Source organism: Zalophus californianus, chromosome 1, assembly GCF_009762305.2.
Source record: "Zalophus californianus isolate mZalCal1 chromosome 1, mZalCal1.pri.v2, whole genome shotgun sequence".
Classification (NCBI taxonomy): Eukaryota; Metazoa; Chordata; class Mammalia; order Carnivora; family Otariidae; genus Zalophus; species Zalophus californianus.
The window spans coordinates 86197975-86425408 of NC_045595.1; the positions used below are offsets into that span (position 1 = coordinate 86197975).

A 227434-nucleotide genomic window follows, 5' to 3' on the forward strand; every position below is an offset into this window, starting at 1 on the left:
AACACCAGGACCTCTCATAAAACTCTCCTGGCCAAAAAGTATTTAATGATTGAGTGGCTGAAGGATACATGTTTGGAAAACAACAGGGGAACTAGTCACATGTTAGTTAAAACTTTCCAAAGTATCAGAGATAACAATGACACAAGGAATTGTTAAAAACCCAAACCAAAACAACAAACACGTGGACCTCCTGAGAATTCATTATGACTTTAGTATCACTTACATGGTGTCAATCACACACCATTCTAAATACCTACCATGGGAGTGCCTGGGTGGCTGAGTCATTGGGCGTCTGCCTTCGGCTCAGGTCATGATCCCAGCGCCCTGGGATCGAGCCCCACATTGGGCTCCCTGCTTGGCGGGAAGCCTGCTTCTCCCTCTCCCACTCCCCCTGCTTGTGTTCCCTCTCTCGCTGTGTCTCTCTCTGTCAAATGGATGGATAAAAGCTTTAAAAAATAAAAATAAAAAAAATAAATACCTACCATGGTTTTAAAGACGCAACTTCCATTTGATACAGATGCTGTTACTTGGAGTGATGGACCTAAGGTGCATTATTTTGAAGAAAATGGATTCAGTGCCCTTAAACACTGGGTCTCAGAGGCCTTTTTTTTTTAACTTTTTATTTTGGAAAATTTCAAATATTTATAAAGGTAAAGAGGACAATACGATGAAACTTCGTGAACCAATCATCTAGATTCAATAACGTCAACTCTTGGCCAATCTTGTTTAATCTGTAATTTCACCCACTTCAACAATACATGTAGTTCTTTTGAAGCGACTGCCAGTGTCATATCAGTTCATACATGAGAAGTTTCGGTGTGTGTCTCTAATATACGAAGATTATTTGGAGAACATAACAACACTATCATTATCACATTTAAATAATAAATCCTTAACATCAAATATTTAACCAGTGTTTAAATTTTCCCATTGTCTCATAAACTTTTTCAGTTTGTTTACTCAAACAACTTGTAGTCAAGTTGTATTGTACTCAGAATACAAATAGATTCATAAATTGTCATTGGTTGATATGTACTTAAGTCCCTCTTTTTAATTGCTAGGTTCTCATTCTTTCGCTTTAGGGTTTTTAAAAAAATTTTTTGGTTGAAGGAACTGGATTGGTTGCTCTATAAGGTTTCCCACAGTCTGGAGGTTGCATATTATATTCTTGTTGTACCATTTACCTTATTCCTTCTCTCCCTCTGTAGGTAATAATTTCTTTTGAAAATTTTATGTTATCCTTTCATCAAAAAAATAGTTTAAAAATAGCCTACCTTACACACTTTTTCTCTGCCTTGCTTTTTTTCACTCAACGTTATCTGCTGGTGATCACTCCACCATAGTTTGCAGAGGAATCCCTCATTCCTTTTTTTATAGCTGCATATTACTCCACCATGTGGATGTTACAAAGCTTATTCAACCAGGCCCCTACTGCTAGACAATTGATCTGTTTGAAGTTTGTTGCTACTACAAATAGTGCTGCAATAAATAGCTAATACCTCTCTTTGTATTTTTGCCAGGGTATCTTTGGAATAGATACCCAGAAGGGAAACTGCTGAGACAAAGGATAAATGTGTATGTAAATTTCTAGAAATTGCAGAAGCTCTGCTTTTAAATGCAATGTGTTTCTGGGGCGCCTGGGTGGCTCAGTCATTAAGCGTCTGGCTTCAGCTCAGGTCATGATCCCGGGGTCCTGGGATTGAGCCCCGCATCCGGCTCTCTGCTCGGTGGGAAGCCTGCTTCTCCCTCTCTCACTCCCCCTCTCGCTGTCTCTCTGTCAAATAAATAAATAAAATCTTTAAAAAAAAAAAATAAATAAATGCAATGTGTTTCTAGAAGTTGTTATCAAATGGATCCTGAAATAGATTCTGTTTTAGTTACCTATTTCTACATAACAAATAACCCCCACAGGTAGTGGCTTAAAACAACAGCTTTCATTATTTCTCATGATTGTGCAGTTTGGATGGGTCTCCTCAGGGATGGTTTATCTCTGCTCCATTTGGTTGACTGGGACAGCTTGGCTGGCGCTGGAGAATCCATGTGATTTCATTCACGTTTCGTGCCTCAGCCATAGTGAGTGGGACGGTTGGACACTGGCTGGGCTTCTCTCTCTCTCCATGTCTCACATTATCCAGAATCCCAGAATTCCAAGCTTCTTAAGCATGGTGTCTAAATCCCAAGATGGTAAAACTGGAAATTGCAAGGTCTCTTGAGGTGTTGGCCCAGACTCATATGACATTACTTCTGCAATCTCCAGGCCAAAACAAGTCTCATGGCCAACCAGATTCAAAGGGAAGGGAGATAAACCCCATATCCTGTTGGAGGAACAATATGCATATATAGAGATGAAAGCCATCGTTAATGGCCATCTTTCAGGCAATCTACCCCAGATCCCAACTGCATATGTGCATTACATAAACCAAAAACGCATGCCCTATTCTTACCTACTTCAGCATCAGCAGAATCTGTGGAAAGAGTCCATTAAAGGTGGTGAGAAGTGAAACACCTCTTTATGCTGCAGTGTTAAGTGTGGGTGATGGTAAAGCTCAAGGGGACCCAAAGGCGAGATAACATCTATCAAAGAAAAGGGAGGAGGTCTTGCCTTGAGGTGCCTGATCACCTGTCTAGAACATAAATCTGTCAATAGCAATTGTATTCATTCATTCTGTTTGTGTTTATTCAAGAACATCGTTCCAGGTTCAAAGAATACAATGATGAACATCACAAACAAGGTCCTAGTTCTTGGAGTACTTAACTTTCTAGGTGGGGAAATGCAGAACAGGGTAAGGGATAGAAAGATAGATATATAAGAGAATATCCTGCCCTTGAAGGAGTTACAGTGTACAGTAGTTGAAAGTGGGGATGATATGCAATCGTGACCTGGCTAGAACCAAACAGAGATAATGGAAAGACAAATACAACTTAGTGTAAGTGGAGGGAAACAAACACAGAGTATCTGCTCTGCATAAATAGCTACATTACTAGCAGGAATGACTGCAGAGGTACAGACAATTCTGAGGAAAGGAGGGGTTCGGAGGAAACTGGAGGAAAGGAGGTATCACTGTGGCGTGGGGAGGTCAGGGAACACTGCATAATGGGAGGGAGGCATGGTGGGGAACAGAGCCCTCTTCTTTGTATCTGATGACACACTGGCAAGTCCCAGGGGTTGCTGTGTGATTAAAGGTTCTCACCAAGATGGCTTCCCTCCAAGACTGCCTCCTACTACTTGCTAAGAGAAAGGCAAAATGGGGTTTTAAAACTGATTGATCTGGTAGGTAATGCAGTTCTATATAAAATATCATATTTGTTCAAAGGCCAAAACTGGAGCCTGTGACAGATGTTCAAGGCGTAGTCCTCGGCTGTCAGATCTGCATGTTCTCCCTTGGTGATCTCACTCAGCTACGTGGCTTTACATAGTATCTAAATGCCAATGACTCACAAAAGGATATCTTCAGCTCTGACATCTTGCCATACTCACATATCAACCCTTTAATCTACATACTCATTTGGAAGTCTGATAAGCTTCACATGGCCAAAATGGAATGCTTGATTTTTCCCTGGAAAAACTCTGCTCCTCCCCCAGTTTCCTATCAGTTAGTGGCACCACCAGGACCAAGTTACTTAAGCCAAAACACCGGAGTCTGTTTTGACTTCTCTCTTTCTAACACTCCACATCCAACCCATCCCCCTGTCCTGCGGTTCTATCTTCAGAATGTATCTCAAAGTCAGCTATCCTAAGCCTCTTCTCTGACACCAAGCCACCATCACATCTCATGTCCTAACCCATCTCTTGCCTACTCTCATGCTCCCCTCAGTCTATTACCCACACAGATGCCAGAGCAAACTTTTAAAAGTAAAAGTAAGGTCATATAATATCTCTGATTAAAACCCTCCAATGGCTTACCACAGCAAGTAAATTAAAATTCAAACTCCTAGCCTTGGCTTACAAGGCCCTATTTATTCTAGCCCTGACTCTTGCTTCAGCCTCACCTTCTGTTACACTGTCCCACCCTTATAGCTCTCCAGCCACAATGGCCTTCTTTATATTTCTTAAACATGCTGAACTTGTGGCTTTCTTGGGAACTTTACATTGCTCTTTCCCTGCCCTCTTCTCTGCATGGCTGAAAACGCTTCATTTTTTAGGTCTCAGTTCAGATGGTGCCTCCTTAGAGATACCTCTCCCATTTAAAGGAACCCACAGTTAAAATTCACTAATCAAGGCACAGAGGGCACAGTGATGAATAATAAACAAAATACTAGCTCTTGTGAAACTTACGTTCTAAATGGAGAGAATGCAAAACATGGTAAGGGATATATTGTTACCCTGTTTTATATTCTCCGTAGCATTGATCATACTCTGAAAAATATCTTATTCATCTTCCTGTTTATGTCCATCCCTACTGTCCATTCAGTATACATTAGCAAAGGGAGATAGGACAGGGCACTTAACTGTCTTGGCTCTCCACAGTATTTCCAGCTCTTATGAAGGTGCTTACCATATAGTGGATCTCAACAAATATTTGTTAACTGTATGACTGAATGTATTTGCATATATTAAAAATTATAGAAGTAACATTATAAAGGATGAATTTGTTATAGAGGAAAAACTGTTTATATCCCCTTTATTCCAATTATATCCTTCTAAATCTTGACTTCCAATCCCATCCCAACATTATGCTGATGTCAAGGGTTATTGGACCCATTCATTACATTTGCCACCAGGGAAATGCATGTCAGCCTAATTACTCCAGAGTGACATACATTTCCTAGAGGGCAACATACCTCTTTGCTTCCTGTAAAAATGTGTTCTTTCAGGGCTGTGTTAAATACTGGTGCTCCAGTTATGGTTTCTGATAGTCCTTTCTTTGTTCTTTAACATACACAATCATGACCTAGCCAGAACCAAATAGAGATAATGAAAAGACAAACACAACTTTGTGTAAGTGAAGGGAAACAAACACAGATTAGGGCATCTACTCTGTACCCTGTAAGATCTAACACAAACAACAATGAACCTGACTTAATAGTCTGATGCTGAACAAATTATATAGTCATTCATGGTTCAATTTCCTCTTTCTGTAACATCTGGATAATAGTGCTTATTCTTCCTAACTTCCTTGTGAAATGTACATTGTTTTATATCATAGAATTATGGAATATTAGGCCCTCAGGTATCTTGAGAATCATCTAATCAATAACCAAATGTGGAAACTGAAGCCTGGTGAGAGTAAGTGATTTACCTAAGCTCACAGCTAACTATTGGCATGGCTGGAACTAGAACTCAGATCTTCTGACTCTTAGACCAGTGTGTTTTTGGCCTTACCATACTGCAATGTCTGCTGTTTAACTTTTCATGGGTGTCTATATTATCTTCAAGTTAGCTTATACAATTCTTTAGGATCATGATAACTTGTTTCTCTCACAGTGCTTACTTGGTCATATGTATAAATATCTATTTAAAAAAGGAATAGTCTGTCCATAGTACCTGCCACCCCTCCCTGTCATAATCATCTGTAATTTTCTAGTTGCTTCCCCTCATTCATTGAAAATTTTAGCACCTGGCTCGCTGTCATTCTTTCCATGTGACTCCAGTTATTCTTGGTGATTTCACAAGCTCATAAATGAACTATATGACACTCTGACCACTTAGTTTACTGAACTCCTCACCTCTAATGAGACTTTTCTCTACCCCACCTCAGCTATCCATTCTCATGCTCAGATATTGTAACTCTAAATCTTGATTTTTTAAGCATTCCATTGTTTGACTACCGCCTCTCGTCTTCTAGTTCACTTATTATAATACCCTGACTCCAACCATTCTTCAACCCCATCGGGAACTCTGATCCTTTAGCTCTATCCATGTTTCACAGTTCTTCGTCTCCTCATTCTCTTTCTTCTTCATCCTAGAATCCTGGGTCCATCACTGTAATCAGTCCTTTGTGTACATCCACAACTCCATTGCCACTTTCTTTCTCCATCACTTGCCTGGAAAAACTCCAATCCTGCTTCAAGTCAACTCTCTACCCATCTTGTCCCTACACCCAAGCAGTGGAACAAACCTGGTTAAAACAGTCATAACTTGTGCTATATAAACTTAGAATTATAAATTAGAGGAGGGCCCTCAGCAGTGCCCAGTAATTCCTCATTTCCTTAGTTAATCCTCTCTCATTCTTCTAGACTTTATGTTTATTTAAATCCTGCACTTTCAATGTCCAGTCCTCACTCTTACCTGATACTCTCACCCACTGATACACTGGGGAAAAAAAATAAAATTAAGCAAAAGAGAGAGACTGGCTCTTTTCCTTTTTCTTTTTTATCTTCCCTACTTCCCCAACATCCACGCCCTAAAACAAAGTGTCCATGCTATTAAGGCTAAACTCTCTGTTGAGAGATAGTTCTCCATGTATCTCTCCCATTTGTTTTGATTCAGACCTTCTTATCAAGGATATTTGTAGAGTGAATTGCCTTGGAAGATAGAGATAGTGTCTTCCTTTGGAGCAAACAATAGGGATGCTTACTGTCCACTATAATAAAAATAATTTCTTTCTCTGGAGCAAAGGACAAGCATGTTTACTGCCCAGTGTAAAAGATAAGTGTTCACTAAACTCAGATTTCCTTACTTGTAATGCAACACTCCATGTCCAGGCATTACCTGGCCCTCTTCCTACATTGCTTTGTGGGAATTGAGGTTCAGGAAATTGATGCAACAAAACTCTGATCTCTGGCTACTGTGAGAAATGAAATCCTTTGTCTCTGACCCAGGAGTCTCATGTTTTCTGCCTGCATTCATAAAATTATGACAGGCTAACTTGTTAGCATGCAAGTTGGATAAAATCTCAGACATTTCAGTTCTTGAAACTTTCTACTTCTGAATTGCTTCTCATTTCCTCTTGCCTTTTTAAGGACTTTGCTCCTACAGGTATCTGCTCTCTCTTTTGCATTGTCAATTTTTCCCTTTCGACTGTATCACTCCCCAGCCTGTACACGTGATGTAATATCTACCACCTTAAAAGACAAAAACAGCTCCCCTTAGGCTTCTCATTTCTCTTCATCTCCTGCTCCATTTCTCTGCTGCCTTTTAAAATAAGACTCCTTGAGAAAGTTGTCTTTATTCCTTTTCTCCACCTCTTCACTTTTCATTCCCTTCTAACTCATTCCAATATTATATCATTTTTCTGAAACCCTTCCGAAAGTTGTCAGCAACCTCCATGTGGTTTAATCCAATGGTCCTAAAAAATCCAATTTCTCTTTTTATTGGACTTAGCAGCAAACAACCAGTTGACCACTCTCTCTTTCTTGAAATACATTCTCGGTTTCTGGTTTTTCTTATTCCACTCACTATATCCTTTGCTGGCTCTTCCTACTCTACAGAAAAGATTATGTGGGTTTGTCCTTTATTCCATTAATATAATACATTAATTGATTTTCAGATGTTAAACTAACTTTGCATTCCTGGAATAAATCCAACTTGGGAATGATATATTATTCTTTTTTTTTTTAAGTTGCTTAATTCAATTTGGTATTATTTTGTTAAGGATTTTTGCATCTTTGTTCACAAGGGATACTGTTCTGCAGTCTTGTGATGTCTTTGTCTGGCTTTGGTATCAGGGTAGTACTGGCCTCATAAAATAAGCTGGGAAGTGTTCTTTTTCTCAAAGAATTTTTTAAGGATTGGTCTTATTTCTTCTTTAAACATTTGCTAGAATTCACCAGGGACACCATCTGGGCCTGGCTTTTGTTAGTGAGATTTTATTATTTTATTTTACTTTTTTTAAGATTTTATTTATTTGTCAGAGAGACAGAGAGAGAGAGCATGCAAGCACAAGTAGGGGGAGTGGCAGAGGGAGAAGCAGGCTCCCCACTGAGCAGGGAGACCGATGTGGGACTCGATCCCAGGACCCTGGATCATGACCCAAGGCGAAGGCAGATACTCAACTGACTGAGCCACCCAGGTGTCCCTGTTAGTGAGATTTTAAATTGCTCTCTCTCTCTCTGTGTGTGTCAAATAAATAAAAATCTTTAAGAAAAAAATAAATTACTAATTCAATATCTTTACCTGTCAAAGGTTTATGCAGATATTTTGTTTCTTCTTGAGTCAGTTTTGATTATTTGTGTTCTTCTAGAAATTATTCCATTTTATCTAAGTTGTTTAATTTATTGGCATTCAGCTGTTGATAATATTCCCTTATAATCCTTTTAATTCCTGTAGAGTTGGTAGTGATATCCTTTTTTTCATGATTTTAGTAATTAGTGTCTTTTCTCTTATTTTCTTGGTCAGTCTAGGTAAATGCTTATCAATTTTATTGATCCTTTCAAAGAATCAACTTTTAAAAAAGTTTTCTCTATTGTTTTTCTGCTATAATATCTATTAATTCATTCCTTCTGCTTGCTTTGTGTTTAGCTTGCTTTTTGATTTCTAGTTTCTTATTGTGGAATCTTAGGTTTTTGATTTTTCAAAATCTTCTTATGTAGGCATCTAAAGTTATACATTTCTAAGCACTGCTTTTTTATTTATTTTTTTTAAGAGAGAGAGAGCACATGTACATGTGTGCAAGTGGGGGGAGGGGCAGAGGGAGAGAATCTTCATGAAGACTCCCCACAGAGTGTGGAGCCCCACTTGGGCTTGATCCCACAGTCCATGATATAAGGACTCCAGTGGAAACCAGGAGTCAGTTGCGCAACTGACTGAGCCACCCAGCCACCTGTAAGCACTGCTTTAGATGCATGCCATGAATTTTGATTAATTTCCCTTGTGATTTCTTCTTTGACTCATCGGTTATTCAGAAATATGTTGCTTGATTTCCAACTATTTGGTGTTTTCTCAGGTATCTTTCTGTTACAGATCTCTAATTCCATTGTGGTCACAGGACATATTTGTGTAATTTTAATATTCAATCTTCTGTATTTTATTGGGACTTGTTTTGGGCTATATTATATGGTTTATCCTGGAGAATGTTCCATATGCACTTGAAAAGAAATGTGTATTCTACAGTTTTTGGGTGGAGTGTTTTATAAATATTAGTTAAGACAAGTTGGTTGATGTTCTTAAAGTCTTCTATAGCTGTTCTATCAACTATTGAAAGTGGGATATTGACATTCTATTATATCGTCTGGTTCTCCTTTCATTTTTGCCAGTTTTTTGTGTCATACGTTTTTGGGAGTTGGTTCTTTGATGTATACATAACTATTATATCTTCTAGATGTGTTGACCACTTATCAAAAATGTTTCCAGTAATATGTCTTAAAGTTTGTCTGATATTAACATAGCCACTCTAGGCCTCTTATTATTACTGTTAACATGCTGTACCTTTTCCATTCTTTGCTTTCCATCTACTCATATCTTTGAACTCAGGTATGTCTTTTGTAGGCCAGTGACACAGAGTTGGGTCTTGCTGTTTTATTCTGTCTGATAGTATCTGCCTTTTGAGTAGCATGTTTTGTCCAATCATACTTAATGAACTTATTGATATACTCAGAATTTCTTTTTGCTAGTTTGCTAGTTCTTTTCTATATGTCTCATATCTTTTTTTTTTTTTTAGAGAGAGAGAGAGAGAGACCGCGAGCATGCACGAGTGGGGGAAGGAGGGGCAGAGGGAGTGGGGGGAGGGGAGAATCTTAAGCAGGCTCCACACCCAGTGCAGAGCCCAACTTGGGGTTCCATCTCATGACCTGAGCTCAACCAACTGAGCCACCCAGATGCCCTGATGTGTTTCATATCTTTTTTAATCCAGTGAAGTAATGGAATTATGAAGCACTGATATATTTGGAAACAACTTAAACAATTTCTCACTAAACAAAATATGCAGAGTATAGAAAAATAGAAGAAACGACTCATACTTCTGTCATTCAACCACAACTTTACTTAATATTGTAGTATTTTTTTTCCAGTCTTTTAAACTTTTTTTCTATTCAGATTTTTGCTTTTTTGTTCACATAGTTTATATCACATTATGCATACAATTGTATATCTTTAGCTCATGCAGTCTATTATATGCATTTCCTATGTAGTTCAGCCACAGAGCAGCCATCACCAACAGAGAGATATTTGAAGCAGTTAAGCAGAGATCCCTTTGGAAGAGCTTTTGACCAAATGAAATGGTTCTGAATGGCCTTACTGAAATAACCACACTTGTCAAAAACTGGATATGTCAGAGGGTTGGTTTGGAAGACAAGGTATCTGAGAAGCACCAAGCACCTGGTGCATCAGGAGTCTTGGTTATACACTTGGTTTTTAGCTTCCTACTTTGTGACACAAAACAAAGACATTTTCTCCTGTACACTTGGTAAAATTCACCTGTAAAATGGCTGGACTAAGTTTCTTGGAGGAATGGTATCTATTTTTTACTATTGATTATGGATTGTTATGTGTGTGTACATATAATCTCACATGATATTAAGCTTATTGATTCTTTGGTATTCTAACCTTTTATCTACTTGTCTATTAGTTTTTGATGATGCATTTGTCAATTTCTCTATGTGGTTCCATCAAACTTTGCTCTATTTCGTTAAGTGCACATAGGTTCATGATTGTATCACAACTGTAGGTCATCCTGGTGGATAGTTCCTTTTATAATTACTGCATGTCACCTCTTTATCTCTAACACTCCTTCTTTTTTTTTTTTTAAAGATTTCATTTACTTATTTGAGAAAGAGAGAATGAGAGACAGAGAGCACGAGAGGGAAGAGGGTCAGAGGGAGAAGCAGACTACCCGCTGAGCAGGGTGCCCGACGTGGGACTCGATCCTGGGACTCCAGGATCATGACCCGAGCCGAGGGCAGTCGCTTAACCGACTGAGCCACCCAGGCGCCCTCTATCACTCCTTCTTGTTTAAAATTGTTATGTTGGATATTAATGTTATTAGATGAACCATTTTTTGGTTAGTATTTTCTTGGTAGTTTTTTTTTTTTAAATTGTCTTTCTCCAAATGTTTTGATGATATATTCTAACTGTATAGTTGCAAATAGCACATGGTTTGGTTTCTTTAAAAACCCAACCTAATTGTGTTTTTTGTGTCATTTTTTAATGATATAAACCATTTATATTTATTGTGATTAATAACACTTGGACTTCTCTCTAGAATCTTGTTTCCTATTTATACTTTTAATTTGCTTTTCTTTTTCTTCTTTTTGCCTGCTAATACAGTAACTAAGTTTTCTTTAGGTCATTTTTTCCCTCTATCAATTTGGAAGTTAGGCATTCTATTTCTCTAATTTTGATGAGTACCCTTCAATGTTTAATATGTATATCAGTAACAAACTGTCATTTTCAAGGCTGCCATAATCTTTTAAATAGCCCTTCTATATTTAGGATAATTCCCTGGTTATAAATCTCACTTTCCCAGTATAAAATTCAGAACTCAGATTTCCTGCCTCCATTGCAACCAGGATGCAGGCCTATGACATAGACTCTGCTAACCAGAAGCACCTGTGGAAATGTGAAGACTATGAGAATACAAGCTCTGCACACACCTTCCATTTTCCTGGTGCAGGTAAAGATAGAGGCATCCAGTCTGTAAAGGTGGCAGTGGTTGCAAGATCAAAGTTCTGACACAGAATTGGCTGATAGCTGGAACAGATGAAGAAAAGCTGAGCTCATGGCATCTGGGGCTTGATGGGAATAGCAGCAGTTTCTTTATCATGTCAGTTCTGTTGCATGGTTTAGGGCAATTTTTCTGGCACCTGAACTCAAGCTTGCTTGTTTGTTCATTTATTTAGCATACCCAATGGCCCTGGAGCTGCTGAATGTCAATTTAAGAAATTCTTGCTTGGAGTCTGTTATTTGCAAGAAGGAATTTTAACCAATATAATAACTTGGAAAGTCTAAACTTAGGTATATTTCACTCCTTCTGAGTAAAAGAAATCAAGTCTTTAATTCAGAACTCCCTTCTATCATTTACCATATTTTTAAGGGTTAATATTTTATTTTATGTTTAAGAGAGGGAGGGAGAGAGAGAGAGAGAGAGAGAGGAGGGGCAGAGGGAGAGAATCTTAAGCAGGCTTCATGCCCAATGTGGAGCCTGATGCAGAGCTCAGTCTCACCACCCTGAGATTGTGACCTGAACCAAAATCAAGAGTTGGATGCTCAACTGACTGAGTCACCCAGGTGCCCCATTAGGGGCTAATATTTTAATTTCACCTGGTTTTAAACTCCCAAAATATAGTATGTAAAAAATATACTGATTTAGATTAGCTGAGATATTTGCTAATTTATTTGTTTATTCTTCCTTCTCCCATCTCACTTATTCCTTTTGGGTTCAGCTTTTTTCTTATTGGAGCAAATTCTTTAGTATGTCTTTCAATGAACACCTGTGAGTATTAAATTTAAAAATGTTGTTTATTTTGTTCTTCCTCCTGAAAGATAGTTCAGCTAGGTATAGAATTCTAGTTTTTCTGTTATGAACTCTCAATACTTTGAAGATATTTTCCATTGTCTTCTGTCACCTATTGTTGCTTATAAATCTGCTGACAGGTCATTCCTGTCAAAAAGACTGTCATTCCTTTTAGGATACTTTGATTTTTCTCAGTGGTAACTTTTAACATTTTCCTATTGCATTTGGTACTCTGTAATTTCACTACTATGTACAGGTGTCAGTTTTAAAAATTTATTCTGCTTGAGCCTCAGCGTTTTCCTTTGATTTGATAACTCATGTTTTTCTTCAGGTCTGAAAAATTCTCACATATTATTTCTTTGGATATTGCCTCTCTTTCATACTCTATTTTCTCTTCTCTAGAAACTCTTTAAGATGTACAATGGGTCTTCTGTTTCTATCCTCCAGGTTTTTGAACTTATATTTGCTGCTTTAGCAGTTTATTATATGCATTTTCCATGTATCTCAGTCTCTTCTTAAAAATCGTTTTTATAATATAAAGATTATCTGGCTCAAAAGTGATCAATGGTGTATTTCCTACCACATTAGTTACTCTCCTGGCTTTCAAGGCTCTCATGCATCCAGGCCCTGACATTAGTTAGTTAGGTAACTATGGGCACACTTCTCTGGGTCCCAGTTTCCCAACACAAAGAGATTACTGAGATTATTAAAAAACTTAAATGAGGTGAAGCATTTAAGGTGCCAAGTGCCCAACACATAGCAGCATACTAAATAAAATTTAGTGTGGTTGCCTAGCTCATAGCAATTTCCCCAGTGATCACATCTGTATGACATCTTTCCTCCTACCATTTTAGACATGAATTCTGAATGGAAGCTGGATTGGGTATGCTAAATGGAAGTTCTAAGACCTTGCTTCTTTGGTTGTAATGACTGGCCAAGGCATGGTCAGATGAGTCTAACCCAACTGATTAGTCATTCCCTGAGACTTAAAATTTGGTTTCCTTTATGACAGCAGAGTACTTAAAATATAAGTAGAGCTGCTGGCTGTAGTAAGAGAGAATGAAAATGACATTTAGAAAAGGTGGGAGGGGGAGGTGGAGGGGGATGGGTGGGAGAGAGATTACAGACACCATTCAAGTTCCTGGTCTCATTAGCTCTGATGATATGGGACTCTTCAACACTATAGATTCCTTTAATATTTGAATATTTTATAATAGGGAGGAATAACCTTATAAGAAAAATTCTGAGAGATTTTATCAGAATTTGAATATGAATCTTATTTCATTTTACTGCTCAATTATATAGGTTTTTTATTCCAGAATGATTGTTATCCCCTCTCCAGCTATGGAAATGTAGCTGTAATAACATTACATTTGAATGGTCCTTCAGAGTTCCCACAGCCTTTCATGTCATTATCTTATTTGATTGTGTGAAATGAGTGGGCCAGGTAATGTTGAGCTTAGTTTTTACAAATCATGAAATTAAGACCCAAGTTACATGTTGTTCAGGATGGAGAAGGGTGAGAACTGAGCTAGGTATTAAGCATTCCCTACCAGGAGAGCTCAGAGCTTAATATTTGCAAGGTTGTCAGAGACGGTGCATTATAAAATATTTTCATTAATTATTGTTAATTAGGATTTTCAGAAGAGCCCTGAAAAGTTTCATTAGCTCAATCATAAAACCTATTAAAATGCACTCAAGTCCACAATTTAAATTCATTCTCTCAAATACACTTGTGTTTTCTCCAAAAGTTAATCTTTGCCATGTTCTGAATCAAGTTCCTGTTGTGACTTTAACCTTGAGAAGATATTATTGGGGGTGGAGTGGGGGAGAAGGGGGTATATTAATTCCTAGCTAGACATCCAGTGCTTAACAGGGTCATGTACAAATGAGGGTAAATTCCTGCACCCCTTGACTAAGATAGAACTCTATGTTGGATATAGCACATGGCTAATTATTTACAAAGGTGAGTGGTAATCACAAAGTACTCAAGCAATATTATCACAACACCTTTGTTTTGGAGAACTCAAATGCTTTCACAACTGAACTCATTCAACCTCACTGAATCGACAAGGAGAGGCTAGATGACAAATATCTGCTGAAGCTGAAGTAAAGTGGAGTGAGGTACTGAAGATAACGCAAAGCAAGAATAGTTTAGCTTCCTTTTTAGCCTCAGCATGATTGTACCTGTTATGAGAATCTTTCCATTTCAAGTAGAAACATAATTTATGATGAGGACTGTTAATTTTAGATAAGAAATTGTTTCTATGGAATCAAGGCATTGATATGTCAAAGAATATTGGAAGGATACTATTAATCAGCAGTGTTTTTCATTTTGCACTGATATTTTCATTTTTTTATGGGGCTAAAAGATAAGCTTTTTGTTTTAAGCACAGCATTGTAATAAACTGACAGTCCTGGCATAGATCCCCTTTTCTCCTGACTATTAGACTCAAATCGATCCTCTAAATAAAGTCTGTCCCAAGAGATACAATTGATGTAGGGAAAAGGGGACTTTTTTAAACCGAGCCTGACGTCACACATTTGTGCTCTAACCATCTGTACCTTTTATTAACCAGGGGCTGGAGCCGCCCAGGCGGACAGACACGGGCGCACAACAGCCTTCTCCCACACAAGCCTGGAATGGTAACAGTGTGTGGCTGCCTTAGAAAGAAAAGCCGTTTCAGAACTGTGGGGTGGCATGGGGGTGTGTGTGGCAGGGTGAGGGAATCATTTTTCTTCTTCTCCATCCAAGGATGCTATTTATTGGAAATCCAGCACATCTTTTATTTTTTAAATTGATTTCTCTAGAGTGGGAGGCAAAACCCTTCAGATGCGAAAGAAGAAAGGGGAAAAAAATGCAAGTCGGGCAGGAGGATTTTGGAGAATCGCAGCCTTGCTTCGGATTGGGACTACAGGCAGAGAAAGACTCCGGCGTCCACAACCTGTTTGGCTGCAAAGATGCCGCCGTTCCGCCCCGAGTGCAGCTTCGCGCCTCTCCCCTCCCCCGCCCCCCGGTCCCCCGGCCTGGTTGCTGCCCCCGGGACGGCAGCAAGCCCCCACGCGTCACCTCTCACACCCCGCGGTGACTAGTCCAACCAAGTCCCGAGGGGCGTGTGCTGGGGAGGAGCGCTCATTCTCCCTTGACGCGCGAGACCCGGCCAGTTCACGCTCCCCCATGGCCCCCTCCTTCTAGCCTTGCCCACAGTCCCCGGGAGGGCAGCAGCCTCCCGGTGACCGCCTCTTCCCCCTACTCCCTCGGCTCCTTCATCCTTCCCAAGCCCAGGGGCGCATTCTCACTCTCCCTCCACGTGCGCGTCGGGTTCGCCCCTCTCCCCTCACCGCTGCCAGGAAAGCAGCAGCCCCCAGGTGCCCACCTCTCACGCCCCTTCCGGCCCCTCACCCAGTTGCTTCATCTTCCTCTAGCTTTGGGGAGAGTCCCCACTCCACCTCCACGTGCGAACCCAGGGCCGTTACCCCGCTTCCAGATGCCCCCCACCTCCAGCCCGGGCTCCGCCCACCGCGCCCCGGGCGCGCGCCCAGGACTACCTGGCCACCCCTCCCCCTGCTCGGCTCCGCTGCCCTCCCGCCTCCCCCGCCCCCCACGCAGTAGCTCGCAGCCCACCCCTCGCAGCTTCCTTCTCCCCGCCCCCTCCCTCTCCAGGAGGTGGGGGGGGGCACGAACGAGCGCGGTGGCGTGGCCAATGGGCGCTCGGCTTACTCTGGCCTCTCCCCCGCGCGGCCGCCAATCGCGGCGGGCGGTGGTGGTAATATTGTGGAGTGGAGTTTGGATGCCGCCGCTGCCGCGGGCTGGAACGGCGCGGCCGCGGGGGCTGCCAGGGTATTTCGGGAAGGGGGCGTGAGGAGGCGGCGGCTGCGGCGGCGACGGCGGTGGCTGTGGCAGCGGCAGCGTGTGGAGGCAGCTGAGAGAAAGAGAAAGAAAGGAAAGAAGAGGGCGGGGGACTACTCAGAGGAGGAGGCGGGACCGACCAGGCTCCTCACCTCTCGGTAGCGGCGGCGGGCGGCCCGGGAGGCGGCACCGCCCCCTGCCCGCGGACTCCTCAGCGCAGCCGGCCGCCGACCTGCCGGCCCCTGGCAGCGGCCGAAGCTACGGGGGCGGAAGAGGTGGGCCGGGGCGGCGGTGGAGGCGACCGCCATGGCGTTCCTCAAACTCCGTGACCAGGTAAGTGAGGAGCAGCGGGGCGGGATCGCGCCGACCGGGGAAGAAGGAAGGGAGGGCGGCGGGCAAACGGTGTGGGCCGCTTGGGCGCCCACTCGGCTGGGTGGGTGCGAGGGAGGCGGGGTGCCGCCCCGGGGACTGGCGCGCGGAGGCCCGGCCGGGGATCGCGGGCTACCCGCCTGTCAGCGAAGCACCGGCCGGGTGAAGCCCACGTGCAGCTGGGGGGCTAGCCGCCGTCTCCGGTCGCCGCCGCGTGAGGGGCGGGTCCCACGCTGGTCGCCTAGGCGTCCGCGCCCGGCTCACTGCCGGGTATGCGCCTCCTCTCTCCTGCCAGGTGAGGCTTGGCCTAACAGGTGGCTTCCCGCTGCCGAGCGGGAGCGGTTCTGGCGGCCGTGACCTTAGGTCACGACCTTGCTCGCCTGTTTGCTTCGTCGAATAGTTCGAGGCACATTCTCTCGGGGTTAAAGGCGGTTGATTCTGCTTCGAGGGTATTCAACCTGCAAGTTCCCAGACTTGTTTTCTTTTGACATCTTGTGCACCATCTTGGTTACTTTTCTTGACTTAGGAAGAACTGGTCAAAAAATACCTGAAGTGCCGAAGAGAGTAGTGACTCTTTTGGACTGAAAGTAATTGTGTTTAGGGACGAAATCGCAACTATGTCAGAATGATTTGTACGTCTGAATACGTGGAAAGATGGATAACAAGGCTTTCAGGCGATGCAGACTTCCAAACATTTTATCTCTTCTTTAAGGAAAGGGAAATCAACGAGTGAAATTTACCGAGTGGCAGTAGACGTAATAGTGCTGAGAATTTATTTTTGTCATTTGTTCTTTTTGAACAGAAGATATTGGGCAGATTTGAAGGGGAAGTAACTTGCATATATTGGGAAACTATTCTTAAAGTGAGTACCCCTTTTGTAGAAACAATGGGGAAAAACTTGAGTTTTTAATATCGTCTCCTAGTGAATATTGTGCCTTAAATTCTGAATCTTGGTATCATCAATTCTCATAAGCGAATTTTATTTTGTTTATTTGATGTTTAAGCCGTTGGCTTAACTTGCGTATCATTAGTTATCAAGAAGGTTTTAGCTGGTGTTAACATCCTCAGGAGTGATACTTTTGAAAAACTACTGTTCAGTGAAGTTTATACATTTTATTTCAAATGATAGAACTGCATTGTTCAATATGATAGCCACTAGCCTGCATGTGGCAATTTAAATTTTAATAATTAAAATTAAATAAAAAGTTCACTTAGACTTGCTAGCAACAATTCAAGTGCTTGGTAACCACATGTGGTTATTGACTATGGTATTGGACAGCACAAATACAGAACATTTTTATCAGAAAGTTCTGTGGGACATGACTGTTAAACAACAGGTAAAATGTAACTAATTCCTGCTAATTCCTGTATAGTCAACTCACGTTATACTCTTAAAGGTGTAAAACTCAAGATGTAGATTCTCTAATCTTTATCAATCTAATGGCACCTCATGCTTCCATAAGTCATAGTTGAGGTACTGATTGATTTTTGTTTTGTTTGTAGTCCTACACTTTTGAAAAAGTTATTTTTGCAATTTGGATCATAGTGTGCATTAGGAATTCTGTGAACTTTTTGGAGACCATCCCATTTTATTCACCATAAAGTTTAAGCAGAAACAAGATTATTGTTTCAGTTGGACATAAAATCCAATTGCACCTTTCTTTGCATTTGTGTATTTAGGAATTGCAGTTATAAAGCAATTGTGATGCTACTCCAATTTTATATAGTATCTTTTAATAGTCAGTGGTTGTGATGATATGTAAAATGTCACCTGTAAACTTAAGGATACTTGGGGCAAGTTAAGTGGCGTGGCTCAGAGGGGGAAGAATGTTGAAGTTTACATCTAAACTACTAAGCAATTGACTCATCTGGTCTCTCTTTTGGAAGACTTTGAGAAATGAGTTTGCTTTGCCTATTTCAAAGGGAATAGCTGCTTTTATTTTATTTTATTTTTTTAAAGATTATTTATTTATGTATTTATTTGAAAGGGAGAGCACAGGAGAGGGAGAGGGAGAAGCAGAAGCAGACTCCCCCCCCAAGCAGGGAGCCTGATGTGGGGCTCCATCCCAGGACCCTGGGATCCTGACCTGAGCCGAAGGCAGACGCTTAATGACTGCACCACCCAGGCACCCCAGGAGTAGCTGCTTTTAGAAGTCATCTTGTGTGTTGCTATTTTATTGGCTATTAGAAATGATGATAAAAATGAAATGGAATACAGGTACTATCTTAACCTTTTCTATCTACTGGAAAAGCAGTTCAGCTAGATGAATTATTTTATCTGGAGAAAAGGAAGAGAAAATGTGGATAAATACACAGTTTTAAAGTTGGAAGGTTCTTGATGTAGCATTTAACTCAGTCCTTATTTACACTTGGAATCGGAAATAGTTCAGGCTACTTTTTTCTGTTACTGCCATATTCACCTTGTGTTTTGTTTTCTTTTAGTTCTGTAAATACAGCTAGAACCTATTAATGGGTAGGAATTGTTCTTTGTGCACTTAAGCATTAGGTGGGTTCTAGATGGTTTAAACATAAAATCAGTGAATAAATAAAGCAATTTGTTTTCATATCCAGTAAATAATCTGGATAAAACAGCTTTCCCCCTTTCTGTGGCAACACCTGATATGAGTTTTCATATTGAGTTTTCAGTTGGACATAAAATCTAATTACACCTTTGCATTCATGAATTGCAATTATGAAGTAATTGTCGTGCTTCTCTGGTTTTATATAGTATCTGTTAATACTCAATGTAGTGATAATATGTGAAATGTCACCTGTAAACTTGAGGATACATGGACAAGAACTCGGACTAGTGCACTGCTTTTTGTTAATAGATGAAAATAATTTTTAATTGTAAATGAGGTGAAAATAATTTGCTTTCTATTTGTAGGACAAGAAACATGAACTTTTCCCTCGATTTCCCCCCCCACATTAAAGTGTTTATACAGCATGAATCTCTGACAGTTGCAGGCTTTTATTTAAGAGGTATTTTGTGCAGATTTTTATCTTTGCATTTAATAAAAATGTAATTGTATATGATTACATTTAAATTTTAAAATTATATTTCTAGTTTTATTGAGATATTATTGACACATAACATGTAAGTATAAGGTATACAGTGTGATGATTTGATACATGCATATAAAGCAAAATGATTACCACAATAAGATTAGTTGACACTACCAGGGGTTCCTGGGTTGCTTAGTTGGTTAAGTGTCCGACTCTTGATTTTCGTCAGGTCCTGATGTGGGGCTCAATTTATTGAGCCCCACATCAGGCTCTGTGCTCAGCGCAGGGTCTTCTTGTCCCTCTCCCTCAGCTTCTGCCCCAGCTCACCTGCACGCAGGCTCCCTCTCTCTTTCTCTGTCTCTAAAATAAATAAATAAATAAAATCTTAAAAACGGTTAGTTGACACTACCATCCCCTCACGCAATTACTTTGTGTGTGTATAGATAACATTTAATATTTACTTTCTTAACAACTTGGAAGTGTATATATGTATAATACAGTATTGTTAATTATAGTTTGCCAGGCTGTACATTAGATCCCTGGAACTTATAGCTGGAAATTTGTACCTTTTGGCCAATTGCATAATTACATTTTAATTTATCAGCAGTGATTCATAGTGTACCCTGGTAAGAAGGAGAAGACTATTTGTTTAGGATGTGTAAGGTAACAGACTCACAACTGGGAAGCTAAATGGCAACTGGTACTTGGCTTTAGTATCTAGAAGACAGTAGGGAGTGATGGAGATCATGGCAGATAGGAGCAGGTACGTTAGTTGCTGCTTAGCTCCAGGACATTGTTGCTGTGCAGGTGTGCCTACTATTTTTAGAACTCCAGTTTTCTTTAGGAAGTTAGAGATCCAGATACTTATGAGAAATCTCTCTGTAAATACTGGCAAGTTAGTAGTTACCATTGATAAAAATTTAAAGCTGTAGTTTTACATAGGGGTTGGCAGGGGACCAGTTTGTAATCACAAGTTTAGCTCAGCTTCAGAAAACAAACTACAAAATAAGATTTCTATTTTATTTATTTTTTTAAGAGATTTATTTATTTGAGAGAGAGAGAGAGAGAGATCACACTTGAGTGGGAGGAGGCGCAGAGGGAAAGAATCTCAAGCAGACTCCCTGCTGAGCTCGACACAGGGCTCGATCTCACAATCCTGAGCCGAAATCAAGAGTCAGATGCCTAACCGATGGAGCCACCCAGATGCCCCAAGATTCCTTATCTTAAAAGAACAGTTTTCTTTCAGATAAAATAGTCAAAATGGTCATAAACTTAAAAAAAATTGAGATATAATTTGTATACCATAAAAGTCATCTTTTAAAGTGTACAATTCAAGCCAAAGCAAACTTGAGAAAGAAGAACAAAGCTAGAGGTATCACAATCCCAGATTTCAAGATATACTGCAAAGTTGTAATAATCAAAACAGTGTGGTACTGGCACAAAAGTAGATGTATAGATTAATGGAATAGAATAGAGAGCCCAGAAATAAACACATGCTTATTTGGTCAATTAATGTATGATGAAGGAGGCAAGAATATATAATGGGGAAAAGACAATCTCTTCAATAAATGGTGGTGGAAAAACTAGATAACTACATGTAAAAGAAACTGGACCACTCTAACACAATACACAAAATAAACTCGATAAAGACCTAAATGTGAGACCTGAAACCATAAACTAGAAGAAAACAGGCTGTAGTATCTTTAACATTGACCTTGGCAGCATTTTTCTTAAATGTGTCTCTGCGAGCAAGGGAAACAAAAGCAAGAGTAAACAATTGGGATTACACCAAAACAGAAAGCTTTTGCACAATGAAGGAAACCATCAACGAAACAAAAAGGCAGCCTACTGAGTGGGAGAAGATATTTTCAAGTGATATATCTGGTAAGGAGTTAATATCTAAAATATATGAAGAACTTACACAACTCAGCACTGGTGGGGGTGATAATAATCTGATTAAAAAATGGACAGAGGACATTTTTCCAAATGCTCAACAACACTTATCGTCAGGGAAATACAAATCAAAAACAGGTGAGATATCAGCTAACACCTGTCAGAATGGCTAGACTCAAAAGGAAAAGAAATAACAGGTATTGGTGAGGATGTGGAGAAAAAGGAACCCTGGTGCACTCTTGGTGGGAATGCAAATTGGTGCAGCAACTGTGGGAAACAGTATAGAGGTTCCCCAAAAAATTAAAAATAGAAAAACCATAGCATCCAGTAATTCTACTGGATGTTTACGCAAAGAAAATGAAAACGCTAATTCAAAAGGATATATGCACCCCTGTATTAATTGCAGCATTTACAATAGCCAAGATTTAGAAGCAACCTAAGTGTCTATCAGTAGATGGATAAAGATGTCACACACACACACAGACACACAGACACACACACACACACACACACACACACAGACACACACACACACACACACACACACACACACACACACACGGGAATATTAGCCATGAAAAAGAAGATCTTGCCATTTACTACAACATGGATATACCTTAGAGGGCATTATGCTAAGTAAAATAAGTCAGTAAAAGACAAATACCATATGTTTACATTTACATGTGAAATCTAAAAAAAACAAAAAATGCTGAGACAGTCCCATAAATAACTAGTGGTTGCCTGAGGGGAGAGGAGTGGGGCATGGGCAAACAGGGATGAAGGAAGGGGAATACAGGCTTCCAGTTATGGAATGAATAAATTACAGGGATTTTGTTTTGACATAAGGAATATAGTCAGTGGTATTGTCATAGCAGTGTATGGTGACAGATGGTAGCTACACTTGTGATAATAGCATAATGAGTAGAGTTGTTGAATTGCTATGTTGTATACCTGAAACCCGTGTAACATTGTGTGTCAACTACACTTCAATTAAAAAAAAAATTATTCAGTAAAACCTCCAGAAAAGTGTGCAATTCAGTGGTTTTTGATATATTCACAAAGTTGTGCAACCATCACCACTATGTAATTCCAAAAATTTCTATCCCTTCAAAAAGCAATTAGCGGTCACTCCCCATTTCCCTCCCCCCCCCCCCCCCCCCCCGCCCTAGTCCCTGGTGAGCACTAATCTACTCTCTGTCTCTATGAATTTGCCTATTCTGGATATTCATATAAATGGAATTCTACAGTATGTGACTTTTTATGTTTGACTTCTTTCACTTAGTGTAATCTTGTTAAGGTTTATCCATTCATGTAGCATGAATCAGTTAATCAGTTGGTCATAAACCTTATATCGTGTTTGAGTTTCTTCTAAAGAAAGTTCCTACACTTTTATGCTGTTTTATTGCTTCTTGTAGTGTGCAGATATATAATCTGGGATGTTTGTTCCTGTTTTCTGAGTTGGTTTTAAAACTGGAGTTAGACTGTTGGCAGTAGTACTAGAGGATAGTAGATTTTACATTTGGATTACTATTTTTGTGTAGAAGCTGTCTTTGTGTTCTCTCCTGGGTTAATGGTCATTAGGTAAGGATTCTTGATATGTTGGGAGTTTTTTTTTTTTTTTGGAACAGGGTTGGGCATATATCAATAAGTAGATAACGGATGAGAATAATTTGACTGCTATTTTGGGTAGTTAGTAAACTCTCACTTGATCAAGTATCCATTAAGGGTAGAGCATTATTTGACTTTCAGTAGAAAAACAACAGATGATCCTTGAAAAATCTTATAATTAGGAATACAGAATATACAAAATGCCTGAAAAACATTTATGCTCAGATATTCAAGTATTCTGTATTGAGTGTTCCCTTGCTTTGTGTTGGAGACTGGGCCACACAAGGGTACAGTAGTCACTACCTCTGTCCTTAAAAATTTTACTGGCTAGGAAAAGACAAAAGATAATAAATGCACAGTGTCTGATACACTTCATCTGAAAAGGTTTATAGAGGTTGAAGGAAAACGTATGGAGCATATTATTTGGAAATATACCTAACATAGTTAAAAAATAAGTGTGTCTTGTGTTTACTGATTTTTTTTTGATGCTTTGTATATACAGTGCAGAACATGGAAAAATGTAGAACAAAAGATGTGTATAACATGCTTCAGAATTCAGAAAGGAATAGATGATCTGATTGTAGGCAGAGGGAAACTTTTGTGGCACGGGAATTATTTGAGGTTCACAGGAAGGATTTGTTGAAAGCAAACAGTTGTGCAGGAAAGCAACAAGAGAGGAATAGAAGGCGAGCCAAAAAAGGAGAATGATGTATCTATGCTGTAGTGAGGAGATAGACCTCATTGGTGTGTGTAGTTTCAAAGGATAGGAGATAGATTAGCTAATTAACAGTGACTACATTTTGAATTACTTTGAATATAAGGCTAGGAAGTTTGGACTTGATTAGAAGTGTGGGGAAGTTGTCATAGGTGGGTTTCTTAATCTAGGGTCTGTGAAGGGTTTTTTGGAGGAATGTGCATACATATACTTAAGAGGCTTCATAACTTCATTTAGATCCTCTGAGTCCATGACACCCAAAAGTTAAATAACCACTACATTGTAAGTTTTAGAAGAGTGAATTACAGAAGACAAACAGGAACACCCGAGACCAGTTAGGGGGCTACTGCTATAATTCAGAACATATGTAAAACATTTTAGTGCAAGTCAGGTACTTTAAGTACGAAGCAGAAGTTTGAATGGAAATGAGTACATCTTTAAAGGATCCTCATAGCTATATTAATGGCTCATTTAAGTGTACCACTAAGTGTCTTACATTTATATGACAGTTGACAGTTTTTTTGCTGGATAGTCCCACTAGGGTAAATTAAATATGAAAATACAATTAAACATTGATAATTCAAGTAGTTAGATTTGGGTTATATTAGGTTTTCTAGCATTTTATCTTATTTCCTCTTTATTTTCCAGTCTAATGTAAAATTTATATTTGGTGAATGCACTCTACCTGGGTTGAAGTGAGATGCTCCTGGAGAAAGTTTTGTTCCTGGAGAGAATAGTTTGGGGTTTAGTCTTTTTGTTCTGGACATTGTATTCTGTGGACAATTCACATTAAACACACACAGTGATACTGAATCACAGAGTTATACAGTACTTCTCATTCAAAGCAAAAATTAGTGAAATCTTCAGTTTCTTAAACCAGTAATGTTTTAAAGTATAACAGTACATTGTACATAATGATTAAAGTTCTCAAGTACTTCAAGTTTAATTTCTGCTCCTACTCTCCAGTCCCAGTTCTTAGTTAAGTGATTTATCCACCTTCCTTATGTGATACTGATTTTTTTGAAAAAGGATTCTTCTGTGTGTATACTGATTGGCATGCAAAACTAAATCTGAATAGAATTACGACTCCCACAACTTTAGTGGAAAGTTCACTTTCGCCTCATAAATTTAAATTCAAATTCTTAATTAGTGATGATTTACTTATTTATTTATTATAAACTTAAAGGTATATCTTTTCTACTCTTAAGGATTTGAGGCCACAGATAATGTTAAAACATACAGCATAGGACAGTTAAAATATTTAAAAAGGAAAATCAGGAAGCAGTTGCTTATGAAACATATACTTGTTCCAGAGCCTAGAGAGTTATTATGGTTCAGTACTACATTTAACTTTATTTTTGTTATCTAAGGTACCAACCGCCCCCCCCCCCCCCCCCGCCCCGAAACTTTGTATCTTACAATAGGAAGTATAAATTAGTCTGGAGAGGCAGCCTTTTCTCTTGTATCCGTTTCTGGATTTAAAAATTTGATAGCTTTTTCTTTTTTAAAAGGCTTTGCTGTGACATAATTCACACACCAATTTAAGTTATACAGTCCAATGATTTTTAGTATTTCACAGAGCTGTGTAAGTATCACCTCAGTCAATTTTAGATCATTTTATAATGCTGAAAAGAAACCTCTTTACCCCTAAACTATCATTCCCCCACCCCATCACTCCTAGCCCTAAACAAGTGCTAATTTACTTTTTGTTTCTATATATTTGCCTATTTTATGTAGCATGTTTGCAAGGCTCATCTGTACTGTAGCATGTATCAATATTTTTATTGCTGAGTAATATTACATTGAATCATACCACATTTTATCTAGGCATTCAACAGTTGATAGGCATTTGGATTATTTTCACTTTTTGGCTAGTACAAATAATGCTGCTACGAACAGTTGTGTACAAGTTTTTGTGTAGACATAAGTTTTCATTTCTCTTGGGTACTTAGGAGTGGACTAGTTGGGTCATATGGAAACTCTGTATTTAGCCTTAATTTTAAGGAACTGCCAATCCGTTTTCCAGAGTGGCTGTACCATTTTACATCCCCACTAGCAGTACACAAAAGTTCCGGTTTCTCCACATCTTCAATAACACTGACTATCTTTTATTCATTATTGTCATCCTGGTTGGTGTAAAGCGGTATGCCCTTGTGGTTTTGATTTGCATTTCCCGATGGCTAATGTTGAGCATCTTTTCATCAGATCTTTTGCACATTTTTAAAAATTGGGCTAGTTATCTTTTTATTATTGAGTTTTAGTGCTTTATATATTTTAGATACCAGTCCCTTATCAGATATGTGATTTGCAAAAAATATCCCCAATTTCTCCCATTTCTACTTTGTTACTATTCTTTGAAGGGCAAAACTTTTAATTATGGAGTACAATTTGTCAGTGATTTATAGAATTTTGACTAGGGTGCCTAGGTGGATAGGGCATGCAAGCAGAGGAGTTGACTTGAGGGTGAGATGAATTCAGTTTTGGATATATTGAGGTCCTAAGGGGACATTTGATTGGAAAAGGTGTTATAGGAGGCAGTTAAATGAGAGGCTGGGTTCAGAGAAAAGTGTTTTCGATGGTAATTGAGGTGAATGAGGTCTTTTAGTGAGAAAAGTTCATGGCCAAGGAGAATATAATGGGGAATATGGAATGGGTGGAGGAAAGGAAGCCTGTGAAGCTAACCAGAGTTAGGAAGAGAGCCAGGATAGACTACTATCACAGGCCAGAGGAGGGAAGAATTTCCCAAGTTCTACCTATATTGTGTTCTCCTAGGCACAAAGGCTCAATTTTTTCATCACCTTTTATTTAGCTTTCTTTTTATCTAGCACATTGTTACAAACTTTCCATGGAAATGTTTTTCATATTTTCCCCAATTTCTTTACTTCCTAAGCCAGTAATTCCTAAGTTGGGCATACATCAAAATCAGTTGGCCAGCTTTAATACAGGATTTTGGGGTCCTATTAGACATGCTGAATGAGGATAACCTTGGGTAGTGTCCCAGAATATCTGTATTTTAAAACCTCTTGAGGTGAAGAGTGGTTTGCTCTTCACCAAGCTTGTTTACTTTTTTCTTGGATCCCAACTAACTTATATTTTCCAGCCCCTCTTGCATTTGGGGATGGCCATATGATTGAGATCTGGCCATAGGAAATTAAGCAGAAGTGTTGAGTGTTTCTTCAGCCCTGGAAAATACAAACTTTCCTTGAACAATCCTCTCTTCTCTCTTCTCCTCTCTCCTGCTGGCTGGGTGTTGTCTGCCAAAAGCAACTTTGGAAATGATGGGTCCAAGAGAGCTGAACTTCTGTCAGCCTGGGTCATCTCCAGCCTCTTCATGCCCACAGCTGATCATTAACATGGATTTTTGGACTTCATGTAAGCATGAAATAAAAATAAACTATTATGTCACACTTTGGGATTTATCTATTATAATATCCATTGTTACTTTAATCAGTATAACTCCTTAGCTTATTATCCAAAATCTGTTTTGGGATCCATTGCCCTTGGTTTGTACTATTTTATATTTTAAAACTCATTTATATGGTAAGTTAGTCTTCAGCTGTTAACTTCCAGGCCTTACACATAAATACTGTGTTTTCTTTGTAAAAATTTTCATGGAAATTATTATAATTAACATCCTGATTATTATATAACAAACATTTGTATGCCTGCTACCTGCTGGTCCTCCATACTAGGGATATACATGTGTCTAAATCATGGTCTCTGTCTTCTAGTATGGGATAAGATGGAATTAGATAAGGGCCATTATCTTATGTGTGCTTTGAGAGCATCAGGGGAGAAATGGCTGATTGAACCCAGTGGTGGAGTTGGGGGTCCTTGAAGTTTATTTTAATGGGATTTTATTTACCCATGTTCATTTGTAATCTTGTTCTCTCTCCTCCTCGGTGGATGAGAGCCATATATAGCCTATATAAAATATTCTTTTAGAGGAGCAAAAAGTACAAGTGCATTTTGGTAGGTTTGTGTTACATGTGGGTATTTTGTTTGAGTGTATATTTTTTGTTAATTTCTACCACCAAGAAAGAAGAGAATGCTTTATTTAGGAGAACTGCAGATCTTAGTCCTGTTGCAGATTATCTTGTTAAACTTCTCCTTTTGTTAACTAAGGCGTTTTTTTGTTGTTTCTTGTTTTGTTTTTAAATAAATACATGTTTTCCTTTTTAGGGGACTTTCTGATCAGAAATGGTGAAAATCAGAAAGAACGTACCTGCTGTTAGTATTGTTTTCTTATTAGTGTAAATTAGGAAGAAGATAACTCAAACAGGACTTTGAAAGACTGTGTATGTGTGTGTTTGTAAATAGGTAAACAAGAGCCTTCTATTTTGACTAGTTCTCTGAATGGTGAGAGGCTTCCTCCACTTTTTGAAAGCTTATGCTAGTCAGTGTGTGTAGTTCCAGAGTGTCACACTGGGTCATGCCAAGAGTGAGGAGAGTGTCCCTGGGAGAACTAAAAAGAGCTAGGCAAGTGACAATCACATCCTGAAGAACAGGAGTTGAACTTGAGGGTTAAAAACAGCTGGCTTTTAAGGGATGTAAAAGCAAACTGTAGCACCAGGAGTGAGTAGTGGAGTTGAAACCAGGTGAATAGATTAGAATAGCAAGTGTAGTGTTTGTCAGGTAGATCCAATAAGTAGCCTAATCCAGGGAATAGGCAGGTAGTTAGAAACTAGCATGTCTGTGAGAGCTTGAATGATTCATATACTGAAGATATCTGGAATTAAGAGACTTCAGTAGATGAGGCCAAGGGACTATAACCTTTCAGACCTTTTCATTTGATACTGTAGCAGGGACAGTGAGAAGGAACCTGATTGGAATATTTCCCAATTTAGAAACAAGAGGTGTAAATGAAATACAGTATAGGTGTACTATAGAAATGTTCTGGAAGATTGTGTATATGTTAAATAATGGCTAATCCACTCATTTAACAATGAGAAACTTCTCTGCTTTAATGACACTTGTGGTAAATTGTTTTAAATACAGAATTTATTAGTAAAACAAGTTGTCCTTCAGCTTATCTTTTACCATAAAGCTGAACTTCTATATATCACCTTCACTTAAGCTTAGATATACTGACTGCTTAACTATTATAGATGGTTGGTAACACATGGATTATTTTGGATGTCTTGGTGCATTACTGATTTTAGAAGCTTTTATGTTTTGGCTATGGAATTACTGCTTTTTTCAAATGTCACTAATCACCCTGTTTGTATTTTCTTTTCTACTAGCAATTTCTACTTTCTAAGACTTCTGTTGGACTGTAAGATTCTATTATGAAGTCACATGAACTTTATACCTGCTCACCTTGTAGTTTCTTCAGCATCTTGGAGCTACAGTTTTGAACATGGAATTTCTTTCCTCTGACCACAGCTTCTTTCATTACTGGTTCTCCCACTTCCTCACCCACAGTGAACCTGAGCTTTGCTGTGTTGGAAACTACTTTACCTAGTTTGCTAGGTACAGTTTAGCCACAAACTGGCCTCTTAAGAAGCCTTGATCTCCTGATTAGAGCAGTACTGGTTAGGGTAGTGTTTTCTGAAACATGGGACAATTTTTACTACTGGTGTTTTTCTTGAGACTTTTTGTGGGTGACCTGTCTACTTTGATTACCAGATGTTGACTGATACTTCCTGGCTTCCTGTCCAGACTCCTGAGTATAGCCCTGTATCCTGCTTCATTCTCACTTTCCTCAGGCCTATTCAGGAGTCTCCCAGCTCACTCTGTTGCAGCCTTTCCTGCTAACCATTCTGTAGGTTTCATGTTGTCCTCTTCAACACCCTACGTCTTCCCCTCAGCTGTCACCCATCTCTACCATCTTTCAGCTTTCATGTCTTTTCCACCTCCACCTGCTTTTTTTTAGTCCTTTTGACCCAACATCTTGAGCCTCAACTCCTATCTTACAGTCTCTTCCCGTTCATCTTAGTCTTCTGGCCTCTTGCAACTTGTCCATTTTCCTACTCCCACATCCTTCTCAGGCTGGACCCTTTCCTCAGCAAGCCTTGTTTCTCAGTGGGAACTTTCCCTGCAGTCCTTCCCTTAGTGCTGTTATGTCTCTGTGTTTTCTACTCCTGTCTTTACCCCCAACACTACCCTTTCAGCTTATAGCTCTGTTCTTTCCTTCAGCTTTGTCAGGCAAGAGAAGCAAATGACTTAAAGAAAAATGTTAAGTAAATAGTAGTGAATGTCACCATATATGCATATGGCAAACAATTATAATGAATTGAATGTCTGAATGGTAGAGTATGTACTTTTAATTCTGGCTCATTAATTTATCACCCCTGTGATTTTGGGCCAGTTACTTCACTTAAGTTTGAGTTTTCTCACTTAAAAAGGGAGATAATAGCATCTATCTCACAGATTTGCTGAATTAAATGAGATACATAGTTAGCACTTGCAAAATGGTAGCAATTATTGTACTGAAAACGACTTTGGCTTGAGAGATCTGGGCAGCTCTACCACTGTCTTACTGTGTGACCTTGGGCAAAGAAACTAAATCTGAGCCTGAGTTTGTTTGGTTGGTTGTTTTAACATCTTTTTTGAGATATAACTGACATACCACAAAATATACCCATTTAAAATATACAAAGCAGTATTGTTATTGTTGTTGTTTAAGTAAATTTACAGGATTGTGCAGCTATCACTACAGTCTAATATTTTTTTACATTTTTGTCACCTCAGAAAGAAGCCCCTGTACCCAGCAGCCACCCCATTCCTCTTAAGTCCCCCTCCCCTGGTCCACCTTTCCCTCAGCCTTAGGCAGCCACTAATCTCCTTTCTGTTTCTATGCATTTGCTTATTCTGGACATTTCATATAAATGAAGTCATAAAATATGTAATCTCTTATGACTGGCTTCTTTCCTTACAAGGTTTTAGAGTTTCATTCATACTGTAGTATGTATCAGAACTTCATTTCTTTTTATTGCTATAGTGGGTTGTTTCTACTTTCTGAATAAAATAAAATGGGCATGGGGATATCTTCATTGAATTTTGAGAATTGTGAGAATGTTGATAAAGTGTCTAGTACGTAGTAGTTGCTCAATAAATGATCACTTACCCAAACAATTTAAACTCCTGTATTCCCTTGACTTTCTCAGTCAACCTATGGATTACTTCTACAATATTTATTCTCTTGTTTCAGCTCTGGGACCACTGAAAAATTGGTGAAGGAAGTAATGAAACCAAGTTGAATATACTCCAGTTTTCTGATGTCTAACTTCAGTTGCACCTTCAAGGCTATTTAATCCTTACCATTCCTTTTCTGTATCCATTAATATTTAATTTCTGCCTTCTCCATTTTAACATGTAGTTGTGTCTCCTAATTTACTATCTACCCATGTAAGCTTTCTTATTGATCTCCTTTCTTATGCAAATCATTTATTTCTACACTTTGCTTTTTTTCCCTCTTTTTCTTATTTTGACTGAGAGAAATGAATATATTTTTTTCCTTCTCAGAGCGTTTTTCTGCTGTAATCCTAATCATACCTTCATCTGAGATTTAGATATATTATTTCTTATTTTTATTTTTTCATATTTTTGCACTTCTCTCACTGCTCTCACACATTGTTAAATATATTGGTGTCTGGATGGACACTACCTATTAATCAAGATTCTAATACTCAGAGTGGGCAAGACAAGGTAAGCAACACCCACTGTAGGATTCACCCTTAACAAGGCTTATTTCTATTTGGGTATGCCATATATTGTTTTACAATATAACTTTTAAAATATTGCTTACTTGAGTGTAAAGTAGTAAATCAAGGTCATTTGAGTTGAATTTTTTTTATTACAATAGTGAAAACATTTTCCTTTTCATTGTCCTGTGTTAAGTCTGAGTATATGTAATATTTTTTTAAAAAAGAATTTATTTATTTGACAGAGAGAACACATGCAGGGGGAGCAGCAGGCAGAGGGAGAGGGAGAAGCAGGCTCTCTACTGAGCAGGGAGCCTGATGTGGGGCTTGATCCCAGGACCCCAGAATCATGACCTGAGCCTAAGGCAGCCACTCAACCGACTGAGCCACCCATGCACCCCTATATGTAATATTTTTTAAAAAATGTATCCTTTTATTATTATCCCGGGAGACAGAAATCTGACCCACCCTTTAGGTAGCCTTCTCTCTGAACCACATTGATTCTAAAATGTGCTGAGTTTGTATAGTTCTCATTGGTTCCACATTCCTATGTCCACCGTGTCAGAAAATCTTCCTTTTTACCCAATTCAGTTCTCTCCAGCTATAATTCAGTCATTCTGTGTTGTATTGTCTACAATAAGGATCCTGTATAGGTGATCAACCTTTCAAGCTGGATTCAGGGAGCTGGCAATTGGTTAGACCAGTGGCTCCTTTTTCCTCTTTAACAGTTTATTAAGGTATAATTTACATACTATAAAATTCATCTGTTTTAAGAGCACAATTCAGTCATTTTAATAAATTTAAGGAGTTTTGCACTCAGCGCCACATTCCAGTTTTAGAACATTTCCATCACCCAAAAAGGTACCTATTTTGGAAAAACTTCAGTTCTCCTCCTGTGTGTTGCTCCCTTATTGTCACACTAACTACCATGCTCATCACACTTCTACACCTGACGGGTGTCCTACAGTTCAACTCAGTTTTGACACCGTTGACCTGGCAGTAGCATCAGATCCCATAGCTTAAGGGCTTAGTCCTACAAGACTGTCCCCCCTCCTTTCCCTACAGATTCCAGTCGCAGATCCAGGTGCTTCTGACTGACTGGCTGTAAATCAGAAGTTCCCAAATAATTTGCTGGAGTGGCTCACAGAACTCGAAGAAACATTTTATAAACTGGATTACTGGTTTAGTCCAAAAGAATATAACTAAGTAATAGCCAAATGGAAGAGATGCATAGGGCAAGGTATGTAAGATGGGACATGGAGCCTCCATGCTCTTTGGGTTTGCCACTTTCCCCAAATCTTCATGTGTTCACCAACCTAGAAGCTCTTTGAACCCCATCCTTTTGGGTTTTTTGTGGAGGCTTCATTACATAGGCACAATTGATTAAATCATTGATCATTGGTGATTAAACTGAATTTCCAGCCCCTCTCCCCTCCCCAGAAGTCAGGGGTAATGGTGGGGATGAGGGTGGGACTGAAAGTTTCAACCCTCTGATCACCTTGGTTGGTTATCTTTAGGCAGTTTCCAAAAGTTACCTCATTGACATAACAAAAGACACTTATGGCTCACATCATAGGAAATTCCAAAAATTTTAGGAGCTCTGTGCCAGAAAAGGGGGATGAACACCAAATATATATTTCTTATTAAAAATCACAGTATCTCAATACTTCATACCCATTTTGCAGTCACTCCTCATTCCACCTTCAGCCCCAGGCAATAACTGACTAGTAGTCTGTCTCCATGATGTAGCTTTTTTAAACATTTTATATAAATGAATCATATGTTCAGTTTTGTCTGGCATCTTTCATTTTAGGTTCATCCATATTGTAGCATGTATATTAATTCTTCATTGCTGACTAGTAATCCATTGTATGGCTATACCACAATATTTTGTTTATCCATTCACCAGTTAGAAATTTGAATTCTGATTTCTGGCTATTACGAATAAAGTTGTGATGACTATTCATATTTTAAATCTTTGTATAAACATGTTTTAATTTCTTTGGGGAAGATTCATAGAAGTGGAATTGCTGGTCATGTTGTAAGCTTATGTTTAATGTTTTAAGAACAGTCAAACTAATCCCTATTGCGTATTGCTGGATTTGGCTTGCTAATATTTTGTTGAGAGTTTTTATATCTTTATTGTTTGGTATGATGGTAATGTTGACCTCATAAAATGAATTAAGAAGTGTTCTCTTTTTTTTTAGAAGAGTTTGTGAGGTATTAGTATTATTTCTTCTTTAAATATTTGATAGAATTTAGCTGTGAAGCTATGTAGGCAAGGACTTTTCTTTGTGGTAAGCTTTTAAATTACTAATTCAGTTTCTTCACTTGTTACAGGTCTATCCAGATTTTTTATTTTCTTTTGAGTTTTGTTAATTTGTGTCTTTTAGGGAATTTGTTCATTTTATCTAACTTGTTGGCATAAAGATGTTCATAGTATTCCTTTATAAAACTTTTAATTTCTCTGAGGCTGATAATGATGTATCTCTTTTCATTCCTGATTTTGGTAATTTGTCTTCATTCTTTTTTTCCTGGTGAATCTTTTCAAAAAACCAATTTTTGGTTTTGATTTTTCTCTATTTTTCTTTTTTCTATGGTATTGATTCCCCTCTAATATTAATAATTTATTTCCTTCTGCTTACTTTGGGTTTAGTTTGCCTTTTTTTTTTTTTACTTAAGATGGAAGCTTACTCAAGGTCTAGGATATTATGTGCAGCTATAAATTTCCCTTTAAGCACTGTGTTAGCTGTCCTATAAGTTTTGATGTGTTTTGTTTTCATTCAGCTTGGAATATTCTAAGTTCTCTTGAGATTTTGTTTTTGACCCATAGGTCATTTAGAAGTGTCTTTGGTATCTAGACGTTTGTAGATTTCCCAATTTCTTGTTTTTTTCTAATTTAATTTCATTGTGATTGAGGAACATTTTTTATATTCTTTGTATCATTTCATTTCTTCCCCCCCAACATTTTTTTAAACTTTTTTTTGTTTTGATTTGTTTTTTTAATTCATTTGAGAGGGGGAGAGAGAGAGAGCGCCAATGAGGGCAGAGCGGGGCGGGGGGGGGGGGAGAGTCAGAGGGAGAGGGAGAAGCGGACTCCCCATTGAGCAGGGAGCCCAGTGCAGGGCTCCATCTCAGGACCCTGGGATCATGACCTGAGCTGAAGGCGGACGCTTAACCAACTGCGCCACCCAGGCATCCCTCCCGCATTTTTAAAAAAGATTTTATTTATATGAGAGAGAGCAAGAGAGAGAAAGAGCAAGCACATGAGCAGGGGGGAGGGGCAGAGGAAGAAGCAGCAGCAGACTCCTCACTAAGCATAGAGTCTGACATGGGGTCCCAGGTCCCTGAGATCATGACCTGAGCCAGTCAGATGCTTAACCTACTGAGCTACCCAGGCACTCCTTCCCCAAATTTTTATTACAATTTAACTCAAGAAATTCAACATTGTAATTTTAATTATAATCCACACCAGAATAATGAGTAAGATATGTATTATACTTTAAAAAAAAAGTTCTATTTTTCAAGTATAGGTGACCTATAGTGTTTTATTAATTTCAGGTATACAGCATGGTGATTTAACAGTACCGTACATAACTCAGTGCTCACCATGTTAAGTGTGGTCACCATCTGTTACCATACAACATTATTACAGTGTTACTGACTATATTCCCTATATGTATTTTTCATCTCCGTGACTTCTTTTATGACTGGAAGTTTGTACTTCTTAATCCTTTTCACCGATTTTGCCCATCCCCCCATTCCCTTTGCCTTTGGCATTCACCAGTTCTCTGTGTTCATGAAATCTATTTCTGTTTTTTGTTTGACATTCCACATATAATGAAATTATAGTATTTGTCTTTCTCTGTTTTATTTCATTTAGCATAACACACTCTAGGTCCAATCCGTGTTGTTGCAAATGACAAGATATTCTTTTTTATGGCTAATATTCCAGTTTGTGTATATACCACATCTTCTTTATCCTTTCTTCTGTCAGTGGACACTTAGGTTATTTCCATATGTTGGCTATTATAAAGCAGCAATAGACACAGGGGTGCATATTTCTTTTCAGATTAGTGTTTTAATTTTGGGGGGGTAAATAACCAGTAATGGAATCCTATGGTATTTCTGTTTTAATTCTTTCAGGAACCTCCATCCTCTTTTCCACGTGGCTGCATCAATTTGCATTTCTACCAGTAATGCATGAGGGTTCCCTTTTTTCCACATCCTTGCCAACACTTGCTATTTCTTGTCTTTTTGATACTAGCCATTCTGACTGGTATGAGATGATATCTCAGTGTGGTTTTAATTTTCATTTCAGTTCTTTTAATTTGAGATTTGTTTTATGGCCTAGCATATGGTGTATCGTAGAGAATATTCTGTGCATGCTTGAAAGGAATGTGAATTCTGTTGCTGTGTAGAATAACAACTGAAATTCTAAAACAAACAAACAAACAACTGTTGCTGGGTTGAGTCTTATGGAAGCCTTAGGTGTCAGTGGAGGTCAGGTTGGTTAGTAGTGTTGTTTAAATTCAGTGTTGTTGATGATTTCCTGTTTACTTTGTTCTATCCATTATTGAGGGGGGTATTGAAGTCTCTTATTAATGTTTAATTGTCTTTTTCCCCCCTTCATTTCTTTCATTTATTGCTTCCCTTATTTTGGGTTGTTTTGTTAGGTATGTTTATATTCGTTATATCTTCCTGTTGAATTGATGCTTTTAATACCCCTCTTTGTTTTAAGTAATTTTTTTTCTTACTTAAAGTCCATTTTGTCAGATATTTATGGAGCTACTTCAGTTCTCTGATGTTATTGTTTACATGTTATATCTTTTTCCATCCTTTCAACCTGTTTGTGCCTTTGAATTTAAAGTGTCTCTTGCAGATAGCATATGGTTGGGTATTGCCTTTTTATCCAGTCCAACAAATATGTCTCATTAATCGACTCTTTAATCCTCTCCTGTTTGATACTATTTTTGAAACAGTTGGGTTTACATCTCCCATTTGCTTTTTGGTTTTTGTATATCTCATGTCTTTTTTGTTCCTCTGTTCCTCTTTTATTACCTTGTGTATTTTCTTTTTACCATTTACATTTTTTGACTTTTTGAGATTATACATTTCTTTTTTATTTTTTTTAAAGATTTTATTTATTTGACACAGAGAGAGCAACAGCGAGAGAGGGAACACAAGCAGGAGGAGTGGAAGAGGGAGAAACAGGCTTCCTGCGTAACAGGGAGCCGGATGCGGGGCTCGATCCCAGGACCCTGGGATCATGACCTGAGCTGAAGGCAGACGTTTAATGACTGAGCCACCCAGGTGCCCCAAGATTATACATTTCTTAGTGTTTGTTCTAGGGACTACAGTATCCATCAGACTTTATCACGGTCTACTTCAGATTGATACTAATAATACTCCAGTAGAGCTCCATTTCCTTCACTGTCCTTTGTGCTATTATTTTTACATATATTTTGTTCATTTATATAAAAAACCCAACAGTACAGCGTTTTAATTATTGCTTTAAACAGTGTATGTCTTTTATTTTTTTATTTTTATTTTTTGACAATGTATGTCTTTCTGTTTTTTTGAGAGAGAGTATGTGCACGTGTGAGGAGGGGGGTTGGGGAGGGAGGGGCAGTGGGAGAGGGAGAGAGAGAATCTTAAGCAGGCTCCATGCCCAGCACAGAGCCGACTTGGGGCTCAGTCTCACAACCCTGATATCATGACCTGAGCCAAAATTAAGAGTCAATGCTTAATTGACTGAACCATCCAGGTGCCCCAACAATGTATGTCTTTTAAAGAAGAGAAGGAAGGAGAAGGATATTCAGTCGTTTGTATTAACCAACGTGTTTACCATTTCCAGTCCCTGTTTCTTCTTGTGGATTTGAGTTACCTTCTGGTGTCATCATTTCCTTCCTCCAGTGTAGCTTCATTCCCTCTTTCCTTTATGTGCTCTTATTGTATATATTACATCTTTCTATGTTATAAGTTTAACAGTACAATTTTATAATTGTTTTATGCAATTACCTTTTCAAATCAAGGGAAGAGGAAAAAATTTATTTCTCTCTCTCTCTTTTTTTAGAGGTTTTATTTATTTGACAGAATACAAGCAGGGGAGTGGCAGGCAGAGGGAGAGGGAGAAGCAGGCTCGCTGCAGAACAGGGGAAGCCCGATTTGGGACTCAATCCCAGGACCCCGGCATCATGACCTGAGCCGAAGACAGTTGCTTAACCAGCTGAGCCACCCAGGCGCCCTATTTATCTCTTTATTGTCATTTTTCCATTATCTTTAATTATCTTTGTCAGTGTTATTTTTTCATATGGATTCCAGTCACTTCTTTTCATCCTGAATAACTTCCTTTAGTATTTGGCTTACATCTATATCTTTCAAAGAATACATGTTAGGATTAGTGGGCCCCCTCCCATCTTTTCATTTGGGAATTCATATGCCTTATGATCTTACACACTGGTATTAGTTGATTGAGGGTTGAGAAGGGTTGGCAGGAGATTGGGCTGGGGGAAAGTGTGGAGGGGCCAATTCCTAGAGTATCAAGTGTTCTAAGCTATGGGATTTAAACCTTAGAACTGTGGGGAGCAACCGTTGGAAGATTTTTATGTAGTGTTCTTTCATCAGATTTGAGCCTTGGGGAAAGGACTTTGCAAAGACTGAGTTCTAAATGCTTTTTTAGAGATGGCAGTGACAAACCGCAGGCTCTGAAAGGAAGGTAAATCTGCTTTTTTCTCTGGAATTCCTTCTTCATTCTTTTGAGCAGTTAAAAGCTGTTTATATCCAAGTAACTACTTCCTTGCAGGCATAAAATATTTATGGATTTGTGACAGAGTGATACATAGTTTATAGAGTGGAAACCATGCCAGTGCCCTGTGAAGTTTGTGAAACAACAGTTTGAAAACCACTGTTACAGGATGAACAGATTGCTTACTGTTTGTGTATATGGAATGGAGTGTATATTGAAATATATAAACATCTTGGGGCATCTGACCTTTTTTTTCTCTTTTTATTCTTAAAGGCTGGGTGTACATAAGCCATACCTTTTACCTTTTACTCATTTTGATATGTCAGAGAAGTGTTTGATCTTTTTCTTATTGGGTACTCAAAAGCTTTTTTTTTTTTTAACCGTAGAAAGAATATCACCCCCCCACACACATACTCTCTCACACAAGCTATATTTTATGGTTTTCTTTTATACTTGTTAGGGAAAATTAAAGAGCAGAAAACTTATTAATTCTAGTTCATGCTACCAGTTCTTTACAGAAGTATAAAATGAAAAGAAAAATATGTCCCCATCTCCAGTCTTGTCAAATTCTATTGGAAACTGTCCATGTGATTGTCAACCTGTCAATGTTTTCACCTTTGAGTAATTTCTGTGGGAGATGACCTTGTTCCTGGACTACTCTCACTAAATTCCTGCAGTTGGTTTTATGAATGCAGGAGGTTTTTTTCCCTCATTAAATCATTAAATGATTTTCCTCATAAAATCATTCAAGTCTACAATTTTTTTTAAAGATTATTTATTTATTTGACAGAGAGAAACACAGCTAGAGAGGGAACACAAGCAGGGGGAGTGGGAGAGGGGGAGGGAGAAGCAGGCTCCTGGCGAGCAGGGAGCCCGATGCGGGACTCGATCCCAGGACCCCGGGATCATGACCTGAGCTGAAGGGAGACGCTTAACGACTGAGCCACCCAGGTGCCCCTCAAGTTTACGATTTTCAAGAGTTTAACATAGTGTTTTCACTAAACTAATGGAAGTTAGAATTGAAACTATGTGGAAACCTATTTAGTCTTGAGCTTAAAATTTCCCAAAGATTAAGGGCCACAGTTTTGCCCAGGACCATCACATAACAAGGAGTTTAGGCATATAATTATGTCACAAGCTTTCTAAATACTAGCATGCAAAAATAACATTTTTACCTAGCACATTCAAATTTTGATAATATCTCTACTAATATTGTTGAGAATGCAGGAGATTGGTCCCATTATACTGTTTGATTTCCCCATGGCACTTTCTGAAGTAATTCTATTTATTTGTTTACATTTCATGGTCTTTCTCTCTCTACTGGAATGTAAACTCAAAGAGGGTAAGAATCATATCTTATTTAATATGGTATCCCCATCACCTGTAATAATGCTTTGCATCTGATGGGCATTCAGATAATTGCTAGATAATAAATTCTGACTAGGTGTATCTGAAATGGGATGCTGGTATTATATTTTTAAAGAGAAGCATCTCCAGTTATTTTGAAGTATACTCCCAAAGTTGAGAAACAGTAGCCTGTCTTCCTTCCCTGATGTTCAGTAATGTGCATAAGGTACAGAAAATATGTATGTATCTTTACTGAAATATCATTGCTAGAGGTTTCCTTCACTCTTGAAATTGGAAACCTGTGACTGAGTCCCCTAGAAGGAAGAATTTAGTTCAGTACTATTTTCCAAATATTATTTACAGGTAAGACTCAGAATGGACAGTTGCTTTCCATCATCAAATAGTTAAGTTTAGGAAGGTGAAAAGATAGAGCTAAAATGGAATTTATTCCTTTTTTTTTTAAATGGGGAAAAAGAAGGCAAGGACAGGTTTCCTAGATGATTTTTCTCTAAAATAGTTATTCTCAGTGACATGGTGGGGGTATTTTACAATGACTGGAGACATTTTTGATTGTTAAAACTGGGGAGAGGGAAAGGATACTATTGGCATCTGTTGGATAGAGGCCAAGGTACAGCTAAATGTCCTACAATGAACAGGACATCCACCCCCAACAAAGAATCATCTGAAATGTCAGTATTGCAGAGGTTGAGAAGCTGTTCTCTTAACAGGCTGCTTGGAGAAAGCATTGATAGTTAACTTGGAGTTGGCGTACACCTACACATACACACCAGGTTTTGGCCCTGGGCAAAACTGAATGTCTTGTGTAGAGAAAACTTTAGGTGTGGAATTGGCTTTTATATATGTAGGAGTTTGCTTGTAACTAACCTTGTTTGGGAGGTCCCTGAGACCACTCTCAGGTTCAGTAATTTGCTACTCAGAACTCAGCAACGATTTTATATTCATGGCAATGATTTATTACAGTGAAAGGGTATAGATTAAAACCGGGAATGGGAAAAGGCCCATAGAGCAGAGTCCAGGAGAGTTCAGATAAAAACTTGCAGTTGTTCTCTCTCAGTGGAGTTACGTAGACAGTGCTTATTTCTCCTAGCAACAACCTACGTGGAGTATTGCCAGCTAGGAGTATTGCCACTCCATCTGAGCCTTGTGGTCCAGGGATTTTATTGAGGGTCAGTCACATAGTCTCCAAACCCTTAAGAGGTCAAGCTGATACTGCATGGCCAAAAGCCTTTACCATAAATCACATTATTAGACTATTTGTTGTGGCTCTAGGTTCCCAGGTAAACAGACACTTTTGCCAAACAGGACATTTCAAGAGCTTAGAGGTTACCTTCTAGAAGCTGGGGAAAAGCCAAACCTTTCTTTGCAAGGTTAAGCCTTTACTGTACGCATTGGGCCTGCTGGTTTTTTCTTTCTTTAGAAACTGCCATCTGAGTGATTCTTAGAGGCTAGTTTAGGATGTTCTGTTATTGATAGCTTGTACCCAAATCTTGTATCTTAGAGACCTGTTGGTACAAATAAATCAGTGGTTCTCAAATGTGCTTTATAAACCTCTGGGAATCTGTGAGATCAAAACTGTTCTCATAATAACAGTAAAATATTCTATGCCCCTTTACTTTGTTAACATTTGCACTAATGGTACAAAAGTGATGCTAAGTAAAACTGCTGATACCTTTTTAGGAATCTCAGCAGTGGCACTAGACTAGTAGTTTGTATCCTTTACTGCCATGCACTCGCATTTAAAAAAAAAAAGTGCCCATTTCCCTTAATGTTTTTAAGTATAAATTTTATTATGCTGACTCTTGCATTCATATGATAAAATGGGTATGTACTGCACAGGAAAAGCACTTTTGGGATGGAGTTGCCATCTGAATTAGGCAATTTTTTTCATGAAAAACTTTTTACTTGAAAAAGCAACTGACAAACTATGGTTTTTCAGACTTGGGTATTTGGCAAATATTTTCTTGAAAAGGAACAAAGCCAACTTGTCATTTCAAGGAAAGCAGCTGTCAGTATTTGTTACCTTTGATAAAATTTAAGCTTTCCAGAAAGAAATCAGATTTTGAGAAAATCTGTGTCATTTACCTTGAGCTTAGCAGCATCACAATACTTAAAAGACTTCTTATCCTATTGGTAATGACTTTTTTGATATTGTATATAATGAAATGTGTGATGGTTTGGAAGACCTGAATAACTCCATGAACCAGTATTTTCTTAAGAACTGATTCATGATCTTATAAAAACATTCTTGGGTAAAAGATACATTCAAAGTGCATGGATTTCAATGTCAAAAAGTATGAAGAGTTTATTGATACAGTTTTATATTTCACATTTTAACTAGCCTTTGAGAGATACCATTTGACAGGTTTTGATGTAGTATCAAAGGAAGATATCCACAATTATCTGAAAAGGCTTTTAAAATATGCTATTTTCTGTCTAGTTATGAGTACAGATTTTTTTCATATACTTGAATCAGGATAATTTATCATAGCAGATTGAGTGCAGAAGCAGCTATGAGACTCCAGCTATTTTCTATTAAGTTAGTCCTTAAAGTGATTTGTAAAAATGTAAAACAGTGCCAGTCCTCCCACTAATTTTTAAAACTTGTTTTCATAAAATTATTTATATTGATAGGTACTATATTAAGTGAATTAAAATAAATATTTTAACAACTTCTCAGTTTTAATTTTGAGTATAATAGACATCAACATAAATAACCATCACAAACAAAACTCTATGGGGCCCTCAACAATTTAAAAGTGTGAAGGGGTCCTGAGGCCAAAATTTTTTTGAACACATGGCTTCCTGACATTCATCCCACAGATATTGTCGAACCTAAGTTTGTGTCTCTTATAGGATCATGCTACCACAGGCTGGAAGATTTAAATTCCTTGGGCTTCAATGGAAAATTCTGGTTTTTTATTTCGATCTGAGTATATTTTTAATATATAAAATACTTAGAATTTATGGTGGTTAAGTTTTGACTGTGTATGGCTAAAATACTATTTCTAGATCAGATGAGTGGAGAATTATATCTGGAAGAATGACAAAAAGAATTGCAGGAAATGGTAAATTATTTTCTAAAAGTTTCTTAGGCAAATGATTGTAGAAAGAGCATTACCACATGAGAGTCTTAGAGAAACAATATAAGGGTTAGCAGACAATTTACATACCCATAAAAGGGGTTATGATAGGATCATTTTAATTATTGACACGCACTATAGCTTTATCTAACCCTAGAGAAATAATAGGTTTTCTGTTTTTTTAACTTTTTTTTTTTTTTTTTTAGATTTTATTTATCTGTGAGAAGAGGGCACAAGCGGCAGGCAGAGGGAGAAGCAGGCTCCCCACTGATCAAGGAGCCTGATGCGGGACTTGATCCCAGGACCCTGGGATCATGACCTGAGCCAGAGGCAGACACTTAACTGACTGAGCCACCCAGGCATCCCTGTTAAGCTGATTTTGTATATACAGTTTTTTTTTATATGTAGCTCTAGTCCATAGTGGGTTTATGACCCCTAGTCACTTCATAGCAGGGGTTAAGAACTAGAATATTAGGAAAAAACCATAATCTGTTTTTTTCTCAAGTCCTAGTACAAATAATTCTTAGCATTGATATTTGTATACTTGGAGGTTTTTCACTAGTTGAATGTGAGGAAGTTCTATCTTTAAAAAATCTTGCCTTTCTAATCACCAGTGTACTTTTTGGGAAACATTTAATTAGATACAGTTATCTTTTTAAATTCCATGTTAACTCTTTCTTTTATACTCTCCACTGTTCTCATTTTAGATCAAATGATTTAAACTTACATTTCCTATTCTATCTAAACAGAGACATGAGATATTTAGGGTCACAGGTCTTCATAAATCTTGTGTGTGTGTGATAGAATCCATCAGAATACTGTTTTACCTCAGATGTTAAAAAAAACTATTCTAAAATTAAAAATACATATTATCCTGGTATGCCTGGGTGGCTCAGTCAGTTGGGCATCCAACTCTTAGATTTCAGCTCAGGTCATGGTCTCAAGGTCATGGGATTAAGCCCCACTTCAGGCTCTGCACTGGGGGGTGGAGCCTGCTTGGGTTTCTCTCTCTTCCTCTGCCCCTCCCTTATGCACATGCGCTCCCCCTCTCTCTCTCTCTCTCCTAAAAATGTGTGTGTGTGTGTGTGTGTGTGCGCGCATGTGTATAGCAAATAATGTGGTCTAAATTATTCATTTACATAAAAACAAATTATTTCTATTAGTTTTTTATTATGGTAAAATGTACATACATAAAATTTATCATTTTAATCATTTTAAGGTGTACAGTCCATTGACATTAAATACATTCACATTGTTGTACAACCATCATCACCATCTAGCTCCACAACCTTTTTTAATCTTCACAAAATGAAACTCCATACACATTGAATGTCAACTTTTCATTCCCTTCATCCCCTAATCCTTGGCAAATAGGAGTTTGTCAAAAAATTCCACATTCTTTTGTGATTGACTTAATTAGTATAATGTCTTCAAGGCCTATCCATGTAGAATGTGTCAAAATAGCTTTACTTTTTAAGGCTGAACAATATTTCAGTGTATGTATGTGCCACATTTTGTTTATCAGTTAATCCATCTGTGGACACTTGGGTTGCTTCCCAAGTGTCCTTTTGGCTCTTGTGAATAATGCTGGTTGAAACTTGTGCATATGAGGATGTTTCAGTTCCTGCTTTCATATATATCCACAGGACTGTAATCGCTGGATCATATGGAAATTCTGTTTAATATTTCAGGAAACACCATACTGTAATCTATGCATTAATTGCTGTATCATTTAACATTTTTTTTTTTTTTTCATTTGAGAGAGAGTACAAGCAGGGCGAAGAGCAGAGAGAGGAGCAGGCTCTTGCCTGAGCAGGGAGCCTGATGCAGGGCTCAGTCCCGGGACTATGGGATCGTGATCTGAGCCAAAGGCAGATGCTTAACTGACTGAGCCACCCAGGCGCCCGTATCATTTAACATTCTCACCAGCAGTGCACAAGAATTTCAGTTTCTCTGCATCCTTTCCAATATTTATTTTTTTTTAATAATTGCAATTCTAATGTGTATGAAGTGGTATTTTGTGGTTTTGATTTGCATTTCCCTAATTATTAGTGATACTGAGGGTCTTTTCATGTGCTTATTGCCATTTGTGTGCCTTAGGGGAAATGTTTGTTCAAGTCCTTTGCCCATTTTTTAATTGGGTTGTTTTGTTACTGTTTTTGAGTTGTAGGATTTCTTTATATATTCTGGATATTAACTCCTTATTAGATACATGATTTGCAAATATGTTCTCCCATTCAGTAGGTTGCTTTTTCACTCCAGTGGTAGTGTCTTTTCATGCACAAAAGTTTTAACTTCTAATTAAGTTGAGTTTATCTGTTTTTTTCTTTTGTTGCCTGTAGTTTTCTCATTGCAGAATCCAGTGTCAAGGTTTTCCCTTGTTTTCTTCTAAGTTTTTTTATAATTTTAGCTCTTGTGGTTAGGTCTTTGATCCATTTTGAATTAATTTTTGCATATGGTGTGAGGTAAGGGTCCAACTTCATTCTTTTGCTTGTAGTTGCGCAGTTTTCCCAACACCATTTGTTGAAAAGACCCCATTGAATGGTCTTGGCACCCTTGTTAAGATCATTTGATCACATAGGTATGGAAAGGTTTATTTCTGGGCTCTGTCCTAGTCTGTTGGTCTGTATGGCCATCTTTATGGCTAGTTCCACACTGTTTTGATTACTGTGGCTTTGTAGTAAGTTTTGAAATCAGGAAATGTGAAACCTCCAAATTTGTTCTTTTTTTTTCAAGATTATTTTGGCTATTTGGAGTCCCTTGAGATTCCATGTGGATTTTAGGATGGATTTTTTTTTTTATTTATAAAAAACAATGTTGCGAATTTGATAGGCATTATATTGAATCTGTAGATTGCTCTATTCAGGTAAGGACATTTTAACAATATTAAGTCAATCTGACACTTGATTATCTCCAGGAATAAAATTGTTTCAGGTCTTGTGGAGTTAGGGAGAGAAGTGCATAAAGACTAGAGACAAAGGTTACTCCATTTTTCACTAAGGGGAAGAAGGAAAATAATAGAGCTTGATGTGACTTTCAAGTGAGATTCTTGAATAAATTATTTAAAGAGTTACTTGTTTTCAAGAGAGGTGAAGCACTAATCATTAAAAAAAAATTAGCCTCAATGTAGCCTAACTCTTTTTGTGTACGAAGCCTGCTATCTTAAATGGATTACAAGAGATTTAAGGCATACTCATCAAATTTGCTGATAGCACAGTTATGGAAGGGATAGTGCATTTGCAGGGATGGGCTAGATTTTGCTGTAGTAATAATGTGCCATTTTCATATGGTGTTTTCAGGGTCCTAGGGTCTTGCTGCAGTGCTTTGTGACTGGAATTGGAGTGGTGACCTGGTGGACCTCTGGGCTATATTCTCTTTCTTAATCAGAGTTGGGTCTGTTGGGGTTGTCTTCTGTTTATACATTGTCATGAATGTGTGTGAAAGCATAGGCATACACACGTATATTAGATGAAATCATCTGAAGTCTTAGCTTTGATGAAAGGATACTCTCAGATTCAAATTATATGTATCAGGACATTGCTGTTCAGTGATGTTAACTCATAATTTTAAGTGTTCTTACGTGTCTTTTTGGAATTTGCAATGTTTTTGCCTACAATTCTGTTTGGATCCAATGTTAATGACTGTTGAAGCCTGGGTCTGGAATTATTTTCGGGTGATGATAAGAGATGATGAACTTTATTTTTTTTAATTTTTTAAAAAAGATTTGAGAGAGTGAGCAAGTGAGTGAGAGAGCACGAGTGGGAGGGAGGAACAGAGGGAGAGGGAGAAGCAGACTCCCTGCCAAGCAGGGACCCCAATGTGGGGCTTGATCCTGGGACTCCAGGACCATGACCTGAGCCACACAGGCTCAGATCACTGAGATGATGAATTTTTATTTATAAGCTGTCAGCTTTTGTGTGATACACAAATAGTGAAAGTGACAAGTTTGGTGTAGGTTGACAAGGATGTGTCTTTGGTACATTGTGTTAGTAATACAGACATGATAATGTGAATCCGATATAATAATAGAATTGTAGAGCTTCTGGATGGAGGCTCCTTAGGCTTTGATACTTACGAAATAATTTTATAGAAAGGCATCCTAAGTTCCTTGTAGGTTCCTAACCTGGAAGGTGGTATAATTGAACTTAAATTTATGAGACAGTCTAAAAATCAAGCTCACGTCAAGGGACTTTTTTTTTTTTTAACTTTGGTTTAGTGTATATGCACAAACAGTGCAACAATATAGGAGATCCAAGAAAATGACTCATAGGCATATACCAGTGTTTCATAACTTTGTGAAGAACTCTCTGGTCCTAATTCATATGTTTATGTAATACAGATTTTTCTCCTTCCATGTTCTGGTCTTAGTTCATGCTGCTGTCATATCTTATTTGGACTGATGTGGTAGTTCTCTGACCAGTATACCCTTTTCCAGTCTTGCCCCCATTTCAGTTCAGTTTTTTCTTTGTTCGTTTGTTTTGTTTCTTAAATTCCACATGAGTGAAATCATACAGTATTTGTCTTTCACTTAGCATTATACTGTCTCATCCATCCATGTTGTTGCAAATGGCAACATTTCATTCTTTTTTATGGCTGAATATTATTCCATTATGTATATGTACCACATCTTCTTTGTTCATTCATCTATTAGTGGATACTTAGGCTGCTTCCATAGTTTGGTTATTGTAAATAATACTGCAGTAAACATAGGGGTGCATGTGTATCCCTTTGAATTAGTGTTTTTATATATTTGGGTTAAATACCCAGTAGTTCAATCTCTAGATCATAGGGCAGTTCTATTTTTAATTTTTTGAGGAACCACCATACTGTTTTCCACAGTGGCTGCACCAGTTTGCATTCCCATCAACAGTGCATGAGGGTTCCTTTTTCTCTATATCCTCACCAACACTTGTTGTTTCTTGTGTTTTTGATATTAGCCTTCTGAGAGGTGTGAGGTGATAGCTCATTGTGGTTTGGGTTTCCATTTCCCTGATGATGAGTGTCTTGAGCATCTTTTCATGTGTCTGTTGGCCATCTGTATGTTTTCTTTCATGTCTTCTGCTCATGTTTTAATTGGATTATTGGGGGTTTTCTGGCGTAGGGTTACATAAGGTCTTTATATATTTTGGATACGAATCCTTTATTGGATATGTCATTTGCAAATATCTTCTCCCATTCAGTAGGTTACTTTTTAGTTTTGATTGTTTCCTTTGCTGTGCAGAAGCCTTTTATTTTAATGTAGCCCCAGTATATTTTTGCTTTTGTTTCCCTTGCCTCAGCAGACATACCTAAAAAAATGTTTCTGTGGCCAGTGTCAGAGAGATTACTGCTTGTGCTCTCTTCTGGGATTTTTATGGTTTCAGGTCTCACATTTAGGTCCTTAATCCATTTTGAGTTTATTTTTATGTATAGGGTAAGAAAGTGATCCAATTTCATTCTTTTACATGTAGCTGTCCAGTTTTCTCAACACCGTTTGTTGAAGAGACTTCTTCCCATTGCATATTCTTGTCTCCTTTGTTGAAGATGAATTGACCATTATAATCATGGGTTTATTTTTGGGCTTTCTGTTTTTATTCCATTGGATAAAATAAATAAAAAAATAAAAAATAAAATAAATAAAATAAAAAATAGACACATAAAAATATGTCTTATTTTTGTGCCAGTACTATATGTACTGTTTTTTTTTTTTTTTTTAAGATTTATTTATTTATTTGAGAGAGCAAGAATGAGAGAGAGAGAGTACATGAGAGGGGGAGGGTTAGAGGGAGAAGCAGGCTCCTCGCTGAGCAGGGAGCCCAATGCGGGACTCGATCCCAGGACTCCAGGATCATGACCTGAGCCGAAGGCAGTCACTTAACCAACTGAGCTACCCAGGCGCCCCCCCATACGTACTGTTTTGATTACTACAGGTTTGTAGTATGTCTTGAGGTCTGGGATTGTGACACCTCTAGCTTTGTTCTTTTTCCAGATTTCTTTGGCTATTTGGGGTCTTTTGTGGTTCCATACAAATTTTGGGATTATTTGTTCTAGTTCTGTGAAAAATGCTGTTGGTATTTTTACCAACATTGCATTAAATCTGTAGATTGCTTTGGGTCATACGGACATTTTAGCAGTATTTGTTCTTCCTATCCATGAGTATGAAATATCTTTCCATTTGTTTGTGTTTCCTTAATTTTCTTTCATCATTGTTTTATAGTTTTCAAAGTATAGGTCTTTCACCTCCCTGGATAAGTATATTCCTAGGTATTTTATTATTTTTGGTGCAAATGTAAATGGGTTTATTTTCTTAATTTCTCTTTCTGCTACTTCATTGTTAGTGCATAGAATGCAACAGATTTCTGTATATTGATTTTGTATCCTGCAACTTTATTGAATTCATGATCAGTTATAGTAGTTTTTTTGGTGGAATTTAGGGTTTTCTACATATAGTATCCTGTCATCTGCAAATAGTGAAAGTTTTGCTTCTTCCTTACCAATTTGGATGCCTTTTATTTCTTTCTGTTGTCTGATTGCTCTGATTAGAACTTCCAGTACTATGTTGAATAAAAGTGGTGAGAGTGGCCATCCTTGTCTTATTCCTGATCTTAGGGGAAAAACTCTTCAGTTTTTCACCATTGAGGATGATGTTAGCTGTGGGGTTTTCGATATATGACCTTTATTATGTTGAGGTATGTTTCCTCTAAACCTACTTTGTTGAGAGTTTCTGTCATGAATGGTTGTTGTACTTTGTCAAATGCTTTCTCTGCATCTGTTGAAAGGATCATATGGTTTTTATCCTTTCTCTTGTTGATGTGTTGTATCACATTGATTTGCAAATATTGAGCTACCCTTGCATTCCAGGTATAAATCCTACTTAATCATGGTGAATGATTTTTTTAATGTATTGTGGGGTTCAGTTTGCTAATATTTTATTCAGGATTTTTGCATCTGTGTTCATCAGAGATAAAGGCCTGCAGTTCTCTTTTTTTTGTAGTGTCTATCTGGTTTTGGTATCAGAGTAATGCTGCCCTCACAGAATGAGTTTGGAAGCTTTTCTTCCTCTTCTATTTTTGGAAAAGTTTGAGAAGAGTAAGTATTGAGTCTTCTTTAAATGTTTGGTAGAATTCATCTGTGAAGCCATCTGGTCCTAGACTTTTGTTTGTTGCAAGTTTTTTGATTAGTGATTCAATTTCATTGCTGATGATTTTCAAATTGTCTATTTCTGATTCAGTTTTGGGAAGTTATATGTTTCTAGGAATTTATCCATTTCTTATAGATTGTCCAGTTTGTTGGCATAAAATTTTTCATAATATTCTCTTATAATCCTTTATGTTTCTGTGATGTCAATTGTTTCATTTCTGGTTTTGTTTGAGTCCCTACCCCCCTGCCTTCTTTTTGATGTGTCTGGCTAATGGTTTATCCATTTTGTTAGTCTTTTCAACAAACCATCTCCTGGTTTCATTGATCTGTAAGAATGATCATTCTTGATAGTTTTTTTTAATTAATTTTTTTATTAACATATACTGTATTGTTTGTTTCAGAGGTGCAGGTCTGTGATTCATCAGTCCTACACAATACACAGCACTCACTACCACACATACCTTCCCCAATTCCATCACCCAGCCACCCCATCCCTCCCACCCCCCTCCCTTCCAGCAACCCTCAGTTTGTTTCCCAGAATCAAGAGTCTCCCATGGTTTGTCTCCCCTCTGGCCTCGTCCCGTCCCATCCTTTCCCCTCTTCCCGTCCCATCCTTTCCCTTCTTCCCCCATGATCCTCCACCCTGCCTCTCAAATACCACACATTAGTGAGATCACATGACAATTGTCTTTCTCTCGTTGACTTATTTCGCTTAGCATAATACCCTCTAGTCCCATCCATGTTGCTGCAAATGGCAAGACCTCATTCTCCTTGATGGGTGCACAATATTCCATTGCATATATATACCACATCTTCTTTATCCATTCATCTGTTGATGGACATCTGGGCTCCCCCCACAGCTTGACCATTGTGGACATTGCTGCCACAAACATGGGGTGCAGGTGCCCCCTCGGACCATCACATCTTGATAGGTTTTTTTTAAGATTTTTTATTTATTTGTCAGAGAGAGAGAGAGAGAGAGCGCGCCCAAGCTCCGGGAGTGGCAGGCAGAGGGAGAAGCAGGCTCCCTGCTGAACAAGGAGCCCGATGCAGTACTCAGTCCCAGGACCCTGGGATCATGACCTGAGCCGAAGGCAGACAGTTAACCAACTGAGCCACCCAGGCATCCCATATCTTGATAGTTTTTAAATTAGATTTTAAAATTAGACAATATTTTAAAATTTGAATGTAATTTTCAGACACAGGATAAAATAAAATTCAATAGGAATATAAATACCTACCACCAAGAATAAACAGATGTTAATACTTTCCCATATTTCCTTTGTGTCTCTTTAAAAACAGTTTTATCTATATATATAGTTATATATACAGCTGGAGCCCCATTCCCATTTTTCCCTAGGTAATTGCCTTGAAAGTTTTTTTTAGCATTTATACTGTGTTTACATATCCATAAACAATATATGCTATCATTCTTATGTTTTCTAAACTTTTAAATAGTATATGTCTTTTGCAACAGTTTTAAAAATTTATCTGTGTTGCATCACTATATTCCTCATACAAATAAACAGTTCATTTTCTTAATACTGCAGATGGGTAGTTTCCAGTTTTGAGCTGTTACAAATAGTGCTGCAGTAGATGTTCTGGTATGTCTCCTTGTGCATATATCAAAGTTTCTCTGAGGTTGATGTGGGGAAGTAGACTTACATATAGCATATATACATGTTTACCTTTACTGTGTGATTTATATTTTTTCCCAAGTGGTTATACCAATTACATTGTGTCTTTACTCTCAAACTTTTTTTTTTAAAGATTTTATTTATTTATTTGAGAGAGAGAATGAGCATGAGTGGGGTGAGGGGGGTTGGGGGGCTAGAGAGAGAAGCAAACTCTGGGATCATGACCTGAGCCGAAGGCAGACACTTAATCGACTGAGCCTCCTAAGTGCCCCTCAAACTTGTTAAGAGTTGTTTCAATTTTACTTTGGTTTTTACAGCTTGATATGTGTCAAGTAATATCTTGTTTTTACTTGTATTTCCCAGGTTCCTAGTGAGATTGAATACATTTTCACATGTTTTGACCAATTGGATTTTTTTGTATGAATTGCCCATTTCGTTTTTTTCTTATAATACAGTTATGTATGTGTGTGTGTTCACTATGAATTTTACTGGTTTTGCTATATAAAACATCTGGATATATAGCTAGTCTTTTCACTTCGCTTACAGGATCTTGTTCAGGACTTTTAAATTGCGGCATAATCCGACTTAACAGTGTTTTATGTTCTTTTCTTTCTTGTGTAAGAAACCCGTCAAGGTTCTAAAAGTATTCAGTTTCTTCTTAAAATTTGCAGTTTCTTTGCCCACTTATTTTCTGACCCACTGGAATTTTATTTTTGTACATAGTGTGAGAATAAGTTTTTTTTTCAAAATTGATTTTTCTTTACCCTTTGATTTTCTGTATACATTTTTAAAAATTTCACATCCCCATGAAAATTATTGAGCTTAACCAGTATTCCACTGAAATTATGGATTTAATTTGGAAAATTGACATTGTACAATACTGAGTCTGGAAAAAGTAGATGATTCTCATGCAGCAGCTACTCACACCTGTCCCTGTTGTCTGCCCATGCATCTTCCCACAGTTGCCATCAAACAATCATAGCTCTTCCTTCTCTTCCTTAAATCTTGCATGAGTGTTCCTCATTGGCAGATGCTATCCTTGAATCATTTGGGGGAAAGGGATTCTGGGAAATGTAGTTCCAGACTTCTGCCCTGTGATGCAGAATAGACTACAGAAGAGTGTATTGATGATGCAGATGTTACAATACACAAGCCAAGCAAACATAAACAAATATGTTCTTATTTCCCTCCCTCTTTTACATACAAGGGGGCTTAGTTGTTGTGTACTTTACCCCCCAACTGATTTGTTTTGGAGATCTTTTTCAGTGGGATGTGCATTTATAGTTTTGCTAGCTATTGTCAGCCTGCCCTTCACTGAGGTTATATCAATTTATATTTCTACCCATAGTGTGTCACTTTCTGTTGTTTTGCATCCTGGCTAACTGCATCCTGCTCTCCTATTAAAAATATTGTTTTACCTTCATTTGGTAAACTCCTTTTTGTTTAAAAACTGTGAAGTCTTCCTGGCAGAAGTGATAATCTGACAGTATACATACACATGCACCTACTCAGTTCATCTTACTCTACTATATTAGAATAGTTGTGCTTTCTCTGTGGTAATATGACATTTCATAAATTATTTATAAACATTTTCTCTGTGCCCCTTTGTAGGTGTGGGCTTTTTTTTACTTGTGATTGTATATCCCTCTATCATAAACACATTGGGTATGTGTTTGTCTCCTTTACTAAACTATAATCCTTTAGAACAATGCAATGCTATTTTTTTGTGGGCAGCACCTAGCACATAGTAACAACTCAGTAACTGTTGGAATGAATAATACACAATTCTAAATAGAGGGTATATGCAGCTTTATGACCTTTTTTAATTTAGCAGTGTATTATGCTAGATGCTTCACATATATGAACATAATTCATTAAAACCATTGAGTCTTTTTGGTATTGAGTTGTATGAATACTTTATATATTCTGGATACTAGACTCTTATCAGATACATAATTTGCAAATAGTTTTTCATTCTTTGGGGGCATTTTCCTACTTTTTAAGATAGTGTCCTTTGATGCACAAAAATTTTAATTTAATTTGGTAAAGTCCAATTTGTCAAATTTTGGGTGTTGCCTATGCTTTTGGTGTCAGATCTAAGAATCCTTGCCAAATCCAGTATGATGAAATTTACTCTAAAATTTTGTTTAAGTGCACATGGAACATTCTCCAGCATAGATCACATACCGGGTCACAGATCAGCCCTCAGCAAGTACAAAAAGATTGAAATTATACCATGCATATTTTCAGACCACAATGCTATGAAACATGAAGTCAACCACAAGAAAAATTTTGGAAAGACTACAAATACATGGAGGTTACAGAACATTCTAGAAAAGAATGAATGGGTTAACCAGGAAATTAAAGAAGAAATTTAAAAAGTACATGGAAGCAATGAAAATGAAAACACTACAGTCCAAAACCTTTGGGATGCAGCAAAGGCAGTCCTAGGAAGGAAGTATATTGCAATACAGGCCTACCTCAAGAAGCAAGAAAAGTCTCAAATACACAACCTAGCCTTACACCTAAAGGAACTAGAAAAGGAACAGCAAATAAAACCTAAAGCCAGCAGAAGGGAGATAATAAAGATTAAAGCAGAAATAAATGATACAGAAACAAAACAGTAGAACAGATCAATGAAGCTAGGAGCTGGTTCTTCGAAATAATACAATTGATAAACCCCTAGCCAGACTTATCAAAAAGAAAAAAAGAAAGGACCCAAATAGATAAAATCACGAATGAAAGAGGAGCGATCACAACCAACATCACAGAAATACAAACAACTGTAAGAGAATATTATAAAAAATTATATGCTAACAACTGGGCAATCTGTAGGAAATGGACAAATTCCTAGAAACATACAAACTACCAAAACTGAAACAGAGGAAGAAATAGAAAATTTGAACAGATCCATAACCAGCAGGAAATTGAATAAAAAATCGCCCAACAAACCAAAGTCCAGGGCCATATGGCTTTACAGGGGAATTTTACCAAACATTTAAAGAAGAATTAATCCCTATTCTTCTCAAACTGTTGATTCCAAAACCAGACAAACCAGAAACAGTCATTTCTATACACCAGACCCCACTAAAAATGAACATGGATGTAAAAAATTCTCCACAAGATAGTAGCAAATCGAATCCAACAGTATATTAAAAGAACTAATTACCACGGTCAAATGGGATTTATTTCTGGGCTGCAGGGCTGGTTCAACATTCGCAAATCAATCAGCATGATAGAGCACGTTAACAAAAGAAAGGCTAAGAAGCATATGATCCTCTCAATAGATGCAAAAAAGCATTTGACAAAATACAGCATCCATTCTTGATAAAATCCCTCAACAAAGTAGAGATAGATGGAACATACCTCAACCTCACAAAGGCTATATATGAAAGACCCCACAGCTAATATCCTCAATGGAGAAAAGCTTGAGAGCCTTTCCCCTATGGTCAGGAACGAGACTCTGATGTCCACTTGCACCATTACTATTTAATATAGTATTGGAAGTCTTAGCCTCCACAATCAGACTACAAAAAGAAATAAATAGCATCCAAATCAGCAAGGAAGAAGTAAAACTTTCACTATTTGCAGATGACATGATACTCTGTAGAAAACCTGAAAGACTTCACCAAAAAATTGCTAGAACTAATTACATGAATCCAGCAAAGTCGCAGGATATAAAATCAATGTACAGAAATCTGTTGCATTTCTATACACCAATAACAAAGCAGCAGAAAAAGAAATCAAGGGATCAGTCCCATTTGCAGTTGCACCAAAAACCATAAGATACCTAGGAATAAGCCTAACCAAAGAGGTAAAAGATCTGTACCCTGAAAACTATAGAACACTTAGGAAAGAAGTTGAAGAGGACCCAAAGAAATGGAAAAACATTCCATACTCATGAATTGGAAGAACAAACATGGTTAAAATGTATCTACTGCTCAAAGCAGTCTACACAGTTCAATCGAATCACTGTCCAAATACCACCAGCATTTGTCACAGAGCTAGAACAAACAATCCTAAAATTTGTATAGAATCACAAAAGATCCCAAATAGCCAGAGTCGTCCTGAAAAAGAAGAGCAAAACTGGAGGCATCACAATTCCGGATTTCAAGCTATATTACAAAGCTATAGTCATCAAGACAATATGGTGCTGGCACAAAAATAGACACATCAATGAAACCAGAATGGAAAACCCAGAAATCGACCCACAGCTCTATGGTCAACTAATCTTTGATGCAGCAGAAAGGAATATCCAGTGGAAAAAAAGCAGTTTCCTTAACAAATGGTGTTGGGAAAACTGGACAGCAACGTGCAGAAGAATGAAACTGGACCGCTTTCTTATACCATACACAAAAATTAAATTCAAAATGGATGAAAGACCTATATGTGAAGTAGGAAACCATCAAAATCCTAGAGGAGAACAAAGGCAGCAACATCTTTGACCTGAGCTGTAGCAGCCTCTTACTAGACATGTCACCAGAGGCAAGGGAAACAAAAGCAAAAATGAACTGTTGGGACTTCATCAAGATAAAAAGCTTCTGCACAGCGAAGGAAACAGTCACCGAAACTAAAAGGCAGCCTACGGAATGGGAGAAGATATTTGCAAATGGCATATCTGATAAAGGGTTAGTATCCAAAATCTATAAAGAACTTATCAAACTCAATACCCAAAAAAACAAATAAACCAGTTAATAAATGGGCGGAAGACATGAAAAGACACTTTTCCAAAGAAGACATCCAGATGGCTAACAGACACATGAAAAGATGCTCAGCATCACTCATCATCAGGGAAATGCAAATCAAAATCACAGTGAGATACCAGCTCACATATGTCAGAATGGCTACAGTTAACATAAGAAACAACAGGTGTTCGTGAGGATGCAGAGAAAGGGGAAATCTCTTGCACTGTTGATGGGAATGTAAACTGGTGCAGCCACTCTGGAGAACAGTATGGAGGTTCCTTAAAAATTAAAAATAGAACTACCCTACGATCCAGCAATTGTACTACTAGGTATTTACCCAAAGGATAAAAAATGTACAGATTTGAATGGGTACGTGCACCCTGATGTTTATAGCAGCATTATCAACAATAGCCAAACTATGAAGAGAGCCCAAATGTCCATTGACTGAGGAATGGATAAAGAATTGTTTGCATGCGTGCACGCGCGCACGCACACACACATACACACACGAATATTACTCACCATCAAAAAGAAATCTTGCCATTTGCAATGATGTGGATGGAGCTAGAGTGTATTATGCTAAGCGAAATAAGTCAGAGAAAGACAAATACTGTATGATCTCATATGTGAAATTTAAGAAACAAAACAGATGAACACATGGAAAAGGGGGAAAAGATAAAATGAGAGAGAGAAAAACAAACCACAAGAGACTCTTTTAATGATAGAGAACAAACTGAAGGTTGATGGAGGGATGTGGGGTGGGGGGTGGGGTAGATGGGTGATGAGTATTCAGGAGAGCACTTGTGATGATCACTGAGTGTTGTATATAAGCGATGAATCACTGAATTCTGTTCCTAAAACCAGTACTGCATTGTATGTTAACTAGAATTTAAGTAAAAATTTAAAAAAAAATAAAATTTTTTAGGAGTTTTACAGTGTTAGCTCTTAGATTTAGGTCTTTGATCTTTTTTGAATGTCATGAGGTGAGATTCTAAGTTCATTCTTTTGCATGTGGATATCCAGTTGTCCTAGCACTGAGTTTTGAAGAAACTATTCTTTCCCATTGAGTAGTCTTAGCACCCTTACCCGAACTAGTTGACCACACATATATGGGTTTATTTTCAGACTCTCAATTATATTCTATTGACCTGTGTATCTGTCTGTCCTTATTTTAGTACCACATTGTTTTGATTACTGTCACTTTGTAATAAGATTTGAAACCATGAAGTGTGAATTTTCTGTGTTCTTGTTTTCCAGAATGTTTGGACTATTCTGAGTCCCTTGTATTTCCATATGAATTTTAAGATCAACTTTTTCCATTTCTGGGGGGCGGGGGGGATGGGAAGGCTATTGTATTAAGTCATCCAATCCATGAACACAGGAAGTATTCCCCTTTATTTAAGATTTCTTTATTCTTTCAACACTGTTTTATAGTTTTCTGTGTATAAGTCTTACATGCACCTCCTTGGTTAAATTTATTCCAAATTCTTGTTCTTTTTGATGCTATTGTAAATGGAATTATGTTTTTTTATTTTGGATTGTTCATTGCTAATGTATGGAAAGAACTGATTAACTTTGCTGAATTTGTTCATCAGTTTTGACAGTCCTTTTTTTTTTTGGAGATTCTTTAGGATTTTCTATATATAAGATCATATCAAATAAGAGATAGTTTTACTTCTTCCTTTTCAATTTGGATGCCTTTTATTACTTTTTCTTGCCAAGTTAATCTGGCTAGAACTTCCAGTAGTGTTAAATGTAAGTGGCAAAAATGGGTGTCCTTGTCTTGTTCTTGATCTTAGGAGGAAAGCATTGAGTCTTTCAACATTATGATATTAGCTGTGGGGTTTTCATAAGCATTCTTGATTATGTCAGGGAGGCTACCTTCTAGTTTGTTGAGTAATTTTATCATGAAAGCATGTTGGGAGAGTCCAAGATGGTGGAGAGGTAGGAGACCTTAGTTTCATCAGGTCCCAGGAATTCAGCTAGATAGCTATCAGATCATTCTGTGAACTCAACCGGATATCTAAGAAAAAATAGCTGCAACTCTACAAATAGAAAGGCAACCACTTTCTGCAAGAATGACAAGATGGAAAAACTCACCTCAAAAAAGAGAACAAGAGGCAGTACTGACTGCCAGGGACCTAATTAGTATGGAAATAAGTTAGATGTCTGAACTAGAGTTCAAAATAACAATTATGAAGCTACTAGCTGGGCTTGAAAAAAGCATAGAAGACAATAGAGAATCCCTTTCTGGAGAAATAAAAGAACTAAAATCTAACCAAGTCAAAAAATTAATGAGATACAATCAAAACTGGAGGCTCTAACTGCTAGGATAATGAGGCAGAAGAGAGAATTAGTGATATAGAACACCAAATGGTGGAGAATAAAGAAGCTGAGAAAAAGAGAAATGACAACTACTGGATCACCAGGGGAGAATTCGAGAGATAAGCGTTACCATAAGACAAAACAGTATTAGAATAATTGGGATCCCAGAAGAGGAAAGAGAGAGAGGGGCAGAAGGTATGTTGGAACAAATTATAGTGGAGAACTTTTACTAATCTGGGGAAAGAAACAGGCATCAAAATCCAGGAGGCACAGAGAACCCCCCCAAAATAAAAAATAAAATAGGTCAACACCCCAACATATAATAGTGAAACTGCAGGTCTCAGAGACAAAGAGAATCCTGAAAGCAGCTCAGGACAAGAGGTCTGTAACCTACAAGCATAGAAACATTAGATTGGCAGGAGACCTATCCACAAAGACCTGGCAGGCCGGAAGGGACTGGCATGATAAATTCAGGGTGCTAAATGAGAAAAATACTCAGTCAAGAATACTTTATCCAGCTAGGATATCATTCAAAATAGAAGGAGTGATAAAAGCTTCTAGGACAAACAAGAACTAAAAGAATTTGTGATCACCAAACCAGCACTACAAGAAATACTGAAAGCAGTCCTCTAAGCAAAGAGAGAGCCCAAAAGTAACATGGACCAGAAAGGAACAGAGACAATATACAGTAAAAGTCACTTTACAGGCAATACAATGGCACTAAATTCATATCTTTCACTAGTTACCCTGAATGTAAATGGACTAAATGCCCCAATCAAAAGACACAGGCTATCAGATTGGATTAAAAAAACAAGACCCGGGGCGCCTGGGTGGCTCAGTTGGTTAAGCGACTGCCTTCGGCTCAGGTCAAGGTCCTGGAGTCCCGGGATCAAGTCCCACATCGGGCTCCCTGCTCAGCGGGGAGTCTGCTTCTCCCTCTAATCCTCCTCCCTCTCGTGCTCTCTATCTCTCATTCTCTCTCTCTCAAATAAATAAATAAAATCTTTAAAAAAAAAAAAGACCCATTGATATGCTGTCTGCAAGAGACTCATTTTAGACCCAAAGACACCTTAGACTTAAAGTGAGGAGGTGGAAAACCATTTATCATGCTAATGGACATCAAAAGAAAGCTGGAGTGGCAATCCGTATATCAGACAAATTAGATTTTAAACCAAAGACTGTAATAAGAGGTGAGGAAGGACACTATATCATACTTAAAGGGTCTGTCCAACAAGAATATCTAACAGTTGTAAATATTAATGCCCCTAACATGGGAGCAGCCAATTATATAAGCCAATTAATAACAAAATTAAACACATCAATAATAATACAATAATAGGGGCTTTAACACCCCCCTCACTGCAATGGATAGATCATCTAAGCAGAAGATCAACAGGAAACAAGGGCTTTGAATGACACACTGGACCAGCTGGACTTCACAGATATATTCAGAACATTCCATCCCAAAGCAACAGAATACACATTCTTCTCCAGTGCACATGGAACATTCTCCAGAATAGATCACATCCTGGGTCACAAATCAGGTGTCAAATGGTACCAAAAGATTGGGATCATTCCCTTCATATTTTCAGACCACAGTGCTTTGAAACTGGAACCCAGTCACAAGAGGAAAGTTGGAAAGAACTCAAATACATAGAGGCCAAGGAGCATCCTACTAATGAATGAATGGGCCAACCAGGAAATTAAAGAAGAATTTTTTAAAAATTTATGGAAACAAATGAAAAAGAAAACACAGCTCTTCAAAGGCTTGGGGAAGCAGCAAAGGCAGTCCTAAGAGGGAAGTATATAGCATCAAGCCTTTCTCAAGAAACAAGAAAGGTCTCAAATACAGACTAACCCTACACCTAAAGGACTTGGAGAAAGAACAGCAGATAAAGCCTAAACCCAGCAGGAGAAGAGAACTAATAAAGATTAGAGCAGAAATCAGTGAAGTAGAAACCAAAAGAACAGTGGAACAGATCAACGAAACTAGGAGGCTGGTTCTTTGAAAGAATTAATAAGATCGATAAACCCCTGGCCAAACTTACCAAAAAGAAAAGAGAATGGACCCAAACATAAAATCATGAATGAAAGAGGGGAGGTCACTACAAAGAATTATAAGAACATATTATGAGCAACTATATGCCAGCAAATTAGGCAATCTGGAAGAAATGGATGCATTCCTAGAGACATATAAACTACCAAAACTGAACCAGGAAGAAATAGAAAACCTGAACAGACCCCATAACCAGCAAGGAAATTGAAGCAGTAATCAAAAATCTCCCAACAAACAAGAGCCCAGGGCCGGATCGCTTCCCTGGGGAATTCTACCAAACATTTAAAGAAGAAATAATACCTATTCTTCTGAAGCTGTTTCAAAAAATAGAAATGGAAGGAAAAGTTCCAGACTCTTGGCATGACACCAGCATTACCTTGATCCCAAAACCAAAGACCCCATCAAAAAGGAGAATTACAGACCAATATCCCTGATGAACATGGATGTAAAAATTCTCACCAAAATACTAGCCAGATGGATCCAACAATGCATTAAAAGGATTATTCACCATGACCAAGTGGGATTTATTCCTGGGCTGCAAGGTTGGTTCAACATCCGCAAATCAGCCAGTGTGATACACTACATAAATAAAAGACAAGACAAGAACCATATGATCTAGAACTCAGGAAAGTGCTGTACTTATTTTACAGTTTTCTTCTAGATATCTGAACCTGTAAAAGGGAGAGACCCATAAGATGAGGTCTGAGAGGGTCCCATACCGTTTCTATGTCCTCAGGACATGTCACCCTCTTAGGATGTTGATGCTCAACCGAGCTTCAGTGTCAAGACTTTTTATCAAGGATTCAATTTATAGGTATGTAGGTTGAATCGTTGGTAACATAATTAAATTCAATCTTTAGCCCTGTTCCTCTCCTTAGAGGTCAGGTGGTCAGGTTAATAGGACATGGCTCACAGCCTCAACTCTCTTATCACATGTTTGTTCTTTCCGGCATGGCCAGCCTCAGTCTGGAACAATCTAGGGGCCTACCATGAGTTACCTCATTAGCATTAACTCATATATGGTCCTAGGGGCTCACCGTGAATAACAAAGACACTTATATCACTCAGGAAATTGGTAGGTTTTAGAAGCTCTCAGGTATCCAGGACAAAGATAAGACAAATTTTTTTATTATTTAACACTTTACATATATTGCTTTGTTCATGTGCAAATATATCAACTAAAAGGTAAATTTCTCTTCCTCCTCCCCCTTTCTTTTCCCATCTTCCCATGATTTAATAATCAAAACCAAATAGAGCTGTACTTGAGAAATCTTTCTCCCACTTTGAGTCCGATGAATAAAAACTTGTGCAGCCCACTTGAAATGAATCACCATGTTTTCTTCTGTACACTTCATGCTTCTATGTGCAAATAAAAGCAGGTATATGTGTCTTATTCTCTCTATACAGTCTACACTGTATAGACTCCAATGTAACCTGCTTTTTTCACTTAAAAATATGGAAATACATATCTGGGGTATATCAGTAGAATACGCATTCACAGTTTGGTTAGATAATTGACAAATTGCTCTCCAAAAGAGATTATATTAATATGTTATTTCAGTATGGAACCCAAATAGTTTCAGACTTCTTGCTCTTTGTCAGTTTGAGTGATGAACAATGGTTTATACATGTATTTTTAATATGAGTTTCTCTTAAGTTGAGCATCTGTGTATGTTTGCACATTTGTGCTTCCTTTTCTATGAATTGTTTATATTCTTTGCCTATTTTTTAGTGGACTGTTTTTTTTTCTTCTGTTTGTCATTTGTTGTACTTTGTGGTTACGTCTTTTTCAGTGTAGAAATTTAATGTTTTTAAATAGATTTATGAATTTGTATGGCTTTCTAAATTTTTGTGTCTTCCCTATTTGATGATTTTAATAAAACTATTGTGTGCATTTTCTAATACTTTTATACTTTTTCTCTATGTTTATTAAGGTGTAATTTAGCGGGGCTCCTGGGTGGCTCAGTAAAGCATCTGCCTTCAGCTTAGGTCATGATCCCAGGTTCTGGGATAAAGCTCCCTGCTCAGCAGGGAGTCTGCTTGTCCCTCGCCTTCTGCCCCTCTCCCTTGCTTATGCCCTCACGTGCACATGCACTCTCTTCTCTCAAATAAATTAAAATCTTAAAGCTCGCGTGCACTCACTCTCAAATAAATAAAATCTTTAAAAAAGGGGTGTAATTTAGGTGTAGTAAAATTTACCCTTTTTGGTGTACAGTTTTGTGATATCTTACAAATGCATTTAATGACTACCACTTCCATTATCCCTAAAAATTCATTTGTGTCCTTTTGTATTCATCCCCTCCTGAGATTCCCCAGGTCCTGGCAACTACTTAACCCTTCTCTGTCCTTAAAGTTTTGCCTTTTGCAGAGTGTTGTAAGAAATTGAATCATTCAGTGGGGCGCCTGGGTGGCTCAGTGGTTAAGTGTCTGTCTTCGGCTCAGGTCATGATCCCAGGGTCCTGGGATCGAGTCCCCACATCGGGCTCCCTGCTCAGCGGGAAGCCTGCTTCTCTGCCTCTCCCTCTCCCCCTGCTTGTGTTCTGTGTCTCACTGTGTCTCTCTCTGTCAAATAAATAAGTAAAATCTTAAAAAAAAAAAAAAAAATTGAATCTTTCAGTATGCAGCCTTTCACTTAGCATAATGCATTTAAGATTTACCCATGTTGTTGGTGTGTTCAAGTCATTGATTGGTTCCTTTTCTATTACTGAATCATTTTCTGGTATATGAATTTACCACAGCTTATTTATCCATTCTCTAGTTGAGGTATTTCCAAGTTTTGGAGGTTATGAATAAAGCCAATATAAGTGTTCATGTACAAGATTTTTTCTGAGCATAAATTTTTATTTTATTAGATTCATATCTAGGAATAGAATTGTTGAATTATATGTATGACTATATGCAACTGCCAAATCATTTTCCAAAGTGGCTGTACCATTTTGCATTCCCACCAGTAATGTATGAGAATTGTAATTGCTCTGCATCCTCTCCAGCATTCAATATTGTCAGTTTTTTTTTTTAAGCCATTCTACTAGGTGTGTAATAGTATCTCATTGCACTTTAATTTGCATTTTCTTAGTGATTAATGTCTGTGTATTGTCTTTTGTGAAGTGTCAAACTGTTTACATTTTTTGCCCATTTTAAAAATTGGGCTTTTCTATTACTATGTTATATGAGTTCTTTATTTTGGATATAAATTCTTTGTTATATATCTGATTTGTAAGGATTTTCTCATTTTTTGTTTTTTTGTCAGAGAGAGAGAGAGAGAGGGCATGAGAGTGTGAGAGTACAAGCAAGAGGAGTGGCAGGCAGAGGGAGAAGCAGGCTCCCCACGCAGCAAGGAGCCAGATGTGGGACTCAATCCCAGGACCCCAGGATCATGACCAGAGCCAAAGGCAGACTCTTAACCAACTGAGCCACCCAGGCGCCCCAGGATTTTCTCATTCTGTGGCTTGTATTTTCATTCTTTTAATGATCCTTTTCAAAGAGCAGGAATTCTTTACTTTGATTAATTTTAATAAATCAATATTTTTATCTCTGTATTGTACTTTTGATATTGTCTCTAAGACATCTTTGCCTATTCCAGGCCACAAATATTTCATCCTGTGTTTTTTTCTAGAAATTTTATAGTTTCAGATTGTATGTTTAGATCTGTGATCCATTTTCAGTCATTTACTGTGTTAGATAGTAGATGGAGGTATAAGTTTGTTGGGTTTTTTTTTCCCTTGCCAGTGGATTCTCCAGTTGTTCCAGACCATTTTTGGGGAAGATTATTTTTTCTCCATTGACTTCCTTTTGTGCCTTTGTCAAAAATCACTTTACCATGTATGTGTGCATCTATTTCTGGACTCTTCTGTTCCATTTCATCAGATCTGTATGTCTCTCTTGCAGTATCGCACTGTCTTGATTACTGTAGCTTTCTAGGAGTGTGAATCCTCCAACTTCATTCTTCTTTTTAAGTATTGTTTTGGTCTTCTATATAAATTTTGCCTTTCCATATAAATTTTTGTATCAGTTTATTCATTTCTACAAATACCAAAGGTACTTGTGGAAAAATTGGCCTCTTAACATATTGAGTCTTTCAATCCATGAATGTGGTATCTCTCTTCATTTATTTAGGTCTTTGATTTCCTTCAGCAATATTTTAGTTTCTAAAGCATACAGATTCTGCATATATTTTGTTAAATTACACCTTAGTATGTCAGTTTTTAGGGTGCTGCTACAAATGCTATGCTTTTAAATTCTTTATTTCCAGTTCTTTGGTAGTATGTGCAAATATAATTGTATTCCACGACTTTGCTAAACTTTCTAGATATGAAAACGTTTTCCGAGATACTGTGGCGTTTTCCACATAGATAATCATGTTGTGTGCTATTATAGGCAGTTCTCTTTCTAAGTTGTATGCCTTTTATTTCTTCTTATAGCCCTGTTGCAGTGGCTAGGACTTCCAATATTATATTGAATAGAATTGGTGAGAGCAGACATCCCTGCCTTGTTTCCCCTTAGGGAGAAATCAGTCAGTAGTTTCCTAGTACTTTTATAGTTCTTTTAACACAAACATTTCAGTATAGTGATCACTATGAATTTTTTTTGCCAGATGGCTCCCAGTTTTCCTGATATCATTTCTTGACTAGTGTACCATATGTATGCATGTCTTTGCCCCCCACATGTGAACTTCAATCAAAGCACCTACTGCATTGCTTTGCTGTTTACTTTTTACTTATCTTTCTCTCTTAATAGAAGAGCAATTTGGGGGGAATAAGAAATGGTGCCTACCCTCAATGAACTAATGTTGTGAATAATTGATATTAGATTGGACCATACAAAATTGCCAGTATTAATTTTTTCTGCTTACAAGGTCTAATTATCAGTGTGAGAAATGTTCCTGCATGGGAAATGGTTCATCACGGTTGTGTGCTTATAAGCAAAGCCATGGAGCCTAGAAATACTGATATAAATGGGATACAACCACTACCCTTGAAGGTGATACTTTCTCTGTGGAAGACAGGGTCTTTACAACATTCAGATGTGTTTAATTCTGTGGTGAGTCTGTCATATGCACAAATATAATCTCAGTTGGAATCTACTTGTGATATTAGCTTCATACTTCTTGGTATCTTGGACTATAAGACATTTTGGCAGTGATTTCTGTAACTTACTGAGAAGCTTGTCATACTTTTATATGTGATAATTTTATGTGGAAAATATACTCTACATTGTTCAGTTTGATATGACATTTTTTCAGTCAGTTGGTATCTTACAGATTTCCTTTTGAAATAACTTGATATTTTAAAAGAAGAAAGACATTAAGGAAATCATAATACAAAAAATAAAACTGTTGCATTTCCCTACTCCAGTTTTTTGTGTAATTTTTTTATTGTAAATTATATGTGGAGGGAAACTATAATATTTTGGTATTATATATATTTTTGTAATACTTAGGCTCTCAAGCTGGTCTTTCACTACTCTATATTGCAAGTCTGGAAAAAATATTTGAGAGTTTGTGTAAGCTTCATGAAGCTAAGTAGTTATTAACATGATTATTGAATAAGTATTTGTAGTGGGGGGGAGGCTAAACTAGCTGGGTTTGATTACAGTAAGAAAATATAATTTTTACATGGAAATATGTTGATTTTAGTTAGTAGAGATGAAAGTTACTATAGTCACATATTTGATCAGCATCAAGAGAGTTGCACAGTTTTTGAGGCAATTAAATTGTATTGGTAAATATATAGTAACAAGACTTTTTAATCAGTTATTCAGGAATTTGCTTATGGTATTGTTTTGGGCTTGACTATTAACGAGATTAAAATATAACATTAAAACCTTTAAAGCACCATTTTTTTCATTTGAACTCTTTTGTAAAATACATGACTCAGAGAAGACCACCTTTGTGTTAGTAATAATCAGTAGATAGAAGTACCCAGGAAATTTACTTTCTTTTGTATTTAATGCCACCAAATGGCAAATTAATAATATTACTATGTCTGTTATATTAATCTGTAGAAGACATACTGAACGTAATGCCCTGTTAGTATTGTTCTGACAGGGACGCCTGGGTGGCTCAGTCTGTTAAGTGGCTGCCTTAGGCTCAAGTCATGATCTCAGGGTCCTGGGGTCGAGTCCCGCATCGGGCTCCCTGCTCAGAGGGGAGCCTGCTTCTCCCTCTCCCTCTGCTTGTGCTCTCTCTGTCAAATAAATAAAACCTTTAAAAAAAAATTACTGTTCTGACAAGGTTAATTTGTTCATAAAGAGTTTTGACAAGAGAAGAAAAAACACAAAACAAATTTTAATCTGTTTAGAACTGTAGCGGACCTTCTACCAGAGCATATAGTCTGGTTTCTATCTTCTTTAACATACAGAAAGGCATATTAGAGCATAGTGGAAATTATAAATTTGTTCACAGTTTTTTTAAAAAGTACATTTATAGAAAATAATTATCAGTGTTTATCTTTGGGAGATATTGTGATTTCTTAAATTTATGCATATCTAAAATGAACATGTTTTAAATATTCAGAAATTCTATAGATTGAATATTTTATGCTTTATAGACAGATCCCCATGGATGCATTTGATTATATTATAGTGAATATATTCGAACAGTTTTTTGGTTTTATGGGTTTTTTTTTTGAATAATGTCTTATTGCAGGCAGTTCTGACTCAGACTTCACTGTTAGACTGGAGGCACTTGTGAAGACAGTATAAGCTAGTTTGATACCATTGGCATTGTTTGCTAGGCTTCTTACTTGGAAATTCAAATATATTGAAAGGTTGTGTAGAAAGGAAAAACGTATGGTTCAGTAATTGGCTTCTTTACCATTATCAGGTTTCAACTTGCTGTACTTTCTGTTTAATATTTTTAATCCTAACTGGTAATACCATTTGATATTAAGTAGACTTGATACAGAGTTGTTTTACAACAACAAAAACCACCCTTACTGAGCTTTGTTATAATTTGTTGAACTTTTTTTGTTATTTTAAAGAAAAGAAGATGATTAGAACTCTATTATGCTGAAAGCTGAAAGATTTTGTCCATCTTATTCTGGTAGAAGGGGAACCAATTATTGGGAAAACATTTATTAGGTTGTGTTGTTCCAGTTGGAATAATTTTGGTTGACATTAAAGATTCTCGAGAAATTTTGAATTCTGTGTGAATTAACCAGTTGTGACTCTACCTTACCTTTCAGAATTGTCTACTAAATTACCACTTAAAAAACAACCACCCACATAGGATGCCTCTCTTTTTTTGTTATCCGGATGGCTTTTGCTGACTAGAATCCTACTGGAAACTCATCCCCTCGTACAACCTTGTTTCTGTTCTTTATAAATCACTTTCTAGGAGCATCTGGGTGGTGCAGTCAGTTAAGCGTCTGACTTCGGCTCAGGTCATGATCTCAAGGTCCCGGGAGTCTGTTTTTTCCTCTACCCCCCCCCCCCCCCCCACCATGCACTCTCACTCACGCACGTGCTCTTTCTCTCAAATAAAAATAAAATCTTTTAAAAGATTTAAAAATAAAAATAAATAAATCATTTTCTAACCATTGGTTCAATAAAAGATGAGTATTGAAATACCCCCAGCCTAATTCAGTCAAGGATTTGAGTAATAGATATGCAAGACAGGAAAAGAAAAAAAAAGTCAAACTTAAGATAGTATGGATAAGATTTGATTGGGAAAATGGTAACAAATAGCAGACACCATCAGTATCATATGGCTCATTTATTTTTTCTTTCCTGGTAATGCAGGGTCACAAATTTACCTTTTTTATATGATCGTTGTATAAATTGTAATTTTCATCTTTTACCACTGGATGGTGCTTTTGCATTGGTTTCTGCAGACTCTCTAAATTTACTTACAAAAGGAACATTTTAAAATTCATCATAAAGAATAATGAAATTAAAATTTGATAGTGATATAGTTGGTCACATAGACAAATTAAAACTAGTTAAACATAACCATTATTTGTGATATATACTGTAATTATTTTTAAAAAGATAAATTCTTGTGTATGAAACGGTTAAGAGCTATACCTGACCGTATTTTCTAATACAGTCTTCAGTCCACCACCTTAGAAGCATTTTAGATGTTTGATTTTTTAGGCGATACTGTAATTTAAATGGCATCTAAATAAACCTGTTTCTTGATTTGTAGTGTTAAAAATATATATACAGATAGGTCAGGCTTTTAAAATTGTTTTTGATGATCATCTTTCTTCTACCTAATAGCCATCTATTGAAGCCTTTTATTTCATAAATACTATATTCAAATTCTCTTTTGTTGGTTGCCAAGTGACTTTTTGATAGTTATCCTGCTTGGGCAATTTGAGTTTATTTAGGATTGTAACAAACAAAGCTTGAGTTTATTGAGATTGTAGCAAGGCTGTAGAGATGCCAATTCAAGGAAATAATGATCTTAAATAATAAAGCATTCACTTATGTTTTAAAAAGCAAAGTACAAACTCTAGAACATCAGTGTCTCTAAACCTTTCTCTGAGACCTTCTTTCTCCAATTTAGTCTGTTTCCTTTTCTGTTCTTTAAAGGATTATTTATATGAAAACAAAGTTAAAAAACAAGCATCTGAAATTACCCCTTCTTGTATTCTGCTCTTCAGTAGCTATTTGACAGCTTTTGAGGTATGAATTGGGAGGCAGTTATAGCCCAGCAAGTTTCAAGTCTCAGTTGCTTTGTTCTACATTCAGTGTCCAGCTGTTCTAGTCCCTGGAGCTGTGGGTATGGAGCTGCTCAATGGCTTTGGCCTGATAGGTTTGCTTCTTAACAGTGAATCCTCACCTGGGCAGTGTTCAAATTTTAGTCCTAAATTTTATTACTGGGGCACCTGGGTGGCTCGTTTGGTTGGGCCTCTGCCTTCCGCTCGGGTCATAGTCCCGGTCTGGAATGGGGCCCTTTGTCGGGCTCTCTGCTGGCAGGGGGTCTGCTTCTCCCTCTCCCTCTACCCCTCCTCCCTGCCTGTGTTCTTTCTCTCTCTCTCTCTCTCTCAGATAAACACAATCTTTTAAAAAATAAATTTTATTACTTATTGGAATGTGAACTTTTGTCATTTAACCCTCATAGAACTTATTTTTCTTACCTCTAAAGTAGTGATTGAATTTAGCAAATAAGAATCATAACTAAGTGGTAGTCTTATTCAGAAAGAAATATATATATGTGTACATTGGAAGGAAAGAACTAAGTACCCATAATCCTGTCACTGAGTTAACTAATCTGTTGTTGCTTAAAAAAAAAAAAGATCCTTCTGATCATTTAACATAATTAGAATCCTATTTTATATATTGTAGAGTTCCACTTAATACTTTTATAAGTATTATTTGTCCCATTTTTTAGAAATTCTTTAAAAATTTTGTTTCTAAATATTCAGTTGGGGCCCCTGGGTGGCTCAATCAGTTAAGCGGCTGCCTTTGCTTGGGTCATGGTCCCGGAGTCCTGGGATCCAGCCCTACATCTGGCTCCCTGCTAGGTGGGGAGTCGGCTTGTCTTTCTCCTTCTGCTCCAGCCCCTGCTTGTGCTCTCTCTTTGTCTCTCTCTCTCTCTCAAATAAATTAAAAAAAAATCTTTATCATTCAATTTTATTATATAATATATGCTATATTTTACATCATTTTATTGTTCAACATTTAGGTTGTTTGAATGTTTTGTTATAAATGATGCTTGAGTAAAATCATGATATGCACAGTTTTGTAGGCTTCACTTTTCCTTCTGTCTACATTCTTGTAAGAGATGCTAGCTTAAAAACTTTGAAAGACTTGGGGCGCCTGGGTGGCTCAGTCGTTAAGCGTCTGCCTTTGGCTCAGGTCATGATCTCAGGGTCCTGGGATTGAGCCCCGCATCGGGCTCCCTGTTCCATGGGAAGCCTGCTTCTCCCTCTGCCGCTCCCCCTGCTTGTGTTCCCTCTCTCGTTGTGTCTCTGTCAAATAAAGAAATAAAATCTTAAAAAAAACAACTTTGATTTATCAATGAATGCTATTGACAGCAGTTCGCAAACTTTTTTCCCTAGAAAAGTCTCAGTTTACTCATTTTATCATCCCTCATGGTCTCTCTGGCTTGGACAGTTGCATGCAGTAGCCTGATATTGTTTTCTGTCTTTAGTATCACCTCATTTTTAGGCCATCTTTTATATTGCATCCACAGTGAGGCTTCTAAGATGCAAATCTAATTACGTTGCTCCTTGATTTAAAGTTTTTTAGTGGTTTCCTCATTTTGCAGGTTAAAATGTATATACTTTAATGTGGCATTCAAGGCCCTTCATGATTTAGCCCCTGTCTGATTTTCTAGACTTATTTTAATGCAACCCTACTATATATTTTGTTGATAAGCAAGTAAGAAGGGAACATTCTAGGCAGGGGGAACATCATATTCAGAGGCACAGCTGCAGGAAACAGCATGGTACATTTAAATTGCAACAAGTACATTTATATGTGAAACTTAAAGACAGGGTAGTGGTGGTCTTCAATATAGTGTACTTTAATAAAACTTAGTTAACTAAATAAAAGCGGGCAAATATCATTTTATCTATGATTTAGAAAGTGGTGATAAAGAGAATTATTAATGAAGACCCTTGGTTACAATGACAGAAATCCCAACTCAAAATGACTTAAATGCAAAAGGATATATATTGTCCAGGCAGTAGCAGGGTGGTCAGGCAGAGCTGGATCTAGGACTTGGTGACAATAGATTCCCCACCACCCCACACCCTTTTTAAATTTTGTCCTTTTTTTTTTCCTCTCCTACAGGGAAGTTAGATTACATTGTCCTTACCTGTAATCCTAAAAGAAAAGAACGTATCTTTCTTGATAGCTTTGGCAAGAAAGCAAAGTCCTGAGGAAGACCCTGTCTGGCTTTGATCGTTTGTTCATCCCTTGGACTATACATGTGACTGGGAGTAGGTGGTACTCTGGCCAGTCCTAGGTCTCTTATATATCTTTGGAGCAGCTGAACTCCTGAAAGGAAGAGATTCTTGTGAACCTGTGTTTACTACAAGGATGGATAGAACTGGTGAAAGGAGAACCAAGAATTGAGAGACCAGTTAAGAGGTGGTTTTGATAACTTGGGTGAGGACTGAAGTGGGTCTGAAATAGATCACTATGAAGAAAGAAAGTTCAGGAGGATTTTAGGTAAAATGCCTACACATGGGTGACTAAGGAGAAATGGGAGATGAAGTAAGGGTAGGCTTCTAGATAATTCTTTGTGTTCTGGGCTGTTGTGTATATGGTGATCCCATTATTATTAATCGACCTGGGAGGTTTAGAAAAAGGACACTTTGGGGAAGTAGACTAGAGATGGTAAATTGATTTTTGACATGCTGAGTCTGAGATAATCTGGAATATGCAGGTAAAATGGCTCATTGTGCATTTGGAAGTTGTATCTGGAGGTTAGGACTGGAAATAAAGACTCGGAAGTTATCACATGTGATGGCTATTATTAGATATCTAATAGATGAGATTGTCCAGGAAGAGGTTGTAGACAGAAAAGTGGGCCGAAAGAAAAGCCTGTATTTAAGTATGGATGGTGGAAGAAAAGCCATGTAGAAGGGGACAAAAAAGAAGATTTAGAAATGTAGGTGAAAATCTTATGGAAGAGAGTTTTAATAAAGATCATTGGTATCCAGTATTGTAGAGTAGTTTGGGAAAAATGAAGATTTTGCAATAAATTACCATTGGTAACCTTAGACCAATTTCAATTGAATGGTAAGTATGGAAGTCAGATTGCAGCAGGATGAAACAAGTAGAAAATGGAAGGGTAGCTCGTTAAGGAAGCAGAGTAATTTTGTGTAGGTCAAGACAAGGGATAGAGACATCAATAGGGGATAAATCAAAGTGATAAAGGAATCAGGATTGGTAAAGTTTATAAAAAGATGGAAATAATTTTGAATAAACTTACTGTTTCTTCTGTGACTATAAGCCCCTTCCCAATGACTGCCAAGTCAATGAGGTATGGTACCTGGCATGTAAGAAATGTTTAATAAATGACTACTGAATGAATGAAAGATCAGAGAGGAAACTTGAAGATACAAATATATTTAAAGGTAAACCAGAAGGAAGTTGGAGGAATTGACCCTTGTTCTCTTTCTCTCTGAGGCAGAATGCCAAGAAATAGTGCCTCCCCAGCTTGCTTACCTCAGCACAGCTGTGAGGAAGCAATGTGAGAATAGATGTGAGAGCTTTCTTAAACTAAGAAATACTGATATAACTAGAAGGGAATAATACTTTTCATTTCTGGCATCTTAATTTTGAAATCAGGGACTTCAGATCAGATGCTATTTGGTTCTCACCAACTCAGAAATCCCATTTGCTTCCTTAACTGCTAATTTAACTTCTCTTAGATTTGTGATTTATAGGAAGAGCTAGACTTTGGAGACAGATGGTCCTGGGTTAGGGTCCATTTTTCTCCCCTTGTCAGCCATGTGATTTCCAGTGTTTAACTTTTCCAGTTCAGATTTTTATCTGTGAAATTGGGAGTAGAAACTACTTTGCAGGCGTGTTGTTACAACTGAATACACATAAAGTGCATAGAATCATTGTAGGTATTCACATTATCTGAGATGTTCATCCCAGCCCCGTATGAGCAGCCAACCTTGTTCCATCTTCACATAATACAATGCTAGATAAAAGTACCATCTTATATTGAACCCCATTGTATCTTGATACTTGTTATTATTCATTGATCTAGTTCTTATCTCTAGACCTATGCAATTTGGTATCTCTTTATAATGACTTCACCTCAAATATTTTAAAGGTGTCATTCTCCCTGACTCCTTTTCAGACAAAATACCTGCAGCTTCATTGACACTTTTTTTTTTTAAAGATTTTATTATTTGTCAGAGAGCACACGCACGGGGAATGGCAGGCAGAGGGAGAAGCAGGCTCCCTGGTGAGCAAGGAGCCTGATGTGGAACTTGGTCCCAGGACCCTGGGATCATGACCTCAGCCTAAGGCAGAAGCTTAACTGACTGAGACACACAGGCGTCCCTTCATTGACGCTTAACGGTTTTTAGATGAACCATCATCCTGGCTTTGAGTATGTTCTAGTCTTATTACTTTAGATGTGGTTTAACCTATGTCTAGGAAATAGCATACTTTTCCTAGAGGAGAAAAGTGAGATTAATAGGAAACATTTTCTGAGATAAAACTTTCATTTTAATTGGTCAAAATTAAAGTGTAATTGTACTATTTCATATTCTAAAGTATACTCTTGTCAATGGCATTTATAAAGTGATTGCCTTTAGTCTATTTTAAGATAAGGTACTGGTTACTGATTTTTTTTTCCCCTTTTAAAAATAAATCTCTAGAGCTTTCAATATCATCTAGCACTAGTGTGTTGTGCTCCACTAATAAAGGTGGAAAAAGTAAACTATTGAAATAAAATGCCAAGATTCAATTTTTCAGTGTAATACGTAGCATACTTTTGGTTGTTTACTCACCAGTCATTACCCACTTCCTTCCTTGCAGGCCTCCAGTTTTGTTTGGATGCTTACTCCTCTTCTACATGACTTGGAGAAGTCCTTAATAGTGTAAGCTAATCATAGTAATCCTACTCTGCCTCTTAGTGATTTGTTTAAGAAGAACGTAAGAGCCAAGACTGGTCACATGTCAGGAAAAGTCAGCTTAGGTAGCTTCTAGGAAAATCCTTTTGTATCTAAAAAGGGAGACACAGCAAGAAACTTCCCTTTCTGCTGGGCAACAATATATGTCTGATATGATGCCTTGAAGTATGACAGGTATCTGTGATTATGAAGGGAATTATCTAAGATCCATACTGAGTCTGACAGAGAAGACTCAGCTGGAGCCTAGGGTCAGTTGGGTACCTTAGAGCTACCTTAATTTCACTTCTTGTTGTTATGGTAAGTCTTTGTTTAAGCCAGTTGAGTATAATGTGCTATTTTAGTTTAGTTTAGGATAGCCCTAATGTTAAAGAACAAACATATTTTGAAAGTCTGCTATGCAAAATGGTAGACACTTTGTGGGAGGCCCATTAAGTTGTAATGAAGAGTCTCATAATTTTAAGATCACATTAGAATCATATTCAGGTCAAAAGCTTCATGAGTATTCTCACATACTAAATGTTCTGATTGTGAACAAAACAGACAAAAACATTACTGCAATAACTGATAGAGATTTAATTACCCACTTAGTCAAGAATGAGCTAATTATCAATTCTGACAGGGTCCCCTTCTTTCCATTTAAGAAGTTCAAAATTGACTACATCTAAAGGAATTGACGTTTTACTCTGAAGTAACATTAAGTTATAAGCATGGCTTTTTACAGGTTATCAAGGGCATGAAAATCTATTTATGCAAAAAAAAAATTCCATGCCTGATACACATTAGAAACACCCTTTCCTTTTTTTAACAATAGAAGCTGTTCTATCAAATTTTAGATAGCACTCTTTAATAAAGGGAACTGAAGAATATGAAAAATGTTCTAACTATCTGAGTCATCACTTGGACTTTAAAATAGTTACAAGTTTCAGTATTTTTGTCTCCACCCTTCTATAGTTTAGAAAGATGTGAATCATTTTCTTTAGTATTTCCCAAATGATAGCTACTTTCAAAGGGAAGTGGTGTATGTGGTCCCAATTTGTGTGTGAAATAACCAGTGTACACTTCAGTTACTGATTTTACTGCACTTTGTGGGATTCCCTTGGATGTCCCATGTAATTATTGCTTATAAAGGTAAACATTGGGTAACCATAGCAACTTATTTTTAAATTGAAAATTTTCCCCAGTTTTTAAAGTGCAGTAACTTGATATTACATTTATCCCAGTGTCACCACATTGTGGAAACGAGAATGAATTGCAAATAACCTTTCCTCAGTTTTTTTTTAAAGAAGAGCAGAAGTTCAGCCTGTTTAAAAATTTTACATTCTAATTTGTAATACTGGACCTAAGTTGTCTTTGATGCAGTTGCTAAGAGATAATTGAGTACATAAATAATAATGTTAAATTATATTTCAGAGAATGTATTTATCCTGGGCCTGGCAGGATGTAAGTCATATGCCAGAGATTCTGCTAATTAACATAAATCCCAACAAAAATTATACTAATAAGAGACAGAACACATAGGATATTTAAAAGTAATACGGCTTAAATAACTACTTCAGTCTGGCCTTCAGTTCAGTCTAAATGATGAATACTTTTGCTCAATTTCAGACTACTCAAGGTAATCAAAATTATGAAGAAAATAATCCAACTTTTTAAAATATTGCTTAAATGTAGTACTACGTACTTGACAACAGAATGTTTTCCTCGCCTTTTTCCCTTAGTTTTGGCATATTGGGTGTATTTTGGAAAACTACCTATATTGTTACATTTGGCTTGTTAAATTTTTTTGCTTGCATACTTTTTGAAGGAAATAATTATTTCTTTTAAGACTCTAAAAACAGTCATTTAAATGTTGATTTAGACCTTAAGTTATCATATATAACTCTTGAATCTGTACTCCTTCCAGGAAGCCCATTCCATCCCTTAACTGAAATTCTGTGTTTTCATAAGTACATGCTTCTCCAGAGGTCACATGTATCGTTCCTTTGTTCATAGGCAGTATATCTTGGGAATGCGTGTGTGTGTGTGTGTGTGTGTGTGTGTGTGTGTGTGTGTGTGTGTGTGTGTGTGTGTGTGTGTGTGTGCGCGCGCGCGCGCGCGCGCGCGCATGTGTGTGTAGGAAGGAGAGGAGTAGAGTCAGCATTTTTCTAGTCATCCACTATAGCTATTGAAATGTTACCAGTCTAATAACTATAAAAAATCTTCCTTCTTTTGAGGCACACGCCATTTGGCTAGGTGTCTCTTCTTGTTTGTTGCTATTGTCTGTCGAATCTCACTCCCCAGTTCTACATCTGGATCAGAGTTGTATCAGTCATCTACATGATTTCATTTCTTTGTAGATGACATTTTATATATCATACTTCACAGTGTCACAGCTTCCATACCAGTAATCCTCTCCACTTGGCTCTAACCACATACTCCAATAACCACATCCCACAATTTGTTTCTTGTACTACCTTCACTTCTGTATTTTTGTTATTATCCAGCCTAGACCCCATGACCCATTACCTTCAACTGCTACACACTCACACTTACTCCTTTTCAACGTTATACTTTCTCTTCTACTTACCCACATCAACCCTTCCTTCCTGTTTCAGAAGACAGAGATCTTCTCTTCATAAGTCAAGGTAACTTTCCACCTCCATACTAGAACTCCCTTTTTTCTGCATCTGTAATATCTTCCTTCCTCAACTCTTTTTTTTTTTTTTTTTACTTTTTTAATCTTTTTTTTTTTAGATTTTTTTCAGCATTAGATTTTTAAATTTTTTTTATTTAAATTCAATTAATTAACATATAATGTATTATTAGTTTCAGAGGTAGAGTTCAGTGATTTATCAGTCTTATATAACACCCAGTGCTTATTATATCATATGCTCTCCTTAACGCCCATCACGCAGTTACCCCTTTTTGGCGATACTAAGTCTTCTAATTCATGAACACAGGATATATTTCCATTTATTTATGTCATTTTAATTTCTTTCCTCTATGTTTTGTAATTTTTTAATGTACAAGTCTTTTACCTCCTTAGTTAAGTTTATTACTAAGTATTTTATTGTTTATGATGCTATTGTAAATGAGGTTATTTCTTAAATTTCCTTTTCACATATTTATTCTTAGTGTATAGAAATGCAAGTGATTTGGTTGATTTTTGTATCTGCACCTTTACTGAATTAATTAATTCTAAGATTTTTTTTGTGGAGTCTTAAGGGTTTTGTACATAATAAGATCATGTTTTCACATTTTTTACTTTCTTTCTGATTTGTATGTCATTTATTTCTTTTCCTTGCCTAATCTGTCTAGGAAATCTAATACTTTATTAAATGGAAGTAGTGAGAATGAACATCTTGGCCATATTCCTGATCTTAGAGGAAAAGCTTTCAGTTTTCCATCACTGAATGTGTGGGCTTTTCATATATGGCCTGTATAATTTCCTTCTGTTGCTAGTTTGTTGCAAGTTTTTATCATGAAAGGGTGTTGAATTTTTTCAAATGTTTTTTTCTGTATCTATTGAGATGATCATGTTGTGCGTGTGTGTTTTACCCTTTATTTTGTTAATGTCACGTGTTATGTTAATTGATTTTTGTGTAATGAACCGTGGTTGCATGTCAGGCATAAGTCCCATTTTGCTATGGTGTATGATCCTTTCACTTATTTATTTTTTAAAATTTTATTATTTGAGAGAGAGAGCAGGAGCAAGAGGAGGGGCAGAGGGAGAAGCATGCTCCCTGCTGAGCAGGGAGCCTGCTGTGGGCCTCCATCCCAGGACCCTGGGATGTTGAAGGCAGATGCTTAACTGACTGAACCACCCAGGCACCCCGCATATGATGCTTTTAATGTTCTGTTGAATTTGGTTTGCTAGTATTCTGTTGACAATTTTTGTATTTGTGTTCATCAGGAATTCTATGTTCACCTGTAATTTTTTTTTTTTTTTTTGTAGTGTCTTTGGTTTTGGTATCAGGGTAATGCTGGCCCATAAAATTAGTTTAGAAGTGTTCCTTCCTCTTCCATCTTTTTTGGAAGAGTTTGAGAAGGATTGGCATTAATTTTTTTAAATGTTTGGTAGAATTTACCAGTAAAGCTATTTGGTCCTGGGCTTTTCTTTGTTGGAGATTTTTGATACTGATTCATTCTTTTTCTCTTCATGATTTAGTCTTTGATAGGTTGTATGTTTCTAGGAATTTATCCATTTATTCTAGGTTGCTCAGTTGCTTGGCATTATAATTGTTCACAATAGTCTCTTATCTTCCCTCCTTTCCCCTTCTCACAACTCCCCCCCTTCCCATGACATCAGTTATAATGTCTCCTTTTTCATTTTATATTTCACTTGAGTTCTCTGTTTTTATTAGTATAGCTAAAGTTTTGTCAGTTTAATATTTTCAAACAACTGACTCAGTTTTGTTGATTTTTTTTTTCTATTCTATTTTCTTTAGTTCTGCTTTAATCTATGTTATTTTCTTCCTTATGCTAACTTCGGGCTTAGCTTGTTCTTTTTCTGACTCCTTGAGGTGTAAAGTTAGGTTATTTGAGAGCTTTCTTTTTTAATATAGATTTTTATCACAGTAAACTTCCCTCTTAGTACTGCTTTTGCTATATCCCATAAGTTTTGGTCTTTTGTCTTTTCATTTTTGTCTCAAGATACTGAGATATTTCTAATTTCCCTTTTGATTCCTTCTTTGATCCATTGGTTGTTCAAGATTGTGTTGTTTAATTTCCATATATTTATTACTTTTCCAATATTCCTTTTGCTGTGGATTACTAGTTTCATTCTGTTTTGGTAAGAAAAGATATTTGGTATGATTTCACTCTTAAATTTGTTAAAATTTGTTTTGTGACCTAAGATGTCATCTCTCCTGGAGAATGTTCTAGGTGTGCTTGAGGACAGTGTATATTCTGCTACTGTTGGGTGGAACGTTCTGTATGTTTCTGTTAGGTCTTTTTGGTCTATAGTGTTCAAGCCCACTGTTTCCTTGTTGATTACCTGTTTGGATGTTCTGTCTATTACTTAAAGTGGGATATTGAAGTCTGCTACTATTATTAATATATTGTCAAGTTCTTCTTTCAGTTTGTCAATGTTTGCTTCATATATTTAGATGCTCTGATGTTGGGTGTGTGTATATTTATAATTGTTACATCTCCCTAGTTTTGTCCTTATATAATGTCCTTTGCCTCACATGAAAATTTTTGACTTAAGGTCTATTTTGTCTGACATAAGTTTAGCCGCCCTGCTCTTTTTTTGTTAACGTTTGCATGGAATATCTTTTCCATCCCTTCACTTCCAGCCTACATGTGCCCTTCAGTCTAAAGTGAGTCTCATATTGGGACACCTGGGTGGCTCAGTTGGTTAAGCGTCTGCCTTCAGCTCAGGTCATGATCCCAGGGTCCTGGGATCAAGTCCAGCATTGGTCTCCTTGCTCGGCAGGGAGACTGCTTCTCCCTCTGCCTCTGCTCCCCCTGCTTGTGCTCTCTTACTGACCAATAGATAAAATCTTAAAGCACGTCTCTTGTAGACAGCATATAGTTGGATCTTGGTATTTTTTTTTAATCCAGTCATTCTGTGTCTTTCGATTAGTTCTTTTTTGAAAATCCAGTTCTTTAGCCTTCAACATGTTTATCTTGATCAGATCTTGCCTTTTCTTCTGTAACCTTTTTGGGTTAAATATTGCCTAGTTTATTGTTTTCTCAGGGTCACATTTATTGAAGAAATCTAATCTATGGTCGCTACCACTACTTTCGGTACCTTCTTTTCATGGTCAACCTATTTTTCTCAGAAAAGAGACATAAAGTCATAAAATGCCAGAACTGAAAACAGCTGTAAAAATCAGTCAGTCACTTTCACTTGCTTCAACAGTAAAATGAAGGTGCCAAGAGAAATGAAGTAATGTGCTGACAGCTAGTCAACTTTTGTTAACTTCAACTTAGGAATTCTATATGGAACCTTAATATATGTGAAGAGGCCTCTGAATACTGAAGGAAATGGCACCTATAAAGTTGATGTCCTTTTATTTCATAGGAAAATAATGTTGCCCTCAAACCAGGGTTAATACTGTGATTAAATTAGATGTGTATGTGTTTTCAGGGAAGAAACAAAAGGTAAGAGAAAGACAGCTAGTGAGCCGCTATTAAAATTATGACAAATATTTAGGAAAAGTCAACTAAGGCCGCTAGCTCCTGTTGTGTCTATTTTACTGTGGAACAGTCTAGCAATGTATATTCATATTACTGACTCTGAACCATCATAAAAATCTAAGCTACGTTCTTTTCCTTAAGACAGTAATGTAGGTATCATGTTTTAGGTTTCTTTCTAGAACAGTTAAACTTTTAAAAAGATAGGCTTTATAGATATAAACCAGTGTTGTGTAATGATCGTCACTAGCCAGATATATATGGCTAGCTAATGTAACTGAGGAACTGAATTCTTGATTTAGTTTTATCTAAATTCTAAAAATACTTGATTTAGTTATTGGAACTTCAAAATATGTTTGCCACAATTCGAGCACATGTATTTACATCCTCAACTGTAAATTTCTCGAGGTCCAAATACAAATCCATTATTTCTAACGAAAATTTAATGTTCACATTGAGATATGCTTTAAGTATAAAATACAAACAAAATTTGAAGACAATAAAAGAATGTAAAATATCCATTAACTATATTCACTACAAGGTGAAATAATATTTGGGATATATTTGATTACATAAAATGTTGTATAATTTTACCTGTTTGTTTCACCATTTTAAAGTGTGTTTACTAGAAAATTTTAAGTTATGTGGCTTGTTTTTCATTTCTATTGTATGGCACTTGTCTGCACTTTAACTAAACTATTCTGTCATTATAAATAGTTTTAATGTTAAATAAACCTAATAAATAAATAAAATGGTTTCAACCATTTTCTGAGAAATGTGATCATCAAGAGGAAGTTTTGATATTAGGTGTTCTAACTAGTTGGCCATTGGTGTGAGAAAGCACTCTTTCAATTAATCAGAGGAAAGAATAGCAACAGTGAAGATTATGGATAGCTTTATAAAAGCCATCATTTTTTAAGAGAATGGACAATTAGAAGATATCTTTATATACCAATTACAATTAATAAATTCATATGCTGTACTCTTACCAATGACTTAATTGGTAGCAGGTTTGTCTTGTACGTCTTACTTAGGTCTTCTGTATATACTGCCTTTTACTATCCTTTGTGTTCTTACCTTGTACTGGATAGTTTTTCTTGTGTACCTCGTTTAGGCTACATAAGGTCTTTTTTTCCCCCTGCTCTACTGAGGTGTAATTGACAAGTAAAAATTGTATTATTTAAAATGGTGTACAATGTGATGATTTGAAGTACATATCCATTGTGAAATGATTACTGCTATCAAGCTAAACGTGTGTTAATTAACACATCTGTCACCTCTCATAGTTACCTTTTTTTCCTTTTATGGTAAGAACATAATATCTAGTCTCAGCAGATTTCAAGTATATAGTTCAGTATTGTTAACTATAGCCATCATGCTGTGTGTATAGATCCCCAAAAGTTACTATTCTTAAAACTGAAAGTTTGTACCCTCTGACCAAGGTCTTCCCATTTCCCTTACCTTACCCCCATACCCCCATGCCCCTGGCAACCCCCAGTCTACTCTGCTTCTATGCATTCAACTTTTTAGATTCCACGTATAAGTGGAATAATACAGTATTTGTCTTTTTGTGTCTGGCTTATTTATGCTTATTTTATTAATGTAAATGTCCTCCAGTTTCATCCATGTTGTTGGAAATGGCAGGATCCTTCATTTTTATGGCTGAATAATACTCCATTGTATATACATATAGCATATTTTTTTTTATCCATTCATCCCTTGACAAACAGGTTGTTTCTATTTCTTGTCTTTGTTAATGTTGCAATGAACTTGGAAGTGCAGACAGACAGCTCTTCGAGATACTGATTTGATTTTCTTTGGATATATACCCAGAAGTGAGATTGCAGGATCCTTTGGTAGTTTTATATTTAACTTTTTGAGGAACCTTCATACTGTTTTCCATGGTGGCTGTACCAATTTACATTCAACCAAGAGTGTACAAGCATTCTCTTTTCTCCACATCTTCGCCAACATGTTATCTCTCTTCTTTTTGATACTAGTCCTATTAGGTGTGAGGTGAAAACTCACTGTGATTTTGCTTTGCATTTTCCCTAATGTTTAGTGAGTAGAGCACCTTTTCATGTACCTGTGGACAATTGTATGTCTTTTCTAGAAAAATATTTATTTAGGTCCTTTGTCTATTTTTAAAAATCAGGTTATTTATTTGGGTGTTTTTTTGTTTTTGTTTTTTTGCTGTTGAGTTATGTGAGTTCCTTATATATTTTGGATATTAATCTGTTATTGGATATATATGGATTACAGATATTTTCTCCCATTCCATAGGTTGACTTTTCATTTTGTTGATACTTTCCTTTGCTGTGCAGAAGCTTTTTAGTTTGATATAGTCCCACATGTTTGCCTTTGTTGCCTGTGTTTTTGGTGTAATGTCCAAAAAATCATTAGGATGTATAAGGTCTTTGAAGGTGGAGATGATATATGACATTTCATAATTTCTTGGTGTGTGTATAGTAGAGTAGAAATATTAATATGAAATATTTGTTGAATCAGTTGCTGTTATAATTTTGAATGTTTTACAAATGAGGTATTCTTGCCAAAAGGTTTTTAGATTATTTCAGTGTACTGAATTTTGAGTGGGATGGAACAAATCTCAACATCCTTTAGAAACTTTTTATACTCAGAATTAGACAAGTTCGGGATTGTTAACATTTCATTTTCAAATCATGAGAGTAGATGTAGGATACAGATTTTGGACTAAGATTTGGAACTGATGTAGAGCCTGAAGGGTCCTTGGATATGATGCAACAAGTCATATTACTGATTAAATTAGGAAACTGAAGAAGGCCTAGATTGCTTAAGCTCCTGTAAGCACTTGTTGCTTATGTAAAAAACCTGGGTGTTGTTTGTAATTACCATTTTCTCCCTCACCCCTACAGCCTATCTACTAGTATGTCTTGTAAATCCTGTTCCTAAAATATATCTCAGTCTCTGCATTTACATCCTCAACATCTTAGTTCAAATTACCTACTTTTTGGATTATTGCAACAGTCTCCTGATTAGTCCTTTGGCTTCCATTCTTCTCAAATTTGTTCTCTACACTGAAGCCACATAATCTTTGTAAAGCAAATCATGATGATTGTCTTGCTTAAAAATTTCTAATGACTTTTCAATCACTTAGAAAATACAAACTTTATATTGGCTTACAAAGCCCTATATAGTCTTGAGTTTACCTATTTCTCCCAACTACATCTATTACTGTTCCTGATGGTTGTTTGCTGCAGCCACATGGACCTTCCTCTAGTTTTTTCCCCTCCAAGAAATTTTTTCCTTCTACAGTTTATCGCAGTTTGCAATTATATAATATTTATTTGTGTGTAAGCTCCGTTAGAGTGAGGATTGACTGTTTATTCATAATTTTGTTTCCTTAGCATAACAGAAAGCCTGGCACATAGTAGATGATGAATAAATATAGATGAACGGATGAGTCATTGACTGGATGTTACTGAGCCTCCACTTCCCATATATAACTTGGGTAGTAGTACCCACAAGAAGTGATGAGGATTCAGTGAGAATATTTTTTTTAAGATTTTATTTATTTATTGAGAGAGAGAGAGAGAGAGAGAGAGCAGGAGTAGGGCCAGAAGGAGAGAGAATCTCAAGCAGACTCGATGCTGAGCACAGAGCCCGATGCAGGTCCCGATCCCATGACTCTGAGGTCATGACCCGAGCTGAAAGCAAGAGTCAGATGCCTAACAACTGAGCCACCCAGGCACCCCACAGTGAGACTGTTTGTGATAAATATTTGTTTCCTTCTCCCTCCACTGATTTTTCTTTGCTTACCCAGTGTAATATAGCAGATTCATTCTTTGAGCCTTTTTCTGCTCATTGTTTCTATGTAGTTTGTTGCAGTTAATGTTTATAATTCATTTTATTTATTGAAAATTTAACTATAGGGCGCCTGGGTGGCTCAGTTGGTTAAACGACTGCCTTCGGCTCAGGTCATGATCCTGGAGTCCCTGGATCGAGTCCCACATCAGGCTCCCTGCTCGGCAGGGAGTCTGCTTCTCCCTCTGACCCTCTTCCCTCTTGTGCTCTCTGTCTCTCATTCTCTCTCTCTCAAATAAATAAATAAAATAAAAAAAAGAAAATTTAACTATACTGTACTAAAATGTGGATCACTGATTGATGACTGAAGGAAGAGTAAGGTTATCATTTAGTGTTAGCTTTAGGTCAGAGTAAAAGAGACTCAATCCCATTGTCTTAAACAAGGTAGAATTTCTGTTTCTTTGTAACACAAGAGTTTGGGAGATGGGCAGTCTAGGGCTTTTATGGAAGTTCTCTCCCACAGAGCCCTCAAGGGACCCAGATCCCCTGTAGCCTACTCTTCTACCACCCTAGATTCTGGTCCTTGTTTGGTTTAAGATGTTGGTGAGTCATCCATGTTCCAGGAAGCAGGGTGGATATACCATTTGTCCTTGTAGAAATAGGAAGTTTTCTGGAAACCACATAATACCTCTACTTAAAATGCTGGTCAGAACTTTGTCTTGTGGCTCCCAGCTACAAGGGAGGCTGAGAAGTATAGACTTTGTTCTGTGAGGCTCTGAACTTACCTAAAAATTAAATGTTCTAGTTGAATGCAAGATGGGAAGAATAGATGCAGACTATGGATGGGTCTTTGTAAAGAACACTTCAGAGTAATAATAGGTAATATTAATATATGTTTACAATGTGCGGTATATGATAATATTAATAATGGAAGGGTTAACAATTTGTTATTAACATTATAACATACCAGTGGGATCAAACCACTTGAGATCATTGGATAACAGTGGTTGTCAGCCATTTTGGAAGTATGGTGGGTAACATTTAAAAAAATAGCCTAGTTTGTAAATACATTATGTACAGAGAATTAATTTGCATGTGTTATAAGAATTTTGAATTCTTCATTTTTAAATAGTCATTTTTCAGTGGCTGTACTAAGAACAGGGAAATCTGACCAATAACATAAAGAACAGCTATTTACATGTGGCTCTCCAGTTTTCCCAACACCATTTGTTGAAGAGAATGTCTTTTCCATTGGACATTCTTTCCTGCTTTGTCAAAGATTAGTTGACCATAGCGTTGAGGGCCAATTTCTGGGCTCTCTGTTCTGTTCCATTGATCTGTGTGTCTGTTTTTTGTGCTAGTACCATACTGTCTTGATGATGACAGCTTTGTAATAGAGCTTGAAGTCTGGAATTGTGATGCCACCAGCTTTGCTTTTCTTTTTCAACAGTCCTCTGGCTGTTCGGGGTCTTTTTTGGTTCCATACAGATTTTAGAATTATTTGTTCCATTTCTTTGAGAAGAGTTGATGGTATTTTGATAGGGACTAACATAACATAATAAAATAAAATTTAAAAAAAAGAACAGCTATTAAAAAAAATTTTTTCCTTCCCTCTCCTTCTGCCCCATTTTCTTTTAAATCTGTTCATAGGACTTTTTCTAAAATAGGCAGATAAAGCCTAGCTCAAGAAGATTGTTCAGGATTCATGAACTATGAGAAAGTTTCTGAAATGTGGTTTAAACCCACTTCCTTAACATACTTCACCACAAGCTTTTTATTTTTTAATACTCAGAGACTAGCTTGGTACAGAGTAGCCACTTTATACACCCTAAAATTCCTTTTCTATGATAATCAATATGGAGGTCACAGATCAATATGGAGGAGCACAGATAAGATGAGCTTTGGATTGAATCTCTATACAGAAAGAAAAAATCATTTGTGTCAGAAAAAGGAATTCTGGCATAACAAAATTAGGAACCTAAAAAAAAAAATCTTTCAGGACATTAAATATCTACCATTAAAAGTTTAAACCAGCTTTACTGTTACATGATTCTGTGAGAAGTAGGAGTAAGCTGTTGATAGAATACATTTTAACATGAAGAATGGAAGGATTATGAAGTTGGCAGAGTTTAAATTTGTTGGCTTATTAAAAATTTAATCTAATTTGGCCTAAAAAGTAAGTGCCTCAAGAAAAAAAACCACATCCCTTTGCCATTGTTCAACTGAAAACAAAAATTATTGAACTTAAGTTTGCACAGTCTTTGTCAATAATTTTTCATCATAAATAACTTTGTACATTCCTAATTTCTTAAAATTTGACCTGTCTCCTTTTCCTTTAAGATACGAGTTCCTTGAGATTAAGGGCCTGTCTTATTTAGTAGAAGGTGTAAAATAGTGCCATATGGTGCTGTTAGCTTAAATAATAAAAAATAGTGAAGTATTTATCTCTGGTTTTTTCATCTGTTTTTGATTGTATAGGATATCATGGGCCAGTAATTTTCACCTTTCTCTTCCCTTAGAGTGTAAAATACAGTGAATGTGGAAGAATAGTAAAACACCTAGTCCTACTTCTTGCCTTAATTTACTGCTTCCTCCCCAAACGCTTAGTTTGGTTACTGGAGTGTTATGACAAACGTCTAGCAGTGTCTTAAGAGGCCTGAAAAGGGGGGGGCGGGTGGAGTATGGGGAGTTGTACTTAAGCAACTGAATTGCAATTTCCAGACACCAGTCTGAATCACCTCTCCAGTAGGGGGAGAAACTACCGCCCTGACGGGATATCATTCTATTACCCTAAATATCCATAATAATAAGACTGTCTTCATTTTATTTCAAACTAGATTCTGTTAATGTCCTTTAATAGATGTTGAAATGAGACACGGAGAGGTTAAGTAACTTGCTCAAGGTCATACTTAGGTTTGTTAGTAGGAAGTTAGATTAGAACACAGGCAGTTTGACTACAAAGCCTATGTTCTCAGTCAGTCACGGAGCTATTACTGTATTTCTCCTAGATAAAAATCTCTGGAGATTATTCTTCTTATAAGTGTAAGGAAATTTGGACTCAAGGAATTTGCCTGGCCCAAGGACACAGCTAATCAGTAATGGAATCAGAATTTGAATTCCAGGTAGGCTGATTCCTGAGGCCTTAATTTTAGCTGTCATCCTATATCATTGTTTTATATCCTGTCAACTTCTGCATGTTAAGTTGCTTACCTACTAGAGGTACGAAACTCATTTTACTGTACCTTAATACCTGTTGTGTTTTCTGATTAAAGTATGTGTGTGTATATATAATATATATACTCTTTTTTTTTAAATTTTAGAGAGAGAGAGAGCGTGCATGAGTGGGAGGGGCAGAGGGAGAGGGAGAGAGACTCTCAAGCGGACTCCAGGCTGAGTGTGAGCTGTCGTGAGGCTTGATCTCAGGACCCTGAGATCATGACCTGAGCTGAAACCAAGAGTTAGAACCTTAACTGACTTATCTCCCAGGCACCCCTTAAGCTATACGTATTCATATATACATATGAATTCCCTGTTGTTGTTTTTTTCAGGTCCCTGTTTTTTATAATTTTGCCACGCAATTTCCAGAGTCTTGTGACATAATGGGATTCTTTTCAATGAAATTGTTTTTAAGTGGAAGAAAGTGGAAGGGAAGTAATTGTGTGCACACGGTGTATATAAAAACATAGTCCCTGCCTTCAAGGAGCTTGTTGTGCTCTGGCCAGGAAAGACCTAAGTATGGAAGTTGACGTAAAACAAGAGATCCTGTTTAAGTAGGTGAATTTATACACTGGATACTTTGGAACAAGTTAAAGTTGTCTATATAAAAAGAGCTTTTTGTTTGGGGTGGGGGGAAAAAAATAAACCTGAAGATAGAATATAGGATACTGTTATCATAGTGGTTTCATTTTCACATGTTTCACATATCAAGATGAGATTTTTGATTTAGCCATGTGGAGATAGTTAACATCATTTTGTATGTCAAAATATTTGCATATCTTTAATTTGGCTTAAAACCATTTTATGTGTTTTTAAAATACAACTATGAATTGTTAGCATATTTTAGTATCTTGATACAATTATGTTAAGATTACAGGTTTTTTCATAGATTGACATTTAGTGGTTTTGTTCTTAAAGTCTGGCATTCTTACATTATCTATATCATGCTGGGGTTTTTTTTTATGTTTTGGTAAGTAAATTGGCTTAAACACATGTGGTAACAGTAGCCCTGAATTACCCATTTAAAAATAACTTGTTTAGGAATATTATGGCAATAAATAGTATATTCCTTTGTTACCTAAACATTTCACAACCATTATGGATTACCAGTCTTTTAAGATTACTCTTACAGTCTAGGTGGTAAAGATCTTGAGAGAGATCTTGAGAAAGAGTGGAAGGGTGGGGGGTACATGTACAAGTGTGTACACTCAATGGAAGCAGAATAAGATTCAAAAGAGCAGTGTGTTTGGAATTAGGTACAACTTTACTAATTTATATGCCTTTGAATAAAATACTTAATTTTTGTGTCTGTTTTTTTCCTTTTATATGAAAACATAAGCTTATTGTATTAAATGAGAATGTACAACACTTAGTGCATCATAAATGTTCAAAAATAGCTATTAGGTTTATGAATAAAAATGCTAGTTGTTAGGAGAAAGAACAAAGATTGAAGGGAAACCATGGTATTTTCTTTGTAATTTTTTGTTGGGAAATATCTGATTTCTTTAGTAAATAGAGAAGAGGAAACCCAATTATAAATTGGTTGCCTTTGACACTTAATTTGTAGCTTTGGGGAAATTAATTTTATAGAGGAAGGAGAATCTTTGCTTTATGTTACCCTGTGCCTTTTTTGACATATAGAAAATTAATGCTAAGGACTTCAAACAATAGTTTCATGAAGCTGTTTAAAAGATTTTAAGGCTTTGTTCCATTTCTAGATGGGAAGGTAGAATTATTTAATTTCTTCAGTGAAATTCAGATGATCCACAGATGTTTTGAGTTAGGATTTTTACATTTTTACATTTTTATTTTTTCCCTTTAAATATATTTCCCTTTAAATACATTTCCCTTAAATATATGATAGATTAAATTCAACAACCTAGAAATTGTTAGTAAATCTTAAGTTTCTTTGTTTGAACTTTTTCCTTTTTTGAAAATAAATATATCTGGTTTATTAAAAAATGATCTTGGTAAAAAATAAGAATAAAATCTTAGATTTGTGTTTTTATGTTCTCATAAATATTTCTCCTTCATCTCTTTTATGGGCTCACTGCAGACATTCTTATTGCAGCTGTCATTATAGGGTTAAACATTTGCTATATTGTAACATACGAAAGCAGTTAAGCTGTTTGGAATTGTTTACTTGCTAAAACCAGTGTTAGTCAGCAGAGGCAGTACACCAGATTTCCTTGTGGCTTTTAGTGGAAAATGTTAAAAGCGCACTCATTTTTCAGTTATAGAATTTTTCAGTTTGATCTGGATTAGTCACAGAACTGGCATGAACCTTCTAATTGTGAAGGCTGTCCAAATGCACTATTTTTTTCTCCTGCTAGAGGAAGTTACATCCCGAGCAGTAGCTCAGATCTCTGGTAAGTGTAACATGTGAGCATTACTAGGCATTTCATCCTGCGGTTCTGCAGTCTTTGCTATTCAGACTGTTGCTCAGTTGGAATGCTTCTGTGGGGCCGATCCTGAGGTTCCGTAGATATTTTTTAAGGACTTACCCACTGGAGGTATTAGTGGCATTTTGCAAGATCATCTGAGGAACGGGAAAGCATCTGAAATCTACTGAAAGGGTAACTGTAGCGGTTTTTACAGTGGAAGGAAACTGTACTGGCACAGAGCAGATGATTGAATAAAGTAGTTGGCTCAAAGAAGATGCACAGTCTGCTGTTTTTTCCTGTGAATGAAGACTATTTAATGGAAGCTGTATTCATGTGGAGATCAAAGGAAACACTGGAATGATAAACTACTGGGGTTTTTTCTCTTTTTTTTTAAATGAAAAGCCTGAAGCAGTAATTTGAGCTCAAATGCCTTCTAATTCCTTCGCAGCCTGCCTGTTCCATTAGGATCCTCTGCTAACACTATTTCTGCCTGGTGCTGTGCCCTTTTGCTGGAGCAGCCACAGACAACTGCCTGATGGAGAAAGAATGAACGCTCTGCCTTGCTTATGCTATTGATGGGAATAAAGCTATCTGTGTTTCTTCTATTACATGGGATATCTGGATTAATCAAGCTGTATTCTAGTACCAAGAGTCCTATTGTCTCTTGTGGTCTGACTCATCGCATGTAAATGTACTGCAGCTTTGCTATTAATGCAGAGTGTTTTTTTTTTTTTCTTTCCCAAACACAGAAAGAATTGTCAACCTCTGAGCTTTATTTTAAGAATTTGTGCTGAGCTCTAGATATTTTTTTTTTTCTGGATAATATCTGTATTAAACCAGAAGCTGAAGAAATGAAGACAAGTTAGAAGTGGAAACAAAATAGTGAGATTTTTTTTTTTTTTTTAATTACAAGCAAGTCAGCTACTGGTAACTGTATGACCTTGCAGGCAAGAGTGGGTATAGCTGTAATCATCTCTGTCACAGTAATTGTTTCTCATTTCATTTTGTATTGTGTGGTGTTGTTGCCCCAAACAATGATCTTTTTATGCAAGTAAATTTCTGTGAGACAGAGAGCAATATGACTATTTTAGTAGGGGAAAAATATTTTTAAATGAGCTTGTGCTGGACTCCGTTTTAGTAATTGACATGTTGATGTGAAATTTCTTTTAAGTATTAGAGTAACCCAACAGAAGATAATAGAATTTTGTTGTTTTTAGGAAGTTATGTAGTCATAATTTTAAACTTCAGTTTTTCTGATAGTACTTATTAACTTTAAAAAACCAGCTGCGCTGTTCAGAGAATGATCCTAAGTGTTGTACAGAAGAGGAGGAAAAACTACTTGTGCTCTTCCAACTGTGACTTTTATCACATAGCTTGGGATTTAGTATTTTAAAAGAGCGAATGAGTCGAGTGTGTATTGTTGTTTTGGAGGAGGTAGAAGATGAATCTCCTGCATTCATTTCTAAATTGCCACAGGAAAATAAATCCCTACATTCACCACCTTCTGGAAGTGTATTGGTAAGATATGAGAGTTTATGTTTACTGTCTTCTGCTGAACTAGTAGGGTAAATTTTATCTTTTAAGAATAAATATAAGTTGGTTTCCACTAGTTTCATTAAAAACCCAAATAAAGCAATATAGGTATGTACATATGATATAGTATTACTTGGGTATAAAATGCACACATTTCTGATTTTTACTACTTTAGATGTTTAGATAACATTTCAGACTTTACTTACTGTCTCTTACTCTCTTAAAAAGACTTTTTTTAAAAGAATTGAGAATCGTAGTTCTGGCAACCACGTTTCTGTTTTCATTTTGTGGTTTTAAAAACTGCTGTAACAAGAATGAGGAACTGTATGTTTTAGGAAAGCTACGGCTAGAAATACCGAGGCACAGCCTTTTCTGTAATGAATTTTATGTATTTACACATAGCACTTTTATATGAAAAAGAATCAGACTTCATCCTTAACCTTATTTTCAATGTTGTTGTCAATTGGTTTCTTGTTTGACTAGTATAATATGATACCTTATCGGAGAGGCTGTGTTGTTAAGAAATTGTTATATTTAGATACACATGTTTGCCTCTTTGTGTTTTTCAGGTATATGGTATTTTTTGGTCTTTGGATAGTAGTGATTTTCATCAATTGACAGATTTTCTTCCTTGGATTTCTATCTGTATAACGTGTAATGCTAACCCATGCAAGTTATTTAATGCCCCAAACGAACTTTTCAAAAAGGCCTACTACCTTCACGGGCCTCAGTGTGGCCTAGGAATGGCTTGTTCGACAAGTTATGTTCCACAAGTAGATGTTGAGATGTCACACTTGTATTTGGAAGAGACTTTGTTTTTACCATATATACACACACATATATAAACAAAACACTTCTACTCACACAAAATAAAGTTTGCTTGTATTTACTATCTACCTAATTTTGGTTATACTGAACTGATTTTTTTTTTAATTAGGCCTTTTTTATTCGGGGAGGAATCCTGTACTTTCATATGATTTGACTTCCTGAAACTTTTGGTTAATGTCAAAAACCAAATTGATTATTGTTGCTAAAGGGGAGAAAAATTTTAGGTTTAAAAGTTATGTGGAAATATCTTTAGAATCATCCATGCAGTGTGATTAATATTTTTATTGCTCTCTTGTATTTTAGCCATCACTGGTGCAAGCTATATTTAATGGAGATCCTGATGAAGTTCGAGCACTAATATTTAAGAAAGAAGATGTTAACTTTCAGGTAAAACAATTAATTCACTGATACTGGCCTTTAAATCTACTTATAAAAACTCTTTCCCGGAGTTATGATTTCCTTAAAAAGACATAACACAGTTCTATAACAGTTGTTTTAAATGAAAGCAGAAGGGTCTTGAGGTAATTGCCTCAAAAGAAAGGGACTGGACATATATTCAGGATAAAGACTGTAACACAAGAGAGCTAGGAGCCTGTGAGGGTCCTTTGTTTCCCCATCTTTTTACTTGGAAATTTTTCCACAGGAAAGCCGAAAAAAAAAAATACTCTGAATACCCATATATCTTCCACGTAGATCCAGCATTGATAGCAATTTGCCACATTTGCTTTTCCCTCTTATATTTGCACGTATTATATATATACACACATATGCTTTTTCTTTTTCTTTTGCTGAATCCTTTTTGAAAGTAAGTTGTAGACATCATGACACTTCACTGTTAAATACTTGTATGCATTTTAGATGAGGGTTCTTTTTTGTGAACTTTAAAAGATATTTCTATTAAGTTTATATCTAATTTAATTATGAGATCAAATTTGTTTTCTTTAAATAAGCATTGTAAGCATTATACACAGACTCATCTGTTTGAGTCTCTCAGTAAAGAAAGACATATTTGAAGTGTCTCCAAACTAAGAGATATAGTGGATTTAACATTCAGGACTGACATGAGACACAGTTTTATAAAGATTGGGTATATGGATAATTTCCTCTGTGTTTCTCTAGTGGCTAATTTAATTTACTAAATTGAGGCTAAAAATACATAATTTACTATAGTAAGATCAGATTCATTAATGTGTGTTATTGATACTGGAAACACACTGACAATACATTTTTCATACATAATTCAGTCCTCTGAATTACTGGGGTGAGGGGCTCATGAATCATAAAGTTGCTATAGCAACACCAAAACAGATGACCAAAAATGATTGGTAATTCTGTGAAAACCTGCAGGTTCATCTCAAACTCTCATCTTTTCCTTCATTTTTTTGTACAGTACTACTGTGGTAATATTAAGTAGCTATAAAAAGTATTTATCTTTTAAAAGTTGGATTATCCAAATAAATTTGATCTTTAGCTAAAATGGTTCATTCTAACATAGTAGTGATCCAACAAAATGCTATCACAATGTTTTTTTTAAACCTTCCTAAGTGAATTGCCTTTAAGTTGATATTTATTGGATACATGCACCTAATTCAGGATGTACATATTTATTTTAAATGGAGTGCCTGTTTACTTTACCTAATTGGGGTGTCCTGAAGCTTTTCTTAGGACAGAAAATAATTATAGTGGTATAGACTTATGAAAAGGAGGAAAATGGCTTTCTCTTCTGCTTAACTCTAGTCTTTTGGGTTTGTTTGCTTGTTTTCTTAATAGTACTGACAAATCTTATCTTGGTGAGAAAGTTTGGACTATAATGCTATTTACCATGATTAATGTCCCCATCATTACAAAGTCTCATTATAGTCAACACTGGTTTTTGCTATATTAATCAAATTATTTTAAATTAAAAAAATTAATCATCTTGAGCATCAGTTTATTCTGGTGTCATATCCTTGGGAACTATTGTGTATGTGTCACTAGTGTGTGACCCCCAAACATTTACAATTTTTAGCCTCTACTTACAGATTCCTTTCTTTACTTGCTTTTAACCATCATTTCTTAACATCTCCTAGCTTGTGCCCTTACTCTGAAACTTAGGGCAGAACTAAAAGCTAAGTTAGTATTTCAAATCAGTTGGCCCTTCTTGAGGGTGGGTGACTCTTCAGTTGTCTTCAGTGATTCATGGGTTTTTGACAAGTTTTTTTTATGGCTACTTTTTGGTCTTTTCTCATGTGGCTCAGTAGTTGAAAGTATTGTCATAATTTTACAATTTGTTAAATCCGTGGCCATTTTTCGAATTCAAGATAGTAAATTTTTTCTTTTAAGAGGTGATGTATATACATTTGTTTAGGAAAACAATGTTTTGTCGTATAAAATGACTCTTGATAAGTAATAAAATATATTTAAGCTTCATGTCAGCGTGACAGCAGTGTTTTTCAAAAATAAGTTTAAGTAATTGAGAATAACATCTTTTTGAAACTTACGGTTTTTGAAGTTATTTTTATAAATTTTTAGAATGGATATATAAATTCAGATTTGTTTCTATACTGAATAAACATTGTATTATTTTAGACTTATTATTTTAGTTTCTTCAGTCATGTCCTAAAGTTTTGAATACTGTGGACTACCAAAGAGTACCTTTTTTACTAACACACCTAATTGATTTTTAATAAAACTCTTAATTTAAAATTCATTTATATTATTTGGTCTGAGAAAGAAGTCTTCTATTGTAGAAGCTAGGTTTCACTAGAAAATACTGAAATTTCATATTTGGAAGCTTTGGGCCACAAGTAATTGATTGCCTAACTAAATACAGGTTTATTGCTTATATAATTTAATCTAGAGCAAGGTGATTTGGGGGTTGGTTAAGACAGTAATGTCAGAGCTCTGGATGAGCTTTTCTGTGAGACTTTTAGCTTTCTCCTCATAGTAGGTATGACTGCTGCGTTATGTGCTTATGAGAAACAACCAAAGAAAGTGGAAAGGGGACACTCACTGTAAGTTTCCTTTTTTTCTTTGTTTCTTTTTGTAATCAAGCAAAGGCATCTTTTTCAAAATCCCCTCAAAACTCCCCTCAGGATCCGTTGGTTACTAGCTTACTCTAAACCAATCCATCAACAGAGGTAGAATGGGATTAACTTCTTGCTTAGATCAATCATTGTTTATTACCTGGTTTATTCCCTGGGGCAAGAATAGAGGCTTTCCGTCACTGGTTATATTGCCATTCCATATATGGAGAAAATCAACATTTTCATAGGAAGGCATAAAGGGAAAATAATTGTTTGGATAGGTAACCTAATAGAAGATTTTTGATTGCCTAGAAGCAGTTGAAATAGCAAACTTTTGGAAAAATAAAAGTCACTTGGAAGAAGCACTATTAATCAAAAGGGTGAAACACAGTATAAAGGCAGAGTGGTATGTATATGTAGTGTAAAGAACAATTGGAATAGAAGTTATTAGAACTAAGTACTCATATTTTCTTACCTTGTTACCTATATATACTACTTGAGCAAATCCATTTAAGTTCTTTGGGACTAACTTTTCTTTTGTAAAATGTGTGGGGTTACAATAATGGACTTCAGTGCTTTTTCAACTCCAAATTTAAGATGATCTAAAAATTCTGAATGACCTGAATGACCTGCGTTTGCCCAGAAGGTTTCATTTGTATTTCTAAATATATGTAGCCAAGGGTGCCTGAGTGGCTCAGTCAGTTAAGTGACTGCCTTCAGTTCAGGTCATAATCCCAGGACCCTACATAATCAAGCCCTACATCAGGTTCCAGCAGGGGAGTCTGCTTCTCCCTCTCCCCTTGCTCATGTTCTCTCTCTCACTCACTCTCTCCCTTTCAAATAAATAAAAATCTTCATAAGTAAATGAATGAATGTAGCCAAAATAATAATTATTATTACTTACTTTCCCTAGGATTTACTAAAACTTAAGGCCATGTTGTGGAGCCCAAATGATTTAGTCTGAAATATTAATAACACATTTCAGAGGAAAGGTCTGACTTTGTAAGAAAACTATTTTCTACACATAGAAGTTTTCTTCTATCCAGAGTGATAAAAATTGGTGTTAATTATAGAATTTTATTTCACAGACAGTGATATGCCTAAGCCTTCTTATGTTACGTGATTCAGTTCATACTGCAATCTCGTAAACTTGGTAGGTTAACATTTCCATTCCACCAATAGTTAACAAAACTAAAACTCAGAAAGGTTGAACATCTCCAGGATCAGTAAGTATAGAAGAACAGGAATTTGAACCCATGTCAGACTTGATAGTAACTGAGGAAATAAAGTAAATTGGAGAAAGAGAAATACATTTTCTTTTGTCACATAGTGCCATAAAGCAATAATGGTTCAAAAATGGATTTTTCCCCCTAAAAGTTATGGCCATGTTCTGTGGATTCCTACCTTTTAAACTGTAATGCAAGTTGTGATCCTAATTTTCATACCAAGTGCTATTAAATGTCAGCATTACAAATGAATGAATACATAAGCCTCCCTGGTGCCTAATTTTTTGGCTAGATAAAAACGTCATTCAAAGAAATATCAAACTCTAGGGGTAATTATAATCTAGCCAGTGCTGTTTTTAGTGTTTAAAACAGAGGAAGGCTTAGATTATGAGTGACCCTTTTTAAACACAAAAGAGTTGATTTAAGAGCTAGTCAATAAGTAGACCTTACCTATATCTATCATATAACTTAATATTTTTGGAAATGCTATCTTGTATATTTTATTCGCTTCTGAATTTAGCTTTATCATTTGAAATATTTGGGGATTGATTTGCCCAAGTAGCCTTCCAAATTATTAACATCTTTTAAGCTTTCCAAAAATACTTTCTGGGATCACTGAAATGATACTGATTTTACTTTGTCAGATGAAGTGCTCGGCAAGTACACATACATACATATATCATACAAGCAGATCATTAGTTTTCATTATTATTGTAATAATATTGTTGGCAGTTAACACAAAGTAGTAAATCCTAAGTTTACACAGGTTGCCTGAATTCCACACATCCCCACCCTTCACCATGTTCTCTAGTCTTTTCTGGAAATCAGCAAGAAGTGCTCTAATCTTCAACCAGTCTTTCTTATGGTCACATGTCACTTCTGCTGGCTTCCAGTATACCAAGCTGTTGATGTTCCTAAGCTCTTAAAACCTCTTTGCTCAGTTACTTGAGGTCATGTGTACTGTCTGTCCTAAAACTATACACATGTACACGCTGTACGCATGTACATGGTCTTCTGTAGCTACTCACAGTTAACTAGTATTGGAACCCATAACTCTGAGCCCCATGTCAGGTGTACCCACCCAACTTCCAGCTGGCTTCCATGGGACGTGGAGTAAAAAGGGGGGAGTGAAGAAGAGAGAAGAACCAACTCAGTTAACACCCAGGAGAGAATTCCTCTATAGTTTCTCCATGCCTAGAAATGACACCTCTCCTCTATTCTTGCCAGTGCTTCTAGATTCTGGCTTCAGATTTTTAAATTTTCTTCACCAATGTGCAGTTTTCCCCGAAGATCTATAAATGAGTGTATGTACTAAATGTCATTGTGACTAAATGGCTTTTGGGTGGTTCTGAAACAGAGACGGTATTATCTAAATGAAACCAGCTGTTTTTGCAGCTAGAAACTGATGGTGGCTTATTTTTATGTTTCAGTCATGTATCGTTTTTTATTTAGCATATACACATTTTGCATCTTTTATTTTTCACCCCCATTTTATTTGGGGAATATATATTGGGAATGTGGTACATTAATAGTCCTTGTTAGTAATGAGAGCTTCCTCATTTTTCTTGATAGCCATATAGTTTTGCATTGTTTATAATGTAATTTATTTTACCAGTCTCCCTTTTAAAAAACAGCATTTGGATTATTTTTAATCTTGCTAATTGGAAATAAAGTGGGATCCAAGAAAACAAAAATTCTGCTTCAGTGGACATGCAAAAATTTTAGAATGTTTGTATTTATTATGAATTATTAAATTATTGTCTTTCCAAATAGACTAAATGTAGTCTAAGTTCTTTGAAGTAATTTTCCTGGACATCTATATATAAGTAGGTGTTGGGTAAACAATGATACTTTTAATAGAGATGAAGTCTCTTTACTCATATACTCAGCAGTAAAGCTGATGATTTTTTTTATACTTATTACATATAAATAAACAATGATAGTTACATCGTATAGCAGAATGTCATAAATTCTGTCCTAAGTTTCAGACGGAGCTGAAGTTACTAATTGGTCTGTTAGGTCGCAGCTAGCACCTCAGCCTTTTGTTTTGTTTTGTTTTGTTTTGGTGAGGTATAATTGACATACAATAAATTGCATATATTTAAATTGTACTATTTTCATAAGTTTTGGCATGTGCATATACCTATAAAACCATCACCTTAATCAAAGTAGCTAACATTTCTGTCACTCCCAAAAGATTCCATTTGCCCCTAATCTCTGATCTGTTTTGTGTCACTATAGGTTAATTTGTATTTTCTAGAGGTTTGTATAAATGAAATGATATAATATGTCTTCGTTTTGCCTAGCTTTTTTTTCACTCAGTATAATTATTTTGAATTTTATCCATGCTGTGGCATGTGTTAACAGTAGTAGTCCATTGTATCTATAAACACAATTATGTTTATCCACTGAACTATTGGTGGACATTTGCATTGTTTCCCTTTTTCATCTATTACAAATAAAGCTACTATGAACCTTTCTGTATAAGTCTTTATATGAACATAGGCTTTGCTTTCTCTTGGGTAAATATCTAGTGTAAGGTCAGACCATATGGTAGGTATATGTTTAACTTTTTAAGAAATTGCCAACTGTTTCCAAATTGGTTGTATCATTATACATTCCCACCAACAAGATATGAAAATCTGTTTTTCCACATTCTCACCAATACTTGGTATGATCAGTCTTTTCTAATCTAAAAAAAAAAAAAATTCTAATAGATTGGGTACACTGTATCCATCCCACAGTGTATCTCATTGTAGTTTTAATTTGCATTGCTGTGATGACTAATGATATTGAACATCTTTTCATGTACCTCTTGGCAATCTGTATATTCTCGTTGGTGAAATGTCTTTTCAAATGTTTTTGCTAGTTTTTTTTTATTTGGATCGTTTTCTTGCTCTTTAGTTTTGAGAGTTCTTTATATGTTCTGGATACAAATACTCAATCTGTGGCTGTGTTTTCATTCTCCTAAGAGTTTATTTGAAGAGAAGTTTTAAATTCTGTGATGTCTAATTTGTCAATTCATTCTTTTATGGATCTTGGTTTTGGTGTTGTATCTAAAAAGATAGCTATCTCAGTGTCACATAGGTTTTCTTATATCTTCCAAAGGTTTTATGGTTTTAAATTTCACATTTAGATCTATAATCTGTTTTGAGTTAATATTTGTATATTATTCAGGAGTGCCTGGGTTAAGTGTCTGCCTTTGGCTCAAGTCATGATCCCAGAGTCCTGGGATCAAGCCCCACCTTGGGCTCCCTGCTCAGCAGGGAGTCTGCTTTTCCCTCTCCCTGTGTGTGCTCTCTATCTCTCTCAAATAAATAAATCTTTAAAAAATATTTGTATATTATGTACGATATATACCAAAGTTAACTTTTTTAATATGTGGCTATATTCAGTTATTAAAATATTTGTTGAAAAGACTATTTTTTCACTGAATTGTCTTTATATCTTTATTAAAAGTCTGTTGTTAATGCCAGTACCATACTGTTGAGATGCTATAGCTTTATAATAAGTCTTGATCACCAACTTTTTCCTTTTTCAAAATTGTTTTGGGTAGGTCCTTTGTGTTTTATATAAATTTTAGAATCAGCTTGTCAATTCTAGGGGCAAAATTGGATTATGTTGATCTGTAGGTCAGCTTGGCAAAAATTAACATCTTAACAATATTGAGTCTTCTGACCCATGAACAGGTGATAGCTCTCCTTCTATTTAGGTCATTTTTAATTTCTCTCAGCAAATTTTGTAATTTCACTGTGGATGGCCTTTTATATATTTTGTCAAATTTAGATTTTATAAATTTTGTTTCTATAAATGGTACTTAATTTTTAAAAAATGCTAGGTATTCTCTACTGAGGTAAGTTTTTCTTGAGTACTCTGTCCAGTGCTCCAGGAAATTCGAGTTTTTCACCTTAGCTTATGTAAACAGGACACTTTCCTGTATGAAACCCAAACACTGTTCCTTCAAAATCCATGCATTCTCACTGGGAGTGATATCACCTCCAACTTAGCAAAATTTATTTTTTTGCTGTGAGTATGTATGTGTATATGTGTGAGAGAAAGATCAATCATGTTATTACAATGATTAATAGTCCTCCAAAGGGCCAAACTGTAGAGATTAGGTACACAGTAATATTAAAATTTCATGGGGGCAGTTAGGGAAGAAAAAAAAAAGTCTCAAAAACCCCCTAGGTCAGGGTGATAAGGAGAAAAAGGTTGAGAAACATTGCTTTAATTACTTTGGATGCTGCTTTTCCCCAGACGTGTTTTTATACACATGTGCTGTTTTGTACTTAGCTGAGTACCCAAGGGGATAAGCTGCAGATCTTTGGGATTTTTCTAGCTGTACCAGCCTCTCTCTATTACTCTATCCTGAGAATTCTAGCCCCTGTATTTTCCCCAGACTGTCAGCTCTGTCTCCTTAACTCAGGCAAGTATGCCTATTAAAATATACGTAGCTCTGTAAAAGCCATTAAAAATAATTTTATTGATTGAAACAACTGACTGACATTCCACTGGATGTTTTCAGATTTACACCTTACATATTTTGTGAAGTGCAGTTTTCTGGTTTAGTCCAGCAGTATTTTTGAAATCGAAATTCTATACATTAGTTTTCTAAACAGTAGTATTATATTTGATAATTAAATTGCCCATCATAGATGACATTACCTTACCTCCTCTTATTCTAATAGGACCTGGTATTGATAGGTAATTTTGGGGGTGCCTGGCTGGCTCTGTCAGTAGAGCATGCATCTCTTGATCTCAGAGTCCTGAGTTCAAGCCCCATGTTGGGCATCAAGCCTACTTTAAAAAAATAATACAAGATACGTAGTTTTGGCAAGTAAACCTTAGCATCGGAATGTCTGATTACTGCTAAATTTGTAAAAGAGAGTAAATTCCGTGTTTAGAGTAAGATTCTTTGTGGATTTGTCTTTTTAATATTATTGCTGATAAAGCAATGTCTAGATTACAACATGAATTAATAGATTGTAAACTTGCTAAATAGAATTTGCCTCAGGGCAAGAACCATGCCTTCCATTTTGTAGGATAGTTAGTACTAGAAAGGGATCTTAGAAATCAAGTAGTTAAATCATCTCTGTTAAAGATGAGGCAAAACTAAAGCCCTTGGAATTTATTGATTTGGTCACTTATATTTAGAAGAGATACAGGATAAGAGTCCAGTTTTCTCAATGTCCAGTTAGTTTTCTGTCCATGTTGTCTCCCCTGGTTTGTCACTCCTCAGTTCTGCCTAGTGGTTTAGTACTACAAGAAATTCTTAGCTTTTCCCTTATAGCTGTAAGTATATAAGCCCTTATTAAATACTTGCTAGCTTAATTTGGTATAACTTGGTATGTTGGTTCATTCCCTTGGCACATTAGTCCCGGTTACTCTGCTGGGGACTGGGAAGACAAGTCCAGTCATACATACTTTCCCCCCCTACTCTTTCATGCTCTTTCCTGACTCAGGATATCAGTTGTGCTCTCATTGTCTCCAACTCCCTTTGCCTCATCTTCAGTTTCTGTTCATTCTTTAGGTTGCCCTTAATGGTAGGCAAAATTCCTAAGATGGCCCATAGGAATCTCCCCCCTCCGCCGGGAGTACATTTCTTATATAATCTTCTATACTGTAAATAAATGAACCTAGAGGTAGATTCTTCCTTAGGTCTTCTGGTGAGAACACTGCTCACTGACACTTTGATTTCAGCTTTAGGAGAGATTCTGAGCGGAGGACCCAGCCACACTGTGCCTGGACTTCTGCCCTGCAGAACTGTGAATTAATAAATGACTGCTGTCATGAGCTGCTAAGTTTGTGGTAATTTGTTATGCAGCAATAGAGAACCAATATAAGACTGTAATATCCCTTTTCTGGAACACCTTTCTTGGTCTTCCAGGTAGATTATGGCAGCCTGCTAGATGTCCACAGTTCTCTAGATGTTTGTAGCACTCATATAAATTAACATGTGTCTTGTTTAAAACCTTTAACCTAGGGACCTGGTTTGAATTATTCCCTGTATTCATGCCCAGTCTGTGGTAAATAGTAGCCATTTAAAAAGTGTTAGAAGTGAATGAATAAAAATAAGACATAGTCCCTGACCTAAAAAAGTGTGTAATCTAAGGGTGTTTGGCTATGTTGTGTGTGGGTATCAGTAAATAAAAGTAAGTTTGCAGGATTGCTGAACACATAGCACAAAGCAACACAGGAAAAAATGGAAACTTCACAGGTGAAGAGGGCATGCTGGGAGCTGCCATTCATTGTTAAGAACTGCCTAATAAGCCAAGTGTATAGTTTTTTATAATGTGGGGTTCACTATTTATGCTCTCAGAATGGTGGCACTTATAAACTATAAACAAGACTAAATAGCTGATATATTGGTAATTATGTGTAAACCAAAGTACCTGTAATAGCCAGTCAGATTTGGGAAAGGAAACTTCCTGTCCCATCCCACCCCAAATCATGTATTCACAAAGAAAATATATATATATATTTTAAAGATTTTATTTATTTATCTGAGAGAAAGAGAGAATGAGAGAGAGTGGGAGGGGGGAGCAATAGAAGGAGAAGCAGACTCCCCACCGAGCAGGGAGCCCGATGTGGCACTCGATCCCAGGGCCCTGAGATCATGACCCGAGCCGAAGGCAGGTGCCTAACAACTGAGCCACCCAGGTGCCCAAGAAAATATATTTTATTTGAATTACATAATTATAAATTATCTAGTATAAAAGTGAGTGATTTAATTAATAGATTAATTAGTAAATATTCTCCATAAAATTACAGTGACAAAACCTTGAGATACATTTTTCCCAATCTTAGATTGTTGAATAAAACATGGAAATTACATAAATATTTTACCTTATTTTAAAGATTTTATTTGTTTATTTGACAGAGACAGAGCATAGCAGAGGGAGAGGGAGAAGCAGACTCCCTACTGAGCAGGGAGCCCAGTACGGGGAATTGATCCCAGGACCCTGGGATCATGACCTGAGCCAAAGGCAGATGCTTAACCAACAGAGCCACCCAGGCGTCCCGCTACTATTCTTATTCTTAAGCTGAAATACCATGTTTGAGCCTGTGTCTTCTGCCAATTTTTTTATAGGCTTATCCTTTTAGTTCAGTTATATTTTAATTGATACTTTAGAAGAATGATGGAACACTCATGTCCAGTGTTTTTTTCCTTCTTTTAATCTTTTTAAAAATTGTGAAGTATAACACACTCAAAATATGTAAAACAAATGTAGATTATTGTGAATTATTTAAATGTAACCTCTGCCCAGATCAAGAAACAGAACATTGCTATCGCCACAAAAGTGCCCTTGGTGCCCACCTTATGATCAGAAGGGTTTATTCCCACCCTGAAATGTGGCCATTAATCTGACTTTTATAATAGTCTCAGTTTTCTTCTAAAATTTTGCCACTTAATTATTCCTCTCTAACCAGTACAATTTAATTGTGCATGTTTTTGAATTAAATAATCTTACCACATGTATTCTTTTGGGTCTGGGTTCTTTTGCACGACGCTATCTTATTTCAAAAATTTACCTGTGTCATGTATATTTAAGATTATTCGTAATATTCCACCAAATGTATGCACCACAGTTTATCCATATTCTGCTATTGATGGATAGTTGGGTTATTTCCAGTTTTTGCCTATTATGAACAATGCACCTAGTCATAAACCTGCTTCTGTTGCACATGAGCATTTCTCTAAGGTATATACCTAGGCATAGAATTTCTGGCATGTAGGCTATGCATATATTCAGCTTAATAGAGAATACCATATTATTAAACAATTTATACTGCCATGAGAACTGTATGAGATTTCTTGTTGCTCCACATTTTCAGACACACTCTTGGTTTTTGGGTTTGTCAGGCTTCTTTATTTAGACATTCTATTTTTTATGTAGTAGTATCTCATTATTTGTACAGTTTGAGTTTTTTATGACAGTGTCAAGTACCTTTTTATATGTTAATTAGACATTCACATAGCCTCTTTTATGTAAAGTGCCTATTAAATCTCTTGCTCATTTTTCTTTTGAATTTTCTTATTAATTTACAGTTCTTTATGTATCCTAGATATGAACTTTTTGTGAGCTGTGTATGTTGCAGGTGTCTTCTCCCATTCCAGCTTGACTTTTTACTCTTTCTTGTGTCGTTGAACATGAGGTCTTAATGTTTAGTCAAGTTTTTTCATTATTCCTTCATGGTTAAAGCTTTTGAGCTCTCGATATCTTAAGAAGTCTTTCCCTAACCTGAGTGATAAAGATAATATCCTGTATTTGTTTCTGAGAGCTTTATCATTTTGCTTTTTACATTTAGCTTTATGATACAATTACAATTAAATGTGAATTGTGTGACTGTTGAATCACAGACCTGTACCTCTGAGACAAATAATACATTATATGTTAAAAAAGAAGAAGAAGAAGAAGATAGCAGGAAGGAAAGAATGAAGGGGGGGATATAGGAGAGGGAGACAAACCATGAGAGACTATGGACTCTGGGAAACAAACTGAGGGTTCTAGAGGGGAGGGGCATGGGAGGATGGGTTAGCCTGGTGATGGGCATTAAAGAGGGCACATACTGCATTGGAGCACTGGGTGTTATATGCAAACAATGAATCATGGAACACTACTCAAAAACTAATGATGTAATATATGGTGATTAACATAGTAATAAAAAATTAGGCATATAATGGGAGATAGTGTTTTTTGGTTTTTGTTTTTTTCTTTCCCAAATGGGTACTAAGTTTTCCCAACACAATGTAATTACTCATATTTTGTTGAGCTGTCATCTTATTTTTTGAGTTTTGAGAGTTCTTTGTTTATTATGAATGCAAGTTCTCTGTCATATTTTCCTCAGAGCAAAAGTTTTTCATTTTATGAAGTTTAATTTATCAACTTGGTGGATTGTGCTTTTGGTGTCCTAAGCAAGAACTCTTTGCCCAACCTACACATTTTCTCCTATCTTTTCTTCTAGACATTTAAAAATCTTAGATTTGTCAGTTAGATCTATGATCCTTTTTGAATTAATTTTTGTATTCAGTGTTAAGTATAGATTGGCGTTCATTTTTTGGCATGTGGATATCTGGGACCATTTGTTGGAAAGGTTATATCTCCATTTAATTGCCTTTGTACTTTTGTTAAAAATCAGTTGATCAGATTTGCATGGGTTTATTTCTGGATTCTTTATTCTAGATATGTCTTTTTTTCTTATATTGCACTACCTTGATTACTGCAGCTTTATAGTAATTCTTGAAATCACACTGTGGGAGATCCCCAACTAAGTTCTATTCACTCAGAATTGCTCTGGCTATTCTAGTATCTCTGCCTTTCCATGTAAATTTTAGATCATTAATATATACAAGGAATCCTGCTGGGATTTTGATTCAGATTACATTGGATATACAGATCAAATTGACATTTTAGCAATAATGAATCTTCCACTTCATGAACATGTTATTCCTATTTATGTAGGTTTTCTTTAAGTCCTTCATGACTGTCTTGTAGTTTTCAGCATACAAATCCTGCATTTTTGGGGGGGTTTATACCCAAGCATTTTTCTGTTGTTGTTTTTTTTTTTTTCACTTTCTCTCTTCTTTTGTTTTGTATTGTAAATATACAGTCTTTAAGAATTGTTTTTCTGATTAATTGCTAGTATGTGGAAATACAGTTGCTTTTTGTATATTGACCTTGCATTCAGCAACATTTCTAAACTCATTCTTGGATTTTTTAAATAGATTTTCTCGGTAAACAATAATGCTGTCTAGGAGTAGAGACAGTTTTATGTTTTCTTTCCCAATCTATAATGCCTTTTGTTTCTTTTTCTTTTTACTGACTAGGACTACCAGTCTGAGAATGAATAGGAGTGACAAGAGTAGACATAACCTTGCTTTATTTCTGATCTTAGAAATCCTCACCATTAAGTAGGATATTGTCTGTAACTTTTATAAATACCCTTAATCAGGTTAAAGGAGTTACCTTCTATTCCTAGTCTGCTGAGAGGTTTTTTGTTTTCCAGTCATGAAATGGTGTTGTTTTGTTAAATGTTCTGATGATGTGGTTTTTTATTTAGTCCATATGCATTGGTTGATTCTAGAGTTATGATCTCAGAATAAACCCCACTTGGTTGTGATACATAATTCTTTTCATGTATTATTGGATTCAATTTGCTAATATTTAGTTAAGGGTATTTATGTCCATGTAAATGAATGATACTATCTATAGTTTTCTTGTAATGTCTGTGCCTGGTTTTGGTATTAGAATTATAACATGTTGGCCTCATAAAGTGGGATGTATTCCGTCTTCTGCTTTCTAGATGTGCAGATTGGTATTATTTTTTAAATGTTTGTTAGAATTGACCATTGAAACTATCTAGGTTTGGAATTTTTTTTTTGGAATGTTTTTACCTACGAGTTTAATTCTTTAATAGCTGTTAGGACTACTTAGGTCACTTTTTTTTTTTCTTTGACTAACATTTGTGTCTTTGAAGGACTGGTCTTGTCATCCAAATTGTAGAATTTATATGCCTAACGTTGTTCATAATATTCCCTTAATCTTTTTAACATCTTTGAGGTTTTTACCAATAATCCCCTCTTTCATTCCTGATACTGGTTCTTTCTTTTTTCTTTTGTTATTCTGGTTAGAGGATTATCAATTTTATTGATCTTTTCAAAGAACTAGCTTTGGGATTCATTAATTTTCTGTAGTTTTTCTGTTTTCACCTTTGTTGATTTCTGTCCTTTATTCTTTCTATCTTCCTACTTGCTGTACGGTTATTTTATTCTTTTTCTAGTTTCTTAAATGAAAGCTTAAATTATTAATTTGAGAACTTCTTTTGTGATAGAAACATTTAATAAATTACCCTCTAAGTACTGCTTATAACTTCATCCTTAAAATTTTGATATACTATATTTTAATTTTCATCCAGTCAGATTCAGAGTATTTTCTGATGTCCCATGAGATTTCCTCTTTCCATGGGTTATTTAGAATTAGTTTTCCTTTTTTCTCTATTAGAGTATCAACTTTGATTTCCAAATACTTAGGGATTTTCTAAGCATCTTTCTGTTACTGATTTCTAGTTTAATTCTTTTATGGCCAGAGTACATACTTGTATGTTTTCAATTTATTCTAATATGTTAAGGTGTGGTTTTGGGCTGAGTGTTTCAAGTGCAGTTGAAAATACAGTATATTATTTTGTTGTTAGGTAGAGTGTTCTATAAATATCAATTAGACTTGGTAGTGTTGTTCAGGTCATATATATCTTTGCTGATTTTATGTATTTATTTGGTTCTGTTGGTTATTGGGAGAGACATGTGAGGTTTCCTATAATTGTGAATTACCTATCTCTCCCAGCATTTTTACCATTTTTGCTTGCATATACTTTGAAGCTCTGTTATTAGTTGTATATTATGTGAAGATTGTGATGTCTTTTAGATAAATTGACCCTTTTACCATTACGTAATGTCCTTTGTCTCTGGTAATTTTTTTTTATTCTGCATTCTAAGTGATATTACTGATGTAGCCATGTTAGCCATCTTTACATTACTGTTTATATGGTATATCTTTTAACATCTTGTTAACATTATGCATATCTGTATCATTACATTTAAAATGATTTCTTATAGGTAGTGTATAATTAGGTATTCTTTTTATATCCAAAATAACAATCTGAATCTTTTAATTGGTATGTTTAGATCTTTACATTTTTATTTTATTTATTGTTTTGGCTGGATTTAGGTCTGCTCTTTTTATTTGTGCCTTCCAAGTTGTGTTCTTCTTCCCTCTTTCCTTCCTTCTTTTGGATTATTTGGATTTATTTAGAACTATTTTTATGTTCTTCATTGGCGTTTTGACCATATCTCTGTTTATTATTTTCTTTAATAGTTGATCTAGGGATTACTATATATATATATATGTGTATATATATATATATATATCTTTTCACAGTCTACATTATGGAGTTAATATTTTACCACTTCAAGTTTTTCTTTTTCATTTCATCTTATTTATTTATTTTTTATTAAAATATGTATTACTGGTTTCACAGGTACAGGTCTATGATACATCAGTTGTATACCCAGTGCTCATTACATCATGTGCCCTCCTTAATGTCTATCACCCAGTTACCCCATCCTTTCACTCCCTCCTACCCTCCAGCAACCTTCAGTTTGTTTCCTATGATTAAGAGTCTCTTATGGTTTGTCTCCCTCTCTGCTTTCTTCTTGTTTTATTTTTCCTCTCTTCCCCTATGATCCTCTGTTTTGTTTCTTAAATTCCACATATCAGTGAGATCATATGATAATTGTCTTTCTCTGATTGACTTATTTCGCTTAGCATAGTACTCTCTAGTTCTATCCACATCGGTGCAAATGGCAAGATTTCAATTTTTTGATGGCTGCCTAATATTCGTGTGCGTGTGTTTGTGTGTGTGTACACACCACATCTTCTTTATCCATTCATCTGTCAATGGACATCTGGGCTCTTTCCATAGTTTGGTTATTGTGGACATTGCTGCTATAAACATTGGGGTGCAGGTGCCCCTTTGGATCACTGCATTTGTATCTTTGGGGTAAATACCCATAGTACAATTGCTGGGTCATAGGGTAGCTCTACTTTCAACTTTCTGAGGAACCTTCATACTGTTTTCCAGAGTGGCTGCAGCAGCTTGTGTTCCCACCAGCTGTGTAGGAGGGTTCCCGTTTCTCTGCATCTTCACCAACATCTGTTGTTTCCTGACCTGTTCATTTTAGCTATTCTTAACCGGTGTGAGGTGGTATCTCATTGAGGTTTTGGTTTGTATTTCCCTGATGCTAGGTGATGTTGAGCATTTTTTCATGTGTCTGTTGTCCATTTGGATGTCTTTGGGGAAATGTCTGTTCATGTCTTCTGCCCATTTCTTGAATGGATTATTTGTTTTTTGGGGGGTGTTGAGTTTGATAAGTTCTTTATAGATTTTGGATACTAGCCCTTTATCTGATAAGACATTTGCAAATATCTTATCCCATTCTGTCAGTTGTCTCTTGGTTTTGTAGACTGTTGCCTTTTGCTGTGCAAAAGTTTTTTATCTTGAAGTCCCAATAGGTCATTTTTGCCTTTGTTTCTCTCGCCTTTGGAGACATGTCTAGCAAGAAGTTGCTGTTGCTGAGGTCATAGAGGTTGCTGCCTGTGTTCTCCTCTAGGATTTTGATGGATTCCTGTCTCACATTTAGGTCTTCCATCCATTTTGAGTCTATTTTTTGTATGATGTAAGGAAATGGTCCAGTTTAATTCTTCTGCATGTGGTTGTCCAATTTTCCCAACACCATTTGTAGAAGAGATTGTCTTTTTTCCATTGGATATTCTTTCCTGCTTTGTCGAAGATTAGTTGACTATAGAGTTGAAGGTCCATTTCTGGGTTCTCTATTCTGTTCCATTGATCTATGTGTCTGTTTTTGTGACAGTACCATACTGTCTTGATGATTACAGCCTTGTAATAGAGCTTGAAGTATGGAATTGTGATGCCACCAGTTTTGGTTTTCTTTTTCAACATTCCTCTGGCTATTTGGGCTCTTTTCTGGTTCCATACAAATTTTAGGATTATTTGTTCCAGCTTTGTGAAAAAAGTGGATGGTATTTTGATAGGGATTGCAATGAATGTGTAGATTGCTCTAGGTAGCATTGACATTTTAACAATCTTGTTCTTCCAATCCATGAGCAGGGAATGTTTTTCCATTTCTTTGTGTCTTCCTCAATCTCTTTCATGAGTGTTCTATAGTTTTCTGAGTACCAAACATTTAAAGAAGAATTAATACGTATTTTTCTGAATCTGTTTCAAAAAAATAGAAATGGAACGAGAACTTCCAAATCTTTCTGTAAGGCCAGAATTACCTTGATCCCAAAACCAGACAAAGACCCCACCGAAAAGGAGAATTACAGACCAATATCCCTGATGAACATGGATGCAGAAGTTCTCACCAAAATACTAGTCAATATCCAGCAGTACATTAAAAGGATTATTCACCATGAAGAAGTGGGCTATATCCCTGGGCGGTTCAACATCTATAAATCAATGTGATACACTACATAAAAGACTAGAAGAAAAGACAAGAACCATATGATCCTCTCAATAGATGCAGAAAAAGCATTTGACAAAGTACAACATCCTTTCTTGATTAAAACTCTTCATGGTGTAGGGGCAGAGGGAACCTACCTCAGTATCATAAAAGTCATCTATGAAAAGCCCACAGCGAATATCATTCTCAATGAAGAAATACTGAGAGCTTTTCCCCTAAGGTCAGGAACATGGCCAGGATGTCCACTATCACCAGTGTTATTCAACATAGTACTAGAAGTCCTAGCCTCAGCAATCAGACAACAAAAAGAAATAAAAGGCATGTGAATCAGCAAAGAAGAAGTCAAACTCTCACTCTTTGCAGATGACATGATACTCTTTATGAAAACCCAAAAGACTCTACCCCAAAATTACTAGAACTTATACAGGATTTCAGCAAAGTGGCAGGATAAAAAACTCAATGCACAGAAATCAGTTGCATTTCTATACACTAACATTGAGACAGAAGAAAGAGAAATTAAGGAGTTGATCCCATTTACAATTGTATCCAAAACCATAAAATACCTAGGAATAAACATAACCAAAGAGGCAAAAGATCTGTACCACTTCAAGTTTTAAAAAACCAAAAGTCCCTACTCTCCCCACTTTATATTAGAGTTGCCATGTAATATATGTAATACATTGAACTCCTTCCCAGAAAACATTAAAAATTTTTGTTTTCAATTAATTGTGCTTCCTTCATACTTAAAGTCTATGTTTCCCTCTGGTATCATTTCCCTTCAGCTTGAAGAACTTCCTTTGGCATTTCTTTTTAGACCAAGATTGCTGGAAATGAATTTTCTTTAGTTTTCCTTCATCTGAGAATGTTCTTAGCTTGCCTTCATTTCTAAAGGATGTTTTCATGCGATGAGGATTCTCGTTTGATGGGGTTTTGTTTTTGAGTCTTCTGGCCTCCATGGTTTCTGATGAGAAATCCATAGTCTTTCAAATCTTTCTTTTATGTGTAACTAGTCTTTAAAGCAGTCTAAGAAAAACGATTTTTGTCTTTATCTGGGTTTTAACAATTTGTGCGTCTTGGCATGATTTTCTCTGTGTTTATCCTACTGGTGGTTCACTAAACTTTGTGAATCTATAAATTTATGTCTTTTACCAAATTTGGGAAATTTCCAGCCATTATTTCTTCAGAACATTTTTTTTCTACAGCACTTTCTTTCTCTTCTCCTTCTGGGACTCCAGTGACACAAATGTTAAGACCTTTGATATTGTCGCAGTTGGTAGTGTATTAAATACAAATTTTCATACTGAAGATCCTCCTGAATGAAAGGATAATGTTTTTTAAAGGTGTCGAAAACTCTGTTTGATAGGTAACTAAGGGAAATAAAACCTGCTCTTAATTCAGCTGCTAAATAAAAAGCAGCATATAAATTATATAAATCACTTAAAGAATATATAAAATTATAAGAAGTCACCATACAGGCTTGATTTTAAAATAATTTAGTAAGATGGATAATTTTGTTCCCTGTCCCCCCAAAATAGGTTTCTCTGTGTTGTATATTTATGTTGATTTCACTGGTTATCTACCAACCACAAATAGCCATGTTTGTATATGCCCACTGTATTAGAGTTTGTGCATAGAGTTTTAGAATGAAATCAAATCTTTCTGGTAAATCTGGTGATTGGTATATTTCAAGTTCAAGATTTTTTTCCCCTTTGATAGTAGCTGTGTAATCTGATACTTACTTGATTTTTCAGTTCTCTAAGTTAAGGTTTACGACTGTAAAATATGTAATTTTCTGGTATTGCATATTCAGATCACCTTTATTAATTTGGAATATATGCTTAATTTAACAGTCAGATATCACGGCTATGGGTAGTATTTGTGCATCTATTTGTGACAATCTAGATTTTTTTTTCCTCAAGTTGTTGTTACTGTATAAAATGTTACCTTGTGCTGCAGATTAATACTGAAAATTGAGTGAGGGCATGTTTGGGTAGCCTTGTTCGGGTCTTTGTTTATAAATAGAGTGGATTGTCCCATCACTCCAAGGCATTGATTTAGTTTCAAAAAAAGCTTGATCAAGAAGTATGAATAGTGAAATTAATTTGTTAGATGTATCTTCCTTGTTTACTAGCCATAAACTGAAACTTTTTTTTAAAAGATTTTTTATTTATTCATTTGAGAGAGAGAGAGCACACACAGGGGGAGAGGAAGAGGGAGAAGCAGACTCCCCACTGAGCAAGGAGCCCGACGTGGGACTCAATCCCAGGACCTTGGGATCATGACCTGAGCTGAAGGCAGATGCTTAACTGCCTGGGCCACCCACGCGTCCCAAACTGAAACTTAATAATTAGTTTAAATGTATAAATCTTTCAGTTGTATAGTCTTGTAGACAAGAATGTGATATTTTTATGCTCAAATGATTTGTCTTATAATAGGTTCATCTGTTTTCTGTGATTCTTTCCTAAGAAATGAAAATCTCTCACTCTTCTTCCCAGACTTGGTACTTTTTAAGTATCACCTACTTGTAACTAACCAAAATAGAGAGCTGTAAAAAATAACATTAAGATTGTCACATTGTGGAAAAATTTTCTAGAGTGAGACCATACTTGTACAGTTATAGAAGGGTGAGGAATCCCTTGTTACTGGTATGATTTTTAAGGATATATTCTTTTCCAGAATCTAACATATGCCTGGATATTTAGAGATAAACACATGCACATGAAGAATGATTGCTACATCACTGTTGCTGTTAACTTATTTAAACTGTAAGGAAGTGAAGAGGTCCTCAGGGACCTTGATCTATAAATTAAGCAAACTAGACTCTTTTCTCATTTGTAAGATGAGGTGATTAAACTTGATCTCTAAGGCTATTTCTGTCCCTAATGTATTACTTTGACAATTCTGTAAACTATTATATTTGCTTTATGAATTATATCACTTAAGCCTGGGTTATTTCACATTAATTTTGGGTGGAAGGGAGAATATTTCAGCAGATTTTAGCTTAGAATTAGCTAAGTGATTCTTCTTTCTTCTGTTACCTTTTTCATTTCAGTGGGTAGTTACACATTGATCTGAATATTTTCTCTGGGTGTCCTTCTTAATCTGATATTTCCCTGTTACTACATCAGAGGCTATATAAAAATCACAAAGTGGCAGAAACTTTGGTTACTTAGTGTCCATTTATTTCCCAACTTCTTCTAATGCACAGTACTCAGGTTTTGTTTGGGCATTTTATCCCCCATCTCACTGGGAAATGATCCCTTTCCTACCTCCAGTGGTGTCATAACACAAGACTGGCCATTGAGAAGTGAAAGGAAGTTATATGAATGCCTTCTGGGCCGTTTCCTCACTGATTAAAAATAGACACGGGGGTAGGGGGGTGGCTCCTGGGTAGCTCAGTCAGTTAAGCATCTGCCTTTGGCTCAGGTCATGATCTCAAGGTCCTGGGATTGAGCCCTGTGTGCTGCATGGGCCCCCTACTCAGTGGGGAATGGGCTTCTCTCTTTACCTCTGCCCCTCTGCTTGTGCTTTCTCTCTCCCCCTCTCTCTCTCTCTCAAATAAATAAAATCTTCAAAAAAAGAATAGACACAAAGACTTCCAGTTCCACATGTAAGAAACTTGGAAGTCACCACTCTGTCCTAACAAGTACAAAACTGAACAGACTGAAAAATTAACAGCTCTTTCTGGGTCCATGAGGGAGAGGACCCCAAGGACAAACCACTGCACCCAAGATGGGAGAGTCACAGATGAACACAGAAAGCTGAAGCTTGAAGAGCAGTGACTCATGAGCAGAAACTGCCCAGGAATCAGTGCTGGGGAAGGAAAAACTGAACTTTAGTTGACAAATTGCTGGAGGTTCAGTATGGATAACTCTGAGAGTTAAAAACACTAGGGGACCCAGTCACAGGCTACCAGAATATTATAAGGTTTACCTCCAGGAGCTGGATTGGGTTCTCAAGCAGGGGTGGGGGGAAAGGGAACCATTTTGAAATATATCATACCACTCTCTTCTTCTTAACAAGGCCTGCAAACTAGTTAACCAGAGCCTAACTGACCCAGGGGAAGGCAAATACCCAATTCCAGCTCCCTCTAGCCATTCTTTCCCACCTGGGGGCAAGAGGGGGTAGACTGGGAAACACTTGTGAAGTTCACAGACCAGGGGCATGGGCTCACTAAAAGACAGACCTAATCATAGAACCCTGCCCCTCCCCTCACACTTCACAACACATTAATTACCAAAGACCTATTTACGGTGGTTCCTTTTATCCAATACGTCATATCTAGTTATCAAGAAAAAACTATGAGATATACCAGAAGGCCAAAGCACATTTGAAGAGAGATGGAAAGCCTAAGAAAGAACCAAAAGGAAGTACTAGAGATCAAAAACACTGTAAAAGATTTTTAAAAATTCTTTTGATAAACTTCTTAATAGGCTGGACATAGCTGAAGAAAAATCTCTGAGCTAGAGGATATAGCAATAGAATGCTCATAAACTGAAAAAGCAAAGAGAACAAAGACTTAAAATAACAACAGAATTATGAACAACTACAAAAGGTGCACATACTTGTAATAGAAATGCCAAAAGGAGAAGAAAGAGGAACAGAAGAAACATTTGAAACAGTCATGACTGAGAATTTTCCAACTAATGTCAAGACGCTAAACCACAGATCCAGGAAGCTCAGAGAACACTAAGCAAAATAAATGTAAACAACAACAACTACAATAAAAAACACTTAGGTATACCATTTTGTAAACTGCAGAAAATCAAAGATAAAAAATACTTATAGAGGAGCAAAGGTAAGAATTATATTCAACTTCTCAGAAACCATGCAGAGAGTGGAGGAAAATATTTAAAACGTTAAAGGAAAATAAAGACTTTCTCAAGCAAATAAAAATCAAAAGAATTTGTTACTGGTAGACCTGCCTTGTAAGAAATGTTAAAAGAAGTTCTTACATGGAAGGAAAATAATAGAGATCAGAAACTCAGATCTACATAAGGAAGAGCATTGAAGAAGGAATATGTCAGAGTAAAATGAAAATAGATTTCTTTTCTAATTGATCTAATATAAAGCTTGTTTAAAGTAACAGTGTAGGGGCGCCTGGGTGGCTCAGTTGGTTAAGCATCTGCCTTCGGCTCAGGTCATGATCCCAGGGTCCTGGGATCAAGTCCCTCATGGGGCTCCCTGCTGAGCAGGGAGCCTGCAGCTCCCCCTGCTTGTGCACTCTCTCTCTCTCTGTCAAATAAATAAATAAAATCTTTAAAAAAAAGTAATGTATTCCATTATGTGTGCTTATATATGTGTGTATATGTATGTATCTTATGTATATATAGTATGTGTATATATATTTATCTTTCACATTTATGTACTTCTATGTAAGTGAAACAGATGAAAGCAGTGATAAAAGGGAGAGGAAGGGGAATTAGGATTAATTTGTTATTAAAAAGTTACACTATTTTTTTAAGTGATTTGTGATATTTGAAAATAGATTTGGATTAGTTGTAAATTTGTACTGTAAACTCTAGGGCAACCATTAAAAAAATGTTTTTAAAGTATAACCAATATGCTAAAAATAGAAGATGGATTCATACTGTATGCTCAGTTAAAACCACAAAAGGCAGAAAAAGAGTGGAAGATAAAAATAGGAACAAAAAATGAGGGAAACAAATAGAAAACTGTAACAAATATAGTAGATATTAACCCAGTTGTATCAATAATGCTCTAAATATACCAGTTAAAAGGCAGAGATTGTCATAGTGGATCAAAAAAAAAAAATATATGTTGCTTTCAAGAAACCCATTTTAAATAAAAAGAAACTTACAGAGTAAAAAATGGATGATGAAAACATACCATGCTAACATCAAAAGAAGGCAGGAGTAGCTATATAAACAAATAGTACTGGAACAAGTGGATATCCACATGAGAAAATGTTAATCTATTTAGGTTAATAATCTAAATAATATATATATACTATAACATTAATATTCTAAATAATCTAAATGATTAATACTTTATTCGGAAATTTAACTCAAAATGGATCACAGACCTAAATGTTATATACAAAATTGTAAGGTTTTTGGCACATAATATCAGAGAAAACCTAGATGATCTTGTGTATGGCCGTGTCTTTTTAGATACTGAAAAGCTCAGTATCTAAAGGCCCGATCATTGAAAGAATTGATTAGCTGGGCTTCATTAAGATTAAAAAAAAAAAAAAACCCTGCTCTAAAACAATTGTCTTAACTAAAAAAAAATTTTTTTTAAATATAAAAAATAGGAGTGAGAGGAAGAGATGGCCTCTTTTCCTGCTGCTTGCTGTTGTTTGGGATGAACTAACTTGAGATGAGCCTATACACTGTGCTTATATAGTTGTGCTTGGCAAAGTAGAAAGGTAGAATTTTTGAGAGACCTAGATGATATCTTTGAGTTGCTAATAAATCAACCAGCTTTGTCCCCATCCTATGTAAGAGTAAATCTTTTGTTTTTTAAACCATTTTTAATTGGTGCTCTTCTGCACTTGAAAGCTACAAAGGATACAATTAAAGAACTAACTATAAACATTAATTTTGTGTCCCGAAAGATAGTGCTGCTTTAAAAGTCTTATTAGTACCATATTGAATTAAGAGAATAACTTTTCTCCCTCTTCCTGCCTCTTTCCCCCTTCCCTGTCTCTCACTCTTTCTCCAGCTTCCTTAGAATATGTTCATTACTGTATTCTTTTACAAAGATGTTTGAGGGGCATGTAAAATTTCTTTGTCTACTGTCATCCAAAGTGATTGTTATTCTCAAAAACTAAACATTTCTAGTTACTTTACATTTTGAATTGTGCTTCTATGTGACTTTAATTTTTATCTGTCCTGTGAATTTTGTCCATGCGTTTGATATATTCAAACTAGCAAATATTTATTGAGCATCCATTGTATTGCTCTGGACTTCTTAAAGTTTGGATTGCATTTGTTGTAGTGAAGAGATAGGTTTTAAATCTATCTAAGCCGATGCTTACACACGGCAAGCATCCCTTGCCGTGTGTAAGATACATTATTTGAGATTAAATGTTTTTGTTTTTTAGTTTAACCAGCAGAATTAACTAATTATATTATTTAAAATATAGCTGATTATAAGTTACGTATTCATTGGTGAGTTATCTGGTCGAATTATTCTTGCTACATGTTTTCAGAAGCCTAGGAGTTTAGACATACCTACTTATGCAGTGTCTCTAGTATTTAAATATATACAATCCTAGATCTCTAGCTCTTGCAGCTTTTCTAAAGGGATTGAAAGAAAGATAGCATGCTTTATTACCTAATTATGCCTTAGCCATTCCTTTTCCTTTCTGTGCAACTATAGAAAGGGAATAGAGAAATGCATCATTTATAGGCTAGTGATAGTTCTGTTCTATGTGTAGAAGTATTAAGCTAGATTTCAGCTTCCATGAGGTGTGTGGAAACTCAGCCTCCAGCCCAAATTGCTGAGCAGTTTACTTGGCAGCAGTTTTGCTGCTCTCAAGATTCTCAAGAGAAGCCAAAACTGGTCTAGCTTTGAATGAATAGGGATTGAACTGATTGCTTACATTTAATTGAAGTTGTCAATAGAGCATTTTGATGAAGAGCATGAGTTTGGAGGCAGTTTCCTCATCTTTAAAAATAATATGTTAAACTATACAATAATTTTGCAAAATAAAACAGCTATTTCAAGTGCTTTATGCAGTGCCTACCACAAAATAAAGATCTGTAGGGTTGCCCTCATTTTCTGAGAAAGTCTTCCATTCCACATAGTTACTGTGGAATACAGTATGTTGATACAATATTTGTACATACAATATAACTCTTCTACCTGTTCTTACCTGATTGGTACATGAGTGAGGATCTAACCAAAACTGAGTCACTCAGAATACTATTTTAGGGTTTTGGAATTAAAAGACTTCTCTTTGGACTCCTGAAGTTCTAAGAGTAAATCTCAGGATCTATGATGGATGGCTTTGTTTCCTGCCATGAGGAAAAGTGTTGTTGGTAAAGATGGAAAAAAAAAAGGAAGAAAGAAGCTGATGCATAGAAAAACAGAGATGAAAGATGGTCCTGAATGTTTCAAGTGCTTGATTCTAGTTGTCCTTGTGGCCTAGCCATCCCCTTCCTTATCTAAATTTTGATTGTTTGGTACTCAATTCCATGAGGTATTTCACTCCTTTTAATAAATATATTTTGCCTGACTGGTTTAATTTAGATTTCTGTCACTTGCACCCAGTAGTGGTATCTAATATATGTATTTACTTTTTTTAAGATTTTATTTATTTATTTATTAGAGAGAGAGCGCGCGCACGCGCGAAACAGCACAAGCAGGGGCAGTGGCAGAGGGAGAGGGATAGCAGGCTTCCTGCTGAGCAGGGAGCCCAACAGGGGGCTTGATCCCAGGACCCCAGGATCATGACCTGAGCTGAAGGTAGATGCTTAACAGACTGAGCCACCCAGGCACCCGTCTAATGTATGTATTTAATAGTAACTATTAAGGACAATATGAGCTCTAGACTGTTAATGTACTTAGTTAAAACACTTTTTACTTCGTTACTTTGCTCTGCTAAATACTAATGATTTTTCATCTTATAATCTGAAACTTTAAGGTTCCATAGCGGTTTTCAAAGTATTTCTTGGGAAAGAATCATAGCGTACATCTTAGAACTGGTTAATTCATTTATGGAGAGTTACCTGTTACCTAGGAATTTGGTTAACCGTCTGTTAGAGGCAGTTCTAGAATGTGTTTTGTTCTAGGACCCCAAAATCAATTACAGAAGTCTACAACCTCCAACGCATTAGAATATCATGATTCATAGCAGGTTTTCTTCATTAACATTTTATTTTGTTTAAACCTCTCTAGTGCCTGTGAGATATACAACTTTGAGCCAGGTGCTAATAATGGGCACAAAATTAGACAGTTTGCTTTCTCTAGATATTAATTACTTTATTATGAAGCCATGACATAAACCTAAAATTGAGCAGTTACCAAAATGCCAGCTGTATGGTACAGATGATAATGTCAAGATAGAGAGATCTGAGCGTACTAACATGGTCCTGAAGACTTGGTGAAGGAGATAGAACTTGAACTGGGCCATGAAGAGTAGAAGGGATTTGGGCAGGAGAAAGACATTCTGGGCAAAGGGAACAGAGGTGAAAGATGAAAATGTGCCATTACTCATTCTGTTAGTAGAAATTAACTGTTGTGGTTCCAGCTACAGGTTAGTGGCTTTTGAATATCAAGTTATGGGTGTAGAACTGAGATGATTTGTGGTGATGACAGCCACTAAAGGTGATTGAGCAGGGTAGCTGATGGTTTTGGTGAATGTGAAATTGCCTTCCAAGCTTGATCTGCTAGCAGGTAAATCAGTTGGATCTTTAATATGCTTTGAGGATGAGAGGATAAGGTTGGTGGGTAGTAGTGAATTTAAAAATAAAGTTAACTAAAAACACAATCTAAGGATTTTTCCAAATAACTAAGTATACAGAGCATCACTTCTGTACCAAAGTAAACTAGAGTTCTCTTATTTGAAGCAGCTACAGAGCATCCACCAGCACCGTATAAAACCATATCCTAAGGCTGAGGTTCACCATGGACCTTCCTTGAGTGCAGTTTTGAGAACAACCAAGCATCGTAATCTATTTATGAAGGGGTAAGACAAGTTTGGATCTGATAGGGCCTAGGTTAAGTCCAGCTGAGCTCTGTGGACTGGAAACTGAGTGTTGGAAGATAATATCCAAGTACTAAATATGGGTCCTTCAGTCTGATAGCAGTACAAATAAAAGAGAAAGGGAAAAAATTACTAAGAAAATTATGATAAAAATTTGATAAGTAAAATGAAGTCAGTCCACAGAATGTTTTGAAGGAGAATGATTAGTTTTAAGCAGACTGTGGTTAAATGGATAGTGGAGCATTACAAATAGAGGCTATATGGTAAATTAACACACAGCACATACCTTGGAGCCCAACTGCCTGTGCTTGAATACTGATTCTGCCACTGCCATATGATCTTGATTGATAAGTTACTTAAACTTTTCTGTGCTTTATCTGTTAAATAAGGAAACATACTCAGTTCTTAAACCCTGCAGGGTAAAGGACTTAGAGCAGTCCTAGCATAAAGTAAGCACTAGATAAGTGTTAACTGTTGTGATTGCTAGGATTACTATTCTTAAGTTACAGCTAATATACATGAACACTTTCAGTACCTGGACAAGGGCAGAATTACAGAATTGAGTCCTTGCTATGAAGGTTGTGGTTGAATCCATATAAGTGGATGAATTCTCACAGTCTCTTTAAGTATTTCTCCTTGTACAAATGTTCTGTTTCACTTTTCTTTCGCTTTATCATTTCTAACTTTTCACTTATCTATTTTCCTGCCCTGTATAGTTTCCTCTTATTCCAACCTGATCTTGGAATCTGCTTTAAAGCTTCTACACAAACTATTGAGAATATACAAGTGCAGTTTTTAGTTTCCAGATTTTACTTAGGTACCTCTCTTGCATCTAACCCTTTTCCTGGCCTGTGCTTGGGATCCACCATGGATTCCCTTTTTTCTCACATCCTCATTCCATAGGTTATCCAACCTTGTTTGCCTGTGTTTCATAAACTGCTTCTGGAGCTCACTGTAGCACAACATATAAAGCAAAATATAATTCAGGATTTTTCTGAATACTTTTTAAAAAACTTTATTTTGAAGAAATTATAGATACACCAGAAATTGCAGAAATGATACAGAAAGCTTTGTTTCCATCAACCAGATTCTTCAAATGCTGACATCATACTCTACATTACCAAAATCAGGAAACCGATATTGGCACAATACAACTAATTAAAGTGGAGACTTCTTTTGGATTTCACCAAGTTTTTTGCATTCACTAATTTGGAAGAGGACTGAATGTGGTAGTAGTGGTAATGTCCTTGTGAATAATTTTGACATTTTGTCACATGTGTAGATTCGTATAACCATCAACATGTTTAAGGTACAGAACTGTTGCATCACCATAAAGAGCTCCTTCATGTTCCATTCACTTGTGTAGCTCTTCTGTAAGGTACCAGCCCAGCATATGCCTGTGGCCCAACCCCAAGTGGTTAGCAATCACTGATCTTCCTAACCCATCTAATGTATATCATCTTCTTTCAGGATAATTGCTTATAAAAGTTATAGCTATTTTTTGTTTGTTTTTATTTGGGGAGGGTGGGGAGTTAATTTTTTGTTGTCCTAATCATGAACAAAGTATCTTTTCTGAGTACTTACAAAGGAACTGTAAGAAAAGTGTAGTTCAAAAACTATGATCAAATGGTCAAAACTATATAATCAAATGAGTTAACATTTGTTTGAGTCTGGTGTGTGTATTTAATAATTCTAGTTGAGATTATTTTAGGAATACTACATGGAGATGCAATAGTTTCTTAAAAAGCTGACTTAATAGCTAAGAAACATTTTCTTTTTGAAATGGATACGTGATACTTGTGAAATGTCTAGCATGGTAAATTATTTTTAGAATTTTTAATAAATAGCTTTTCAGTTGGTTTAAATGTTATTTTTATTTTTTTTCTTTTTTCTTTTACTTTTTGAAACAGTATGTGGTTAATAAGTCCAAACAATACCAAAGGCCACAAATAGTGAAAAATAACTCTTTCTCATACTTTAAACTCTAGTCCGCCAGTTCACCCAGAGGTAATCACTGTATTAGTGTCTCGAGTATCCTTCCAAAGATATTTTTTGCATATTCAGGCCTAAGCGGGTGTATAACTACTTTTATCATAAAGTTGTTCTGAGCCTGCATTTTTTCATTTAACACTGCTTTAGAGACTTTTCCATTGATAAGGAACATTGAGGTCTGCTTGTTATTTTAAATTGGAAGCATAGTGTGATATTGTGATTTATAATCCTATTTCTGGCACTGAGCTCCTAAAAACCTTTGGAATTACCTGTGAGAGAGCAGTGAAAGTTTCTATTAATGAAGTGACTTTTAGAAAGCTTAGAATGGGGGCTAGTTGCCTGTGGAGCCAACTTTGTGGTTAGAAGGTGGGGACTTCCAGTCCCCTTTCCCCCCAGTTACCATCACTTTTGGGGAGTGGAGGAGCTAGAGATTAAGCTCAATTGCCAGTGGATGGCAATTTAATCCGTTGTGCCTACATAATGAAACCTCCATAAAAACCTCAAAGGAGGGAGTTTGGAGAGCTTCTGGGTTGGTTAACCAGAAATACTTACAGTTACCACTATGCTGGACCCCAGATGTTACTAGGATTAAAGTTCTTTGTTCAGCATCTCATTCTGTGTTTCTTTAACATCTGGCTGTTGATTCGTATCTTCTAATATCCTTGTAATAAACTGGTAATCCCGTGAGAAAAGTGGTTTCCTGAACGCTGTGAACACTGTAGCAAGGAGGGAGCCAGGGTAACCTCTGATTAATAGCTGTTGGGTTAGAAGAAGTACAGGTGTGCACAACCTGGACTTGCTATTGGCATTTGAAGTGAGGGGAAGCAGAGTTTTATAGGACTGAACCTATAGCCTGTGAGATCTGATGCTCTTTCCTAGTTGATAGTGTCAGAATTGAATTGAATGGTAAGACCAGCTGGTATTGGAGCACTGCCTGGATGTGTGGAAGAAAAAAACACACACAATGGGATTGGATGTAGAACCCTTACATCGTGTTTAATTTTATGGATGTACAACTGGAAGTTCTCTCATCTGGAGATGAGAGAACTATATAAAGTTATATATAGTTATATATATTTATATAAACTATATAAAGTTATATAGTTTATAACTATAAAGTTATAGTTATAAACTATATAACTTTATATAGTTATAAAAAATTATAACTTTTATAATTGGTAATTAATAAGTTAATCAGTCTGACAGAGGGAACCATAAAAAGTGATCTTTAAGCATTTTACTCCAACAATGTGTATTTGCCAGCCATTTGTTTTGTAATTGAGCCGAGGCTTTTTTGTTGACACTATTGTTCATTCTTACTTTCCTTGTACAGACCCTTCCCCAAGTGCATTATCTGTAATCGATTTGGGGTTTCTTTAAGTGATGGGAGAATTTAGACATTGAAGAATCAAACATCTCCATTTGTTTACTGTTTGCCTTAGTGATTCAGTTCTCAGCCACACCCAATTCAATAGCCCTTATTTTGGTAGCTTACCTTTATTGAGTCTTCATGTGGTATTGAACCTAGTGATCATAAAAACAATTTGCTTTTTTCATTCCTATTTTATCAGTTTAAATAATATTGAAATAAATCACATAGTTATAATTGCAGGTACAATTTGCACAAACTGTTGTGGTAACAAACATACCCTACCCTTGATAAATAGACACGCAGTGGTGGGAACAAAAGTTCAAGGGTTTGATATGAGGAATTCTTAATCTCAGGAACAAACTGAGGGTTGCTGGAGTGGTCGGGGGTGGGAGGGATGGGGTGGCTGGGTGATGGACATTGGGGAAGATATGTGCTACCGTGAGCGCTGTGAATTGTGTAAGACTGTTGAATCACAGATCTGTACTTCTGAAACAAATAACGCAACATATTTTAAGAAAAAAGAAAAAAGAAGATAGCAGGAGAGGAAGAATGAAGGGGAGTAAGTCAGAGGGGGAGACGAACCAGGAGAGATGATGGACTCTGAAAAACAAACTGAGGTTTCTGGAGGGGAGGCTAACCAGGGTTAGCCTGGTGATGGGTATTGAGGAGGGCACATTCTGCATGGAGCACTGGGTGTTATGAATAAACAATGAATCATGGAACAGTACACCAAAACAAATTATGTAATATATGGTGATTAACATAACAATAAAAAATTAAAAAAAAAAGTTCAAGGGTTTACTAGTGGTAGCCTGATAGTCCAAATACATGGTGTGCCAAATCACCTTTAGTTTTACTCAGGAGACAGAATATTGATTAATCATATGAGTTGGTTAAATGAAGGTTGGTTAAGAACTTCTTGTTTCTTTTTTTTTTTAGGTTTTATTTATTTATTTGACAGAGAGACACAGCGAGAGAGGGAACACAAGCCAGGGGAGAGGGAGAGGAAGAAGCAGGCTTCCTGCGGAGCAGGGAGCCGGATGGGGGCTCAATCCCAGGACCCCGGGTTCATGACCTGAGCCGAAGGCAGACGCTTAAGGACTCAGCCACCCAGGCGCTTTAAAGAACTTCTTGTTTCATTTTAACCATTCCCCTCTGGCAGGCATTTAAGTTGTTTCCATCATTTTCCTTCCTACAATAATCAGTAAATATACTTAATTATTTTGTTTGCATATACATTAGAATATCTTTATCTTAAAAAGATTCCTTGAAATAGAATTAGTACGTACAAGGGGATAGTCATTTTTTTATATTAATAAATTTTGCTAAAGAGACCTTAAATAAGTATTGTGTAATTTTCAGTATTTAATTGTAGTAAAGTAAAATATGATAGGTAAATATATTTCTTTTAAAATTAAAGTGTTCCTTTTTCCCTTCAGTTTGATTTGTAGAGAGGAAAACTATGCTCATGAGTCATAAAATACATGAATAGTATTCAAGGCATTGAGTCATAGAGTTCCAGACATCTCTCACACATAAAATGACTCACTTTGTGTGTGCACTGTGTGTGTGTGTGGTTTATCCTTTGTAATAGATATGTTTCTCAATTGAGTAAGTCTGATCATGTTTAAACACTCTAGGGAAGTTTGCTGTCTTAATGATTAACATTGAAAAGCCTTAAACCAAGGATCCTTTTATTAAAATGACTAAATCAGGACTCAGCTTTGAATAAAGCCTGAGATTTTGGTGGTTCTGTGTTAGCTTTTTCACTTTAAACTGAATAGTTTCAGTGATTTTTGTGCAAAGCATTCTGTTTGCTGGGGTATATATTGGAATAAAAAAACATGCTCTTGTGGAAATTAATTGTGGTTAGAGAGACAAGAGCTCTTAGCTTACTAAATAACATTAATAGTCACTATCCCAACCTCCTTTGACTGAAGTACCTGTTGCTGTTATAAAGACAAAAACAATATCACAAATATATTAAAATTATATAAAGAAGCCAGTGTAGAGCCAGTGATAATTGTGCTACACACATCTTTATAATACCTTTATATGCTGTTAAACCTTTTTTGGATTGCCTATAACCCCTCTTTTGACTAGCAGCTTTTTTTCCTAATTTATTTTCAGTTGTCTAACTATTCTTTCTTAGAGTAATTGGGGTATTGCCAAACTAGAAAATTATTATGATGTGAAATAAACTTCTTCATTTTCTTAAATCTTGAAAGCTATAATATTCTAATATGGTAAAAGACCCCAAAATACAATACCTGTTTAAATGAGAAATTTAGGGACGCCTGGGTGGCTCAGTTGGTTAAGCATCTGCCTTCCACTCAGGTCATGGTCCTGGGATCAAGTCCCACCTCAGGCTCCTTGCTCACCGGGGAGCCTGCTTCTCCCTCTGCCCAGCTCTCCCTCTGCTTTGTGTGTGCGCTCTCTCTCTCTAACCAATTTTTTTAAAAATGAGAAGTTTATTTCTCTTAGTAGTATAGGAGTTAGTGGTCCAGGTTTGTGGAGCAACTCTGCTCTATAAGATCATTCAAGATCGTGACAGTCTTCTAGGATATTGGCCTACCTCTGTAGAGTCAAAGCTGGCTCAGTTTCACATCTGCCTTCCAGCCTGTGGGAAGTGCAAAAGTATTAATCCAGAGTAAGGTGGCTGTCTTTTAAGTTGAGGATGACCTGAAAGTTGTGTCCTTACTTCCAACTCACATACCACACTGGTCCACACTAAGTAGCAAAACTTAAAGGCAGATTTAGGAGTATATTCTCTCACTGCATGGATAAATTACCAGCTACAACTCTATTCCTATGGACAAAGGGGGACAATAAATAATGGAAAACAATTAACAATCTATCACAAATCCTCTATCCAAAAAATTGGGTGTAAATTTCAAAATAAGTGTAAATAAATAGCTTTCTCAGAAACAGCACTCTTTGGGTGCCAGGGTGGTTCATTTGGCTCAGATCATGATCCCAGGGTCCGGGATTGAGCCCCATGTCAGGCCCCCTGGTCAGCGGGGAGACTACTTCTCCCTCTTCCCTGGCTTTTGCTCTCTCTCTCTCTCTCTCTCTCTCTCTCTCTCTCAAATAAATAAAATCTTTAAAAAAGAAAAAGAAACAACATTCTTGTAACTTTAGATGAGGTGCAAATATGAATTAAAAATCCCTGAATGTGACTCTACCTCAAGATCTTGCTTCTCAAACTGGAGATCATTGGTGTTTGAGGGGGTGAGGTACATGAAGCCTTGCATTAGATGTATCTTCTTTTCTTGAAGATTTGGAAGAGTATGCATTTTTTTAAATTGGGGTGCCTGGGTGGCTCAAGTTGGTTAAGCATCTGCCTTCGGCTCGGGTTGTGATCCCAGGGTCCTGGGATCGAGCCCCGCATCGGGCTCCCTGCTCCGCGGGAAGCCTGCCTCTCCCTCTCCCACTCCCCCTGCTTGTGTTCCCTCTCTCGCTATGTCTCTGTCTGTCAAATAAATAAATAAAATCTTTTAAAAAAAATTGAAGTATAGTTAAATACATTATTATATTAGTTTCAGGTGTACAATGTAATGATTGAACAGTTTTATACATTTCTCCTTGCTCATCAAGATAAGTGTACTCTGAATCCTCTTTATCTGTTTTACCCATTCCCTCAACCCATCTCCCCTCAGGCAACCACCAGTTTGTTCTCTGTATTTTAGTGGGTTTTTTTGTTTGTCTGTCTGTCTCTTTTTTTCTTTGTTCATTTGTTTTGTTTCATAAATTCCACATAAATTCGTATGATATTTGTCTTTCTCTGAATGACTAATTTCACTTAAGTACTCTTTAGGTCCATCTGTGTTGTTGCAAATGGCAAGATTTTGTTCTTTTTTATGGCTAAATAATAGTCCATTGTGTATGTACACCACATCTTCTTTATCCAGTTATCTGTGGATGGACATTTGGGCTGCTTTCATAGCTTAGCTATTGTATACAATGCTACAGTAAACATAGGGGTGCATGTGTATCCCTTTAAATTAGTGTTTTTGTTTTCTTTGGGTAAATATCCTGTAGTGGAATTCCTGGATCATATGGTAATTCTATTTTTAATTTTTTGAGGAACCTTCCTACTATTTTGCACAGTGGCTGCACCAATTTGCATTCCCACCAACAGTGCACGAGGGTTCTTTTTCTCCATATCCTTGCCAACTCTTGTTATTTCTTGTCTTTTTTGATTTAGCCATTCTGACAGGTATAAAATGATATCTCATTATGGTTTTAATTTGCATTTCCCTGATGATGAGTGATGCTAGTTAGTTTCATGTGTCGTTGACTATAGTCTTCTTTGGAAAAATGTCTATTCAGGTCCTCTGCCCATTTTTTAATTGGATTGTTTGGGGGTTTTTTTGGTCTTAAGTCATATAGATTCTTGATATATTTTGGATATTAACCACTTACGGGATATATCATTTGCAAGTATCTCTTCCCATTTAGTAGATTGCCTTTTTGTTTTGTTGATGGTTTCCTTCACTGTGCAAAATGGAGAACTGTGTATTTTTTATATTTACAAAGATAGGAATATATTTTAAAGCCACAAACAAAATTGGCAGGAATTTTAAGAAATCCTTAAGATTGTTTTAAGGGATAACTTCAAATCCCCAGAGAAAAATTTGAGGGTATCTGTGGAAACATTTTGATAGACAAACCTTTTGTTAAGGTTTGTTTTATTTAGTTAGGTCAATAATTCCAAACTGTGTAAAACTGTGGAAGTATATTGGGAAAAATAGGATGAAGTAAAGGAAATTTTACTATGTATATCAGCAGCATAGGCATCTTTATTCAAAGAAAGCCTAAGAAGTTATTTTCTCTGTCACCTTAGATTTTATTTTTGCTATAGTTAGTAAAGCTGTTCCTTTAAGGCCAAAATATTTTTTTAGGCCTTCCTTCTCCTAGCAGGGAAATATTCTGTTAATGGGTTGCTAACTTAGACTAAGCCTATGGAACTAGTAAGTTGGTAGTTAATGGTTTTTCTTCATTTAAAGTATACTGAAATTAATTTTATATTAAAACTTATGTTCCACCTTTCCTCTTTTTACAGGACAATGAAAAGAGAACTCCACTGCATGCTGCTGCCTATCTTGGAGATGCAGAAATCATTGAACTGCTTATTTTATCTGGTATGGTAAAGCTCTGGTTAATAAGAGCACATCATGCATATTTTTGTCATAATTAATATTTATCAAACCTGGTTGACTATTTCTTTATATTTGTCTCAGAGTTGAAACTTGTTCATTCTACAGCTGATCTTACATCATGTGCCAAGTACTGTTCTAGTGCTTAGAGTATGTCGGAGAGCAAAACAAAGATGACTGCCCTTAGGGGGTGGATACTCCAATAAGGAAAAATAGGCTGTAAATACAAGTAAATGTTACAGCATGTTAGAAGATGATTAAGTGCTATAGAAAAATGAGAAAGTAGGTCAGGATAATGGGTGAGATGAATGATATATAGGCTCAGGCATTATAGAGAATATTCGTAGGAGGCCTAATTAACCACAGAGTAACTAGGAGACAATTGCAGTTCTACTAGGGGAAGGTGATGTGGCTCAGACCAAGTGCAGTAGTGGAGGTAGTGAGAAATGGTATGATTGTGATATATTTTGAAAGTGATGCCAGCAAGGTGTCTGTCTTTAAATAGCTTTTATCTAAATCTTTTTGAGGGCCTGTTAAATTCATTTTAGGAACCTGTACTTTATCTTTTAATTTCTCCTAAACTGTTTAAGACTTCGCAATATGAAGTAATGGTAGAACTGTTTCTTATGGAATAGCTCCTATTGTGGTCAGACTGCCTGCAGTCAAACAGCTTAGAAGTATTTTTGTTGTAGCCAAATTATTGTAAATAATATTTATTGGAAAAAGATGCACATGTTTAAATTGTGCTTGTGTTACCAGATTGTAGATAGACAATGTAATTAAAGAAATAGCATCATTCATTTAATATTTGGGAGTAGGAGCACTGAATTTGTGAATGAGATCTCATTCAGTAGCCTAAATAGAGGGGTACCTGGTTGGCTCAGTCAGTTAAGCATCTTACTCTTGATTTAGGCTCAGGTCATGATCTCAGAGTCATGAGATCAAGCCTTGCGTCAGGCTCCGTGCTGGGCATTGGGCCTGCTTGAGATTCTCTCTCTCTCTCTCCCACTCCCTCTGCTTGTGCTCTTGTTTCTCTCTCTCAAAAAAAAAAAAAAAAAAAAAACCTAAATAGAATTTTGCCGTTTCATAAATTTATGAAAATTTTAAAATCTGGGTTTTATAACAAATTGCATGATCATATAGAATTAAATATAGCTAAATATTGACCCAGCTAATATTTTTTTATTGAAGCATTAGTTTCAGGGATACAACATATATATTACTCAGTGGTCCCCAGCTGATATTCTTATATTACTTTCTTGATGAGTAACTTCATCGTAGATGCACTTCCTTGAAGATATCTGTTCCTCTGTGGATGCTAGCTCACTAGTTACCAGCTTAAATTTACTAGAGGAAATCATATTTCCTCTTAATTGAGGCTTCTACTATAATAATGTGAATTGATGGGGTATAGGTTTATATGTGGAATTTTCTTTACAAACATTGTCTAAGAAACAGTTTCTTTTTTCTTTTAAGACATAGCTATGCTAGAAACGGTACATTCTAGTTAGTCTAATGTCTTGGACTTTGGATAAGAACTCTACTGCCACGTTTTTTATTTTAAACACAGAATTCTGTTCATTTACTTCCCCTTTAATATAAAGATTTTATGACTTAAAGTGGAGGCTTCTTTTTCCCATTTTTAATTTTTAACCTAGGAGAAACTTTTCAGGTGCTCCGTTTGACTTACTTCCTGGCTTTGAAAGTGAATGTTTATATCAAGGATTTTTAGCTATTTACAGAAGGTTGACTTCCTAGTCTTTGTAAGTATGATAGTCAGATGAGCCTTACGAATGTGACAATATCAGATATCAGCTTTGAAATAAGCATTTGAGAGAGTGCTTAATTTCTTTTAAATAATTGAAAGAGAAATAATGTATAAAATTAACCACCATATATGTATAAATGCTATATCAGCTTGTCTTTGAAAACTAATTTTAGTATTGTATTTTATCAGTTTATGAGGATGGAAAAAGTCACAAATTTATAGTTTTCAGAATAAAATTACATTTTACATTGGTCTCAAACTGTATTATTTCCTTGATCCAAATTTCATTTGACTTCAATTTCTACTCCTCTCCCTTTTGCATATTCCACTCTGATGCCACTGGCTTACCATCTCTGGGTATTTGAACCGCTTTTTCTTTATCCTCACACTCTCTTTTCTCAGGTAGCCACATGACTTGTTCTTTTACTCACCTTTTTTATGTCCTTGCTCAAATGTTACCTCTGGGGTGAAGTTGTCCCTGATCACTGCCTCCACCACCACCATCCTTTCCCTTTCCTGTGTTCTCTTTTTTCCTAGTACTTATTGTTATCTGATATCCTTTTTTTAAAATTTTACTTAGTCACTTCCTATCATTCTCTCCTTACTAGAATGTAAACTCCCAAGGCAGGCAGGGGGAGGGGCAGAGGGAGAAAGAGAATCTTAATCAGGCTCCTCACCCAGCACCGAGCCCTATGGGTGGGGGAGGGGGGGGGTAGTGGCTCCATCTCATGACCTTGAGATCATGACCTGAGCCTAAATCAAGAGTCAGATGCTTAACTAGACTGAGCCACCCAGACGCCCAGCAATATAAGTTTAGACTTTACATTTTGGTCTCAGTTTCTCAAGTCTTTAGTTGAAGTGAGAATGGGAGAGGTGGAAATGCAGTAGGAATGTGGAGTGTAGGAGTTCAGGTAATTGAAAAAGGAAAGAAGACAAATGATCTGTTTTCTATGGATGCAACTCAAGCTCTTCCATAGACTTCGTTCTTCTTCAGACTACCACCTAGGCTCTAGGAAAAATAAAATAAAAACTTAATTGGATCTGGAATGAAATCCAAGTCTAAGTTTCTACTAAACCAGAACCTCCGTTTTCCACTTACAAATGAAAAATAAACCAGGCTCTGTGTTGTCATGAGAGGCACTGCAGATAGTGTTTAGGTGCGAATCTTGGTCCCACCTCTTAGCACCTCTGTGATCTTTGGGAAGTTATCTAATCTCTCAGCCTTAACATCCTTTTCTGAAAAGTGGGAAAAATATTAATTTTATAGTTTTGAAGCAAATATGATGTAGTTAAGATACCTAGAAAAGTACCTGGTACATCAGAGATACTCAAAATCTGGCTATTATTTTTTTTTTTAAACAACCCTTCTTTCTTTCCTCAACTTTATTTGGTCCTGCAAATAAGTAAATTCCCGATGTCAGGAATAACCTTTTTTTAGTGATTTTTAGATATAGTCTCCTAAAAATTCTACCCTCCTCATTGTGAAATCCAGTCACATTCTGAAATGATAAACTGGAAGGAGTTATTTAACAATGGAGGAAATACAGACAAGAGTTTATTTCCACAATCTAGAGAGACAATGAAACAAAATAGACTCTACAGAATATTCTTACTCAGCAAATTCTAGAATTAAAAAAAAAGTCTTTAAAACTATAGATAGTTACATAAGTGTCTTACTGAACACAGCCCCCAGTAGCTCAGCAAATAATGAGTGAAGGCTCATATAATTTGTAAACAGAGCTCTAACAAGTCAGAAGATAGGGAGTAATCAGAAATGTGTTCCTAACTTTTAAAGTTAGTTGCTGTATAGGATGACTGTCACGACCTTTATAAAAATGCCACTTTACATAGTTGAAGACTGAAACCTGAGTCAGAAGGAATTCTAGTTTGATGGGTTTTAACATTTGCTATAATTTTATGTATTTGAAGGTTTGTGCTGATTTGTATAAAATTAACAATTTTTAAAATAATTATTCATGTTATATCAATTTAAAATTCCCATTAACTCTTTGAAAGTTGATTAGAATAGTTTTATGGAAGATACAGTAGATAACTTAGCAATCAACAAGTATAAGCTAGCTACTGAATTCTAAGTATTACAAATAGATTTCCAGAATAACAAGCTAATAACTAATTATATTCAAAGAATTTTCAACAACAAAGATTATCCAGATAGTAAATAAATAAGAACACATTGGGCTTAAAGTACACATTAGAGCAGGTGGATTTAGCAGATGTTTACAAACATTCTATCCAAAAGCAGCAGAATATACATTCTTCTCAAGCATACATGGAAGATTCTCCAGGATCATGTTAGGTCACAAAACAGGTTTTCATAATTAAGATTGAAATCCCATTCAGCATCTTTTCAACCACAGTGATCTGAAACTAGAAATTAAAGGAGTAAAGTTGAAAATTCACAAATATATGGGGGTTAAATATTACTGAACAACCAGTGGGTCAAAAAATAAAAGAGCAAAAAATATCTTGACAAATGAAAATACAACATACCTAAAACTAATGGGATTTGGCAAAAGCAATTCTGAGAGAAGTTCATAGCAATAAATGCCTGCATTAATAGAAAAAAGAAAGAACTCAACCTGGCTTTTCACCTCAAGGAACAAGAAAAAGAAAAGCCCAAAGTTACTAGAAAGAAGAAAATAACAAAGGTCAGAGTAGAAATAAGTGAAATTTTATTTTATTTTTCTAAAGATTTTATTTATTTATTTGACAGAGAGATACAGCGAGAGAGGGAACACAAGCAGGGGGAGTGGGAGATGGAGAAGCAGGCTCCCCACTGAGCAGGGATCCTGATGTGGGGCTTGATCCCAGGACCCTGAGATCATGACCTGAGCCGAAGGCAGACGCTTAACGACTGAGCCACCCAAGCACCCCAAAATAAGTGAAATTTTAAAAACAAAAGAAAAATCAGTGAAACTAAGAGCTCATTTTTAAAAAAAATAAACAGACAAACCTTTAACTAGACTTATCAAGAAAAAAGTTAAATAAGATCAGGAGACATTCCAGCCGATACCACAGAAATACAAAGGCTCATAAGAGATAATGAATAGTTATATACCAACAAATGGGACAACCAAGCAAAAATGGTTAAATTTATAGAAACATAAAATCTACCAAAATTGCATCATGAAGAAATAAGAAATCTGAACAGACCAATTACTAGTAAGGAGATAGAGTCTGTAATCAAAAACCTCCCAACAAAGACAAGTCAGGACAGATGGCTTCACTGGTGAATTCTACCAAATTTTAAAGAAGAGGATGGAACACTTCCAAACTTCTTTTTTTATGTGGCAAGTATCGCCCTGATAACAAAACCAGACAAGGATACTATAAGAAATGAAAATTATAGGCCAATATTCCTGATGAACATAGATGCAGAAATCCTCAACCAATATTAGCAAACCAAATTCAGCAGTACATTAAAAGGATCATACACCATTTTCAAGTGGGATTTACTGTAGGGATGCAAGAATGGTTCAACATCTGCAAATCAGTGAGATGCACCAATTAACAAAATGAAGGATAAAAATTATATGATCTCAGTAGATGCAGAAAAAACATTTGACAAATTCAGCATCCATTCATGAGAAAAACACTCAACAAAGTGCTCATAGAGGGAACATACCTCAGTATAATAAAGCCATATATGACAAGCCCACAGCTATCAACATACGCAATTGGTGAAGAGCTGAAAACTTTTTCGCTAAAATCAGGAGCAAGATGTAGATACCATTCTCATTACTTTTACTCAGCATAGCCCTAGAAGTCCCAGCCAGAGCAGTTAGGCAAGAAAAAGAAATTAAAGGCAATCCAAATTGAAAAGTGAAACTGTCTCTATTCATAGATGACATATTATATATAGAAAACTGTAGACTTCGCCAAAAAACTGCTAGAACTAATAAACTGAGTAAAGTTTCAGGATACAGAATCGATATACTTAAATGTGTTGCATTTCTTTCTATACATTGATAATGCACTATCAGAAAGAGAAATTAAGAAAACAGTCCCATTTACAGTTGCATCAAAAAGCATTAAAATAGCTAGGAACAAATTTAGTCAAGCAAGTAAAAATCGGTACACTGAAAACTAATAAGACATAATGAAAGAAATTGAAGAAGATAAAAATAAATGGGAAGATATTCCATGCTCATGGATTGGAAGAATTAATATTGTTAAATGTCTGTACTACCCAAAGCAATCTACAGTTTCAGTGCAGTCCTTATGAAAATTCCAATGGCATTTTAACAGAAGTAGTAAAAAACAGTACTGAAATCTGTATAGAACCACAAAGACCCCAAATAGTCCAAACAATCTTGAAAAAGAACAAGGCTAGAAACATCACATTTTCTGATTTCAAACTATTCACAAAGCTATAGTAATCACACCAGCATGGTATTGGCATAAAAACAGACACATATATCAGTGGAACAAAAAGAGAGCCCAGAAATAAACCTATGTATATATGATAATTTGTGACAAAGCCAAAAATATGCAATGGGTTAAGGACAGTCTCTTCAGTCATTGGTGTTGGGAACATTGAACAGTCACATGCAAAAAGTGACACCAGATCACTATCTTACACCATACACAAAAATCAACTCAGAATGGATTAAAGACTTGAATGTAAGACCTGAAACCATAAAATTCCTAGAAGAAAACATAGAGGATAAGCTCCTTGATATCAGTCTTGACAGTGATTTTTTTTGCATTTGACACCAGAAGCAGAAATAACAAGCAGGATGGCATTGAACTAAAAGACTTCTTCAGTACAGCAAAAGAAACCAACAAAATGAAAAGGCAACCTACAGAATGGGAGAAAATATTTGCAAATCATATATCTGATAAGGGGTTGATATCCAAAATATAGAAAACTCTCACAAATAGGTAACAAAACAATCAATCTAATTAAAACTTGGGCAGAGGAACTGAAGAGACATATTTCCAAAGGAGACATACATATGGCCAACAGGTGTATGAAGGTGCTTAACATCACTATTCATCAGGGAAATGCAAAGCAAAATCACAATGAGATATCACCTCACACTTGGTAGAATGGTTTTTATGAAAAATACAAGAGTTAAAAAGTATTGGCAAGGATGTGAAAAAAAAGGGAACCCTTGTGTACTCTTGGTAAGAATGTAAATTGGTACAGCTGCCATGGAAAAAGTTCCTCAGAAAATTAAAAATGGAACTACCATGGGATCCAGCAATTCCAATTCTGAGTATGTATCCAAAGGAAATGAAATCACTATCTCAAAGAGATATCTGCACTCCCATATTAGTGGTAGCATTATTCACAATAGCCAAGACATGGAAACAACCTAAGTGTCTGTCAATGAATGGATAAAGAAGTTGTTATTTGTGTATATATATAATATGGAATATTATTCAGCCATCAAAAAGATACCTTGTCAGTCTTCCAGCAACATGAATGGACCTTGAAAACATTATGCTAAATGAAATAAGTTAGAGAAAGATAAGTAATGCATGATCTCACTTACATCTGAATGTAAGTGAATCTGAAAAGTAAGGGAATCTGAAAAAACTGAACTCCTAAAAACAGAAGAGCTTCGTGGTTGCCAGGAGTGGGGGAGATGTGTAAGGGCAGTCAAAAGGTAACAGAATTCTAGTTTATAAGATAAGTAAGTTCTGGGGATTTAATGTGCAGCATGGTAGCTATAGTAAACAATATTGTATATTTGAAAGTTACTAGGAGAGTAGATCATCAAAGTTCTTTTCACACAGCAAAATTTTTAACTATGTGATGTGATGGATATTAACTAAACTTACAATTTTTCACAACATATATGTATCAAATCATGTACATTTTAAACTAATACAGGGTTACGTCAAGTATATCTCAGTAAAACTGTGAAAAAAAGAATATCACTCAGAACAGTAGTCTTCAAACAGTGTACTTGAACTTTATAAAAGTAGACTTTAAGTTTGAGTAGTGGTGCTTCGAGGGTTCTACTTAAATTTGGTGTGAATGCTATGGTTGCTAAGGCCCAGGTTAGACACTTATTTCAAATTCTGCCTCTACCACCAACCTTATATTGAATGAATTTTTAATAAGTTTAGTTAGAAATTAGAATTTAATCTAGGTTTTTGACCTAATCGAGTCTCTAGATCGAGAAGAGAATGAAATTACATGGAGAGGAAAGTAGGCAACAAAATTAGGCTAATTTGTTCTTGCTAGCAGCAAAAATGGGTAGTGTAGAAACTTCAGGGTAGATTGCTCCTGCCTTTCATATTAATTATTAGTGACATTTTATAATAGTGATTAGGTTAACCATAACTGGTGTCATCTTAAGAAAATTAAGCAATATGAAGTAATCTCCATTGAGCACTTGCATTATACCAAAATCATGATATGCTTCAATAAAAACACAATAAATACTGTAATTTTGTATTATAAAAACTACTTTGGTATCTATGGCAAGGTTATCTGTTCCTGCAATATTTCTCTAAAATAGAAAACGAAGAAGATAAAAAGGTTGACATCAGTCTATAGAGTCATGTCCTTCCATGTTCATGTTTCAGGTTTTGATTGTTTTCTGACTTCCTATGATGAGAAATTAGGAAACCATGTTCTCTAATTTGTTCCAGTCTTGTGTTTTCATTTTTTTTTTTTAAGATTTTTTTTATTTATTTGACAGAGAGACAGCGAGAGAGGGAACACAAGCTGGGGGAGTGGGCGAGGGAGAAGCAGACTTCCCGCGGAGCAGGGAGCCCAATGCAGGGCTCGATCCCAGGACCCCAGGACCACGACCCAAGCCGAAGGCAGATGCTCAACAACTGAGCCACCTAGGCGCCCCTTGTGTTTTCATTCTTAAAAATTACGACTTTACATTCTATTTTGTAATCAGAAATCCCACTGTTTTCACACGCACCCCAGTCCTTATTCATAGCTTCTCTAGCCCCAAGTTTTTTATTTTTGTTTATCTCTTGGTTGAATAGACATCATTATCAAGTTTTTGGAGGGTTGGGTTTTGTTTTAATATTTAGTAAGAGCTCATGGATGTCATATTCTTATTTGTTTGAGATTGTTGCCTTTTTATTTAACTGAAGGGTAGATTGGCTAGTTAAAAAATTCTTGATTCACACTCTTCCCTCTCAACTTTATAGATGTTACTCCAATGTCTTCTAGCATTGAGTGGGAGTCTTGGATTAGGCTCTTCTCTCCTTACCATTTCTGTCCCCCCCCCCCCCCATACCACCCTCCACTACCATGGTCACTTCTTTTCTGCCTGGATGCCTGCAGGATTCAATTCTTTATCCCTAAAATTCAGTACTAACTTAGGCTAAATCTATTGATTATTTTTGCTGGGACATAATGTGAGCGTGCATTTTTAGTTCTGAAATTTAGATTTTTATATCATGTATATTTTTCCCCTTTTTTATTGTTATGTCAATCACCATATATTACATAATTTGTTTTGGTGTACTGTTCCATGATTCATTGTTTGTTCATAACACCCAGTGCTCCATGCAGAATGTGCCCTCCTCAATACCCATCACCAGGCTAACCCATCCCCCCACCCTCCTCCCCTCCAGAAACCTCAGTTTGTTTTTCAGAGTCCATCATCTCTCCTGGTTCGTCTCCCCCTCTGACTTACTCCCCTTCATTCTTCCTCTCCTGCTATCTTCTTCTTTTTCTTTTTTCTTAAAATATGTTGCGTTATTTGTTTCAGAAGTACAGATCTGTGATTTAACAGTCTTACACAATTCACAGTGCTCACCGTAGCACATATCTTCCCCAATGTCCATCACCCAGCCACCCCATCCCTCCCACCCCCGACCACTCCAGCAACCATGTATATTTTACATTAAACCTTTGAATATTTTATTTCCATGTTTTTCTGTCAGTAAATTTTTCTACCATATGTTTTTCTGTGAGCTTTTCTCTGAATTGTAGTTTTGTCTCTTCCATTTAGTTTTGGTTATTGCCTTATGCCTGTCCTTCATTCATTTATCAAATATTTAATGAGCATGTCTGTATCAGGCACTATTCTAGGTGCTGTGGGTGAAGCAATGAATAAAATAGATGGAAGTCCCAGCCTTCGTGGAGTTTATGTTTTGGTGGGGGAGATAGTAACAAGTTAATATACATAGCTTGTCTTGAGGTGATAATTGCTATGGGAAGATTAAAGGAATATATATTGGGTGGGGATCAGTTGCTGTTCTATATTAGATCATCAGAAAAGAGTACATTTGAGCAGATAACCGAAGGATGTGAGGAAGCAAGCTTTGCACACCAGGCAGGTATTTGGAGGAAACTGAGAGAATAAGAACAAACACCATGAAGTGGTAGCATGTTTGGAGGCAAGTGAAAAGGACAGTAAGAGATGAAATAGAGGAGGTGGCAAGGTTCCAGATCATGTGTGGCCTTGTAGGCTTTGGCAAAGACTTGTTTTGGTCCTTAAAGTGACATGTAAAACCAAAGGCGAGTTTTGAGTGGCATGACATGGTCTGACTTGGGTTTTTAAAGATTCACTCTGGTTGTGGTTCAGAGTCTTAGCTGTGTTTTAAATTGTGTTTACTCTGCTTTTTGTTATTTCTAGGCTTTTGTCTGTAATCGTTTTATTTTCCTTTTTTACTTTCCTGATCTCTGCCAGCCCTCGTCTCTTGGCATTGTCTTGCCTCTGTCTTCAAACTCTTTGAGATCTCTCCTCAGCGCTTACTCTCTCCGAATTTGTGTATAGAGAGTAGTTTGCAAATTCATCCTCTCCTTTCCTGGGATAATTTCTTTCAGATATACCTGTTAGCTGTATTTTACTCAGTTTACTCTGCTCCCATATATTTTTCCTTTTGTCCTGTGCTGGATCCTTAACATATCTTTGAAGAATTTGCTTCTCTCCAGAATAGTTATTTGGTAATGAATAGAGTAGGGAGGGGCAAAAAGTGAGCATTAGTTAGGTTTGTCTGTTCCAGTAGTTCTCAAACTAAATGGGTTTTCTCTCAGTCTAGGAGAATAGTTTCTTTTAGTTCTTGGTGTACTATGTGTAGTTGGGGCACTTGGCAGCTCCTTAGATCACAGAGTCTTAGGTAATGATCTGCTGGTATTTGGCCCTTTCCCTCCATCTTCAGCTGGGTCAAAAATAGTAAAGATTCATGGTTGGTTCTTCCTTTAGCACTACCCCACTTTGTTCTTCTTTATTATAAAGTTAGAGTTCTATGGATCAACAGCTCTAGATCATCTAAGATATTGTTAGAAAGGGATTCTGGGACACAGCAGAGAAAAAGGGACAGATATACATGCACACAAAAACATTCTTTTAGAAGGACTCAGTAACCTTCCCAGAATCTGAAGAAGCTTCACTTGATTGGGTATCCTTCCTTGTTTTGGTATAGATTTCACTGTATTTGTTAAAAATTTTCATAGTTTGGTTTGCAGTTACAGCTGTTTTGTTGTATTGAGGATGGTATTTCTCCACATTCTCTTTTATATTTTTGTGAGGTTTTTTTCTTTTTAAGAGTAAAACTACTCTCTTTAACCTGCAGTCCAGGACTAAATTCATTGAAAATGATATGTTTACACATGATGCAGCTCCAGGACTTTTGGATGAGAGGTATCATTTGTGACATATTATATGTAATCAAACAAGTGAATCCTTCCATAGAGTCTATAGTCACACTAGAATCTAGTGTAATTCACAATTATTGATTGGGGTAAAATAATAAAAGGAAATTGTGTTTACTGTATCTCAAATACTATGCTAAATTTACTTTTTCACTCTTAACTCTGTGAAAGTGTTATTATGGATAGGGAAACTAAGGCATGTAGAGATTTAATAACTGGCCAAAAGTTACTCTGCTATAGTCTCTTGCTCCCCTCTATGCTCCCCTCCCACCCTGCCACCAGCACCCCCCCCCCAGCAAATTTGGGTAGACAATTACTTTTATTGAAGAACTTCTGTTTTAAGGACTGAATTTTCTGGCTACATGAGTATAGATACTTTTATGGGAGCTATTCATTTAATGTTTGTATTTAAAACCATAGGTTTAGCAGTACCTCAGACTGTTTCCTTTATGTGGTTAAGTGGTTAAATGACTGTGTTGTGTAAGGCATTAGTCAAAAACTCATTTATCAGTCTGTTTTAGAAAATAATAGCCCTTAAAAAGGAAATACGAATGTTATGTATTAGGAATTAAACCTAAAGTATGTGACCCTTGAAAACCTTCAGTGCTGGTATATTAGTTTGCTAGGACAACCATAACAAAGTACCACAAGTTGAGTGATTTAAACAACAGAAATTTATTTTTTCACAATTCTAGAGGTTAGAAGTGTGGAGATCAAGGTGTTGCAGCATCAACTCCTTCTCAGGGCTGTGAGGGAAGGAACTGTTCTAGGCCTCTCTCCTTGGCTTGTGGATGATCACCTTCTTTTTGTGTCTTTCATCTGTACTTGTCCGTGTCTAAATTTCTTCTGCTTGTAAGGATATCAGTCATACTGGATTAGGGCCGACCTTAATTACCTCATTTTAACTTAATTACCTACCTCTGTAAAGACCCTATTTCCAAATAAGATCGCTTTCTGAGGTGCTAAGGTTAGGACTGCAGCATATGAATTTGGGAAGGGTGTTGGGGAGACAGTTCAACCCACAGTATCTGGTGTCCATAACACCATCTTAAATGATACAATGCAGCAGCAGCTGTCCACACACCCGCCCGCCCCTCCCCCCCCCCCCCCCCCGCATTGCAGGTGGAAAAGTGGAAATGTAGTTGCTTTTTGCTTATTCCACTCCCAGCCTGAAAACAGAATCTGAAGCTTTTGCCATTACTTTTGGTAGGCAGCCAAAGGAAAGCATTATTTCCAGTTTGAGAAGAGTAATGAAAGTATTTGGCTCCTAGCTCAGTTCACTGGACATGGACCGTCTCCTCGGAGGCTTAGGAGTAGAGAAGAGAACTATTCTCTGCAAGGAGAAGTTTTAGAAAATTATTAGGGGGACTGCTTATAATTATTATAAACACCTGTGGAAATAGAAATAACTTTAATAGTATCTACTATCAAGTCCTTAGCCTAGATCAGAGGTCAAAAGACATTTTATGTAAAGAGCCAGACAGACACCTGGCAAGTACTTAATTCTACAACTCTATAATGTGAAAGCTACATAGTTAACACTTTCAGTGAATAGGTGTAGCTGTATTGCACCAAAACTTTATTTACAAAATAGATGGCTGGCAGTCTGTGGACTGTAATTGAAGACACCCTGGTATAGATTATAAAAGATGCTACCTTATCTACTTAATGTTAAGGTAGGGCAAGGTATTTAATAAGTATGAAATAATTTATTCTGGGTACCTATTTCAAAATAGGATAGAATGTTCTAATAGGAAATGGATCATACAGATCACTTGGCACAACCTTGTTTTACTGATAACTTAGTTTCAAAACTCAAAGAATTGGCAGATCTTGTTGATTAATTAGATTAAGGAGAAAACAGATGAGTTGAGACCTAGAGTTAAATGAGATGCTCCTGATTTGAGTTTCTGACTCCTGAAACCCATTTTGCAGAAACAGGAGATCCCTGTGTTATTTCAACCTGGGGCCCATCCTCCCTCGCTCTCTGCCCCCACTTCCCCATATACACACACAAGGCACAGGAGGCAGAGATTGATTGACAACATGAAGGTCTAGGCTCTGGGGAACAGCCTCAGCTCACACAGCATGCTATTACAGAGCCATTATTAGATCATAGGTGCTGCTCCTGGGCTCCTTCCACTACTGCCTGTCTCCTCACAAGTCCAGACTTCTCTTCAGCTGCATGGTTTTCTAGAGCCCAGAATAGACTAATGTAAGTAAATCAGATTATTTATTTATTTTAGAGTTTTAAGCAGACTCTGCACTGAGCATGGAGCTGGACACAGGGCTTGATCTCACAACCCTGAGATTACTACCTGAGCTGAAACCAAGAGTCAGATGCTTAACTGACTGTGCCACCCATGTGCCCCAGATTTTTTATTTTTTTAAATTATTTTCTTGTTGATCTTCAGATGAGCTAGACATTGACCTAATTCTGGAAATCTTACCTTAATTTTTTTTCTTTCAAAAACTGTCAGTACATTTTTATATGTATGAATTATTAAATGAAAAGACTGGGTGAGAGGAAGCTGGTTATCTGAATTTTTCTATATAATCTAATGGTGATATCAAATGGATACAACCTATTTGGGTTACCCTACAGTTGTTTTTTGCTTTTTTTTTTTTTCTTTTTGCTTTCAACATTTCAGAAATCTTAATTACATCTCTACTCTGGAAGATGAATCTAAATTCAGATATTTGAAGTGGCATACGTGCTGGCTGCTTACTTAGCATCTTAAGGGAGAGCTCATGGATTTCCCTTATACATGGATTTGTGGGGGGGAGACTAGTAAAGAAAGTATTTGATACACAATTGGGCATAGCTATCTTGGATTTAATGAGATGTGCTCCTAGCACTTGAGAGGTTTTCTGAAAGTATTGGTTTGTAGTAGTTATCAGTATATCATCCTTAAATTGCTATCTTAATTGTCTTCAGTTTCTCAGCAGTGCTTCCTCTTTACCTGAGGGTCTCCCAGTAACCTAACTTCAATAATTGGGATGGGGCTGCTATCTTACATTTTCTTCATTTTTAATGATTAGGAAACAGTAAAGAAATTAATCTTTTCTTGGTGACTTAAGATCATCCTTATAAACTACAGATATTATACTCTGCCATGTACAAAGTATGTGATGTTTCCATCAGAGCTATTAACATTTGATTTTCTCTGTTCCAAGACTTTTATGTTTTAAGTCGGTATGATTTTTTCCCTTTCTCCATCATCATTGTTAGCCTTTGTTGCTGGTTTTCAGCTGTTAGACTGGTAAACTTTACTCTGGAAATACCTTTTTCATTACTGGAATGACTTTGTAGCTTGTGTTTATGAATATACAGATAATTTTGGAGCTGTCTAGAACAAAAATCTGGTTATCTTCAGAATTCACATGAGATGAGCTCTGGGAGCCTGGACATCTGAAGTGTGCCACCATGTTTGTTGCTCTTATGCCATTTTTCATTTTATAGCCAGCTGTCACTCTTGTACATTGCTATGCCATATTTGTTAATATGTAAAGTGTATACTAATTAATGGATGTGGGCAGGGGAGATATTTGTTCTGTTGGTGTCCTTAGAAATAGATCAACTATTTCTTGTATACTTGACCGTTAGTTTACAAGGAATTAAAACATTTGATTAGTGCTGTGTGATTTAACAAAAGATAAGATGAGTGCCTTCTGGAAAGATTATGATCAGATGTCTAGAATCCTATGGTGCTGATCTTCCTGGGGATAAGTATCTTTCAATTCTAAAAAGGATAAGCCATTTTTTTTTAATCACATCATCTGTTACATTAGTACCAACTAGTAGTATTTTGTATCCTCAGTAAACCATTAGTGGATTCTTTGTTGTAGTCACTCATGTTTTTTGATAAATTAACTTTCAATTTGTTATTAAAATTTGTTATTAAAAGTGAAGAGACTAATTAATTAATTATCATAACTTAAAATGGAAGAATAAAACCAGCAGGGTCTTTTACTTTAGGCTGCCAAATGGGCATCAAAATTAGAGTTTCTTTCTTTAACCATGTATCTGATAATCTATGTTCATAAGAAAGACAAAGCTATCTTTATTGTCTACCTAGTCACTTTCCATTTCTCTTTGCACTTGAAGCCAGATTCTTGGAATTTTTTTATGGCCACTCCTTTTATTCCTTCTTAAATACATTCCTTTCTTTTTTTTTAATAAGTAGTATTTCAATTTTATTTAAAATAGGTATATTTAAAGGTATGTGGTATACAGTGAAATTGCCTTTCTATCCCAGTCCCCTATTACCCAATTCTCATTGTACCTCACCACCTACACAAATGCATAGGCAACCACTGTTATTAATGTCTTAGTGTTCTTTCAGGGTTTCCTTATGCATATAATGCAAATATGAATAAAGATACTTATACTTACCTCTTCCATTTTCTACATAAAATTAAAGAACATTACTCATCCAGTTCTCACTGCTTTTTTCACTTTTTTTCCCTCAGATCTTTATGAGCTCATAGAGATTCTTCTCAATTTTTGTGACAGCCACATTCCATTTTCTTGTTAATTAACACCTGGAATCACACTTTAACCCTTCCCATTTGCTGAAGACCTATTATCAGACCTCATTCTTTTCTACCTTTGTCTATCCAAAGTACTATTTCTGAGTGAATCACTACCTTTCAGGCCTTAATGCCAGGATTTGCCCTTCTATGCACATAAACATTGTAGAAAGAGGTGCAAGGATTATGGAGAACCTTTGAAGTTCCAAGCAAAGAAATGGGAGAATGAAACAGCCAGAGCCTAGCTTTGATATTGTCCCTTTATCATTTCTGAGGACTCCAACCTTCTAACCTATATGCATTTCAAATATTTGCAGTATCCACATTCTACCTTTTACCCAGAACAAATGCTGACTTCATTGTGGTCTCACAGTCTATGTTTTAACCATCTTGGTCTCCGAAGAGCCTAGCAGGTAGTTGTTCACGTTTATTACATAAATATACCACTCTCTCTAGCTATTTCTTTATTCTGTTTGCTTTCTTTCTCTTTCTGCTATTTCTTTCTCCCAAAGCCTAATTGAGCAATCATGAAAGCTCTCATATTGGTTAATTCTTCCAGTGTCCTCACTGTCACTGCTCAGGAGTTCAGTTACTCTCAGAATTTCAACTGCTACATTTGTGAATGATTTTATACACCTGCATTTCATATCATTTTTCTCTCAGGTTCAGGACTTTTAAATCTACTTCTAACATATCTGTGTTGTATGTTTATTACGTTAACCTTTGTAACAGGGCATTAGGAGATCTGCTCTATAGAGGAAGAAACTTTTGTTCAGAGGGATCACACAACTAGTTAGGAACCCATAGCTAGTAGTTGTTAGAGCTGTGACTCAGAGTCACTGCACTTGATTATTCCCTGGAACCTCCACTCAAAACATGGAATGCAAACATTAGGACATCTGAATTCTAGCCTTGCTTCTACCATACTGGACTTCAATGTTAAGCTATTCTCTGTGCCTGTGTTTCATCATCTAGAAAATGAGGAGGTTGGACTAGATATCTAAAGCCCTTTCGCACCAGGTAGTTGTGATCCTGGATATAAATCTAGGGTTGCTTATAGTGTAAGACTCTTCACACCAGTTTCTCTGTACTTTTAAGAGCCAGTGCTGTTTCTCTCTGCTTCGATATACACTAACCCTACAGTTTGGTTGCTGCTTCTGTTTGGGGTTTAGGTACCAAATCAGTGGATTTTATGTAGGCAATAGATGCTACCCCCCCAAATTTAATACATTTTGTCTTACTAAATGCATTTATATTCGTTAAGGATAATTTTTGTCCATTGACTCAATGATTTTTAAATAACTGTATGTAGTTGATTTTTTAAAAATTCTTTAAACCTTTAGGTATAACCCAGAAAGACATATGGGTTTGTTCATTTCTTTCTTTCTCAATTTTTTTCCTAAGTCTATAGCCACTGTATCCATTTTACACAATAACTTTATAGTACTAGTGCACTTTTAATCCTCATTGGAGAAATATTTTGGTATTATATTGCTTTATAACACAATGCATTCATTAATAAAGAAATGTAATGAAGACTTTGTAATGGTCTGCATTTTACATAGGAATATTCTTATTTATTTGAGTTTTTCAAGACACATTCTAAAATGGGGCCTTATTTTTACTGTAATATGCTCTGTATAAAGGTGCTTTTCTAGCCTACATATAAAATGATGTTTCTTTTATTTTTAATAAAAAGAGCTAATACCTTATTGGATAGTTTTGTTTTGTAACTTAGTAGTAACTTATGAGCAGAAAGTATAAAAAATAAAGTACTACTTTTTCAATTGTTAATTATCCAATTTGGACTATATATAACTAATTCAGGAGATTTATTTAAAATATTTTATGCAAAATATTTCAATTTATTTTTTTCTTCTTGTTGCAGGAGCTAGAGTTAATGCCAAAGACAGCAAATGGTTGACACCTTTACACAGAGCAGTTGCATCTTGTAGTGAGGTATGAAATTTCTTTTAGTAAATATATTGTATATAAAAGCATTAAGCAGGCTTGCCTGTGAGCCTGTATTCAAATTCTGTGTTTTCAAAAGAAGGAAAAAGCAACTGAAAATACCTAGACTGGTTAATTTATTTTAAAATTTGTACAGACCAAGTTAACTGTTCCCATTTCTCTTTTGTGACAAAGTTCTCTTGGAGAGTCTGAAGTGCAGAGAGTAGAAAACCCTCCTTATATATGCCCTACAAGAGAGATTATTTTCTATACCTATAAAATCCTCCTCAGTCTTTTCTTTCCAGATATGCTGCAAATGTTCTGCTGACCATGATCAAGAAATAATAATCTCAGCAGTATGTAACAGTTCATTGAAATATTGTTTAAACACTGAAATTAACTTCAAAAACATGATGTGATCTCACATTTTACCAGTTCTAAATATACAACCTAAAGTGTTAGGTGTCTTATGGGGAAGAACAGTTTCTTATTTATAACCCTGTGTATGATTTGTTCTTCAAGATAACTGACATTTTTGGAGAACATTCATTTTTATGTTTTTCAAATCTTCCAGTCCTCATGACACCCTTGTAGGATAGATATTTTGAGGGAGTTGTAGTTAATGATTTGCCATAAACCACTCAACTTTTGAGTAGCAGAGATGGAATGAAAACCTGGACCCTCTTTTTTGTCATCTTACTCTCTTTCTAAAATGTATTAGGTGCATTTTACAAAAGCATTGTGCCCAAGGAGCTCTTGTCTCTTCATTCTTCTTTGTATTCCTCGTTGTGAATGTCTTGAACCCAGAACCAGTGAAGAGAAGTAGGGGCAGAGTGGCTGGGAAGGATTTCAGACCCTGAGATGTGACAGGCAGTGTTAGCTGTAGCCTCCTACTTGGAAGGAGGAGAGAGGGAACAGTGGGTGGTGTGCTGGAGCACACATCTTACCTTAGATCTGGGTCCGTGGTGTGCTCTAGCTGTTGAAATGTGGAACTTGGATCTGGAGAAACTGGCTACACTAGCTGTGTGATCTTAGGCAGATCTGGGGATTATCATGAAAACTAAGACATTAACCAAAATACTTTGAACTCTGAAATTCCATGGGAATATTTGGTGGTTAGCCCTCTTGTAAAGAGTTTCTATAAACAAGGGCAGTTAAGGAAGATAAACATTACTGTCTTTGGAACCTATTAATAAGTTAGACCTAACCATTTTTTAGTATGACTCTTGGGAATGTGATTATTAAAATTGGTGTTTTGCCAAATTAAGTCATAAGAAGGAACACTTTGTATATTTGTAGAGATTGTGAAACAGACAAAAAATTCTTAAAGAAAATAATTAATGGTAGAGGAAGATGGCAGGTTCTTCCCAAAATCTTGACAGCTGATTTTTTAAAACTGTGTACTTAGCCTGAGCTGTAGGATAGAAAGCAGTGATCTTAAGAAGTTTCTTAAGTCTGCTTTCATCCTAAAAATTACTGGGCTGTGTAGTATTACTCTTTTGGAGGAAACCTAGTCAAGATTATCAGTTTCACCCATGTTCTTTTAATTTTTTCTATTACATCCTCAGAGCAAAAGAGAGTTGTACTTAATTTCATTTAATAAGAAAATATAGCCACATAGGGGTATGGAAAAGACAAAATTTTAGGCAGTTTTGCTTTATGTTTTTGAGATACCATGAGAGAAGTAAACCCTACAGAGGATGATCAGAGTGACTGTTTTCTCAATTCTCCAAGGCCTTTGGAAGCTAACACCATTGTAGAGCATCGTGGGAAATTTAATTCATCACAGAGAGGATGCCTTAGGTCTAATTCCCTCACTGTACCTAGGCTGAGAAAGGCTGCTTCTGGTTATATATCCTGAGCTCCTCCACTCTCCCTCAGTGACATGGCTTCCACACACTTCATCATATTGGCTGGCTGACTTGTTTCATCACCAGAGATTTGTGACTTCCATTCTTCTAGTGGAGTGTACAGTTCAGCTCCCTGTAAATGCGGAGTATTCTGAATATATTGATTTCTGAGTATTAGGACTTTGTGTGTGTGTTTGTGTGTGTGTTTTGGTTTTTCTTTGCTTGTTTTTTTAAGAAGCCACATCACACTGCTAGATCCTCTAGAAGATATACATTTACTTTTTTAACTTAACTCTAGGAATTACATTTTAGTTCTATCAAGACACTGAGTTTATATTATCACATGAGATAGTAATAGCCCATCCAGCTATTAAAGTTTATTTGCAAATGTATTAGCCCTTCTTTTCCCTGTGCCTGACTTCAGATCAATGGTAAGAATTGCTAAAAAGGCAGAGCCACAGACAGCTAGTGCTGTACAGACTCTTCTAGATTGACCCCAAGCTATGAATAAATACCCTTTAGATAAAATTATTTAACCTTTTGTCATCACCCCATATTTCATAATCTTATTAAAATCAGTGTCCTGGGATATTTTCTTAGCTGTTTTTTCAAAGTCAAGGTACATGTGCAGCATTTCTTATATATACATAGCATCTAATAATGGAAAAATTGCTATTGAGGTTACTATGGTAATTACCATTAGTAAAACCATGTATACCCTTTATTATCCTTATATCATTTTCTCAGTGCTTATGATGTGCTGATAATATGATCTAGAATTTTATTAGGTTATGACATCAGGCTCATTGATTTGCAATTTCCAGAAATTTGCCTGTTTAGGGGCACCTGGGTGGCTCAGTCTGTTAGGTGTCCGACTCTTGATTTCAGCTCAGGTCATGATCTCAGGGTTGTGAGTTCGAGCCCTGGATCAGGCTCCACATTGGGCGTGTAGCCTGCTTAAGATTCTCTTCTTCCCTCTCCATTCTCCCCCCCCCCCACTCTTGTGTGCTCTCTCTAAAAAGAGAGAGAAAGAAAGAGGAAGTGAGGGAGGGAGGAATTTGCCTATTTGATTTGGTTTAATGTCTCCCATCTGTATATTTGTTTTTTCTGAATTTTTAAAGATCACTGCTATTGTGATCTGACATACTGTTCTGAGCGGTAAATGGTGCATAGATTAGTTAGTTTGGGTTGCCATAACAAAATATTATAGACTGGCTGGCTTAAACAACAGAAATTTATTTTCTCATAGTCTGGAAGCTAGAAGTCCTAGATCAAGATCTAGCAGAGTCCATTTCTGATGAGGGCTCTCTTTTGGGGTTGCAAATTGCTACTTCTCATTGTGTCTTCACATGGTAAAGAGAAAGGGGGTATCTTTCTCTTCCTCTTCTTAAAAAGCCGCCAGTCTTATCAGATTAGGTTGCCTCTCTTTCATCTCATTTAACTTTAATTTTTTCCTAAAGACCCTATCTCCAAATACAGTTACACTGGGAGTTTAGGGCTTCAACATATGAATGGTGGGAAAACACAATTTGGTCTATAGCAGTCAACCCATGGTTCAAACATTGCTCTCTATTGATTCTAGGATCTTAGTAACTGTGTTTATAGCCTTTCTTAGGTTCCATCTTACTTCCCTTACCTACCATTAACTGGATTTTGTTTTTGCTTTTCAGTGAAACAAAAGAATAGTTTTGATTTTTCTACTTCTTGCTAATGGAACATAAGTATTCTCCAGACTTTTCAGAAGATTTAATGTATGCACTGTGAATTCCAGAGTGGGAATGAATAAGGCAAGCCTGGCATCTATAGTATGCCGTGTTTGCCTAATTTATCCAATTATAAATTCTTCATTTTGTTTTTAATTATTTTCTGGTATATCCATCAGCACACCAACTAACATTTCCCAGTATAGTGTTCATTTTATCCCCCAAGTCACAATATGCCCTTCTTGAGATGGAGAATCCTGATGGTGTGTTTGTACCACTTCCTTTCTGTATCCTTTCTCCATACTCCTTTTTTTTTTAATTGAAGTATAATTTACAGTAAATGCAAAGATATTGTGTGTAGGCTTGAGTTTTGACACATGTATCCATCCATGTAACCACCCATGTAACCTTTTTCCCAGTCAAGATATGGAAGATTTCCATCACTCCAGCAAGTTACCTCATGTCCCTATGCAGTCAGTCTTCCTTGTCCCCAGAGGCAACCACCGTTCTGATTTCTTACAGCATAGAATAATTTTGCTTATTCCAGAACTTTATAAAAATGGAATCATACACTACGTGCTCTTGTGTCTTGAATTTTTTGTTCAACTTAATATTTTTGAGAATCCTCCATATTGTGTACATTGTTTATTCCTTTTATTGCTGAGGAGTATTTCACTGTATGATGTACAACAGTTTGCATATCTGCTTTTTGGCTCTTATGAATAGAGCTACTGTGGATATTCTTGGATGGGTGGGTCTTTTTAAGTTTCTCCTGGGCAGATAACTAGAGTAGAATTGTGGGTTCTAGGGTAGGTCTCCATTTGTATCTTTGCTGGCTGACTTCCTTAGCAGATTGATAGATTACTGGGCATCTCTCGTCTTTTGTCAGTCTTGTTGAATACTTAGGGTCTTTCCCATATTTCAAACAGTTCTGATTACCTTTCATTTGAAAGGCTTAAAAAAACTATGTGTGAATCACAGATAGTAGTATTTTGTTTAGTCTTCCTTGCTACTTTACATATTGATAATTGCTTGATGCTTTTGAACACTTTTCATGGTGTTTGTTTGTTTTAAGGAAATCAAGGGTCACTGGGGTGCCTGGGTGAGACTCAGTTGGTTAAGGGCCCATCTCTTGGTTTCGGCTCAGGTCATGATCTCAGGGTTGGGAGAGTGAGCCCCATGTCAGGCTCCACGCTCAGCAGGGTGTCTGCTTGGGGATTCTCTCTCCCTCTCCCTTTACCCCTCCTCCTGCTAGCTCGCACATGCTCTGTCTCTCAAATAAATAAAAATCTTAAAAATAAATAAATAAAAGAAAAAGAAAAGAAAGAAAAAACCAAAGGTCAGTATTACTAGGCTTAGTTCTGATTCTGGTCCTTTTCATTTCATGTGTACTTCATCATTCATCTGCCAAAGATAGGATTATCACTGCAAGGAGAAATTTTCACTAAGTTTAGTTCTGACTGTATTGCTTAATGTAGATAGCATACTGGAGTCCTTAGTATCTAGCCATGAGTCCAGTTTATATATGTGTTGTGAAGTTTTCATCATCTTCTGGGTGACAAATTCCTTTGGATACTAAGCTTTTAAATTGCCTTGTTAACATCAGCTTTACCAATTAGCCGTACAGCATCTATTTCTCTGTCTTTCTCTCTGTCTCTAATAAACTAGATACTAGTGATTTTTCCATTTGTAAAATATAATGTATACTAATAGTATGCTTTAAATTTTTATATATTTAATTGCAAAACAATCTATTCCTTAAAACTGTTGAAAGTACAAATTAATTATATCTTGTTATCTAGAAAAACAAGAGAAGTAGTGAATGTTTTTTGTTTTTTTTTTTTAGAGAGCATGGGCAGGGGGAGGGTCCGAGGGAGAGAGAGAGAGAGAGAATCCTCAAGCAGACTCCCTGCTGAGCACAGAGACTGACGGTGGGGCTCCATCTCCCAACCCTGAGATCATGACCTGAGCCAAAATGAAGAGTTGGACATTTAACCGACTGACCCACCCAGGCGCCCCTATAATTAATGTTTTTAAAGAATATTTGTCAGTATTTGTTCTTGCACATTTTGATCTTGTTTTGCCTTTAATAGGAGGACAGAAAAAGGGAATGTTTTATCTCAGTGCTTCTTATAATGGCTCTGAGTAGTCCTGCCTTAAGTCCAAAATATTTTGTTTTTTGGGTAAATTTCTACTCATTTGTAGCAGGTTCTACCAGACTTTTTATTTCCTCAGGAAATACTAGTTCCTTAATATATATACAGTTTCTAAAACTGTTAACTCGAGGCACCTGGGTGGCTCAGTCAGTTAAGCGTCTGCCTTCAGCTCAGGTCATGATCCCAGGGTCCTGAGATTGAGTCCCATATCAGGCTCCCTGCTCAGCGGGGAGCCTGCTTCTCCCTCTGCCTGCCACTCTCCTTTCTTGTGTTCTCTCTCTCTCTCTGACAAATAAATAAAATCTTTAAAAAAAATAAAAATAAAACTGTTAACTCATTTGTCTTTTGTAACCTAATCATATCATATATGTTTCAGGAAGCAGTGCAGATACTTTTGAAGCATTCTGCAGATGTTAATGCTCGAGACAAAAATTGGCAAACCCCTTTACACATAGCTGCTGCTAATAAAGCTGTAAAGTGCGCTGAAGCTTTGGTACCTCTTCTGAGTAATGTAAACGTGTCTGATCGAGCGGGGAGGACTGCATTACATCATGCAGCTTTTAGTGGACATGGTGAGGTAGGTGGTGGTCATTTAGACAGTGATTCTCCTTTCATCATGCCACTCCCCACCCCCAACTATTAGTGAACTTACCCTTTTTAGCCATTCAGTCCAGGGGAATAGCAAAAAAAAAAATACTTTCTGGTTGTTTTTGTCTAATTTTGCCTTTAGCAAATTCTCAGACTTCATGATAAAATTCATGATATAAATTTCTCAATTTTAGAAGTTTACTTATCAAATACAACCCATGCACTTGAATTTCATGGTGAACCTGGGGAGACAAAGGAGAACACTGCCAGCTATACACAATGTGAAAAATATGTTCTGTTGTTGTGGAAAAAATAATCCAGAAAGACAGAGCATTTCATAGTGCTCCCAGAAAGATAGTAGCAAAGGAAGGCAGGGTTTGGAAAAGATTTTCTTATAGTTCATTATCAACATTTAGTCAAAAATTCTTTGGTAACAGACCATCAAAAGAAAAAAAAATTAAGAACTACATCAAAAACTAATGATGTATGGTGATTAACATAACAATAAAAAATAAAAAATTAAGAAAATTAATATTTAGTTATACAACAAGCATCGCCTAATGTTAGATGTTGTCATGGCAAAGAGTGAGATTTATGTGTATATAGAAGGCTTAAGAAAGAAGAAAACACAGAGTTATAAGAACCTTTGAGGACAACTTGTCCAGTCCTTCATTTTTGTTGCAGACACAGAAACTCAAAGAGGTAAAGTGACATTCCCAAGATTCCATGGCTGAGAGCTAGTGGCTACAGTGTTTTCACTGTTTCTCTGCAACATAAAGAATCCTTGCCTTCGCTGCAGTTAAGGCCACAGATGTGTCCCTTTTTTGAAACATGGAGTGCCCTTTCCCATGGGGAAACTATTGTAAATATGGTTAGACGGACTAGAAATACTGTTCTTGATACATTATGAGGTAAGCAGACTGTGTGCATTGACCTTCAGATCTAATCATATTATAGATAGTATATTTGTGTTTGAATTAAATTTAAGACATTTCTGGGATAAGAATGCACTTTGCATTTTAAAAACACCTTGGGCTATTAAAAGAAATAAACCTGTTGTTAAGTATTCCACCTTTAGACCTTCCAGATTTGTACTTCATTGTTCATAAAATATCAGGACACAAAGTAGCATCTTTAAAAGATACTGATACCCACTTCAATAACACCCATTGTGAATCCTTTTTTCATATTTTGTCCTATTATTTATTAAATTACATTGAAGGGTCTTCAGGGTTTAGTCTAGCTCCTTCCTTTCTACAAATGCAGAAATTCAGTGCCAGAGAGATTGAGATGAGTAGTCAACATAAGGGATATTCATGAATAGTTCTACTTCTGAATTTTGATGAAACTGTTTATTTTTATTACAGATGGTCAAACTACTCTTGTCTAGAGGTGCCAATATTAATGCTTTTGACAAGAAAGATAGACGGGCTATTCATTGGGCAGCATATATGGGTATGTACGTTTTAAATTTCATTTTCTGACATTATGTATTCAGGAAAATTTGTACGTTTTAGTTCTTGCATTTGGTATAACATCTGTTTTTTAGGATAGTGGGAAGTTACACCATATCTAAATTTGCTGCCCAAGTGGAACCAGCCTGGTAGTGGGAGAGGTTTACCAGAACAGGAGCGTGTTGGGTCCTCTTCTAAAAGCTGATTGAAAATAATTCTGTTTATCTTTAAAGGAAGAGACACCCTAGACACAGGTCTGGGAAACATAATTTAAGTTGGTGTTTACTAAAAGCCCATTCTTACATCCATCCTTGTTTTTATGGGACTATTAAGGTAGAGGTTATGAAGATGCTTTTAAGAATCCTATTATTTTGGGCCACCACTGGGTTGAGTAGGCATCATCGTGTTTGATTTCTACAACAGTAATTTCAGAGAAAGAAACTAAGGCTTAGAGTATAGGTTTTTCTGTAGTAACATGATATATATGTTCTTGAAAAATCTTAGGATTTGCAAAATTGCATTCTAAAACTAACAGAGCTCATGGGAAAACAGTCTTGGGGTAGACCCAAGACCATGCGACTTTGTGACCAGAACGCTGACAAAAACATTAATTGGTTCTTGAGTGACTTGGACAGCAGAGAGCAAGCAGGTCTTGAGCTTACCTCAGGATATTTTTAAGTGCACAAAAAGAGCAGAATAGAAATATTGGCTTTTGGGTGCTAAGACCATGCATGTAGAATAAATTTCTAAGCATGGAGGAAGTAAAACCTGCCATGAACCTTGCAAGTCCTGCACGGCCAGGATTGTATGTCTGGAAGACGTGAATATAGACATTCATTTTTCAAGTTTTTTCTCTTCCCTGCCAAAGGTTATAATTCTACTTCTGCTATTCTGGCTCCTCTGGCTTAAGAAAAATCACATATGGACTGACCTCTTCTGTGTAATACTGGAGTCATTCCCTGATTTACCACTCATATTGCCTGATTACAAAGACATTTAGCTAGCCACCCTTCTTATAGGCGTAACTTATCCTCAGTACTCCCTGCTCTTGGTTTTGCCTTTTCCTTTCTCTCATATAAAAATAAAAGATTAAAGGAAAATTTGATGGAAGATTATTAATTTTTAAAACTATGTAAAATTGTGAAACATTATAGTGGAAGAAAATAAACGCACTCAAACTAGTTATGTAGATAACCCAACAGTCCAGGAAAATTTTTTGCCTATAGTAAAAAAAATGCAGCAGAATCCATATTGAATTGCAAGTCTGACCTTTAACATGAGTGTAAAGGAATATCAAAAATGAAGGTTCCTAAGGTTAACATCCTTAGCAGATGTCCCTGTTTTGAAAGCCAAAAGCTGAACATTTGGAGCTTCTTATGTTTCTCTCACATCAAATATTTGTGCCTCTAGTTATATCATGGGCAGTTTTCTTCTGTTACTTGGAGGTAAACATCCAGAAACAAGTCTCCTGTAGCATCCTAAAGTCCCCTCCTCACAACCTATACATTTTTCATATTTTAAGTCTTGAGGGACTTTTCTGAATATTCTAGTGTACCTTATCCTTCCAGACCATTTAGGAGCAGCTGATTTGCATGATTTAAAACCATATACCTTATATTAAGAGGTTTAAACTTGAAGCAGAATGCATCAGGCCTTTTACCTCCAAAGAATTAAGACTTAACTAAGCAGCTGTTTTCATGAAATTGAAGGCCAGAGGATTTTGTGGATTGCCTCTAATTGAGCTCCCAGAATAGCTGGGTGTGTATATATCAGGAGCCCTCCTCAGATGGCTTTGTTTTCCTTGATGCACTAGATGTCGCTTTCAGGCCAGTTGTGGATTAAAAAAGATATTCCATGTTTCTTGGACCTTATTTAATTTTTGAGCATAAACATTGAGGGATTTATAATTCCCTTTCTCTTTCAGCATGGAAAAAGAGGAGTAATGACACATAGCTTCTAAAACTGTTCAGCTATTCTAAGCATTCAGGATTAAAGAGAGCTAAACATGTAAAAGTAGGGAGCAATTGACTGGTCTAATAGACAACCCAGAAGTCCAGGTCATAGTCCCTTCTAGATTATATCCAGAGAATCTGTCAATATTAGTGCAAGAGACACTAAAATTACATGTAATCTTGTACTTCCTCACAAACTTCCTTATTTGCCCTGGCCTTCTGTCCCCTGTTTGAAGTTCCCCTTACTTTTCTGTTAGGCTCTACCATTTATCCTTATGCTGTTACTGAATTATCTGTCAGTGGTTCAGAGCGACACCTCTTTCCCCAAAGAGTTGATCATTTCCTCCTCCCTACCCCATGTTTGCTGTGACCATGAACCTCTATTAAGATCCCGTTTACACATTCATCTTTCCTGTCACTTCAGTACTTTTAGCAATATCCAGCCAAGTTCTTCCTCCAATCACCTTACTATGATGACTTTGACATAGAAGGTGCTGAATAAATATTAATTACCTTGATTAGCAACTCATATTATTTCTTCTTAAAGCAGTGCATAACTTTAATAAATTTGAAGTGGTATTTTTTTCTCCTTTCCTTTTTGTAAAAACTTACAATTCTGAACACAGCTCATTTTACTTTTTTTACACGTTAATGAAGAAAAGAAAAATGTAGGGAATTTTCCAAGTAAAATTATGTATGCCATGCATGTCTAATGGATGCCATTTTCTAAAACTACACAAAGATGAATTAAATGAAACCTAGTCGTCTTGGTAGCATCAGTCTATAAATTGACAAGGAAGACACATACTTGGTCTGGCCAGGGTCCACCTAGGTAGAACAATATCATTTATTTCATTCTAGAGCTTTCTTCCCGTTTTTCTTCTAAATAAGTCACCCCAAACTGGCTGTAGAGAAGCCTCTTTTTTCATTTTCAGTGGTCCAGTAAAGGAATTTATCCATATTTCTGAAATGTGCTTAAATAAATATTTATCAATTTTAAGATTGTAAATTTGCCTATGCATAGCTCCTTTCCAAATAAAGTTTTATTGATATTCATACTTCCTGGAATCTACTAGTTTATACACACAATTAATATGATCTGTGTCATTTACTTAAGAATGATGTATTGATTTTTTTTAAAGATTTATTTATTTATTTATTTGAGAGAGCGAGAAAGAGAGAGAGCACATGAGAGAGGGGAGGGTCAGAGGGAGAAGCAGACTCCCCGCCAAGCAGGGAGCCCGATGTGGGACTCGATCCCGGGACTTCAGGATCATGACCTGAGCCAAAGGCAGTCGCCCAACCAACTGAGCCACCCAGGCGCCCCAAATGATGTATTGATTTTGAACTGTTTTTCCATTAAGCCTGCTAGTCTTAAGCATCAAGAGAACTTTGTTTCTTTTTGACATATTAGTGAATAATACGCATTGCCCAGTTGAAAAGTTGTATTTATGTGTGAGCCTCCTGGGTACTGATTTTCACTGCATTACAATAAATGCAAGTAGCTATCTTTCTGGAGCCATAGATAAGAAAGTAGTGTATAGTGAGGGATCTTTTGTACCAGTTAATACTCTTACATGATAAGTATGTTTGATTTGGCACCTAATGATTTGATAGATATTCATTTGGTTTTTCCTACAAATAATAGTAGATATTTCTTAATGAGATGGGGAAAAAATAGCTAAAAGTATCCATTTTAATTGGTAATTTACATATAAACAACAAAATCTATTTGATTCTGTGATCTTGTATCCTGGCTTAATTTTTGTCAAGGGAGAGGGGGGGGCCTGTGTTTGAGAGCCTCATTTTTATAGTTATTAACTTTATATACTCATTCCCTATTCAGTGATATCATGAACAATTCGTTTAATGTAACAAATATTTATGGAGTGCCTATTTTGCACATAGCACTGTTCTCAGCCCTATGGAATATACGAAGAAGTAGAACATAAGAGCATACGATATTTGCCTTTGAAGATATGTATTTGGGAAGTTAATACATAAAAGTAATTTGGGGCAATTAAATAATGATTTGAGTTTAAGAACCATCAGAAGGTATTATATACTTGTTAGATAGTATTTACAGGTATATATGGTGCTTTTGTCTTATAAGACTTACAGGAAAGAGAGATGACTGAGTTAATTGGGGAAAATGGGAACTGATGTGGGCCTTTAAGGATTAGTAGCAATGCTTGCAAAGAGACATCCAAGCAAAACATTCCATGCAATGAAGGAATCCCATGAACAAAGGCACAGATGTGGGAAGCATTATGGAAGAAGGAGAAAGCAGAGTTTAATCTAATCTGGTAAAGACCAAGGAGATATAAAAGGAGAATAGTGGTTCTCCCACCTTCTGGATGCATGTTCCCCTTCCTGGCCTCCTTGTATGGTGTGGTTGGGCCTGGGACTAATTCTGACTAGTGAACTGAAAGCCACATCACCTCTGGGCCAGAGCTTTTAATTGCTGATTTGAGATTCTACAGTCTATTGCTCCTTTTGGCACAGTGGCCACGTTCAAGACGGTGTCAGCTATATGAGCCTATGTCCTTGAGTGACTTAGCAGACCCCTCTTGCCAAGCTGTCATAGTGTTGATAAGAAATAAAATGCTTGTTAAGCCACTGAGATTTAGGAATTGATCGTTAACCACAGCACATATAACCCTATCCTGACTGATACAGAGGTGAATAGCAAACTAAGTTGGTTAAGGACATTTGGTGGAAATAATAGGGGAAAAGAAGTTTTTAACCACATGTTCTAAAAACCTAACGTTTTTAAGAAACAAGCTCCAGCCATTCCCAGATTTTCAAGTAGAAGATTCCACTAAGGCAGAGAAGCATAAACTAATGTGTTACATTAGATATAAAACGCCAATTTCAGAACTTGAGAATGTAATAAAACAATCTTGAAAACAGCAAGATCTAGACAAAGGGTTATCTAGACAAAAGGTTGTCACTGTATAAAATAATCAAATATATTGTTTTCAGTTAGTTACCTCTATCAACATTTATTAAAATTACCTGAATTCTTATTTTTTTCTTCCATCCTTTCTCTGGTTATAACTTGATTCATTGGTGACTTATGCATTATTTAGGTAATTTGCATTTTTACCTTTTTTTTAAAAGATATCCAGGATTATATTTCATATTTTCCTATACTCATCTGTTTTTTTTCCCCCTCATAAACACATTTTCAGGTCACATTGAAGTAGTGAAATTACTTGTGGCACATGGAGCTGAAGTGACATGCAAGGATAAGAAGTCTTATACACCTCTTCATGCAGCAGCCTCTAGTGGAATGATCAGCGTAGTCAAGTACCTTCTGGATCTTGGAGTTGATGTAGGTATATAGATTGAGCAATATAAATGAAGGAGGCATTTTATATGTGATTTCATTGCTGGCAGAAGTTATTCTAATTTTAAAGATGATTTTATTTTATTTTTTTAAAGATTTATTTATTTATTTATTTGACAGGAAAAGAGAAACAGCAAGAGCAGGAACACAAGCAGGGGGAGTGGGAGAGAGAGAAGCAGGCTTCCCGCTGAGCAGGGAGCCCGATGCAGGGCTCGATGCCAGGACCCTGGGATCATGACCTGAGCCAAAGGCAGACATTTAACGACTGAGCCACCCAGGCGCCCCTTAAAGATAATTTTATATAATAATATTTTTATCTTTTAATTAGATATTTGTAGTCCTTCACATAATATATATCGCACTAATATCTGATCATGTAATTAGTCAAAGTATATTAAGAGGTAAAGGATATTTCAAAGATGAATGAATGACACAGGTTTTTCTTCTTCATCACTGTCCAAGCCCTGTAGCTCCATTTTAGCTGATCAGATACACTTGGGTTATTTTTCCTAAGTGGCTACGTTACTGTTAGTATTATTTGCTCAGTCTAATACTCCCTTTAAGTGACTATAACAGTTCACATTACAGGATATTGGCAAGAGCTAGGCAGGAAAACCAGAGGCTTCTTGCCCATCAACTGTAAGTGTTCCTTACTGTATAAATTTGTTTGGTTAGGAGGGTTGCTACTTTATATTTGATTCCTGAATTGAGATAGCTAAGAATACCTCACTTTCACAGGCCATCCTTTAAGCACTTGTGCTTTTATGCCCCTCTTCATATATTTACTCTTATTTTAGGTACAGTTCTGACAGACTTATCTGGTTCTTCAAAACAGATTAAAAAGAGCAAATTAGAAGGAGAGAGGGTTAGGCTCTGCTAGAAGGAGGGCTTTAGATCAGCTGCAAAAACAAACAAAAAGGTAAGTAGTAATCTGGTTGGATAAAGAATGCGAGGCAGAATTGTAGAGCTGAATAGACTCTTAATTTAAGGATTATATGAAGCACTTTGCCTAAAGCAAACAAGTAGTTACTGAAAATGTCGGGATTGTGAGATGTTACAAAAATCCAAACATGTTGTTAGGGAGGGTCTTGTAGAGTGCAAGTAGATAGAAGTTTTATTTCTCAGCAGTTCCTCTAGCTCTGTTTCACCAGAGTAGCATAATGCCTTACAGTACCCCTGATCTAGATAAATGAGGCATCTTGTTTCTGACTACTGTTTCACATCCATTTTGGTGAGTTTTTTAAATTTGTCTTATTGACAGTAAAGTAACATTTGTAAACTGTGGTGACAGATAGTTCTTTGGAATAAATGGTCAGACTCAGAGCCGTTTACTGACATGTGGCCTCCAGTTGCATGATTTATTAGTTTCCCAGGGCTTCCGTAACAAATTACCATAAAGTGAGTGACTTAAAACAACAAATTTAATCTCTCAAAGTTCTGGAGACTCTGAGGGAGAATCTATTCCGTCTCCTAACTTTTGGTGGTGAAGTGTAGGTACTTTGACTAAAGTTAAGTGTTATCTTTTCACTTTATCCAATTTCTGTTACCAGGGATTTCAGAAAAGAAAATGTTAAAATATAGTTGTGATAAGTTGAGGCCAACTTCAGAGTTAGAGGGCACAGTCTCCAAACAAGGCTGCCCTTATTTCTGATCAACTACAAGTTTGGGGCATTCCCCAAAATCACCTTAGGGTTTGATAAGTCACCAGAAGGATTCAAAGAGGGCGCCTGGTGGCTCAGTTGGTTGGGTGACTGCCTTCGGCTCAGGTCATGGTCCTGGAGTCCCGGGATCAGGTCCCGCATCGGGCTGCCTGCTCAGCAGGGAGTCTGCTTCTCCCTCTGACCCTCTTCCCTCTCGTGCTATCTCTCATTCTCTCTCTCAAATAAATAAATAAAATCTTTAAAAAAAAAAAAGGATTCAAAAAATTCACTGAAGGGGCGCCTAGGTGGTTCAGTCAGTTTCCGATTCTTGATTTGGGCTCAGGTCTTGATCTCAGAGTTGTGAGTTCAAGCCCCACATTGGCCCCATGCTGGGCATGGAGCCTACTTAAAACAAAAACAAAAACAAACTCACTGACAACTATTACACTCATGGTTTATTATACAAAAAAGATACGAATTAAGATCAGCCAAAGGAAGAGACACATAGGGCAGAGTCCAGGAGTATTCTAAACAGAAAGCATTCATTGTTCTCTCCCCATGGAGTTGGGACTCCTTACTCTCCTAGCATCAGCGTGTGACAGTGTGCACATAGTATTGCCAAACAGGAAAGCTCATGTGAGCTTTGTTTTCAGAGTTTTTATTGGGGCTCCCTTACATAGGTGTGATTGATTTTTTTTTAATTTATTTTAATTTTTATTTATTTTTTAAGATTTTATTTATTTGAGAAAGAGAGTGAGCAAGAGAGAGAGCACAGGAGCAGAGGGAGAGGGAGAAGCAGACTCCTCACTGAGCAGGGATGCTGGGCTCTATCCCAGGACCCTAGGATCATGACCTGAGCCAAAGGCAGATGCTTAACTAACTGAACCACCCAGGCACCCCATAGGTGTGATTGATTGATCGATCACTTGCCCACATGGTTGATTTCAGTCTCCAAGTGCACTGATAACTGAGGGCTCCAAAGCCCACACCCTAAATCACATAGTTAGTTTATGTGGCATTGGCACATCCTACCCCTAGACCATTGGCTACGTCCATTCCTACTCTAAGATCCATTGTAGCCAGCTTCCACCCGAAACGAGGACACTCCTATCAAGTATGCCATAGATTACCTCCCAGAAGATAAGGGCAAGGGCTAGACATCTCCTTGGGCAAAGGTCACATTCTTTATGTAAAAGTCATGTAAACTTTAAAGTATTCACCCATTTTATTTATTAGAAACAGAATGAAAAGAGAAACTTGCTCAAGAATTATTTCTCAGTATGAAGAGCACATTCATTCGGGTAAAATGTTGACATGTAAGGCTGGAAAATATCTAGAGCCCAACTTTGTTGCAGAAATGAAATAGAAAAAGATGCCACTCATTTTTTTAAAATCCTTTTACTTCATTACCAACTTTAATCTTTTGTCACTGCAAATGTAAAGGCTGAAAATAAGCATGTTATTCATTATATCTCAGAATTTTCAGTTTGTGTTCATTTGTCATGATTTTTAGAGTTAATTCTTATAACTGTACCTTACTTTGAAGACCTTTAAAAATACATTATTTTGTTTTCATTTTCTTAAAATTTCTCTCTTGGAATCATTCAGTTTTGTCATGAAGTAGACATTGCATGTGTAAATTATATTCCCTGAATGTACAAAATCTATTTGACACCAAAATGCTGTTGTTAATGTTATTTTAAAAGAACTTTAGAGGGTGCCTGGGTGGCTCAGTTGGTTAAGCGACTGCCTTCGGCTCAGGTCATGATCCTGGAGTCCCGGATCGAGTCCCGCATCGGGCTCCCTGCTCAGCGGGGAGTCTGCTTCTCCCTCTGACCCTCTTTCCTCTTGTGCTTTCTGTCATTCTCTCTCTCTCAAATAAATAAAATCTTAAAAAAAAAAGAACTTTAGAATTATAAGCCTTATCTGTGTATTTAGCCCTGTTTCTCACTTTATTAACTTGATTGCAACCCCAACATCGCTAAAATAACTCTCATTCTTGGGGCGCCTGGGTGGCTCAGTCGTTAAGCGTCTGCCTTCGGCTCAGGTCATGATCCCAGAGTCCTGGGATCGAGCCCCGCATCAGGCTCCCTGCTCCGCGGGAAGCCTGCTTCTCCCTCTCACACTCCCTCTGCTTGTGTTTCCTTTCTCGCTGTGTCTCTCTCTGTCAAATAAATAAATAAAATTTTAAAAAAAATAAAATAACTCTCATTCTTATAGCAAGTAGCAAGACTACTTTAACATTGAGATTTTTTTCTTCCTATAGATGAATGAACCAAATGCCTATGGAAATACACCTCTTCATGTAGCCTGCTATAATGGACAAGATGTTGTAGTGAATGAACTTATAGACTGTGGTGCTAATGTAAATCAAAAGAATGAAAAAGGATTTACTCCTTTGCACTTTGCTGCTGCATCAACACATGGAGCATTGTGTTTAGAGCTTCTAGTAGGCAATGGGGCCGATGTCAACATGAAGGTATGAAATAAAATCAGAATCCATACTGTAGTATTTAGGAGTTTGCTGTTTAAAACAGTATCAGTAACAGATACCATTCAGCAATAAAAAGGAACAAATTACTGATAGACACAAGAACACAGGTGAATCTTTAAAAAGTCTTACACAAGAATATACATATTATTCCCATTTATAGATGGTTTTAGAACAGATGAAATTCCATTTATATGGGGTTCCAGATTCTATAGTTGGAAAAAAAAAACAGTTGCCTCTGTGAGGAAGGATTGATGAAAAAGGGATATAGCAGAACTTGCTGGGATGATGGTAATATTCTATATTTTGACAGGCTTTGTGTTATATAAATAAGCATTTGTCAAAACTCATGAAGTGGTACATTTAAGATTTGTACACTTCATTGCATGTATATTTTCCCTTAGGAGGTAACAAACAAAAGTGATGTTGAACACTCGTTTATGATAAGCATACCAAAGTGTTTAGAGATAATATGTAGTCATATCTTCAACTTTTGAAAAACATCAAATAATTGGGTGGATGGCTGGATGGAGAGATTGATATATGATGATGTGCGTATAGTAAAATGTTAGTGATAGAATCCAGGTGGTATGTATATGGGTGTTCATGGTAATCCTTTTAACTTTTCTGTTTTGAAGTTTTTTTTAATTTTATAAAAATTGAAAGACCACTATCAATGTGTTACATATAAAGAATAGTTTTTTGTTGTTTTTTGGTTACATTCACATTCAGGAATGAGCATTTGAATTTTAGAAATACGTGAAAATTCTGGAACCAAAATAAATGTTCTTTCGCTGTATAATTCTGTGAAAAAGCACATGCAGCCACACTTTTGAACACTACTTTATAATGTGTAATCATCATTTTGATTTTTCTAAGATGCTTTCACTGATTGTTTCTGTATTAATTCGTCAATTCATTCTTTGAGTATTTGCCAGTCTATATCTTGTGTTATAAAGAAAAGAAAACCACAAATAAAATTGAACTGTTTAGTAAAAACATTTAACCTAAAAATGTGTTTTTCAGAGCTTTAATTACTTAAGCTTTCAGCTTCTTTTGTGGGTATCATGAGCCAGTCTTCAGATTGGTAAAGAAAGGGAGTCCATTTTCTTGTATTTCTTAACTTTAGAGAGACTTTTAGTGATGTTGCTGACCCTGATAGCTGTAGTAGCGGCAAGTCCATCTATAATTAGTCATTGCTCTAAATTGCCCTCTCTCAGCTACAGGAAGAATTTATAGTTATCATACTCAAGGAAGGAAAGGGCATGAAGTATCATAAAGAACTCCTATTATATGATTATGTTTAAAATGCCTTTTCTAAGAATATACATTTAAACCTTCCAGTTCTGGGCGCCTGGGTGGCTCAGTTGGTTAAGCGACTGCCTTCGGCTCAGGTCATGATCCTGGAGTCCCAGGATCGAGTCCCACATCGGACTCCCTGCTCAGCAGGGAGTCTGCTTCTCCCTCTGACCCTCTTCCCTCTCATGCTCTCTATCTCCCATTCTCTCTCTCTCAAATAAATAAATAAAATCTTTTAAAAAAAAATAAAGCTTCCAGTTCTCAGTCAAATCACCTACTGAAGTTTTTTTTTAATAGTTTAAATAATTACTAAAAATTTATTGATAATAAATTTGAACTCAGTTTGATTTGAAGAATTCCTGCTCTTTGGATAATCGGGGAATACAACAATATTTAAACTCTTGTGAAGAAAAGAAATTTGTTACTTGTTTCCTCAAAGGCCTAGTGATATTTTTTAATGAAGATTAGATCTTAACATTTCTCAAAAGATCATAACCAAATTTTTTTTAGTCTCTATGAGAACTGTTTATGATCAAGGGACTGTAGTTACATCATTGTTGTGTGTTAAATATTAAGTATCATGGCTTACCTATAACATTAGCTGTGACACATGTTTTAGTTTCTATAGTGCTGTCTTGGGTAATAATTAGGCTTTTTATTTTTATACAGTGCCATTTAGACATGAATATTTAATATAATTTGATGATAGATTGTTTGATTCATATGTGAATGCCTACATAGCTGACTCCAGTGGCTAAGTAGATTTGAAGGGAACAAGCCAATGATGTTGGTTTAGAAATAGATTTCCTAAAAAGTTGCCTTAGTCTTGCCTGGGGATATATGACATCCCATTTATATGAGGTTGTCCAATTATCTTATAGCCAAGTTCCTTTGGAACACAGTTCCCATGATGTTAATGACTTCTAAGGTACATTTCAGCTCTGAAATTATATAAAAATTATTAATAACTGTTTTCAAGAAGTAAGAATATATATTCACTCAAGAATCTTCATTCCTGACACCTGTGTATCCTATATTTATCAAATCAGTGCCTATCAAATTGTTGCTTGATTAAGGAGCTAATAAGGCTTTGACACTTGTCTTATAAAAAAATTATACTTGTAACCCTCATGTTCTCCTTATCAAGTCATCTCTTTCTCCCTGCTTCATCTTTTTCTTCTATGTCATTTTCCATTTTGGTGTTTCTGTCCCTGATCAAGTTGTGGATGACTAGAAATTGGAATGTGAATTTAGGCTTGAAATTACTCATTTATTTATATGTTTTTAAATTGGCTGCCTTACAAAGTACTACATAGAGATAAAGTGAATGAAGTTTTAAAAAGCAATATAGGTCTGGTTTTTATAACCTTGCTTATTAACATGAGCCCTACTGCATTGATTGTATCACTTAAATGCACATCTTTTCCCACTTCACCTTATTCTTAATAAATTTTGGTCAGATAAAATACCCCAAATAATTTGATTTGAAGTTTAAACATAAAAAGTAATGCTTACTTGTTGCTATTTATGGTCACCTGTGAACACAGCTCTTAGAATTTTGGTGGATCTTAATTTTTGCTTGAAACTCCAAATTTGATCTAAAATTAAGGTGACTTAAAAAAAAAAATCTACCCATTGTCTCCCCAGTGCAGAGAGAAGTAAATGTCCTCTTCCCCCTTCTAACATGTCTTAAGGTGGACTTTTCAGTTGGTAATCTGAATCTTTGGGGGTGGTTTGTTTGTTTGTTTGTTTCTTTTAGTATATTTGGAATACTTTTTATGATCAGTAAGTATGTAGAAAGTAAAAATATCAATCCATTGCCACCTGTAGGACTCCACTTACTAGCTATGAGACTTGGTTACATTTCTTAACCCCTTGGCCTATTAAGATAGGGTCAATAGTATATATGTCATAGGGTTTTGAAAAGCAAATGACTAATATATATGAAATGTTTTAAAACTGCTTGGAACATAGTGCTTACTATGTATATAAATGTTAGCTATAATTATATTTCACATTTCATCATTTTATGAACTCAAATTTATATTACAGTTTAGTTTTTATTTTTACTTTTTTTTATCTGTAAGGTAAAAGATTAACATTAAAGAATCAAGGTATGTTAGGGAACATTTTGAAAAAACATTACAAACTGGAATCCCTTTATTAAAATGCTTTTGTGCTTTTTTTTTTTTTCTGGTTGAAAAAATAACTGCTACATAGATAAGAACACCAAATACAGTAAGAGACTATAATAGACCATAACAGACACTGGTATATCATATGGGTGTTTTACAAAGATTAGTATATTCTGTACAGCAGGACTGTGAGGCACAGGTAATATCATATCCATTGAGTGAAGGCTCAAGAAGATAGACAGCTTCTCCTAATCGTTTGTGTGGTAACTGGCAGAACCAGGATTCAGCTCAGGTCATTCTGACTCCAGAGCCTACCTTGTTTGTTCGCTTGGGTTTGTTTGTTTTGGTTTGCTTTGGTTTGTTTTCCCTCCTGTGTACACACTGCTTCTAAAGGTTTAAAAATTCTGAGATAAATTGCCAATTGGATAGTTTGCTTGAAAAAATTAATATAAAATTATGGAATCAAATACATTGCTAGGTAATTATGAAGTTCGTCTAACACTCCACTATTATGACATGAGAATTTTTTTTTTTAAAGATTTATTTGACAAAGACAGCGAGAGAGGGAACACAAGCAGGGGGAGTGGGAGAGGGAGAAGCAGGCTCCCCGCGGAGCAGGGAGCCCGATGTGGGCCTCAATCCCAGGGTCCCAGAACCCTGGGATCATGACCTGAGCCGAAAGCAGAAGCTTAATGACTGAGCCACCCAGGCGCCCCGACATGAGAATTTCTTAAGATCTGCATTATAGTTTTAGTATAAACTTAGGACACTTGTCACATTTCAGTTTTAAGTATATGTACACAGAAGATATTCTGAATATTGCTGAGGGATTAGGAATTGCAAAATAGACTCTTTCCTTTATAATGGTCACATTGTATGTTTTGACAAAGTCCTTTAGAATTTCAGAGTTTATACATTAAATACACACATGCCCAGCCAGTATAATTATTTATTTTAATTTGAGGAAAAAGCTAACAATATTTATTATAAATAATTATAAACAAATTAAAATATGAAGTTTTTAAAGTGAATTATAGTGGTTGAAGTTAATGCTAACATTCACTTTTTCTTGGTTGTTGAGGGATTCAGTGTTTCTTAGAATGAAAGAATTGTAGCAATGTGAAATTTTTGAAAGGTGGGAAACACATCCCAGTTGTACCACTACTGACTATGTGACCTTGGTTAAATCATTAATATCCTTGTGCTTCAGTTTTCCCGCCTTTGTAATAGGAATGATACTAAGATTACACTGTATACCTACCGTGCAGAGCTTTTTGTAAACCATAGGCATTGAGGGTTTTTTTTTTTGTATATTTGTGCTTTATAATATCCGTACTTAAAAAAAAATTCCTAATTTTGAACAGCTGTTTTACCTACATAGGATTGAGCTAAACTTAATGCTTGTTAATAGTAGTTTTACAAGGTGAAGATTCAAAATAAAACTAAGGGTTACATGTGACAGATACAACAATATTTTTAAATCTTTCTTATTTGATTATTTCAGAGCAAGGATGGGAAAACCCCACTGCACATGACTGCCCTCCACGGTAGATTCTCCAGATCACAAACCATTATCCAGAGTGGTAAAAAGTATTTCTGTTTGTTTTTTTTCTTAAATGTAATAAAAACATCCACAAAATGAATGGTATTGAGGAATTGCTATAGCTGTCTATATATTTTTAATATTTGATTTCAGATATTACAAAAATCAAATAATAAAGAGTACAAAATGCCACGTATATGTATCTTTTACAATTTGTTTTTCATTTATTTTTGTTTTATTTCACCTGAATTATAAGTACAATTTCTCCAGCAGTTGGTGTGGGCTTTCTTTAAGCATTGCTAAATAGAAAACGTTGCCTTTCCACCACAGTTGGTATTTGTATTATACATCAACACAGCTCTGTTGCATTTATCGTTTTTCCCCTTTTGGGTATTTTGAACTATTTTTAGGACTTTCATTTATTTTCGGAACCTGTATTCTTTTGCATTTGAATTAGTACTAGGCAAGCTAAACCTTTAAATACTCTTAGGTACGTTACTTTAGTGTTTCCCAAGCCATATTCCAGGGAACTGTTTGTTAGTAGTCCTCAAGATAATAGTTGTTATGGTCTTGCAAGGAAAAAGTAGTAGTTTCGTGATCAAATAATTCCTGAAGCATTGCATGCAATCTTGATGACACATTGTGTGTGTGCATTAAAGCTCTGAAATCTTGCTCTAAAGAAATATGTTTAATTTTGTTTTAATATAGTGGTTTCCAAACTTATTAGACCCCAGAACCCTTTCATCATTTTAAAATCTGTTAAAAGCTTATGCTTAGTTGACAAAATTGTTTTTAAGTGTAAAATCTGTAACCTCAGTGCCTGGCCCATTAAATGTCCTGTGAGTGAAACCTAGTTAAATCACTATATCCATTAGTTTATGCTTGAATAGTGTTTTATGGTACTTTCCATGTAATAAATTTGACTTGATCTTAATATAGTCCAGTATCTGATAGTACATTATTTATTGCAGGAGCTGTAATTGACTGTGAGGATAAGAATGGAAACACCCCTTTGCACATAGCAGCAAGGTACGGCCATGAGCTGCTAATCAACACTCTTATTACAAGTGGTGCTGACACTGCAAAGTAAGTACTTACCACAGTGTTGAGGGCTGTGCCGACAGGGAAACACAGATGGAAGTGAATTGCAGTTTTCTAGAGATTTCAAGTAGGAGTATGGATTTTGTGCCCACTGTGGTACTAATTGCTTGAGCTTTTTCCTATTTGTGTGGATGATGTGCTAGAATAGATATTTAATGTGATTTCATTTGGTAAGCCAGCATAGTATATTCTTGTATTTTTTTTAACCCCAGTGAATTCTAGATTATGAATAATACACAGTTTTAGTCAGAGCTTTACATTGTTGTGATCTATTTATTAAAAGTAAATAAAAGACCCAAAAATGTTTATATACTGAATGCTTTTCTTTTTCATTCAAATAATACTATCTGTAGATTTTTTGCCTCCTGCTTTGGTCAAAAGAGCTCACTTTGTCTATTTTATGCATTAAACTTTCTCTGTCAAGATTTTGTTTGAAAGATGGATTCTCTTGCGTGCTCTGCAGAAGTAAACACCCTACTTAATTTGATGGTTATCATTCCTATGTGTGTCTTTCTATTTTTATTACATTTATTACATTTATTAGATATATTCATTAACATGTTTTAAACCTTTTAAACTTTCTGTAAATGTGATGCTACTGTACACTTTTTTTGCAACCTCTTTGATTTAGCCATGTAGATATAGATTTGGACTTTTTTTTCACATCTCTACAAATACCTGTAGTTCATTCATTTTATAAAATTTAATTATTGTATAAAGATTTCATTATTTTTTTTATTTATTCTACTTATTTGCAAACATAAGTTGCTTCCAATTTTACAAAATTTCCTGCAGTGAGCATTCTTGAACATTTTGTGTTGTGGTAATGATTCTCACTGGCGAGGCGGGGGGGAATGGATTTCACACCCTAGGGAAATGTCCAGAGACATTTTTGGTTGTCATGTTTTGGGAGGAGGGTGTTACTGGCATCTGGTTTGGATAGAGCCCAGGGGCACTGCTGAACATCCTGCATGCACAGGAAGGCCACCCTGCCCCCAGTAGAGTCCATCATGACCAGTAGTGCCAAGGTTGAAAAATTCTCCTGGAGGAAAACTGCTGGATAATAAATAAGCTATGGTCACCTTCAGCCTTTTGCCAAATTGCTCTCCAAAATGTTAAAGGTTTTGACTCATCTAATTATCTTTCCACTTTAACTAGTTTCTTTGTAATTTATTCAAATGATTGTATTATTCTTGATTGTAATGCGGTTACTGTCCTGCTTATACTTCAGGCGTGGCATACATGGAATGTTCCCCCTCCATTTGGCAGCCTTAAGTGGTTTTTCAGATTGCTGCAGGAAACTTCTTTCTTCTGGTAAGTGGAACCATTGTAGACTGAGTCTTCTTTTTTTGTTTCCCCAAAACCCCCCACATTTTAATACAGTCTCTTTATCCTGCTTTTCCAAAATCACTTGTAGATATGTCCAAGTGTGAATCATTTATTAAGTCCTCTTAGAAGATGTTGGGTCTTTTTTAATTTTAAGATGCAGTTTTGGGGCGCCTGGGTGGCTCAGTTGTTAAGGCTCAGGTCATGATCCCAGGGTCCTGGGATGGAGCCCCACATTGGACTTTCTGCTCAGTGGGAGCCTACTTCTCCCTCTCCCCCTGCTTGTGTTCCCTCTCTCGCTGTATCTCTCTCTGTCAAATAAATAAATAAAATCTTTTTTTTAAAGCACTTTTATCTTCAGATCTGGGAAAGATTTTATTTTTCCAGGATTTCCTTCCTTATTGTCTACTTTGAATAATTTTGTGCCTATTTGTAATTCAGTTTTGTTTGAGATTGGGGGGCATGTGATACTTGACATTTCTTGACATAGTACTTTAATATGAAGTAACTTACCTATGATACTATATAAGATGTATTCATTCTTACAGGTTTTGATATAGATACCCCAGATGATTTTGGCAGGACCTGTCTACACGCAGCTGCAGCTGGAGGGTATGTTAACAAAATTTTTACTTTTTTAAGAAGAAGGTAGCTGGTCATGTCAATTTTTCTCTTATTTTAGTTTCTCTTTATTAGTTCTGGGCTGCCTCAAAAAGAAAACAAACCATAATAGGAGTGGTTTGGGAGAAGAAAGTCCAGAGTAGTAGAAATTGCTTTTTCTAAATCCTCTTCCACCTAAGTCATAAATTATGAGTGGGAGGAGAGATGGAACAAAACTGTAAAAGGAAGCGTTGTGGGGGAGGTGGAGCAAAACTATAAAAGGAAGTATTGCTTTTTATGAGAGAAAATTATTTCTGGGTAAATGAAAGGAATATATGTCCTCAAATGAGAGCAACAAAACATTACGGATGTTCTGAGTAATACTAATGTTCTTGGAGAAGGTGTTTAGGGTTTTTTAATCATAATTTTAGGGGAAAAAAAGGTCAGTGGCTTGTTTATGTCTTGCGTCTACTCAGGACCAATATCTAGGAAAAAGAAAATTTTGGAGATTGAAAAATTTTGGACGGTTTTAAATACTGCTGCTAGGGTAGGCTCTTGGTTTGAATAAACAACAACCTTCAGTTAAAACTCGTGGTCTCTGAAGCATGCTGCTAATCTAATGTTTCTGATCAGCTAGATCCTAAATCTAAAATAAGCCATTTAATTCATGGTGACTTAATCAAAAACATCATTTGCAAGAATTTTATTACTAATAATCATTCTTTAAAAATTCCCAGTGGTTTCAGAGGACAAATATATTGAATCAAGACTCCCACTAGGCCAGTCTCAGATGCAAAGATGGATTGTGAACATATGACTGGGTCCTCTTGTTCTTCCAAGGTCACCAAAGAACCTTCCAGTTAAAACCTAGCTTCCATATTACTGGCCTCCAGAGGGAGGGACAAAAGACAGCACAACTATCTGATCACGTGGCAGTCACAGTTTCTAGTGTAACATAGTAATAATGTTCAGGTTTTTGAAAATTAAACTACAGAAAGACGCGTGCATGTACAGTACTCTCCTATCATTTTAACTAAGGATACATCTAAGCAATTATAGTATAGAAGATAAGGGAAGGCAAATTGGAACATTTTCAGGTGTGATTTTTTTTTTAACCCATTTTCTTTTAATTTAATATTAAAAATCATTTAAATTTAAACATTCTATTAAAAGTCTGTTGTTTGAGGTTTGTTTTAAAGGTTCCTAAAAACTCTTAGGAAGTCTTTTTTTTTTTTTTAAGATTTTATTTATTTGAGATAGAGCGTGAGCATTAAGGGGGCCAGAGAGCAGGAAGGGGGAGGGAGAAGCAGACTCCCCACTGAGCAGGGAGCCCAAGGACTCAGGCTGGATCCCAGGACCCATGAGATCATGACCTGAGCCTAAGGCAGCCACTTAACCGACTCTCAGGAACTCTTTTACAAATGTGAACTTTCTTTTAAATAGTGACAACATGACTCATTTGTTATTTCCTAGCAACATGCCAATATGTATATACATAAATTCTTAAAATATACGATTAATTTTAATGTTTTATTTTTTATAAAACATAAATCATGTCATTTTATTCACTTTGTCTTCATTTGAAAACATGCTTTGATACTTATTTAAACTACCAATTTTGTTTAAGAAATTATTGACAGTTAAGTCTAACTGTATTTTCCCTGAATAGGAATTTGGAGTGCCTAAACCTTCTGCTGAATACTGGTGCAGACTTCAACAAAAAGGACAAATTTGGGAGGTAGGCTGTGATGCCATTCCTCTGTAGAACCTAATTAATGTTTTTTACTTAATGACTTGCATGACCTTCTAAGTGGCTTCTGAGAATTAACAGTTCAGCATCTTTTGCATTGTGATCATGATTCACTGAGAGGCCTAAATAAGTCAGTAACTTTTAAATATTCATTTTTACCCACAGTTTTCTTCCACTTGGGCCCCTGCCACAGCCCCAGGCTGCCAGCCACAGCTTTACCTTAAAAGCACCTCTGTATCTCTTGATACCATTCTTCCTCCTCCCATATTTATACCATCGAAATGTAAAACCCCGTGGCGCCTCTGTTCCTTCAAGAAGAAACTCAGAAGACCTAGAACTCAGCAGTACAGGTCTCCTTGCCCCCAAGTCATTTCATTGTCAGAGATTCTACTGCCCATATTTGGTTACAGAGCACTAGAAATAGGAAGGAAATAGGTAACAAATATATATGAAATTTTTGTTCTCCCCTCCTATAACTCCCCACATATACATAAGCACATAACAACACATCCGCATACACCCCTTGGTATGACCGGTAGGAAAATACCTGTGAAGTGACAGAATCCCTTTGTAGTCTTTTAGCCAATCCTCACTCTCACTGTGACTAGCATTTATGGTAGCAGTACTTAAAGCCACCAGTATCTACTAAGTTACTTAGAGTAGGAATTGACCCAGCATGTGCTAAAACCATACAGGAAAGGATTGAAGGCAGTTTGAATTGGTTTACTATGGACTCTGAGAAATAAACTGAGAGTCTAGAGGGGAGGGGGGTGGGGGTGATGGGTTAGCCTGGTGATGGGTATTAAAGAGGGCATGTTCTACATGGAGCCCTGGGTGTTATACGCAAACAATGAATCATGGAACACTACATCAAAAACTAATGATGTGTAATGTATGGTGATTAACATAACATAATAAAAAATTTTAAAAAATAGAGGTGACAATGTGAGCAAAATTGTGGGTCACGAGTTTGAGAATTACATCAAAGTGTATGACAAGAAAGGGTGTGTGTGTCAGAAGGAAATGTGTGGATGTATGTTCAGTGCATGTGATGGGGTCACTGCAGAAGTAAACAGAATTATGTATGGTAGGGAATCAGAAATGCATATAAGAAAAAAAACTATTTGACCTCGTAATTACTTTGAGGAATAGACTGCTCTCATAAGCCCACTAATAAAAGGAACTAATGACCTACAAAATCAAAAGTCACTTTGTTTGGCTTTGCAATGCAATATTTTTATAGTTAATTGACTTTTATAATTGTACTTTAATCCATCTTATATTAGTTACTTTGTAGCACTTGAAGCATTTTTTACTACATATAGCAGAGAGGGCTTCTGAAGCGTATTCTGAGTTTAGAAGCTTGAAAGTAATTCAGGGTTAATTGTATTTCTTAAAATGCCATTACTATACTATACTGTTATCCAATAAAGTAAAATAATGTTTTACTATCGTTTCACTAGGTAAATGTTTTAGAAGAAGTTATACCATGAAGACCCTAGACTTAATTTACCTTAACTTTTCTGTTTTCTTCTCCTTCTCCATATTTTTTAAATGAAAAGTCATGGAATTGTTACAGAGTTGCAATTCAAAGACAGGGACTCCTAATTTTAGTAACATTCTGTTGTAATTCAATAACTGGGAAGAAACCGGCTGTAAATATTCAGTCTTTAGAAATTAAAAACAGTACTCTAACTCTTCTGAATAGTGAACAGTCTTCAAAACTGTGCAATTTTTGCTTGAGAAACCTGTTATCACTATGCAGCTTTACTGTATGGTTGGTAGAATAGGGCATTCTATTTAATGCTTCTATATTTCTCTTAGCCTTTATTCCTCTGCTGAGACATGAATAAAAGCTTCTACCTCGGTACTGTGAAACATTTTTATTAGTATAAGGGAAGCTTTGTTAAAATGGAAGTTTTACAGAGTTTCTGAGCAGAATATGAAGGTGTCTATAATTCACTCAGAAGACTAGAATTGTCACTGTGGGGGGACCGTGAAATAATTTAACTGTTTCTATCATAATTTCCTATTCTTAGAAGTTCTTTCCCACCTTACTTTCTCGTACTAGCTTTCTGTCCAGCCCTCCAGAAGACTTAGTATATGGTAGAAATCAATCTCAGGCTCATTGTAAATACAGTATTTGTAATTGGGTCAAGTAAGAGTCAGCTGTGCTCTTGTTTACTGGTATATGTCCCTGGCTTTTATTTTTCTTATATTAACTTGGGCACCAAAGATCTCCGCTGCACTATGCTGCTGCCAACTGCAATTACCAGTGCCTGTTTGCTCTTGTGGGATCAGGAGCAAGTGTGAATGACCTTGATGAAAGAGGATGCACACCCCTGCACTATGCAGCAACATCAGACACAGATGGCAAGTAAGTATCATGTGGTGAGAATGAAGGATTGTTTCTATAAACCAACATTTGCCATGTTTTTATTGCAAATTTATGTTTTCTTTTTATACTTTTTGTGGTATTTTCTTGAGTCTAGTGTGGGAAATAAATTGGTTTCATAATTATTCCTAAATCATAACTTACTACCTATTTCTGCTCAGCAACCTGCCTTATTGACTGATATGGTAGAAGAAAGATAAAGACCTCTTCTTGTCCTCCCTGCCAAAAGCACATCTTAATATCACTTTCATGTTTTTTCCCTCTGACTTCTCAGAGGCAACAGTCTTGAGTTTATCATAGGGAAAGGGACAGGGAGGAGACGGGGACCGTGCCAATGGAGATGGGGCAGAGATTGGAACACCAGTATCCGTCAGAGGTAGAGAGTTTATATTTGTAAGAGAGTCTTATAAATTGGTACCCAAAAAGGGAATAACCAAACTGGCAGAATCTGGCAGTTGTTGGTTCTAAATATTGCTTAAATAAGTAAATGAGATAATGGAATAATATTGGCTAAGAATGCCTGAATAACAAAAGAATAAGAGATGTGTAAATTATTTTTATAATTAATATTCACCTAAAGTTGATCAGAACCATTTATAGTACCTTAATATATATATAAATAAATTCATTGGAGACAGATCTTCAGTCTGTGGTATTCACCATGTCTGAGTCAGTTAAGAGCAAAAATACCCTTAGGGAAAAACAAAGAGTGGTTTGTAGGGGAGGATTTTATAAAAAATGCTTCAAGGAAGTTTTAATTAACATAGAACTATTTCTTTGGTTTTTAATATTTGCTTTTTACCCTCAAAAAGCATAACTTGATATATATATATATATAATTATAAATTCTGTAACTAATATCAAAGCCATTTCTATCAGAAGCACTTTGTTATGTTGGATTCGTAGCTAAAACTCTAATCTCAAAAGTGCTAGTAAAGTCTACTTTTTGTTTACTAGAATAGATCACTTTCTACAATTTCATATATACCCAGAATAGTTAGGTATAGATAGATTTTGGGAGAAGTGAAGTTATTTGAAGTATGTTTTTATAGATAGTGGCTCTTCAAGGAAAATCCATGGTAAAGACTTTGTAAATAAGAAAATATTTTGGTGGGGTGCTTGGGTGGCTCAGTTGATTAAGCATCTGCCTTCGGCTCAGGTCATGATCCCAGGACCCTGGGATCAAGCCCCACATTGCAGTGGGCTCCCTGCACAGCAGAGAGCCTGCTTTTTCCTCTGCCTGCCTCTCCGCCTGTTTGTGCGCTCTCTCTCTCTGGGTGTCAAATAAATAAGTAAAATCTTATTTTAAAAAATGTTGGTAAACTTGGGTAAGTAGATCATCCTCTGGTGTATAAATTTTGTAACTTCAGGGTTTGATTTATAGATTTTCTTAAAATAGGTTATACCTAAAATGAGCATATCACCACCAATAATCCTTTACCACTGTTTCCACACACTAGTTATTAGGTGTCACTCAACGGGATCTACATAAATTCCGCTGAGAGGTCACACACATAAACACACACACATGCTCATAGAGATTACCCAAGTTCCTCCTGCCCTTAGACAATTACATTAGATCTGAATTCTTATGCAAAAATCAAGAGAATAATGATGTTCAATCCATACTGTTTGGGATTTGTGGTTTTGTTTTAAACCCACCTACTTTTTTTGTAGAAGGGTATTAGTACTGAAGTGATATAAATCAGTTCTCTCACCTAATATAAACTGTTTTGAGTAATAGGCTAGCGATATTTATTACTTAAACATTTAATTCTAGGTATCTACACAAGCAGCCTGATGGACTAGAAAGAACATGAGCTTTGGGATCCAAAAGACCCAGTTTAAATCTTGGGGTTTCTGTATTATACCCCTTTGAGCCTGAGCAGGTGATTGCCAAGCAAAATCTTTATCTGTAAAATTAGAAAAAAATGTACTTAGAATTGTGGGAAAAACTGAGATTATGTGTGTAAAACAATCTAGCACTTTTTTTTTCTTTAAGATTTACTTTAGAGAAAGAATGAGGGGAGGAGCAAATGGAGAGAATCTTCAAGCAGACTCCCCGCTGAACATGGAGTCCAACACAGGGCTGGATCTCATGATGAGATCATGACCTGAGCTGAAACCAGGAGTTGGATGCCTAACTGACCAGCCACCCAGGTGCCCCTCTAGCACTGTTTCTTAGAGCCTCTATTTCTTTAAAGTATCAGAATCCCAGAGGTCCTATCTAATGCCATCATTTATTGTCTCAGTGATTTGTTCCTGAGAACTTTCTGGAAGCTATAAGCTACGGTAATCATTTTAGGATACCAGAGGCATCCTTTCAATAAATGATTGTTTTGGAGGCTTAAGCAGTAGCATTGTAACATTGATAAAACGTTTGGGCACCTGGGTGTCTCAGTTGGTTAAGCATCTGACTCTCGATTTCGGCTGTGGTCATGATCTCAGGGTTGTGAGATCAAGCCCTGTGTGGAGCTTCATGCTGGGCATGGAGCACACTTAAGATTCTCCTGTCCCTCTTTCCCTCCCTATCCCCAGAAAAAACAAAAAAATGTTGATTTATTTTTCTAAGTTACACTGATTTAATTCCCAGGTATAAAAGTTAGATAATAAAAGAATCTGGCATGATACTTCTGGCAAAGGAAGTGTGAAATATTTTCTAAAGAAAGACACAAAATCCCCATAACTTCAAGTTACTCTTATTCAGTAATGTGTATTTGTGGTTTGTTTTTTTTAATGATCATTTACTAATCCCCTGTCAGCATCCCCAGGGAAAGTTGTTTATATTTTGGAATTTTTGACACTCTGACATTGGTTTTTCTGCTATTCCAGAGTGACATATAAGTAATTATAACTCTCCCTTCTGCCTTGCATCCCTTGGTCTTCACTTTGAGTAAATGTTGGAAAAATACATGAAATCTTTCCTGACTCATTTTACTTATTCTTCTAGTGACTCCCATTATTCTAGTGCCTGCATTCTCTTTTTTTTTTTTAATGAATTTATTTATTTTAGAGAGCACGAGCGGGAGGGGCAGAGGGAGAGGGAGAGAGAATCTCAAGCAGACTCTGTGCTGAGTACGGAGCCTGCTGTGGGGCTCCATCTCATGACCATGGATCACGACCTGAGCCAAAACCAAGAGTCAGATGCTTAACTAACTGCACCACTCAGGCACCCTGGTGCCTGCATTCTTCATAAACAGTCATGACTCAGATACATAGTCACAAGAAACATGTTTAATGTGTTAAATATTAATAAATAAAATTTTCTTTGCCAGTTCAAAAGAAATAGGGCTGGCTTTGAGCAAGATGGTTAAGGATCTCCCCTATACCCATGTGTGTGTATAAGAGGCGAAGACTGGGGTGGTTTTTTTTTTTTTGATTATACATAAAGAAGAAATCCTTCTCATGCCTATTCTCCTAAGATAACCATTAACATGACTATTTGTGTATGTGTATGTAGATCATTTCATGTCATAGTCTAATCAATTAGTCTAATCAAAGTTAAAGACTTGGTATATGCTTTTCCATTGCCTTTTCTATGTTCATATAATTGTATATATAGATATATTTCACCAAGATCCTCTTTTATGGTGATAGTTGGCATTTTTCACAAAAATGGGATTATGTTTTGACTTCTAATAGCATTGTATACTTTTGTTTGTTTTGGACTTGATATAAATGGAATCATACAGGGTTTTTTTGTTTTCTTAAAAATGTATTTTCTTTCTTTTTAAAGATTTTACTTATTTATTTGTCAGAGAGAGAACACGAGCATAAGCAGGGGGAACGGCAGGCGGAGGGAGAAGCAGGCTCCCTGCTCAGCAAGGAGCCTGACATGGGGCTCAGTCCCAGGACCCTGGGATCATGACCTGAGCCAAAGGCAGACGCTTAACCGACTGAGCCACCCAGGAGTCCCCATACAGTTTTTTGTTTAGAAGTTTTATAATCCTTAGATTTATTCCTAAGTACTAAATATTTTTATTGCCAAAATAAATCTATCTTTAAATTTCCTTTTGTTGTGATATAGAGAAATACATTTGACTTTTGTATATGACTTTATAATATTCAGCAGCCTTTTATAACTCATTTTGAATATGTATATAAGATAATATTGGATTTGATAGTGGCTCTGCCCCTTGTGAGACTTTGGGCAAGTTACTTTACATCTCTGTGCCCCTTTTGTCTGTGAAATGGGGAAAATAGTCTGACCTAACTCATATAGCCAAATGAGGTATAGGATATCTGAACTGTTTAGAATAGTACCTATAATCTTCCCTTACCTATAAGGATTAGCTGTATTTTTTGTGTGTGTGTAAGAACAGACACTATTATACACCATAATGGGAGAGAGTAAAGGAAAGAGGGCCTCTGGTAGCAATACCGCGTTCCCTGCCCTGGGCTGAGTAGTCCTTACCCAGAATTCTGACCGGCCATGGGACTCATGGGTGGTAGGGGAAGAGTAGGTAAAATTTAAATAGTTTGAAATGCACTCTGACTTAAATTATGTTCTTAATTGGAATGATACTTAATTTGTCTAACATAAAATAAACAGTATGTAACAGTAAGTATAGTTTATGAGTTAGCTATTTAGCCATGAATATTCCTCCAGATTTTGCATAGGAGGGAGATTAAAGAGAATATTGATTGATAGCTTGATTTTTCTGACTTTTATAAAAATCAGTGTATGTTAACTTATAATCAGAAATGAAGAATAGATTCTCTCTCCTCCACCTTATTTTCAAATTAGATGTGAGGTCCAGATAGTCAAGATCAAGTAATTTTGTGGTTTAGTATTTTATAAGCACCCAGGTTAAAATGTCGCTCTAACTTATTGACCCCTGTGCTGAAGTATTTGGTAGCATGAAAAGAACACTGGATGAAAAGAAGACCTAAGATCTAGTCCTTGCTTTACTATATGCTAGCCAGTTTCTCTTTAGATCACATAAATCTTTTGCCTTTTACAAAAGATTTTGAATAGGTGTTTTTGTTTTCCTGAGTGTCAGTAATTTTTTCCATTTGTTAAAGATAATGCTTTATCTCATAAAGTAGTTATGAAAGTTGATACTGCTTAGCAAAATCTGAAAGGCAGGTCAATAGAAGGAATTTTATCATTTCAAAGTAACTCTTAGTCTTTGTTTTGTTACAGGAGACCAATTATCTGAATAATGTGAATGTAAAAAAATAAATAATATGATTTGATAAAACTACTACATGTATAACACTTAGAAATCTATTTGAAACCATTTGATGCTGTACATGTGGACTAGTCATTATAAATGCATTAAGATGTGCTCTCTTACTTTAGAAAGTAAACATGAACTTACCTACTTGCTTTGCTTTCCTTAAATATATCTTTTTTCAGTACTCATGTATCAGCAAGTTATCTTAAAATAGTTTGTTCCACTGATAGAATCTGCCTTGTACTCAGGTCTCAGGTCAGTTGGAGAACTCTTCCTGCTTTATCTCTCTCATCTAGAGAACTTGATTAAAGATAAAAAGTTATGCCCTTGGGTGAAATGTTTGTGCATATAAAGCAAGGGGACTGTCCTCCAGCCCTGTAGGTCTTTTATGCATTCCAGTGAGCACTGACCTCTGAGTTGGACACCTAGGAAAGAAAACTGGACACAAACAGTTTATACACTGTCTGGAACACTTTCTATAGGGCCCTCAGAGCTAGTTTATGAAAACAAAAAACACCAATCTTGTTACTTTAGAGTCAGATTTGGGTTTTTTTAATCATAGTGACCCAGTTCACCATGTTTGACTAATAATTTTAGCTGTACATAAGTATCAAAATCCCACTTAAATGGACATTTGCTATCATTGAGGATATTGTAATATAGATTCTGCAAGTAATTACTAAGGGATCTAAAGGATTTTAAGCAATTCAGCATTAAAGAAATAAGTGTTGGCATTGAAAAGAATGGCCTTTATAGGTAGGTAGATTATAGATAGATAACATATAGATATATAAATGGTATAGTTATGGGGCGCCTGGGTGGCTCAGATGGTTGGGCATCTGCCTTCGGCTCGGGTCACGATCCCGGGGTCCTGGGATCGAGTCCTGCATCGGGCTCTCTGCTTCTTGGGAGCCTGCTTCTCCCTCTGCTTCTCTCTCTCTCCCTCTGTCTCTCATGAATAAATAAATAAAATCTTTAAAAATAAAAAAAAAGATACAGTTATGTATATGTGTAATACATTAATATATATGATACAGTTACTGAAAGATGTTACATTGCTTTAGAGTTCTTTTTTGTTTGTTTTTATATAACTTCAGTATGCTTTTGGAAACCTGAATTTTTGTTAGTCTTTTTTTAATTCCAGTATAGTTAACGTACAGTGTGATAATAGTTTCAAGTATACGATATAGTGATTCAACAATTCCATACATCACCTAGTGCTCATCACAACAAGTGCACTCCTTAAGGAAACTTGAATTTTTAACAAGGATTATTATAAATTTTCCCCCCTAGCAGTTGAATTAATATTTAGTTAGATGTACTACAACATTAGACAAATTACGAATGGAACCCCATCTATCAAATGAATAAACAGAGGCCATTCTACCATAAAGGCGAAATGATTTGATATGCTCAAGATCACTAGTATCAGACTACTTCTACAGACTTCTAATTTCTAATTCAGTGCTCTTTTTTTGCTACATTAACAATAAAATGTATGAAAATTATAACAAATCATGAACTGTATAGTACCTTTAAAAATTATTTTTCTAATGTTTTGATAGCCCAGGAATGAAGTAAATCTACCATGGGAGGATCTTTCTTGTTACCTACATACGACTTTACACTGTTTACACCCTTCTCAATCCTCTGATTCAAGATCATTGAATTCTGACCTTGTTATCCTGAGATTTTTTTTTTATATCCTTTCTTTAGCTTCCTAATGAGATACTACACTCACTATGTGTTCCAGATATGTCAGCCGTAATATTGCCAACATTGGATGCTCACCACCACTAAGTTTAATCCTGTCAGATATTGTTTGAGTGGGATAGGTGGTGCCATACGTAGTGACTGTGTAAAAGACAGCCAGCCTTCAGGTATACTGAGCTTGTTGACAGACTTTGGAGATCGTCACTTTGAATGAAGGATATTCTCTTATGAATGTTTCGCTTGTATTCTTATGATAGTTACAGTCAATGTCATTTAAATGACAAATTTATGTAGTGTAGATATATTTATAATTTTTACATTACTCAAGAAAAAGAAGAATTGCAAGAAATTGTAAGAAAACTTGTCAGTTCTTAGTCTCAAGCTGTCTTTATCATTGGTTAAAATGCAGGATTTAGAATTTTGAATGTTATTACTATATATAGGTGCCTGGAATACTTATTACGAAATGATGCAAATCCAGGGATCCGTGACAAGCAGGGATACAATGCAGTTCATTATTCAGCTGCTTATGGTCACCGTCTATGTCTTCAGCTGGTAAGATTCGTGAATTGTTGTGGAAAGACTAATGTGATTTTATATTCTAATAACATAATGAAAATGAGAATAAATGAATCAAGAAACAAACTCTATTGCTTTTTAATATTTTTAGAGCCAATATATACCTCTTACATTCATACTTGCCTCAGTAAGATATCTCTCATTCCCTTTTCCCTTTCAAAAAGAAAAGAGAAAGGAGAAAATTAGATCTCTAGAGAGGGCTACTTATGTCCTTCCCTTATACTACCCCATGTTGATGTAGCATTTCTTTTCCTTTTCCTTTAAATAAATGTTTTCCAGAAATTTCTAAAGAACTGTAACCATGTCTTGTGTGAGAAATGTCCCTGTGAGAGGAAGGTTTTTTCCATATATTTAGAGATTTCTGAAAGGCCCATTCTTTTTACAGTCCCTCCTCATAGAGGGGAGACAGTACTTCTGCAAAGGAACTTTTTATTTCAACTGTGATCTCATTCTTGAATATACACGCCATTCACCCCACTTTGCCAAACCAAAGAGAAAGCAAGGGACAAGTGAAAAGATTCTCAAGTGTGTAACAGATGCTTCAAGTTAAAAGTTTCTTTATTTAGACTTACCTTATAAATTATATTAAACTTTGCTTCCCTTCAAGGGAGAGTGGGTATTAAAGATAGAAAAAGTAGGTTGACGTATTTAATATAGTACTTAAAACCCTGCTATCAGAAACAACAAATATTTCCTTAGGTTATTATGGTATCTTATACACTAAAATCTTAGACCTATGAATATAGATTTGTGGTCTATTATATTGTACACTTGTTTATGTAAAAGACTTAATTTTTGGAGGCAAAGGGAGCCCAAGTTCAGAATAGAATTTAACAAAGACTTGTGTAAATAGAGGACCTGTAGCATTTAGCTCTAAAATATATGAAAACTTTCTAAGCTAAATATTCTTACTTTAAATTTTATTTCAGATTGCAAGTGAAACTCCTTTAGATGTTGTAAGTAATAATCAGTTTTCCCCCTACTATTCAGAGTATTATAATTAATTTATTTGCTCTCACTAGAAGCCTGTTTTACATATTCCTGAGAACAAAGACAGAGACAGAAATCATGTATTTATGGGATGGGGCTGGGGCGGGTGGTGAGTAAATAGCATTTCCCTCTAGCTAGTTTATAGCCCTACCTCAGAGCTCTTACTCTGTGGTCCTCACTACCCTTTCATGATGATCTGTTGTATAAGATTGCTGAGTGGAATTTTCATAATATAATATGGTCTGGGATTTTAAAATTCATATTTAAATATCAATTTTTACTCTAAAATGGATTTAAACTTGGGGGGGCAGGAATAACTGCTATAATATATCTAAATACCATTTCTGACATTTCAAATACTTTTCTTTACAGTTAATGGAAACCTCTGGGACAGACATGCTGAATGATTCAGATAACAGAGCAACAATAAGCCCTTTACATTTGGCTGTGAGTACTGCCTTTAGAGCCAGCTTGGTGGCTGGTTTACTGAAAATATCTCCCATCTGGTGATTTGACTCAAACTAGTACCCAATAACTTTTGGGCCATGTATGATGATCATGAAATTAAACCTTCAAAAACTTTTAATTCAGAGACTTGAGTGTACTTGTTATGTTTTGTTTAAAAAATAAACAGTGGTCTTTGGGTTTCTCCCAAAGCCTACTCTAAGGGAGAGTTTACCTGTGATGTGAATTTTTAAAATGCACTGCCCTAATGGAATGGCTTCTAACTTGCTAAGCAGAACTGTATTTTCTGCTGTATTTCTACAACTTTTTGATCTTAGAGCACTAAGTGTGTGTTCACTGGTCCTTCAGTTGCTTATGCCATAGAATTTGGCCCTATGATTTGAAATGTCCCTTCTAGTTTAAGATGCCTCTAATTTTTTTCTCGTAATGTCGGTCACTAAGAGGAGAAGGTTAGTAAAGTATAACAGTTCTTTAAATCAGATATGGAATGAATTACTTTAGGAAATTTCAAGCAGGGCCCAATCTTGTTCTTTTTGTGCTGAAAGAAGAGTCTGTTTTTGGAACATGAGCATGTTAACAGTTGTTGGGGGTGAGAGCAAGACTGAGAATCAGGAGACTCGGATACAGTCATTAGCTGTTTGGGAGGTTTCTGGTTTTACGTATAGTAAAATGTTTATAAGGGTATATACTTAAGTTAATGAGGATCACTACAAGTTCACTGATCCCTTTGTTTCTTCTCACGTATGCTATTTTTTTTTTTTTATAATTTTCTCCTTGCGTATTTTCTAACACCGACGCATCTGCATTGAATTTTCTGCACCTTTCTCCCTGCTAGTATTTCCTACCATTTTCTGAATAACTGAGGAGATATGCTGCATCTTCCTGCTTCCTTGCCCTTTGGGTCTCTGGAAATACTATGTGCTCTCCCAGACTTGCAGAGTAAATAAGTCATCTGAAAGGGCAAAACGAGCATGGAGAAAATAGCTATTTTACTCTTGGTGGCGAGAAATGAAGTCTGAGCAGATGACTAGGCAGTTCTTCTTACGCCATCACCATTATTCTTACACTAGCACTGCCATTTCCTAAGCACTTACTAGGTGCCAGACTAAGCACTTTGCCAAGTTTTTGAATATATTAGCTCAAAAACTTCCATTTTTTTTTTTTTACTAGTTTTTTTACTTCATGGCTATTATGTATAGTGGTGCTATATATGAACATGGCTGTGCTGAAAGAGTGTTTTTAAGCTGAAATGGAAACAATTTTTAATTTAGTAATTAGGCTCAGTGAACTGTGATCATACCACCACTTTTCACATTTTGTATCTGTTCCTAGGAGGTTTTCAGAAATTAACTTGAAGTGATTTTTTTTTCCCTTCCAAACTCTCCTAATCCGTGACACCTTGATGCTATGAAAACACACCAGCTTGAGGTCTTGGTTCTTGTCTTTGCACATAGTACGTGTACAAATTCCTTGTCTCCGTCTTATACAGGGACATCATGAGGGGAACACCTCTCTGGCAAATCATCATGGCTTCTTGTCATCCTTATTTTGTCTCTTTTTATTGTTATATACTATCTTCTGCATATATTGTGTTTCTTAAAGTTCTTTCTGCTAGTAGCATAATTTCATTGACCCAGTATTGAGGAACAAGATTAAATATGATTCTAGGACAGTAGAGTTCCTTAATCTCCAGTTACTTTAATCTTTGAGGTGGTTGAGAATCTCTGTAGGTAGTCAGAAACATCAAAGAGATCAGTAAGGCCCAGAGCAACTTTACGTCTTCCTGGTACTTTCTGCAAGAAATAACTTTACAGCCCTTTGCTGCAGTGTGGGGTCTTCTAGCTATGTATCTTTTTTTTTTTTTTTCAGATTTAGCTCAAGTCTGGTAGACTTTTACATTTTTCAATTCCCAGTGAAATGTTCACATGTGATAACAAACTGCTAACCTGTAGTTCTGAATGGTATCAGTAATGATGTATGAAAGTCCTTTAGCTACAAAATGGTAATATGAGTGAACTAGAGAGAACATTCCTTGTGTGCCATAACTGGGTCTTGTTAATTGCTTTATGTCTTGCTCAGCACCTAGTCCAACGAGAATAATAGATGTTCAGTTGACATGTTGGTTTTTGATATGAATTATTTGGAAAGCCTCTTCATCAGACTGTGGTAAAGAAGGGGACTTCAGTCTGACAAACCTTTACACTCTCGTCCTCTATTGTACAGCTAGTACTTGGCACATGGCAGTTATTCAGGCCGGGCTCAGTGTTAAGTATTTTTGTGCTAAAAGAAATGTTTATTTTTTAGATACAGCATGTTATGAAGTGAGGATAGTCATTTCAGTTTGAGAAATCAGAAGACTCAAATACTAATTAACTTTAGTTGCTGGCTATCTCTATAATTTAAGTATAGTAAAATTTTATCAGGGAGTTAAGCAGAGCACTGAACTGTAATTAATAGCACAGGCTTTGCAATCATAGACTTAGAATGAAAGCTTTAACTGAATCTATGTTACACATTCATTGAATGCCAGGAACCAGACCATTTATGCTAGTGATAAAATCACCTGTCATTTGAACGTTTATTCTCCACAGAATACCCATTCTCTAACACCGTAGCCTACTATTTGGTTATTAGAAAAATTTATACTTAACTTTTCTGAACTCTCAACATGCAAGTTTTAGATTATCTCAAATAATAATAATTATGTGAAGACAAGTTTTCTTATTACTTCCTTTATGTTTTCTAAGGTATCTGAGAAGTCAGTCTAAATACGTACTTTTTTAATTTATATTTTTATTTATTCCTAGGCCTATCATGGTCACCACCAAGCACTAGAAGTGTTGGTACAGTCTTTGTTAGATCTTGATGTGAGAAATAGTAGTGGGAGAACACCCCTAGATCTTGCAGCATTTAAGGGCCATGTTGAATGTGTGGATGTACTCATTAATCAGGGAGCCTCAATTTTAGTAAAAGACTACATTTTGAAGAGGACACCTATACATGCTGCAGGTATGTCAAAAATTATGCATGATTTTAGTTACCACTTTCTTTCTAATACTCTTTTCTTTTTCAATTTTTTGTGTGTTGTACTCCTGGTAATTATTTTAATAATGTTGACTTTAAACAGTCGAATGAGGCGTGCCTAGATGGCTCAGTTAAGCGGTTGACTCTTGATTTTTGGCTCAGATCATGATCTCAGGGTCCTGGAATCGAGCCCTGTGGCGGGCTCTGTGCCCTGCATGGAGTCGGCTTGTCCCTCTTCCTTTGCTCCTCCCTCCTCTCATGCACGTGCACTCGCTGTCAAGTAAATAAATAAAATCTTAAAAAAATAAAAGGTCAAATTCTTCTTTCAAGGAAAAGCCAACAGAAAGATTATGATTGCTTTAAAGCATTATCTACCTTAGAAATTGGATTTATGTAGTAGTCTAACTTCTGAAGTACTTCATCAACAAAACAGTGCAATATTTTTTACTTCTTTTTGATGGAAGTTTTTTTGGATTGGTACGTGCTTTCATTTAACAGTGAACATTTTGACTTACTGTACTAGGGTGCTCTTTAAATTAAACATATATTCAGACAGGAGTTATAGAGCACCTACTTTATGCAAGATCTACTCCATGGTATGATTTTGTGATGTTGCAAATATGTGAAAATTCAAAATTAGGTAACCATGTCGTTGTATGACTTGGTACTGCTGTGTATCCCTAGCAGATGTAGATCTACAACTCTCTACAGGAATTACTACAAGTCAGTATTCATTTTATTTTATTTTTTTTAAGATTTTATTTATTTATTTATTTATTTATTTATTTGACAGAGACAGCAAGAGAGGGAACACAAGCAGGGAGAGTGGGAGAGGGAGAAGCAGGCTTCCCACTGAGCAGGGAACCTGATACAGAGCTCGATCCCAGGACGCTGGGATCTTTACCTGAGCCAAAGGTAGACACTTAATGACTGAGCCACCCAGGCACCCCTGTACTCATTTTAAATAGCTAAGACTAGTACATTGGAAGAAATCATAGCCAAGTATTTTTTTTTTCACCCCCAGTAGGCCTCCTTTATATGATTAGATTCATTTCAGTTAGTCTGTTTTTATAGAGTGATTTTTAAGGACACATTTTAACATGGGTCTTGGACTTTACTTCTAGTCCTTTAGGAAACTTGCATTTTTGAAGACTCTAGGTAACACCCACTGTTGCTCCAAAGCAGCCTTTCAGAAACTGTCAGATATTCAAGCAGGGCTCAAAAACAGAAAAATTTATAAGTGGGTTAAAATTCCTAATAAATGTGTATATATATAAGAATTAAGTCAAAATGCCATCCTTTTCTATTATCTTACTCTGAAAAGAAATGAAATTTATATACCATTCTGCAACTTGAAAAATTGTGTTGTAAGCACAGATCATTTGCAGACCTGATTTAAAGCTTTCATGGAGTGGTTTGCACTCTTAATTGATAAATATTGAACCAAGACACTAGTCAGTCCCTCAGAAGTGGCTAACCAATGTCAGATAGTCTATACATCCTATCCACTGAAAAAGCTACAGGTTATTATTGGTGCCTACCTATTTAATAAATGCAGACGTGGTTCTATAGATGCCTTTCAACTGTGGAGATTGTTAGCACCTTATTCATAAGTCATGAAGAGGACATTGCAATTTTTTTTCCAAGAGGGAACCAGGTTCCGCCCCCCCCAGTGATGTTATGCTCGATGTTTTAGGTACTGAACTTATAAAATACAAAACTCCTCAGGAGCTACTGTGTACTGAGTGCAAGTGACTCCATTAAAGAAGTGGCAGGCCAAACAATTTCCTTGATGCATCCCCAAGTGAGATGCTTCAATGACAGCTGTTAATGATTACAATGAGAGTTGCTGGCAGAGTATAGCATATAGATATGGAATGATCTTGTACCATAAGTCTTAATTAATAACTATTAGAATTTAATATAGTTGTTAGAAGGTACTGTAGAATATTAGGGCACCTAGCTTGCTTTTATTAATTTGTCTTTTAATTAGGAAAAACAGTGATAGATACTCCTTTTTGCATCATTATGTAAGTTATATATTACTTTAAACTTCAAATTTTATTGTATTAGGGGAAGGACCTGAATTTTGCAGAGGATTTAACTTACCTTAAAAGCTTACTGTTTTGGGGCGCCTGGGTGGCTCAGTCGGTTGAGCATCTGCCTTCGGCTCCGGCTCAGGTCATGATCCCAGGGCCCTGGGATCAAGCCCCACATCAGGCTCCCTGCTCAGCGGGGAGCCTGCTTCTCCCTCTCCTACCCACTCGTGCTATATCTCACTATCTCTGTCTCTTTCTCTTCTCTCAAATAAATAAATAAAACCTTAAAACTTACTATTTTCTTTAGGCTACTTCTATTTTATACCATTACACATATTATGTGTTTGGACATATAAATGCATTTTTTAGATAGATCATTTCTTCTTTTATTATATATGTATCAGTTGGAATTCTTTCATAGTACCTAGCTAAAAGGTGGCTTAAGTGACAAGTGTTTACCCTCTCACATAAAATGTTCAGAGGTAGAGTCAGCTCTGGGATTGATTGATTCAGCAGTGGTGTCAGAGCTCTCTATTCTCTTGCCTTCGCAGTCATGGTACAGAATGGCTATTGCTTCTTTACAGGGTTCCCATCAAAAATAAGGAAAAGATGGACTTGTCGTTATCAGGGATAAAAATATTTCCCAAAAGCCCTCAGACTTATTAGCATCTCAGTGGTCAGAGTAGACCAGCACTCATCTTGAAACCAGTAACTGGCAAAGAACAGAGCTGTGATGGACTTGATCTAATCACGATTTTATCCCTTGGCTGAAGGCAGGGTGCCTTCCTTGATCACACTGCCACCACCAGAGCGCCAAATAAAATGAGCATTCTATTAGCAGGGCAGATGGTGAGGGATGGCTGTGGCCATAATTTACTATGACGGATTTATATCTATTCAGTTTCACCAACAAAGGCAATAGAAACCTTTGTATCCATATTTTTTCTTTGACTATTAAATTCATTGACACTATCCCACAGTTAAACATCTAGAAAATGTGCCCTAAGATGGAAATTTTCTATTTTACCATTGTAATTATTGAAATTTTAAAATATCACTTTACAGCAACAAACGGTCATTCAGAGTGCTTGCGGCTACTAATAGGAAATGCAGAACCGCAGAATGCAGTAGACATTCAAGATGGAAACGGACAGTAAGTTTTAATAGTTTTTAAATTATTTTTAAGATGTGTGTTAATCTTCATACTTTTGTCCCTATTTTAGTAAGTCTGTCATAGTATGTTAACTGAATAACATCAAGTATAGTTTTCTCATTTAAGTATACTTTAAAGTTGCATCACAAAAAGCCATGTTTAGAAAACAGGCCAGCACACTGTTTAATTGTTTTTCATGGAGTGGAGTCTTAGGTGGTAACAATGAACCTGTTCCTGTTGTTGCTCAGGACTCCTCTGATGCTGTCTGTTCTTAACGGGCACACGGACTGTGTTTACTCACTGCTGAACAAAGGAGCAAATGTAGATGCCAAAGATAAATGGGGAAGGACAGCATTGCATAGAGGGGTAAGCAAAAATATTCCCATTGCCTTTAATCAAAAATTTCTTAGGATCTCATTTTGCCTAAGACTGAACTAGGCTATGTTTATTTTTCTTCATCAAATTTTTACCAAATAGTTTTTGAATGCTAATTTTAAACAACTACAAAACCCAGCTTAATCGGGGCGCCTGGGTGGCTCAACAACCGAGTGTCTGCCTTTGGCTCAGGTCTTGATCCCAGAGTCCTCGGATCTAGCCCTGCATCAAGCTCCCAGCTCCACAGGAAGCCTGCTTCTCCCTCTCCCACTCCCCCTGCTTGTGTTCCTGTTCTCACTGTATCCCTCTCTGTCAAATAAATAAAATCTTAAAAAAAAAAAAAACAATCTAGGAAACAGTGTTGGAACAAAATTTTAAAACCCCAAGACCTTGAGTAGAATTAATGTCCCATTTACTTTTTCTCATTATTATAACTATTTTCTTACACATTTTTGTCTTTTTCACCTTTGCAACCATTCACCTTTTTTGCCTTCATTGTTTTCATTGATTTATAAGTTCCTTTATTCCTGTTTTTCATGGTACTTGTATTTTGACATAGTTACTGCTATACATGAATTTTTAAGCCAATTCCAATAAAAATACTGAATTACTCAAAAAATGATAAATGCTTTGATTGATGGACAATTATGGGGAATACAGACTTTAAAATTTTTAAATTGGCATATAGTACCCAAAATAATATATTCAACTTCCTGCAAATACTTTTTCTTTCAGGCAGTTACAGGCCACGAAGAATGTGTAGATGCATTACTTCAACATGGTGCTAAGTGCTTATTTCGAGATAGCAGGGGCCGGACACCTATACACTTGTCAGCTGCCTGTGGACATATTGGTGTTCTCGGAGCCCTTTTGCAGTCAGCAGCATCTGTGGATGCAAATCCAGCCATAGCAGACAATCATGGATATACAGCACTTCACTGGGCCTGCTACAATGGTTGAGTATACAGATACAAATCTACATTAAATGCCTGTTAATGTATCAAGCAGAGACAACAAACTGTAACACATTCTGATATTCATGAATATTTAATAGGCAACTATAAGATCAGTAGGAAGCATAAAAATGCTGTACTACATAGTTGTAAGCTTACTCCTATCACTTGTCATGGTAAAGCCAAGGCACTAGTTTGTCAAAGATCTTTTGAAATAAACTATCATTAGGTTTGAAATTTTTCTTAGATCTTTGCTTCAACAGCTATTTTGCATTTTTAACATACTTTTATAATATTTACAATGTCTTTTATATAGTATGTTTGTAGTTTGATTATGTTCTTTTACTTTCTAAACGTACTTATATTAGGGGAAAAAAGACAGCAAAAAATGAAAATGTATCACATTCTAAACTGAAATCTGTGTATGTTTTCTGAGCACATTGCAAGATAGATCCTTCTATCAACAGTAACATGTATGCTCAGCATTTTAAGGGAATAAAATCTTAGCAGATCACAGAACTAGAAACTTAGAAACTTTTATGGTTAAGTTAACTTTGCTGCATGATTAGAACATCGGGCTCCCTGCTCAGCTGGAAGCCTGCTTCTCCCTCTCCCACTCCCCTTGCTTGTGTTCCCTCTCTCCCTGTGTCTCTCTCTGTCAAATAAATAAATAAAATCTTAAAAAAAAAAAAAAAGAACACTGACCTTTGGCTTCCTAGAAGCTCACAGCCAGTCAGCTCACTAACTGTGACTCAGAGAAGTATAAAGCGATGTTTAAGGTATATATGTTCAAAGTGGAGTTTGGCTTATGAAATGTCACTAAGATAATTTAACTGATGAGGCATGTTGAGAGATAATGATTTTTTTCCTTGTGTAGGGCCACAGATTTGATCATGTTAGAAAATGCTAGGGTACATTATGTACATTGTAAACATCAACTCTGTCAAAAGTTTGGGCTTGGGACTTTAGCCAGGGATGTGAGGGGGGTTTTTAATTTGTTTTGAATTTCATTGTAGCATTTAGATTGCTGTTAGTTGTGAGAGATACCTGAAAAACTCGTTCACAATTCTAATAACTTTCCCTCAAAATACTAAGAAAATATAAATTGCCTCTTGATAAAAATATTGACTTGCTTAAAAAAATCAGTATCTGTTCTAAAATCCAGCTGACTGCCTTACCAGAGAGTTGAGGTTTCTGCCTTTCTGTAATGTGTTGCTTCATGGTTCTTTTACTGAAGCCATGTTGACAGATAATCTTGAGTTACAGTGAAAGGGGAGAAACCTGAATCTTGCAAAATCATAGTTTAATTAAATGTTTTCGTAAGTATTTTCTAGAGGCAGTATTTCAATTTTCTTATTAATCCTTGTGCCAGAATTGACAGTTTTAATCTTTTGCTAGGAGAAAGTTTTGGTCTCTTCTTGAGGATTGTTCTGTGATTACTATTGGGCATCTGTTATCTCTTGAGTACCATTTTGATGGTACCATCAAAACTTGACTAGTTAAATGTATTGCTAATTCACAAGCTTAGTTTAGTCCGTTTCATTTTTACTACCTCAGATCCTAAGCCAGAACAGTTTTGAAGATTAAAACCTTTGGATTTCAACTTCTTTTTTTTTTTCTTTTCTACTCAGTAAAGTTGGTATTTAATGAATATAGTGAAATGGCCAAAGATCAGTCCTGAATTTAAAAAGATAACTATATTTTGCCATTGGAATTTTATTTGTTTTTATAATGTAACCTGACATTTTACAAGTAGAACAAAAACCAAAACCATCTACTATTGTAGGGAAACACCTACAGATGTGAGTTTTATTTAAGAAATGAAACTAGGTTTTTGGGGGTTTCTTTGTTTTAGTTTTTAGAGAGGGGTAGGGAAGAGCAGAGAGAGAGGGAGAGAGAGAATCTTAAGCAGGCTCCACACACTGATCTCAGAGCCACTGTGGGGCTCTATCTCACAACCCTGAGATCATGACCTGAGCTGAAATCAAGAGTCGGATGCTTAACTGACTGAGCCACCCAGGCACCCCAAGAAATGAAACTGTTTTGAAGCAGACTTTTATTGCTTGATTCTTTTTTTTTTTAATGTATCAGTGAGAATTAACCATTGGAAAAAATCACACAGTAAGCTATCTTTCCTCAGGCAGAGCATTCACTTGTAAATAAATTGCTGTTTTAACTGCCCTTTGGAGAGTTGCTATCTGTTATAACATTTCTTATCAGGTCTTTATGGAGAACACTGTTTCCCAAAAGTGAATTCCTACTCTGTTACTGCTAAATTTAGATTTTCTAAGCACGTTGTGTACGAGAGACAAAACAGACAAAATTTTGCATGAACTACATGCCTGGTTACCATTTAAAGATCATAGCAGATGTGTCTAATTTCCAGACTGTAGCAAATTTGTGCAGATTCTGAATTGAGCTGAAAGGAATTAGATGTGTGTTGGCTATATGCAATAAGAGACTATACCAGCAGTCTAAAATTAATACCATATTTATAGTCGAAAGTCTATTTTATAATTTGGCATTCTGAGAGTAGAATATGTAAAATGGTTTTACTTCCACTAGTAAATTATTGTATGGCTAAAAACAAAATTGGAAGCACTCTAACAAACCAGAAGACAACCTTTCTTTCAAAATTAAAATGAAATGATGACAAAGCATTAGAAAAGAACTGGTTATACATACTACATTTTAAAGTCCAGATTTTCAGTTTGTGTAATTATTCAATCACAGAACTTAGTACTTATCCCTTTGTTTCTTTTAAAAATGGATAAAATTTTTTTGAAACTCTTAAGTGTTCTCATAATATTCCTCTGAAACATGAAGAGACCATTTGTATCATCCTTTCATAAACTAGGATGCAAAGTGATGAGTTTTCAGTTTGATATGATTGCTAGAGGTAATCAGTAGCCCAGAACTCTCTTTTTGCAGTATGCAGTCTGCTCAGTAGTTCTCAAATCTTTCAGTCTCGAGATCTGGGAGTTAGAGCTGGTCAATATTTACTACATTGGAAATGAGAACTGAGAAATTTAAGGATATTTATTAATTTACTTTAAAATAATGAATCCATTAAATATTAATATAAATAACTTTTATAAAAATAACTTCTTTTCAAAACAAAAAATTTTCGTGAGAAGGGTGGCAAATTTCTTTACTGGCTAGTTTAAGAGAAGACTAGTTTGCAGTAGCACCCCAAGGTTCCCCAGACTCACACCTTGAGAACTATTCTAGGAAGATAGGAAACTCTTAAATCTATACTGGCCAACTTTCCATGGCTACTTCTTGGTAATGAGTTGACATTTGGAGAGAGGAGATTAAAGCAAGTCTTTTCAAACCTCAGCACTATTGCCATTTTGGCAAAAATTCTTTGTTGTGAGGGACTGCCGTGTGGATTGAAGGTGTTGAGCAGCTTCCCTAGCCTCTACCCACTAAATGAGAGTAGCACCCTCCTACCCCATGCCCAGTTGTGATGAGCAAAAATTTCTCCAGACATGGCTAAATGTCTCCTGAAAAGCAAAATTGCTCCAGTTGGGAACCACTGGTTTAGAGAAAATAACTAACATAAGATGAAACAATTATAGGTTTCCTAAAACATAACTTTCTTTTCCTGGTAAAAACAATTATAGGATAAAGATTAAGTTGAGCTATTATTTGCGAATATTAGAGTAATTAAAAAGAAATCTAGCATCACTTTGTTAGCCACATATTAAGCCATAGAAATAAAGAGCCTGTGTAAGAATCTTATTTATTCCTAAAGCAGGTTCCAAATGACTAATGAAATAAATGATGGAGCATTTCATTTGCAGCAGTTAATATAGCAATTTGAGTGATTTAACTAAAATCCTGGCTTTGAAAATTAGGTAAAGAAAATCTGAGGTTTGGGTTTTTCCGTCTTCAAAAACTGTGGGCCTAGGAACCTGACTGGCTCAGTCTGTTGAGCGACTCTTGATTTCGACTCAGGTCATGGTCTCTGGGCTGTGGGATTGGCTCCGTGTCTGACTCTGCACTCAGTCCAGGATCTGCTTGAGGTTCTTGCTCCCCCTCTCCCTCTGCTCCTCCCCCCACTCACATGCGCACATGTGTGCACTCTCTCTCAAATAAATAAAATCTTTAAAAATAAATAAATAAAAACTGTGGGCCTGGTACCTATCAGTAATCTATACTTGTCCTTCAACCCAGCAATATCATTTCTAGGAAATTATCCTACAAAAATACTTGTTAAAAAAAAAAAGTACCAGAGAGTGCTTGGGTGGCTCAGTGGGTTAAGTGTCTGCCTTCAGCTCAGGTCATGATCCATCAGGCTCAGAGCCGGGAGTCTGCCTCTCCCCCTGGTTCCCCCCGTCACTCGCGCAGGTGCACAAAAATAAATAAAATCTAAAAAGTTTTAAATAAAGTACTGGAATATTTCATTACAGCAGGTTTGTTATTTTAACAGAAGCAAACTAGCAGCACCTCAAAATACATAGTTAGAAATTAAAATCATTTATAATACACTTTAATGCTGTGAAGTTTTTCCAAAGATTCAAGAATAAGATTTCTATATATGCTATTATGGAAGGATGTATACAATTTATTAAGTGAAAAGCAAGTTGCAGAATTAAAAATTTGCATAAAAATTTTAAAAGGACGTAGTACATGTTTATGTGCATGCAGTTGTATATGCCTAGAAATTTCCTGAAACTATTAAGGTAATAGTGGTTACGGTCTAGAAAGTAGAACTGGAGATGGTGGTGGGGACAGGGACATGTACTTTTTCCTTCTAGACACTACTGTAGTATTTGAGATTTTATCATTAGCTCATTACTAAAATCAGAACATATTTACATTTTTGAAGCTATATAAATATGTTAATTTTAAAGTTATATTATGCTATGTAAATAAGACTTTTTTAAAAATGACTGAATATATCTAACTGGTCATCATGAAAAAGATGAACGAGAGTAAATTTTTTCCCCACAAAACAAATATCTGTTGTGTCAGTAATAAACTGCTATAATTACAAGAAGCTTCTGAATTTCAGGTCTTGAGGTTGTACTTTGGATTTTAAAACTCCTAGAAATATGATGTTTAATGTATTCAGTGAACTCAGTTAACTTTTAATCCATGTAAAGTTTTTTCTTATTTGTGTTAGGGATATGTGGGTGTATTTGGGCACTTCATTATCTTTTTTGGATTTTAATATCTGATTCTCATTTACTTATTTAGGTCATGAGACATGTGTAGAACTTCTTTTAGAACAGGAAGTTTTCCAGAAAATGGAAGGAAATGCTTTCAGTCCTTTGCATTGTGCTGTGTAAGTAAAGGCAGATGAATCAGATTTCGTTTGACTATTTAAGAAATACACCATTGCTGTGAGAGTGATCACTTTGTTATCTTACACAGGATAAATGACAACGAAGGTGCTGCTGAAATGTTAATTGATACTTTAGGTGCCAGCATCGTGAACGCCACAGATTCAAAAGGAAGGTAGGAATTCAACTTTGTAGAAAATAGCCTGACTTGCAATAGGAAAAAAAAATTTAACTACTAGACTAGTGTGGAAGAATTAACAGAGAAGCCATTATTGAGTAAAAGTTGATTTTTATATTTGGAAGTACAAATTATTATAAAGTGTTAATATTTATAATACATTATAAATTTTGTGTAATATTAATATTTATATATAATAGTATTAATATTTATATATAATTATATAATTCTCATTATAAAAGGCTTTTTTATTATGATTTTTAGCAGTCTTCCTCTTTAGAACTTGTAAAATGTAAAATTCCCCCCCTTTTTAAAGGCATTTTTGTTACCCAAGGATTATTGTTAATAAAGTTAAAAGTTTTCTAAATATAAATAAAGGCTGGAGGAGAGTCCACCAGTTGTATTAGGTGGCAGTGTTGGATCAGGATTTATTTATTCTAAAATTTCCTTAATGATACAATTTTTTTTAGCAATTTTATGTTATACTAGTTTAATTAAGGGCCTTTTATATTACCAGAAATACAAATTACTCTGGCAAAAATTAGTAAGCTCCATTAAGCCTATTTGTATCAGGCAGTGATTTTATAGCCTAATAGGTAAACCCTTGAAAATTGCTTGTCATAAATTCAGGAATAATTTTTTCTAGAGTATAAGACAAACAGATTTAGTGAAGTCTTCCCATTTCTTTGTATTATAGAACCCCTCTCCATGCGGCCGCCTTCACAGACCACGTAGAGTGTTTACAGCTGCTGCTCAGCCATAATGCTCAAGTCAATTCTATAGACTCTTCTGGGAAAACACCTCTCATGATGGCCGCAGAAAATGGACAGACAAATACAGTTGGTAAAGACACTGGTTAAAGCTTGTATTATTCTAATGCTATAATGCTATATTGCTTATGTGTGTTTAACTTATGGAAAACTAAGATCCCAAGCCTTCTGACTCTGTCAGATTTGCCACAGTTAACTCCCCACTCCCGAGATTTAAAACCTTTAACCCACTTTCAGGGCGCCTGGGTGTCTCAGTCATTAGAGTCTGCCTTCAGCTCGGGTCATGATCCCAGGATCCTGGGATCGAGCCCCCCATCGGGCTCCCTGCTCCATGGGAAGCCTGCTTCTCCCTCTCTCACTCCCCCTGCTTGTGTTCCCTCTCTCGCTGTGTCTCCCTCTATCAAATAAATAAATAAGATCTTTTTTTTTTTAATAAATAAATATAACCTTTAACCCACTTTCAACCTGCATTTTTATCTAGGGCCACAGTGTTTTCATTTGCCCTTGCTGATTAAACGGTCTTACTATATCGGGGCACCTGGGTGGCTCGGTTAAGCGACTGCCTTCGGCTCAGGTCATGATCCTGGAGTCCCTGGATCGAGTCCCGTATTGGGCTCCCTGCTCGGCAGGGAGTCTGCTTCTCCCTCTGACCCTCTTCCCTCTCGTGCTCTCTCTCATTCTCTCTCTCTCAAATAAATAAATAAAATCTTTAAAAAAAAAAAAAAAAAGGTCTTACTATAACAGGGCAGTGTAAGATAGCGGGTAAGACCCTGGCTCTGGAGTTAGATGGACTGCATAGGAGTCCTAGATCTACCAATTAAGTGACCTTATGACTCAATTTTTTTCATTTTTAAAGTTGAGAAAATTAACAGTGCCTACTTTGTAGGATTATTGTGAGAGTATGAATCCAGAGTGCTTAAAGCAGTATTTGAAATTTAGTAAGCTCTCACAGCATAAATGTTAGTTGCCATTGTGTCTGTGACTTACAGGATAATGTGATGATATAGTGTGTACATTTTAGGCTACAGGATTTTTCTTAAACTTTCACTAGAGGGATATTGTTGCTTTGTATCTTTATTTCTATACAGTGAGTTTATTAGTAATCTAAGATATGTGTTCATAAATATAAGACTTGATGCCATTTTTCCTCCCAGAGATGCTGGTTAGCAGTGCTAGTGCAGATCTGACTTTACAAGATAACAGTAAAAACACCGCCCTCCATTTGGCTTGCAGCAAGGTAGGTACACATTTTAAGGATATGTTTTCATTGTTTATTTCAACAGTGGCATTTTTCCCAAACTTAGGGAAGCTTTCCTACTTCACCAAAGTGAACAGAGCTAGAGATTGAACCTCTTTACTGATCACTGGCATCAGATTTCTTGAGGGGGGAAAAAAATACTGCCCTTTTAGGCACCATGATATATGAAAGTCTCCAGTGGGCCAAGTAAGTTTTGGAGTGTTAGCCTAAATGTAATTACTGTCTTCCTTTAATCTCCAGTCTTAAATATTCCTGTCTTCTCCCCTAACCTATTCCACCAACATATTTGGACCAATATTTGAGGCATTATTAGCCAAAAAAAAAAATCATGGCATATATATGGTGATGTATATATTGTATGAACAAGAGTTGAGGTTTATTGAGTTTATATATTTATCTTTAATGATATCTAAGTTTTTAAGAGTTATTTGCCATAATTTTAGGGTCATGAAACTAGTGCCTTGTTAATACTGGAAAAGATAACAGATAGAAACCTCATCAACGCAACCAATGCAGCCTTGCAAACGTGAGTATTTTCATGTCTGGTGTAAACCTTGTGACCTATAATTATAAAAATGATTAATAGGTTCTTTTTCTAACATGGGACCATTGGAATCAGTCTCAGTCACAGAAGCAGTTAATAAGTAAAGAACAGTTTTTATAATTTTTATAATTGTGACAAAACTCATTTTTAAAGTCATTACAATTAAAAGGCTTATTATTTAAAAAGGTTTTGTACTGAAACTTCATTATTGAAAATACTGTGTTTTTTCTTGATCCAACCCATAATTTTATATAGGAAAGTAATACTATTCTGTATGTTTTATGGAAATCAACTGGAACAATATGTTACTTGACCCCAGCAATAAATGAGGTAAAAAGCTTGACATGTGTCTGTAAACTAGAGAGATTCAGAAAGAATCGAGTTCTTAATGTGAGCAACCATCTTTCAAGTGACCGCTTAGATCTTAGATTGAAGTCTCCAATTTTTCTCTCCCAATTTCCATTTGCTGTTCTACTTTGAGTCTTGGTTTATATATATTTTTAATACTGGTTCCTATTCACGTTTCAATCAGATCTCTTGAGGGTCCAAAAACTAGTCATAGAACCTGTAAGTTATTTTCAAAGCCTATTAAAATTTGTGCTATTGAATTAATGGATTTTATTGTATATTCTATTATATGTATTTGCCCACCTCATTCTTAAAACAACTTAAGAATGCAGTTTAGTTAGTAAAATCTTCTTAAACATTGAGTCTTAGACTCAGTACCTTTGTTTGAAACAAACAGAAGGTATTGATTAAGGTGGATTGCTGGCAGGGGGACAATGCTATGTTTATGCACATTGCAGGGTTTGGCAGTGCACTCTGCACATTGATTTTGTTGTCCCCCATTCCCATCTATATTGCTGTTAGGACTGGGTGCCTCAGTTTTGTATTTCTGGGTCATCACAACTTAGCAAAAATGCCCTTCAACAACCAGGATTGAGAGAGAGAGAGGAAGTGTGTGTGTGTGTGTGTGTGTGTGTGTGTGTGTGTGTGTGTGTGTGTGTGTGTGTGTGTGTGTGTGTGTGTGTGTGTGTGTGTGTGTGTGTGTGTGTGTGTGTGTGTGTGTGTGTGTGTGTGTGTGTGTGTGTGTGTGTGTGTGTGTGTGTGTGTGTACACTCAGGGCCATGTACCTCTCTGTGTGTACATATGTAATATTTTCCCCCCCAGACCTCTGCATGTTGCTGCCCGAAATGGGCTGACAATGGTGGTTCAAGAACTTTTGGGGAAAGGAGCAAGTGTGCTTGCAGTAGATGAAAATGGTAAGTAGTTCTGTATTTTCTTTCATTAACCTATATTTTACTAGAAGCTTTTATCTTTCGATCCATATTTGAAGTGAAGTAAATGTGGATGTTTTGCATGGTTGAAGAGGAGAGCGGAAATTAATACTGAATAGTACTTTGTGGCAAAGGGAATAAGAGCAAGAAAAATAAGAAAAGTCTATATAACAGATGAACTTCCGAATTTCACTAACTTTGGTTTAGTGTTACCACCTTCTGTCCATCTTAGTATTCAAAGAATTTGTTCTGTCAGCAAATACTTATCAAGGCCCTTAAGAGCCAGGTTCTTATCTAAAGTTAATCTTCCCACTATTCATGATCCTATCCCCTTATGCCTACTTGAGACTGTCACTTAGCAGTTCTTCACTGTGTCCTATAATATGGACTTTTTTGTAGGACTCGTCCTAGATTATTCCCATGTGTATATAAACATTATTTTCCTCATCTTAAAAAATCATATTAAGAGTGGTTGGCTCAGTTGGCTTAAGCGTCTGCCGTTGGTTGGCTCAGTTGGTTAAGCGTCTGCCGTTGGCTCAGGTCATGATCTCGGGGTCCTGGGATTGAGCTCCCTGCTCAGTGGGGAGTCTGCTTCTCCCTCTGCCTCTCCCCCTCCTGCTCGTGCTTTCTCTCTCTCTCTCAAATAAATGAACTCCTAAAAAAAAAAAAAAATCTTCCATTAATCTAACTATTCCTGAAACTACTGCCATATTTCTTTCTTCCCCTTTGCAGCACAATTACTCGTGTTGGCTGTCTTGCTGTGCCCAGTTCTTCCCCTCTTTCATTCTCTCCTGAGGGCCCCCCAGTCATATCTTTGCCCCCACCATACTGCTACACTGTCCTCAAGATCACCAGTGATCTCCACAATATTGAGTCAGTTCTTAGTTCTCATTATACCTGACCTATCAGAATTTAGCACAATTGATTATTCCTTTTTCTTTTTTTTAATAGGAATAAGGGTTTTAATATAGAATTTAAAATATATAGGAATAAGGGAGTAACTAGGGATGTGAAGGTTGCAGTCTGCCATAGCAAGTGTCCAATATTTCCCCAAATAATCTCCATATTTTCCTTTATGCTGCACTCTTGTTACATGGATAAATAGGTACAGATCACTTTAGGTTGGGGTAAGAGGGAGAGTCATTTGATTTGATTACAGTATCCTTTTGTAGGTGAACTCAGTCTGCCTTCATTCACAAATACCTGCTTCCTTCAATTGATAACTGGGTTAGGGTTTGTAACTTGCTGTTTTGATGGTTGGATTCAGTAACCAAATTCACTGGAACTGAAATTTGTTTTTTATTTTATAATTTTTTTAACTGAGACATAATTAACATGCAACATTAGGTTAATTTCAGGTATATACTTTTTTCTTTGTTAAACTTTTTTTACTTGGCTTTTAGGACTTCACACTTTTTTGGTTTTCACCCTTTGTTACTAGTTATTCTTTCTCAGTTTCTTTTGTAAAGTTTCTCCCTAACTTCTTAATATTGGAGGGCTCTAGGACTCAGTCCTTGGGTCTTTTTGCTTCCCCTGTCTATATCCAGTCCTTTGGTTCTTTGATACTACCTACATGCTGAGAATTTCTGGATTTATATCTCCAGCCCAGACCTCTCACAATCTCTATAGAGATGTGATCCATTTGCAGATCCAGCTCCCTAACTGATAGTACTGTATGGATATCTAATAAACAGCTCAAACCTAACCTTTCCAGAACTGAACTGACTCCCTCTCCTTTCCCAGCCAACCCTTTTCTCCCCACAGCCTCCTGATCTCAGTTGATGACAATTCCCATCCTTGTAATTGCTCAGGACAAAAACCTGGGGTTATCCTTGACTCCTCTTTCTCACACCCAGGGTACAATCCTTCATACACTACTGACCCACCTCCAGAGTATATCCAAAATGGTTCCACTTTTTCTATTCTTACCACGCTGGCCTGGATCCTTTTAAAATATGTGACAAGATACTACTACTCATTTGAATCTCACTTGACTTACGGTGATTGTCAAGGCCCTGCATGATTGGTCCGCTGCCCTATTTCCTCTCTCACTCTCTTCTCTCCATTCTGCAATGCCAGCCCCTACACACCAGGGATCTATGTGCATTGTGATCTTTGTTCTGGCTGTTTTCTCTGCCTGGAACACTCTGTCCTCCAGCAAGTCTTTGAGTAAATCCCTTAACTGTTTCAAATCTTTACTCAAGTTTTAATCTTAGTGAAGCCTGTCCTAACCCAATTTATACTGTAACCTGCTACAGACCTCTACCACAGCATTCTCAGTCCTTGTCATCCTGGTCTTTCCGCCTTTTTTTTTTTTTTTTTTTTTTACATAAAGCTTATCTTCTAATATATTGTGTATAATTTAATTTTTTATTATGTCGATTATGTGTCTCCTCCACTAGAATGAATATAAGCTCCACGGGGACAGGGAGTCTATATCAGTTGCATTCAGTGTTATATTCTAAGTGCTTAGGAGAGTCCCTGGACATAATGAGTGGTTATTTGTTGGGTGAGTAGTTGTGCCAAGCACTGTGCTCAGTTCTGAAAATAGGATGTAGAATAAGACCAGCTTCTTTAAATGGAGAGGAGTGTAAACAGGCTGTTACAATGCACTGAAAGTGGTTCATATGGAGTTAACTTAAAATGCTATGAGAACATGTAAGAGAGTGTTCAAACTCTTTCTTGCAGGATCAGGGAAGGCATCCCAAAAAAGTGACCTGTAAGCCAAAATCCAAAGGACAAGTAAAAACGTGGGGCAAGAGCTTTCTAAGCAGAGAGTGGCATATTTAGAGATAAAAGGACACTGTAAATATCGGAGTTGTGCCAGAATCTCTTAGATCAAGTGGCAAAAAGGATCTGTGCACGAGGAAGTTAGCAGTTAGTCTGAAGGAGAGCAATATTAGAATGGGAAAACAAATTAACATTTACAAGTGAGAGGAAGTGGTAACCAGAATTATGGTAGAGGCACTGGAGATGAAAAGATGTAAATGTTTCTAGAGATCTTATGAAGGGAAACATTGGGACTTTGTGAGGGAAGAAGTCTTGTCCCACCTGGCTTGGAGAGCTCTTTGGATGGATGGAACATCCATTGTTTAAGACCGGAATGTAGGAGGAAGAGCTAGATTCATTTGGGGGCAGGAGAAGATTTCAGTGGAAACTCCCAAGTGGATAATGAGACATATAGATCTAGAGACCAAAAGCAAAATCTAGGTTGGACATAAAGATTTGGGAATCATAAGTATGTGTAGTCATGAAATCCAAAGAAGTGAATGATTATCACCTATAAGTTCAGACTCACAGAGCTTTAAAAGAAATTTTCATTATCAGTAAATTACATTTCTGGAAATACAGCTACTATATATGGATTAAAAAGAGCAGCCTAAAATGCTAACCTTATATGTTTGGCCACATTATGAGACTGAATCATTAGCTAATATTCAAATCTTTGTTGATCATTTTCAATATTTTATATATTTTTTTCCTTATAAATAAACGGAAGGGATAATATAACAGATGACAATGAAAGTCATCTGTGACCACCTGGGTATCTTCTAACACACTTTGCAATGTGAAATAGTAATCAAGGCCCAAAGTTGACAGGTCATAGCTATGCCTTTCCATGGATTTTCTGGAGGAAGCAAAATATTTTATACTTGCATGGGATAGATTAGACCCTCGTCCTCAGGCTGTTTGCTTCTCTTACTTTTCTCTTTAGCTAACCATATCAACTTCATGCATAGGAGAGGAGCCTGCTTTTTATCATATTCCAATTACACAACACTCCTGAGATGCTCTTCTCCCCCTACCCTTACTCTCATCCAAGGTATCATGGCCTGCCTGAGGGGTTTACAGTCCAGCAGGCACCCTCAGACTTTCAGAAGAGTTCTTGAAAGAAGTGTGGGCATTGAAGCACTCCCCTACTCGTTTTGAGTAAACAAGGTTTAATTAAAAAATGCACACCCTTCAGTCACTCCTGTCAAGTTTGCAGGGGCATCAGCTGTTTCCTTTGACCCTTAAAAAGGGGGGGATTTATAAAGGGGAAAAAATATTTCTTCTTTCTCAAGGCTAATATAGCATGGATAAAAGAAAAAAATTATATATATATATATATAGGAGAACAGGAAACAGCCAAATGTCCAGTAGTTAGAATGGATAACTAAACCATGATATAATCACAGTAATGTAATGTATAACAATGAAAACAAACTGACTGTAGTTATGTACAACAACATGGATAAATCTCACAGACATAATATTAAGGAAAAGAAGCCAGATACAAAATAATACTTACTATATGTATGATTCCATTTATATTCAGTTCAAAAAAAGTCAAAACTAAACTATAGCATTTATGAATATAACTAGAAAGAAAAGCCAGAACCATGATTACCACGTAAGTCAAGATAGTGGTTACCTTTGTGGAAGAGAAAAGGGGTGGTGATTAGTAAGGGACATGTGGGGCTCCTGGTATGCTGGTAATATTCTCTTTCTTAATCTGGATAGTGGTTACATAAATGTTTATTTTTTGATATATCATTTAGCTATTTAAAAAATTATAAAATATAAATTAAAAATAAAATACATAAATAAAAAATTATAAAATATATACAATTGACCCATGAACAACACAGGTTTGAACTACATAGGTCATTTAATACATAGATTTTTTACAGTACTATAAAAATGTATTTTCTCTTTCTTATGACTTTCTTTTCTCTAGCTTACTTTATTATAAAAATACAGTTTATAATACATATAATATACAAAATATGTTAATTTTATGTTATTGGTAAGGCTTCCAGTTGACAGTAGGCTATTAATAGTTAAGTTTTTGGGAGTCAAAAGTTGTACACAGATTTTCAACTATGCAGGGGTTCGTGTCCCTAGCCTTCCCCCTGCCCCCACATTGTCCAAGGGTCAACTGTACATATATGAGTGTGAAAGCTAAAGCATTTGTATATATAGTAATAGGGAAAACTGTCCAGATGTGCAACAGAAAATGAAGCTGTAAATTAAAACTTTAAGACATTTGCTGCTAGAGTTCCATATGGGATAATCTAAACTTGGCATCATATGGTGTGCTCTCACCATCTTCTCTCTCACTTCATCTTGAAGACAGGGTCTTGTTCCAGTCAGGGTACCAAATGTTAACTTACTCAGTTTGTTGATACTTTGTGGTGCCTTAAGTCTTCTAAAGAAGGGAAGAGTTGAAAAGCAAACATTGGTTTAGACTTAGGAGTTTTTAAAATTTACCTGTTTATCTCCTGTTTATCTTCAGTGTTCTGTGTCCCTAAGAGAAAAGTTGATCAACCACCAAGTGTCATTCCATTCATTCAGTACACATCTTTGAACACCTGCTCAATGCCTCATTCGTGAATCTGTACACATTGAGATTTCTCAGCATGTAAGCACTAAATATAACTACAAATTAATAACATTCTTCCACCACTCTGAAGGAAGCTTGATCAGTCTGAGGATTTTTGTTTGTTTTAATTCTAGCTCAATATCTTCTATGAATTTAGGTGGGTAGGGATAAATTTTGAGATCTTGGAGAAATCATCCATCTCTGGGCCTGAGTTTTCTCTTCTGTAACAGTATACATATACATACACATATATACACACACACACACATACACACACACACACACACGTGTGTGTGTGTGTGTGTGGCCTCCTCCCACCCTAAATTTCTAGGACTTTACTCTTTTCTGCTGATTGGAAATTTCTGAATCATTCTGTTAAACCAGTTTATTATAAGCCAAGTAATTTAAACTGTCTAAAACTGAAGGCCATTAGGCTTATTTCCTTATCTCAGGATGTATTTAATTATTTAAATTTTATCTTTAATTCTAGGCTATACCCCAGCTTTGGCCTGTGCTCCCAATAAGGATGTGGCTGATTGCCTAGCTCTCATTTTGGCCACCATGATGCCTGTCTCATCCAGTAGCCCTTTATCATCCCTGACTTTCAATGCCATTAACCGTTACACCAACACCTCAAAAACAGTCAGCTTTGAAGCCTTGCCCATCATGAGGAATGAACCTAGCTCCTACTGCAGTTTCAACAACATTGGCGGGGAACAGGAATACTTATACACCGACGTGGACGAGCTCAATGACTCTGATTCCGAGACCTACTAAGAGGCTGAGCCAGAGGTCTGAGTGAGGAGTTCTGACACTAACGCTTCAGATTGTGCTTTTTCAGGAAAAAGGCACTTTATTATTCACGTACAAATTCAACCTAAGAGGAAAGATCGCAGAGTGAGCAAATATGAGAAATGTGATGACTTTAGGAAGAAGAGTTTTAAAGGCAAGTTTTGCAAAAGGAACTTCTAGAATCTTGAAATAGACTTGACCAGAGGAAAACACTTTTATGTCAAATTACTTTGTGGAATTGTTTGATTTGGTTTTGCAGTGCCAGGAATAATTTGGGACACTGTGCACCCTAATCTGCTTAAACAAGCAACACTATTGTAAAAGAAGAGATAAGGACACTAGATTTAAATTTTACCAGTAAAACTACAACTAAATTTAAGGGCAATAAAAGTTTGGTACAGTAGGCATTATGTGCACAGCAAATTGCCAAAGGACCAAGTAACTTAAAAGTTTTTTAATAGAATGCCATTTTGTGGAAACCAGAATAGGTGAAATGAGACATTATCTAAACCAAACTTTAATATTTCTGAAAATGAAGCTGAGATTTGGTTTTAAATGTTGATTTTTTTTTAAAGAAAACATCTGAAAGCCTTCGAATACTGTATTAAACCATGAGAGAAAGCAGATGTATTTTTACATTTTTTTCTTTTACATAAAAATTTAAAAATTCCAACTTTTATAATATTAGAATTTAAAACCAGCTGGCTGAGTGCAGTCGGGGTGAAAATACTTGTGATGTAGACATGAGATAGATTGGGGTTGGGCCGTCGTTGCCATTTTGAATGGTTTAGGTTTAAAATTGAACTATTTTTGTTTGAAAATGTAAAGAATTTCCTAGAAGAAGAAAATTTCATGGAATCAAAATATAGATTATTTTCACCCTATTGCAGCTAAGTGGTCCTGGGGAGTGGAGTTTTTGACCTCACTACTTTGGATGGTACACCTTCATCACTTATGTTACTTTTGTGCCTCCACAATGGACTGGGGGTTTTTGTTTTCACTGTTTAGTGAATACTCAAAAAGAAAAAAAAAATGCCTTGTTATTGATAGGTTAACATCATCGGGTCTCTTGGAAGGCATTTCTATATTGGGTCCTGTTCAGATTTAAACATGCTACTACTTGGGGAAAGAAGCAATTGCCTGCCGAATTGGAAGACTGCCTTTCAAATAACAGAGAGAGAAAGGCTGTTTAGGCTTTTAAATAACAATTTGTATGGTTCTGCTTTTACTGTAACTGTCATTTTCCCAGCAAGAATGATTTCACGTATGTAGGGGGTCTTACAGATCTGGGTAAAGTTCCATAAATTTTCACAAAATGATACCCATTTTCATTTTATCCTTTTTGTATTGTGAAACTGGAAACTTTATGACATTGTAAATTTCAGCTGGTTTTTCTGAATATAAAGTGTGAAAACACAGAACAGTATTTTGATCTATTTGATAATTTTGTGGGGTTTTTGAAGAATTAATGAGCATGTACATAGAAATAGTGACTGCTTGAATACTGTATTTACTTGCACTCTTTCAGTACATCAAGATTCCTGTATATTTTAGAGTATAATAAAACACAGATGTGAGTTGTATTTAATGAATAATGTATTTGTATCTGTGCATATTACCTAAAAATCTATAAAGTTTCTAGGGCATTGACTACTAGATTTTAAGCATTTTTTTCTAAAATATTTACAGAAATTATAAATGTAATCCGCCATCTTTTCTTTATAATATAAAGGAGTCATAATGGACCCTTCCTAAATTATTAGTGGTAGGAAGGTGAATTTGCATTTTAAAGACAGTGGACTACATTTTCTATTGTACCTTTTGAAAAGAAAAAAGAGGATTCTAAAAGTATACATATGTGTGCTTTCTCTTTCCTTTTAGGAATTCTCTTCTGAATTCCCTGAGGGAATTTTCTAGAATCTCAGAATTGAAAGAGACCTGAGGTTCATCCAGTCTAACCTCTTAACAAATGCAGGAGTCCCTTCTACAAGGGTGATCTTTCCACCTTAAACACTTCCAGTGATTCTACCTCACCAAGCAGTCCATTCAGTTGTTGAGCAGCTCTAACTGTTAGAAAGGTCTTCCTTAGATGGAGTTGAAGCCTCCCTCCCGGTAACTTCTGTCTTTGGGCCTGGGTCTGTCCTCCAAGAGAACGCGAGAACGTTGGAAGGATGAATCTCACGCCCTCTGCCGTGTCTTCTCTTTTACAGGCTGTTTGACTTACCTGCTGAAGTGATTCCCAGAAGGACTCGTTAAACATAGATTTACCCATCTAATGAAATCCAAGGTGTAGCTATAAAGTAACAAGCTGTTTTTAACTTATCCTCACACATGCCAGAACTTAGATCTTGCATCACTTTATGTAAATGATGCTATTACTGAAAATATTTGTGAGGTGGTTCTTTCAATCGCTTGCCCACTAGGAAATCTGTTTCATTGCTTTGTGATCGCATTTTGTGATAGTCTATCCCCAGCTTGATCAGCCACTTCCTTTGGTCTGCACCTAATGAGGGGAAATCCCAAACTACTGGTCCAAATACTATTTGAGCAGCCCTAGTATTGTTGGAGTATGTACATGGACAACTTCAGTGAATGAACACAGCAGCACAGTAAGTTCCCTTATAGTTACACCTTGTATGTCAAAAGCATTCAGGCCCTGCTCTGTAGTGGTTTTTATACTCAAACAGAACAGAAAAGCCTGTTTGCTTTCTTAACTTCTGCATGAACGATGACATCTGAAATATCTGATGTGTATTATAGTAATACCAGCTTCTGCTCTAGAACTACTTTGGGGGAAATGGTGGTAATAGCAAATGACTTCCTTTAACAAGACACTCAACTCAAACAGTGCCATTTAGTTCAGGAGGTCTAAATAGCTGTCAATTTGGGGTTTAATTTGGCTTATATTGGACCTTTTAAATGAAATAAAATTTTTTAATGCAATAAATCAAGTGTCTTTCTTTTTTACATGCAAACTTCTTTATCTTTTAATGTCTAATTAGTATTCCAACTAGTTTCTAACCTTTCTTGAAAAACTTGATGGCTTCTCAATAAAAAACTGTTTCAGAATTTAGATGAACCTAAATGGGCTTCTCAAATATATTCATTCAACAAATTGCTTGCCTGCCATATACTTGAGGGTGGGAATGGGCAGAAAGTGAGCCTAGAAATTGTGGTGTCCTCTAGAAATTATAGTCTCATGGAAAGACATATACTTGAAAATAGTATAAAACTGTAATTGAGGTAGAGATGAACTGCTAAGGAAGGTCGGAGAAAGATGACTTTGGAAAAGAAGATCAGAGGCTTCCTGGGAGAGATGACATTTAGGCTGGACATTGAGGAACAACTATGCTTTGAGCAGGTGGAGAAGAGGCCAATGCTATCCTAGGTGAAAAGAACAAAATCAGTAGTTTGTAAAATGGGTTGGTGGAAGAGAGGTTGGAATAGGTGTCAGCACTTAGCATTCAGAGTACAAAAAGACAAAAGAGCTAATTATACACATGTACAGAGATGAGATAACAAAAGTGAGAACAAAAAGATACAAATAGGTGACCAGAGGAGCAGGCAAAGAGGACTTTAATAACCTTGCTCAAAATCTTCTGCTGGTAATAATAACTCAAAATGCCTGTAAGTGTTTATAAGTACTGGGTGAGGTTATAAGTAATTGAAATACATCTCTTAATCCACACAACTATCCTGTGAGGTAGGTACTATTAATAGTACCATTTAACAGAGGAGGAATGAGTCAGAAAGGTGAAATAACTTGCCCAAGATCACCTGGCCAATAATTCATGAAGCCTAGATTTAAATCCAGACAGTCATTTCTGTAGTCCTTGCTCTTAACCACCTAATGACCTCTAACATGCTTTCTGGTCCTTGTTGAAATTGGTGATTTTGAAGTTCGACCACATGCTTTACAACTAAACTATGTTAAGTTCCTTTCAGTTTTATTCTAAGTCACTAATTTTAGAAGAAATGTAAATGTGACCGCAACAGAAGTTAATTGAACATCTGCTAATTACCAGAAAGTGTGCTAGATTCTGGACCTATAGCACTGAAGGAAGAGGTAACAAGATTTGCCCTTAGGATGAGTCTAAGAGAAAGATGTGTTACTTAGGTTTCAGTTGCTATTGCTGCCCCAAATCTCAACTTAATCATTCTCACTCATGCTTTTGCAGGTTGGCTGACAGGCTTGGTTGGGTGACTGCTTCAAGCCGGAGATCTGGCTGGGCTTGACTACTTGCCATGAGTCGAGCTTGGGTCTACTCCATCCGTGTTCCTCTTCAGACTTCGACTAGACTGCAGAAGTTCTCCAGAAGTTCTCCATGATGATGACAAAAGCACAAGAAGGCAAGCCTGATCACACAAACACAGTTTATGCTTCTGCATACATCACATCTGCTAATACTCCTCTGGCTAGAGCAAATCATTTGGCCAAGCCCAACCTCAATTGGATAGTTGGCCGAGCCCGCCCCCCCCAAAATGGGAAGTTGGTTCATTTCTGGTACCCAAAATAACAGCAGTGCTGTGAGTAACATTGTTTGAGACCTAGTAGAAATAATCAAAATGCATTTTTTACTTGATGATCTGCTTTTGAGCCCTTATGTATGCCACAAAGATGGCAGGACCTAGCATGCATGAGAGAAAAGTTGCTTGTGGTTCTGATACTCATTTTAAGAAATGCCAAAATCCAAGAAAATGTGAAAGAATTAAAGGGATAGGGGCTTCTGGAGAAGAGCTTTGTCTTTATCCACCTTAGGAGGCAATAAATGTGTGGGAGCGTGGGGGGAAAGGCCATCAATTGCCTGCAGTTAGGCGACTAATAGGAATAGACACTGTAAGTGGTCAAATAGCTTTTACCAGCTGATATCAGTGAAAATGGCAGAGAAAAGAACTTCTGAGTCTCCATAAGAACAGTGACCTTTGTGGCGTTTTAACTTGCTCTAGTGGCATTCCTCATTCCAGCTCTGCAGTAGCCTTGACACCACATTCCTGGTGCAGCTTAGAAGTCACAAGAGAGAACAAAACAAAGCTAGAGCTCTTTCAAAGCCTCATTCCCAAAGACTTGCCATCATTTGACCTATCTGATGGTTCCCCGGAATGCCTCACTTCCAAGGCTGTTTACAGTTGAGCTAACTCAGAGTGGACCCAGTATGAAAAGTATTCTCCCTGGGGAGGTATTTGTTGAAACAATTATAGGCAAAAGTTTTAATGTTGTACTTGGTTTAGGTGATCAGTAAGAGCTGAGGCAAGCAATAGACTAACCAGAGTTTAAAAGGAAAAGCTTGGGGGAATCAATACCCATAGGAGCTTTGTAAAGCTCTGGCATAGTTCTAGGAATCTAGAATGCCATGTGCACACAGCTGTGGCCACCTGTGGAAGACCTGAGACCACCCTATGCTCTCACCTATGGCTAATTTTGAGGCTCTGCACAAACAAGAAGTGAAAGCCAATTTTCAACTGCCAGGCTGAGGTTTGAAGGCATGCCTTAATACGCATACACACAGCCCCTTGGCAAAAACTAGGAGATTTTTTTGTTGTTGTTACAGGTGTTTTAGGAAATCTCTGATCATTAACTGGCTGCTAAGCTGAGTAAAAATTTCACTGGCCACACATAAGGTATACAGACTTTATAGAATTCTTTCAGAAAACTCTAAACAACTATAACAAGTAGCAATAACAACAAATCTTGGGGAAGGAGATAAATCTGATTTCCAGAATTGCTGTGTTATTTAAAATGTCCAATTTTCAACAAAAGATTATGATATGCAAAAAAGCAATGGATGGCCCATACACAGGAACAGCAATCAGAAACTGTCCTTGAAGGACACTGGACTTAGTAGACAAAGAACTTAAATTATGTTCAAGGAGCTGAAGGAAACCATGTCTAAAATATTAAATGAAAATATTTTTTAAATGCATCACCAATTAGAGAATATCAAATAATAGAGAAATTAGATTTTAGGGGCACCTGGGTGGCTCAGTTGGTTGAGCGACCGACTGTTAGTTTCAGCTCAGGTCGTGGTCCCTGAGTTGTGGGATCAAGTCTGCTTGGGATTCTTTCCCCCACCCTCTCCCTTCTCCACTCCTTCCCCCACTTGCACACGTACACTCACTCACTCTCTCTCTCTCTCTAGAATAAATAAATGGATAAAATCTTTTTTTTTCAAGATTTTATTTATGTATTTGACAGAGTGAAACACAGCGAGAGAGGGAACATAAGCAGGGGGAGTGGGAGAGGGAGAAGCAGGCTTCCTGCAGAGCAGGGAGCCCAGTGTGGGGCTCCATCCCAGGACCCTGGGATCATGACCTGAGCCAAAGGTAGACGCTTAATAACTGAGACACCCAGGCGCCCCTGGATAAAGTCTTTTTAAAAAAAATTATATTTTAGGGGCACCTGGGTGGCTCAGATGGTTAAGTGTCCACCTTTGGCTCTGGTCATCCCAGGGTCCTGGGATCAAGCCCTGCATCAGGCTCCCTGCTCAGTGGGGAGCCTGCTTCTCCCTCTCCTTCTACTGCTCCCCTTGCTTGTGCTCTCTAGCTCTGTCAAATAAATAAAATCTTAGAAATATATGTATTTTAAAAAGCAAATGGAAATTCTGGATTTGGAAAAATACAATAGCTGAAATAGAGGGCCTCAGTATTAGATTTGAGTAGGCAAAAGAAAGAATCAGTGAGCTTGAAAATATGTCAATTGTGACTATCCATTCTGAGGAATGTTTGTTGGGAAGAGGGGAGAATCATAGTCTCAGAGACCTGTGTGACACAATTAAACAGACCAGCATACACATAAGGGAAATCCTGGAAGAAGAAAAGAAAGGGGGACAGAAAGAATATATGAAGAAACATGACTAAAAACTTACCAATTTTGAAAAATGTTAACATACAAATTCAAAGAGCTTAACACCAAGTAGAATAAATTCAAAGAGATTTACCCCACATACATTATATTGAAACTATCAAAAGATAAAACAAGAGTCTTCAAAGCAAAAGAACAACTCATGTACAAGGAATCCTCAATAAGATTAATAGCTAGTTTCTCATCAAAGTCCATGGAGGTCAGAAGGTAGTAGGTTGACCTATTAAAGCTGCTGAAAGAAAAATGGTGTCAGTCAAAAATTCTATATCCAGGACAATTATCCTTCAAAAATGAAGGACAAATTAAGACATTATCAGATTAGCAAAAACAGAGGATTTGTCACTAGCAGACCTGCCCTCCAAGAAATACTAAAGGGAGTCCTTCAGACTGACATGAGAAAATATTAGACAATGACTCAAATTCACATAAAGAAATAAAGAGCAACAATAAAGGTAACAGCAAAGTAAATTTAAAAGACAATGTATAAATGTATTTTTAACTCTTTTTTATTCCTGATTTAAAAGACAGCTGCATAAAGCTGTAATTATAAGTCTATGTTGGTAGGCGCACAGTGCATAAAAATGTAATTTGTGACAACCGCACAAAGGTACAGGAAATAGAGCTACATAGAAAAGGTTTGTGTAGTACTGAAATTTTGTTTTATTAATCTGAACTAGATTCTTACAAATTAAGATGTTAGTTGTAAATCCCTAGGACAAACACTGAGAAAATAACTATAAAATACAGAAGAAAAGACAAGACAATTAAAATGGTACCCTAGAAAATATCTAATACAAAATAAGACAGGAATGGAAGACTAGAGAAACAAAAAAGACATGACAGAAAACGAATAGCAAAATGGCAGATTGTAAATCCTACCTTAACAGTAATTACATTAAATGTAACTAGATTAAACTCTAATTACAAGATAGAGATTAACCAAATGAATATAAAACATGATCCAATTGTATGCTCTCTGCAAGAGACATGCTTTACATTCAGCAACACAAGTTGAAAGCGACAAGATGATTATAAAATAAATACCATATAAGTAGCAACCAAAAGAAAGCTTTGGTGGCTGCACTCCTAAATAACCAGTGGGTCAAGAAATAAGATATTTCAAGATAAATGAAAGCAAAAATACAACGTTCCAAAACCTATGAGATGCCGTGAAAGCAGTGCTTACTGGGAAATCTAGCTGTAAACAGTAAAAAAGAAGAAAGATCTCAAATCTGTAACCTAATCTTTGACCTTAAAAGACTGGAATAAAGGGGTGCAGACTAAACCCAAAGCAAGCAAAAGAAAGAAAATAAATATTAGAGCAGAAATAAGTGAAGTAGAGATTTAAAAAAATTAAAGAAAAATCAACAAAACAAAGTTGTTGCTTTGAAAAGATGGACACAATTGATAAATCTGTAGTGAGAATAACCAAGAAAAAACGACAACACTCAAGTTACTGAAATCACTAATGAAGAGGGGACATTCGACTGACTTCATAGAAATAAGAATTATAAGAATATGAATTACATACCAACACATTTGCTGATCTAGATGAAAGGGACAAATTTTTAGAAACTGACAAACTATCAAAACTGTTTCAAGGAGATACACTAAATCTGGGGCACCTGGGTGGCTCAGTCGGTTAAGCAGCTGCCTTTGGCTTGGGGCATGATCTCAAGGTCCAAAGTCCTGGAATGGAGCCCTGCATTAGGCTAGGGGCCCCTGCTCAGTGGGGAGTCTCCTTCTCCCACCCGCTCTGTCCCTCCCCCTGCTGGTGCACTCTCTCTCCCTTTCAAATAAAATCTTTAAAAAAATTAAAAAGAAGATACAGAAAATCTGAATAGACCTAAAGACATTGAATTCGTAATCAAAAAATATTCCAAAAAGAGAAGCCCAGGACCAAAGGACTTCAGTGATGAATTCTACAAAATATTTAAAGAATTACCAGTCTTGCAGGCACCTGGATGGCTCCGTTAAGCGTCTGCCTTCTGCCTTCCGCTCTGGCCCTGATCTCAGGGTCCTGGGATTAAACCACAAGTCAGGCTCCCTGCTGAGTGAGGAGTCTGTTTCTTCCCCTCCCTTTGCCTCTCCCCCTGCTCTTGTGCACTCCCTTGCTCGCTCTTAAATAAAATCTTTAAAAAAAATTACCAGTCTTTCTTCACAAACTTTTTTTTTTTTAAGAAGTGGAAGGATCACTTCCCAACTCACTCTGTGTGGTTGATACTAAAACCAAACAAAAGTAAGGGTGCCTGGGTGGCTCAGTTGGTTAAGCAACTGCCTTTGGCTCAGGTCATGATCCTGAAGTCCCTGGATCGAGTCCGCATGGGGCTCCCTGCTCGGCAGGGAGTCTGCTTCTCCCTCTGACCCTCCCCCCTCTCATGTGCTCACTTGTTCTCTCATTCTCTCTCTCTCAAATAAATAAAATCTTCCAAAAAAAAAGTATCTCAAGAAAAGAACACAACAGACCAGTATCTTTTCTGATTATAGATATAAAAATTCTTAATCCAATCAAACAATCTATGATTATCTAAAAAGTATTGTATACCATGAATATCCTTTATGAATACAGATGTAAAAATCATCAAAAACATACTGTCAGAATCCATCAACCCATAAAAATCATTACAATACACCATGACCAAGTGGGATTTATCCAAGGAATGCAAGATAGTTTCGACATACAAAATTAAATCAATATAAAACACAATAAAGTATCAATATTTTGGTAATAAAGGGGAGGGGGCACTGGAGTATCTTTCATTGATGGAGAAAAGGCATTTAACAAAAATCCCACACTTTCTCATGATAAAAATAAGAATAGGGCAGGTTTTTTCAACCTGATAAAGAGCATCTATGAAAAACCCACAGCGAGCATCATATTTAATGATGAACAACTGAAAACTTACCATCTAATGTCAGGAACCAGTCAGGGATGTCCACTCTCATCACATGTATTCAACATTGTACTGAAAGTTCAGGACAAAACAATTAGGGAAAGAAAAAAAGACATCCATATTGAAAAGGAAGAAGTATATAAACTATTTTTAGATGAAATGACTTTGTATGTAGAAAATCCTAAGGAACCTACCTAAAAAGTATTAGTGCTGATAAGTTCGGCAAGGTTACTGGATATAAAAATCAATTGTATTTTTATACACTTGAACAACCCAAAAATGAAATTAAAACAATTCCATTTATGATAAAATCCAGAAAAATAAAAAATACTTGGGAATAAATTTAACAAAAAGTATAAAACTTGTACACTGAAAACTATAAAGCATCATTGAAAAAATAAAGAATACCTAAATAAATGGAAAGATATCTTGTGTTCATGAATTGGAAGACTTCATATTGTTAAAATGGTAGATCAGCTTAGGGAATATTGCTATTTTAACAATATTTTAAATGCAGTTTCTATGAAAATTCCATTGCCTTTTTGGCAGATACTGACAGGCTGACCCTAAAATTCATAAGGGACTGCAAAGGACTCAACAATACCAAAACAATTTTACTAAACAAGAACAAAGAGGACTCAATTCCACTTCCCAATTTCTAAACTTACTACAAAGCTACAGTTACCAGGACAATGTGGTACTTAAGTATAGACAGATACAGAGATCATTGGTATATAATTGAGTCTAGAAATAAACCCATTCATCAATGGCCAATAGATTTCAATAGGGGTACCAAGATAATACAGTGGGGACAGAGATTCCTGCAGAAGGTAGCTTCGAGCAACCCTTCACTTTACCCATAGGCACCATGTGGACCCAGAGACCCACAGCAGAAAGGCAGCTGGGACCATCCACACCTGAGAAGGGGTGTTTACCTGAAATACGGGAAGTCCACACTCTTGCAGAGCACTTGCAATATGCTTTATCATTCTGTTAATAATTACATGAAGTTGTGGTGAGAAATAGCCTAATTAATTCATTAGGTTACCATGCATACACTGCCTGGGTTCAAAACCTGGCCCACATAACTGAGTGGCCTTGAGCCAGTGGTTTAACCCCTTTGTCTCAGTTTCCTCACCTGTAATATTTGGATAATAAAGATCTCTCTCTCATAGAGTTAAGGGAAGGATTAAATGAGTCACTATGCCCAACAAGACTCAAATAAAAATGGTATCAGTATAGCAGCCTCTTTTGAGGTAGATTTAGAATAGCCACAGATTCTTTCACACCCTTCCCACCAGTGGGTGGTGTCTATATTTCTTCCCCTTGAATGCAGATGGGCTGTACAGTAACTTTACCAATCGGATTTGGTAGGAGAGCTGCTGCCCCAGCCTTCAGAAACTGACAACTCCCCCTTCCTGTCTCTTCTGACACACGTCCTGTTAGAAGTCGGACGATCCTGAGACCACCACGCTGGAGGACCACATGGAGAGGCCCAGCAGAGCCTGCTAGCCTCCCCCCATCAGTGCGCCAGACGTGTGAGTGGAGGGACTATCTGGGAAGTGGAGTCTCTAGCTCTAGAGAGACGAGCTACTATGAACCTGAGCCCTTTCCAAATTCCTGACACACAAAGCCATGAGCAAATTAAAATGGTTATTTCTAGTCATTACATTTCAGAGTAGTTCCATTACTTAGCAATAGTTAATAACGCACTGATTATGAAAATCTAAACAATAAACGAATGAGTTGGGAAGAAGCCTGGGGGAAAGATGATTCATATTACAAATTAAGTCTTCATTTTTGTTTGTTTTACAAAGAGCTTCCCTGTCATTTGTGGATGCTGTTTGCTTCCTTACTGACTACTAGAAGGAACACAGGAAAAAGAGTCTCCAAGAGTGAGCTGAAATTGTCTAGTTTAGCCCCCTTTTACAGACAGGACCTTCAACCTGAAGGGGGGAGCGAAGGTACCCCAGGTCATGCTGCAAATTAGGAGGCCTGACTCTGCACTCTTAAGCCAGAACTTTACAAATATTATTTTATTTCTTGGTTTATATTTTTGTTGTGCTACCTTGCAAGAACAAATCTGTTTTGTGACACACATCCATTTTACACATTCAACATACATTGCCTGTGTCCCTAGGAAAGGTCTGAAACAATTTTATCAGGGCCTGTGGAATATAGGAGCCAATTGTGGTGTACTAATTGCAAAACAATGAAATTCTTAACTCTTTTCAGATTCATTTGTGATGCTAAAATAGTGGTTTATTACATCGTTTTGTCTCCATATTCCATCAACCCAGTAATTATCCTTACACATTTCACACTCTCTGTATGATTCACCCCTCAGTACTCGGCACATTGCGATCCAGAGGACACAACCTTCTTAGTTTTTTTGATGGTTGCTGAAAAATTTGGACTACAACCATTCTTCAAAGATGTGTATGTTACTGAAAACAAATGCCTTTCTGTTACCTGCAAATGTAGGGGGTCTTTTTCCCCCTTTGTTTTGACATATCCAGTAGTCTTCTAAAAACTGATACAGTGTTGTACTAGAAAATATCAAAATGGATAATCCCAAAGAATTTTTCCCTTAAATTGCTATTTATCATAGTCCCTTGGTGAGTCCTCATGGCTGGTCCTGAAGTGTGACTGACTCAGGAAGGAGTAGGGCTTCAGGAAACCCCATTAGCAGCCAGAGGAATCATTTAATTGACCATGCCATTCTCCTGCTTAATACCCTCTAACCGCTTCCCATAGAAACCCAAACTCCTGCTGCGGCCGGCAGGGCCTGCACACCCTGAAGTTGAACAAACTTCCATGGTTGATTTTAATCATTCTATCGTAGGTAACAAACCGCCTCAAAATTTAGTGGCTTAAAATAATCCCTTAATATTGCTTATGAATCTGCAACTTGGTCAGTGCAAGGTGGAGGAGGCTTGCCTCTGCTCCGCTCACTGGGGCTGTTCTCTGAGGGCTGTTGGATCTGAGGACGCCGTCAGATGGTTGAGAAGCTGGCTCTGCTGTCAGCTGGGAGCTCAACTGGGGCTGAGGGCCAGGGACCTCAGTTTCTCTCCACATGAGTCTCCCCATGTGGTCTGTTTTTCCTCAGAGTGTGGTAGGGTTCCAAGAGTGAAATCCCCGAGAGAGAGAACCAGACAGGAGCCATATCGCCATTCATGACCTAGCTTCGGAAGTCATGCAGTGTCACGTCTGCCACACTGCTGTCATGGAGGCAGTCACAAAGTCCTGCCCAGGGTCAAGGGAAGGAGTGTAGACTCCACCTATTGATGGGGACTGGCACAAAGTTTTGGAAGAGCAAGTGGGACCGGAAAGATTGCAGCCATTTTTGGAAAATAGATTGCCACAATATCTTTCACAGATTTGTTTTGGGGTGTGTGTGTAAATCTTATGTTTAAATGAGTCCCAGATGGTAAGCTTTCTCTAAGGTTTTCTTATGTGACGACAAAACTGTATGATTCTAGCACAATGTTTTACGTGGAGCTAACGCTTAATTTTCACACCTGATGTTATGACAGCTGCAAGATATCCATAGATGAATCAATAATTTTTGAAGAATTAGAACCCCCAAATATATCTGAAAAATCACACTGTATGTAATTTTATCTTTTTTTTTTTTGATTATTCAGGAATCATTTTAGAACCCTGCAGTTCTTCCATCAATAGTATGGATTTCAATTGTCACATTCCAATACTTGGGGAAAATGTACAATGCTGACCATTTACATGTTCTGTAAGAATATTTAGAGTGTGGCAATGAGAAAGGTGGTGTCTTTACTTTCAGTGTAGTAGTATCTTTAGTTATCACATCAGGACCCTATGGCAATAAACTCAGGATTCATAAGGTAAACTACAAAACAAGTCTTGAAGTTAAAGGGCACAATATGAAGATTTTCATTCTGCCAAATCAGGTGATGATATATCAGAAAGTTTAAACACAGGATGCCTGAGTGGCCCAATCAGTTAAGCATCTGCCTTCAGCTCAGGTCATGATCCCAGGGTCCTGGGATCGAGCCCCACGTTGGGCTCCTTGCTCAGCAGGGAGTCTGCTTCTCCCTTTCCCCTTGCTCCTCCCCCCACTCGTGTTCTTTCTCTCTGTCAAATAAATAAAACCTTTTAAAAAGAGAAAAAGAAAAGAAAATTTAAACACTGGAAGTATTGATAAAACCGATCGTCTGACTTGCATGGAAGGTTCAGTACAGACATGTCCAGTAAGCATAAAAACAAGCAGCCATCTTATACGTTGTATTCAAAGGGTTGAAGTGCCAGATTAAAAGATTATAAAAGCATCCCATGCCAGTTTTCTCCCAGTGGAACTGAGTAAAGTGATCATACTCAAATATCTGCAGATAAATAGGTTCAACAAGATCTCTGCATTCCCTTGAAACCTTTTGTGAAATTTCAAAATTACACAGAACCTCATGAAAGGTAATTACTTAACTATAGATCATATTTTCCCATTGGTTCATCTTTGGTCAAACAAAAGTAGTGTATTTGGGTGACAAAAAGTCCCACAGAAAGGGTAATAATGGGTTGAAAACTAACAGGATAGGAGGCAAGCTGGTGATGTGGAAACTCACTATGCCTTGGTCCTGGGGTGGGGATTCCAGGCTCTGGCTGTGATGCTAGGGTGCTGGTTAGCCTTGGATGGTACACTTCTCATCCAAGCGTCAGTTCCCTCTTCTGTAAAATGGGCACACTTGCCCGTCTCAGAGAACTGATGTGGGGAACTGATGATTAGGGCTTGCACACATGCTTTGAAAAATGCACAGCATTAGCATGGTGGTCTCACACTTGATCAGGATACCCTGAAGGCTTATTAAACAGAGATTAATGGCTCCTCTCCCCAGAGTTTCTGATTCAGCAGCTCTGGGGTGGAACCCAAGATTTTGTGTTCCTAACAAGTTCCCATGTAATGCTAGTGCTGTTGTGTTGGGACCATCCTTTGAGAACCACTGTCTGTATCATGCCAGGCTGGGGTGAGTTAGGTACATTCTGGAGACAGAAGATTTTCCTGGCCATTTTCAGAATGTCTCCTCTAGAACTTCCAGTTTCAAAGCAACCAAGGTCTATTCAGTGTGGACCCCTCTTTGTGGTTTTCTCCCTCCATCTAAGAATATTGCCCGAGTGCACTTCACTCCTCAAAACCATAAGAAAAGATTATTTCTGAGCTTGTATAGTCCAACAAATAAGAACTAATAGTAGCGCTTGTATCCTGTGTAGCAGGAGAGAAACCTGTAAAGGGGCAGTCAGGACAGTTGGAAGACTGAGCATCAGATGGATTTGAATTGTGACGGGATTGAGGTGCCGTCAGGAAGATTACTGCATTAGTTATCTATGGCTGTATAATAAACTACCCCCAAACTTGGAAGCTTAAAAAACAACAAACATTTATCATCTTACGGATTCTGAGGGTTAGGAATTCGAGAATGGTATAGCCGGGTTGTTCTGGCTCGGGGTCTCTCATGAGGTTGCTGTAAGACATCGGCTGGGTTGGCAGTCATCTAAAGGCCAGACTGGGGCTGGAAGATCTGCTTCCAACATGGCTCACTTATGGGGCTGGTGGCATGAGGCTTCAGTTTCTTGCTAAAAGGGCCTTTCCATAGGGCTCCATGAGACATGGCAGCTGGCTTTCCCCCAAGCAAGTGATCCAAGATGGAAAGTAGGCAACCAAGAGAGAAGACACAGGATCTTTTATAATCTAATCTCAGGAGCAACACACCATTCTAATGGTCACATAGAACAATGCTGGAATCATGTGGGAGGGCACTACACAAGACCATACCAGGATCGGGATCACTGGGGGCTATGTTGAGGCAAGCTAACATGGTTATGCTCATTAAGAAACCCATTTGTTGGGCGCCTGGGTGGCTCAGTCCGTTGAGCATCTGCCTTCAGGTCAGGTCATGATCCTGGGGTCCCGGGATCGAGTCCCTCATCAGGCTCTCTGCTCAGCGGGGAGCCTGCTTCTCCCTCTCCCTCTGCTGCTCCCCTTGCTTGTTCTCTCTCTCTCTCTGTCAAATAAATAAAACCTTTAAAAAAAAAAAAAGAAACCCATTTGTTCACAGGCCTTTCTCTCCCCTGACTCCCTAACTTTTCTCAAATGAACTGGTTCATGAACTTCCAGAATGTGCTGCACTTTCTTCCCTGCGCACTCTCCCCTCCTATGACCCTAACACTGACTTCTGTGGACAGCACCAACTACACTTTCTTGCCCTCTGCCTTGCTGTTGTGTCCGACCAATGGGAAGCAGCAGCAGGTGATGAGAGGGTAGGAGAAAAGAGAGAAGACATGGTGTTTATTGCTGGTGTCTTCTCTGTCAGATCACTGACCGTAGTCTGCTTGGATCTTTCTGAAGGCCGCAGCTCCTTCCAGGCTACTCTCTCCATACAGCTCCCTTCTCCTGATTCTGTAGCCACTTGAGCCCTTCACACCTTCAGGCCTGGGGGGCTAGTGGCTCCTGCTATTGCTAGCTCCCAAATATTGCACTATCCTTTGCAGGCTTCCCTACACCCCCTGCCCACACCTGTGTAAACTGTTCTTTTATTAGTCTCCTCCATTAACAGGGTGTGCAATCTGCTTCCTGCTATGACCCTGACTGCAACAGCATTTAACTAGGGTCAGAGAGCAGAGGAAGCAGCCCTAGTGGACATTTACAGTTTCTTCCTGACCACATCTCACCCACTACCCCACCCCAGTGTCCCTTCGGGGGCTGACCCTCTCCACTTCTTATCTGTGAGTGTCAGGTCCGACCCATGCCCAAGATCCCTCAGTGTCCTGGTGGGCCTGGGACTCGGTGCTGGCCAACAGGCCAATCAAAATATCATAGCCCTCGGGCCAATAACTGGGGACACTGTTCTGGGACTTTGTGGAAAGAGAAGCTCTTTTCTTGCAGTTGCTGAGAGAATCAGATGGCGCATAGGGCAGTGATGGCCATCATCATTACCACTGTATGAGGAGTCTGTCTGGAAAAGAAGCTGATAAGAATGCCAAGTGCAGAGAGAGACCCACACGCATAGACACTGTCCACAGACCATTTCAGCTCCTGAATCCAGCCATGCCTGAGGAGATCTACTCTCTAGACTTCAGTTACATAAGTCAATAAATGATCACTTTTGCTCAAACCAAAAAAAAAAAAAAAAAAAAATGTGTGGAAGACTTATATATACATGAAGCCCAGCAGCTCATAGATCTATTGTTAATTTTATTTTTAACTGTTCGGCTGTTAGATTTTTACTTCAGTGCTAGAAAACTAAAATGAGAAAACTTTCCAAAGGGAAAGAAAATGTTCTGTTGTTCCAGTCTGTCTAAGTGAAATAAGCACACTTGTTGACTGTCTAATCATTCATTCACTCATTCATTCCGCAGTCAACATGTGCTGAGCCCATATTTCATAAGCCACAGGGGCTGTGCCAGGAGCTGTAGACACAAAGATTAATAGCATATCAGCTCTGTTCTCAGAGGGGGTCCCCATAGTCACGGTGAAGAAGACCCAGATTCCAGCACCAGCTCTAATCTACATGTGGGCAATTCACTAGGATCTCTGTTCAGGTTTCCTCTTCTGCAAGATGGCCATATCAAGCCTTCTTTAAGGCTCAGGGAGAAGGTTAAGGGAGCTATTTATGTGCCCCATCCAGCATAGAGCTGTCACTCACTAGAGGGCAGCCACTCTCAGTGCAGCTCATGGTCTGGCAGAGAGGACCTGGATAAATATGATGGCCCGATGAGGAACTGGGAACAGGAAACATCACTTCAGTGGGAGAAGATTCACAAAATGCTTGTGATGGAGTGGACCTTGAGAGGTGTATCCCCCTCAAAAGAGGCCATTTCAAGCAAAGACAATAGTGCTGAGGCCAAATTATGCTCAGCACGTAGCAGAGTTGAGAAAATTTGGCCATAGCTGGACCAGGGAGCTGGGTTCATAGTGAGGGGTCAGCATGGGGCTCAGCACAGGCAGGGGGCAGGTTGGGTACAACTATAAACTTCAGGGAGGTGAGAAACAGGAGAAGCGGGATTTGGACTGAGGGGTATGGTAACCAGCTCCAAGATGGTGCCTAGTGATCCTCCCCTCCTGGCCTATGTCCTGTGTCTCCTCCCTCCATGAGCAAGGCTGATCTGGGTTACCCACCAGGATCGTATGGAAATGATAAAGTGGGTCCCACCCACTTTTTGGATGGTGGGTCATAATAGACACTGTGGCTTCCACACCGCCCTCCCTTGGATCACTTGCTCCAGGGGAAGCCAACTGCCAAGTCGGACAGCCAAACAGCCCTTCAGAGAGGACCTTGTGTTGAGGAACTGAGCCTCCTGCAGCAGCCAGCCATGTGACTGGGCGAAACTGATAGGTAGTTGTTTTCTAGGGTTGCCTTTAAAAAGTACCACCAACTGGGTGCCTTAAAACACAGAAATTTACTGTCTCACAGTTCTAGAGGCTCAGAGTCCAATATCAGGGTGTTAGCAGGGCCATGCTCCTGAGACCGGTAGGGGAGAATCCTTCCTTGACTCTTCTAGCTTCTGGCATTTGCCAGCAATCCTCAGGGTTTCTTGGCTCATGGATGCATCCCTCCTATCTGCACTTCTGTTGCCACATGGCCGTCTTCTCCCTGAGAATCAGGGAGGGCCACCCTACTCTAGTATGACCTTAACTTAATCATATCTACAAGGATCCTATTTCCAAATAAGGTCACATTCTGAGGTACTGGGGGTTAAGACTTCAACATATCTTAATGGGGAACACAATTACCAATAACATCTCCCAACTTCAGTGAAGCCTTCAGCTGACTAGGGCCCCAGTTCATATCTTGATTGTGGCCTCCCGAGACCCTAAGCCAGAACAACCCAACTAAGCCACTCCCAGATTCCTGACCCACAGAAACTGTGTGAGTTAATAACGTTCAGCACTGTTTTAAGCCACTACGTTTTGGCGTGACTTGTGTGGGAATAGGCAACTAACACAAGGAGGGAGACATGGCAATAAATGACTAAAGGCCTCCACAGCAATCCTGCTCACAGATCTTGTCACGTTGGCATTTGTTTTAAATCTGAGCCTTCTTACACATTTCATCCTAAAACTTTTTTTTAAAGTTTCGCCATATGTATATCCACTTTGTTGAGAAACCATTTGTTCTAGTGGGTAATTGGTATTGGAGCAGTTCTGAGTTTCACTGAGAATCCAAGCAGCTGACGGAGATTGTCCCTCTCTGGGCAGAGCTTCGGTACCAGCCACCTCACAGGTCACCAGCCAGCCCTCTGACCGATTGGTCTGGGGTCGGGTGCCCACTCCCAGCCCAATGTGCGATGGCCAGGGGATGGGGCCATAAGGTACTGAACAGGTACCGGTGAGTTGGGGGTGGCCCAGGGGGGCTTCCCTCAGCAGGGCTGCAGGCAGGCTCTCCCCTTAGGAGGCAGCGGTGGGCACTGGACCTGACAGTCTGAGCAGGGCGTGGTTTTGCTTTCTCTAGGAGCAGGCCTTTCTCAGGCCAGTGTGAACACAGCTGATTGTGCCTCTCACTTCCCCCGTGAGGAAAACCACCAGGAGCCACAGCTGCACCTACAGGAGAAGCCACACCGACCAACCGACTTCCCCCAAGTCGACCAAAAATACATTCGATTTCCTGCCTCTATGTTATGGTCAAGATTGCCATTTGCTTCCTGAATTTCAGGATTACAGTTGACAAAAGCATATCACAACCATTAATCATAAGTGTATTTTTTTTCCTAAAAATGATTTCTTTTACTCATTTTCCCGTCCTCCATTTTGTTCTGCCACCTGGCAGCTACTTCTTTTTATTATAAAAACAATTGTTTTACCACCATTATTTATTCCCCCCCCATTTCTACTTCATAAGCAATTGGTTCTAAATTGTCAATAGAAAGTAACTCAGGGAAAGTTCTAGGTGCTCTGTTCAGAAGGGCAGAATGTGCATCCAGCAGGTGCTTCATAAGTGCTTCCTGGGTGGAGTAGTTCCACCAAGTCTGTATTTAGGATTGCTCTCTCCATCTCTCACTTTCTCAGGCTGACTTGAATCCTCTTGGCATGAAGCAACAAGATGCATTTTTAAGATGACTTCTGTTTCCCTGGGGTTTGGGGCAGAGAGCTAAGTGGGTGGTAGCCAGCCACATCCGGCGCCACAAGCGCACACCCTCCTGGCAGGTCCCACACTGGGGAGGGCGGGCGAGCTCTGTCAGCTGGTGGGAGAGGTCCA

General features: G+C 36.8%; 1 protein-coding gene and 1 long non-coding RNA gene across 9 annotated transcripts; one reads left to right on the top strand and one right to left on the bottom strand.

Moving 5' to 3' along the window:
- Positions 1 to 1974: 1974 nt before the first annotated feature.
- Positions 1975 to 15827, bottom strand: LOC113918711. Its single transcript, XR_003518661.1, has 3 exons — positions 15733 to 15827; positions 4783 to 4892; positions 1975 to 2315 (listed from the first exon to the last, which is right to left on the bottom strand). It is a non-coding gene; the product is annotated as an uncharacterized LOC113918711 (long non-coding RNA).
- Positions 15828 to 16088: 261 nt separating this feature from the next.
- Positions 16089 to 210409, top strand: ANKRD28 (ankyrin repeat domain 28). 8 transcript variants are annotated; one of them, XM_027583599.2, is made up of 28 exons: positions 16089 to 16512; positions 27035 to 27142; positions 92155 to 92238; positions 128229 to 128307; positions 152263 to 152463; positions 153842 to 153929; positions 159075 to 159217; positions 163139 to 163351; positions 168302 to 168380; positions 169312 to 169426; positions 170673 to 170755; positions 171316 to 171379; positions 173037 to 173105; positions 175354 to 175494; positions 182849 to 182960; positions 183914 to 183940; positions 184347 to 184421; positions 187247 to 187448; positions 190568 to 190655; positions 190904 to 191021; positions 191766 to 191985; positions 197189 to 197276; positions 197366 to 197449; positions 198150 to 198295; positions 199377 to 199459; positions 199924 to 200006; positions 201195 to 201286; positions 207157 to 210409. In XM_027583599.2, exons 3-28 carry the CDS (start codon positions 92225 to 92227, stop codon positions 207441 to 207443), a joined length of 2994 nt encoding a protein of 997 aa, XP_027439400.1. In that variant the 5' UTR covers positions 16089 to 16512; positions 27035 to 27142; positions 92155 to 92224; the 3' UTR covers positions 207444 to 210409. The 8 variants fall into 8 exon arrangements, with proteins under 8 accessions (XP_027439400.1, XP_027439395.1, XP_027439398.1 ...); XM_027583594.2 differs by lacking the exon at positions 27035 to 27142 and adding an exon at positions 146116 to 146186; XM_027583601.2 differs by lacking the exons at positions 16089 to 16512; positions 27035 to 27142 and adding exons at positions 31402 to 31420; positions 146116 to 146186.
- Positions 210410 to 227434: the final 17025 nt, after the last annotated feature.

Coding starts and splice junctions, on each gene's coding strand:
- ANKRD28 (XM_027583593.2), top strand. CDS start 90,892: ATGAGTCGAGTGTGTATTGTTGTTTTGGAGGAGGTAGAAGATGAATCT. Junction 184,422..187,246: donor TAAGCCCTTTACATTTGGCT/GTGAGTACTGCC, acceptor ATTTATTCCTAG/GCCTATCATGGTCACCACCA. Junction 198,296..199,376: donor TGGACAGACAAATACAGTTG/GTAAAGACACTG, acceptor TTTTCCTCCCAG/AGATGCTGGTTAGCAGTGCT.